General features: G+C 44.9%; 1 protein-coding gene across 5 annotated transcripts; it reads right to left on the bottom strand.

The window, feature by feature from the left end:
* Window positions 1-13,816: 13,816 nt before the first annotated feature.
* Window positions 13,817-224,765, bottom strand: LOC115094027 (protein FAM122A-like). 5 transcript variants are annotated; one of them, XM_029606655.1, is made up of 11 exons: window positions 223,884-224,370; window positions 203,983-204,061; window positions 187,644-187,700; window positions 168,237-168,283; window positions 168,088-168,142; window positions 167,069-167,161; window positions 114,633-114,721; window positions 108,679-108,743; window positions 104,801-104,897; window positions 43,069-43,124; window positions 13,817-14,245 (listed from the first exon to the last, which is right to left on the bottom strand). In XM_029606655.1, the coding sequence occupies exons 1-10, from the start codon at window positions 223,982-223,984 to the stop codon at window positions 43,094-43,096; spliced, it is 714 nt and encodes a 237-aa protein (XP_029462515.1). In that variant the 5' UTR covers window positions 223,985-224,370; the 3' UTR covers window positions 13,817-14,245; window positions 43,069-43,093. The 5 variants fall into 5 exon arrangements, with proteins under 5 accessions (XP_029462515.1, XP_029462517.1, XP_029462514.1 ...); XM_029606657.1 differs by lacking the exons at window positions 13,817-14,245; window positions 43,069-43,124; window positions 223,884-224,370 and adding exons at window positions 60,172-63,484; window positions 224,662-224,765; XM_029606654.1 differs by lacking the exons at window positions 13,817-14,245; window positions 43,069-43,124 and adding an exon at window positions 60,172-63,484 and having other exon boundaries at window positions 108,679-108,740; window positions 223,884-224,369.
* Window positions 224,766-261,615: the final 36,850 nt, after the last annotated feature.

The following is a 261,615-nucleotide window of genomic DNA, read 5'->3' on the forward strand; positions in this document are numbered from 1 at the left end:
CATGAGTTCCATGCCAGGTTCTTATGGCCTGGATTGGCCACTGTTGGAAACAGGATGCTGGGCTTGATGGACCCTTGGTCTGACCCAGTATGGCATGTTCTTATGAGTCGCTCTGTGACCATTGTGGCATACGGATGAAAGCCCTTCTTTCAATATAAAAATATATTAAAAAATTAGAAATATCTTGATTACTATTACACCTGGAATTTGAATAACTAATCACTATTTGTTTTGACATCCCACATTTATAATTATTGGTCACTACAGTATGTGGGTCTTGCGTTTCCTGTGTATTGAGTTTACATACCCTTTTTAAAATTATGTTGTACTAAAAACAAAAAGGCACACTGTGATTAACTGAACACAGACTAAGAGAAAAAGAAGGCAGAAAAATGAGTATAAACTTACAGAATAAGAGGCCACAAATTGATGGCCCCAATTTTTTTTTTTTTTTTACACAGAATTACTTTTGCTTCATCGGGGAAATGTCAATTACTTCCTGTGGCCTACTTAGAAGTGCCCTGTGCCAGTTCATGATTCATGCAATGCTTATCCATTTCTGTTCTGGCAAAATGATACTGCTTTACGCAACTGCGTCTGATTTGGCAGTTACACTGCACTCTAGGTAGGAGGGAACTGACCACAAGAAATTGTTCAGCCATATTGGCTATTGTAACTTCCTGTTTTATAGCTTCCCACAAAAAAAACGATGCAGTGTTTATAGGTCCTTTAGATCACAGGTTATCAGTGGGCAAAAGCTAACTGACCACATCATGCTTGAACTGAGGGATCTGCTCTGGCTTCCCAAAAATCAGAGAGCACGTTTTTTAAAGATTTTATCCATAACTTTTAAATCCTTACACCAAATGAGCCAAAAATATTTGTATGATCTGCTCACATGGTATCACCCCATGAGAACCCTAAGATCCCTTTCAACAAGCTCTGTTGAAAATTTCATCCAACTCTAATTGTAAGCTGATGGAAACCAAGCAGTGAGCTGCTATGCACCAACTGCATGGAATGAGATTCCACTGAAACTTTGCTTGAAAACAAACTATATTATACTCAGGAAAAAACTGTCCCATTCTCCAACTCCACCCCTATCTCTGCATTGTCCAATCCACTTTCTACTACCATATTTGGAAATTGAGCTCCACTCCTTTCTCTGGCTGTATTCTACAGCTCCACTCTTCTCTTTCTCTGAATGGTCAATCCACACTTTTCTTCTTCACAGTTGAGTACACCAGAACTCAACGTACACTCTCTGCTACCACACATCTTAATTATGCACGGCCTACACATCACAGTAATTGTCGTGAGGATTATAAAGCAAGGTCTCTAATTTCTGGGACAGTTGTAGGGTTGATCCTGTGGCAAAGCAAACAGACTTCTGAGGACAAAAACTTCTGCAGCTATGTGGTATGTCTACAGAGCAAAGCATATGACCTATTTAAATAGTGACCATTACCTGCACAATTACATTTTTTTAAGATGCTGAAAACCATGTTACTTAAATAGTTATAGATAATCTGTTCATTGTAATCTTATTTGACCCTCCTTAAACATCACCCTTGATTTATAGAAGGTTATTACTTAACATACTGATTAAGTGAAAACCCTCAATGGGCCCAACGTAATAAGGTGTGCTAGGCTGCGGGCACATTTTTTGTGCATACTTTACTCCTGATGTAAAATACAGTTGTGCTCAAAAGTTTACAATAGCCCTGGCAGAATGTGTAAGATGTGTAGCATTTCAAGAAAACATGAGTGATCAGACAAAACATGTCTGTTATTTTTAATGTGTTTCAAATTAAACAATTATGCATCACAGAATAGCACAATCATTAAACAAACCATAGCAATAAAGCAAATAATACAATGGTCCAGTTCAAAAGTTTGCATAGCCTTAGTTCTTAATATCATCTATTGCCCTCTTTTACATCAATGATAGCTTGTAGTCTTTTGTGATAGTTATGAATGAGGCCCTTTATTTTCTCACGTGGTAAAGCTGCCCATTCCTCTTGGCAAAAAGCCTCCAGATCCTGTAAATTCTTTGGTTGTCTAGCATGAACTGCATGTTTGAGTTCTCCCCAAAGTCACTCAATAATGTTGAAATCAGGAAACTGTGATGGCCACTCCAAAACCTTCGCTTTCTTCTGCTGCAGCTACCGAAGGGTCGACTTGGTCTTAAGTTTCAGATCATTGTCATGTTGGAAATTCCAAGTGCACCCCATGTGCAGCTTCCTGGCTGATGAATGCAAGTTCTCCTCCAATATTTTCCAATAAGATGCTGCATTCATCCTGCTATCAATTTTGACTAAATTAACTGTGCTGCTTTTGCTCACACCCGCTCCCCCAAAACAGCAGAGATCCACCTCCACGCTTCAGGGATGGTATTGACTCTTCTCTAAATATAGCATTTATGGTTGTCACCATAAAGTTCAATTTTGGTCTCATCACTCCAAATTATTTTGTTCCAGAAGTTTTGAGGCTTCTCTAGGTGCTGTTTGGTGTATTGTGGTGGTGCAGCAATGTTTTTTTTCTGGCAATTCTACCATGCAGCCCATTTTTGTTTAAGTATCTCCTTATTGTGCATGCTGAGTCATCCACACTAATTTGTTTCAGAGAAGCGTGTATTTCAGCATAAATTGCTTTTGGGCATTTCTTTGCATTCCAACAAATGTTCCTGGCAGTTTGTCTGAAATCTTTCTTGGTTTATCTTGGTATTAACAGAACCCATAATTTTCCAATTCTTGATCATCGTTTGAACAGAACGGATTGGCATTTTCAAATCTCTGGTTCTCTTTTTATATCCTTTTCCTGATTTATAAAGTTGACCTACTTTTGCTTGCAGATCCTTTGACAGTTCTTTTGCTTTCCCCAGGCTTCAGTAACCAAAGTCAGTGCAGCCCTGGATGAAAAATGCACAAGGGTTTCTCAAGAGCTAAGAAATTCATTGACTATTTATACACAGACACTAATTACAATCAAATAAGACACAGATGTGGATACCTACCCTTTATTGCCATCTCAACCTGTGTGTGTCAACTTGGGTATATATTACCAGCACAAACATTCAAGTGTATGCAAACTTTTGAACAAGACTATTTTATTTCCCTTATTGCTATAGTTTGTTTAATGACTGTTCTATTCTGTGATACATAACAGTTTAATTTGAAACACACTAAAAATAACAGACGTGTTTGTCTAGTTACTCATGGGTTGTTTTTTTTTAAATGCTACATATTTTACAAATTCTGCCACAGGTGTGTAAACTTACGAGCACAACCTTATGTGCACACAAGTTAGAGAGCTCCTCCATTTATAACCCTATTAATGAAGGCATTAGCTATTACTCCCCAATGCAGAGAGATTTAACGCATAGTTTCTTAATGCTGGAAACAATTCCTGGTCAGAGCTGGAATAAAGTTATTTGGGCTAGTATTAATCTATGGGGCTGAACTCGAGTTGTGGAGTGGGGGTCCTGTACTTGAAATTTATACACATAAAACACAATTTGTGCATAAATCAAGTTTTGTGCTCATCATTATGGGGCAGACTTTCAAAGGGTTACGTGCGCGCAAGCCCTGGGATGCATGTAAGTCCTGGGGCTTTCCTGGGGGTGTGTGTCGCGGCCAACGCGTCACCGGGGGGGCGTTCCGTGGGTGGGGCCACGGGCATGGTTCTGGCCCAGGGGCGTTCCGGGGGCGTGGCTGCGGCCTCCGGACCAGCCCCCAGACCAGAACATGGTGCGCCGGCAGCCGGCTGGCAGGCGTAACTTCTAAAATAAAGGTGGGGGGGAATTAGTTAGGGCTGGGGGAACGGAGGATGGCTGCACGGCTCGGCGCGCGCAGGCTGCCGATTTTGCGCAGCCTTGCGAGCGCCGACCCTGTATTTTATAACATGCGCGCGGCAGCACGTGGGTGTTATAAAATCGGGAGTAGATTTGTTCGTGCCGGGTTGCGCGGACAAATCTACTCCCGCACGCACCTTTTAAAATCTACCCCTTTATGTGCAGAGAAAATCTTTTGAACATACATTTTTATTTTATGCACACAAATTTTGTGTACATAAACATAATTTGTGTACATAAATTTTTATTATGTGCATAAATCATGTTTTATGTACAGAAGACACTAGTGTGCAGAAAATATGTTTAATGGGCACTAAGCATATTCTGCACAAATTTCCGGGTTGGTGTGCTTTTTTTTTTTTTTTAAACTCCAGTGTATTAGCATACCATTCACTTACTGCATCGGGACTTACATCTTTTTTTTCAGCACACAGTTTTATCACACAGCTTATTACATCATCCGAGAGCAGATTGCATTGGCCTGGAAACATTCGCTGAATATGAAAGGTTTAGCACTCATATTGAAAACACCTATAAGATCATGTTTAATCTTTATTTCTCTTAATTTATTTCTTTTCAGGTATTACAAATTAGCAGTTAGTTCTTTCATGAAGAAGAAAAAAAAATTGCACCTTGTTAGAATGATCTTTATTAATCTGTCTGCTAAATGTATTTAGATCAATCCTAAACCTGTCTCAGGTAGTCATTTGCAATTTCTGAATTGGTAGCAGTTGAGAATAATCCTAACATTTTGAGCAATTTTCAACCATCTTTTTAATTTTCACTCAGTTATGAATGTAAATCATGTGCCTATGAAAATGTTGAGAGATTATATGGCAGTAAGTAAATGCTGTGGAGTTTTGCATACCCTACAGTCTCAGTAAATGGAGGCCCTTGCTTATAATAAAACAAAGTCATGCTTTGCCAAAGAAATGCTAGTTGAGTATAGCAGTTAACTTCTGCAATATGGTAAACTTTGCCTAATAAGAATATTTTACCTTAATATTTTACATTAATATGTAAGTCTTGTGTTCAGGCTGTGAATATATAATATGATTTTTAGAGTAAAATTAGAGTTGTGCATCTGAATTAAACAATTTGTAGAGTTAAAAAGGGGTGAGGGGGTAGGTGCTGGTGGAAGAAAACCAATCACTGCAGCTAAGACAAGCAGCAGCTGCATATGCATTTCATGTTTACAATAATAACCAGATGATGATGATAATCTCCCCACAAAAGTCTAGAAGTGGAACCACATGCAGATGATAAAGACAAAACTTTAAACAAAAAGGTCAGGGGAGGAATTGAATTAATGTTCATAGATTCCCAGGGCTTTTCTACCTCGCCTTATTTCCATCATTTGGCTAACAAAATGGTGATGCTAACAACAATAAATAATAAATTGAGTAATGTAAATTAAAGTCAGTGGCTAAATTTTTTTTTTTTTTAGATCTAGCTGAACCTAGAAATGGAAAAAGAACAATAAAATTGTGCAACTCTACCACTGCAATAAACAAAATAAATGAAACATCAGTCTGAAGCATAGTGCTGGCAGGCTCAGGTAATGTCTTAGAAGATGGCAGAGAAGGAACAGTTGCCAGTTGTGTTTTTTTCTCTGGTTCTCTACCACTCTAGGTAATGAGCAGATAAAGCCCCACAATTAAACCAACACCAGCTCCCTCCCCCATATGGTTTACTCAACCTCTGCCCTCTATATCTCTATGTTTACATTCCAGTACAGTGCTGGCCTCCACCATCCCTGCTGGAAGGTTCTTTCAGGCCTTGTTGTCTTCCTTTTAGGTTCTTACTTGGAATGTGTGCAGAGCACCAGCCTATTATGATGAAATCTAAGGGGCTCTGTGGGCTGAAATAACCACCACCAAAAAACAAGTGACCATCAAGAATTCAGAGGCGCAAAAAGGGCTTTCATTAGCTGGGTTAGAACCATCTATGTGTCTCATGACACACTGGGAGGCTTTAAATCTGCATGAATCTGACAACTAAAGGCTGAACAAAAATATTGTTTCCTTCTGTATGTTGGAGATATGAAACAGTTACACTGAGGTACACCCTAGCACAGCTGGTTCTGAGGCTGAACTCAGATGTAAAAGGTAATCAGGCAGTTTTTGTGTGTGACAGAAGGGATCTAGGGCCCTGCCGTCCCACCAGATGGCAAATCTCCTCCTTTTGAAACCCTAACGCCTCCTAATAGATTCCTTTTTAGAAGCCAGAAGGACTTGAAGACACCCAATATGGAAAAGCAGCTTGAATTACATCTCCCTTAGCATCCAGGTTTTAAGGGTTAGGCACCAGATGTTGGGGTGGTCCAAAGATTCCTGGTTTTACATGTTTAAAGTTAAGAAAGACTCTAGCCTGATTGATTTCCTGAGGGATAGTTCATACAGAATCAGAAACAAAATCTTTCTTGGCCAAAAATGAATTTTGAGTATCATAGGCCCTGTTTCTTTTGGGGTTTTATCAGGATTTTCACTACTAGGGGTATTAGAGGATACACATACAGAAGACCCACATCGAATGAAGAAGTCACCTGCAGCTAGCTTGCTTTCTGATCTTCTCCTAGAGCAAAATCCGGTACCTTTCTGTTCAAGGTTGTTGCAAACGCATCCACCTTGGGAATGCCTCACTGCATGAAGATTCTATTTGATACATCCTCGTCTATGGACCATTCATGGGGGACAGGTGACAACTAACGGGTAGATTTTTAAAACGTTGCACGTGTGCAAAACGGGAGTTACACGCGAGGCCGGGCCCCTTTGAAGATGCGTGCAGTGTGCGCAAGGCCCGACCACGCATGTAACTCCCATCACGTGCAGAAGTGCCGGGATGAATGAAAGGGGTGGTCCAGGGGTTGGGGCTGGAGGAGGCCGGTACAGCGGCCATTTGCCGCTCTACCGGGGAAGAGATCACCGGCGCGCGCATTTTGCTACTGCTCCAAAGGTGTAGTAAGCAACGAAATAAAATCCAAAAAAGGTAGGACAAAGGGTTTAGAGGGTGGGGAGGACAGGGGAAGGGTAAGGGAGGTTAGGTAGGGAAGTTCCTAGGGGTGTGCATTCGTTTTCGCCGTATTGGCAATCCACAACGTATATGTCCCTATTCGTTATATTCGTGGGGAGGCAAAATGTATTGCGCCTCCCCACGAATATAACTTATCATCCGTTGCATTCGTTGGCCGCCATTTGAAGGGGCCGATTTTAATTTTAATTCCTATAAAATCCGGGGTCGGCGCGCGCAAGGGAGTGCGCCAAGCCCGAGGGGAGCCCCTAAGGCTTTCCCGGTTCCCTCCGAGGCCGCTCCGAAATCGGAGCGGCCTCAGAGGGAACTTTTTTTTTGGCCCCCCTCCCCCCACCTTCCTCTCCCTTCCCCTATCTAACCCACCCCCAGCCCTAACTAAATCATCCCCTCCCCCCTACCTTTGTTATAGGCCCCGAAACAGGCCGCTGTGACGGGGCACTCGGCCACGCCCATGGACCGCCCCCGGATTGCGGCCCCACCCCCGGACCGCCAATTTTTGCAAGCCCTGGGACATACTCACCTCCCGGGGGTACCGCCCCCGGACTGCGGCCCTGCCCCCGGACCACCACATTTTTGCAAGCCCCGGGACATACACGCGTTCCGGGGCTTATGCTCGCTGCTGATCCTATGCGAAATAGGCTCTGCACGTGCAGGGTTTTTTTTTTTAAGGGTTACGCGTGTAATCCTTTTAAAATCTGCCCCAAAGGATGCCATTTCGCAGTATCCAGAGCCAAAAAGCAGCCCTTTCCTGTGAGTCATCAGTGACTCACAGGAAAGGGCCAGACAGGTTGTCAGGGATACCGGAATGTAGCGTATTAACACTTACATTCTGTGAAATGCACCGAATGCAGCCAATCGCGCTGTCATTCAGTGCTCGGTGGCCATTTTACTGATGACCAAGCACTATATATTCTTCTGCACGAGGCATGCCACGCACTTTCTTTGCAGGGGTGGTGTGGGGAGGTGGGCTTTGTGGAAGGAGGCTGCACTGAGAGATAGGCTAGTTAGTAAAGAGTAAAAAAGCTATTTATTCTTTATTTTGCTGCAGTGCCAGCTAGCCCTGTTTGTGTTTTAAGCAGTTTATTATTTAGGTGATCTGAGACAGTCTCTGTGTGACAGGGAGAGAAGCTGCTAGCAGTGCCATTTTTTTTCATTCACCCTCTGGGCTAGGCTTCAATTTTGCTAGCATTTGAATTGGAAAATATATTTCATCGATTTTCATGCTGTGCCAACAATTCCAGCTTTTTAAAACTGAGTTTAATTCAACTCACTCAGTCTCTCTGTGCACTGGGCTTCAGTGGGCAGTTCAACAGACTGAACTTTATTATTGGGACGGTCTGTGCAGTGAAATCCCGTCTGCCTCTTTTGTGCTTACAAGCAAGCTGCGTGTGTATGCACACCACACGCGTCAGATTAGTACACAGCAAGGCACCGTGACAGTGGGCATGGGCAGTGGGTTTTTTAACAGTCTGAACTTTATTATTGGGATGGTCTGTGCAGTGAAATCCCCAGTCTGCCTCTTTTGTGCTTACGAGCAAGCTGCGTGTGTGGGCACACCACACGTGTCAGATTAGTGCACAGCAAGGCACCGTGACAGTGGGCAGTGGGTAGTTTAACAGACTGAACTTTATTATTGGGATGGTCTGTGCAGTGAAATCCACAGTCTGCCTCTTTTGTGCTTACAAGCAAGCTGCATGTGTGGGCACACCACACGTGTCAGATTAGTGCACAGCAAGGCACCGTGACAGTGGGCAGTGGGTAGTTTAACAGACTGAACTTTATTATTGGGACGGTCTGTGCAGTGAAATCCCCAGTCTGCCTCTTTTGTGCTTACAAGCAAGCTGCATGTGTGGGCACACCACACGCGTCACATTATTGCACAGCAAGGCACCGTGACAGTGGGTAGGCACTAGGCAGTGACATTAAATCCATAATGTCAGGGAAAGCTAGATGTAGTCAAGTGATTGGGACTGGCAGAGGAGGCACTTCAAAAGACACTAGTGCCACTCCCCCATTAAAGTTAAAAAGGCACCTGTCGCAATCTAAACTCTTTGTAGGGGCAGGCAGTTCCATCCCGAAAAAAATGAAATCTGACCATGATGCATTGCCATCGCCACCACCTGTTTCTGGCCTTGTAGTTTTGGAGGTGAAGGAAGGGGAGGCTGAGTCATGCCAGACAAAATGTTGACACCCAAAAGCAGCAGGGGGACAGAAGTCTCGACTGACACTTAGTGTTGACAATGTAGCGCAGTCACTGTTTGCTTCTGATTCAGTTGAAGAATCATCTTGTGTGGGATTCTTATCTGAAATGGAAGAAGTAATAGGTAACGAATCTTTGGGAGGATCAGTTAGTCCTGTCTTAGCCTCCACTTCAGTGCAGCAGGGGAGAAATGAAACTGATGAGGAGGAGGAAGAGCAGTCAGCGCAGGCGCAGAGGGTGACTGAGGCCCCTGGCATTGCTTCTCAGGGTGCACCCACTACCTCAGCTCCAGTGCCAACATCCACCCCCAAGGCTTTAGAGAAGGAAGGATCACGAAAGCCATCTGCAATCTGGAGCCACTTTAAAGTGACGGATGACCCGCGTTTTGCTCGGTGTAATTACTGTGTCAGGGATATTAGCAGAGGCAAGCAAATGGGACATTATCTAATTTTGGTATGACTACGTAACATATGTATCATTACCCTGTTATATACTGCTTAGACAATATTCTTTACACTGTAAGACCTGTTTTTTTTACTCTACTTGCACTATGGTTATTAACTGTAATATCTATCCGTACACTGTTTGTATTCGCCTATATATAGAATGGTTCTAATTGCGTTAAGTTAACAAGTTGCTCGGTTTTTACTGTTTCTTTCTGTAACAAGTTGTTAAAATGTAAACCAGAGTGAAGACAGCTTGCTATACCTCGGTATATAAAAGACTCTAAATAAATAAATAAATATGAAGAGGCAACACCCAACAAGATTTCTGCCATCTGGGGATGGTGGCAGTACCAGTCAGGGAACCCCTTCCAAGCAGCATAAAGTGGTTCAAAAGCAGCAGAGTCAGCCTACGCCCTCATCCCCTTCTAGCAGTCAGGGGGTTGCTGGCCTGCCACCTGACATGTGGCATAAGCGACAACCCACCATGGAGGAAATGGGGTGGAGTGCGGTAATGCTATCCCGGGGTAGGAGGCAGGCAGCCTCAAAATTTGTAATCAGGAGCATTGGGGAAATGATTGCCCTTGATGACCAGCCCTTGCAGTTAGTGGAGAATGTGGGTTTTAAGCATTTTCTGAAGGTCGTAGTTCCAAATTACAAAGTCCCCTCCAGAACCACATTTAGCAGAAAGGTCATCCCCAGCCTGTACAAGCAGTGTCGCAGTTGCATGCAAGCGCTGCTAGCTAAGGCAGAGGGGAGAGTGCATTTCACCTGTGATATCTGGACCGCCATGAATGCTACACACTCTTACCTCTCCCTGACAACACAGTGGTGGGACCTGGCTGAGGCAGGGGCAGCCAGCAGCTCTATTACTGAACAAGTATCAGGGTGGAGGTGGGCTTTACTGAACACCCACCTGACGGACCAGGCCCATACCGCAGCCAATATTCTAGCATGCATCAGAAAGATGCTGGAGGGCTGGCAACTACACCAGCGAGACAGGAATACTCAGGCAGGGTTCTTTGTCACAGACAATGGTGCAAACATGGTTAAGGCAATAAACGACGGGCTCTTTAAGAACATCCGATGTTTTGCACACACTCTGCACCTGGTAGTGAAGTCAGCTCTGGGGTTGGATTCCAATGACAAAGAGAATGAATACCTGCATAGGTTAATACAGAAGTGCAGGAACATAGCAGCGCACTTCCACAGAAGTGTGAAGGTGGGGCAGGTTCTCCGACAAAAGCAGACGGATTTGGAGATGCCTCACAAGCGTCTCATTCAAGACATTGCCACCCGGTGGAATTCCACCTTTATGATGCTGGAGAGGTTAGTAGAGCTGCAGATACCCCTTCATGAACTTTCTGGTACAATGGACATAGGTGTGCAGAATCGAGTAGGGCATCATGATTGGTTAGTCATGAGTCAGCTAGTAAAAATCCTGCAGCCCTTCAAGGATGTCACGGAGGAGCTGAGTTCCAGAAGTGCCACCTTGGCTGACATCATCCCTATAGTTAATCTCCTGGATGAACATTTGGAGGCCTTTAAACAGGATAAGGGAATGACAGTTGAGGTGCTGCATTGTCTGGACGTTTTTCAGCAGCAGGTGAAAGAGAGATTAAGGCCTTTAACACAGGACCGCCCGTACATGTCCCTACAAAGGTTTGACCTCTGTCCTCGAATGCTGTGCTTCTTTGTCCAGGCCTTATGTCCAGTCCTAACGGCTGAACCCTCGTTGCAAAGGGAAACCCCAGTCTCTGGCAATTAAATCTAGTAATCCTTCACAGCATGGATCCTTAAATAAAACAAATAGTTTTCTTTAGTTTCAGGGCAGAGAAGAGAACTTCCTCCATCTTGCTTATGAAGTCATGATCTGTTTGCAAATGCTTAAATCCTAACAATTTGTACCATTATACACTCTAGGGGCCAATCCATTCCAGGGATCCCTTTCCTGCTCAAAGAAAGGGAACTCTCCCCGGTGTTGCAGCCTATCTCTTAGTACCTGTTGACTGATGTTCAAAACGAGAAAAGATCTCTAAGGTGCTTAGACTGTGGCAAACACAGTGAGACCATGCTCACAGTAAGACCCTGCTCCACATCGCCACGCTTTGAAGGCTTGTGCTCCACTCTAGGGGCCAACCCATTCCAAGGAAGCCCTTTCCTGCTCATAGGAAAGGGAACTCTCCCTGGTGTTGCAGCCTATCTCTTAGCACTGGTTGACCCATGTTGAACCGCTGTTCACATGGCACCCTGCTCCAGGTCGCCACGCTTTGAAGGCTCGTGCTCCACTCTAGGGGCCAACCCATTCCGCGGAGCCCTTTCCTGCTCAAAGAAAGGGAACGCTCCTTGGTGTTGCAGCCTCTTAGCACCGGTTGACCCACGTTGAACCGCTGTTCACATGGTACCCTGCTCCAGGTTGCCACGTTTTGAAGGCTCGTGCTCCACTCTAGGGGCCAACCCATTCCGCAGAGCCCTTTCCTGCTCAAAGAAAGGGAACGCTCCTCGGTGTTGCAGCCTCTTAGCACCGGTTGACCCATGTTGAACCACTGTTCACATGGCACCCTGCTCTAGGTCGCCACACTTTGAAGGCTCATGCTCCACTCTAGGGGCCAAACCATTCCAGGGAGCCCTTCCCGGCTCAAAGGAAAGGGAACTCTCCCCAGGTGTAGCCAGCCTGTATCTACCCTCTGACCCATGTTGAACCGCTGTTCACATGCACCCTTCTCTGTCTCAGACTTGAAAACTCTCGTTTGTATATCAGCTACGTCCACCAGATTTTAAAAGACCAGCGAGAGCTCACTAGATGCCAATGGAAACACCCCACTCTAGGGGTGAACCCATTCTAGGGAGCCCTTTCCTGTGCAAAGGAAAGGAAACTCTCCTCGGGGCTCTTGTTTGAATATTTGCTACTACCACCAAAATCTGCACCCGCAGATGCTCCACCCCATCCAGGCATAGTTCATCATGTTTCAGGTCCTAGCACTCGTGTTAGACTCCCTGGTCCCTGTTTCAAGACAGTTCGGGTGCACAGTACGCCCAGTTGACAGTCCCGTCACATGCTGAGCCTCGTCTTGTCTTGCCTCCTTGTCTTTCCCTTATCAACACCACAGCGACCTGACTACCTCAGCTCTGCCAGCCTGTCTTGCCCCTATCAACTTTCTGCCACTCTGCCTTGCTGCCAATCACCAGATGACTCACTCAACTCCTTGTGGTGTTCTTGCCACTATCATGGTTCCTCAGTGTGTTGGTGCTAGTCTTTCTGCTTGCTATGTTTCCCCTTCATTGTGCTGTAGTATGTTGATGCCACTTGTCTTGCCGCTTTGCTTGTTGTGCTGCCTTCGAGGGTTCATGCATCTGTTATCGGTGCTCTCTTTTGAAGCTGTGGTGTGTTTTTGACACTCTCGCTGCTGCTTTGTGCCTCTGTTAAAGCACTCTTGCCACTTCTGGTACCCCTTTGCTCCTTTACAGTGCCTTAGGCTATTCATGCCACTTTGGTGCCACTTTGCCACAGTCTAAGTACCTTGGAGCTCTTCTGTTGTTCTGATGATTGCTCCCCAGAAGTTTCATCAAAATTGATAATAAAACCCCAATTCTGCAGCCAAAAACAGGCTGCAAATACTTCCCCCAATTGACTTTAATGGGAACCGGAAAACGAATGCATGTATCAACGTATCGGGGCGCCATTGTATGAATGCAACGAATATGCCCCCCGATGAATACGTATCCTGAATGCAATGAATACTTTTGGCTGCACATCCCTAGAAGTTTCCTCCCAGTCCGCTCCTTAATTATTATGAAGAACCATCTATCTATAGGAATATGCATGATATTAATTTGGAGCTATCAGAAACTAATGTAGACAAGTTTCCAGATAATTTTTGTGATTTATCTTTAGTATTGTAAGTGGACACTTGGAACAAAATCTTGGGAGATGTGTTAGATGCAGTAGCTCTTAAGCACATATTTGTGACTTTATTCCCTAAAAATCATCCATGGTTTCATCCTGGTTTATGGCTGCTGAAGACGCAATTGCATCAAATAGAAAGAAGAGAGCGGAAAAATACATCTTTGGAAAATTCTTCATTCTATAAAGCAAATATACATACATACAAATTGGCCATGTTAAAAGCCAAAAAAGACTATTTTAAGAATCAGGTTGATAAAGCTGATAATTGTTCACAACAATTAATTAAAATTATAAGTACTTTGATCAGGAATAAATACTTTGATTAATAAAGAGAGTAAGGTCCCTCAGCAGATTTGTTAGCAGATTAATTTGAAAAAAGGTTTCTGATATTCAGGCTGCTTTTATATCAAGCCCAATGGTTGAATTTCCTCTTCTGGATATATTAAAAGATAATTGCTTTGATATTGTGACAGACTCATCCCTATGTTTACTAGCAAATTATCTTCTTTCAACTTGACTTCTCTGCTGGGAGTGGAGAAAATTCTCAAGGATATCAAACTTACATCTTCTTCACTGCATCAATGCCATCTCAGTTGGTAAATAAGTCAGAGTTTGGCCTAGCAAAGTATCCATCTGTTATTAATGCTAGTTTAGACCACAGTTTTATTCAGATTCAGCCCTTATTAAAAGAAATTGTAAGCTGTTAGCTGGGCTCTGCTTGGGATATCACATGTATGCTAATGATGTACCATTTTTTATTCCTGATCTGTTGACTTTGTCTGTGACCTTCAATATGGCTGTCAATCTGTTATCTGTGAAGCAGTGATAGGGGACATTCATTTTCAGTTTTCATTTTTCCTGGGAATTTAGCAGGGTATATTTTGACAAGAATGAAAACAGGAGAAAAGCAGTGGAAAGAATTTTCATTTTTCCAGGAGAATATCTGAATTTATTATGGACAGAAACCTCCTACTGTTCCATTCCCTCCCAACCCACCTATATAACCTCCTCTCCCCTTCATTTCCCCTTTATCTCCCAATCTCCTTCCACTCTGATTGTCTCTCTTCTTTCCATAAATCTCCTTGCCTCTTCCCCCTCACAGAATCTTCCTCCCCCCAAACATGATTCTTTCTTACCGGTTGTGGTGACTCCAGGCTCCACCCCCCTCCATTTCTGGCAGCATGCTCATGTTCTCTCATTCTGCAGTGTAGCTCTACACTGAACTTCTGAGTCTGCGCTGAGCCAGAGAAGCAGGGATCCTGCCAGAAACCTCTTCTGGTGGTGGTGGGGCCTGCTGCTTATCTGTGCTTGGGTGAGTGACTGTGATGCCATAATTTGGTTCCAGCCCTACACTCCATGAAATGGAGTAGAGGGCCAGAGCATGGCTTCACAGTCATCTTTGGAAAAATCCAGAAATTTACGAGTGAAAAACTGGTTTAGAATGAAAATGAAGGTCCCCAAGAAATGGTTATCTCATAACAGGCATGTGCTCAATCTGAACAAGACCAAAATAATCATTCTTTGAAGAGCAAACAATTTATTTGTTCCTTCTTCATTTAGATTTGAAGATGCTAAAATACATATTTCTTCACAGGTCAAAAGTTTGGAAGTCTTTCTAGACTCAAACCTGGTTATGTGCGAACATGAAAAAGCTGTTGGTGCAAGCTTTTTTAAGCTGCAACTATTATGCAGGCTGAAGCCTTTGATAGGCTCAAAAGAATTTTGCTTAGCACTTCGGGACTTGCTGATTTCTGGTATGGGTTACTGCAATTCAGCTAATGTACTAAGGGCACTGCAAATGTTACAGAACTCAGCACCCTGGATCATCTCTGGTCCAAGCTTGTGAACACATATTATGCCGATACTGTGCAAGTTATACTGGCTCCTAGTTGAATGGTGGATTAAGTATGAGATAGCCATGATGATACAGAAAATGTTGAATGAAAATACCTTTCAAGAACGAAATGTTACATATTTATAAATGTGTCCCTCCTCTGTGTCAGGCTTGTCTTGCAGAGACTCGTGAAAGAGCAATTGTAGGAGCAGGGCCAGTCTTGTGGAATTCCCTACCTGAGTAGCTCTGCTTACTACTCATATAAAGACATTTCAGAAGATATTTAAAGCATACTTGTTCCAGAAAGTCTTCTATTAGTTAATAGTAAATAAGGTACAAGGTATAGAATGTACAATGTAAATAAGTTTCTTTAGTTTCTCGAATTATCCCTCTTTACAGCCCTCCTGCTGTAAATACCTCCTCCTGTAAATACCTCCACCTCAATTACAGTTACTCTTCTCTACTTTCTTAGCTGCTATCCCTTCCTCCTCTTTCTATCCCCCCCACTCCCGCCCCTTTTCTCACCTGCTCCCTCACCCGCTCCCTGTTTTTTGTAATTTTCCTCCTTTCTCAAGTTTATTGTAAACCGGCGCGATGTGCCCGCACGAACACCGGTATATTAAAAGCTGTTAAATAAATAAATAAATAGATAGATAGATAGATAGATAGATAGATAGGGATGTGAATCGGGCTTTGGCCGATTGAAAATATCGTTGATATTTTCAAAATAGTCAGAAAACAATAGGAAAACCCCACGATATTGTTCGTGGGGGTTCTCTTATCGTTTTGGGGTAGGGTGGGAAAAACAGCACACAAAAATAACCCCTAAACCCACCCCGACCCTTTAAAACTAATCCCTTAGCTTCCCCCACCCTTCTGACCCCCCCAAAACTTTTTACAGGTACCTGGTGGTCCAGTGGGGGTCCCAGGAGCGATCTCCCGCTCCTGGGCCATCGGCTGCCACTAATCAAAATGGCGCCGATGGCCCTTTGCCCTTACCATGTGACAGGGTATCCATACCATTGGCCTGCCCCTGTCACATGGTAGGAGCACTGGATGGCCCGCGCCATTTTTAAAGATGGCACCGGCCATCCAGTGCTCCTTCCCGCCTGTGCCATTTTTAAAGATGGCGCCGGCCATCCAGTGCTCCCTCCATGAGACAGGGGCCGGCCAATGGCATGGATACCCTGTCACATGGTAAGGGCAAAGGCCATCGGCGCCATTTTTATTAGTGGCAGCCAACGGCCCGAGAGCAGGAGATCGCTCCCAGAACCCCCACTGGACCACCAGGTACCTGTAAAATGTTTTTGGGGGGGGTCAGGAGGGTGGGGGAAGCTAAGGGATTAGTTTTAAAGGGTCAGGGTGGGTTTTTTGTTTATCGGCTCGGGCGCAGCCGATAAACAAAACCACGATTGGGCTGGACGAAAAAAACCCCACGATGTGAATCGGAACCGGAATCTGAACCGATTCCGATTCACATCTCTATTAGTTAATATAGATTTCTTCCTTCTTGTGTTAAAATTGGGTTTTAACACAATAGTTTAGACTGAAATGGGAGTGGTGCCAAGTGACTGGAGAAGAGCTGTGGTTGTTCTGCTTCACAAGAGTGGGAGCAGGCCGGAAACTACAGGCCGGTTAGCCTCCCCTCAGCAGTGGGAAAATTAATGGAGACACTGCTGAAGGAAAGGATAATGAACTACCTACAAACTGGTGGGCTGCTGGACCCCAGGCACCATGGGATTCATCAGGGGAAGGCCCTGTCAGACAAATCCAATTGACATTTTTGATTGGGTGACTAGAGATTTGGATCAAGGAAGAGATCTTGATGTGATTTACTTGGATTTCAGCAAAGCTTTTGATATGGTCCCTCATAGGAGGCTTGTGAATAAAATGAGAAGCTTGGGACTCGGCGCCAAGGTGGTGGAATGGACTACAAATTGGTTGATTGACAGGAGACTGCGTGTAATTGTAAATGGAACCTACTCTGAAGAGATAATGGTGTTAAATAACGTGCCAGGGGGATCTGTTTTGGAACCAGTTCTATTTAAAATCTTTTGTGAGCGACATTGCAGAAGGGATAGAAGGTTAAATTTTTCTATTTGTGGATGATACTAAGATCTGCAAGAGTGGACAATCTGAAGGAGCAGAGAGAATGAAAAGTAATTTAAGGAAGACTGGTCGAAGACTTGGCAGCTGGGATACAATGCCAGAGTTCTGCATCTGGGATGCAGTAATCCAAAACAACTGTATGTGATGGGGGGTGAAAGACTAATGTGCACGGACTGGGAGAGGGATCTTGGCATGATGTGTCTGGCGATCTGAAGGTGGTGAAACCAGAAGAATGCTGGGCTCCATAAAGAGTGAAATAACCAGCAGGAAAAATGAGGTGATAATGCTCTTGTACAGGTCCTTAGTGAGGCCTCACCTGGAGTACTGTGTTTGGTGCTGGAGACTGTATCTCAAAAGGATAGAGAAGGATGAAGGCGATCCAGAGAAGGGTGACCAAAATGATGTGAGGTCTATATCAAAAGACTTTTGAGGAGAGGCTGAAGGATCTGAATATGTGTACAGTACCCAGGGCCGGCAGAAGCACTAGGCGAGCTAGGCCTAGGCCTAGAACGCCAATCATAAAGGTGCGCCGCTGCTGCTCACGAGCCAAAGAGACAGGGTGAGGTGGCCATTTTAGGCAGCAGAATTTTGAAGCGGCAACAAGTGCTCCTTTAAAATTCTACCCAGCCCCCATCTCTCCCTGCCTGCCCCCACCTCCCCTGTCGCGCCACCCTCCCCCCCCCCCCCCCCAAGACTCATGAAAACCCCTGGTGGTCCAGTTGGGGGCCCGGGAGCAGTCTGCCACTCTTGGGTCATCAGCTGCCATTAACCAAAATGGTGCCAATGGCTTTTACCCTTACCATGTGACGGGGGCTACCAGTGCCATTGGCCGGCCCATGTCACATGGTAGGGGCAATGTATGACTGGCACCATTTAAAAATTTTTTTTAAAAATGGCACCAGAGGGTATTGGTAGGTAATTTCCTGTCCTGACTACATCCTTTACTATGTGTGGTCCCTCAGGGCTCACTACACTTGCCCACACTTTTTTAGTGTATATCTTTCTATTTGTATATAGCCTTTAGCTAAAGAGTGAAGGGACCTAGGAGTGGGGTTTTAACTTTTTGTGTGTGGCATAAAGTTGTATGTAACCTTGGGTTAAAATTGGGATAAAGAAATTCAAAGATGTAAAAGTGGTTTATAGATTAATTCCAAGTGGATGAAAAATTAAAAATTATATTCACAAAAATCAGAGCTAATGTGGGTAAAGAATCAGGATGCATTGAACTGACAGTCAGTGGTGATGATAGATAGGAAGAAACTACCTGTGAAAAATAAGATCAGCAGCTTGAAGTTGTTATAGACTTAGAAGCCCATATATCTGGCATTATAAAGAAATGTTTCTGGCAACTAAGGCAACTGTGCCAAATCCAGCCTATGTTTGATTAAGCAAATTGTACACTTATTGCTCATGTAACTATGATATTACCATTGGATTACTGCAACATACTATGGGGCTTGCCAAAAAATAGGCTGAGGATTGCAAATAGTACCAAATTTAGCTGCACACCTGTTGCCTGGTTGTAGACTCAGAGATCATATCTCCCCAGTATTACAAAATCTACATTGGTTGCTTGTGGAAGCACAAGTCAAGTTTAAAATGTTGACTTTGGCATTAAAGTCATTACAAGGAATGAGCCCCATCTATCTGGAGGAGAGATTACCATATGTCTCGGGTCATTCTGTACAGTTGCAGTGAATGTTGATTATCTGAATTGATTGACAATTTAGAAAATTATTTCTAGTCAGCAGTCCCTAGATTACAGAACCAGCTCCCAGGTATATTCGCCAGCTTTCTGATATTTTAGATTGTCTCAAAAAATAAGGATGCTCTTAGAATCCTGATTTGAGATCTGTCTGTGATTCAGGAACAGAATTACAATAGCTTTACAGGAGATACAGATGAGAAGCATTTTTAGGTTAGGTCAGAGTTATTGTGCATAGGTCAGGGAACTGTCTTTTGAGGAAGGCTCATATAAGGCAACTTTTAAGCTGTATTATGAATAGTATTGATGTTTATTTTTGTCAGCGTTTAGTAAATTTGGTCAATTTGTAAGTCCTGTACATGTTTTATAGCAAATATGTATTTTATTGCTTTGAATGTTAATTTTGAATTTTATTTTATGTATCTTATTATAAATTACTCTGCACACTGATTAAGCAGTATATAAATTGAAATAAACTACACTAGTAACATGTGATTATTAAAACTGTACAGTACACATCACAGCTTCCACAGAATGATAAACATTTATAATCTATTACACTAAATTTTTTTCCTTTTTATATTGCCTTCTACCAAATACAATATTTACTTAATGCTTAAACTATGACAAAATTTGGTAGAACATCCACCAAATTATACAACCTACTTTAGAAACCCTGGTGAGGTAATTTGACATGAACTGCATGGTAATACATGAAGAAGAAACCTCTGTAGTCTCAAAAGCTCAAGAAATAAGATCCTCTTCCTATGACTTTTCATGCTGGTTTAATAAAACATATAACAGCCTGCAAGCAATCCAGTTTCTTCCAGGATCAATACAGTGACTAGAACTCTGCACTACATCACACTATATGAAAAAAGAATGTTGGCCAGAACAGTATTATGTCACAGGCCACATGTGCCTGCAGTTAGATATTCACAAAATGTTGGTTATTTTGCTGAAGGTTCTGCTAACCTCCAGAAATGGCTGTAGCTACATGAACTATTTTATTTGTATTTACTTAAAATTATATATCACATCTTTTGAGAATTAGCACAAGGCAATTTACACTTTAAAACATCATAGATTTGTCACAAATTAAATATATAATAAATACAATAAAATAATTCATCTTACCATTACTTTTACCAGGCTAAAACAAAATAAAAACAAATATATACATTCTAGGTGCCCTAATGTCCATTTGTAAAAAAGAAAAAATAATACTAATTAATAAACAAAAAGAATCATTAATTCTGCACGGTGCCCCAGTATTTCTAAACTTCTGTACTCACTCAAGGATAACATTTCTTGAATAAGCAAGTCTTTATACCCTTCCTGAAATTTACAGTTTTCTTGGGAACATATTTCTTCTGGAAGACAGTTTTGCAATTTTGAGCAATCATTGAAAAGGTTTGCCCAGTAGTTCAAACTAAGCATGCCTCAGTCATTCCTAAGATCACTATTAGGTTGCTTTTTGTTGTTTTTTTTAAATTATCTTAACTGATGTCCCAGGATATACCAACAGTGAAAATCATAAAACATAATCCTTGCTTTAATAGGTAACCAGTGGAGGAAGGATCTCTGGCACTCGGCCCCATTATGATTTGTGTAGCAGTAGTTTGGATTATTTTTTCCATAGTCTTTTGGGATAACCTAACAATGACTGCATGATAGCAATCCAACCTAGTCAAAAGTAAAACCTGGATTACTTTTGTTAACTCGGGGTTATCTGGAGTCCTGAAGTTGGTTCAGCTTTATTCACTCAAAGAATATCCCTTTTTATGTTTTCTTTTAGTTTATGATTACCAAACCAATTTGTGACCTGTAATATACAGGCATTTATTTTTTTTTATATTTATAGTTTATTAGAGTTTTTACAAATTATAAAATATGCAAAAAATCAAAGAAATACAGTTACATATCATGAAATTAAATCAAGAAAACAATATTGCAGGTATCAATCATTCTATATGGCACTGTAATAGTCCTCTAATTGGGAGGGCATAATCATAATACATAAAACATATTTAGGAAAATAGTAATTCAAAATTACCATAAACTGGATATATCTATTTTTCCAACTACTTATATCTCAGCCAGTTTCTTTATCAATCAAGAATGTCTCCAGGTGTGTCGGGTCCTGGAAAATAAATTTATTCTTTTGGTATACTATAAGGCATTTACAGGGGAACCTCAAAAAGTAAGTTGCCCCTAGGGACAATACTCTGGGTTTCAATAAAAGAAATTGCTTCCTCCTGTGTTGTGTGGCACGCGAGACATCTGGAAACACTTGAACTTTGTAACCACAAAATAGATGTTCTCTATTTTGGAAATATTTTTGCAATAAAGGGAATATGGAGATGAAAAATGTACTGCAGATGCATGATAATCGTATGAAACAACTAGAGGAATTAGGAAAGACTAATACTGTACAGATAACATCGTTACAAACAGTAAATAATTCCTTTATTAAGGATAGCCTGCTCAATCACAGGCAGATAGAGAACCTAGAAAATGAGAATAGGGTTAAAAATCTCAGATTTTTAAACTTTCCCATGACTAGGCTTCTCTCTGCTACTGAATTGTTGAAAAAATATCTTGTTGAAAACTTGTCTATAATGAATGTAGATGATTCATCCATCTCAAAAATTTATTATGTACTGAATTCGAGAATTAAGAGACAGGAAGGAGAGGAAGGAATGGACAGTGTACAGCAAGCGTCCCCTAATCTGACCTCCTTTCTAGAGTCATCAGTAGATGACATTCCGCAGAGAGCTATGTTATTAGTGTCTTTATACAGGCATTTATAATAGCTCCATGGGGGCCTAAACTTTTAAATGGAAACCAAACCTTGGATGTCATCCGTAAACAGGTGGTATCCCCAGCCTGCTGTCTGGAAAATTTCACAAAGTTTTAATATTAAAAAGAAACACACAAAACGGATCCCTAGGAAACTCCGTGTGTAAGCATCCAGGTATCTGAGCTAGACCCCATGAGCACCTATTGCGGTCTATTATAGAGAAAATAAAGAAATCATTTCAACACCGTGCCCCTTATTCCCACTGGCCTTAAGCAGTCAACAATTTATGGTTAAATGCATCAAAAGTAGAGAGGATAGATCTAATAGAATTCACAGTGCACTCCAACCTCTATTCATATATCTGTGAAGTTCAACAAGGCAACTAGTACTTTTCCAGTTCTAAGCTGGCCTCAAGAACCTGATTGGTATGTATTAAATGATTTTTTAGAGCTATAAATTGCAATAATTGAAGGGACACCACTACATTTTCAATAATTTTGTCCACATATGGAGGATTCAAAATAGATCTAAAATGGCCTTTGAAGCAGGGGGTCAGGAGAAGGTTTATGTTTAACAATATTCATATAATGGTCATTTTAAGAGCGTCTGAGAAATCACCTTTTTAATGGTGCTAGGTAGCTTTTTTAATTCTCACAGTTGCAAACAGCCACAGTTACAAACAGAAAATATGTTCACACTGAACTTAGCCAATTTTCAAATTTATTGTCCCAGTAAATTGAGTATGTATATAATAATCTAGGACTAATAAAAATTACAATTCACATAAGATATAATGTAAACAAGGGAAAATTAAACAAATAAATTAATATGCCCTCTAATGTAATACAAGATATGATACAAGAAAGTATATGCATAGAAAAGGTATATCAAAACCAGAGAATATAAATGATATATATATTTACAATAAGAAACTAAATCTGCTCATGTCCCTGAGATCATCTTGTGAATCCCAGCTATGAAACAGTCACCAATTGCAAATTCTCAGCCGGCTGGGCATGGCTTGTCTTTGGACGTCTGTCACCGCCAATGCAAAGATATTAGTGTTATGAGGTGGCTCATATAGGGTATCTCATTCTTTGTCTGATTTTTCGTACCAATATTCAGTCATAAATCATGCTATTTACCCTTTCCTTTCTCATGCATTCCAGTCCTAGGGCACAGAGGCCATGTCAGATGCTGGCTCAAAAAGATCAGTGGAATGTAACCTATAGGTTTCCTGAGGGCTTCACTCACTAGCACACGATTTCAGAGAAGACAGAATTTAACAGAAAAGAGAAGCCATAGAGGCTTAACAAATCCTGAAGGTATATCACAATTTATAAAGCTCAGTCAGTGGTTCAATTCTTTGGGGGCCTAACCGGCCCCACAACACAGTGATTTTTCACATTGTTTGGCCCCTAACTAAAACACTCCATTTTCCCCCATGTCAGAAAATTGAACCACAATTTGGTGGTATAAGGTTTCCTTAATAGCATTATTAAAAGTGATGTGAACACACATTGCAAACTGCCTCTTGAAAACTAACAAATATAAAAGACCAGGGCAAGAATCATGGTTGCTAGAAAGCGGCCAACTCACCAGGCTGTAGAATAATTGGGTTCTACAAAGAAAGCCAAGAAAAAGACTGAGACACAAGTCACCATGCGTAGCAGGGATGCCCGAAGCAGGGGAGTGATACGAGTGTAAACAGAAGCAGCTGCACATCACGGCAGACAGTACAAGCAGGGTTTCTGACAAAAACAGTGGATCTAGATCCTCTTGGATACAGAAAGGACCCAGAGATGTAAACAAGAGAGACTCTAGGATGAAAACCACAGAGTTTCATTCGGTGTGAAAAAAACAACCGAAAATGGGGTACGAGAGCCCTCTAGAAGAGACCGTCGGCCACTATCAGCCAAGGTCTGGAGAATAGTGCCCAGGTATGGCTGGTAGGCTGAATGGACAAAAGAAAGCCAAGCCTCACTTGAAAGAGCAAGTAGCAAACCACGGCAGGGCCTGGGACAGTCATTGTGTGCCGAAGCATCAAACGTAGCTAAATGTGCAGGACAGCGTCAAGGGTTTCAGGGGATGAGAGACAAACCCTGAAACCGACCTGGAGCCCAAAAACTCCTGAGCAGGGAGATGAGATAGTCCGAAGCTCACTCAAGAGCACCTGTCAGAACAGGTTCATCTATCCTGTCACAGGATCACGAAGGGAGCAGGAAGGTCCTTCAGGCAACCTAGAGAATGAGAAAAAACTAAGGCAGTATTGGCCAGAGAATGGTGAAAATAAATGGGAAAACATGGTTTTTCCTAGTCTGCAGGTATACAGAGGTATACCACGGGCACCCTAGGTTTACCTCCCCTCGACAATCCAATCGGAAGTTGGAAGGAGTAAGGAACACAAGGAGGCAGACTGGAGGACTACCGCGGCAAGCACATGTTGCCTGGTTGTCTAGCAACCTCAAGCGAACAACTCACTGCTGAAACTAGCAGGGAATAACCCACTGAGATGGAGTACACAGTCTTCTTGAGACAGCGGAAACTGAGAGCGATTATCCCAGGGAAGAAGCTTCTCCTCCCAAGGGAGCATGTGGCCCGACAATTCTGCATGACCCAGGACTCCTCTGTCCACAGATGGGGTGATCCTGAAAAAGGGGAAAAACAGCTTGTACGCTACTGCGAGCAAAGGGCAGAGCCTCTGATGTGGGGTTCTCGGCCCCCAACTCCCTCAGCCATGGACATGGCAATAGGGTGAAAGGCACAATTGCCCTGCTGATGGACTGAAACTCTCCTCACAGAGGAGGGTTCTGCAAGCAAGAATGACTGACGATAGTGATCCTTAAAGCGGATGCTCAAAGAGTCCAGCAGATTCCAAAGTGACTCCCAAACAGGGGGAAACCTGGAGGGTCATCGGGGAGCAACACGGGATAAGCTCCCTCATAGATAGACTTGCTGCGTCTCAATGCGCCCAAGGGAGAGTGCTATTCTCGACTATTCTCAGGGCTGGTGCCAGTCAGAGCAGTGCCATCCCTTGTCCAGGAATGGAAAACGAGGGACACCCCTCGAAGGGGTGCATAGTCGGGCATCAAGACGGGAACCCGAAAGGATTGCCTTGGAACCCACTCGAGTCTCCCCTTCCAGAGGGGAAAGGGAAGCAGCGGGATCGAGGCCTAGCAATCCCCCAAAGGAGAGTTGAGGCACAATGACCGATTGCTGAGGCACTGACGTGACCCGCTTAGTATAGGGGAGGTCACTACTGCAATCCCCAGAGGGGCCTGAGCCCAAGAATGTCCATCGATCGTGAATGTTGCTCCTCGGCCCTGTCCTCCAAGGAGACACGCCAATTCAGAGGCTCAGGGTTCCGGATCAGAAATAAAACATTTATTAGGGACAGAGCCCCACAAGAACAGGATAGAGGGCGAAGACATTTGTCTCTGCTGAGAAAGGAGGGGACGCTGGACCCACTCCCATGATGTCTACTCACCTCAGAATCCGACCAGGACTGCAGTCCTAGGCCAGCCCTGTGGCTGCGGAACACAATCTGTTTTGACTGCCTGGAGGGAACAATCCACACACCCACACACACGCACACCAACGTCCAGGTGAAAGAGGGCAATTGGAAGTCCTCCACTGCGAAAGAGCACTGGGCAGACTCATGCCGTGGTAACCCATCCATGGATGGTGGCACACCCATGATCCTGAGCGCCGAGCTTGTGGGAGAAACTCCACACCCCAGTGAGGATCAAGAACCATGTGCCTGAGTTGGTGGTTACATGCTGCCCCACGACCAAGCACAGCGTGTGTAATGACACCTTCTCCGCTAGTGCTCCTTCACACTATACGGTATGGACTCACGTGGAGGCTGAGTCCATGCCGAAAGATGGCAGAGCTCTAGTGTGGCTGAGAACTGCACAACGAGGGAGAATGCCGCCTGGCAGCAACCGAGACCCTTGGAAAAGATGATAATCTGTCCCAACTGCATAAGCTGCGTGTCAACACCACAATAACTCCAGTGGAGTGGAAAGAACAGTGTGACGATGGCGTCCCCAGCACCACTGGTGCCCTGGGTAAGTTGGAAAGTGGCGGTCTATGGCGTTGGCCCCTTCAGTACCGGGGAACACTATGGGAGGCGGACCATCGAAACTGCAGCAGAACCGGCTCACCTGCAAGACCCACCTGGCGAGTGCAGGTGCTTATGGAGGACTGTGGACATGTCTTGTGATCTAAAAACAGTTTGCCTGTAAATAGCGCCAGTCCTGGCGCCACGGATGCCTACAATCGCCCGGGGGCCCCGACACCTGAAGGTATGGACCAAAGAAGCCATGGGCATCTGCAGGAGAGGCCCTGCAGCCCCCTGACAGGTCATCGATATTAAAAGGAACTGATGACCGCCAGTGCCAACAACAATTTCCTCAGCTCAATTATTCACCCTGCGGTGTCAATGCTGTGAGCTTGATGGCCTCTGAAGCATTATGGCTGAGATTCTTGCTAGTGCACATTAATATTGATGGTGTGAGCATCTTGGCGGGCCCCCAACACTGGGATCATTGGCTGAAGGGGCGGTTCTGTGCTTCCCAGTGCTCTGTAATGGACACTACCCCGGAGCCCTGAGAGCACTGGGCCACTGTGTATAGATGCACCAGTTCATCAGGGTGCCTCAAGTAAATGGCAACCCATGCGCTCGATCCATAAGATGCAAAGAACTCCTGCCCCCTGAGGGCTGCAGGGCCATGCAGGGGCTTCAGAGGATCTCGGAGGTTGACGGCCACAGTGGCGACAAGAGCACTAAATGGAGAATGCAGTGCCTGGTCAGTGGGGCTCAATGTAGTCGAGGCGGTAATGAGAGACATCGGTGGCCCCACACCTTGATGGCCTTGAGGGCGTCAATGGTATTGGGGCAGCACCACCTTGTGATGGCATTGAGGTCATGCTGGCATCGAGGTCACGCACATCGATGACCTAGTGGGGTCGACAGCATCAAGGGTTTGTCACTGCTTTGACCTTGCCTGCCCCTAGGGTGGTCATGCATACACTTTGATGGATCAAGGGCGCTGAGGGCATCAAGGGCCCCAGGGGCATAGAATACAGGGGCATCGATGGTACTGCGGTCACCACAGCACTGAGGGCAACGAGGGTCCTGGGGCAACGAGAGCCGCAAGACCACCAAGGCATCAAGTGCACTGAAGACACCATGCGGAGGAGGTCGAGTACCCTGAAGGCACCGTGACATCAAGTCCATCAAAGGCACCGTGACATCCAGTGCCTCAAAGGCATTGAGGGCACGGTGGCATCAAATGCACAGAGGGCACTGTGTCAATTGCACCAAGGGTACCGTGCCGAGGGATCAAGTGCATCGAAGGCACCATGGCACCAAGGACACAGAGGGATCAAGTGCACCGAAGGCCACTGTGGGTGACCACGCACTTCGACGTAATGAGGGTGATCCTGGCACTCTCGAAGATGGCCCTGTCCAATGCGGTCCCAACATCGACGTGTCAGATGAATGGTGCATTGGACACAGCTGTGCATGGGCAACCGTTCATGGGCATGGCATTGAAGCAAGCTGCTAGCCCAGGCTCTGCTCACTCTCTCTCCCAGGGAGATTGAATTGCCAAGGCTGGCAAGCAGGAGGGGAAGCAATGTCATCCAGGGCTCCTGCTCATGGAGACTAGTTCCTCAACACATAGGGAGGATGAGCTCTCCTCCCCACAGGAACAGCTTGGTCCTCGATCCTTCCACCATCTGAATCCACCGATACCGAGCGATCGGTCAACCGCCATGAAACTCCAGCCCAGGTAGAATCAGGTGAGTCCCCAGGATCAGTGGCCCACAAGGATCATCGATGGACTGCATACTCTAGTCCTGTCAGCACTGTGGAAAAAAAGAAAACAGGCAGAGCAAAGAGAGGACACGTAAAAAAACCTGCAGGAGCAGTATTTTTTTTTGAATAACAGACTCTCAGGTCGATACTGTAAGACCGCGGGAGAGCGGACGAACGCTTGCTCTCCCGGCGCGCGCACCAGCCCTTCGCTGGTGCGGGCGATTCAGTATTTAAATGAGGTGACGCGGGAAAAACGGGGAAAAGGAGGCGCTAGGGACACTAGCGCGTCCCTAGCGCCTCCTTTTGGCCTGGAGCGGCGGCTGTCAGCGGGTTTGACAGCCGACGCTCAATTTTGCCGGCGTCGGTTCTCGAGCCCGCTGACAGCCACGGGCTCGGAAACCGGACGCCGGCAAAATTGAGCGTCCGGTTTTCGGCCCGACAGCCGCGGGCCGAATTCAAATATTTATTTATTTATTTATTTTACTTTTTTTTACTTTCGGGACCTCCGACTTAATATCGCTATGATATTAAGTCGGAGGGTGCACAGAAAAGCAGTTTTTACTGCTTTTCTGTGCACTTTCCTGGCGCCGGAAGAAATTAGCGCCGACCTTTGGGTCGGCACTAATTTCTTAGAGTAAAATGTGCGGCTTGGCTGCACATTTTACTTACTGAATCGCGCGTGCATACCTAATAGGGCCCTCAACATGCATTTGCATGTTGAGGGCGCTATTAGGTGCCGCGGGTGGGCCGCGTGTTTTCCTCCCCTTACTGAATAAGGGGTAAGGGAAAACACGCGTCCAGAGCAGGCTGACAGTGCGCTCCGACGGAGCACACTTTACTGTATCGACCTGTCTGTTAGGCTGAACAGGGTAGAACCCACCATGTGGCCAGCAGTTGGGAAAGAAAGAAAAGCTGTAGCTCTAGAAAAAATCACTTACAAAGCTGTAAGAGGAGAGCAAAGCTGAATACCGTGAAAAACATTTTCTAATAAAAAAAAACCGACCACTTTCTCCACAACCACAAGATGACAGCTCTGCGGAAAAGAGACTGAGGGCTCTGCCTAGGGGGTAAGGTGATGACTGTAACTGCACATGCTCAGCAGGGCATGCTGAAAGCTCTAGAATCTTTGAGATCAAACTTCCGTGCCGGGCTCCATCCGATGATGTTACCCATGTGTGAGGACTACCATCCTGCTTGTCCTAGGAGAAAGGGCAGTTTCATAAGATCATTGCTCACTGGTGTAATTAGTCAGTTAAATCCCCAAACAGGAGTACCTAGCCCCTATCTAAGCTTTTCACTTGAAGTTTAGCTGCTCCAGAATTCTGTCCAGATTGAAATCTTTAACATAGTGTGCTTCCATGCAGCCAGGAGCCTCTGTAGTGGTTCACAGCATCTCCTGTTATTCATTGCAATCTCCATTCTGTAGCAAATCTGACCTTCATGGGTCACCTGACTCGTCAGTTCACTGTTAAGCTCTCATTAGCTGGTCAGTATCAGGCTCTCTTTGCTAATTATGGCCTGTTTAGCAAAGGTCATAGTTCTTGCCTGCATTATATATATCGCAGGATGTCTCTCCATGCTGTGCTGAATTCTGATCTCAGGTGGGCTGCTCCTATTGGCAGTGCACATTCTTTATAATATTTTGTTTTTATCTAAAACAGTTAAATGCAGGAACACCACTTATCTCCCTCCCACTAAATTTTCCTGCTTGACATCCAGATGCTTTGTGACAAAGGGAATAACATTCAGATGTTAAGATCTCTTTTGGCCTAACCAGCAACATAAGGAAGGCAATGATGTACAAGAAAAGAAACAATTTTAGAAATGCAAAACCAATTGCTGAGCATATGCAATTATCTGTACAGAAGTTTTTTTCTAAATTGTCTTAACGAGGACTATCTTTGTAGGGTAAAGTATGAGAGAACATTTTCTACACCCCCCAAAACCCAAATGTAGTGTATTCATGCATTCCCCCACCCACTTGTAGTGTAAATGTATGTTCTCCTAGGGCAAGCAGGATGGTAGTCCTCACACGTGGGTAACATCAGATGGAGCCCGGCATAGAAAACGTTTTGACTGGCATGCTGAGCATGCCCAGCATGCCATTATCCACGTGGGGTCCCTCTTCAGTCTCTTCTTTTCCGCATAGCTTTCGCCTCACGGTTATGGAGCTGCTCTCTTCAGAGTTTTTTCCCCCGTTTTTTCAATTTGTCTGAGCCAGGTCCCTCTTCTCCCCTATCAGTGCCTCTATATGGCAGTGCGGTAAGTTTTTCTCATTCTTTGCAGTTGATTCCCGGCAGTGTCACTCTTCAGTGGCCGCCAGTCATCCACTGCTCGCCGGCTCTTTTTCATGGCATCATTGGGGTTTCGCCGATGCCCCCAGTGCGGATCATGTCCATTATGAATCTGCATGAGGTCTGTATCCTCTGCCTGGGGGCATCATATGACATCTGGGGGTGTCGTTTTTGCAATCAAATGACCCCTGAGGGTTGTCGGGCCCATTTGGATAAGATGGAGAAGCTTTTCGGGTCCAAAACGTCTGGTCCTTCGAATCCTGTGTCAGGTGCATTGATGCCCAAGGGCCGTGGGGAGCCAATGGCTACAGATCCATTGTTGTCCACTCCTCCACCGGAGCCCTCTCTCTCAAGTGGGGCCGGAGATCAGCCATCATTGGTGCCGTTGCATTCCAGGACGTCAGGATCTTTCAATCCTCTGCGCTGGGGAAAGACTAGGCCAAGCATTGAGGGAAATCTCAGAAATATCGCCATTGGTTGCAGTCATCACAAGGCACTGAGCTTGAGTTGGCTCTGCTGATTGCCGTGAAAATCCCAAAGCAACCCCGCGGAGAGAAGGCATCAACCTCTATTGAACCTGGGAGTTCCAGGCATTCCCCACCGAGATCAGTGCTGAGCACCGAGCTCATTCGGGGCTCTGTGGGAGTTCTGGTGACACCTCTTCCTCCTCCTTCTTCATCTGTCCTGTCTTCGACAGATTTTGAAGAGGAGCTGCACTGCAGGATGCAATGGGTGGTGCTCAGAGTCCTTCAGGGCATCCAGCCGCTGGTTTCTTGGGTGCCTCCTCTGGTGTTGGAACTTGCCCCTGCAATGTTAGCACCACTTCTGGAGCGCCTCAACAGGCCATCTTGCCCATGCAGCAGCTACTGGTGGATACTCAATAACCCAGCAGCCACTAGGATCTCCTTCCTCTAGAGTGATCCTTATTGTCGGCTCCTCCAAGGACGATGTGGTGTGGCGCAGCCTGGGGCACTGTCGGGGGCCTTGATACTGCACCCGGTGTTCCCCAGCCCGATCCCCGGTCTCTTGGGGACCTTGGTGCCCTCTTTGCCTTTAGTGCCAAAACAGAGGCTTGAGCGGGGCCCTCCACTAGGGTCCCCAGGGGACTTTAGTGAGGATGCACCGTATGATCCCTGGGGGGGAGGATACCTCAGTCTTCTTCTGATGACTCAGGGGATCTTCCCTCTGACCTGTCCCCTCCAGAGGAGAGGCGCTGGTCCCCGCCGGAGAAGTGAACCTATGCGGGCTTTGCGTAGGCTATGGCGGATGCCATTCCTTTCCAGCTCCTGACAGGAGGATGCCTGTCAAAAGATGCTGGAAGTTCTCCAGTTCTTTGATGCCCCAAAGAGGTAGTGGCTGTTCCCGTCCAAGACATCTTTAAGGAGTTACTCCTTCGGATTTGGGAACACTCCATTTCGGTGCCTCTAGTAAACCAGAAGGCAGAGGTGGTCTACTTAGTGCAGCAGTCCTTGGGTTTTGAAAGGAGTCAGATCCCACATCAATCACTGGTTGTGGAATCTGCCCTCAAGAAGGCCAAGCATTCCCGTACTCACACTTCTGCGCCTCTGGGTTGGGAGCATAGGGCATTGGATGCCTTAGGTAGGAAGGTGTACCAGGGTGCTATGCTGATCACCCGGATTGCTTTCTACCAGCTGTACATGACCTAATACACTTGAAACCTCTGGAAGCAGGTTCAGAATTTGTCGGAGCACCTCCCGCAGCAGCAGCAGCAGCAGCAGCAGCAGCAAGAAGGCTTCTTAGCAGTTGACCAACAAGGCTTGGAGTGTGGTAAACATAAAGTGCGTTCCACCTATGATGTGTTTGAGATGGCAGCTAGGGTGTGGTGGTGGTGGGCATCGACACCTGTAGAATGGTTGGATCCAAGCCTCAGCTCTCCATCCAGAGGTCCAAGAGAAGCTCACAAACCTGCCTTGTACTGGCGAGAATCTGTTTGGGGATAAAGTGAGGAATGCTGTGGCTCAGTTGAAGGATCACCATGAGACCTTCCAGCATCTTTCAGCCAGTACATCGGACCCGCTGTCCTCTGCCAGGAAATCCTCATGTCAGGGAGCCAGGAGATCTTTCTATCACCAAAGGAAATATTATCCTCTGGCCTTGCATGCCCATATGCCATGAGGGGGATCCAGGGGCCGCTCTAGGCAGCAGTGGACCCCTAGGCCTCAGACAGCACCCCAGCAAAGCCCTGTTTCGGGGTTTTGACTGGCTGTGACGGAGCATAAGCCCCACAACCATACCATTGACATTGGGGCTTCTGGCTGAAGGTCAGCTACGGTCCTTTGTGGAATGCTGGCCACAGGTTACCTCAGATCAGTGGGTCCTGTTCATCATTCGTCAAGGGTACAGATTGAACCTCCTGGGTGGCCCTGCGGACTCTCCCCCAGGACTCTCCCTCTGGCTATCGTGGGGCCAGTCCCCGCATCAGGAAATTCTCTGAACAGAGCTCTCCGCCCTTGTAATAGCCAGAACAGTAGAACCCGTACTGCTGCATCAGCTATTTCCTGATTCCAAAAACAGGGGAACTCCGCCCCATCTTGGATCTAAGAGCCTTGAACAAATTTCTGTGAAAAGTTTGACATGGTCTCGCTGGGCACTCTGATTCCCCTCCTGCAAAGAGGGGACTGGCTTTGCTCCCTTCACCTAAAAGACGCATACGCCCACATCAGGATCTTCCCCAGTCACAGGAAGTATCTGTGGTTCGTCATGGGTGACAGCCACTTCCAGTACAGGGTGTTGCCATTCAGCCTTCCTTCGGCCCTACGGGACTTCACCAAATGCCTGGCAGTAGTGGGTGCTCACCTCTGCCGACTGGGGGTGCATGTGTTTCTCTACTTGGACGATTGGCTGGTCAACAGCTCCACCCAGGAGGGGGTGCTTTGCTCCTTACACTTGACCATTCAGGTACTGGAGTCCTTGGGTTTGCCTCAACTATCCAAAGTCCCATTTCATCCCATCGCCTCAGTTGGCCTTTATCGGTGTCCGCCTGGACACGTCCCAGGCCCGGGCCTTTCTTCCTTGTGATTGGGTGCTTGCTTTGGCATCTCTGGCGAGTCTAGTCCGCCAAAGCAGACAGGTGTCGGCCCGGATTCTGCTCCGCTTGTTGGGTCACATGGTCGCAACTGGCCATGTTACTCCCTGTGCTCACCTGCATATGCAGAGGACTCAGTGGACCCTGCGGTCTCAGTGGCAGCAGGCCACTCAGGACCTTGGTATACGCATTTGCTTCACGCTGCCTCTCCAGACTTCATTATCTTGGTGAGAGAGTCTTCCCAATCTGGAGCAGGGAGATCCCTTTCAGCACCCCTGACCCAGGTTCTGCTTACCACAGATGTTTCCACCCTGGGTTGGGGTGCACATGTGGAAGGCCTCCACATGTAAGGTCTTTGGTCCGCCCAAGAAGCTCAATGCTAGATCAACTTCCTGGAGCTCCAAGCAATCAGGTATGAGTTCTAGGATCGTTTGTCCAACCAGGTGGTCCTGGTACAGACCGATAACCAAGTGGTGATGTGGTATATCAACAAGTAGGGTGGTACGAGATCATTCCTTCTGTGTCAGGAGGCTGTCCAGATTTGATCCTGAGCTCAGTCCCAGGGCATGCTACTCTGGGCTATGTACCTGGTTGGGACGGGGAATGTGGTGGTGGACTGGTTGAGTTGGGCGGACTGGCTGAGTCGAGTGTTCCAACCCGAGTGGTCCCTGGATCAAGCAGTGGCAGATCGCATCTTTTGCCTTTGGGGGTTCCTGGATGTATACTCCTGTGATCTGAAGTACCTGACCTGGAAGGTCATCTTCTTGGTTGAGGTCACTTTGACATGCAGGGTCAGCAAGCTTCAGGCGTTGGTGACTTTTCCTCCCTCCACAAAGCTCTTTCATGATAAGGTGGTTCTCTGTACTCACCCTAAGTTCATGCCTAAGGTGGTGACTGATTTTAGTCTTAACCATTGAATTGTCCTGCCCACCTTTTTTCCCAGACCTTATTCACACCAGGGAGAACGGGCTCTGCACAGCTTGGATTGCAAGAGGGCCTTTGCTTTCTACCTCAAGCGGACAGCAGTTCCACAGGCAGTCCATGCAGCTTATTTCTTTCGACAAGAATAGATTGGGAGTTGCGGTTACCAAGCAAACGCTGTCAAGCTGGCTGGCAGATTTTATTCCTTTTGCTATGTGCAGGTGGGCCTTCAGCTTGGAGGCCACTTCAAGGTTCACTCTCTCAGAACCATGGTGGCCTCGGTTGCCCACTTACGAGCAGTCCCCGTGGCCAAGATCTGCAAAGTTGTGACGTGGAGTTCTCTCCACATGGTCACAGTTTTGGCCATTCTGTCCTTCAGAATCTCTTTCCCTCTGTTCTCCACAGCACCAGAGTTGTGGTGCCCAATGGCACTAGGTTAGGTACCTGTAGGTCTAGTAAAGTTTAGAAGCAGCCTGTAGCTACATATTCACCCATGTGTGAGGACCTTTATCCTTGTCCTAGGAGAAAGCAGAGTTGCTTACCTGTAACAGGTTTTCTCCAAGGACAGCAGGATGTTAGTCCTCACGAAACCCACCTGCCACCCCATGGAGTTGGGTTTGTAATGTTTATTTTATTTTTTCATAATTCTATGTTATGAGACTGAAGAGGGACATCTGATGATGTCACCCACGTGTGAGGACTAACATCCTGCTGTCCTAGGAGAACTCCTGTTACAGATAAGCAATTCTGCTCTATCAGTTCATGAAAAAGTTTTTATCATTACTATATGAGAAACATCTGCAACAAGTAAATATATATAGATAGTTATTGACCCAATGCACAGCAACAACCCCCCTCCCCCCCAAATGTTCCATCACAATACTCAGGTATTATAGTGTATATATATTATCTTATGAAACCAAGAATACAAACAAGTTCTAATTAGGAGTGGACCACCTCGATGAAGCAAAAAGGCAAATGGGGGTATGGATTTAATATTCTAAACACTTCTGTCTGTACAATGGAGGGATAGATGTGCTGTCATTCTGCAAAGCTGTTGATGCAGGGTTCATGTATCCTCACCATTAATTCAGATATTTGTGGATTGCAATTTCTATTCGTCCTAGATTATTATATACATACTCAATTTACTGGAACAATAAATGTGAAAATTAGCTAAATACGTGTGAACTTAGCTAATTTTTGCAACTGTGGCTGTTTGCAACTGTAGGAATTAAGAAAGAGCTACCTAACACCCTTAAACCACTCCCCGGCCATTACACTTGGCACTGTGATCTCTTATCTTATAGGCATTTACTAGTTTTACCAACCTGTTAGTCACGTCCAGTTTTACCCCTTGGATCAAAAAAGATGGACATAAATTCAATTCATAATGTAACTTATGAATTCTTACTGGAGAGAACTGCAACCAACATTCTGAAAATGCATGGAAAGAGTGGTCTACTGCCTGAAGAACACATTCTGATCTCTCTAGGGCTTTACTGATTGCAGCACTACCAATGTCACCCAATTTGTCAAGGTCTTTAGTTACCAAGGAGATCTTATCCCAAAATTAACTAGTAAATTGACTGCATAGTTCCAAGGACAGTTCAGGTTTACAACTAGCCTGTTCTTGTGCTGTAAGATTTTCACAATATTAAATAGCTTTTTCTGGTCTATTTTAGGGTCTGGTCTAACATCTTTGAAAAAAAGATTTTTAGCTGCTTTAATTGCTTTAGTATAGTTTGCACATTTCTTGTATTCTAATTGAACAGAGGTCAATTTTGTTTAATGGCAAGTGCCCTCTGTCTTCCTACATCCTTGTTTTAAATTTCTAAGACCTGTCAAACACCAGAGAGCTGGGGGGGGGGGGGGGGGTAGGGGGGTTGCCTTTAAAAAACTTCTTTTTTGAGAGCTACAATTTTAAATGCTTGCCAGATCTTATTGTCCCACAAAGTAACTAATTCAATTGTTCCTCTGTTAGTATATTTAATTGATGTGGACCCTAAGATCTCAGCAAAATCCCTAGGGACCTGTTTATTTTTTGGACAAATAATCCTCGATTCAGATGCATTTTCTCTTTTTTCTGCCCCATCCATTGTACTGAATAACAAAGTAATCTAACCATGGGGGTCAAGATAACAAATTCTATGGATAGATAAATTTACATTTCCACTTCAGTAATAAGAAACTAAGGAGGTAACTTTCAAAAGGATTTACTTGCAGCAATGGGCTTTTGAAAATTGCTATTTTTACGAGTTTAACTCCTTTGAAAATTCACTGCATAGGGCTGAATTTGCAAAAGGTTTTGCACATGTAAATGGGTTTTTGAAAATTGCTATATGTGCTACATTTATGCACATAACTCCTTTGAAAATTCACTAAGAGTGGGGCCTGCTTTGTGGGTAAGGGCTCATAATTTAAAACAATCCTAACAGCTGAAAACATTGCAAAAGAAAAGATGTTTAAGTATCAGTTGTTTTCCCTAAATGAACATTTAAGTCTCCTGATACCAATAAATCATCATAAGTCAACAAAACTCCTGTGATCAAATCCAATAAATCACCTAATGAACCAGTAGCAGTATTTGCGAATCTGTAGATTAACCTTACTAGCAAACATTCAGCTGCTATTATGGAAGGGCTGGAGAAGCCCAGTCTTGGAAGCCCATGATAATATGGGCACCAGGCTGGCTCCTCCAGTCAGGCTACGTGCAGGCCGGGGGGGGGGGGGGGTGGTTGTTAGGGCGATTCGAGGGGCAGAGCCCCCGTATTGGGTTTTGAATTTGGTGCTCTGGAGTCGACCCGCAGGACCCCATTGGGTCTCAATTGGTCGGCCCCAGTGCATCAAGGTCGGAATAATTACGTTGTGGTGGGGGTATAAAAGGGGGAGGTACCTGGTCGTGCCGCCCCCTTTTGCTCTGCGTGGCCATCCTGCTCGACCTGCTCTTTCCTCCTTCGCGGTTGTTCTTTGGACTCCTGATTCTCCTGGGCTGGGCCTGGCATGCCTGCACATGTCAGAGCACGTCCGGGAGCTGCTGCACCGGCTCCTGCTCTGATGCACGATTCCATCTCCTCCGCGCATGCAGCAGCAACTCTATCATGGCAGCAGTAAGAGTCCCTGTTCCTGGGGTACTGGGTGAGGCAGTTTCTGCGGGGCGTGTTATTCCTCCTGCCTCTGCTGTTCCCCGCGCCCCAAGGTCACTTTTGCCTGTCGACGCTTTGGTAGACAGGCGTGTGCAGACTGGGCCCCGGGACCTTGTTTTTTTCCCATCCCAGTTTTACAGCAGGTTTGGGAGTCTGGGCTTTCTTCTTTCCCTCCCAGTGCTAGTTTGAAGGCTCCCTTGGTGGGTGGAATAATTTTTCCTACGCCTCCAGCTGCAGTTTTAGGTCGCGAGTGTAATCCTGTTAGTGGGGCTGGTGCTGGGGACAGGGTTCTTCCAGGGCGGTCCTTGCCTGCGTCAGAATCGCAGAATGTTACACATGTGCTTCCCAATGCTTTAATTTCAACAAGTTCTGCCCCTCCCATGTACAATTTCTCATGCTCCTGGTTTTTCTCGAGTGACTTTTCCTTGGTGGGGTCTCATTCCTTTGTTAACCCCGAATTTCTGGGGCCTTGTTTGTTCAATATCGGGGGTTCTGGTGTTCCAGTTGTCCCATCTTCTCCTGTTTTTACCTTGAAGATAATTGCAGTGCCTATGCCTTTTTCTGTGCCCTGGGGCTGATCAGGCTCGGGTTGTGGGGTTCCCAGGTGGGCATTTGGGAGAGTCTCCTGGGTGCTCTATTTCTGTTTTTCAGCCTGGGGTGCAGAGAGTCTCTGGCATCGACACCTCCGATCACCCAGGTCCTTCAAACCTTGAGAGTTGGTAAAACCAGTTGGTAAAACCAGCATGCCTCAGCGCTCATCAGGACCGGTGTTTCATCTGACGATCCAGGTCCAAGGTCTTCAGTTGCCGGTTCTTCTCTTTCGGGCCCTGCTCTTACTTCACATCCTGCTGAGCCTTCAGTTTAGCAGGGCACTGATGCCCCTGGTGAGTTTTTGTTAGGGTATGATGCTATGTCTTTGTCAGCCAATACTAGTGGATGTATTCCCAACACCCCTTTTAATAACTTGTCTCTGCCCTCTAATGAACTTTTGCTGTCTGGGTTAGTCAGGGTGCGGTTTCTGGGAGTCCTTGCGGCCCACTTCTTTTTGCAGCTGGTGTGGCGGATGTCTCGGATGCTGTGGCTCTTTGCGTGACCAGTGCAGTCGAGGGCGGAGGAACTTCTGAGACCATTCCGGTTGATGATAAGGTCGAGGGTAAGGTAGGAGGTGGTAGGAAGAAACCAAACAGCACGGTAGTAATAGGAGGTCTAGTTCCTCAGACTCCAGTTCGTCTTCCTCCTCCTCATCTGGTTGTCGAGCAGGTTCTCTGTCAGTCTTCCCAGTTGGGGGACAAAGGTGCTTCTGCGCTTGTGGCTATCACTGAACTTTGGGAGGAAGTTTCACACGTGCGTAGGAAACAAATTAGAAAACGGAAATATATTGTTATTTTCCATTTGCTAGAGGGTAGATGGGGTAAGCACTCAGGAAAAAAGAGGAACAAATCCGATTGTCCCCCGGGGGATGAGGTTAAGATCCCTAGGAACATACTTAATTGGGTCCGGTCTTTACTCAGATTGGCCAGTGTGGTGGGTCATTACGACCTATCACAGTACGGTGCGCTATTAACTTACACAGACACCATCATTGGAGCTCATAAGGATTATGAAGGTTGGGCTTGGCTCAACTACGATGAGTGTTTAGAGACAGGATGGCCAGCAACAAATCTATCTGTTGGGGTACCCAGGACGTTAGTCTCTGGCTAAAGCAAATGACCAATAAAGCACATCCCTCTGGCCCTTCTGTTCCGAGTCAACCTGGGTGTCCCGTGTCTGGGGCCCCTTCGTAGCTCAGCCAGCCCTTTCGTGGACAGGGAACCGGTGCTGGACAAGGAAAGTCTGCAATTGGGTCTTCTGACGTCTGTTGGTGTTTTAACCGATCGGGATGTCTTTTCCCCGATTGTAAATTTAAACATCTCTGTTCCATCTGCGCTTCCAGTCACCCCTCCACTAAATGTCCCCGAAAAGCGGGTTCGGGTCCTTCCACTGCTACCAAGTAATTTTGCTTTGAATGGGGCTCCCACCCCAATTTCCGTTGCGGGAATGGCTCCCTGGCTAGACGTGTATCCTAAGCATTAGTTGTCGGTGACTTTATGCAATGGCTTTGCCTTTGGTTTTCGTATCCTGTATGTTGGTGCTATCGAAGGTCTGAGTTCTAATTCTGTTTCGGTCGGTAGGCTGGAGTCAGTGGTTTGTCAGAAGCTGGTGGATGAGATTTTCTTAGGCAGGATTGCTGGACCTTTTATGGAACCCACCTTTTGCCAGAATGATTATTTCTCCTCTAGCGGTAGTTCCAAAAAAGGGGTTTGACTAATTCATAATTTGTCTTTCCCTGAGGGGTCATCCGTAAATGATTTCATCCCTCGCAAATTTTACTCAGTGCGTTATTCCTCTTGATTCGGCTGTTCGGTTATTACGTTGCTGTGGTGCTGAGGCGTTGATGGCCAAAGTGGACATTGAGTCTGCTTTCTGCCTTCTCCCGGTCCACCCCGACAATTTTCCTCTGCTAGGTTTTCAGTTCAGGAATCAATATTTTTTCGATAAATGTATGCCCATGGGTTGCTCTGTTTCCTGTGCTTACTTTGAGCTTTTTAGTTCTTTCGTGCACTGGGTTACCAAACAGTCTGCTGGTCAGTCAGGTAATATATACAAATTGTACACTATTTGGACGATTTTCTGTTCGTAGCTCCGGCTGCCTCCGATGTCTGCGCTCGTCTTATGGATACCTTTTTTGCAGTCGCCAGTTGTTTCGGAATTCCTATTGCCGCAAATAAGACTGAGGAGTTACACCACTTGTTTGGTGTTTTTAGGTATCGAGTTGGATTTGGTGGCTATGGGATCTCGCTTACCTACTGCAAAAGTGCAGCAGTTGAGATCTTTGGTGTCTGATGTGCTTCTGGCTAAGAAAATCATGCTTTAGCAGTTCCAGTCCCTAGTAGGCAGTTTAAATTTCGCATGCCGTGTTATTCCGATTGGTCGTGTTTTCTTATGGCGTTTATCTGCTTCGATGTCTGGCGTTCAGAAGCATCATCATCGCATTCGGATTACTCAACGGATCCACGATGATCTTAAGGAGTGGGATGCCTTTTTGGATGGTTTTAACGGAGTTCCTGTTTGGCAGTCTGATTCCCTCTCGAATCGTGATCTGGAATTATTTTCGGATGCTGCAGGTGGTATCGGTTTCGGTATTTACTGTCAGGGAGCATGGTGCATAACAGCATGGCCGGATAATTGGGTTTTAGTGGGTTCAACCAGGAATATCACTTTTTTCGAGCTTTTCCCCGTCTTGGTTGCGCTAGTCATTTGGGGGGATCGTTTACGAAATAAGAGGGTGGTATTTTGGTGCAATAACTTGGGAGTGGTCCAGATTATCAACAATTTTTCAGCCAAATGTGTCCTGGTAGCCGATTTGCTGTGCGAATTTGTCTTGCGTTGCTTGCAGCTAAATGCAATGGTTTCTGTGAGTTTTGTTCCTGGGGGTGGATAACAAAATAGCTGACTCTCTCTCTCAAGTGGGAGCAGTTTTGGAAGCTGGCGCCGAACGCAGACTCGGAATGCGCAGTCGTCCCAGATTTCCTTTGGAACTATGGAGTCCCGAAGCTTGGAATTTGTTGAGGTCATTGGTAGCAGCATCAACATGGACTTCATATCTTTTTGGGTGTTCCAATGTTTTGCAATTCCTAACTGTGCATAGTTGGTCTTGGTGACCAGTTTCTGATGAGCTGTTCTCCAATTACATCACGTCCTCCATGGAGGCAGGCTTGTAAAAATCTTCTGTTGCCTCTCACATTGCAGGATTGTCCTTTTTTAAGGCACAGGGCTGTGGTAATCCTTCCTATAGTGTTTTGGTTAGACGTTTATTGTCAGGGTGGTTGTATCGCTTGCCCCAGTCCATTGATGGTAGGCTACCCATTCCCACGCCATGTTATTGTGAATGTGGGAGTGCCTGCCGGATATTTGGTTTTCCCCGTTCGAGTTTTGCCTAATCCAGACTGCTTTGTTTTAGTCTTTTTTGGGGCATTTAGGGTGGGTGAACTGGTGAATCGTTCCGGATCCTGTTGTGACCACAATGGTTTGAGGGCGGCAAATGTTTTCTTAGAGGGTGATCAGTGAATTTTTAAATGCAGCCTATCTAAGACTGATCAGTCCGGAAGTGGTGCCTGGTTGGTTCTGTCTAGTGTTCCTGGACTTGCGACCTGTCCAGTTGCTAATGTGCGTGCGTGCATACTTATCTGTGCAACTTCCAGTCAGTATCCCCTTTTTCGTTCATGCCAATGGATCCCCCCTAACTAGATACCAGTTCAGCATGGTTTTGCAGAAAGTATTGCTGGCTCTCAGTCTGGGTGGTGGTCATTATGGTACTCACTCTTTCCTCATTGGCGCGACCGATTCTGGCTTGTCCACTGGTGTCATTCGCCGTATCGGCCGTTGGAAGTCTGGAGCGTTTGCCACTTATGTGAAATCGGGCAAATGGTAAGTTGTATATTGTTATGTGGTCTGCTTGCTGCATTTTGTTTTCCAGATTCGCGACTGCCCGAGCGGAGAGTGTGGGTGATTGGCCACTCTTATATTGTTTGGGTGCATCATTGGGCAGAGAAAAGACCATATGGCCCTCACCTTGGTTTGGCTCGGCATGGAGTCCGGGTGAAGTGGCTCTGCCTCTGTGGGATGTGATGGAACCAGCTACTCCCTCTCGTGTGGTCCTTGCTATCTAAGTGGCCACTTCCGGAGGTTTTGCTGGTTCACCTTGGAGGCAACGACTTGGGAGACTGGTCCTGTCGTCAACTACTGCATGCAGTCCGGAAGGATTTGGCTGTGTTATCGTCATGGCTGCCTGATACAACCTTAATTTGGTCGGACATTATTCTGAGGCCTGTCTGCATAGATTTGAGGATTTGGGGTTGTAGTAGAGTCAAACAGAATAGACAGATAGGGTCATGGTTGTCTGTACTCAGTGGGGTTCACATTACACACATTTGGTTGTGGGATGCCTGTCCTGGTCTTTACGGCAGGGACGGTGTTCACCTTTATAATGTAGGTAATGACCTATTCCTCAGTTCTATTCAGGAGGCCTTGGAATATGTTTTTCAGCTTGTTTAGGCTGCAGCTTTATTGTGGGGGGTGAGGGGGGCCGTGTGGATTTGGCCACACGACCCCCTTCCTTTGGCAGAGTTACCAGAGCCATGATTCTTTTGGGGTGGGGTTTAGAGCAAGGAATCTGCTAAGTGGCGGTCTTTCTTGACTCTGGTTTTAGTTGTATGTGACTGGGTTCAGCCAGATGTATGGGACCCCTTGCTGGGCTGTGGTGGGGGTCCCGGTTAGCGGCGGGAATCTGCTGGATATTGCAGGTTTGGTGGCCTGTGAAGGGATCATCTTGCTGGGACGAGGCAGATGATTCCTTGGGGTGGGTATTAGTGTTGACAGGTTGGCTCTGGTGATTGAATGACTAGTAAAGCTGCAGCCTTATTTGACTTCCAATTGTCTCAGAGTATTATTTTCGTGACTGTGTTATTATAAAGAGCTGAGGGGAGGGGCCATTAGTCCTGGCTGCCCATATTATTTGACACAAGGATAATTGGATAGGGGGTGTCAGCAAATAAAGGCTACACCACTTTTGCTTTTTCCATCATGTGGAAGATAGTGGGTGGAGTAACCCATAAGGCATAAAAGTTCAATGTCTTTTGATCCTGGGCCTGTAGCCATGATTTTGTGATACATATGTCTGTTTCAATGTACAAAATAAAGTCATACAAGATTTCTGATTTGTTTGTGATGAGCATGCATTTATAAGCAACATTTTGATAACTTAGAGAGATTATTGTTCTGAGGAAAGATTTCCTTGGGCAACTGATATTAAAACATTCTTACTGAATTAAGATTTTCATCTGAGTAAATAAATCCATATATTTGACATACCAGCTCCAATATTTGCTATCTACAAGACTGCCACTTGCCTTACCTCTCACTCTTCTTTAACTTAGGCTTCAAAATTCCTCTCTCTCTGTGTAATAATAGCTGGAATAGCAAAAGTTAGTGGGACATCAATTAGATGACAAAATGTATATTGACCTCTTCTAAATTGAACCCAGTTTACTATGTAATGCTCTTGAACGGAAAAAACTGAATAGCACTCCTATCCAACTGAACATATTCCTTTATATATATTTGCGGTTTACAGCACATCCACAGAAACTTTAAACTTCTATTGCTAAAGACTAGGTGCAAGAAACAATACCAATGACTTTCAATCTATTTATTTATTTATTGAGTTTTATATACTGTCATTCGGTAGAGCCATCATAATGGTTTACAAAGTATGTATTTTTCTTAGCAGCTGAGCAACGGTAAAACCATGTGAACATTATAGATTTTTTCTTAGCAGTTGTGCAACAGTAAAAACAATGTGAACATTTTCAGAAATAAAAACATATCAAGTCCAGAAAGCATTATTAGGATGGATGGGGAGGGTAAGGAGGTTCAGGATGGAGAGCAGGTATTAAGAGGTTTATAGATGAGAGTTCAGTTGAGAGTTGGGATGATCAGACATCTGAAGGTCAATGTAGTATTTGCAAAACATTAGTGTTTTTAGGTCTTTTTTGAATGTTTTTAGGTTGTGCTGGGTTCTCAGGACTTTAGGTAGGGTGTTCCACAGTTTAGGGGAAGCAATTGAAAAGGCTCTTTCTCTTGTGGTTGCCAGATGCACATCTTTGATGGGGGGGATGTTTAGGTAACCTCTCCTCCAAACAAATATAAGTACCAAGTGTTGCATTAAGGGGCACATTCCTTCAGTGATGCACTGATGGCCATGCACCACCTCAGCACTACTCTTAACATGCAGGTGTAGCCAATAATGTTGGGCCAAGATGAGCAAGCCTCCCATTTCATGTGTTCTCTGACCTCTAAAGTGCTTGTGAAGAATTAACAAAGAAGCAAAGGGTAGTCCCAACAGGTGACAGTCTCTGACTCCTCTTTCAGTTGTTGCATTCTGGTGTTCACATGAAAGATAGTATGCATGTTCAGTTTCAGTACATTATGCCTGATCCTCATTATAACTTTCCCAGTTTAGGCATGAATGTCAGGGTGTCTACACTTATTACTTTCAAATTAGTAACTTTTATTAGATTGGTACAGACATATGCAGGGTATATAGGAGGGTGTAGTTCAATAAGTTATAGGGCCAACCTATCCCTGGAATTCTAAGATATGGTAATTACTTTGCATACAATCCCAGTTGAGTATGCAACTGTAATTTTAAGTGAATCATGTACTTGTGTAAAACTACTGTACTGCACAATTTCAAGCAATAGGTAAAATGATGATAAATGAGAACTAAATTCAATGGCCAAAGAGAATGCTATACAAAAAGAACCTCTCCTTTGGGAGGCTTTTCTTCTTTTAACACTATGGGGCAGATAATACATAGATGTGTGTATTATGTTAATCCTCACATGTGGGTGACATCATCCGATGAAGTTCCCCCTTCAGTCTCATAAATAGCAAAAAATACGAGCGAGAAAAAATAACACAACAAACTGAAGGTGAATCCAACATCGTGGGGAAGCGGGCGGGATTCCTGAGGACTAACATCCTGCTGTCCTAGGAGAACACCTGTTACAAGTAAGCAACTGCGCTTTTTCCTAGGACAAGCAGGATGGTAGTCCTCACATGTAAGTGATTACAGAGCTCCAGACTCCCCCATCTGACCAGAGACCCACAGTAGCCGTACAAGGTGCCAACGGGCACAATACAACTGTGGCACTGTGGAGAAAACAGGGGGCAGTCTGGTCCCATAGAGAGCACGATAAGAGATAGTTGGGTTCAGGACTGGAATAAATTGCACAGGACAGACTGGCCAAAAGCGCTGTCCTGGCGACTATCCTTGTCAAGGCAGTAGTGAGCAGCGAACGTGCGGCTCTGCAAATTTCAGCGACAGGGATTGCACGCAGATGGGACACCAACGCCGCCATAGCCCGCAGAGTGAGCTTTCACCCTGCCAGCCAGTTGAATGTCTGCCTGCTCATAGCAGAAGGCAATGTAATCTGCTAGCCAGTTGGACAAGATTTGCTTCCCCACTGCTGCTCCCAGTCTATTGGGGTCAAATGACATAATGAGCTGGGAGGACTGCCTATGGGTCACTGTTCGATCCAAATAGAATGCAAGCGCCCACTTGCAGTCCAGGGTGTGGAGAGCATGTTCCCCTGGGTGGGAATGAGGCCTTGGAAAGAAGGTGGGAAGGATGATGGACTGGCTAATGTGGAAAGCAGTCACCACTTTAGGTAGAAATTTGGGATGTGTACGCAGCACCACACGATCATGGAAGAACTTCGTGTAGGGAGCATATATAACCAGGGCCTGGATCTCACTGACCCTGCGAGTGGAAGTGATCGCCACCAGGAACATGACTTTCCAGGCGAGGAACGTCAGGTTACAAGACTTAAGAGGCTTGAACGGGTGCTGCTTTAGCCTCACCAGGACAATGTTGAGATCTCACGGGGTAGCCGGAGGCCTAAGCGGGGGCTTTAGCTGAACGAGGCCCTGCATAAAATGTCTGACAAGAGACGACCAAAATGGGTGCACCAATGACACCCTGGTGGTGTTAGGGTTTTGAGGTGTTGGAGTGGATTCTTGGGTACTGCGGTGATGGCCACTCCCATGGGGAGGAGCCCCGTGAGGAACTGCAGTACTAGGCTAGACTCTATACACGCAAACACAGAGAATTCGTATTTATTATACAGCTTGATGGTACTGCCCAGGTGTGGCAGTAGTGAGGTAACCCAGTATAGTTAGTCCAGGGGTCCTCTGGAGAGGAGACCAGTCCCACGTTCGTATAGATGGTAGGCAGCGCAGGGTAAAAGAGAGTCCCAGATGCAGACTCCAGCGCTGAGCTGAAGATGAGACAAGCTGACAATGTTAGTTACTCACTGAAGTAGATAGCTGTATTGATGAGAATCCTGGCAGGCAGAAGTAGTTGAACTGTAGGCACCAAGGTAGGGAGAGCAGGCCCTCGAGGAGCAAGTACCCAGTCTCCAGGAATGGTACCTGAAAGAAAGCACAAGGGCCCTGAGGAACGGGTACCCAGGTTAGAGATGACCCCCGAAGGGCAGAAAGAACTTCCAGCGGCTGCTGGGAGCGGCAAAGCAGCTTAGGCCGGAACGAATCCAATCCTTGCTAACTCAGTTTGTTAGCAAACAAAGGGCAGGCTAAATACCCGGATGGCGTGACGTCACTCGGAGAGACGCCCCCTAGGTTCCCGCCATGATGTGGATAAAGACATAGGTGGCGTGCGCGTGCGTACTCTAGGAGGCCCTCCGGAAATCCATGGCGAACACTGTCGCCGTTGCCATTCCGGGGACGCCGGAGAGAGCGGCATGAAGATGCGGCAGCAGCCATCTTCCCAAGGCTTGAGGACAGAGAAGGAAAAAAAGTGAGGCACAAAGGTCAAAGCCGTCTGAGACCGATGGACGCAACAGTATCCCCCTTCAACGGGCCCCCTCCAGACCCCCCTACCTGGTCTTGGTTTTTGAGGATGCGATCGATGAAATTGATGAGGCATCTCTTTGTCCATGATATTAGCCAAAGGTTCCCAATAGTTTTCTTCTGGTCCGTATCCCTCCCATGACAGGAGGTATTTCCAAACTCTGCCTCTCTTTCTTACATCAAGGATGGCATCAACCTTGTACTCTATGTCTTCTTCTGTATCAACAGGAGTAGGATCAGGTGTCTTGGTGGAAAACTCGCTAAGAAAAAGCAGTTTCAGCAGCGAAAATGGAATGCATAATGAATCTTCATAGCTGGAGGAAGTTTCACTCATTATATGTGAGTGAGCCCAATCGTCGGAGAATTGGAAAGGGTGGAGCAAATCGAGCAGATGGAAGTTTGAGTCTAAGATGTTTGGTAGACAGCCAGACTTTATCACCAGGCTGAAATTCAGAAGCCTTGCAATAGTGAGCGTCATAGCCTCTCTTAGCTATTTGTCCTGCTTTTTGGAGCATCTCTTTAGTCTTGCTCCATAGCTGCTGTATATCTTTGGCAGTAGATTGACCTACTGGGGATGACACAGAAAGTGGAAGTGGTAAATGTTGTAAGAGTTGTCGTCCGTAGACCACTTCGAAAGGTGTAGATCCAGTAGATGATGCTGGATGCGAATTGATGGCGAATTCAGCCCAGGGCAACAGTTTAGCCCAGTCATTCTGTTGTGTACCAACATAGGCGCGGAGGAACTGTTTGAGAGTTCTATTCATTCTCTCAGTTTGGCCATTCGATTGAGGATGGTATGCAGAGGTGAAGTCAAGTGTGATGTCGAATTTCTTACACAAGGCTTTCCAGAACTTTGCTGTAAATTGAGCTCCTCTGTCGGAAACAATGTGTTTCGGCATGCTGTGTAGGTGAAAGATGTGACTGATGAATAGTTTAGCAAGTTCCATGGCTGAAGGCAAGCCAGGGAGAGCCACGAAAATCGATCCACTGTAACCCAGATGGTATTGTTACCTCCAGAAAGTGGCAAGTCCACACAAAGTCTGTTGCAATGTGGGTCCAGGGCTCATCTGGTACTGGCAAGAGTTGAAGCAGGCCCCAAGGGGGTCCGGGCAGAGGTTTCTGTCTGGCACAATTGGAGCAGGAAGCTATGTATGCAAAAGTGTCTTCCTTCATGGTGGGCCACCAGTAGTACTTTTGTAGCTTAGCCAGTGTTCGCCGTTGACCAGGGTGTCCAGCCAGTTTCGAATCGTGAGCCCATGCTAGCAACTTCTTTCTTAAATTGCAGGGTACAATGGTCTTGCCCGGGGGTACCGGATGTGTAGCTGTCAGAATAACTTTCTTCGGGTCGATGATATGCTGGGGTTCATCAGGTACGTCCTCTGACAGAAAAGAGCGAGATAATGCGTCTGCTCTGACATTTTTATCACCAGGGTGATATTTCAGCACAAAGTCAAATCTGTTGAAGAACAGGACCACCTCGCCTGTCTATGGTTGAGGCGTTGTGTGTGACGGAAGTACTCCAGATTTTTGTGATCAGTGTAAACAGTGATCTGATGTTGTGCACTTTCAAGCCAATTGCCAGCAATTCTTTTTCCCAATGCAGTAGTTCTTCTCCGCTGGCGAGAAGCGTCGGGAAAAGAATGAGCAGGGGTGCAAGATCTTAGTCACTGGTCTGGCTTAGCACGATTCCTACACCTACGTCAGAGGCATCGACTTCCACAATGAAGGGTCGTGCAGGGTCCGGATGGCGGAGACATGGTTTGCCTGAGAAGGCGTCTTAACTTCTGAAATGCTGTCACAGCTTCCGTAGACCAAGTGGCAATGTTGGCTCCCTTCTTACTCATCGCTGTTAGTGGAACAGTCAATGAAGAGTAATCTTTGATGAAGGTCCTGTAGTAGTTGGTAAATCCCAAAAATCGTCTTAGGCCAGTTGGTTGTGTCCATTTTTGAATACTCTCAAGCTTCTGAGGGTCCATCTGGAAACCTTTGTTTGAGACAATGTACCCTAAGAAGGGCACGGATTCCTTGTGGAATTCACATTTAGTCAACTTGGCGTATAAGCAATTCTCGCAAAGTCTCTGCAGAACTCTCTTGACATCTTCCTGATGGGATTTCAGGTCCTGGGAGAATATCAAGATGTCGTCTAAGTAGTCAATGACACATTGGTAGAGTAGATAACGCAGAATATCGTTCATCATGTTTTGGAAGACAGCCAGGGCATTGCACAAGCCGAAAGGCATCACCAGGTATTCAAAGTGCCCATCCCGGGTATTAAAAGCTGTCTTCTATTCATCGCCAGAGCAGATGCGAACTAAGTTATATGCTCCTTTGAGGTCAAGCTTGGAGAATATCTTGGCTCCCTGTAACCTGTCGAATAGCTCCGAGATGAGTGGTAAGGGATAGCGATCCTTTACAGTGATCTCATTCAGACCTCTGTAGTCAATGCATGGACGTAATGTTCCGTCCTTCTTCCCCACGAAGAAGAAGCCTGCGCCGGCAGGAGACTTGGAAGGTCTTATGAAGCCTTTCTGGAGATTCTCCTGGATGTACTCTGACATTGCTTTATTCTCTACCATAGAAAGGGGGTAAACCCTTCCTTTGGGTGGCTCCGTATTAGGCTTCAAATTGATGGCGCAGTCGTATGATATTTGTGGAGGTAAGACAGCGGCTTCTTTTGAAAACACTTCTTGGAAAGATGCATATTGAGGCGGCAACCCAGGCAACAAAGGGGTAGTTGGCATGCATGGTATTGTAGAGACCTCCATCAAGCATTTGCCATGGCAATCTGGACCCCAATGTGAAAGCTCCAAAGTGACCCAGTTGAATTGTGGTATATGTTTCTGCAGCCACGGTAGCCCAAGTACCAAAGGGTGCATGGCCTTTTCTAGCACAAAGAAGGAAATAGTCTCTATGAAGAGCACCAGTACGTAAGCTCACTGGTTCTGTAAGCAGGGTTACTTCACCTGGTAAGGGCTCTCCATGAATAGAGGACAAAAGTAGAGGAGACATCATGGTAGTGATGGGGATCCGCAAATGTTCCACTAGATGATTCAAAATGAAATTTTTCCTGCCCCAGAGTCCACTAAGGCAAGGGTTTGGTATTCTAGAGGCTCGCAGATTATGGATACTGGAAGAGAGAGTGGAGGAGAGGGTGCAGTTAGACCTAAGAAGAGTCCTCCCACAGGACTTAGGTCTGGGAATCGTCTCTCTTTAGAAATCAAATGACTGCAGGCCCAATTGCATTGGTTCTTCTTCGTCAGCAACAGGTCCTGGGTGTGTAGGCCTGAGTAGAGACTTGACATGAGTCTCTCCCTGAAGTTGTCTTCTGGGATGCTTGACCTCTTGAACCTTGTCACGAAGTCGGCGATCAATCCTTGTTGCCAACTTCATCAGTTCTGCTAAGGTTTTAGGCATCTCTCGAGCCGCCAGCTCATCTTTCAACCGGGAGTTCAGACCTTCAAAGAAGAGGGTCTTCAGGCATCTAGGGTCCCAATGTAATTCAGAAGCCAATGACTTGAATTCAATGGCGAAGTCTGGTAAAAGTTTATTACCTTGTTTTAGAAGAACCAAGGTTGATCCTGCTGCCGAGTACCGGGCAGGGTCATCAAATACTGATTTAAACAGTTCAAGAAACGTGGCAAGATCATTCAGGATAGGATCACTGCGCTCCCACAGCGGTGAGGCCCAAGCCAGCGCTCTTCCGTCCAGTTACGAAAGGATGTAGGTGGTCTTGGCATACGCTGTAGGAAAATGGTTAGGTTGCAGAGAAAAGAGCATGCAACATTGGTTGATAAATCCTCTACATTTCCACACTTCACCCGCAAAGTGTGTTGGAGCAGATAGAGGCACAGTAGTTGTGACCGTCATTTCTGGCGGTGTAACTTCTCTACCTGCGGCAGCCAGTGCATTCATCTGTGCGTGTAACCGATTAAAGACATCAGTCAAGTTGTTTAACAAATTCTGATGTTCAGAGATTCGCTGGGCCAGGCCTGGAATGGCCTGCAAAGTGGTGAGCTGAGCCAAATCCATGGAGTTAGCAATCTGTTAGGGTTTTGAGGTGTTGGAGTGGATTTTTGGGTACTGCGGTGATGACCACTCCCACGGGGAGGAGTCCCATGAGGAACCGCAGTACTAGGCTAGACCAGTGGTTCTCAACCTTTTTTCTGTCGGGACACACCTGACAGATGGTTCTCACATGCGTGACACACTGACCCATGATCGTCACAGGGCTAGATGTAAAAGTACAGTTTGCATCCATGGGAACCCCCCTGACCCACAATAATGGATGTAAAGCAGAATTATGACATTCCCCATACAACTCACCCTACAAAAAAGATATTCCGGTTCTGGTGTCATCTCAGTAACAGCAACTCAAACTCCTTCTACTTCCAGGCTCAATAGCCCTACTTATGAAAAGACAGCAGTTTACCACCAATGCATGTCCTCTTGAGAAAACACAACAAATAAGACTAAATCAAACGCTTACATGCTAGTAAAATATCTCTGTAACAGACACAGAACCGACCTAACATACTCCCAGGATCTGTAGTAATGCACATAAACTAATCCGCACACAGTTACACCTGTATTATGGAATACACTCAAACAGGAGCAACCCTATTTATGAAAAGTCAACACTACAAATATTAAATCAGGTCCTAAAAACCAATACACTTCTTATTAGGAAAACAGAACTAGCAAGCAGCTATAGATCCCCACACAGAAATAATTGTAAAACTATACTAATAAGCAGAATAAATGTTTCACAACAACTATGAACAGAATAACATCCAACAATTAAAAACTCATAAAAACTATTAAAAATTCTCCAAACACCAATAAAATATTTCAAAAAAAGCAGACACATCACATAATATTAAATAATTAAAATGGCAGTCAATCAAGAAAAATAAACTTAAAAAGCCACCTTTACTTACCCCCCTCCAGCAGCTCTCCTACTCCTCTTCCATGCAGGCCGTAGCACACACCAGAAGCAGCAGTAGTGGCTAAGTTCTATACTCATGGTCCTCTTCCTTAGGGCCCATGTCTCTCACACACACACCATATCAGTCATGCCCCCATGACCAGTTTCTGTCTCTCACACACCAATCATCTCCCAGTCTTTGACACACACACCAGTCACCTTCCTGAACATTTTCTCTCATGCCATACACACACACAGGCTTCCCACTCCCGTGTTCCACTTACATATATGGGCTTCTCACTCTCATAATCACTTTCTCTTTCTCACACACACTCACCAGTCTCTCACTCCCATGCTTGTTCTCTCCACATGCACAGGCTTCTCATTCCCATAATCACTTTCTTTCTCTCACACACATACACAAACACACACACTAGTCACCTGATCTCTCTCATGCATACACACACAGGCTTCCCAATCCCATGTTCTCTTTCAGATATACAGGCTTCTCACTCCCATGCTGTATCTCACACACTCCCAGCTTTCTCACTCCCATGCTCACTCTTCACGTGCACAGGCTTCTCATTCTCATAATCACTTTCTTTCTCTCTCTCACATACACACAAACACACACTAGTCACCTGATCTCTCTCATGCATACACACACAGGCTTCCCACTCCCATGTTCTCTTTCAGATATACAGGCTTCTCACTCCCATGCTGTATCTCACACACTCCCAGCTTTCTCACTCCCATGCTTACTCTCTTCACATGCACAGGCTTCTCATTCCCATAATCACTTTCTCTCTGTTACACACACACACACACCAGTCTCTCTATCATTTCCATGCTCGCTCTCCACGTGCACAGGCTTCTCATTCCCTGAATCACATTCTCTCTCTCTCACATTCACATACACACCAGTTACACCGTCACCTTACCAACCAGTCTCTCTCTCATACATGCACACACACACAGGCTTCCCACTCCCATGCTCTCTCTCACATAATCAGGCTTCTCACTCCCATGCTTTCTTTCACATACACCCCCACAACACCAGGCTTCTTACTCCCATGCTTTCTCACATACCCAGATTTCTCACTTCCATGCTTTTTCTCTCTTTCTCACACACACACACACACACACACATCAGTCACATCCCTGACTGTCTCACACTCTCACATACACATCAGTCATCTCCTTGAGCAGTCACTTTCATTGTCTATCACATATACACATACATCATCTCTCTGACCAGTTTCTCTCAATCACACATGTGCTCTCGATCAAATACATTCTCTCACTTACACACAGGCTCTCAATCACACACACATTCTCTCACACACAGGCTGGCTGGCTGCTTCTCTTTCTTTCTCTCACTCACTTCCTCTCTCTCTCCCCCCCGGACACAAATGGTAGCTGCAGCAGCCTAGCAGCCTCCAGCCCCCGCAGGCCAAGAAAGAAGAATTCCATCGACCGCGGGAGGCTCATGCTGCTGTCTCCTTTCCCGATTACCGGCTGCTTCAATTGCTTGGGGGCCGATGCTGCAGCCGGCACTGCTACTTTATCACGCGGCACGGCTCTTTCTCCTTCCCGCGCACCGCGTATCACTTCCTGTTCTGAGTCACGGGGGGGGGGGGGGGCAGGCGCGGGAAGAAGAAAAGGCCAGCCACGGGTGCCACAGCTTCTTTTAGCACTGCTGTCGTTCCCACTGGGCTTGAACGTGCTGATAGCCCGGCAGCAACAGCAGCAGGGAAGGAAGAGCAGCGGGAGAGACTGGGAGCACGCGACACACCAGCCGGTGCTTGGCGACACACTTGTGTGTCGCGACACACTGGTTGAGAACCGCTGGGCTAGACTATACATGCAGACACAGAGAATTGGAGAAATTACTTACCTGATATTTTCGTTTTCCTTAGTGTAGACAGATGGACTCAGGACCAATGGGTATAGTGTACTCCTGATAGCAGTTGGAGACGGATCAGATTTCAATCTGATGTCAGCCCTAGTACATATACCACTGCAGGAAGTGCAGCTCTTCAGTATTCTCCTCGAAAAGCATTGTGGATATATGTATGACGGAATAATTTGAATAACTTGATTAACTTTATAACTTGGATAACTTAATTAATTTGAACCGGTTGAATTGGTTATAGCTGGAGACCGTCAGTGCCCTCAACCGAGAAACGTTGACACCCGGTAGGATGGGTGTCCTAGCTGAAGGAAAGCATGGCTTACCGGTGAATCACTCGCTCTCGGGGATGTCACCCGAGAATTCCATGAGTAACGGCAGCTGTGGGTGGGATGCTGAGTCTATCTCTCTACACTAAGGAAAATGAAATTATCAGGTAAGTAATTTCTCCATTTCCTAGCGTGTAGCAGACGGACTCAGGACCAATGGGATGTATAAAAGCTACTCCCGAACCGGGTGGGAGGCTGCCCGTGACCCACTTAGTACTGCCCTTGCAAATGCTGTGTCCTCCTAAGCCTGAACATCAAGGCGGTAAAACCTGGAGAAGGTGTGGTATTCTTGGTTCTTTGAGCAGCCTGGCAGATCATGGTTTCAATCTAGTCCGTAATGCATGGAGATCCTGTGCTGTCATCTGAGCAGCCGGGGAAAGAACGGATAATGGTATCGGAAGAGGAGGAAGCGGTTGTTTCCCATAGACACAGAGAAAGGGCGAGGATCCCGTAGCAGCTTTGCCATGACTATTATGGGAGAATTCTGCCCATGGGAGAAGGTCGGCCCAATAACCCTGATGTTTGTTCACAAAGGCTCTTAAAAAGGTCTTTAATGTGCAGTTAGTTCGTTCAGTTTGTCCATTGGCTTGGGGGTGGTAAAATCCAATTTAACCCCAAATTTACTGCACAAAGACCGCCAATATATAGCCGTGAACTGGGTTCCATGGTTTGAAACAATATGGCGAGGTAATCCATGTAATCAAAAAATATGTGTTGTGAACAACTTGGCCAGTTCTGGAGCGGAGGGTAGTGCTGGGAGGGCGATAAAGTGGGCCATTTTAGAAAAACGGTCAATGACCACCCAAATCACCCGATTCCCATTGGAAGTAGGTAAATCTACCACAAAATCGGTAGCAATATGAGTCTAGGGTTCCTTGGGTACAGATAGAGGCTGTAACAAGCCCCAAAGACATCCTACCAGAGATTTCTGCCGGGCGCAGGTTGGGCACGAGTCCACATAGGCTCTCACATACTGGTACATCAATGGCCACCAATAATATCTTCGGAGGAGCGAGAGGGTTCGAGCTCGACCCGGATGTCCAGCCACTTTAGAATCATGGGCCCATTCCAACAAGCGTTGTCGTAACCAGGTTGGAACGAGTTTTCCCCGAGGGAACTATATGAGTAGTGGCCACCAGGATGCGTGCTGGATCAATAATGAAGCCCGGTGGGTCTGGATAATCTTCGGCCTCAGAGGCGCGAGAGAGGGCGTCTGCTCTGATGTTTTTGGCGACTGGTCTGTACTTTACTAGGAAATCAAAACGGTTAAAAAATGAGGACCAGTGCACTTGTCGGGGATTTAGACGTTGGGCTTGATGAAGATGTTCTAGATTCTTAAGTCTGTATAGACCGTAAAGGTATGTTGTGCTCCCTCCAACCATTGTCGCCAAGCCTCAAAAGCCAGTTTTATGGGCAGGAGCTCTTTATCCCCGATACCATATCCTTTTTCAGCAGCAGAGAATTTGCGAGAAAAATAGGAACAAGGGTGGAAAACCTCCTTAGTAGAAATTTGACCCAAGACAGCCCCAACAGCAGTTGAGGAGGCATCCACTTCTAAAACAAAAGGACGTGCAGGATCCGGATGGTGAAGGCAGGATTCAGAAAGAAAGGCCTTCTTTAGCCTGGAAAAAGCGTCCACTGCCTCCATAGACCACTCCCTGGTATTGGCTCCTTTTCGAGTTAATGCGGTCAATGGAGCAACTAATTGGGAGTAATGAGGAATGAAGTGCCTGTAAAAATTGGCAAAACCCAAGAATCGTTGCAGGGAGCGCAGACCGGAGGGCTGGGGCCAGTCCCGAATGCAGGCCACTATCTGGATTGGAAATAATGTATCCCAAATAGGGCAAGGACTTGGCTTCAAAAATAAATTTTTCCAACTTAACATACAGCTTGTGAGCTCGCAGACGCTGCAGTACTTGTTGGACATCATAGCGGTGAGATTGAAGATCTCGGGAGAAAATCAGTACGGTGTCCAGATAGACAACTACTTTATTGTACAATAGATCCCGAAAAATTTCATTCATCATAGACTGGAAAACTGCACAGTCCGAAGAGCATTACTAAATATTCAAAATGTCCATCCCGAGTTATTAAAAGCAGTCTTCCATTCGTCGCCAAGTCTGATGCGGTCTACGTTATATGCCCCTCGTAGATCAAGTTTTGTAAATACTTGGGCACCCTGTAACCGGTCCAATAAGTCCAGAATGAGGGGCAACGTGTAACGATTTTTCCTGGTTATGGTATTCAAGCCTAGATAATCTATGCAGGGCCGTAAAGTACCATCTTTTTTGGCCACAAAGAAAAAACCAGCTCCGGCTGGTGATGTTGACGGGCGAATAAATCCCCGGTCTAAATTCTCCTGGATGTATTGGGCCATAGCCTGGGTCTCAGGAAGTGATAACAGATATACCCTTCCTCGAGGAGGTATGGTCCCAGGAAGCAGATTGATGGCACAAACTGCCAATGTTCAAGTAAAATTTCTGCATTTTCTTTGGAGAATACATCAGCATAACTGGAGTATTGTGAAGGGAGATCTCCTGAGGTGGTAGCAAGACACTGTGAGAGGACATGTCACTGGAAGAAGGCATTGCTGTTGACATCGTGAGCTCCATTTGGTTAACTGAAGTGTCTCCCAATCGATCATGGGGGAATGTTTTTGGAGCCAAGCCATCCCTAGAATGACTGGATAACGGCCTTGTCAATGACATGAAGGGATATCTTTTCCATATGTAGTATACCAGTCCTGAGGTACACCGGAAGTATAGTCCGAAGGATTCGTCCAGGAAGTGGATTTACGGATATAGAAGAAAGTACCAACGGTGTCTCTCATAGTGCAGTAGGTAAACCAAGGTATTCGACCAGATTACTCATAATAAAATTCCCTCCTGCCCTGGAATCCAGAAGAGCCAAGGTAGAGAATTCTTGCTGGTTCTGAATCAACGTTACGGGAAGAATAAGCTGGGAAGCAGAGCAGGTAAAACCTAGAACCATCTCCCTGATTGGTTCTAGGCTCTGAAGTTTCCCCCTTTCTCAGGACAATTGGCCAGAAAATGTCCCTTTCCAGCGCAGTATAAACATAAGCCTTGAGTTCGGTGACGCCGTCTTTCTTCGGTCGTTAAAGGACTCCTCCCTAATTGCATAGGTTCTTCCGGCTGAAGGCTTGTAGCAGTAGGCTGGGGGCTTGACAGTGGCCTGGAGAAGGAGGGTGCCAGAGTGATTGGTCTACGTGGCCTACACAATTCCCTGGAGCGTTGCTGCAGACGCCGATCGATTTTGCTAGCTAGATCAATCAGACCATCCAAAGAATCAGGGAGATCTCGAGCAGCCAACTCATCTTTGATGAGAGTGGCTAGTTCTTCCAAAAAAATACTCTGTAATCTGTCCTCTCGCCAATTTAATTCAGTAGCCATTGTCCGAAATTCGATGGCATAATCAGATAATGTACAAGCGCCTTTACGCAGATGAAGAATATCTGACCCTGTAGCCGTCAAACGACCGGGATCATCAAAGGTCCGTTTAAAAACCTAGAGGAATGTTGAAGATCCTGAAGAATTGGATCTCCCCTCTCCCATAGTAGGGATGCCCAGGCCAGAGCCTTGCCGTCTATCAATGAAAGTATGAAGGTGGTCTTTACTGTATCCAAAGGAAACACCGTTGGTTGCAGCGAAAAGTGCATTGAACACTGAGAAAATCTCGACATTGTCCTGGATCACCTGCGTACCGTGGAGGGGCCGGTGATCGAATGGGAGAGGTGCTGGGTGTTGGAATGGCTGGTGGTCCATTGGGAATTTCAGAGGCATCTATCCGGGAGTTCAGATGTTGTAGGGATGCCGTCAGGGAGTCTAGGCATTGCTGCTCTGCTGCTGTATTCTTAAAGCTAGGCCTGTAATAGCCTGCAGACCGGAGAGGTCCAATGGGTCCATGGCCTTGCAATCTGTTACAATTCAATGAATTGGTGAACCCTTGGGCCGCAATGATAAGATGTTTAAAGGGCTTACCACAGTTCCTTATTGGTGGGAGATGGACCTCAGGGATGGTAACCAGGTGATGAGGTCGTGCCAGCGGAGCAGCGGCTAGGCAGATAGTATGGAAGAGTTCAAGACAGTCCAGGGTCGAAGGCAGGTGGCAGGCAAGGCAAAGTCCAATATCCAAAGCAGGGTCAAAGGCAGGCAGCAGGCAAGGCAAAGTCCAATATCCGAAGCAGGGTCAAAGGCAGGCAAGCGAGGCAGAAGACACACCAAAATGGACCTATTGCAAGGCACTGTGGAACCCTCAAAGGCCTCTTCAAATAGTCCTGGACAGGAAGTGGTTCCTGGGAGCTTAGAATGACTTCCTACCATGGCTCCTATAACTGGGGGGAGGAGCCAAGCGCCTGTGTCCGACAGAGGCCGTTCCTGCAGGAGCAATGCTGCCAGCATCCTACTATTTCTGCCGATGATGATGGCGGCACGGGGAGTCCTGCATCTGCTGCTGCCGGCGGCAGCCTGAGGAGCCTTGAAGCAGCCGCGATGCAGGGGCCGGTTTGCTGGTTCCCTGCCGCAGCTGTTGCTGCCGGTAAGTGCGGCTGGTCTAGAGGATCGGCCACTGCCGATCACAACAGGAAGAGAGGTGGATACAGCCTCAGGACTTGGAGAGTCCTTTACAGCTGTTATGGATCAACTCTTTACCCATATATCCTTCAATGCATATTTTTTGTTTTTGTTTTCTGTTCCTTTCTATCTCGGTAGGCTCCACGAGGACCTATTGTACAATTTTCATGAAGATTGGCCTTTCACTAACCTGAACTATTTTATGTAAGGTACTAAGGAAAGATGTATGCCAGCAATATAGAATTTATGAAATAGTTACCGTTACTTGTGTCCAGGGATGTATACATACACATTTTTGCCAACTGAGAACATCTGTAGCTGGATATTAAGGGGCGGATTTTCAGAGCCCTGCTCGCGTAAATCCGCCCAAAACCGGGCGGATTTACGCGAGCAGGGCCCTGCGCGCCAGGAAGCCTATTTTACATAGGCCTCCCGGCGCGCGCAGAGCCCCGGGACTCGCGTAAGTCCCGGGGTTCTCCGAGGGGGGCGTGTCGGGGGATGGCCCGGTCGTCGCGGCGTTTCGGGGGCGTGTCGGCAGCGTTTTGGGGGCGGGTACGGGGGCGTGGCTACGGCCCGGGGCGGTCCGGGGGCATGGCCGCGCCCTCCGTACCCGCCCCCAAGTCGCGGCCCGGCGCGCAGGAGGCCCGCTCGCGCGCGGGGATTTACGCCTCCCTCTGGGAGGCGTAAATCCCCCGACAAAGGTAAGGGGGGGTTTTAGACAGGGCCGGGTGGGTGGGTTAGGTAGGGGAAGGGAGGGGAAGGTGAGGGGAGGGCAAAGGAAAGTTCCCTCCGAGGCCGCTCCGATTTCGGAGCGGCCTTGGAGGGAACGGGGGTAGGCTGCGCGGCTCGGCGCGCGCCGGCTATACGAAATCGATAGCCTTGCGCGCGCCGATCCAGGATTTTAGCGGATACGCGCGGCTCCGCGCGTATCTACTAAAATCCAGCGTACTTTTGTTTGCGCCTGGAGCGCAAACAAAAGTAGGCTATTCGCGCTCGTTTTAAAATCCGCCCCTAAGGCTTTTTGCAAAAGCCTATTAATCGGGCCTCCAATTTGTAAATTGGTATTTTGTTGTTGCTTTGCCTATCTTACTGTGCTTTTGGGTATTCTGCTTACTGTGCCTGAGGATTTGCCTTTTTTCTCAGTGCATAGGCTTGTACATGTCACCGTTGGTACTGCTTTCTCACAGTACTGTTTTATTTTCTTAGTTATTTTTAGTAATATAAATTTTATATAGTAATTTGCTCTGCTGCTGCTCAAAAAACATCAGAAATTGTGTATTTATTAGGGACCCTCTTAAGAAGCTCCAAGGGGGACCACCTGGCCTCTGGTATAGCCAGGAGCCAGTAATGTGGCCCCATTTGGAACAAGTCTGCCCACCCCTGCATTAGAAGCACATCTGAAATGAAAGGCAGACCACAAAACTGTTACACGGTAATAAGGTTTGATAACCAAGATTCTGGACCTGACTCAGACTAATAAACAGTTCTATATTCAATTCACTGAACCATAGCAATAGCCACATACTTAAGCACATCATTAAACTGAATAAAAAGACTTAAATCTACTATGGTCAATTATCTTCTAGTTTGACTTTAGCAACCTAACCATTATAATACATTACGTATCCAATGATGTTACTTAAACCACCACATTTATTTATTGTATTTATATTCCACCTTTCAGCCACTTCAAAGTGGATTATTAGGTAGAAAATTCCTCAGCCATTTTACCATAACAAAAAAAATATTCAGTTCTTTCTTAACTTTCAACTGTCTCTCCTTTTAACTTTTTTTTTTTTTTTTAACAGAGGGAATAAAACACCACACACAATTTATGAAGCTGAAAGTTAAAATTATATAATTTATTAGCACTAGAAAGACTGTGCATGTTGAAATACAATGCACCAATGAGAATGGAACACAGCTAGCTATCAGTAGCATGGCTTCCTACCATGCAATACTATATACCACAATATGCACATTTACTCAAAAGAAGAAAAGTATTTACATTCCACAGATGAACATCTAACACAAAGGTTACTGACCTATAACAGGATACTCATTTAAACAAAAGAAAATAAAAAAATACATAAAGTACAATTTATCATATGAAACACTAAGTCATCTTCTAATTTAAGACACTATCTCTTCTATGTCACAAACATTACCAATTTTTTTCTCCTTTGAAGGACATCTAGTGTCATTGTTTTTCTAAAATAAGTAGTTTTGGATAACAAAAACTTTTTTTATCTATGTAAATATGTATATTTACATCATTTGGGCAAAGATATAGTAGCTTATAATTCTGGCTCTATGTCTCTCTCTCTGTCTCTCTTTCTCACACACACACACACATTTTATATATCTATATCTATCTAACTATATATAGATAGATATATATATATTTATAAGTGCTTACCAAACTGCCACTTCCAGTATTAGACATTAATATTTCAAAAGCAGTTTCTTGTAGCACCAAATACTTAAATGTCTCTGAAACTGAGGACACATCTTTAGTGCAGTAAGCACACAGCACTTGATCTGAGAAGTCTCAGGCAGACTAAAGTACTCTGTGCATTAGAAAACCCCATGTCAGATTGGTCACATTTGGGTTTTTATAGTTAGTGTAAAACATTTTGCATGGCCTAAGATTTTCCTTTGAATTGAGCACTAAAGAGATCTATTTATAAAGCATCTGATTCAGACAATTTCTGCCAATGAGCATGTCCCAAACAGAATGAATTTATACTCTGCTTGAAACAGAAATCAGTCAGACTGGATGGTTAGTTATTTTCTGGTGGTGAAATCCCCTCTACCCAGACAACGTGATGGCTGCAATTGTTTGGATCCGGACCAAAAGATGTGTTCCAAAAGTATAAAGTAGCTAGAAAAGTTAGGATCCAATTTGATCAAAACACTAATGAGCTAAGGTGCTTCATGTGGCTAGAAAAGCCAAATCAGTTAATTGAATGTATAAACAAATAACCAGGTTTGAATCAGTCCCTTATGGAACTAGGCTCTAATAAATAGATTACAACTTGGGCTTTGACAATACCTTTTCAATAAATTAAAAAATGCCTACATTCAAAAAGTCCTGCTGATTTCATTACTAATAACGGAATAGTTTACAGTCACCACAAAAAAGCCAAGTCAGTATATTGATAAAGACATTTCTGCCTGTTTCACAACGTGACAAATATAATTATATTCAAACCAGACATCACCATTTAACATCCTCTGTCCCCCCCCCCCACTGCAAACAAAAAGAAAATAATAAAAATTACCAACAACAAACTGATGAATGGCATAAGCAGTGTCAGCAACATACATGCATCGTTCCTCAGTCCTCCCACACAGTTTTTATTATTTAACTATTTAAAAAATAAAGAAGGTAATTTTCAAAGCCTTTTCCATGGGCTTTTTAAAAATTGCCCACTCTGTATGCAAGTAAAAGTGCACAATTTCACCTGTGGTATGGGGAGGCATTCTTGGGAGCAGGGTTTACCCGCATGGAATAGCAGGTGTAGATGCATGTGGGTAATTTTCCTTAGGCAATTTTCAAAGGGGAAGTATGTGCATACGTCCAATTTGAAAACTGGTGCAAAGTCCATTGGTAAAAAAGGCCCACCAAGTTTGCGGATATGTGTGCCAGTCTGACAACTGCCACTACCGTGAAGAAAAGGGAAAAGGCACCCACCTGGATGGACACAAAGGTTTAAACTAAAGCACTTCTCTGGAAATTCTATCAGAAGCGTGAGGTTCCCACTATTGTTCAGAGTATTCATCTTGCGCCAGCAGATGAATACGCACTCAGTCTAAGTAATCATCACCTCAAATCCAGTCTTCAAAGCCCCGAGCAGATTTTTTTTTTTTTTATATCCACAATGAATATCCATGAGATATGTTTGCAAATATCTGGTCCAAAAGCCAAGCAAATTTGCAGAATCTGGTCACACCAAAAAACCAGACCAGGTTGGAAATATTAAGGATTGGATTTCAGAACTAATTCAATAGAGGGTATGGTGAGTTAATCAAACTTTAGTTCCAGTGCAAAAACTGCTCCAGAATTATCAATGAAATTATTCCAATATTGTCAATGGTTGGGGGGGGGGGGGGGGGGGGGGGGGGAGAACCTGGAACAAATTTTGCATTATAACAAAAATCAATAAAGTTGCCCCAGGAAGAGTAATTTTCAAAAGATGTTTGCAGATAAATTAGTGCTTTACCCGCAGAAATGGCCCTTTGGAAACTGCAACAGATACATGTGTAAATTTATGCACACACACACACACACACACTGTATATACTACTTTCTCACATGGGGGGAGGCATTATGTGTAACTTATACACATATTTGCAGGCTAACTTATGTGCAATGTTACAAAATTACCCCCTAAATTTCTAAATGTTTTATCTATCAAGACAGGCTGGCTCTACAATTAATCTTTTCCTTATTTACTACCTGAGAAAGATGAACTATCATTAACATGCAGTCTCTATTATGATTGACTTGATCAATAATGTGATAAGAACCTGATATTTTCTGGAAATTTCTTTATTTTTCTAACAGCAGTGAATGCCTAAGTATTTGGCACTATTTAAAATTAGCCAGGGTATAACAGCAAGAAATTTCCAGTTTTATAATGACAGAGAGAGGTTTCCTAAATTGAGCAATCCAACATCAATAATATATTACTTTATCTGAACTTACTATATCCCCATAAATAAATAGCCTAAAGATAGCATGTTTGGAGGTTAAAAACACATCTTATTTGTAAAAAGTCTAATCCAAAAATAACCGTACTAAAGTGTAAAACGTTTTCCTTTTAGAGCCATCATGAAAGTTTTCTGTGAATAAAAGACATCATGAAATTTCCATTACAGACAAGAGTCAGTCAGATATTTTGTACGACATTAAACAGTCACACAGATAGTGATCCATGTCTGCGAGATGGCTCCAGATCAGTTCTTTTCCTCACAGAGCTCTACAAGGTTACTTCAATAAGGGATCATCGAGTGGGACAAATGGAGAGCAGGAGTCCAAAGAAGATGCTGGAGACTCTGTTGCAGTGCTGACTTTAGCAGGTGAACTGCAGGAAGAGCCCACACTGCTGCTGCTGCCATCCAGGATACCCGAAGACAGGCTGCAAAGAAAGAAACGTCCATATGCCACTTTTATATAGAAAAGAAAACAACCCTGAAGATTTGTTTTTGGACTGCATAACAGCAGTGCAATTAAACCTGAAAAAATACATATATATAATATGTTTAAAAGGGGAAAAATTAAAAAGTAGTCAGCAAAATAAAGATGGTGCATTTTAAAACTATCTCTGCATACTGCCAGTATTTCCCCTTTGGTGTTTTCATGCAAGCGAATACTGAGAAAGCCCTGATTTTCATAATATTCAGGGAGAATGAACTGGAAAAGAGAGTCAGTACTTAATGAGAACAAATACTTTCAGAAACATCTCAAGAGTTTCAGGATTTAATAATTATATTTCTGGGGTTAGAATATGAAGGGAACTATAAGACCTCAAAACTAATGAACAATAACATCCATGCAAAACTTCCTTTACTTGGTCCAATAACATTCAAACTATCCTACTTTTCCTTGGACCAATATGACAAGCGTTTTAATCTACTTGTCTATACCAAATTTAAAGGACAAATACTTGCAAACATCAGTTTTGGAAAAAGTGCAGACATGGCCTTGTCCCTGATTGTTTAGTTATTTATTTTACTAAGAGCAAGTTAGCAAGAAAAGGGGGGCTCTATGACTGGCAGGGTTTAACGCTGGGCACTGCAGTTTGCATAAGCTGCAAATTCTACAAAGCCCTGCAACCACTAGATATACAACATACCACCCTCAGGATGAAACACACAGTGTCGAGAGGCAGATAGCTCTAAAGCTAGATGATTTCAAGAGTTAGTATGGCACTACTAGAGATAAAATAGGCTATTTTTGGCGACACTCAATGTCCAGATTAAGTCGTTGGTCTAGGGTAGTTGCTCACCTTTAACAGGTGCTCTCTCTGTAAGACAAATCAGCCAAGCAAGTGAGTGATAGCATCCACTAGCACCAAGACAGATACTTTTCTCAAGAAGGTCTTTTTGAGCATGTGCAGTTGTTCCTGCACTGCCAATAGTGCACGAGTCTCTTCAAGTCATTGTAACAAAATGATCTTCGACTCCAAGCGGAGGAGGGTAGGATTGTTTAGCAGATTTGTCCTATCTGCAGAAACATGTGTTATGGGTAAGCAACTTTGCTTTCTTCATAGATAAGCAGGATAAGTATTAACCACACAAGTGGAAACTACCAAAATGAGGGTTACATGAAAATAATTATTATTAGAAGAAGATACAGCTCATATTATGCCAGAGGCTGGAGGGAAGAACTGAAATAATCAACTAAGTGTGTAGAACTGCTTGTTCAAAGTTGCTGTCTTGACACAAAGCAGAGTTACTTACCTGTAACAGGTGTTCTCCTAGGACAGCAGGATGTTAGTCCTCGCACATGGGTGACATCATCAGATGGAGCTCGGCACAAGAAACTTTGACTGGCACACTGAGCATGCTCAGCATGCCACTATCCACGCGGGGGTTCCTCTTCAGTCTCGTAACATAGAATTATGAAAAAATAAAACATAGGAGAAACCCAACTCCGCAGGGTGGCAGGCGGGTTTCGTGGGGACTAATATCCTGTTCTAGGAGAACACCTGTTACAGGTAAGCAACTCTGCTTTCTCTTAGGACAAGCAGGATGGTAGTTCTCACACATGGGTGAATATGTAGCTACAGGCTGCTCCCGAATTTTATTAAACCCACAGGCACCTAACATGGTGCCAATGGAGAGGGGGGCATAGCGAAGGGATCAAGGTGACTGGCTGAATCCGGTCCTTAGTTTAGGACTGTTACAAGTCTTAAATTTGAACCTCGGTCCAGGGGAGCTGATTGGCTCCCCTGGGCCTAGCCAGTCTAGGAGTGGGTGGAGTTAGAGGTGAGGTCTCTGAGGCGCTGTGGAGTTTCCTGACTCCGTTGTCTCCATGAAGTTGCATCAGTTGCATTGTATCTGTTTCCTGTCTTTTTATCTTTTGCAGTTTACTTCGTGGTTGCGGCGGTTCTGTCTTAACACCTCCCCCTCGTCTGTATCAGCAATTCGGCTGGTTGGTGCCTGCGTTGACGATGGAGGCAGAAGATGCAGCGGTAGCAATGGACGAAGTCAGTAATGCAGTGGATACGGATCAGCCGCAGTTGCCGGCGGGCCCGGGGTTTGATTCCATCTGCCTTGTTCCCTGGGAAAGTGATCCGATGGGAAACAGTAAGGTGACCGCTCAAGAGGGAGGCTTCCCTTGTAATTAGACCGGCCGTGGACGAAAGGGGGGGAGTCGGAGGTGGGCCTGAAGGGAAAGGAGCGCATTCCCGATCCTGAGCCCGTAGCGCTATGAACAGGGCTAGGGGTGAAAAGATCTCCAGCCTATCTCTGCACAGGGGATTGAGGAGGCGCAAGAAAACAGCTCCTAACCCTACTTCAGCTGAGGCCCCTTCTTCGGCCGGGATTGTTGGTCATGGGTCTGCGATCCCACCCCATGAGGAAGGGAGAATTGGAGGGGGGTATTCCCTATGGGGGAATGATGTAATGGTGCCAGGTCCTGCGTTTTGGGGTCCTGAATGGTGGACAGTAAGAGCATGTTCAGAAGGTTTTGGGGGTGCAGGGCGTGTTGTGGGGAATCCTTCAGCGGGTTTTCTCTCTGATAGTAGGTTGTAGCAATTCCCTTATTTTAAGGGCCCTTATGAGGGCTTCAGTCCGCAATGGTTTCCTCTGAGAGAGGGTTCTTTCTCCCAGCTGCTGAGTCTGTGTTTTGCTGGACCTGCTTCGAGTTCTGGGAGTTGGGGTACCCCTCCTTCTTTCTGGTCTTATGGCCGTGATTTTGGGGGACCTTCGATGAGTAATTTTGGTCAGATTGGATGGTGTCCTATGGAGAATTATCCTCTCTGGGGTCTTCCTCCTGGCATAACTGGAGCAGATGGAGGAGTGGGTGCGACGAGCGGGAGTATGGGTGCTGCGAGCAGTGCTGGTCCGGTGGCTGAGGTTTCTTGTTTTCCTCCACAGAGTACTTCAGCGCATGATTCTGCAGAGAGACCAGGTACTATTAGTCAAGAAGCGTGGCACAATGATCCTGCGTCTCAGCAGAGAATACTGTGATCACTACATCCCAGGGCACCAGTGTGGGACAACATGGCGAGTTTCTTGCGGGGAATTCTGCGAGGGCAGCAGATCAAGCAGGGGCGGAAGAGCAGGCTCTCTTTGCAGAGCCATTAGATTTGTCGGCGGTTGGACGTGTGGAGGATAGTACAGTGAGGGATCAGTCAAACGCAGATGGGAGTGTTACGGCTGGCGAGAAACCAGGCGAGACTGGTAAGAAGCAGGTGAGGTCGAAGTGCAAGAAAAAAGTTAATAGTTCTAGTTCCTCTTCATCCTTGTCGAGTTCGGGAGATTCCTCTCCCTCAGGGGGCATCATAGCTAAGGAGAAAAGTAGCAACAGAAATACCCCTCTACTAGTGACCTTTACGGAGCCTATGGGAAATGTGCCCAGGGCGTTGAGGAAAAAAAATCAGATGCCGTAGGTATATCGACATCTTTTAAGTTATTGGAGGGTCGGAGAGGTAAAGAGGTGGGGGAAAAGAAAGAAAGGGAGCATTGATCGTTTCCCTGGGACTCAGAAGAAGGTGTCGCACAATATCCACAATTGGATTAGAGCTTTTCTTTGGTGGCAAGTGTAGTTGGTCATCATGACCCCTCTCAGTATGGACCTTTGCTGGCTTATGCTGACGCTATTCTGGCTGCCAGAAAGGAATATGAGGGTTGGTCCTGGCTCAATTATGACTAGCGTTTCTGGGACTCCATGGAGGAAAATAAATTTATGTTGTGGGGTACCCGAGATGTTGGCCTATGGCCGAATCAAATGAAAAATAAAGGTTCTTCCTCAGTGGGTAGCAACGTGACTACCTCCAGTGGCCGGCTCTTTCGATCAGGACCCACACTGGGGCGGTGCGGATCGGACAGGAACAAGCATTCAGGATGTCTGTTGGCGATTTAATTGTTCTGGATGCATATTCCCGGACTGTATCTGTTCTAATTGCAGAGCAAATCACTCAGCCTGTAAATGCATTAAGCGGGACGGAGTCACTACCAGGCCTTCCTCCAAGGGTCCTGGTCAGTGAACTGTTTGAACAAGCACCTACTCTGATCAGAGTTGAGGTTTGTCACCCTGGGTTCAGATTTATTCTCGTATGGAGTTTGGGCTTCTTTTATACCAGGAATTTCAGTCTGGCTTTCATATTCCTTTTAAGGGTCCCAATTCGGTGGGGGGTACAGTGCATAGAATGGCGAGAGTAGTTAGAAAGAAATTAGAGGGGGAGATTACACTTGGTAGAATCGTGGGTCCTTTTGTTGATCCTCCATTCCAGAAGATGGTGTTATTGTTACGATTCCTCCCGTAGCTGGAGCTACAGAAGGCCTCTCGCCTTTCTCTGGAGGCCACTCCGAAGCCGGGGTCTCGCCTGATCAGCTTGCCCAGGTTTTGCACCATGGCCTGGGAGGCCTTCGACGTCCTCGGTATCTGCCTGAGGCCTGCTTCAGTCTTCACCTGGACTTCCTGGTTTGGGCCACACCCTTCTCCCTAGGGGTCAGCCCGCAGCTCTTCTCTCCATTTATAGGGCCAGCCAGGTGTGGCTCATCTGAACTCCTCCCAGGGAGTTGCTTGTTTCCTGTCCTTTAAAAGGACTACCTTTACACTCAGTCCTTGCTTCGGCAATGGGGCTAGTCTACCTAGGCTATGTCTCCCTTGGACTTCCTGATGTTCCAGTCCTGATGCTCCAGGATGTGGGACCCATGCCTCCGAGAGTTCCTGCTTCTGTTCCGAGTTCCTAGACTCTTGCTTCTGATTCCTAGTTCCAACTCTGAAGGACCCGAGGGGTTTCCACTACCCTGTGCTGAGTGACTTCCCGAGCTTCTCCCGCTCTTCTCGTGGTCCGCAACCAGCCTCTGGGCTATGTAGGGCGCGAAGGAGACAGTGTGGTCCACGACCGTCCATTGGGGCCGCCCATTGGCAATGGAATGGTAGAGTGCGTGAGGGTCCAGCTCATCCCTCTTGTTCCTGTTTCGTCCTGACCTCCTCTGTGCTGTGCTCCAAGTTCCAAGGCCTTGCTTTCTCCGCTTCAGTCCTGTGCCAACCTGACCTCCGTCCGGCCTGCCGCCTCTGCTGCTCCCTGCAGCAGGTCCGAAAGGGCCCAGAACGGTCGGAGGACTGTTCAGAGACCACCATAATAGTGTGGTCTCCCGAGTTGTGTAGGTCGGCGGAGTGGCCGGGACTTGGACCGTCTTCACCACCGCAAGGGCACACCTCACTTCTCTTCCACCGAGAGAGCCTTGGTATGCCAAACCTTGAGTGCTTGCTCGAGATTGACGCTAGCCATAACAGTTATCACCTTTGGCGGTGATCTCAAAAAAAGTAGCAGGGAAATACAGGTCAATTCACAACTTGTCCTTTACTGAAGGAAATTCAGTAAATGATTTCATCCCAAAGGAACTCCGTGCGGTCAAGTATGCATCCTTTGATTCAGTAGTACGGATGGTTTACAGCATTGGGAGGGGAGCTTCAATGGCCAAAGTGGATATAAAGACCGCATTTAGGTTGCTTCCTGTTCACCCTGCTAATTTTTATTTGTATGGTTTTCATTTTGATAATGTTTATTATTTCGACAAGTGTATGCCAATGGGCTGCTCTATTGCTTGTGCGTACTTTGAGGCCTTTAGCACTTTTGTGCTCGGGTTTCTCTAATATTGTCCACTACTTGGATGATTTTCTGTTGGTTGGAAGAAAGGAATCTTTTGAATGTGCTGATTTGCTGCGAGTATTTAATTAATTATTTATATTTAAGTAACTCCAACCAGCTCAGCTGTCCTCAGATCGGGTCCTGAAGCAGTCTGGCTGGGGTGAGTGATCCGGGCTCCCCGGTATCACCCCAAGCTGGGCTGCCCTGTGGCAAAAGTAGGGCTCTCGACTCTGAGCCACAGCTGCCTACACAACCAGGGGGGATGGTCCCCTCAGGACCTGCCAAACCCCTGGGAGGCTAGAGACCGTAAGCCACCTTCCTCGCTGATTTCTCTCTCTTTTTCTTCTTTTTAATGAAATAAACTTAAAAACGAACTAACAACTGTCTCTAACTTTCCTTTCTTTCTTTTTTTTTTTTTCCAAGTAATCAGTACAGACTGTGAGTGTTGCACCCCCACCATCTGCTAGAGACAAAGTAATACTGGCAGACCGTGGGTGGCACCCTGGTATATAAGGCAAAGTCTGTCGAAAATTTCTCTGTGTCCATCTGCTGGAGGGGAGGCAAAACCAAGGAGTCTGGACTGATCCGGGTACGTACCGTGCCTGTTAAGAGATGAACCAGTTGAGGGTTGTGTCGCGGAGGCCGATTTCCTTTAGCCTGTGGATTAGAGTTTTGTGGTTGACGGTATCAAAGACGGCAGAGATGTCAAGGAGGATGAGTGAGTAGGCGTGGTCACAGTCCAGGACTCTGAGAATTGTGTTTGATAGTGACAATAAGAGCATTTTGGTGCTGAGGGATGTTCTGAAGCTGTGTTGGGCTGGGAATAGTATATTGTGGGTGTCCAGATATTCAGAGAGTTGACGATTTACTATTTTTTCAAGGATCTTGGCAATGAAGGGGAGATTCGAGATAGGTCTGTAGTTGGCTGGGTCGGTTTCATCTAGCTGAAGTTTTTTGAGAATCGGTTTGATGATGGCGCATTTTAGTTGATCCGGGAGGGTGCCTTGGTCGAGGGATAGGTTGATTATGCTTGATATTGGTTTGGCAATGTGGTTCGGTATTTGTTTAAGCTGACTTAGGGAATAGCCACTGCTATTAATTGCATCAGTAGCATGGGATCTTCTTAGTGTTTGGGTATTTGCCAGGTTTGGCCTCTGTTGGGCTTGATGGACCCTTGGTCTGACCCAGCGTGGCAATTTCTTATGTTCTTAGGATACGCATGGAGGGCAAAGGCGTCCGAGGCTGGCTTTCTGTCCCCCCTGTACAAGAAGCAGAAGTGGCTTATTTTGTTGTTGAAGGGGGAGGTGAAGAGGTCCATGTCTGTGATCCCCCGGAGAGGGGAGATGCAATCTGCCACTGCTTGATCCAGGGCCCACTTGTGGGGTTGTAACACTTGACTCAGCTGATCTGCCACCACATTCTCCATCCTAGCCAGGTATATGGCCTGGAGCAACATGCCCTTTGGAGTGAGCCCAGGACCAAATCTCCTGACACAGGAGGAACATTTCTGTACCTCTCTGCTTGTTGATGTACCATATTGATTCTTGGTTATTGGTCTGCACCAGGACCGCCTGGTTGGACAAGTGATCCTGGAATGCCCAGAGCGCATACCTGATTGCCCGCAACTCCAGGAAATTGATTTGGCATTGAGGTTCCTGAGCAGGCCACAGACCATCCACATGCTCACCCCAGCCCAAGGTAGAAGCATTCGTGGTAAGCCAGCCTGCGTTGGGGGGGGGCTGAAAGGTAACCCCCTGCTCCAGATTCGGCAGACTTTCCCACCATGACAGGGAAGTCCGGAAAGGTGGTGTTACACAAATGTGCACACTGAGATCCTGGGTGGCTTGCTGCCACTGCGACCGTATGGTCCACTGAGCCCTCCACATATGTAAGCGGGCCAAAGGAGTAACATGGACAGATGCAGCCTTGTGACCCAGAAAGCGAAGAAGAAGTCGGGCCGACACCTGTCGGCTTTGGTGGACTAGACTCGTCAGAGACGCCAGAGCAAGCGCTCAAGTACGAGGAAGAAAGACCCGGGCCTGGGACATGTTCAGGTGGGCACCAATATAGTCCCTGGAGCCCCGAGGAAGCTCGGTGCCCGGCATAGATATCGGTGAGGAATGCCTGGGAAACTCGAGCTCGATAGAGGTCGATACCTCTTCTCCACGGGGTCACTTCAGGGGCATCACGATGGGCACCGGTGCTGACCCGAGCCCACATTAGGCATCATCACTCAGGGAAAGGATCTAGGTGTCATCATTGAAAACACGTTGAAATCTTCTGCTCAGTGTGCAGTAGCAGCCAAGAAAGCAAATAGAATACTAGGGATTATTAGGAAAGGAATAGAGAACAAAACAGAGAATATCATAATGACTCTGTATCGCTCCATAGTGTGACCTCATCTTGAGTATTGTATTCAGTTTTGGTCATCACATCTCAAGAAAGATATAGCAGAATTAGAAAAGATATAGAGAAGGGTGACCAAGATGATAAAGTGGATGAAACAATTCCCCTATAAAAAAAGAGGAAAGATGTTAGGCCTCTTCAGCTTGGAGAAGAGTCAGCTGAGGGGAGATATGATACAGGTCTTAAAATAATGAGTATACTTGGTGTTTATCGATCTTCTTCTTTTGGTCGCTACTTGCAATATTGGATCGGTTTCTGGTTTGTTTCTTTAAAATAATGAGTGGAATGGAACAGTTGTTTACTCATTTGAAAAGTACAAAGACCAGGTGGGACACAATGAAGTTACTAGGTAATACATTTAAAACTAATAAGAGAAAATATTTTTTTACTCAATGCATAATTAAGCTCTGGAATTCGTTGCCAGAGGATGTGGTGAAAGCTATTAGTATAACTGCATTTAAAAAAGATTTGGACAAGTTCCTGGAGGAAAAGTCCATTAACAATTATTAAGGTAGAGTTGCAGAAATCCACTGCTCATTCTTGGGATAAGCAGCTTGTAATATATATACCCCTTGGGATCCTGCCAGGTAACTGTGAACTGGCTTGGCCAATGTTGGAAAAAGGATACTGGGCTTGATGGACCATTGGTCTGATCCCATATGGCAAGCCTTATGTTCTTATGTTATGTTTTTATGGTACTGCAAACAGATCTATGATCGGAGTGCCCCCAGAGTTGGAACAGTTCTTGAAATCTGTTTGTTGACATAGAACACAGTTACTTTGTTGCCTGCTTGGATTAAGACTACCTTTTTATTTAGCTAGGGATTACATATCTTCTAGATGGTCCATATGATAATTTTTCTTTTGATGACCAGGTTTCTTGAGAAAGTAGGTGGTTGAAATGAGCTCCTCTACCCTATTTGGAAGTATCTGTGGCATCATTTCCTGATATTTAGATTAGTGAAAGAACTGACCTCTCAGTAGATTGGACGGTTTTAATGGTAAATATTTGATGTGAGCTCAGGACCAGATTTAAGATTTTGGCACTTATAGGCAGAGTACAATAGCATTCCTTTGAAGCTGTGCTATCACATGGCCTTAAAACAAGCAGAAGCAGGCTCATCTTTAGCCTGGATATTTGGAACCTTCAAAATTTGGTACCCTAAATCCTGTATGAGATAACAGTTGGAGATGCTCATTCAAATTGCATTTTAGATGCCACTAATTTTATTTTTATTTTATTTATTTAGAAGTTTTTATATACCGATGAACGTTGGGAACATCTCATCGGTTCAAATTAAACAAAGGTCAGCAAAAAAGCGCTTTACAGTGAAACAATGAACATGTGGCAATACAGATATAAAGTTGAACGTTTTACAATTATAAGGCATAAAAATATAGGAGATGTAGGGTAAAATATATATAATTATTTACAAGGAAGCCGTGGAGGTCAGAGGTGGGAAAAGGTCTCATGGCAAGGCACATGAAAGGGGTGACAGATTGTTGCTTCCATGTGACCCAAATTCTGCATTAAACTACAGGCTGTAGCTCTACTTTATTTGGAGAGTGTCAGGATTTTGTTCGGCAAGACTGCTGCTCTATGAAAAGGAAGAAAAGCTTTTCCATAGGTTGTATTGTGGAGGGTTTTATGTTGGATTTTGACAAACTGATAACGAATCCTCAAGATTGAAGCTTTCTCATCTTATGAAGAGTGAAAGAATACGACTGTAGGTGAGTTTGGCTTGATATGGTGAAATTACTACTTACTGATAATTTCCTTTCTTTTAATACAGCTGAACAGGCCAGACTACTTTATTACGCACGCTAACCATAAGATGGAAACAGACATCAACAGGCTCACTGATATTATCTTTATATACCTCTGTGCTTACACCAGCCAGCTAGTACTCCTGTTACAAGCTTAATAGCAACAACTGTTAAACCAATCATCGGATAAACCAACCTCATTGGTTTAACCCACAAGGGATGATCAGAACACTGATGATACTAGTAGCCTTCAGATATCTCAAAAAAGGTGTCTCCTGATGTCCAATGGACATAGAAGCGTGTATTCCACAGAATTAATTTGCTTGCTAAAAGAAGGCAAGGAGATTGACTGATTCAAATGAAAATCCAAAATAACCTTTGGAACAAATGAAGGAACCAAACAGATCTGGACTGCTTCTCCTAGAATCAACAAGAAAAGTTCTTTACAAGAAAGCACCTGCAACTCAGACACTCTCTTAGCTGAACAAATAGCTACAAGCAAAAACTATCTTTTGACAGTAGGCACAGGGAAAGTGTTTTACGATGGACAAACTTCGGACCCGCTAAGAAGGATTGCAGGTCCCACAGCACATCACACATCTAGAGTGGAGACATAAGAACATGCCATTACTGGGTCAGACCAAGGGTCCAGCAAGCCCAGCATCCTGTTTCCAACAGTGGCCAATCCAGGCCATAAGAACCTGGCAAGTACCCAAAAACTAAGTCTATTCCATGTTACCGTTGCTAGTAATAGCAGTGGTTATTATCTAAGTCAACTTAATTAATAGCAGGAAATGGACTTCTCGTCCAAGAACTTATCCAATCCTTTTTTAAACACAGCTATACTAACTGCACTAACCACATCCTCTGGCAACAAATTCCAGAGTTTAATTGTGCGTTGAGGGAATGTTGTGATCCTGCCCGCGAGGAGCGTGGGCAGGCTCTTACCTTCTCACAGCCAGTCGGGCTGCTGACGCTGCTGCTTCTTTCTCCCTGAATCAGCTGGGGCTGTCCCCGCAGCTGTTGCCATGCGGTCGGCTCCTCTGGTCCTGCCTTCCCCCGACGTACTGCTGCGATCCCGGGCCCTTCAGTCAGCAGGCCGTCTCTGCTGGTGCCTGCTACAGCCCGGGTCCTTGCCTGGCTGGGAAGCCGTCCCTGCCAGTGCCTGCCGCCTGCTACAGCTCTCTACTCTGCCTGCAGTCTTACCTCTCCTCCTGGGGCTGTCTTCACGGCATGGAGCCGTTCCTGCAGTCAGCCCTTCTCCTGCTTCAGTCCTTGCAGCTCTCTGTTCTCTCTGCCGGTGCCTGCAGCCAGCCTTACCTCTCTCTGCTTCTTCCTGCTTCTGTCCTTGCAGCTGGGAGCTGTGCCACTGATCTGCCTTCACCTAGCTCCAGCCCAGGGCTGCTCCACTGCTTCCCTGGCCTTCCACGTGGCTGAGGACGCCACCAGCTTCCAGCTCTTCTCTCCAGCTCCCTAGGACGCGGGCGCGCGCCTCTCTGCTCCTCTTCAAGGGCCAGCCGGGTGTGGCCCCCTGCTGACCCCTCCTTGGGCATTGTCCACCTCAGCTCTACTAAAGGGCTCAGCGTTCAGTCTGTCTTTGCCTTCGCAAGGAGTTGGTCACTCCTGAGACTCTCGTTCCAGGAGCTGCCTTGAGTTCCAGCCTTCTGCAAGGTCTAAGTGTTCCATGTGTCCAGTTGTTCCAGTCCTGATGTTCCAGTTGTTCCAGTCCTGATGTTCCAGTTGTTCCAGTCCTGATGTCTTCAGTGTTCCAGTCCTGATGTTCCTGCTGTTCCAGATGTCCTTGTTCCAGCCCTGAGGTCTGTCTTAATCCTTGTTCCTGTTCCTGATATTTTAACCTGCCTTGAGCTGCCAGGAGTGCAGCGTATCCTTGCCTTGAGCTGCCAGGAGTGCAGCAACCTGCTTCTTCCCTGTGCTCTCTCGCTTCCAGGGTGGTCCGCGACTCAGTCCCGCGGGTGGTCTGAGTAGGGCGCCCTGAGGGACAGTACCCATGTCTTCCTTCGTACCTCATTCCTGAGTCCACGTCTGTGCCTAATCTACGTCTATGCATCCTGCACCTCATTCCTGAGTCCACGTCTATGCCTGAGTCTACGTCGTTCCTGAGTCCACCTCGGTGCATCCTGTACCTCGTCCTGAGTCCACGTCTGTGCCTGTCTACGTCTATGCATCCTGCACCTCATTCCTGAGTCCACGTCTGTGCCTGTCTACGTCTATGTATCCTGCACCTCATTCCTGAGTCCACGTCTGTGCCTAAGTCTACGTCTATGCATCCTGCACTTCATTCCTGAGTCCACGTCCATGCCTGCGTCTACGTCGTTCCTGAGTCCACCTCTGTGCATCCAGTATCTCGTCCTGAGTCCACGTCTGTGCCTAAGTCCACGTCTATGCATCCTGCACCTCATTCCTGAAGTCCACGTCTATGCCTGAGTCTACGTCAGCACGTCCAGTACCTTGTCTCTGAGTCTAGGTCTGCACGTCTAGTATCACGTTCCGGAGTCTCGTCTGAATCTATGTTCCAGTCATCGCTGTCCTGGCCTCCATCCGGCCTGCCGCTTCGTGCCATACCCTGCGGCAGGTCCGAAAGGGCTGGGAACGGTCGGAGGACTGTTCACAAGACCAACATTGCGTTGTTGGGTCTTCCGAAGCGGGCAGGTCCGGAGGAGGGCCTGTCTCCGGGTCATCACTCCAGTCTTGCTTCCGTCCAGCCCATGCTCGGGCATGCCACGCCTCCCGCGGCACTTCTTCAGAGTCCTCTGGGGTCGAGCCGTGGCCCAAGGACACACATCACCCAGGAGTGGGATCGCTCTCCTAGCGCTCCATAACAGGGAAAAAGAACTTTCTCCGATTACTTTTAAATGTGCCACATGCTAACTTCATGGCGTGCCCCCTAGTCTTTCTATTATCCGAAAGAATAAAAAAACGATTCACATCTAACCGTTCTAGACCTCTCATGATTTTAAACACCTCTATCATATCCCCCCTCAGCCGTCTCTTCTCCAAGCTGAAAAGTCCTAACCTCTTTAGTCTTTCCTCATAGGGGAGCTGTTCCATTCCCTTTATCATTTTGGTAGCCCTTCTCTGTACCTTCTCCATCGCAAGTATATCTTTGAGATGCGGCGACCAGAATTGTACACAATATTCAAGGTGCGGTCTCACCATGGAGCGATACAGAGGCATTATGACATTCTCCGTTTTATTCACCATTCCCTTTCTAATAATTCCCAACATTCTGTTTGCTTTTTTGACTGCCGCAGCACACTGAACCGATGATTTCTGTTGGATTCGTGGACCCTTGGGCCGGTCGGAGCCAGAGGATGGATTGCTGAAGATGGTTGCAGGAGTGGCCCCGGCCGGGAGGCGGCAAGGACAGGCTGGTGGCTGGCCGAAGGTGGAACCCCGGGAGCCCTATGCGACCAAGGGCTTTGGCGAGGAAGCAGGAGATGGTGGCGGTGGCACTGTGGTGAGAAGATCTTCGCCCTGGAAGCTGATCCTCCCCCGAGAGGAGCTCGTAGGAGTTCAGCCGCTGGGACTTAGGAGATTCACCCTGGAAGCCGGAGTCCCCCCAGGAGGAGCCCGTAGGAACCCGGCCGCTGGGACTTAGGAGGGCCCGCGGGGGCCTGGTCAGAAGAAGTCCTAGGTTGAGTGCCGAAGAGTCGTCACTCGCCAGTCCAGAGTCGGGAATCAATGGATCACCGTAAGCCAGTCCAAGGTCAGGAGCCAGAGAATCAACGTAAGCCGGTCCGGGGTCAGAAGCCAGAGAATCAACGTAAGCCTGTCCGGGGTCAGAAGCCAGAGAATTACCGTAAGCCAGTCCGGGGTCAGAAGCCAAGAATCAACGCAAGCCAATCCGGGGTCAGGAGCCAAGCAAGAACCAAAGAAGCAGGAACGCAGCAACTGGATACAGGGAAACCTGGGAACCTCGTTGCAAGGCACTGGAGAAGAGCAACTGCAGGGCTTAAGTAGCCCTGCAGCGTCTGACGTCACCGGAGGCAGTCTTCTGGGTTTCCCGCGCTGGCCCCTTTAATTTGGAAGCAGGGACGCGCGCGTCTAGGGGGCGGGGCCAGCCACCGAAGAACGCCGGCTGCTTCGGCAGGGCAGGAACGAGGCGGAGGAGGACGCTGCAGGCCCGGGCGAGGTCACCCGACGTCGGGGCCGTGGCGGAGGGGGTCCCCGGAGGCCTGGGGAACGCGGACCGACGCCGGAGCCGCGATCGGGTAGGCGGCGATCCCGTGGCCGACCCGGGATCGCAACAGTTTCAATGTGTTATCCACAATGACGCCTAGATCTCTTTCTTGGGTAGTAGCACCTAATATGGAACCTAACATTGTGTAACTATAGCTTGGGTTATTTTTCCCTATATGCATCACCTTGCACTTGTCCACATTACATTTCATCTGCCATTTAGATGCCCAATTTTCCAGCCTCACAAGGTCTTCCTGCAATTTATCACAATCTGCTTGTGATTTAACTACTCTGAAAATTTTGTATCATCTGCAAATTTGATTACCTCACTCGTCATATTTCTTTCCAGATCATTTATAAATATATTGAAAAGTAAGGGTCCCAGTACAGATCCCTGAGGCACTCCACTGCCCACTCTCTTCCACTGAGAAAATTGTCCATTTAATCCTACTCTCTGTTTCCTGTCTTTTAGTCAGTTTGTAATCCACGAAAGGACATCGCCACCTATCCCATGACTTTTTACTTTTCCTACAAGCCTCTCATTAGGAAATTTGTCAAATGCCTTCTGAAAATCCAAGTATACTACATCTACCGGTTCACCTTTATCCACATGTTTATTAACTCCTTCAAAAAAGTGAAGCAGATTTGTGAGGCAAGACTTGCCCTGGGTAAAGCCATGTTGACTTTGTTCCATTAAACCATGTCTTTCTATATGTTCTGTGATTTTGATGTTTAGAACACCTTCCACTATTTTTCCTGGCACTGAAGTCAGGCTAACCGGTCTGTAATTTCCCAGATCTCCCCTGGAGCCCTTTTTAAATATGGGGGTTACATTAGCTATCCTCCAGTCTTCAGGTACAATGGATGATTTTAATGATAGGTTACAAATTTTTACTAATAGGTCTGAAATTTCATTTTTTAGTTCCTTCAGAATTCTGGGGTGTATACCATCTGGTCCAGGTGATTTACTACTCTTCAGTTTATCAATCAGGTCTACCACATCTTCTAGGATCACCATGATTTGGTTCAGTCCATCTGAATCATTGCCCATGAAAACCTTCTCCAGTATGGGTACCTCCCCAACATCCTCTTCAGTAAACACTGAAGAAAAGAAATAATTTAATCTTTCTGCGATGGCCTTATCTTCTCTAAGTGCCCCTTTAACCCCTCAATCATCTAACGGTCCAACTGACTCCCTCACAGGCTTTCTGCTTTGGATATATTTAAAAAAGTTTTTACTGTGAGTTTCTGCCTCTATGGCCAACTTCTTTTCAAATTCTCTCTTAGGTTGTCTTATCAATGTCTTACATTTAACTTGCCGTTTATGCATTTTCCTATTTTCCTCTGTTGGATCCTTCTTCCAATTTTTGAATGAAGATCTTTTGGCTAAAATAGCTTCTTTCACCTCCCCTTTTAACCATGCCGGTAATCGTTTTGCCTGCTTTCCACCTTTCTTAATGTGTGGAATACATCTGGATTGTGCTTCTAGGATGGTATTTTTTAACAATGACCACACCTCTTGCACACTTTTTACTTTTGTAGCTGCTCCTTTCAGTTTTTTCTAACTATTTTTCTCATTTTATCAAAGTTTCCCTTTTGAAAGTTTAGCACGAGAGCCATGGATTTGCTTACTGTCCCCCTTCCAGTCATTAATTCAAATTTGATCATATTATGATCACTATTGCCAAGTGGTCCCACTACCGTTACCTCTCTCACCAAATCCTGTGCTCCACTGAGAATTAGATCTAAAATTGCTCCCTCTCTCGTCAGTTCCTGAACCAATTGCTCCATAAAGCTATCCTTTATTCCATCCAGGAACTTTATCTCTGTAGGGTGTCCCGATGATTTATTTATTTATTTATAATTTTTATATACCGACATTCTTGATAAAAATATCAAATCAAATCGGTTTCCATTGAAACAGAACAGTCGCAGCTATGGCGTTACATTGAAACAAGTCGTCAAATCATTAAGTAACAGGTGAATATAGAAAAAAATAATAATTAAATAAGCATTTATAAATAAAACAGGTGAATATATAAAAAAAATAATTATAGATAAGCAATTATAAATAAAACCATTATAGATAACAGTTGATAATAAATAAACAGGTCGTCAAAAAACGAATGAATGACAAATATAATGGGGCGGCATAAACAGTGGAAAAAAGCGATAGATAAAGTAAGGCGTCTAATAAATATTGCTATGAGTAAGCGGAATAGAAAGGGCGTGGTGGGGCCCAGAGGAATCGGGTGGCCATGAGGAAGGAGAGGGTTGAGAAGCTCAGGCTGAAAGATGGATTGAGAAGATCTAGATGAAGGATGGTGAAGAGGAAGAGTGAGGAGGGGGTGGGATGAGTGGCATTAAATCAGGATCGGGGAATATGCTAGAGAGGTTGAGTCTCTCTACGGATCGAGGGATATGCTAGAGAGGTTGAGTCTCTCTACAGTTCAGTTTAGTCCATTGACCAGTGTCTCCCTAATGTCCTGTTATGTCCTTTGACCGGTGTCCGAATGATCTCGAGCCTCCAGAAAGGCTTGTCTGAAGAGCCAAGTTTTGAGGTGTTTCTTGAATGTTTGAAGACACGGTTCTTGTCTCAGCTCCGGAGGAAGCGAGTTCCAAAGGGTGGGCCCGGCTGTAGAAAAGGCGCGTTTTCTTAAGGTGGTTTTGATCGGAGGTGCATATAGAGATCCTTTGTAGGCGTTTCTGATTGGTCTGGTAGATGTGTGTGTGCGAAGTTGAAAGCTTAGCTTGAGAGGAGCAATGCCGTGAATGTCCTTGTGGATCATCAACAATGTTTTGAAGGTGATCCTGGATTTTAGAGGGAGCCAGTGCAGGCCTTGTAATGTGGGTGTAATGATGGCGGCGCGGGATGAAAGTGATGATACATTTACCCAGTCAATATTGGGGTAATTGAAGTCTCCCATTATTACCGCACTACCAATTTGGTTAGCTTCCCTAATTTCTCTTAGCATTTCACTGTCAGGCTCACCATCTTGACCAGGTGGACGGTAGTATACTCCTATCACTATAGTCTTCCCTGACACACAAGGGATTTCTACCCATAAAGATTCAATTGTGCATTTAGTCTCATGCAGAATGTTTATCCTGTTGGACTCTATGCCATCCCGGACATAAAGCGCCACACCACCTCCCGGGTGCTCCTCTCTGTCATTGCGATATAATTTGTACCCCGTTATAGCACTGTCCCATTGGTTGTCCTCCTTCCACCATGTCTCTGAGATGCCAATTAAGTCTATGTCATCATTCACTGCTATACATTCTAATTCTCCCATCTTACTTCTTAGACTTCTGGCATTAGCATACAAACATTTCAAAGTTTGTTTTTTGTTTGTATTTTCATTCTGCTTTTTAATTGATAGGGATAAGTTAGAATTTTTTAGCTCAGGTGAGTTTTTAGTTACAGGCACTTGGATTACTTTTCTTATTATTGGAACCTCACTGTCGGGATGCCCTAATTCTAATGCATCATTAGTATCCTTTAAAGATACCTCTCTCCGAACCATGCGCTGCTGAGCGACTGTCGGCTTTCCCCTTTGTTCTAGCTTAAAAGCTGCTCTATCTCCTTTATAAAGGTTAGCTCCAGCAGTCTGGTTCCACCCTGGTTAAGGTGGAGCCCATCCCTTCGGAAGAGACTCCCCCTTCCCCAAAAGGTTCCCCAGTTCCTAACAAAACTGAATCCCTCTTCCTTGCACCATCGTCTCATCCACGCATTGAGACTCCGGAGCTCTGCCTGCCTCTGATGACCTGCTGCTTTGCAGCAGATCTCTGTATTGTCCGACTCACAAAGACCTACTTTATCAGGTTCTACTGGTTCACAAGAATCCAGATTGGTTTGTCTTATAGTTTGGCCCTTGAAGGGAATTTTTTAATGAAGAGTTATTCTTCGACGGTGGTGGCTAAGTTGTTGAGAGCTAGAAGATTCTTCATTTCTTTAGCCTGTGTGCAAATTTGGAGAGTGTTCAAGGTTTGGTGTTTGCTTAACTCCTCTCAAGAAATGGAAGACATCCAGATGAGAAGATAGCGGTCTATCATTAACTGGATCTCTATAACAAGCGAGAGAGCTGCCACCTGTATCTTTAAGATATTAAAAGCCATCCCTTCAGAGAGAGAGACTTTTCTGCAAGACATCTAAAATCAATGGAATAGGGAGTGGTCTCGAGGATACCTTGCCGCTCCAAACACCAAACCTTGAACACACTCCAAATTTGCACACAGGCTAAAGAAATGAAGAATCTTCTAGCTCTCAACAACTTAGCCACTACCACCGAAGAATAACTCTTCACTAAAAATTCCCTTTCAAGGGCCAAACTATAAGACAAACCGATCTGTATTCTCGTGAACCAGTAGAACCTGATAAAGTAGGTCTTTGTGAGTCGGACAATACAGAGATCTGCTGCAAAGCAGTCAAAGAGCCACACATCATGGCCAACAAGATCAATCTGGCATTACCAGCTGAACGAGCCCTAGATGACAGACAATTCATTGAAGTAGTCTACCTGATATGGGCCAAAGGGAAAAACACGCATAGTACCTCTTTTGTTGGCCATACCTGAACTAGAGCGTTGATTCTGGATGAACATGAGTGCTTCTTTCGGCTCAAAAATCGGTTTACTGTTGTATTCTGGACCCTTGCCATCAGATCCCAAATGAAAAGACTCCAGATTGCTACAATCTGGCCGAACGTTTTTTGAAATAGGGAATATTCTCCTGGATCTATGACATGGCAATCAAGGAAATCTGCTTGGACACTGTCCACACTTTCAATGTGCAATGTCGACAAAGTTTGTAAATTCATTTCTGCCTATGGGAGAAGAATATCCATCTCGAACAACACTTGTGTTCGCAATTGTTATAGCACTTCTCATCTGACCACCTGTCCCATGAGCCAAGGCACAAATTTGTGAAGCGCTAGCTAAATATATCTGGCTTCCAAACGATTGGACCAGTTCGCTTCTTTGGAAGTCCATTGACCCTGGGCAAACAGATCCTGACAGTGCACTCCCCAGCTCGACAGACTGGCATTCATTACTATGATCCATTTAGGTGTGACTAAATCCATCCCTCGCTCCAGGGGCTCGACATCCAGCCACCACTGCATGCTCTGCCTTGTCATCTCCGGGAATGGCAATCTCAATGAATATTCTTGAGATTGGGGACTTCATCTGGCAAACAAAAGCCCTCTGAAGAGGACACATGGGTGCCCTCGCCCATGGCACAAAGTCCTAGGCTACCACCATGAACTTGAGCGTCAAAATAAGACTGATTTTGGGGGTCTTTTTGGCTGCTCTTAAAGCCTGAACCTGACCACATAACTTCTGGATCCTCTGGTCAATTAGGCATACTGAACTCACCTTTGTATCGAACTGAGCTCCCATGTACTCCAGCTTCTGAGAAGGATGAAGATTGCTTTTGGAAAAAACTGACAATCCAGCCCAACTCCTGTAACACTTGAATTACCAAGATGCTGAGACATTCTCCTGAAGGGACTTCGCCCAAATCAGCCACTCATCCAAATAAGGCTGCACCAAAATCCCTTCCTTGCCAAGGGTTGCTGCCACCACACCATGACTTTGGAGAATGTTCTTAGAGCTATTGCCAGCTGAAGGGCATTGCCTGAATCTGAAAATGATGGTCAAGGACTGCAAAATGGAGGAAAAGCTGATGCTCCTTCCAGCTTGGGATGTGAAGATAAGCTTCTGTTAAGTCCAGAGTGGCCAAAAACTCTTCCTTCTAAACAACCATGATCACAAATCTTAAGGTTTCCATCCTGAAATGATAGACCTTCAAGAAGTTGTTGGCTCGCTTCAGATCCAGAATGGGATGTAAAGATTTTTCTTTCTTTGAAACTACAAAGTAAATGGAATAGTGTCCCCAGCCTTCTTGGTCTTTGGAACTGGAACCACTGCCCTCAAATCGAGAAGTCTTTGCAGAGTGGCCTTTACTGCCTTTCTTTTCGTGGTCAAGTGACAAATAGAGACTGTAAAAGTGTCGGAAACAGGCTAGGTGAATTCCAGAGTGTAACCATTTCTTATTTCCAGGACCCCTTGGACCATCATAACATGGACTGACCTCTGATAAAACAGACTGTTGGCCACCTAGCTCTGTTATCTCAGATAGGATCCCCAAGGACTCACTGCAATAATCTAGAGGAGCTGGAGCCAGTCGCTCCATCTTTACTTTCTTTCTTAAAATGGAAGGAATGAAACCTTGAGAAGGTCCTGTTCTGCTGACTGGAAGAAGAGTGGCACTATCTGTATCTTTGAGCCTCAACATCCCTACTGCAAGAAGAATACCCCAGCTGTGGAGCCTTAGCTCTGTCCTCTGGGAATCAGGACCTTAGAATTGTCCTATGCCTTTGCCTTTTTATCCCCCAGCTCCTCAACCAACAAAAGCGTCTCTTTAAAGGGAAGCTCCATCAAGTTAGTTTTGGAGCTAGAATCTGCTGACCAGTTACACATCCATAAAAGCTGCCGAGCTGCTATAACCGATGCAACACTCCTTGCTGAGGCATGCACCAAATTATCCCCAGAATCTGCCAATAAGCTGTTCTGGGCTCCAATGGTGCAGACTCCTCATCAAGCTCTTCCTGGGCAACCTGTGCCAGATGGAGCCCAGATCACACCACAATACAGCAATAGGCTACACTCTGAAGGGACATACTCATACACTCAAAGGCTTAAAGGAGAATTAATTTTTGTTCCTGTGCATCCTTCAGAGCCACCCCACTTTTCACAGGAATGGTTATTCTCCTAATAACTGAGCATACCAAGGCATCTAACTCTGGGAAAATGGAACTTTATCCCTCAACTGAGGATCTATTGGATACAATTTGGCTAACGAGCAGCCCCCTTTGAAATTAGCCTCTGAGGTTGCCCATTCCAAATCAACAAGATCTTGCACTGCCTGGTGGAGAGGGGAAATCTGCAAAGTGCACAAAGACTGCGAAATTAGGGACATGAACTCAGCTCTATGGAAGAGATGCAGCATGGACACATGATCCTCCCTATCTGAAGGAACTTCTCCTTTCTCTAAATCCACATCACTATCTCCTGGAAAATACTTAAACCATCTAGAGAGTCATCCAAAGGAGGAAATGCCTCACCTGGGACTCCCCTCTCTGCTGCTTAACTCTCTCTTAACCCTTAATACCAGAACCTGAGGACACTGGGAGGGAAGGCACAGGAACCACAGACAGACTAGGTGCAAAAGGAGCAAGAACAGCAGAGACAGTCCCTGGGGAAGTGCCTTGCACCTTTCAAAAGGTCTGCACTCCTTTTAAAAGTTTCTGGGATATCAAAGCCCATGGAAAGGAAGACACCATCAGGAAAAGCCCTGGACCAGGTAAGCTCAGCAGTACACAAAGGACTCCCCCCCCCCCCCCCATTTCCCCAAGCTCCTCTGAGAGGGGGAGGGGCAACTTGTCCCTCTGCACCCCACAAGAGTAAAATGGTTGCTGGAGCAGAAGACACAACTCTCTCAATCACGGATTTCTCCGCAGCCTCAGAACCCCTCCTCCTGCTGTAACAAATTTGCGGTGAACTCACCACAGGCCAGAGAATACTCACAGATAAGTGATTGAGTTGTCCCAGCCTACACTTTCCAAATGTAGCAGGCTGAACACAATGTGACCTTTCTCCCGCACTCAGAAAACAATCATGGCTATGGTACCCGGGCCCCACAAAAAACAACCCTGGTCTCACTGGCAGGACTCCAAAATATCCCCCACAGCCAATTTCTACTCCCCCTGCTGCCATGATACACTGCCACTGAGTAGCACAGCACAATTCACATTAAAGGCATAGGACCTCAAACCAAAAGGGGGAGGAGGGAAGGCAAGCGGGAAGGGATAGGTGGTAGCAAAGAATAGGCAAGAGAGGAACCAAGCTCCCCTGGAAATCTTCTGGCCCTCCCTAGCTCAAAAGAGGCAAGAAACAGCAGTTGCCACTTCTGGAGTTCCTGTTACCTCTGCTTCTGTCTTCTTCCTAACTTCAAAGCAGGGACTTTTGCTTAAGTGAAGGAGGGAGAAACTGTCTTTCATCTCGGGAGTCTACAAGTCCTTATTATTCAGCCAGACTGAGCACACAACATGGAATGCTTGTCAGCTATCTGCTGGAGACAGATAATACTGGCAGGCTGGTTGTCAACACAGAGGTATATAAAGGTGACATCAGCAGGCCTATTGATCTCTGTCTCCATCTGCTGGTTGGCATGCATAATCCACTGGCTGGCCTGGTCTGACTAGATGAAGAGGCAGAGCCAGTCATCTTGGTAGGGAAAAGCAAATACATTGTGTAGCTTTAAATTTGCAGTGAGTACTGCAAGGCATTTTGTGAATACTTTTGGAGTATTGATAATGATTATTCTGTATGGTAAAACAGACATTTGCTGTGATTTTTGTGAACTGGAATGTGCGTATACACACCCTTGAAATCTAGGGTAGACTGCCAATCATTGATTTCCAATTGAGGGAGAATGATACTTAAGTATCATCTTGAACTTTTCATTTTTTAAATGCTTGTTGAGGTTCCTAAGGTCCAGGACAGGACAAAGATCTCTTCTCTAGTTTGAAATTAGAAAGTACTCGGAGAAGAAATCTATATTCCTTTCCTATACTGAAACATGCTCTATTGCACTGGCTGAGAATAAGGTTGATAGTCCTTGTTACCTACAGAGTAACTCTTGCAAAACTGTTTGGGGGAGAGGATTTGAAATTTAAATAATATCATTGCTGTATGATCTTTGATACTCAATGATCTGTTGTTATTAAAGACCATGCATGAATGAAATGTTGGCTTCTTCTCCCCACTGGAAGGTTAACTAGGAACTGTTTTATGTTGTAATCACAAATTCTGATTTAGTTTGAGAAAGCCACAAAGATTTGGTTTGTGTTCTTTCTTTGACATGCTGACTGGGTAATATTGCTGAGGATGTGATTGCTGAAAAGGATAAGGTATTTTCTCCTTGAATAGAAGTACTACTTTTTGAAGTAATGAGGTTAAGGCTTTTTAGATATAAACGGTTCTTCCCTCATTGCTGAGTGTCAGGAAAGTAGTATAATGATCCTTAAGATCTACAGTTTCTGTCACTTTTTCTCCAATGCCATTATTTATTGTACATGGAACATCAGCACATTTTTCATGTAAATTTTCAAGAAGCCTTAAAACTTAAAGCCAAGCAAATCTTCTGGCTCCAATGCTATTGCTGATGTTCTGGAAGAAGTTCATAAACCTCGTAGCTTGATCTCTTGAGGTGCTTACTATATTCTTCAGCTGTATGGACAGTAGATAAGAAATGTTTCTTGAAACTGGCTGGAAGTTGAGCCATATCATGCAGTTTCTGTAAGCAAGAAAACATATATGCACCATGTATAATTGAAGCGCAGCTATTCTAGAATTTAACATAGCTGATTGGAAAACCTTTTTTGCTGTGTTATTCAATAAAAATTTATCATATAGTGACATATAATTTAAATTTGATTGGTGGTGTGATATATTGTTAAAATTGCCAGGATTGTGTATCTTATAGGTGTTATTCAATAAGGCAAGATCTTTCCCCAGAGAAGTATTAAAAAGGAAAATATCTGACACAGAAGACTGCACCGGATCTAACTGATGTTCGGTACACCATGACTCAAAAACTTTCCACACTCTTGCATAAGCCAACGATATAGAAGGCTTACAAAGGCTTATTTACTCTTTCGGATAGTAGAAAGACTAGGGGGCACTCCATGAAGTTAGCATGGGGCACATTTAAAACTAATCGGAGAAAGTTCTTTTTTACTCAACACACAATTAAACTCTGGAATTTGTTGCCAGAGAATGTGGTTAGTGCAGTTAGTATAGCTGTGTTTAAAAAAGGATTGGATAAGTTCTTGGAGGAGAAGTCCATTACCTGCTATTAAGTTCACTTTGAGAATAGCCACTGCCATTAGCAATGGTTACATGGAATAGACTTAGTTTTTGGGTACTTGCCAGGTTCCTATGGCCTGGATTGGCCACTGTTGGAAACAGGATGCTGGGCTTGATGGACCCTTGGTGTGACCCAGTATGGCATTTTCTTATGTTCTTATGAGAACGTAATAAAGTAGTTACCACAGCATCAGAGTAACTTTTATTCTTTAACCGATGCCTCTCAAAAGCCATGCCACTAGAGAGAAGCGTTCGACCTCTTCCAAACAAACCGGATCCTGAGACAGGAGGCACGGTAGATCCCGAAACCGCAGGGGACCGTCCAGCGCTAAACTGACCAGGTCCGCGAACCACGGATGGCGTGGCCACTCCGGAGCCACTAAAACAACATCGACTCGCTGAACCTCTATCCGACGCAGGACCTTGCCGATCAGAGGCCAGGGTGGAAACACATAGAGAAGAACATTGTTTGGCCAAGGAAGTACCAGAGCATCTACTCCTTCCGCTCCTCTTTCCCTCCTACGGCTGAAGAACCGAGGGAAAGGCTTGTTACTTTATGGCTGATACCAAAATCTGCAACAGAGTAGACAGCCAGGAAATTGTGAAAAACATGAGGGACAACCTAGCAAAGTTAGAGAAATGGTCTAGAGTGTGGCAGCTAAGATTTAATGCAAAAAAAATGCAGTGTTATGCATTTTGGCTGCAAAACTCCAAGAGAGTGGTACAGTATAGAGGGAGAAATTATTTTAAGCACGAAGGAAGATCGGAATCTGGGGATGATCATATCTGATTATCTTGAAGTGGCCAAACAGATGGATAAGGCAATGACAAAAGCCAGAAAGATGCTTGGTTGCATAGAGAGAAGAATGATCAGCAGTAAAAAGGAGTTTAAGTCCCTAGTGAGACTTCATTTGGAATATTGTGCATCTGGGAACGAGCGGTGATTCCCACAGGCCTGGAGGCAGAATTCCATCTGATTCCAGCTTTTCTTAAAACAATCTTTATTCATAGCTTCAGTCATATTTACAACAGTAGACTGCCTTTACCTTCAGATAGTGTACTCTCTCTACTCAGTCTGTACTGCTTCGTCTCAGCTCAGTGTTACATTACAGGAGCTGCCTTCCTCCCAGAGACTTGGGTCTGGTCTGGTTATCCCCACCTGGATCCCAGCTCTTATTCCCTAGTCTCTGGTTATGCCCTCTGAGCCCCACCTGCCCTGCAGGATCCTGCCCACAGAGCATACTCTCCCCTTAAGGCATTTAAGGTGGACCAGGCATCTAAGTCTGGTCCTGCACAGGTAGAAGGGCACTGCCTCAGAGTGCAGTTCTGGAGACTGCATCTACAAAAAAAAAATTAAAGTGGTTGGATTCGGTCCAGAAGGTGGGTACTAAAATGGTCAATGGTCTTTGTTTTAAAGTATAGGAGGACAAACAAAGATCTAAACATGAATATCCTAGAGAAAAAGCTGGATAGGGAGATTTGATAGAGACATTTAAATTCCTCCAAGGTTTCATGCATACGAGGCAGGTCTCTTTCAACGAAAAGGAGGCTTATAGGATGAGGGTGAAAAGTAGTAGTCAAGAGTAAGCTAAGGAAATATTTCTTTACAAAGTAGTGGATGCATGGAACAGCCTCCCCATAGAGGTATTGGTAAGAAGTACATTATCTGAATTCAAGAAAACATGGGATAAAAACAGAGGATCTCTGAGAGAGTGGTAGGGATTGTAAAGCTTAATAAGTGTGGATGGGCAGACTGGATAGACTGTATGGTCACTGATGTCACTGTAAACCGCTGCCCTTGTGGGGTGAAGACTTCCATTATGGCCATGGTTGATGTTAAGAGTGTAGTCGTGTGACCAGGGCAGCAAGCTCTCAGGTGATACCCGCAGGGGTGCAGTTTAATGCCTCCCTCCCAACTAGGTCTCCCTCAGGGTCAGGGGGCCACAACCCACCCAGCAATTTCCTCCAAGCTAGGAAGGGGAGGCAAGGATATATAAACACAACAGATACAATTCACTTCACAGAATTATGCAAATGAAGTTTCTTTTTATTAAAATTAAATTATTCTTAGTGTGAAATACGTTTCTCTAATAATTTTACTTATAATATTCTTTCTATATTTTCTCTCTTTGTACTGGTTTTAATAATTCAACTTTCACACAGACCTTCTAGACCTACATAAGCTTATCAACAAGACAATAGAACAAATACTATTAGATAAGTACCTAAGTCTATCTTCTTTAACTATTAAAATTACTTTTCTCTTAATGTTTTTCCTTAAAGAATTGAGACTTTGTGTCCTTTTTATGTCTTTCAGGTCAACAAGAGCTTTCTTATATTCTTGTTCAGGTAAGTATATGACTTTTATGCTTTATGTTTGTGTGTTTCCTATGTGTGTTTTCTTCTCCTTCTTTATGTTCTTTTCTGTATCTTTTGTCTCTTCCTGTATATTTGTTTGACTTTTGTATACTTTAAGCTCAGATCTGGCTATTTTGGTATGTCCAGTGTACACTTAGTTTTATGCTTCTTGAGACTGTTGCAAGACAGGTTGAAAGTCTCTGTAGGCTCCGTTGTTCTTCTTGTCTTTTCCTTCTGGCTTTTCTGATCTTCTTCCTACTAGCCTAACTTAAACAAAACCAAAAAGAGAGACTACCTCCCTATACCAAGCTTCTTCGCAGACTAGTTATGTGGTGAGTTCCCTAGATGTAAGGTTCCTTCATGGCTTAGTGAACTGTGTTAACTAGCTTTATAAAAAAATAATAATCAATGCACCCTATTCCGTGAGAAGGAACAGAATACGTATACATTTACAGCATCATACGTTGAGCACCGAAACCTTGCTTCACATAACTTAGGGCTAGATTTTCCTATGTCGCAGGGTTCCCTGAATTGCGCACTAATGGGGGGGGGGCAGGCCTGCGAAAGCCGGCAGCGATTGCACCTCTGCGGTGCAATCGCTGCCGGCTTTCGCACCCAATAGCGCCATCATAAAAGGTGGTGCTATTGGACGCGAAATAGGCAGCGAAAAGGGTTCTTACCTTTTCGCTGTCCGCGATGTCCTCACAATGTCCACCCCAACTCCTCCTGTTCCAGTCTTGACGCCGCCCCATTTAGTGATCGCACACAAAAGGGACTTTTCGCTTGCGATCGCTTTGGAATATAACCCCCTTAGAGAGTTATTACTTTGATACTTAACAATTTTACTGCTCACAGACAAGTGCTGCTCTGTTGCCTTAATTTCAATTTGGCAACTTTGTTGTCATGAAGGGATGCGAATGTGATGAAAGTTACTGTCACTTTATTTTGTTTCTGGTCAGCTTTTTTTTTTTTTTTAATACTAATCATTAATCAAACCTCTTTTGCAGGGCTGACTCTGAAATATTTGTACTGTGACAGTTCATTTGTCCCTTCAGCAAATTTATTTTGCTCACCGTGTGTGTTTTCTTTCAGACATATCTTCCAGGCTTACACCTGTTAAACTAAGCTGCTCAGAATTACGTGGGGCAGCATTAACTTTATCAGTAACTCTGTTCTATTCTTTCCCTTACCTTTACAGAAGCCTTTGCTCTAAACACACTCATACATACTTTCCAGTCACGCTTTATTTTTCTTTTTACCGTTCCTTCTCTTTTTTTTATGCTTGTGATACTTTTACTAGGCCTGTGGAGCTGAGCACTAATCAACACTCCTGTTCTAAAAACAGGTTTTTTTTTTGGATTCCAAACTGTCAAGTAGCTTTACTAGCATTCTGGGATGCTTGCTACAATGACATCATTGCTCTGGGAACTCTGTGGCTGCCTGATGCTTCCACTTACACCAGCCAGCCCACTCCTGCCCTGCCAGACCTGAGACCCAGGTAACCTTCTTGTCTCTTAACTTTGGGCACCCTATTTACATCATCTATGATGGCATGGCCAAGACTGAACCTTATATCTGATATCTAGTTTTTGTGATTTAAAGTATTGACAAAAGTGTCTGCCAAACCCTTGTCTGAAGTTCCTGTTCTAGTCTATATACTAGTACTGCTATAACTTGCTTTGGAGATTTAATGATCTTAAACCAAACATGTCTTCCCTAGGTTCCACTTCTTTGAATATGGGGAAAGGAATCTTCTTGGCTGTCTTCTGGACAAAAGCGGGATATGCTGTATTATCAGGAGAACAGGTACTACTAGGTGGTTATGGAGAGGGATCAGATGGAGGACATGTAAAGCATGATCTAAATGGAAGAGTGGAGAAATAAAAGAAAATTCAGAGCCTTCCTGTGAATCAGAGATATTATAGGATGTTCCTCTGACACTGTCCACACCCTAGATAAGGGTGAGTCAGAGTAAAAAGTTGGAATAATAGGCTGGTTTTCCATCTATGCATCATTTACTCTAAAATGGGAGACATCTGCTCTGAGAGAGGAGGTAGTAGCATATCAATAAAATTTTTTTTTTTTTTACAAATTTAATCCACACCTTCCTAACCATAGAATGTTGGACAACTGTAGTAAGAAGAGTAGAAAAACCATCTGAACCAAAAGTGGGATTGAAGCACTTTGGACCTGTTCTGATTCTTATGTGCCGAAAACGGATTCTCTGCACTGAGATTATCGCTATGCAGAAGATGGAGCCATGGCTTTGCTAGTGGAAGGCATCGATAAGTCTTTAGTACTAAGGAGATTGTCTCTTTATCAGTGTAGAGATAGTCAGTGCAGTGCATATGCAATTTGGCACTAGATTTTATGACATCAAGACATCAAGACTTTTCAGATTTAATGCCTTCCTCCCAACTAGGTCTCTGTGCCAAAGAATGTTTCACCTTAACTGGTAAGGTGGAAATCTGAGATTTTAAAAACTCCAAGTTATAACTCGTTGACATACATGTACAGGCAGATCATCATGGGAAGAAGCAAGACACCAAACACATCAGTCATGCTAATCAGAGAGATTAATTTTAGAAGTGCAATGGGGACATCTTTTGAACCTTGGTTTGTTGTTCACCATCTTGAAGAGGAACGATGCTACATAAAATTAAATCTTTTTAAAAATGTTCTATTTATCATTTTACAAGTGAATCAATCAAAACACACTTGCACATAAAAGAGATAAGCATGCAGAAAAAAGGAAAATAAATCAACAAAAAATAAACTAAAAAATCTTATACCCTTAACACTGCTTACTCTCTATTAAGTCAAGTAGAAAAGAAGTATCACCAGAAAATGGGGAATAATTAGATCGCATTAGCAATAATCTCAATATATCAAAACTAAAGAAAATGAGTTGAAGGGGAGACAAAATCCAGTAGGCACTATTAACAGCCTCTTCTCCAGGCATTACTCCAGGTCTTGCAACTGTTCTTTTATTCCGAAAAAAAAATAGTTTAGATTTATAGAAAATATATCTAATATTAGAAAATGTATTCAAATCATAGAAGTCACCAACCAATTTACTTCCTGATGCAACTGAAGAAACAATCTCCTCCTATTCTGTGTCTGTTTACATACATGTGGTAACAACCAAATCTTCTGACCCATATACACCATATCCTTACTCAAAAGAAAAATATTATCACTGAACCTTTGTCAGATTCAAAAACAAAGAAAATGAATAAAGTACCAGGATGAACTACGTCTTCAGTTGAAACCTCAAGGAACACAGTAGATCCAGACTATCTGCATACACGTGAGAATGATGGTATCCCCTCTTCCCTTTTCTTGAATGGGAGATAAATAAAAATCTTATTCAAGAGGGAACTGCATTTCCAGAAATATGAAGAACTTCAATCGAATACTTCTTTTAACTGCTCCCATAAAAGTAGCCATATCGCATAGCTTAGTACTTAAAGTTTTCTCCAAAGTAATAACAGCCTGCCAGATGTCTTCCAGCCTGATGTTTTCTGGTCTCTACAGAACTGAAGTCTGGGAGGGAATAGGAGGCACAATGAAGACCAGGGATCTAGTTCCCCTCCCCTCCCTCCCTTTCTAGCAACTGTGCCTCCTGTTGCACTCACTGCTGAATCTACTAAACTCCAGGAAAAACTTATTTCACTTCCGGGTGAAATGCAGAGTTCTACCACTGTTTCTGCTCCTCCTGTCTGACCGCTCAACTCCATCACAGCAGTCGTAGGAGGACTTTCCTGCAGTCTCAGAAAATACCAATAGTGTTTGGCTCTCACTAGAACCTAGAACCACTGGAGGAATGGAGCCCTCAGGGCTTAGAATCACCTTTGCCTTAAGCCAGAACAAAATTGCCTCTTCAACACCAGCAGTAAAATCCAGCCCCGAGTATCTTGGTTCCATCACCCAGGTTGCAAACTAAGGTATGATCATCTGAGAAGGAAGTTGACCACTTGGGAGATACCCACCTCATATTCTCTTTCATTTTCACCATCAGAACAAAATATTAAATCCACAGAAATAGAAGACTCAGCTTGCAGAGCCACGGAAGAACATTTCATATCCTCAGTGACATCTTGAATCCCCCCCCCCAAGTCAAACTCAATCTTGACGAAAAAAAATTAACTCTTAATATTTTTTTTTTTATAGGAGACTTGTGAAAAAATAATTCAAAGAAAAGAAAAAAAGCCTGAGGGAAAAAACAACTACAAGCGGCTGTAGTTTTAAACAGGCCGATGGAGTGCACTGTTAGCCTGCTCTTGGATGTGCGTTTTCCCTTACTCCTTATTCAGTAAGGGGCGGAAAACGCGCGTCCAACCCGCGGCACCTAATAGCGCCCTCAACATGCAAATGCATGTTGATGGCCCTATTAGGTATACGCGCAGGATACAGTTAAGTAAAATGTGCAGCCAAGCCGCACATTTTACTCTAAGAAATTAGTGCCTACCCAAAGGTAGGCGCTAGTTTCTGCCGGCACTGGGAAAGTGCACAGAAAAGCAGGTTTTACTGCTTTTCTGTGCACCCTCCGACTTAATATCATAACGATATTAAGTCGGAGGTCCCAAAGGGTGTAAAAAAAAAAAGAAAAAAATTTAAATTGGGCCGGCGGCTGTTGGGCCGAAAACCAGACGCTCAATTTTGCCGGCGTCCGGTTTCCGAGCCCATGGCTGTCAGCGGGCTCGAGAACAGACGCCGGTAAAATTGAGCGTCGGCTGTCAAACCCGCTGACAGCCGCTGCTCCGGGTCAAAAGGAGGCGCTAGGGACGCGCTAGTGTCCCTAGTGCCTCCTTTTGCCCGTTTCTACCGCACCACCTCATTTAAATACTGCATCGCGCGCACCGGCAAATGGCCGGTGCATGCGCCGGGAGAGCAGGCGTTCATCCGCTCTCCCGCGTTTTTACTGAATCGGCCCGAAAGCGAGCAAAAACATTTCCTTTTGCACTAGTTTAAGAAAATAAGAATATGGACACCCATATATACTCAGAAAGACCTCGTCGGTCTTTCTGAGCTTTAAGAGAGCCATCCACCTCACCACCATCTGACCTGCTTATTTGGCTGGTACTTACTGCTTGCTCACAGAGAAAACAATCATCTTTTCAATTTAGAGAGCTACAATTTACGTTTTAATGTTTTCAGTCACTAAAATGAACTTTGCAAAGCCTGAAGTACACCTACATTTACCTAAGCAGCAGACTTTCTCAGAATTTAGACTTAAGCCTCTAATCTACAAAAAAGTCACAGCTGCAAGGACATATGATATGGCCAGACATTTGAGAGTACTAAAAAAAAAAGCTGGTACCAAAACTGATAAGAGAGAGAACTAGACAACATGAACTGAAGGTTAAAAAATGATTGAAAGTGTTTAATCACACTTTTTGGCGACTTTCCCTTTGAATAAAATGGAAGAGGTTTCACAATAATTAACATAGAGCAAACTCACTGCAGGGTCAGCTCCCAACTTTTGCAACAAAATAAAGTAGAGCCTTACACACTTTCCAAAAAGAAAGACGATCCTTCCAGTGAGCTAACTATAAGATAGAACTAAGTAAAAATGTTCCAGTCTGACAAGTTAATTTCAGGTTTTACACATACTTGCTGTGGCTTCCTATTTCTGTCTAAACTGAGTTACTGAAGAAAAGTTGGGATGTTTAAACAACTTGTTAGGGACACAGAACTAATAAATGAGTAGCAAGTAGCATATTTAAAACTAATTGGAGAAAATTCTTTCACTCAATGCACAATTAAGCTCTGGAATTTATTGCCAGAGGATGTTGTTAGTGCAGTTAGTGTAGCTGGGTTTAAAAAAGGTTTGGATAAGTTCATTAGCTGCTATTAATCAAGGAATCTTAGAGAATAGCCACTGCTATTACTGGCATTAGTAGCATGGGATCTACTTAGAGTTTGGGTACTTGCCAGGTACTTGTAAGCCTGGATTGGCCACTGTTGGAGACAGGATGCTGGGCTTGATGGACCCTTGGTCAGACCCAGAATGGAAATTTCATATGTACTTAAAAATTTACTTTCATGTAAAAAAAAAAAAAAGTGAGATATATAACAATATAGGATTATTACAAGCAGAAACACCAACCCCTTTCTGCAGAGGTGAGAAGGGAATTCTCCTAAGAGCTATAAAAGGAACCTTCGCTTTCTTGTGGCAGATTTTTCATGATTCTGCAGCAAAGTTAGCAAATTCTGCGGCAATTATATGGCATATTTGCATATATTTGAATTAATTTACATATTAATATTTTACTTTATAAAAAAAGTTTTCTGGGGTTTTTTGTATCTGGTTAATTTATTTAGCTCTTTTGGGGGAGAAAAGGGAACTTAGTGACTAGTGCTGGGAACAATGATGGGGACTGAGAATCGGAAGTTAGGGTAGGATAGGAGATCTGGAGGATGAGGAGCAAAAGGGGATCTCGAAGAGAGATGGTGAAGATATCTCAGGAAGGAGGGGAGGAGTGATAGGGGACTGAAGCACAGAGGGAGGGAAGGGGAGAATCAAGGGGCAGGGATAAGGGATCGCAAGGAGATGGAAGAAGAATTAATTTTTTATTTTTTAAATTTATAGCCTGCTGATCTGCAGATCTCAGCAGGTTACAATAAAAAAATCACAATAAATCAAAACAAATACAAATTATAAATATACCAAACAACTATATCTTAAACAGTGAACATAAGCAACAGCAAAACTGTGAGCACTATAGTGCCAACCTAGTGAGTTTGCAATCCTTGCCAAAAGCCCATAGAAAATTAGCTCTTAACCTCAACTGGCAAACTGAATGCCTTAGAGAATAAATGTGTCTTCAAAGATTTTGTAAAGCATGGGCAATCTTTCTCTACTTTTAGTGATTCTGAAAATTAATTCCAAAGGGTAGGCCCAGCAATCTGAAACATCCGTTCTCGAGTATTCAATAAGTATACAGTCTTGTAAGAGGGAATAATAAGATGTCTAGAGGAGGATCATAAGGGGCAAGGAGGACAATAACTTGGCAACTCAGGAAAACAATGTGGCAATAAGCCATTAACGGATTTGAAAACTAGTGAGAGAACCTTAAAATTTAATACGACAATAAATGGGAAGCCAGTGTATATAATTTCTCCATTACTCCGAGTAATGGAGAAATTACTTACCTGATAATTTTGTTTTCCTTAGTGTAGACAGATGGACTCAGGACCAGTGGGTAATGTGCTCTTCTGCTAGCAGATGGGAGACGGAGTCAGATTTCAAAGCTGATGTCACCCTAGATATACCCCTGCAGTGACCTCAGCTCTCCAGTATTCTCTTCAAAAAGCCATTGTGGATATATCCTTGCTTAAATAACTTGATTAAAACTGATTAAACTTGATTCAACTGATTTCAAAAACTGGAGACCGCCAGTGCACTCAACCAATTAACGCCGACACCGGGCAAACTGCGGGTAGGCAACGGCTTACCTGTATTTTCTTAATCTCGAGGTTCACTTTTCGAGGTCCTCCTTCTCTGGGGCAGCTGTGGGTGGGATGCTGAGTCCATCTGTCTATACTAAGGAAAACAAAATTATCAGGTAAGTAATTTCTCCATTTCCTAGCGTGTAGCCAGATGGACTCTGGACCAGTGGGATGTACAAAAGCTACTCCCGGACAGGGCGGGAGGCTGCCGGTGGCTCTCGTCTGCGGCTGAAGAACCTAGGGACTTGAGCACTAAAAGAAGTGGCCAGTAGGTCCATGGCTGTATCTTCTCGGGCCTGAACATCTAGGCGGTAGAACCTGGAGAAAGTGTGTAATGAGGACCATGACGCCACTCGACAGATCTCGGCGGGCAACAGCAACTTGGTTTCTGCCCAAGATACTGCCTGGGCCCTAGTAGAATGAGCCTTATCCTGTAGTGGTAAGGGCTTTCCTGCCTCTATGTAGGCTGTCTTGATTACTCCCTTGATCCAGCAAGTTATGGTCACCCGCGAGGCCACTTTTCCTTGATTCTTCTCGCTGTGGAGAACAAACAAGCGATCCGTTTTGTGCACCGGTTCCGATCTTTCCAGGTATCGCATCAGGAGTCTGCCGATATTTAGATGGTGAAGAAGGCATGAGTCTTCAGAGTCCTTATGTTCCTCCGGAGATGGTAGGGAGATGGCTTGGTTCAAATTAAACTCAGAAACCACTTTCGGTAGGAAGGAGGGGACGGTGCTCAGCTGTATCGTTCCAGGAGATGCGACAAGCTGAACATATTGGATTGGCTAAACGCAGCTATTAAATTACATGTTCCTCAGAGAAATCTGCAGTCTGCTAATAAAGGACTACTCACAATACCTTCAGTTCAATCAGCTTGATTAAATCAAGTGAGAGATAAAGCCCTCGCACTAGCAGGTCTGAAACTATGGAATATGCTCCCAGTAGAAATCAGACTAGATATGAATTTTAAACAGTTTAAGAGAGTATTGAAAACATGGCTTTTTAGCGAGGCATACTCCGACCAGTCTTGAAGTCGGTTTTTATGCCCTATTTTAGTTTTATATATTATCTCTCTGATTTTACTGTTTTAGGTATTTTTAGAGTTTTACATAGCAGTTTATTTTAGGAGCTAGGAAGATGAGTGTGTAGGAGTTCTGAGGTATTTTATGACCATTTTATGATGTAGCTGTTAGTTGCAAATTTTAAGTTTCATATTGCTTTTAAGTTTTTATTAGGATGTTTTATTTTTTAAGATTTTATTGTTTATGATGTATCTATTGCTGTAAACTGTTACGATGGAATCCGAGTGACGGTATATAAGCCTTCGAGTAACCGCGCTTCTTCAGGCGAGTCCTCTCAAGGGCCAGATTGAAAGAGAGAATCGAGATGGATCTTCATGAAGAATCGGGCCCTGCTGGAAAAGGTCCCTGTGTGGAGGTAGACACAGAGGGCTCCCCACCAGGAATCTTTGCATGTCTGCATACCATGGGAATCTTGGCCAATCTGGGGCCATTAGTAGAACTAGTCCCCTGTGGTGTTCTATCTTGCGGATGATCTTGCCCAGTAGTGGCCATGGGGAGAAGGCGTACAGTAAGTCTTCCTTTGGCCAGGTCTGGACGAGCGTGTCGATCCCTTGGGAGTGTGGCTCTCGTCTGCGGCTGAAGAACCTAGGGACTTGGGCACTGATAGAAGTGGCCAGTAGGTCCATGGCTGGGAGGCCCCAGCAATTTACTATCAGTTGGAAGGTTGTGGTCGACAGCGTCCATTCCCCCGGGTCCAGGTTCTCTCTGCTGAAGAAGTCTGCTGAGATATTATCTTTTCCTGCGATGTGGGAGGCCGAGATCCCTTGTAGGTCTACCTCCGCCCATGCCATGAGAAGGTCTATCTCCAGAGACGCCTGCCGGCTCCTGGTTCCTCCCTGGCAGTTGATGTAGGCAACTGTTGTAGCATTGTCCGACATTACTCGAATCGCTTTGCCTCTGAGTCTGTGGCTGAATCGCAGGAATGCTAGTCTGACTGCTCGAGCTTCCAGGCGGTTTATGTTCCATCCCGCCTCTTCCATGCTCCATTGTCCCTGGATTATCAGTTCCTGACAGTGGGCTCCCCACCCTCGTAGGCTCGCATCTGTGGTGAGCACGATCCAGTCCAGTGGGGATAGGCTTACTCCTCTGCTTAGGTGGTCTTCCTGTAGCCACCACTGAAGCTGAGAACGTACCTCTGCTGGTAGTTGGAGGCGAATTGAGTAGTCCTGGGAAGTGGATTCCAGCGTGACAGTAAGGAGCACTGGAGTGGTCGCATGTGAGCCCTTGCCCACGGAACGACCTCCAGGGTTGATGCCATGAGCCGGAGGACTTGAAGATATTCCCATACCTTGGGGCGTGCATTGGTCATCAGTCGTAATTGTTCCATCAGCTTCCTTCTCCTCAGGGGAGGGAGGAAGACTTTGTTCGAAACAGGGCCCCAGGTACTCTAGAGACCGAGAGGGCTGTAGACTGCTCTTGACCGTGTTCACGACCCAACAGAGTTCCTGCAGTAGGTTCTTGACATTACTGGTCACCTGCTGGCTCTCTTCCGAAGACTGCCCTGATCAGCCAGTTGTCCAAGTAAGGGTGTACCAAGATCCCTTTCTTCCTTTGTGTTGCCACCACGACCACCATAATTTTGGAGAATGTTCTGGGGGCGGTTGCCAGGCCGAAGGGTAGCGCTCGGAACTGGTAATGGTGACCTAGTACCACAAAGCGTAGAAAACGCTGGTGATCTTGATGGACTGGGATGTGAAGGTAAGCTTCAGAGAGGTCCAGGGAGGTTAGGAATTCTCCCGGTTGTACTGCCATTATTATGGAGCAGAGAGTTTCCATGTGGAAGTGTAGTACCCACAGATGACAGTTGATGCTCTTGAGGTCCAAGATGGGTTGGAATGATCCTTCTTTCTTGGGAACGATAAAATAGATGGAATAACCCCCCATATTTTTCTGGGGCATAGGTACCAGAGTTATAGCCTTCAGACTGAGTAGCCTTGCCAGAGTGGATTCCACTGCCAGTCTCTTGGTGTGGGAGTGGCAGGGTGATATCATAAATTTGTCCTGAGGGATGCTGCGAAACTCCAGAAAGTAACCTTCTCGAATTATGTTAGTACCCATTTGTCCGACGTGATTTCAACCCTTAGTTGGTAGAAGAGGGAAAGCAGACCCCCAATTTCCTCTTCCTGCGGATGGGTCGGCCCATTCTCATTGGGAAGCACGGTTTGAGCCTGCCCCCGGGCCTGTTCCTCTCTTGGTTTGTCAGATCTGAAAGGGCTGGGATCTTCCTGAGGGGCGAGGTACATGGAATGATGAGTTCCTGTAGGGTCGAAAACGTTGGGAGCCTCTGCCTCTAGTTCTTCTGGGGGAGGAACTCTAGTTTGGGCTGTGCGACTCTGATGTGGCATTCTGAGCTTCTTGGATGCCGGTGCTATTGCCTCTGTATATAGACGCACAGGTAATGCGTTGTACTTGTAAACCGGAATGAAGGCTGCTAGCTATACCTCGGTATATAAAAAACTTTAAATAAAATAAATAAATAAATAATATGCGCGCAGTTATGTACGTGAGCGCAGTTATGTGCGTGCCGCTGAGCACGCAGCTGTACACCCGTGTATATCAGATGCGCACAAGTTGGGCGCATCGGCCATCCGGCCTGCCTCGTGTGTACCGCAGGTCAAGAAGGGAAGATGGCGCTCCCGAGGGTCTCCACATGTCTGGACCCCTGCACCGGATCGGGGCCTAGCCCAACCAAGGCTGCTCAACCTGATCAGTGCTCCCTTTTACCTTGCTGGAAGAAAAAAAAAATTGGTACGGCAATCCGAGCCCCGGTTTTCTGCTTACCTGGTCTTGGCGCTTACCGGTCATGTGCCGGAACGGTCTCCAGCTGCGGGGGGAGAGGCTTTACCTTCACCTACCTTAGCGTCTCCTTGCTAACGCGACCCCATGGTGGCTGCCGGTTATGAAGACAGATGCCGGTAAACTCGGCATCGATTTTCATAACCGGGCGTCTGCCAGTAATGAAAACGGATGCAGAGTCTGCTAGTAATGAAAACGGACACCGAGTTTATCGGCATCCATTTTCATTACTGGCAGGTGGCCAGTTATGAAAACTGACAACGAGTTTACCGGCATCAGCCTTCATAACTCAGCGGTCTGCCGAGGGTTTTTTTGGTTTTTTTTTTTTAATTGAAGTACCGAAAAGCAGTTTTTTCTGCTTTTTTCTGTACTTCTTCTATGTGCGCTCAGCTATTAACGCCTGCTCCAGGCAGGCGTTAATATCTGAGCGATAAATGTGCGTCTGAGACACACATTTGTTTTTTTGAATGCAAAGTGAATGAGTAATAGCTTCATTCACATGCATTTGCATGTGATGAGCGCTAACTCATTCACTCCGCGTCGGACGCACTTTAAATAGGCGCTAATCCCCCTATTGCATTAGGGGGTGGATTAGCGCCTATTTAACCTGCGTCCAACTGCGGGTTAAACAGTGCGTTTGTGTGAGCGCACTGTATTGCATCAGCCCCCAAGAGAGTTAAAGAGAGAAGATCCTCTTCTTTCTAACAAGAGCCCTTCTCACACCTACTCCCCATCTCCCAAAGTCTTTTTAATCCCCTCACACTCCACACCCTCTCCAACAGTCACGCTCACAACCTACTATCCCCCCCTGCAGTCTCATTTCAATTTCAACCAATCCTATCATTGACTCTCCACAGCCACTCCAATCTCCTATCTCCCATTCCCTCCCTGTCTCAATGGCACATTTCCCCAAACCCCCAGTCACTTTCTTCCCTCACTCACTCGCCCCTTCCACCCCCTGCAATCCTTTCACACTCTTTCAGTAACTCTTACACTCATCCCCAAGATCCCTTCACTCTCCATTTACTTTTTCCCACCCCCCACTTTCTTATTCATTTTCTTCCTTTCCTCTGTGATTCCCTTATTCACTTCCCTTATTCATGATCCCCTCAATCTTTCATTCACTTCCTTTCCTTGCCATCACAATCCCCTTTCAACCCCTTTCTCATCCCCTCACTCACTCTCCATGACAGCTTGATGATCGGAAGAGGACAGAAACATTGCAGCGCCTCAGGCCATGTTTTCCTCCTCCTCTGCTGCCAAGGATGAAGTGTTACGTTTTCAACCGTGTAGTGCAAAGTGTCACACTATGGCTTCAGCAGTAGAGGAGAAGGACATGGCCCAAGGTGCTGTAATGATGCTGTTTGTCTTCCTATCCCCAACAAAGGGATAAGGGGGATCTTTGCGTAGGAGGGAGGAAAATAGGATACTACTGTCACCACTGCCACCTATGACGCTTCACCTGATTAGACCCGACCCCAATCTCCTGCGGCGATTTAGTTGGGATTGATCAAGTCCATGCCAAGGGCCAAATTTTGCAGTCTTTATCACAGCTGAGGAATCAAAGGAGAACTGGGGAGCCCTGGCTATAAGAATCCTTCACGACAGGGGTTTCCAAACTTTTGGGGGTAATTTTCAAAAGTTTTTATGCATGTAAATAGGTGTTTTGAAAATTATCCAAATGGGTTGTATGTGTAAAAGTACACATGGAAGCCATTTTGCACGTACTTAAAAAAGTAATTCTGGCAGTGGAGTTGTTGAATGGGGGAAATTTACACGCATACTTTCTTTTTCTTTTAAAGTATGCACATAAATGTATGTGTACTCATTTACGCCTGCTCCAAAGCAGAGTACATGTGTGCACATGTACCATGCAGGGAATGCACATACCTAAAAATGTTCAAAGCGGACTTACATGCATAAATCCACTTTGAAACTTAGGACTGAAGTCTGTGCGCACTTTCTACATGCAAGCTGTTATATAAAATTACTCTGAGAAGAGGCGTACAGAACATTTCCAATCACTGCAAGGGCTAGATAAACATTTTACTCTTCCCACAGAGTCTCCTTCCTCCTGGTGTCTCCCTCTCATCTCTCTTGTTTCCTTTGTTTTCTAGAGTGGGAGGTACACGGGAGAGAAGAGCATGATAGGCCACACGGCTCCAAAAATTTTGGTAGCCAATAAGATGTTTTAATCATCAACTAAAATAGGGTACCAAAAATATTTCATTCAAATTGTAGATCAAGGCTCTTCTCAGTTACTACACATGTAATTTTAAACTATTAAACACTGAACAGAAAATCTAATATTTTAATACTGAAAAATTATATATTCAAATAAGTATAAAATTAAAAAAAAAAGTTTTTTCTACTTTTGTTGCCTGAAGGATTTTGTTTTTCATTGCAAGAACTTTTTTTTTTTCATTTCAAGATTTGGAATCTCTCTTCTTGTCTGTCCTCTGAATCATTTTCCTGATTTTCTTTCCATGTTATCTTTCTTTATATGTCTCCTCTTTTTTTCATATCTTTCTCCTCTTTCACTTGCCAGCATTTATCTGTCTCTCACTTCCCCCTTCTCTCTCCTTTTCTTCATCTCTGTCTCTCGGGTGGTCCAATGCCTCTTCATTTCTCCCCATCTTGCCTGTGTTTCTTCTACTTTTCACACCCTGCCACCTCTCCTTTCAACCTCTAGTTTCCATGTCCCCATCGCCTGCTCCTTCTCTTCCTTCTGTTCATTTTCCCTCATTCTAGATTTCTTGCTTACATTCCCTACTTATCCCTATCTCTCCTTCACAAACTGCTTCAAGTCCTCTACTTTCTTACTTCTGATTCTCAAATTTTTTTCTCTCCTTTTCAGTGAAGCACAATCCTCCATATTCCCTCACCTTCCTGATCCTCCTTCAATCCCTCTTATCTCCCTCTCTAGGTGCCCCCAACCTTAATCATCGTCCCTCAGTGCCTCTTCCCAATCTCAATCAGAGCCTCCTACAGCCTAAATCATTCTCCTTCAATACCTTCCCCAGCCTCAATCATTCCCCTTCAGTACCTCACCAACCTCCTCTCCCAGCTTCAATAATCCCCCCCCCCCCCCCCGGTCATCTACCCCCAACTACTAGCTGAAAATTGTGGCTGACAGCATGCAATACAGGGACATTGAAGGAAAGTGTGCATGCTCACTCATCACCCCCATGGTTGTCCTGCTGCTGCTGGCTCTATTTGCAACACTTCTGTTGGTTTTCAGAAGCTGGCACTTCAGAGACAGCAGCAGAGTTGTTACAGTGAACATTTACTCTCACACTCCCTCAAAGTCCCTATGGCGCCCACTGTAAGTAGCATTCTGCCATTACTGATCAAGCAATCTATTTGTGAAGTCCTGGTGGACTGGATAATAGTGCTTGGTAGGCCGGATATGGCCCATGGGCTTAGTTTTGAGACCTCTGCTCTAGGACAAGCACATACATTACTGCCAGGATGGAAAGAAGCTTTATGACCTCATCCCTCCTACCCTCCCACCTGATAACTTGCAGCACTACTGGGTGCCAAGCTCTTCAACAAACGCAAACACTTCAGTAAGTCATCTAAAACCTAGAATCCTTTACGTAGTACGTCGTAGTAATATCAGTCCTTACCAGGCACTGAGATCTGACAGATGTGACACATCTGGAGAAAGCATGTTGGTGGTTCCTTGGAAAAGCCTCTTTGGTTGATTTTCTATTTCCATGTCACCTAAGAGAGATTTCATATAAAGACTGAAAACTATGTTTTAACAATATGGTTATTTTAAGGCCTGATTCAAACTTTTCAGGATGGCACATATTCTCATATCAATGGGATGCACTCATACAAAACGAGATAACCTGGGCAACCTAGTTGTCAGATTTTATGTGGGAGATGCATAACTCTTTGCATATTTTGCAGATAATCTGCACCTGCATTTTTAGAAAAGTGGTAGTGTCAGGCAAAGAGTTGTTAAATTTCAGGTCCAAGTAAAAGTCTGCACAAGTTTATGTAACAAATTTGTTTCTCATACATGAAAATGAAACACTGAACCAAACTACACAGATTATTAAATAATACATTTGGAATTTTAAGTTAAAGAGTCATGTACAAATACTTTGTTGTTTTAATGTGAAGCAATACAAAAAAGGAAAAAAAAAAGAAAGCAGAAATAAGCAAGTAACATAAAATCTGAACACTAAGATGCCAATTTTCAGTTTCCCCGCAGAGCTTGTACCTGGTCTCCAAGCTCATTTTCTAAATGAAACTACCTACAGAGTTTTCCTCTGAAAATCCAGCAGTGGGTTCGTGCTGCAGGATTCATCACCCCATGCACTCTGGGGTAAATTACATGGGGAAACTTACGTGTGGGGATTTCAAAATGAAACCCTGTGTGTGCTTCAGAGGCTTCCTTAACCCCACCTCCGTTCCCCCACAGGGAATGAAGCGCAATGTGTACTTTCCCCCACATATTGGTAGGGAGGCAGCAATTTCCTGCAGGAAAACCTTCTGAAAATTGCCCCCTAAATGTTTTATATTTCAAAGAAGAAATAAATAAGTATCAAGAGTTGGTAGCCAAGAAGATAAAGGAAGGTCTCACAAGCTACAGAGCACAGAAATAAAAACTTTGTGCCTTATTTTATATCTCTCAAGGATTTAGATAATTTTTTCATGCCTTGTTTGAAACAAAAATTACATTTAAAGAGCAGTGACAGACACATGAGATGATAATTTCAATTTCAAAAGACATCAAGTTCCCATGATACATTGTAGGTGCTGGAGATAAGGATTCTGGATTTTGACAAACTGAAAACCGTGATAATCCCCTACCCTGATATGAAAAGGGATAGTTTCAGTCTCAACCAAAACACACTGCTGTCTTGACATTCCCCTCACACCAAGTTCATCCTTCATGTTCTCTCCACTTGTCAGTTCCTCATGCTCCAATGCTCCTGCTGGCTCTACTTAGTGCCTCAGTCAAACTGAGTCCATGCAATTCCCACATTTCTACACTGTTCCCATGAAAAGCGAGCATGGGAACCACACAAACTCAATTTGACAGAGAGCCATACAGCAGAAGCATCGGAGCTGACAGCGGGATGAAGATGTTCATACAACTCCGAGGCTAGGAGATGGGGGCTCTCCTATCACCAGAAGGTGGAGTACTATGGCAGCCTGGCTGTTTCCAGGAGAGAGAGTGCCAGTGCATCCCCATGGCCACTAGGATGAAAAGTGAGGTGGGGTAAGTAGAGTGCTAGGGTTGTAATATGGGTAGAGCGTTGGGGCATACTGTGGGTGAGGGCAGTGGAGAGAGTTTTGGGGCTGATGAGAATATGAAATGGAAATGTGTTTCTTTATAATACATTACTGTATATCAAATGTCCCATGTAAGAAAACATTTGTAATCAGATTGTTAGCAGAGGATTTTGAAATAACTGAAAAAGTAACCCAATAAATGTGACTGCAATGCAAAAACACCAATAAGAACTGATTTTAAGCACCAGCAGAAAAAGTCAAATTATTTGGAAAATAAAAACACTGAAAGTTACATTTTGTAAACAGCAAATATCAGAAACCCTATATATATTTCATCAAAAGAGAGAATATTCAAAACACAAATTGTTTGAATACAGAGATGGAAATAAATGAATCTAGCTGCTTAACAAAGGAAGGAAATAATCTACAGAGATCAGAATACAATTGCAATATAAAAGATTAACCTCTCCACAGTTCTGTCAGTAATAGTAATAAATGCTTCAGTAAATCATACAATAATATCCCCTAGCCCAATGGTTCTCATTCTGGTCCTTGAAGCCCATCCAGCCAGTCAATTTTTCAGGATATCCACAACAAATATGCATGATATATGTACATAAATTGGAGATCCAGTACATGTAGATATAGCTCATGCATATTCACTATGAATATTCTGAATAGAGTGGCTGGGTGGGCCTCAAGGACTTATTTATTTATTTGTTTGTTTTTCTATACAGATGTTCATCGGACATATCACACCGGTTTACATTGGAAACAGAGGAATCTGTTAGAGTGGACTTCTTGTTTTACAATGGAACATTGTGTCGTTTACAATTAAACATTTTTCTGCATCTTTCCTAGAGTCTTGATGTGACTTTAGTAAAAACAAAACACCACATTCAAATTATCAAAGTATGCACAAATCAATCATTCCTGTTACACATAAATTAAGTCACACACTTTCTCTTTTAGCAGCTGAGCCCAATCCCAAAAACACTGAGTTTAGCCAGATCTTAATTAAACAGATCCAGATGGTTTTAACAGTTTAGAGAGAGAATCCACACAGCACTAAACTGAGCTGGTTAGGAACTATTATTCTACTAGCTCTATTACATCAAATGATGAAATAACTATCAGTGTCCTGAAGCACAAGAAGAGCTCTATCAGAATTGCGCACAAGTATGATTTAGAACAATGTTTCTTAACCACCAGTCTCTGTTGCAGCATTTCTGACAGTTCATGAAGCAGTAGCAATTGGTCATCCCTACGTCAAAAACCTGCTCCCCCCACCCTTTCATGTCAGTTCCTCAGTGCCCATTCTTGAGCAACAGGCCAACAGGAATAGTGGACCAACAGATAAAAGTATCAGGGGAGCAGCAGGAGTGACCCCACAGCAGGCCAGTAGATCAGCAGCAGCTTGGGCTTACTAGCTGGGTGGGAGAGACTGTGATGGGTTGGAAAGAGGAAGAAAAAGACACTGGTGGCTAGGGGGAGGTAATAGTCTTATGTTTCAGTATGAAACATAAGACCAGGGAAGAATAAATACAGAAAGCAGCTGGGAAAAATATATTTTGCATGATTAGGTAGCTAGCTGGATGGGAGGAGGGGTGACTGACTGGCTAGGGGTGTCTAATGTATGGGATATTTATTTTTTTTAAATGTCATTAATTTAAAGCACTCTCCCCCAATTCTGCCAACTAGCTGGTTCATTCTTCAGTCCTGAGGGAGGGAAGCACACTTCCCTCCTCCTCATCTCTTCAAGTTCAAGCCTGCTCTGCAGCTGGGTCCATGTCACTTCAGGAAGGTAGCCAGCTGGTCCATCACCGAAAAAGTTGAGAAACATTTATTTTTGCAGACAACCAAATCAGACCACAAAAAGCAGTAAGATGCAGTAAATACTAGAAAATCACAGACATCTATCTTAGATGCAACCTAAGGTATCTAAATAGATAAAAAACATTTTTGTGAGATACTTCCTTTGAAAGTTCATTGATGCATAGAGCAGATTAGGTTTGTAAGATTAGAATCTTACAGTTTACCTTAATCACAACAGAGTACAATGTGACTGAGGCACAGTTAAAATAATGCTGTTTCTGGCCTTCAAAAGCCAATGAACACAAATGAGCATTTGATTTGCTGAAAATTGGAAAGATGCCCACAAGACTAAAGACAAAAATAACTTTAAGGCAGGAAGGGAACAGATTTAGCACCTTTATGAAAATAAGGTAGTTAAAAATTCCTTTAGAACAATTACCTTTTCTTTTTATAGGTCCAAGAGCACTAGGCCTAATACAGTTGATAGGACTCTGACTTCTCCTGCTAATAAAAGGAGAATTATTTTAACTTTAAGTAGCACTTGACTGCATTGTGTAAGAAATACAACAGCAATCAATAAGCTCAGTTCTACCAGTTACTAATAAATACAATCATATTTTCATTTGGGAAAAAAAACCAGGAAAGAATAGCCATGCTCCATCAAGTATCAACCCTGCTAGAAAGAGAACATTAAGCCATGTTAATTTAATTTTTATTTCCAATTCAGAGATCTCCTTTCCCCATCTCCTCAAAATAGTCAGGAAAGATAAAATGTTCATGCACTGAAAAATTACCTAGTTTCCAAGTGACATATCAAATATACAATGGGGTAGATTTTCTAAGGTGTTACCGCACATAAAAAAATCAGCATATACACATGTAAACAGCTTGTACTGGTGTATATGCTATTTTAAAACATCAAAGATACATGCGTCTTTGGTTTTGCACACACATCTACCTGTGCAAAAATGGGGCAGTCTAGAGGCATTCTGGGGCAGGGTCAAAAGGTATGCACCCAAGTTGCTATTTTACAAGAGATTTATACCAATACATTTGGCAACTTATTTGCACAATTTTGCACCTGCTAATTATCTATCACAATTGATATCAGACCCTTTTGTTGTCTTCAATTGGTTGGGTGAGGTCTCTGTGAACTGGGGGTGAGGAGGAGTTCAGGGTGATTAATTAGGAGGGTCTCGATGACCTGGAGAAGGAATGGGTGAACTGGTGAAGGTATCGGCAATCTGGTGATTTCAATTACGTGCACATGTTTTAAAATATACCTACTTCTGCGTATAAATCAGGGTTTTACATAGGCAAGTTATATATTTTTTTCACGCATAAAATATACGCACGTATGTTTATAAAATAGGTAGGAAAGGTATGCACTTTCAATGCACTGCAGGTATTCATGTGTAACCAAACCTGCGCATATTTTATAATCGTCGCATACCTGATACATGCAGGTACTGTAATAGATCTTCGTGTGGCTATATATGCACATATATGGAGCTGTGTAGAGTTGTTTGAAAGTTATCTTCTATGTGAACAGCAAAAATGGAATGAGAACAAACGTAAAATGTCCTCAAAATATGATTTAAAACAACAAAACTTTATAATAATTTCTCTCCACAAAGATCTCCACCTCATTCTTCTTTTTCATGGCAACACTCAGCTGCCATGAAAAATTACTGAAATGTTACAACTTGTATAGAGCAGCAGTTACAACCCTAAACAGTGACTGCATGATTGTAATGGATCTCCAAGAAAGCACTGGGGTAACCTGAAAGGAGTAGTAGTTATAACATCAAATGGCAGTGGCACAACAACATAAAGATTCCAAAAGGGCTGGGGTGATCTCTATAGAGCAGGGGTCAGGAACCTATGGCTCGGGAGCCAGATATGGCTCTTTTGATGGCTGCATCTGGCTCGCAGACAAATCTTTAATAAAAAAGTAAAAATCTAACAAAATCCCCCACCCTCCTGATGCCCCCCCAAGACCTCCAAAATTAATTTACTACAACCCCCACCCTCCTGACCCCCCCAAGACCTGCCAAACGTCCCTGGTGGTCCAGCGGGGGTCCAGGAGCGGTCCAGGAGCGATCTCCTGGACTTAGGCTGTCGGCTGCCAGTAGTCAAAATGGCGCCGACGGCCCTTTGCCCTCACTATGTTACTGGGGTCGACCAATGGTGGTGGTAGCCCCTGTGACATAGTAAGGGCAAAGGGCCGTCGGCTGCCAGTAATCAAAATGGCGTCGACGGCCCTTTGCCCTTACTATATCACAGGGGCTACCGCTGCCATTGGTCGACCCCAGTAACATAGTGAGGGCAAAGGGCTGTCGGCGCCATTTTGACTACTGGCAGCCGACAGCCCAAGTCCAGGAGATCGCTCCCAGACCCCCGCTGGACCACCAGGGACTTTTGGCAGGTCTTGGGGGGGTCAGGAGGGTGGGGGTTGTAGTAAATTAATTTGGCAGGTCTTGGGGGCGTCAGGAGAGTAGGGAGTTGTAGTAAATTAATTTGGCAGGTCTTGGGGGCGTCAGGAGAGTAGGGAGTTGTAGTAAATTAATTTGGTAGGTCTTGGGGGAGTCAGGAGGGTGGAGGGTTGTAGTTAGTATGGCTCTCATGGAATTACATTTTAAAATATGTGGCGTCCATGGCTCTCTCAGCCAAAAAGGTTCCCGACCCCTGCTATAGAGGGACCATGGTTAGAACCAAAACTTCAATGGGCATGGAAAGGCTGGATTTTTTTTTTTTTTTTTACAACAGCCTCACTAATCTTGGTGGATGTAGAGATTATTACAAAACATGATAATAAAACACAGAAGGGGGCAAGGGTGTTGGCTTAAGTATTGATCTTGTAAGAAGAATAGTTAAGAAAATAAAAAGTGCCATGATTGATCAGACCAAGATCCATCAAGCCCAGCATCCTGTCTCTAAGTGGCCAGCCCCAGCCACAAGTATCTGGAAGATCCCCCAATAGCTGATCTATTTCTTGTATCACACTCCCAGGGATACAAGCACTGGCTTTCCTAAGACTACCTGGATGACAATTGTTTATGGGACTTTTCCTTCAGGAATTTGTCCAACCCACTTTTAAACCCCACTATGTTAGCTGCCTTGACCATATCCTCTGGCAACAGATTACATAGCTTTATTGTGCACTGAATACAAACAGTTTCTTACAGTTTATTTTAAATCTGCCAGTTGCTAGTTTCATGGAATTTTCCCTAGTCCTAGAGCTTCCTATTTACCCTTTCCACCCCACTCACGATTTTATAAATCTCAATCATATACCCTCTCAGTCATCTTTTTTCCAAGCTAAAGAGCAAAAGGGTAGATTTTAAAAGGTGCACGCGGTTATAAAATCCTCGGGCCTCCATGTGCGCATGTGCGGGCGGCGCGCACAGGGGGGGGGAATTATACCAAATCACGTGCGGCGACGCAATCGGGCCTCCCCCAGTTCCCTCCCAGTCCACTCCAATTAAGGAGTGGACTGGGAGGGAACTGGGGGAGGCCGGATTTACGCGCGCCAGCGCGACTATTTTGCATAGGCCGCCGGCGCGCGCACAGCCCTGGGACGCGCGTAAGTCCCGGGGCTTTGTAAAAAGGGGGGGGGGGGGGGGGGGGCATGTCCGGGGCGGGACCGGGGTCAGGGGCGGGACCGGGGGCGTGGCGCCGGCCCGGGGGCATGGTCGAGGCCTCCGGACCAGCCTCCGGGTCGGGTGATGGCGCACCAGCAGCCCGCTGGCAACAAAGGTAGGGGGGGGGTTTAGATAGGGCCCCCCCGGCCCTATCTAAGGGGAAGGGGAAGGTGGGGGAAGGGCGAAGGAAAGTTCCCTCCGAGGCCGCTCCAATTTTGGAGCGGCCTCGGAGGGAACAGGCAACGCGCGCCGGCCTCGGCGCGCGCAGGTTGCACAAATGTGCACCCCCTTGCGCGCGCCGACCCCGGATTTTATAAGAAACGCGCGGCTACGCGTGTATCTTATAAAATCCAGCGTACTTTTGTTCGCGCCTGGTGCGCGAACAAAAGTACGCCCTCGCGCAAATTTATAAAATCTACCCCTAAGTCTATTTGATTAATAACAGTTTATGGACTTCTCCTCCAGGAACTTAACTAAACCTTTTTTTAAACCCAGTTACACTAACTGCCTTACCCACATCCTCCAGCAATAAATTCCAGAGCTTAATTATGCATTGAGTGAAAAAAATAATTTTTTCTGGTTTATTTTGAACATGTTACTAACTTTATTTATTCATTTAAAATACTTATATTTCGCTTGTTTAACAATGTCATTCCAAGCAGATTACATGCTACCAGCTATCTGAAATGCATATTAGTTCTCATTAGCAAATCCTTCGGCTGTGTCTATGCAATCAAAGCAATCAAAGCAACAGAAATTACATTTTTCAAAGATTTTGTTTCAGATTTTTAAAATGGCTTTCCCATTATGCAAATATTACCGTGGTTTAATGGAACAAAGTCAGCATGGCTTTACCCAAGGCAAATCTTGCCTCACAAATCTGCTTCACTTTTTTGAAGGGGTTAATAAACACGTGGATAAAGGTGAACCGGTAGATGTAGTGTATTTGGATTTTCAGAAGGCATTTGACAAAGTTCCTCATCAGAGGCTTCTAGGAAAAGTAAAAAGTCATGGGATAGGTGGCGATATCCTTTTGTGGATTTCAAACTGGCTAAAAGACAGGAAACAGAGAGTAGGATTAAATGGACAATTTTCTCAATGGAAAAGGGTATACAGTGGAGTGCCTCAGGGATCTGTACTGGGACCCGTGCTTTTCAATATATTTATAAATGATCTAGAAAGGAATACGACGAGTGAGGTAATCAATTTGCAGATGATACAAAATTATTCAGAGTAGTTAATTCACAAGCGGATTGTAATAAATTGCAGGAAGAGCTTGTGAAACTGGAAAATTGGGCATCCAAATGGCAGATGAAATTTAATGTGGATAAGTGCAAGGTGATGCATATAGGGAAAAATAACCCATGCTATAATTACACTATATTAGGTTCCATATTAGGAGCTACCACCCAAAAAAGAGGTCTAGGCATCATAGTGGATAACACATTAAAATTGTCTGTTCAGTGTGCTGCGGCAGTCAAAAAAGCAAACAGAATGTTGGGAATTATTAGAAAGGGAATGATGAATAAAACGGAAAATGTCATAATGCCTCTGTATCACTCCATGGTGAGACTGCACCTTGAGTACTGTGTACAATTCTGGTCGCCACATCTCAAAAAATATATAGTTGCGATGGAGAGGGTACAGAGAAGGGCGACCAAAATGATAAAGGGGATGGAACAGCTCCCCTATGAGAAAAGGCTAAAGAGGTTAGGGCTGTTCAGCTTGGAGAAGAGATGGCTGAGGGGGGGATATGATAGAGGTGATTAAAATCACGAGAGGTCTAGAACGGGTACATGTGAATCAGTTATTTACTCTTTCGGATAATAGAAGGACTAGGGGGCACTCCATGAAGTTAGCATGTGGCACATTTAAAACTAATCGGAAAAAGTTCTTTTTCACTCAATGCACAATTAAACTCTGGAATTTGTTGCCAGGGGATGTGGTTAGTGCAGTTAGTGTAGCTGGCTTTAAAAAAAGGATTTGACAAATTCTTGGAGGAGAAGTCCATTACCTGCTATTAATTAAGTTGACTTAGCATGGGATAGACATAAAGGGACATCAGTGGCAAGGGAAGGGAGGGAGAGGACCTTTGATAAGTAAAACTTGAGACAGCACAGTAGCATGAGTGTGCAGATTGGATGGGCCAAGTCGTCATTATCTGCCAATATCTTCCAAGTTTCCATATTTCCTCTTTCACTTACCTGTTGACTACTAAAAAAAAAGTCATTCTCTCTCTCTCCTATTGGTAGTTTCATAAAGAAATGATTTCATACAGACAACCCACTTGTTAAATATATACAACAGAAATGATTTGTTACTTGGATCTTTATATTATTACTTTTTAATCCTATTTTGTAAAAATACTGGATCCAATAAATTCAACCATATTCTTCAATTTCAATACAATAGAACTGATCCATTTCTATAAGTGCAGCTTGTTTATCAGAGTTCACTGCCAGGAAAGTTGTTTTGTTTAAATGTGCATAGCAGAAAAGTTCAGTGGACGAGCCCTAATGTTTTAATAGTCTCAGAGATGAACTGTTTGTTGGTTTGGTTAAACTGCATTCCTTGATGGCCACAAACTGGTTGGGTTTACAGGATATCCCTAATGAATATGCATGAGAAAGGTTTGTATGCACAGTATTCATTGGGGATATCCTGAAACCACATGGTTTGCGGTCTTCAAGGATTGCAGTCGGACACCCTGCTCTAATCCCTTTCTTATCCTTTTGTGACAATCACTTACGTTGTAAATCGCCTTGTTGGACTGGGAACAGGACTTGGAGGCAATCCATTACTACTCACAAAAATTTGCAAAGATGGCGAGAAACATTGCTGAAAAAAGAAAATACAAATACAAAGAAGACACATTACAGTCTCTTGTTATGTCCCTAAAAAAATAAGCAATTAAGCAAACAGTGACCACTGGCAGAATATTTCATTTGTCAGCAGCAGAAACAGTTTGGCCAAATGTGATCATATAGTTCCATGCCACTGAGGAACAGTCCGGACTAACTCATTGCAAGCACAGATGTAGTTCTGATTTCTAAATTTATTTCTCTAAGAATACTGTGACTATATCTCCATACCTGCAATGAGGTAAAAGCAGGACTGTCTCAACTTTTGCCCCTGGATATGGAGCTGTACAGTCTCTCTTTTTTCTCTCTCTATATATACAGTTTCTGGATATTTAAAAGTTCAATCTAACAAGAAAAAAGTTCTCTTTCAAAACTTCTCTATCAATTTTTTATATTTTCCCATTAACAAACCAAAGTACAATTCTAAAATGCATACATACTTCTTACAAAAGAAATCATAAATCTAGGATAACATGGTTACACTGTAGAAGCAGAAATTCTGCATTCTGACTGGTGTTGCAGGCAATAATATTAATGAACTGAACATTATGGGCCTGATTTTCAAAAGCATTTACACGCTTAATACTGAATTTTACACATGCAAATGCACTTTACTCATATAAAGAGAAATTACTGCTTACTTGATAATTTCCTTTTCTTTAAATAGGATAGGTAGATCTATGACCAGTGGATTACTCACCTCTACCAGCAGATGAAGACGGAGCAAAGCTGACATCACAGTATATATACCCCTGCACTGACATCAGCCCGTCAGTATTCTCTGCAAAAGCCAACTGTGGACAAACAAAAACCTTTGACTGTTAACAGCCAACCACTTCACCACTCAATAAACGGAAACCACTGAGCTCATACAAGGAGTGTAATAACAATAGGGACTACACTGACACTTACCAGTGACCCCTGGAACACACAACCACACAGGAGGACAATAGCACAAATATCTGACAGCCGAGGGCGGGAAGGTGGATCCACCTATCCTCCTTAAAGAAAAGGAAATTATCAGGTAAATAATAATTTCTCCTTTCTTAGCATTCAGATAGGTGGATCCACGACCAGTGGGATGTACCAAAGCTAATCCCGAACAGAGCGGGAGGCTGCCCACGGTCCGATCAATACTGCATGTGCAAAGGTTACATCCTCCCGGGCTTCCACATCCAGGCAGTAATACCTGGAGAAAGTATGGAAGAACATAAGATATACCATACTGGGTCAGACCAAGGGTCTATCCAGCCCAGGATCCTGTTTCCAACAGTGGCCAATTTAAGTCACAAGTACCTGGCAAGTACCAAAACATTAAATAAATCTCAAGCTACTATTGCTTATTAATTAATAGCAGTTTATGGATTTTTCCTCTAGGAACTTATCCAAACCTTTTTTAAACCCAGCAACACTAACTGCTGAAACCACAGCATCTGGCAATAAATTCCACAGCTTAACTATGTGCTGAATGAAAAATAATTTTCTTTGATTTGTTTTAAACAAGCTACTTTCTAACTTCACGGAGTGCCCCCTAGTCCTTCTATTATCTGAGAGACAGGCCAATACAATAAAAATTGTGGGAGAGCGGGCAAGCGCCGCTCTCCCGGCATGCACACAGGCCACTCTCCCTGTGCGCGCGATTCAGAAAAAAAATTATTCAAATTAGGGCTCGCGGTAAAAAGAGGCGCTAGGGACACTAGCATGTCCCTAGCGCCTCTTTTTGGCCAGGAACAGCGGCTGTCAGTGAGTTTGACAGCCGATGCTCAATTTTGCTGGCGTCAGTTCTCAAATCCGCTGACATCCATGGGTTTGGAAACCGGACGCCGGCAAAATTGAGCATCTGGTTTTCAACCCGCGAGCCGCAGGCTGATTTTAAATTTTTTCTGCTTTTCTGTGCACTTTCCCAGAGCCTGCAGAAATTATCGCGTGGGAATAACTAATAGGGCCATCAACATGCATTTGCATGTTACGGGTGCTATTAGTTTCGGGGAGGGGGGGGGGGGGTTTGACGCGCGTTTTCGACGCGCTATTACCCCTCACTGAATAAGGGGTAAAGCTAGCGCATCGAAAACGTGCGTCCAAACGCGGGTTAACAGTGCACTCCGCTGGAGGGCACTGTACTGTATCGGCCTGAGAGTAAATAACAGATTTACATTAACTTGTTCAAGTCCTTTCATGATTTTGTAGACCTCTATCATATCCTCCCCTCAGTCGTCTCTTCTCCAAACTGAACAGCCCTAACTTCCTTAGCCTTTCCTCATAGGGCAGCCATTCCATGCCCCTTATTTTGGTCGCCCTTTTCTGCACTCTCTCTCTAGTGCAACTATATCTTTATTGAGATGCGGTGACCAGAATTGCACACTGTATTCAAGTTGTAGTCTCACCATGGAACGATACAGAGGCATTATGACATCCATCATTTTATTTGCCATTCCCTTCCTAGTAATTCCTAACATTCTGTTTGCATTTTTGATCGCCACAGAACACTGAGCTGACAATTTCAATTTATTATCCACTATTACACTTAGATCTCTTTCCTGGGTGGTAGCTCCTAAGATAGAAACTAACATTGTATAACTACAGCAAGGGTTATTTTTCCTCATATGCATCACTTTGCACTTGTCCATGTTAAATTTCATCTGCCATTGGAAACCCAATTTTCTAGTCTCGCAAGGTCCTCCTGCAATTTATCACAAACTGCTTGAGATCTAACTACTCTGCATAATTTTGTGTCATCCGCAAATTTGATCACCTCTCCTCTCATTGTGCCCCTTTCCAGATCATTTAGAAATATATTAAAAAGCACAGGTCCTAGTACAGATCCCTGTGGCACTCCACTGTTTACCTTTTTCCACTATGAAAACTGACCATTAATCCTACTCTCTGTCTTTTAACCAGCTTGCCATCCACAAAAGGACATCCCCTCCTATCCCACGACTTTTTACTTTTCTTAGAAGCCTCTCATGCAGGACTTAGTTGAACGCCTTCTGAAAATCCAAATACACCACATCTACTGGTTCAACTTTGTCCACATTTATTCACCCCTTCAAAAAAATGAAGGGGATTTGTGAGGCAAGACTTCCCTTGGGTAAATCCATGCTGGCTGTGTTTCATTAAACCATGTCTATTTAAATATTTTGTGATTTTATTCTTTATAAAAGTTTTCCACGATTTTTCCTGGCACTAAAGTCAAGCTCACCAGTCTATAGTCGCAGCTCAACAAATCTCGAAGGGAGACAGCAATCTAATCGCTGCCATTGACACTGCCTATGCCCTAGTGGAATGAGCCCTAACCTGACTACGCAACAACTGCTCAGCATCCACAATTGCGGCCGTGACTACATCCTTAATCCAGCAGGCTATTGTAGCCCACGACGCCAGCTCACCCTGTTTACTCCCACCATGGAGTATAAACAGCCATTCCATCTTCTGAGAGGTTCAGAAACCTCAAAATATCTCAAGATATACCTCTTGACATTCAAGGCCCATAACAGACAATATTCCTCCATATCTCTCTCCCTGTCCCTAGTTGGCAGGGAAACTGATTGATTCAAGTGAAAATTCAAGACCACCTTTGGCAAAAAATACAGAATAGTATGCAACTGTATCGCCCCCATTGTCACTCACAGAAACGATTCCCAGCAAGACAAGGCCTGCAGTTCAGAGACTCTATGCACAGAACAAATTGCCACAAGAAACACAGTTTTCAAGGTAAGAAACCTCAAGGAAAGACTACGCAGCGGTCGAAAGGTGGGACCCGCCAGAAAATCCAAAACCAGATTAATACTCCACAAGGGCACTGGAAACCGCAGGGGAGGACAAAGATACTTCACCCCTTTTAAGAAACGAGTCACATTTAGATGAATTGACAAGGATCCACCATTCACCTGATCTCGGAAAAAGGGAATAGCCGCCATCTGAACCCTCAAGGAATTGAGGGCCAATCCTTTGCTCAATCCATCCTGCAAAGATAGGCAGGATCTTAACCAAATGAGGGAGAACCCCCTCAATCCTCACACCAAGCCTCAAACACTCACAAAACCTGCACATAGGTCAAGGAAGTGGAGAACTTTCTCATTCATAGCAAGGTGGCAATCATGCAGTGGAATATACACCTTCAGCATCCGAGTCCTCTTAAGGGCCATACTGTAAGACAAAATAGAGTCAGATCTTCGTGAAGAACAGGCCCCTGCTGTAGCAGATCCCTGTGAACCGGTAATCGGATAGGCGGGTCCACCAGGAGTCTATGCAAAGCTGCATACCATAGCCTCCTGGGCCAATCTGGTACCATCAGAAGCACCATCCCCATGTGACTCTTGATCCTGTGAATCATTCTGCTCAACATGGGCCACGGGGGAAAGGCACATAGAAGCTTGCCCTCTGGCCACTCCTGCATGAGGACATTGATGCTTAAGGACTTTTGCTCTCTCTTGCAACTGAAGAAGCAAGGAACTTTTGCAATGTGAGATGTTGCCAGCAGGTCTAGAAACGGGAGGCCCCAGCGCTCCACTATGAGCTGGAACGTCTCGTTTGACAATTCCCATTCTCCTGGGTCCAGCCTCTGTCTGCTGAGAAAGTTGGCTCTTACATTGCTTTTCCTGCAATGTGGGATGCTGAGATCTCCTGAAGATGTACTTCTGCCCATTCCATAAGTTGGGCTATTTCCTGCAACGCTGGCTCTTGGCTTCTCTCTGGTGATTGATATAAGCCACTGCCACTGCATTGTCTGATATTATCCAGACTGCTTGACCCTGCAATCAGTCGACGAATCATAAGTATGCCAACTGGATGGCCCGGACTGCCAGCCAATTGATGCTCCAGAGAAAGACTCTTCTATACTCTAGCGCCTTTGCACTGTCAACTCCTGACAGTGGGCCTCCAAACCCTGGAGGCTCGTATCCGTCATGAGTACTAGCCAGTCTGGTGATTGTAAAGAAAGCCCCTTCCTTAGATGGTCCACTTGCAACCACCACTGCAGCTGTATGCTGATCTCCACCAGCAGGTGAAGCCGTATCAATCTTGAGACTGTGGACTTCAATGAGCCAGCAGAGTGCGCTGAAAAGGGGACATATGCGCCCTTGCTCACGGAACCACTTCTAGGGTGGCCACCATCAACCCGAGCACCTGTAGATAAGACCACACTGTTGGGCATAATGTTTCTGTAATAGTCGCACCTGCGCCATCAGCTTCTGAATACGGCCCTGTGACCGGAACGCTTTGCCTTGCTTCATGTTAAACCGAACACAGAGATACTCTAGTGTCTGGATGGCTGTAGATTGCTCTTGACCAAGTTCATCACCTACCCTAATTCCTGCAGCAAGGAGATCACTTTGCATGAGACCTGAAGTCTCTCTTTCAGACTCTTAGCCCGAATCAGCCAACTGTCTAAGTACGGGTGAAACAGAATGCTATCCTCTCTCATCACTGCCACAACCACCAACATAACCTTGGGAAAAGGTTCTGGGCATGGTTGCCAACCTAAAACGCAGCACTCGAAACTGATAATGTTGCACCAAAACAGTGAAGCACAGACAACATTGATGTTCCAGGCAGATGGGAATATGAAGGTATGCCTCTGACAAATCCAGAGACGTCAGAAACTCCCTCGACTGTACTGCTATTTTCACTGAGCATAAGGTTTCCATATGAAAATGAGTCACCCGCAAATGACGGTTGACTCCCTTGAGATCTAGGATGGGGAAAAAAGGACTCCTCCTTCTTGGGCACAACAAAATAAATGGAATATTGGCCCATATTTTCTTGAGAGCTGGGTACTGTTATTGTAGCCCGCAGGCTGAGGAGCCTTGGCAATGTAAACGCCTCTGCTTGTCTCTTCTGTGGAGAGTTGCAGTGAGACACCATTAAAAAATGTCACAAGGGACAATAAGAAACTCTAGGGTGTAACCATCTCTGGTCACCTATAGAACCCATTGTAACCATCTCTGGTCACCTATAGAACCCATTGGTCTGACATGATCTTGACTCACCTCCGATAAAAAAAAAGTGTTGACCCCCCATCTCCTGTTCCTGGGTCAACACACCTTCATTGAGAGGCTTGGGGGACACCACTAGCCAAGCTTGCGCCCCTTCTGGGCTGCCTGGGACAAAAGGACTGAGACCTTCCCAAAAGCAGAGATCTCTGGGAAGCTTCTTCTCTGTAGGATTAAAAGCATCTGAAACCCCTAGCATGACCTCTCGTGCCGAAGAAGTGCAGTGTCCGCTTCTTATCCTCTGGTAACCAAGGAACCCGGGCCTCATCCCACTTGTTGGCCATTTTTTCCAGCTCACTCCCAAACAAGATTGATCCTTTAAAGGGCAATTTTGCAAGATTAGACTTCAAAATTGTATTGGCTGACCAATTCCTGAGACATAGCTGACGCCTGGCTGCTATTACTGAAGCCACTCCTCTGGCCGAAGTGCAGACCAGTTCACAGCCCGCATTTGCCAAAAAGGTGGCTGCCAGTTCCATCACTGACATGGAATTCACACCAGATTCATCGATTTCCTGAGAGAGATGTAAACAAGAGTGAGCCATCAGGGAGCAACAAGAAACTATCTGCAAATTCATTGCCATCGCTTCAAAAGCCTGCTTAAGGATGGCCTCAATGTTACGGTTTGTGAAATGTGGATCCAAAGTAACTCCCAGTCTTACCTTAGTATCCAATGGAGCAAGAAAGTCGTAGCCAGCGATAGGGTATCCACGAGACCAGCTGCAGGTAGCAACCAACACAGTCCCGAGTCAGGGCAGACAGCAGGCAAGCAAGTCTGTGATTAACTCCACTATCAAGGCTGACAACAAGTAAACAGGTCCGAGGTCCAATCCAAGTCTGGGCAGGCAGCAGGCAAAGAAGTCCAAAATCCAAATCCAAGACAGGGCAGGCAGCAGGCAAGAAGTCCAGAAACCAAAATCCAAATCCAAGTCAGGGCAGGCAGCAGGCAAAGAAGTCCAGAATCCAAATCCAAAGCAAGAGAAGACAAACGCCACAGGAGCACCAGCACAACAAGCCTGTAGCTGAGGCAATGCTGTGCTGGTCTCAGCTCTTTAAATATTTAAATTTTCCCGCGCAAACGCGAGGACTTCCGGGTGGAAGTCTGACGTGTTCTGATGGGCGGAGCTTGCGCGCGGCTCGCATCGGCCCGTGCTGCTGCCGGAAGTCGTCGAACAGCATCGGGGTCGGCCCCCAACGCCAGAGAGTGCCATGAGGTAACATTCAATTCTTCTATATTGTGCATCCTTCAATGCCACTCCCCCTTCTTTGGGGATAGTTGTCCGCTTGGTGACGGCACACACAAGCGCATCCACTTTTGAAAAGCACAATTGCTCTCTTGCAGCCACATCTAGGGGATATAGCCCTTCCAAGGTTCATCTCCCTTTAAAATTAGCTTACTGGGTGCTCCATTCAAGATCAATCAATTCTAGAAAAGCCTCCATAATAGGGAAGAAACATGAAGCTTTAAGAAAAGAAATCAAAATGGGATCTTTCTTTGGCTCAGATATGGAATTAGCCCCCGGTACTCCCAGCATCTTCAATGTTTGGGAAATAAGAGTTGGTAACTCATCTCTATGAAAGAACTGCAACACAGTTCTATATGGCCCCCAGCCCCAGAAGAATTTCCCCATCCTCCAGGGAGTAAGGATCGGCTTCATCATCTGGCCATCCAGGTCCCTATCAGTGTGACCCGCAGCAGTTCTAGATGTACTACGATGCTTATCTGCAGCACCAAGCGTGCGGCGGGATTCCACAGCCTGCAATCCTAATCTGTTAAGATTGGCTGGAGCTGATGACTGCTCTGGCAAACCAGTTGGGGAAAATCCCAATTCCAGGGAATCCCTCTGACAATTCTTTTTCCATTCCCGCATCATGCTGGGAAGGACCGAGATGAGCAAAATCAGACTGAGACAAGTCTCCCTGAGCCTCCAAACAGTGCTGACACAAGTTGGAGGGGACGCCAAGCTGAGATTTATTATTTATTTATTTGTGGGGGTTTTTATATACCGACATTCGTTTGCACATCACATCGGTTTACATCACAAGTGAGAAAAACTTGATACATTATAACAAGGGAGCAATTTGATACATTAAAACAAATAAGAAACTTGAACACTTACAGCAAGTGAGAGAAAATAGATACATGTAACTGGCATAAGTAGAGGAATTATAAAATAGAGAACTTTCACGATGATCTAAGATTGGAGGAAGATAGACAGGATATATAAGGATAAGAGAAGTTAATATTAGAAAATGTAGAAAAAATGGTGGTGAGGTGGGAGGGAGTGTCTATATACAGAGGGTATTGAGGAGATATTGGGGGATAAGATGCCTGAATAGGGAAAGCAGCACAAAGAGTAAGACACTTAGGCTTCTTCGCTATCAGCGCCATAGTTGTCAGTATGTGCCAAAAAGGCATCTGAAAACTGCACCCAACAGTGCTCACAAATAGGCGCTTGTAAAAAATAGGCACTCAAAAATTAGGCGCCTAATGCACTATTCAGGTAGACGCACAACTTGAGTGCCCACTTAGGTGCCCTTAATCGCCCCACTGTGCATCCACCTAGGCACCCTTACGCGCACAACTGAGCACCCAGCTAGGTGCACAACTATATGCACAGGCGGCTGTGTAAGCGCGAACTAATGTACCTGAAGAGAGTAGCCATATGCACAGAGAAAAAGTTCGCGTACGCTACTGCAGCCTACCATGCGGCGAACAATCTAAGCCTGAGAACAGGGCCTAGCCCAGAAGGCTGCTCAACCCGCCAAGCTGCCAGAGTCCCCAAGCTCCCCCGGAGGTGGGATCGGACGTCAGATTGGCGTGCTGAGCAAGGAGACTGGATGGGGAGAGGAATCCCTAAAATCAACTCCCCCTTAACACTTTTTGGTTTTTTTTTTTTTAATTACTCTTTACCTGAGCTCAGCCCATCCCAGCTGAGTACAGAGAGTCTGTTCTCCAGCTTCGAGGGGAGGAGGCATAGACCTTCACTGCCATGCTCGGCTTCCTACACCTGCTTTTTTTTTTATAGCTAAGTCCATGCCGGCTGAAACCAGCTACCGGACCAAGGCACTCATCTGAGGAAAGGATCCGAAGATACCACCCCCAGGAAACTCGACTGAGGGAAGGAGAACGGGGCATTAAACTTCTTTCTTCTTTTCTCCTTCTCCAAAAAAGCTTTTAGCGCAATCTCCAGTAGAGAGATGCACGTCCACCATCTACTGGAGACGGAGAATACTGTCGGGATTGTCAGTACAGGGGTATATATACCGTGACTTCAACTTTGCTCCATCTCCACCTGCTGGTATAGGTGCATAACCCACTGGTCGTGGATCCACTTATCCAAGAGCCAAGAAAGTGGGCTTTTGAAAATTGCTACAATATATGCCATTGAATTGTCCATATAATTTACCTGCGTAAGTGCACTTTACACACGTAAATGGGCTTTTGAAAATCGCAACAATAGTATGTTACATTTACATGTGTAATTCCTTTGAAAATTCACCTGAGTGGGAATAACTTTCAAAAGCTTTTACACACATAAATGGGCTTTTTGAAAATTACCCTGGGGGTGTATACATAAAAGAGGAAGTGATTTTGCATGTATTTTTACATGTACTGCAAAGAGGCATTCCTGGGGGCGAGATACTCATTTATGTGTGTACTTTTGATTTTCAAAAGTATGCACATAAATGTTCACTTACATATTTGCAGGTGTAAATTGTGCACCTAGCCGCAGGCTGTTATAAAATTACCCTCTATGCCTGATAACTGCGTGATAACGCTGCATTTCGGAAGATCATCCACCTGCAATGTGTGTGTGTGTATAAAACCTGGGGTTCTCTAGATCAACTTTCAGCATGAGTGACTCACTTTCAGCCTTCCAAGGTAGATAAAATACATACTAATTTCTAAATCAGGCCCCCGGGGCCTCATAAATCTCAGTTATGCATAAATTATAGTATTTGCCATACTATGATAGACTGCTAAGTTTTGAGACTCATATCAGTTGACCAGAATGGTTATTATAGGTACTTGTACTTTACAAAAGTTTCCGCAGCTCCTGTACCATGCTGATGAATTTTCCCAAGGATGAAACATAGCGTTTATCATTATATGTCCAACTCGGCTAAATATTTCTTTCAATTACAGTTTCTAAGATTGCTGGTTTTAACTATGCTGAATTTAAGAGTTTAAGCAGCTAAGTGCCAGATCTTGAGGAAAAATAAGGTATTTCGATTTGCTCATTTGCATATTAATAAGAATGTTTTAGATTCACACATTTGTATTTACATCATAGTAAACTAAATGCATTCAAGTAAAAAAGGAAAGTTTTCAAGGGTCATGCAAGCAGTAGAGAGATACATTATCTATTACAGAGGGGCAATTTCTTTTGTAACTGAAAGAAACCTAGCTCCATGGTTTGCTCTACAATGTTCTGATACTATCTAAAACAGTGGTTCTCAACCTTTTTTCCCATCGTGACACACCTGACAGACCACGCTCATTACAATTCATGGTGGAAATAAAAAATAAAGGTCCAGTATTATTTTTATTGTTTGACACAAGGGAAAGAAGTATTCTGTCTGAACAGAAACTGCGTAAATAGCATACCAAAACACCAATTTCCAGCACTCAAACAGTAACACTGAAAATATTACACCAGGCCTTAAGACACCAATATACCTCCTATTAGGAAAACGGACCAAGGCAGGCTGCTATAGAGCCCTACACAGAAACTACATGCCAGCAGAAAACCTCACCTGAGTCACATGTGCAGACCCTCACCTAACAAAGAATAAAGCATAACTAGAAACATGCAGACAAAAACTGAACTGGAAACCGTAACAAGCCCGAGAGACTGTATGCAGTGTAACAAAGGAAAAAGATAAACTTCACTGGGCCTCAAAACAAATCAAGAAATAAAATCAACAGTAGTACAACAATACTAACAAAAAGAACAGAATTCAAAATAACTGATGAATGGAATATCTCATAATTAAAAAACGCATGTCAAAAATTTCTAGATGTCAATAAAATATTTCAAAATGGCAGACACAAAGACCCAATAATGAAAAAAAAGGATAAAAAATGATTTGCTCTGCATACCTGGGAACGTTTGATATCCAGGTGCCCTGAGATTATTTTGAGTTCATAGGAGGAGGAATGGTTTGCTTGCTGTCACACACAAGCTCTCTCTCTCACACTGGCTCTCAATCACGCACATATACACATGCTTTTTCTCTCACTTATATAGGTTCTTAATCACACATTTACACACTTGCTGTCTATCTTTTCACACTTCTATACCAGGCTTTCAATCACACACATATAAACATGCTGTCCTTTCTCTCACTTACATACAGGCTCTCAATCACATACTCACATGCCCTCTCACCTACACTGGCTTTCAATCACACACACACACACATGCTCTCTCTTACTTATACACCCAGCTTCTTAATCATATCTCTCTCTCACATACAGTTCTCAATCATACACTTACATTCATGCTATCTCTCTCACAATCAAAGGATCTCAATCACACACACACATACTCTCACACAAACAGGTTTTCAATCACACACACATACAGGCTTTCAATCACTCACTTACATACATGCTGTCACACACACACGATCTCAAACACATATGCTTGCTCACTCACTTTCTCTCTCTCCTCCCACCGAACTAGCGACAGCATCAGCCTCCTCCATTTCCTGCCTTAGCAGCAGCAGCCGCCTCAAGAAAGGATTCCCATCTGCTGCGGGGGCTGTCACTGCTCTTCTTTTGTTCCGCGCTGCGCTACTCTTTTTTAGGCCGATGCTGCACGCACTAGCATGGTCTCTTCTCACGCGCATGGCCGCTGCACACCACTTCCTCTTCCAGGCCACTTGGGGCAGGAAGAAGAGACCTTGCTGATGCCGCTGACTCCGGCTCTCCTGCTACATTTCGCCCAGGCTCTCAGCATTTTAAGCCTGGAGGAGAACCATTTCTTTGGGGCAGGGGGAGCAGCTGGGTCGGTGGGGGACCGGGAAGTGTGGTGACATACCTGCATGTGCTTGGTAACACACTGGTGTGTCGCGACACACCAGTTGAGAACCACTGGTCTAAGATATCGGGTTTGAAAAACATCACAAACATCTACTACATATACCCAAAGAAATTTTTCCCATCAATAAGCAGGGCTGAATTAGCCATAGTGACATCAGATGGCGACAAACAGACCTCTCTCCCTTAGCTAGTAGAGCTTTTGCTTTACTGAGCATATGCGGAAATTGCTGCTTAGTTGTTGGCTCATGAGCCCCCTTAGCTTTTTTTTGACTGAGCACTGGATGGATGTGAACCTATTTTGACGTGGCAGAAGGGGACATAATACCTTTACCCCACCAATTACCAGAGACCTTACACCAATAAAATTAATGGAACAATGACTACACCTGGAGACTCCAGATCTCTTTTTCTGGTAAACCTCACATCCAGTGAGCCTCCAATTCAAATTTTGCAGAGCCCAGATGATGTGCAGGATTCCATTTTGGTATCAGAAGAGAATGTTCCACTGCCCATGCTAGGTCAAAGGGCACGTCAGCCTCTCAACCAGCTAGAGATGGTAAAATATTTCTTTACCTCTGTGATGTCTATGGATATCAAATTTACTCCCACAAGTTGTCCCAGTATCCATCAGAACCCCTGCATTGTAGTGTAGAAATTCACTTGTAGTTGAGTCCAGCCCGTCAGAAGTTGACCAGGAGTATACTACTCCAAGGTGAGCAAGGACCCCTCTTCAGTTACCTTCTTCATCATTGAGCTCCTAGATTAGTGTTCCCAGAGAGATCGATGGGGATCCCTTCCAGCCCCATTTTGGACCCTCTAGAACAATGGTGCTCAACTAGTGTGTCATGACACACCAGTGTGTCACCAAAAATTTGACATAGCAAGCCTGTACTTTCTATAACAGCCACATGTGTTTGCTGCTTGTGGAAAGTGTAGAGTAAGGAGCTGGTACTTAAAATTCGACATCACCGCTCCCTATTGGTGCTTGTCCCTCAACCCTGGCAATCACTGCCACCACAATCCAAGCCAGAAATGTTGCAGACATGCTGTATCCTGCCCTGTCATCCTGCCGCTCCTCCCTCTTCACACACACCCCCCCTTTGTCTTCCAAGTCCTGAGTGTTAGTACTCTTAAGGTATGGCTGGTATGCTGTATAATTTCTAAATGTCTTTTTAGCAGGTTTTCATGTTATTTCACAAAGTGGCTGGCAGGGAAGAGATTCTGAAGTACTATTACTGAGGGGATACCAGAATTTAAATATATTATTTGTATGGTGAGTTGAAAGGGGAAATTTTCTAACTGTGCTCTGTATAAACTCTAGAAGAGGTCAGAACTTTGAAGTTGACAGCGAAATGCATGAGTTTGTCTGTATAGAAAAACTGTGTGCTGCATGTTATAATTTTTGTGAAAAAAATAACATTTAATAATGATATTTTTTAAGCAGTTGTTGAAATTAAAGAATATGTTATCTTTCTCCTGCATCATTTTCAACAATAAAATATCTAGGATATATTTTCTTTTTAGTATAGCTGTTAAATGTAATGTGCAATGTGTCACGTGTGTGAGCATCTGTCAGGTGTGTCATGACGGAAAAAAGGTTGAGAACCACTGCTCTAGAACACTCGTCTCCACAGAAAACCTTTCTTACTCCAGATTTCTGGACAATCTAGGAAAAATACTTAGTTAATGTGCATAGGGTTAATGTGCTTAGTTAATGTGCATAGGGACAAAGATAAATGCACAAACGTCTCTGCAAACACTGACAGTGCCACCAACAATCCCGATCCATAGTATCCTGCAAAATTACAAACCAGATTGTGGGAAAATCCTTTTTCCTGTGACCCAATAGCAAGGAAACTAGACCTCAAGTATTGAGTACAAACATTTCTGAGGTTCAGAATAGTATAATTATCTCCACCAATCAGCTGTGGCAGAATTGGCTCTTAAAAGAACAAAGAAAACCCAGGTATACTCTAATACCCCACCAGGAAAGGTTCCCAGGATATTGGACAACTTTGGCAAAAAGGCTTTCCAAAGTTCTGTGCTTAATGTGCAAATCTCTGTTCACGGTTCAATACTTACACGAGTCTATACAAAAACCTCTTCTTCCACTCAGGTGAAGAGCAGTGTATATGCCATCTTCTTCAATCCATCTACCAAGCGTTCGAAACCATTGCTCGCACCTCAACAGTATCCACTGGGGCACACTGAGCCAGTTGATGGACACCCCATGTCTAGGTGACCACATTTTCGGAGAAAAGCTGCTCAAATAAAGGAACAGAATGCAGAAGTCCAGTTCCCCTCTACGTGATAAGAACAGTAATCTTCTGCAAAACGCCCTTAACACCCTTTTAAAAGGCCAGACTTCCAGAGACAATCCTGGCAATTTCAACAATACCGGACGCCACCTCTACTTCTGTAACAGTAGCAACTTCCAACTCATATTCAGATAACGTGAGCAATGTCACCAAAAACAACGCAACAAGTCCAGCCAAAGCATGGACCAAGTTTTTGACCACCTTTCAAACTCGGCATCCATCCTAATCATGGGGGGGGGGGGGGGAGGATCCAGCATTGCCTGGAGGAATGGAGCAAGGTCACCAAGGATCATTGGATTTCGAAGATTGTGGGTACTGCTTGCATTTCTCCCGGCTTCCCATGCATCCTCATTGCTCAGCATTCAATCCAGATCCACCTCACTCGACACAACTCCGCCTGGAGGCGGAGTAGTTCCTCAAAAGCGGGCGATAGAAACTGTTCCTTCCCATTACCATGGCCAGGGGTTCTGCTCCTGCTATTTCCTTATTCCCAAGAAATCTAGGGGACTGAGACCCCTCCTGGATTTAAGAAGCTTGAACAAGCATATACACCAGGAAAAATCCAGACGGTAGAACCTGGAGAAGGTATGGAGGGAGGACCAAGTTGCCGCTTTACATATTTCTGCAGGCGACAGCATCCTGGATTCTGCCCAAGATGCCGCTTGTGCTCTGGTAGAATGAGCCTTGACCTGTAGAGGCGGAGACTTCCCGGCCTCTACGTAAGCTGCTCGGATTACTTCTTTAATCCAGCGGGCGACGGTGGGCCGAGAGGCCGCTTCACCTTGTTTCTTTCCGCTGTGCAGGACAAACAGATGGTCCGTCTTTCGTACTTCTTGTGTCCTTTCCAGATATCTGGGCAGCAATCTGCCTATGTCGAGATGGCGAAGTAAACGCCCTTCTTCAGATTTCTTCAAACCCGACGTGGTAGGCAAGGATATGGTTTGGTTAAGGTGAAATTGTGAGACCACTTTAGGTAGAAAGGAGGGAACCATGCGAAGATGGATAGCCTCCGGAGTGATTCTGAGAAAGGGATCACGGCAGGACAGCGCTTGTAGTTCTGAGATGCGGCGTGCTGAACACACCGCCAGTAAAAACACCATCTTCCGCCCTGACGGTTGATGTATGCCACCGTGGTGGCGTTGTCGGACATCACTCTGACTGCTCTGTTCCTCAGTCTGTGAGCAAATCGCAGGCAGGTTAACTGGACTGCCCGTGCCTCGAGGCGATTGATGTTCCACCCCGCTTCTTCTCTGTTCCACCGCCCTTTGCGGTGAGTTCTTCGCAGTGTGCTCCCCATCCGCTCAGGCTGGCATCGGTGGTGAGCAGAATCCACGTGGGGGAGGTCATCTTCGACCCCCTGCTCATGTGGTTGGGGCTGCAACCACCACCGTAACTGGGTCCGCACTCTGGCTGGCAGAGGCAGATGCACGGAGTAGTTCCGGAAGCGGGGACTCCAGCGAGAGAGCAGGGAGCGCTGTAGAGGTCTCATATGGGCCCTTGCCCAAGGTACCACTTCCAGGGTGGAGGCCATAAGGCCGAGAACCTGCAGATAATCCCAAGCTATGGGCCGACTAGCTCCCATCAAGTACCGGAGACACGTCTGGAGTTTTAACCTCCGCTTGGTAGTGAGACTGACTGTCTGCCTGGGTGTCGAACTGTACTCCCAGGTATTCCAGTGATTGGGAAGGCTGTAGGCAACTCTTGTTGAGGTTGACTACCTATCCCAGGCTTTCCAGAAGAGCGATCACTCTGTCGGTTGCCCGATGGCTCTCCTCTCGTGATTTCGCCCTGATCAGCCAATCGTCTAGATAGGGATAGACAAGGATTCCTTCCTGTCTGAGTGCCACTGCTACCACTACGACCACCTTGGTGAAGGTCCGCAGTGCCGTGGCTAACCCGAAGGGCAGAGCCCGGAATTGAAAGTGGCGTCCCAGAACCTTGAAGCGCAGGTAGCGCTGGTGATCTGGATGGATCGGGATATGCAGGTAGGCTTCTGACAAGTCTAAGGCCGTGAGGAATTCTCCTGGCTGTACTGCGGTCTTGACTGAGCGCAGAGTTTCCATGCGAAACCTCGGGACCCTTAAGTATCGATTGACTGACTTGAGGTCCAATACGGGCCGGAAAGTACCCTCTTTCTTGGGTACCATGAAATAAATGGAATAGTGTCCAAAATTTGTTTCCCAGGCAGGTACTGGGATGATGGCTTTCAAGGACAGGAGCCTCGCCAGGGTAGCTTCCAATGCTGCCCTCTTGTGTATGGGACACGAAGATTCCACAAACTTGTCTGGAGGGAGATGATGAAAGTCCAGCTAATACCCCTCTCTCGGATGATGGCGAGGACCCACTGGTCCGACGTAATCTCGACCCATCTGGGGTAGAAGAGGGTTAACCTGCCCCCTATGGCTCCGTCCCCTGGATGGATTGGCTGATTCTCATTGTGAGGCACGGCCGGGACCTGAACCCGGGCCGGCTCCCCTCTTGCGCTGCTTGGTCCGAAAGGCCTGATTCCTGGCCTGAGGACGAGGTGCCTGGTAGCGACTCCTATAGGGAATGAAGCGCTAGGAGCTTCTACCCCTGGAGGGCCTTGGAAAGGCGCGCTGGTTCCTTCTGAACCGATCTTCCGGCAGTCGAGGTACTGGAGAGGCGCCCCATGTGCTGGCCAGTCTATCAAGGTCGCTGCCAAACAGGAAAGAGCCCCAAAAGGGCATTCTGGTGAGGCGTGTCTTCGAAGGAGCATCGGCTGACCAATTCCGGATCCAGAGCTGCCTCCTGGCGGCTATGGAGGATGAAATCCCCTTGGCTGTTGTCCGGACTAGGTCTGATGCAGCATCCGTGAGGAACGAGAGAGCTGACTCCATGTCTGCTGCTGGAGCACTGTTCCTGACTTGTGACAAACAGGAACGCGTCACCACTGTGCAGCAGGTTGCGATCCGCAAAGATAGAGCTGCCACCTCAAAGGTCTGTTTCAGAATGGCGTCCAGTCGCCGGTCATGAGGCTCCTTGAGGGCCGCCCCCCCCCCCCCCTCAACTGGAATGGTAGTGCGCTTGACCACAGCGCTAATCAAGGCATCCACCTGAGGGCATGCCAGCAGCTCCTGGATAGCCGGTGCCAGGGGGTACATGCCCGTCAGGGCCCGACCCCCTTTGAATGAGGCCGCTGGTGCAGCCCATTCTAAATCTATTAGTTGCTGTGCTGCTTGCAAGAAAGGAAAATGGCGGGCTGTAGGACGAAGACCTTCCAGCAGGGGGTTCTGCGCAGAGGGTACCGTAGTGCTGGGACCTGTAATAGCCAACTTCGCCAGGCACTGAGATACCAGGTCGGAGAGATCCTCTTTAGGGAAGAACCGCCTCATGGTTCGGTATGGCTCAATCCCTGAGGGAAGTTCCCCCTCGTCCGGGGGTTCGGACTCGTCCGGTGAAACATCAGGGTCCGTCTGAACCGGACTGTCTGGAGGCGGGAGGTCCTGCCCACGATAAGGGCGCGAAGGTCCAGGGACAGGATCCACAGGAGCCGCAACAGCAGCAGCAGCCACAGCAGCAGCAGCAGGGCCTGGACAGGCAGCTGATTGCATCTGGACAAAGGCATGAATCCCTTTAAAAAGATCCACCCAGGAAATGGAAGCGGTATCTAATCGCCGGGGTACCAGGTCCCCCGGGATTCCAGGTTGTTCGAGACTGCCCGCTAAATCCGTGGTGGCCCCTGGGGAACTGTCAGCAAACCTCGGTTGAGACTGGTCCTGGCCCGAGGCTCCCACGGCCTCCTCACTTTGGGCACAAAGGGAGTCTGGCTCTTCACTGTGCATGGCCCTAAGCTGGCATGCTGAGCAGAGGCCGAGGGCTTTAATGCCCGAATCAGGAGGCGCCGCCGCTGAAGATGCTGAGGCGTTCTGTTCCATCGAGGAATATACGCCAAATACAATAGGCGCACAACAATATGCGACAGCAATGTGCGCTTAATACAACAAGCGCTCAATAGTATGCGGCAGCAAAATGGCGCTGAATAAAACAGGCGCTCAATAGTATGCGGCAGCAATATGCGCTTAATACAACAGGCGCTGAATACAACAGGCGGTCAATAATATGCGGCAGCAATATACGCTTAATACAACAGGCGCTTAATAATATGCAGCAGCAATATACGCTTAATACAACAGGCGCTGAATACAACAGGCGCTCAATATTATGCGGCAGCAATATACGCTTAATACAACAGGCGCTCAAGAATATGCGGCAGCAATATACTCTCAATGCTATCCAATATGCGCTCATTAGTATGCGGTCAGCAATGGATGCTCAATGCAATCCAATATGCGCTCATTAGTCTGCGGTCAGCAGTATTCGCACAATGAAATACAATATGTGCTTAATAGTATGCAATATGCACTCAATGATATCCCATATGCGCTGAAGCAGAGACAGGCGCCTATCATGGGTGCTCAATACCTGAACAAGGCAGACAAAATGGCGACCTCCACGGCGTGCCACATGCAGGCAACGCCGCCGATCCTCGTTCCTCGGAGACCAAAAAGTAAGAGATGTACGCCTTACCTGATCCTCGGCGCTTCCCGGCTGGAACCCGGGCGGTCTCCGGCTGCAGGGGGAGAGGACAAGTACCTTCACCGCCGCGCTTGAGGAAATGCACCCGCTGCCTCGTCCACGCCGGGACCGAGGCACCTCTTTCGCCACGCCCGAGCCCTTCTCGCCCGGGGGCTACGTCCCTGCCGCGATTCGGCCACCGGACCGAGGTCTTAACCCTCCGGGGGATCGCGGAAATCACCCCGGGAAACTCAACTGGGGGAGGGACCCCAAGGGTATCACCACAGGAGTGCGGGGCTCGATGTTGCTGTAGAATTTTTAGTAAGAAGAAAGTAGAAATAGAAAGTAGATTGGAAACACGCTCAGCGAGCGTGCAGGCTCTCCAAACTGCTTTGGAGATGGAAATTACTGAGTTGCTACGCTTCCTGTGGGGGTATATATACCCGTGCTGACGTCAGATCCGTCTCCAACTGCTAGCACGAGCATACTATACCCATTCGTTCTGAGTCCATCTGGCTACACGCTAGGAAAACTCTGTTCAACTAGCTAACAGACTGCATTTCGCACTGTTATAGACTAGCAGGCCTATAAATTACAAACACAATCAAGGTTCATCAAGTCAGAGCCATGGCTGCATCAGTAGCTCATCTACAAGCCGCACCACTAGAAAATATCTCTAAAGCTGCAACATGGTTGTCAGTACTCAACTTTGAGTCCCATTAATGTCTGGACAATCTCTCAAAGAGTGACAGTAAATTCAGACAAGCAGTTTTGCAAGGCCTGTTTATCCAGTAGTCTACTTTCCATGGTGGAATACAGGTTGATTATTCAGAAAATGCTCCTCTGCAACCCTCAGCTTGGGACTCCTCACATATAATGGCTAATTCAACCCTGCTTATTGACAGAAAAAGCAAGTTTATCATCCTGTTTTCTGAAGATAGCAGGATGAATTAGCTTTACTAAATACCCGTCTGCCTTCCTGGAGAGTTGACTACCTAGCTAGAATTAGTTGTAAAATCAACTGGAGGGCTCATGAGGCAACACCCGAGCAGAAATTCCCATATATGCTCAGTAAAGCAAAAGCTCTACTAGCTAACAAGCTGATACAGTACAGCCCTATACAGTTAGCCCGCATTTGGCTGCGCGTTTTTGACGCGCTATTTTTACCTCTTATACAATAAGGGGTAATAGCGTTTTTGACGCGCTATTTTTTACCCCTTATACAGTAAGGGGTAATAGCGCGTCAAAAACGTGCGGCCAACCCCCCCCCCCCCCCAAAAAAATAATAGCGCCCGCAACATGCAAATGCATGTTGATAGAAACATAGAAATGACGGCAGAAGAAGACCAATAGGTCTTCCTCTGCCGTCATAACTAATAGGGCCTCTTGATGGCCCTATTAGTTATTCCTGCGCGATACAAAAAGTAAAATGTGCAGCCAAGCCGCACATTTTACTTTCAGAAATTAATGCCTGCCCAAAGGCTGGCGTTAATTTCTGCCGGCACCGGGAAAGTGTACAGAAAAGCAGAAAAAACTGCTTTTCTGTACACCCTCCAACTTAATATCATAGTGATATTATCATATCATACTGATATTAAGTCAGAGGTCCCAAAATAAAAAAAAAATAATTAAAAAAAAAATGTTTTAAATCGGCCGGCGGCCCGCGGGTCGGAAGACAGACGCTCAATTATGCTGGCATCCGTTTTCCGAACCCGTGGCTGTCAGCGGGTTTGAGAACCAACACCAGTAAAATTGAGCATTGGCTGTCAAACCCGCTGACAGCCACCGCTCCTGTCAAAAAGGAGGTGCTAGGGACTCGCTAGTGTCCCTAGCGCCTCCTTTTCCCGTGGGCCCTTATTTGCATACTCGATCACGCGCCCAGAAGAGTGGCCTGGGTGCGTGTTGGGAGAGCGGGCGCTCGCCTCAGAGCACCGGCTCTCCCGCGAATTTTACTGTATCAGCCCATAAGAGAGAAAAGTCTGTTTAGTGTTGCCAGATGATGTTACCCACACGTAATGGCTAATTCATCCAACTACCTATGGAAAACACCGTTTATGGTAATTGCTTTATACATGTATGTATCAATTTATTGGGGTAAAAAGGCTGTCTGAAAACTGCGTATCCTTAGTTAAAAGTATGCATAGGATTCCAGAACGTGTGTACTTTTAGCTGCAGAGCTGTTCCCAGGAGTGTTTAGATTAGAGGAGAAAAATAATGCACCTAATTACCCTTTCAAAGTAACTGCAGAAAAAGCAGGTGCAAATGTACACAGACACTTTGTACCAGTGTCAGTTTTCAAACTGAAAGCAGGCACATGCTTTCACTTTGAGAACTGATGCAAAGATCCCACGGACTTTGCAGCAAGGCAGAGAGTTTGAAAATTGCCCCAAAAATGTGAGTTTCTGTTTGAAGAAGTAACATCAATATATGTATTATTGTATTATATCCCAGAGGAATGAACAGCATCATACATTTATACCATACACGTTTTTTTGAATGAATCGCTCCATCATGCGTCCACTAGTGCAGGTTGGATGCATTTTTTTTTTTATTTAAAATACTTAGATTTCACTTGTTTAACAATGTCATTCCAAGTGGATTACATGCTTCCAACCATTTGAAATGCATATTAGTTCTCATTAGCAAATCCTTTGGGTGGTATCTTTGCAATTAAAGCAACAGAAATTGCATTTTTCAAAGATTTTGTTTCAGATTTTTAAAATAGCTTTCCCATTATGAAAATATTGCCATGAAGGGAAAGCTAGAGATCAACTGAGGTCTATGGCATTGCATTGGGAAGAAAATTGGGCAGACTGGATGGGCGTTATGATTCTTATCTGCATCATATTCTGTGTTACATTTAATGAAACACTGCCACATCTTGCCCAATTAAAACAAATGCTCCTGTGGTCCTTGCTGGGGAAAAGCAATAGATGGCACTGTTGCTGCATTAGAATAGGACAAAGAAGACTTCAGGGGGAATCTTATTGCTTAAATAGGCACCATTGTCTTTAGGCTGAAAAATTGAGAGATGTGCAAAAAGTTACACACACAAGTATATTTCTACAGAATACTGCCAAATATCTTTTTACATATGAGCTAAAATGCCAGACTGAGTATCACCAGATATTTGGCAATTCACACTAAGAACTCTTGTACAGTAAATCCCTATGTGAGGTCCTACATCTCTTCCTGTAACCCTACCTTTATTCTCTTCTGTCACTGATACTCGTCCGGAACTCTCTAGTTATCAAGTTGCCAATTAAATTATTTTCCCAGAAAAGACTAACAGATAACCAGACTGGCTGACTCAGCCTTGTTCAGCAAATATCCACCTGTTATACAGCCATTTACTGGTTGTATATAACTCATGAATATACCCTGCCAGGACTTTTCCCAAAATCACAAAATGAGAGGCTTTGACGGTTTGTGTTTGTATCACACACATAGAATTTTGCTTTCCAAATTGTTAAAGTATTATTATCACTAAATAATTTGGAACAGTTGGTTCTCTTCATTATTTTAGAAAACTGTACTCTTTCTTCCAAATGATTTCAGCATATTTCATGCTAGGTCTTGAAGTATTTCCATTACAGCCTGCTAAAATTTATATTGTACCAGAACAGATCAGCATTTCTAAAATAATTCTCATTAGGATTCTTTACTATATCATCTATTGCTTATTTTAAATACTGTAGTAAATCCTATTTTTTCTTACATTTCACAGGAGTTTTCCTTGACTATCTTTGTATCTGCTCCCCTGGTCCTCTCATGTCTATGGCAAGTTTGCTTAACATAATGAAGAAATTACTTACCTGATAATTTCGTTTTCCTTAGTGTAGACATATGGACTCAGGACCAATGGGTATAGTGTACTCCTGAGAGCAGATGGGAGACTGAGTCAGATTTCAAAGCTGACGTCAGCCTACATATACCCGTGCAGGAAGCTTAGCTCTTCAGTATTCTCCTCGAAAAGCAATTGTGGATATATGTGTGCTTTAATAATCAAGTTAACCAAGTTAATCAAGTTAACTTGATTGACTAGGACTGGTTCAACTGATTTACAACTGGAGACCGCCAGTGCACTCAACCGAATAACGCCGAACCCGGCAACTATGGGTGTCTTGAACTAGGGGTAACACCTGGTTTACCCGTGCTTGTCTTGTTCTCGGAGTTTGTCACCCAAGTTTCCCGGATTCCGGGGCAGCCGTGGGCAGGATGCTGAGTCCATCTGCTACATTAAGGAAAACAAAATTATCAGGTAAGTAATTTCTCCATTTCCTAGTGTGTAGCAGATGGATTCAGGACCAATGGGATGTACAAAAGCTACTCCCGAACAGGGCGGGAGGCTGCCCGTGGCCCACTTAGTACTGCCCTTGCAAAGGTTGTGTCCTCCCAGGCCTGGACATCTAGGCGGTAGAACCTGGAGAAGGTGTGTATGGAGGACTACGTCACCGCCAGACAGATCTCGGCAGGCGACAGCATCCTGGTTTCCATCCAGGACACTGCCTGGGCTCTTGTAGAATGGGCCTGGACTTGTAGAGTTAGAGGCTTCCTTGCCTCTGCGTAGGCCGCCTTGATTACTTCTTTGGTCCAGCGGGCTGTGGTTGCCTGCAAGGCCGCTTCCCCCTGTTTCTTTCCACTGTGGAGAACGAATAGGTGGTCTGTCTTTCGCACAGATTCTGATCTTTCCAGGTATCGGACTAGGAGTCTGCCGACGTTTAGATGGAGAAGACGGCGTGAGTCTTCCAAGTCCTTATGTTAGTCTGGAGATGGCAGCGAGATGGTTTGGTTTAGATGAAACTGAGAAACCACTTTCGGTAGAAAGGAGGAGACAGTGCATAGCTGTATGGTTCCCGGGTATGAACCTGAGGAACGGTTCCCGACAGGATAGTGCTTGAAGCTCGGAGATGCGACAGGCTGAACATATTGCCACTAGGAATGCAGTCTTCAGGGTCAGGAGCCATAGTAACAGACTGCATGTTGGTCTGAAGGTAGTTCCCGCTAGGAAGTCTAGTACTAGATTGAGATTCCATAGGGGCACCGGCCACTTTAAGGGTGGTCAGATTTGTTTGACCCCTCTCAGGAATCAGGAAATATCTGGATGGGTTGATGCCGTCCACTTTGGCTCTGAAGCAGGCCAGCGCGGCCACCTGAACCTTGAAGGAGTTGAGGGACAACCCCTTCTTCAAGCAGTCCTGCAGAAATTCCAGGATCATGGGAATTTTGACTGTCTGCGGAAAGATCTTGGGGTCCTCACACCAAGCTTTGAACACTCTCCATATTTGTATGGAAGCTAGTGATGTGGAGAACTTGCGTGCTTGAAGCAAGGTGTTTATCCGCTTTTCTTCAGGCGAGACCTCTCAATGGCCAGATCGTAAGAGAGAATCGAGTCAAGTCGGAGAAGGTCCCTGTGTGGGGGTAGGCAAAGAGGGTTCCCCGCAAGAAGTCTTTGCATGTCTGCGTACCATTTATTTATTTATTTGCAGATTTTTATATACCAACATTAGTATGGGAACATCACATCGGTTTACATAGAACTGAAAAAAAAAAAGCAAACAAGTTTTACAGAGAACAAAGAACAAAAATAGGAAACAAGCTTTACATGGAACTATGAGCAGCATAGAAGAAATGAACTATGTACAGCATTATGATGAGAAGAGAACTATGAAATGGAATATAACCAACTATGATGATATAACAATCGGATAAACATAATAAAAGATAGAAAAAGTACAGGGCTTTAACTATAGTGTATGTTCTAGGGGGGAAAGCAATTTATTGTAGGGTCATGGACTATATAATTATACATAGGAGTAGAGTATGGGGAAGAAGGGGGGAGAGTGGAGAAGGAAAGGGGGGTTATTAGCAAGGGGCTGCTAATGAATGACATGAGATACCTGCAAAGGCGGGAAGGATGGGATAGAAAGAGGAGCTCCGGGTGATTTGAGGGAGTGGGGCCCTTCAGGTGTAAGCCTACTTGAAAAGCCAGGTCTTTAGATTGTGCTTAAATTTCTTCGGGCAGATCTCAAGGTGTAAGTTGGTGGCATAGTGTTCCATATTGTAGGACCTGCAATGGATAGGGCCCGGCTTTTGGTGGAGGAGAGGTTGGAAAGTTTAGGAGAAGGGGTGTGTGGGGTAGCCAAGTATTGCGTTCTAGTAGGTTTTGTAGAGGTACGGTACAGTACGGCATCATTGAACCAGAGCATGCTACGATTGTGTAGAGATTTATGGATGAGGGAAAGAGTCTTGTAGAGGATCCGGGATGTGATAGGGAGCCAGTGCAGTTCTTTGAGAACAGGGGTAATGTGTTCGTTTCTCTGTGTGTTGGTGAGGATACGGGCGGCCGCATTTTGAAGCATTTGGAGGGGCTGTAATGTATTTTTGGGAAGGCCTAAGAGGATGGCATTGCAATAATCAAGTTTTGATAGTATGATGGATTCCAGGACTGTGCGAAAGTCATTGAAGTATAATAAGGGTTTCAGTTTTTTTAAGATGTGAAGTTTGTAGAAGCCATCTTTTAGGATGGAATTGACGAATTTTCTTAGGTTGAGTTGGTTGTCCAAAGAGACGCCCAGGTTACTTACCTGTTGTGAGAATGAGATATTGGGGGACGGCGTAAGGAGTGAATGGCAGTTGGAATTGATGTTTTGGGGGGGATATGGTTAAGAGCTCTGTTTTAGATGTGTTGAGTGTGAGGTTGATGTTAGAGAGAAGGCTGCTGATTGTTTGTAGGGCAGATTCCCATGTCTTAATGGCATTATGGAAGGTGTCGGTCACAGGTATGAGGATCTGCACATCATCAGCATATATAAAATGTGGAAGACCAAGCTGAGAAAGGAGGTGGCAGAGGGGACGTAAGTATATGTTGAATAAGGTGGAGGACAGTGAGGATCCTTGTGGGACACTTTGTGTTAGCTTGATTGGTTTAGACTCATTGTTTCCGATTCTCACTTTGTAGTGCCGGTTGCTTAGGTATGAGGTGAACCAGTGAAGAGGGACTCCAAAAATGCCAATTTCTTTGAGGCATTCGATAAGAATACTGTGGTTGACGGTATCGAAAGCAGAGGAAATGTCAAGGAGGACTAGGATGAATGATTGTCCTTTGTCAAGGCCTTTCAGAATGTGGTCATTTAGTGAGAGGAGGAGGGTTTCAGTACTGTGGTATTTTCGGAAACCATATTGGGAAGAGTAGAGAATGTGGTTTTCATCAAAGTATTCTGTTAGTCGCCGATTAACTGTTTTTTCCAAAATTTTTGCTATAAAAGGTAGGTTAGAGATGGGGAGATAGTTAGAGGGGTCTGTTGGGTCGAGGGTGGGTTTTTTAAGGATGGGTTTTACAATGGCTTGCTTAAGTGGGCTTGGTATAGAGCCGGTTGAAATAGAGCTGTTAATGATATTGGAGATGGGCTGGGAGATGATATTAGGAATAGTCAAAAGGGCTTTAGTGGGTATGTAGTCAGAGGGGTGAGACGATGGTCTCATATTTCTGAGGATAGATTCAATTTCTAATGTTGCGGTGGACTCAAAGGCATTGAGTGTGACCACTGGGTCAATTGCTTGTGTTTCAGTGGGCACAGAGTTTGCTGAGAAATGTGCCATGATTTTGTTAATTTTGTCATGGAAATACATCGCAAGATCTTCACATTTAGATTTGTCATCAGTGTCTGGTGTGGGAGCAGGGGACGTTTTGGTGAGGGTGGAGACGTATTCAAACAGTGCACGGGCATTAAATTGGAATTGGTGGATTCTTTGGGCAAAGAAGTCTCGTTTGGTATGGTTTATAGCTTGTCTGTAGGTGTGAAGAAGGGATTTGAATTTGGCCTGTTGCGCAGGGTGTGGTTGTTTACGCCAGATCTTTTCTTGCTTTCTTAAGTTCTGTTTCATGGCTTTGAGTTCGGGTGTATACCAGGGTTTCTTTGTGTTATTTAGGGGGTCGATTTCTTTGTATAGTAAGGGGTAGATCTTATTGGCTACAGCGTGGGTGAGTTGATTCCATGATGATAGGGCAGTGTCTGGGTCTGTAAGATATATTTTGTCAAGTTCGTTTGTGAGGGATGAGATTAGGTCATCTTTTTGCAGGGTTTCCTGAATTGGAAGGTCTTCTTGGTGGGTGCAGGGGAGTGCAGTTTTTTAATGGAGCAAGTGGTTTCAATATGATAATGGTCAGACCAGGGGATGGGTGTGCATTTGGGAGGGCCTGGATGTATCAGGAAGTTGGTAAATATGAGATCTAGGGAGTGGCCAGCCTTATGAGTAGGGTCAGTTATTATTTGCCTGAATCCTAGGGCATTAAATGATTCAAGGAGGGTGTCGCAGGAAGGGGGTAAGGGTACAGTGTCAACATGGAGATTAAAGTCCCCAAGTATGATGGCAGGGGCATCGGTGTTTTGATGGTTTTTTTGCAATGAATTCGATAAGAGGAGATGAGTTATTGTCTAATAGCCCAGGTGGGGCATATATTAAGCAAATTTGAACGTGGGGGGATTTGAAGAGACCAATTTCAAGTTTGTGTGGCGGAGTGATATTTTGGAAGGTTAACTTGAGATGCTTTTTTGCTGCAAGTAAGAGTCCTCCTCCTCTTTTCTTGACTCTTGGTATAGATATTATGTCGTATATGTTGTGTTGGAGTTGGTTTAGCAGTATTGAGTCAGTATCTTTCAGCCATGTCTCTGTTATAGCGCATATGTCAGGGCAATCGTCGAGGAGGATGTCGTGGAGAATGGGTGTTTTTGGCCAGTCTGGGGCCCCTAGAAGTACTAGTCCCCTGTGGTGTTCTATCTTGCGGATGATCCCGTCCAGTAGTGGCCATGGGGGAAAGGCGTACAACAGGTCTTCCTGTGGCCAGGTCTGGACGAGGGCGTCGATTCCCCGGGATTGCGGTTCTCGTCTGCAGCTGAAGAACTTGGGAACTTGGGCGTTGGACCAGATTGCCAGGAGATCCATGGCTGGGGTTCCCCAGCGGTTTACTATCAACTGGAAGGCTGTGGAGGACAGCGTTCATTCCCCTGGGTCTAGACTCTCTCTGCTGAGGAAGACCGCAGAGATGTTGTCTTTTCCCGTGATGTGGGCAGCTGAGATCCCTTGCAGGTTTGTTTCCGCCCACGCCATGAGGGGGTCTATCTCCAGGGACACCTGTTGGCTTTTGTTCCTCTCTGGCGGTTGATGTAGGCAACTGTTGTGACGTTGTCCGACATGACTGACAGACTCGCCCCGGAGTCTGTAGCCGAATCGTAGACAGGTTAGTCTGACTGCTCGGGCTACCAGTCGGTTTATGTTCCATCCCGCCTCTTCCTTGTCCCATTGTCCCTGGGCCGTCAGTTCCTGGCAGTGGGCTCCCCACCATCGCAGGTTCGCATCCGTGGTGAGCAGGATCCAGTTTGGTGGGGATAGTTTTACTCCCTTACTCAGATGATCTTCCTGTAGCCACCATAGGAGCTGGGTCCGAACCTCTACTGGTAGCTGGAGGTGAATGGAGTAGTTCTGGGATGTTGGGTTTCATCGTGACAGTAGGGAACATTGTAGTGGGCGCATGTGGGCCCTTGCCCATGGAACAACTTCTAGGGTTGATGTCATGAGACCGAGGACTTGGAAGTAGTCCCATACCTTGGGGCAAGCATAGTTCAACAGATTTTGCAGCTGACCCATCAGTTCCTTCTCCTTGGAGGGGGAAGGACAACCTTTGTCTTACTTGGTGTCGAATCGGACTCCCAGGTACTCTAGTGATTGGGAGGGCTGCAGGCAGATTCTGCAGCAAGTTCTTGACTCTAGTGGTCACCTGGTGACTTTCCTCTGGAGATCTTGCCCTGATCAGCCAATCGTCAAGATAAGGATGTACGAGGATTCCTTCTTTCCTCAGTGTTGCCAATACCACCATGATTTTGGTGAAGGTCCGAGGGGCGGTAGCTAGTCCGAAGGGTAGCGCCTGGAACTGGTAATGATGATCCAGTATCGCAAAGCGTAGGAAGTGCTGATGGTCGGATGGACCGGGATGTGGAGATAGGCTTCAGATAGGTCCAGTGAAGTCAGGAATTCTCCCGGCTGTACTGCCCTTATGACTGAGCGTAGGGTTTCCAGGCGGAAATGTGGTAACCTCAGGTAATGATTGACTGTCCTGAGGTCCAGGATGGGCTGGAACGTTCCTTCCTTCTTGGGAATGATAAAATAGATGGAATAGTGACCAGTATTTTGTTGGTGCATGGGCACCGGGGTTATCGCCTTTAGGCTGAGTAGCTTTGTCAGTGTGGTTTCCACTGTCGTCCTCTTGGAGAGGGAGTGGCACAGTGATCTCACAAATTTGTCTGGAGGGATGCTCTGGAAGTCCAGATAGTATCCCTCTCGAATGATGGTTAGGACCCACTTGTCCGACGTTATCTCGACCCATCTTTGGTAGAAGAGGATAAGTTTGCCCCATATGGCTTCTTCCTGTGGATGGGTCTGTTGATTCTCATTGTGGGGTGTGGCTTCAGCCTGTACCTGAGCCTGCTCCCCTCTTGTTGTGTCTGTTCCAAAAGGACTGGGTCCTGCCTGCGGAGCAAGGTGCTTGGTAGTATGTATTCTTGTATGGTCTAAAGCGCTCGGCTCCTCTGCCCTTGGTTCTTCAGGGGGAGGCGCGCTGGTTTCTTTTGTTCCTGTCCTCCGGTAGACGAGGTACTGGAGATTCGCCCCATTTGTTGGCTAACTTCTCCAATTCGCTTCCAAACAAGAGGGATCCTTTAAAGGGCATTCTCATGAGGTTCGCTTTGGAGGTCGCGTTGGCTGTTGTCTATGGAGGAGACGCCCCTGGCTGAGGTGCACACTAGGTCTAAGGTCACATCCGTGAGGAAGGATATCGCCGGTTCCAACGTTTCAGCGGATGTGGTTGCGTCTCTGGAGAGGAGCAAGCAGGCACGTGTCACTACGGCACAGCAGGAAGCGATCCATGCCACTCCTCCTTCGACTGGAATGGTCGTTCACTCTGAGATTGCGCAGACCATGACGTCCACTTTTGGGAACCGTAGGAGTTCCTTGGCCGTGGGTTCCAGGGGGTATAGGGCTTCTAAGGCCCGTCCTCCTTTGAAGCTAGCCTCCGGGGCATTCCATTCCAGGTCAATCATTTGTTGTACGGCCTGCAATATTGGGAAATAGCATGAGGCCTGACAGAGGGATACCAAAACAGGGTTAGTCTTTGGCTCCGCTGTGGTACTCGTGCCTGGAATGACCATTGTCTTCAAGGTCAGGGACACAAGAGCTGGTAACTCGTCTTTGGAGAAGAATCGCAGCATGGTTCAGAATGGTTCCATCCCTGGGGGGATTTCCCCTTCCTCCAGGGAGTCAGTCTCGTCCCCCAAGGTGTCTGTATCCCCTGAGGGGAGGTTCTTGCTTAGATGGGCACATCTTGAGAGGTCCGAGAGGTGCTTGGAAGGTCTTGTGCTTCTGGTGGAGACTGGGACTGTGTTGCAGGAGGTATCGATTGCACCTGGACAAAGGTTTGCAGCTTTTTGAAGAATTCCACCCAGGAAAAGGTCCCTAGGTCCATACTGAATCCAGGTGGGATTATGGTGGAGGCCCCCGAGGTGCCCTCCTGTGTAGGTGCCGAGTCGAAGATACAGAGGTCCGGGGTACTATCATTAGTGGATCTGGATCTCTCTAATGGCTGTGGTGGGTCTTGCTTAAGTTCCCCCTGAGCCTCTTCGCACTGCTGGCATAGGGCGGAGGCCACTTCAGGTTGCGCAGCTCGCAGGTGGCAGGCTGGGCAGAGGGCTTGTCCCTTGGCTTTCTTGGCCGGCGGTGCCATGATTTGTGCGCGTGGAGTGACTCAAAACTCGTCTGTGCGCATTGGTAAGTGTGTCGGGAGGCTTAGTTGTGTGCTCCGGTTGCGTAGACGATGTGCGTGTGGGATGAGCAAGATATGTGCACAGGCTACTAATTTGTGCGTACTGCTGTGCGCACAGGCCTATCTGTGCGTGCCGCTGTGCGCACAAGTCAGTTGTACGCAAGGCTCAGTTGAGCGGGCAATACGGTGATCAAGGCGGGGAAATGGCGCCGAAGACCACGTGGACAAGATGGCGAACCCCCCCCCCCCCCCCCCGAGGGTCTCCACGTGTGTGGACCCTCACACCGGATCAGGGTCTAGCCCAGACGGGGCTGCTCAACCCGATTTAACAGACGCCGGAAGGGACGATCTGTACGGCTATTCGAGCCTCAGAGACCGGAGACTTAAGAGAGGTTTCTACCTTACCTGGTCTCGGCGTTTCCCGGTCTCGTGCTGGGTGGTCTCCGGCTGTGGGGGGAGAGGGAATTACCTTCACCACCGCGCTCGATTCTACACCCACTGCCTCTCAGCCGCCCTGGGGGCTAAGTCCACGCCGGGAGCTGGCTACCAGATCGAGGCTTGACTCTGAGGGATCTTGGAAATCACCTCAGGAATTCTCGACTGGGGGAGGGACCGTTAGGTATCACCGCAAGAGACCGAGCTCGTCTTCTAGAGGTAAGTTTTCTTTCTTCTTTGGTTTAAAAATTTCTAACACTATTCTAGTGTGTGTAGTGTCCCTATCTGCTTAGGAGACGGAGAAATACTGAAGAGCTAAGCTTCCTGCATGGCTATTTGTAGGCTGACATCAGCTTTGAAATCTGACTCCGTCTCCCATCTGCTATCAGGAGTACACTATACCCATTGGTGCTGAGTCCATCTGGCTACATGCTAGGAAAACAGTGTTTTCTGTAAATAGCAGAATGAATTAGCTATAACATATGGGTGATGTCATCCAGCAGCACCAAACAAAACTCTCTCATGTACCTAGTAGAGCTTTTGCTCTACTGAGCATGTACAGGAATTCCACTTGGGCATTGCCTTGTGACCCCCGTCAGTTGATTTCAGAGCTCAATCTAGCTATAGTAGACTCTCCAGGAAGGTGGGTGGGTATTTAGTATGGTTAATTTATCCTGCTATCCACAGAAAAAACTCTTTACAGTAAGCAAACTTGCTTTTTCCGTCAGTAAGCAGGACTAAATTAACAACATGTGGGGAGTCCCAAGCTGAGGGTTGCAGCAGAGCATTTACTGAATAAACAATCCGGATCCCATCATGGAAATTAGACTTCTAGGTGGACAGGCTATGCAAAACCGCTTGTCTAAATTTACTATCTCGAGGGAGGTTAGAACAACTTCTTGGGAATTTGCTGTCACAAGCCAGTCGAAGGGGAGTACTTTCTATTGATAATGAGAACAATTCACCAAAAAACATAGGCATTTCCAATGGGAGGGATGGATGGGGATGTGATCATAAGCATCCCTTAAGAGTTACTCCCCTTTCTGAATGAAGGGAAGGATTGTGCGGATGGAATTTATTTTGAATTTCTCCAAAAGTATATGCTTGTTCAGGCTTCTTAATCTACGATGGTCTCAGACCCTCAGATTTCTTAGGAATGAGGAAAAGTGGGAATAAAACCCCTGGTCATGGAGATGTGACTCCACGTCCAGGTGGAGCTGCACTGAGTGAGACAGATTTGGATTGAAGGCTGAGTGATAAGGAAGTGCAGGAAGACAAGAGAACACAAAATGTATCCAGACCCAGCAGTCTTTAGTGATCTTGCATTAGTCTTCTAGAAAGTGGTGGATTCTCCCCCTACTGGAGAAGATAGTTGCTGGGTCTAAAGAATGGTCAGAAACGTGGCCCAGAGCCTTTGGCTGGACCTGCTGTGCTGCTTTAGATTGACAGTGTTCACACTGTTGAGCACAAGTTGGAAGTTGTTGCTGTTGCGAAAGTAAGGACGGCATCCGGTAGTGCTGGAATTACTGGAAGTGGGAGATCTCTGGTAATAAAGTTTTTTAAAACGTGGCATAGATACCTTGCAGAAGACTGCTGTTCTGGTCCCGTGGAAAGGGTCTGCACTGCCACGCGTTGTTCTTTAATCTGAGCCACTGCTTCTCTCATCTTATCGCCGAAGAGTTTATCACCAAAGCAGAGCATGCCCACCAACCTTTCGTGGACATTCTCGGCATCGAGTACTGGCTCTCAACCAGGCGATGTGGTGAGTTGCGATGGAGTTTGACGAGGAGCATGAGGTGGTATCAAATGCCTTGTAGACAGATCGAAGAAGATAGCGAACACTTCTTGGCATCCAGTAGTAGCTGAGGGTATACAATTCTCCTATCAGCAGCAGGAAGAAATGGCTTTAGCTTTTGTATACAGTTGTGTAGTTACTGAACTTTATGAAATTGATGAGTGTGCATTAAGCATGGAGATTTGAAACATCTTTTTGCCATATTTCACGTTTTTAAGAGCTGATTCTACACTACTGATTGATGGAGTAATTGTACTATGCCTGAAGCCTGGGGATTTTTTAATCTTGTACTTGAGGTCAAGTTTCCCTGCTACTGGGGGCACCAGGAATGGGATTTTCCCACATTCACATTTGTAAATCTTGCAGGATGTGATTAACCAGGATCATTGCTGAATCTGCTGGAGCTTCCAGAACTTGGAGGAAGCCCAAGGCAACTATACAAGGGGTTTTGCCGTTATGTACATTCAGCCAACAGCTTTTCCTAATCTGTCCAGAAACCTGGAGTAGGAAAAGGTCTTCTGGGGGAGATGAGTGTTCTGAAGGTTCCAGAGGCGGGGTTGGAAGAAATTCTCGTCAATCCCTCTTTGGAGCCTAGGGATGAGGGAACACTGATCAAGGACTCCAATGATGAAGTTAGTGACTAAGGAGGGATCCTCGGTTACTTTGAAGGAGAGAACTCCATTGCATATCCTCAGAGTGGCTAGAGTCCACTGCATGCAAATGCTATGGGCTAAAAAACCCTTGCGTGAGTTCCAATGGAGAATCCACGTGTATTAGGGATTCTGGGACTCCTTGTCGTGGAAGTAAAGATGACATCTTGTAAAGGAAAGACTGAATGGTACCCTCCTTTTCCTTTTTTATTTTTAAACAGTTTTATTTAAACAGTTTTATATACCGACAACCATTTGCACATCGTGTCGGTTTACATGTAACTTAATAACCAATGTATAAGTAGGCATTGCCTTTACATGGAACAAAGAACGATAAAAACGCAGGAGCAAAGAAAAAAACAAGATACGTTAAATTAAGGGGGGGGATATATAAATGGGATATATAACTGGGAGTGACGTAATTGGGAGTGGGGAAAGAGTAAAACAGTAGCAAACAGGATAAGGTTATGTACAAAAATTCAAAGATCCTTAGCCACTAATGAGGTAAAGAAATCTTTCACCAACTTCACTACTTGGTCAAGTGGCTGACATGCCCTCAGATTTGGTATAGGTGGTAGAACATCCTCTTCAAATACTAGAATGGAATGCTACACAACTTCTGGACTTTGTAGAATTTGTATTGGAGGCCAATTGGAAATAAGAGGCACCAGAGAGCAAATAGGATCTGGTGTTTCTAGCTGCAGATGTTGTGACAGTAATTTAGTTGGTGTGAGCACTCTAGTAATCAGTCATAAGAGATCATATTCCCCTCTGCTCCAGTGAAGCTCTCACCCTGACCAGCATGTAGTTACATAGGAAGATTTGCAATAGAATGTACCAATACTTCCAATGATTTAATAGGCAAAGGTGATAAGTGATGCTCCAAGATCTGATGCATTGAAAATGTATGTCACTGCTGCTGAAGGCACACTGATGAGGCCCTGTGTGTCGATGGTGCCGAAGGAGCTCTGTGTGTCGATAGCACTCAAGGTACTGGTGCATCATGGGCACCGATAGTGCTGTGCACTCAAGCCTCTGTGCTTCTTCGGTGCCTGATGCTCTGGTAGTTCCATGGAGTGGCCTTGTTTTCTTCCAATATGACAGCTATGTTTACCTGACCCCAAAGATTTGGCCTGTTCTGCCAACAGGGTAGATATTTTAGAGGAGTTGGTGCTCATCTCTATTCCTGGTGAGGCAGAACACTGCAGCTTCTACAAGACTTACGCAGTCCCTCTCTTTTCCACACCCTGGAATGTAGCATTCACAAGGACATCCGTCCACAATTGAAACATTTTGCTTGGTCGTGGTTTGGACCTATGCAGCGGTAGCAGAGTTCATGTACATCCATTATGGACATTTTTCTGCCACAAACAATCTTTAAACCCATTTACTGTGGCTTTCTTTTTAGAAGACATTCTGACAAAAAAATCTTTTTTTTTTTTTTTTTTGAAAAGGTAGCACTAAAAAGTTGTTCTGTTTGGGGGGTTGCAGAGGCAGTGGGGCAATTTTAAAGGTAAAATTTTGAAATTTTTCAAGAAAAAAAGAGAGAGAGAAAGAGGGTACATGTTCATACTAGTGCTCAGATGAAAAAAGATATGAGGGGATTCATGAAGCAACATCCAAATGGGAATTCCTGCACATACGCAGTAGAGCAACTCTACTAGCTATGAGAAAAAAGGCTTGTTCGATGCTGCTGGATGACATCTCCCACATGTTATGGCTAATTCAGCTCTGCTTATTGATGGAAAAAGCTAGCAGGTATAACCCTAAGACTAACCCAAATGTTATGATTCAGGGAAATCAGCTGGAAATGGTAATATGTGTTGTTAATCACCTCTCAATCTAGTTGCATGGGATAAAATTTCAAAGGCTTGGTCAGGATCTGTGACTAGAAATAAGGGCTATGCAGGTAGAACGGCTGAATCTTCCAATGTCTTTTTTTAGTTAGCTAGAAGTACACGTGTACTTTTAGCTGCAGTAAAAAGAGATTCTCCTGGTGTTGTGGGCTGCAAATAAATACTTAACATCAACATCTAAAAGAGGAAGATATTTAGTGACATATCTCAGAAGAGGTGTAGCCATCCCCTATTCTTTCACAATGGGCTTGAAGGGTCCTTTCAAGCCCAGTATCCTGTTTCCAACAGTGGCCAATCTAAGGCACAAATACCTGGCAAGTGCCCAACATTAAATAAATCTCAAACTACTATTGCTTATTAATTAATAGCAATGTATGGATTTTTCCTCTAGGAACTTATCTAAACCTTTTTTAAACCCAGTTACACCAATTGCTGTAACCACATCCTCTGGCAATGAATTCCAGAGCTTAACTATTTTTTAACTATTAATTATTTTTGTAATTTTATATTCTCCATAAGCTATTTTACTCCTAATAATCTTTAATTTATTTTTAGTTCTATTTTTATTTGATATTTGTAAACCGTTTTGATTAAACATTGTTTGTAAAGACGGTATAGAAATACTTTTAATTAAATAAATAAATAAATAAATAAATAAATGCGCTGAGTGAAAAAGAATTTTCTTTGTTTTAAAGGAGCTACTTGCCAACTTCATGGAGTGCCCCCTAGACCTTTTATTAATGAGAGAGTAAATAACCGATTTACATTAACTTTTTCAAGACATTTCATGATTTTGTAGACCTCTATAATATCCCCCCTCAGTCATCTATTCTCCAAACTGAACAGCCCTAACTTCCTTAGCCTTTCTTCATAAGGCAGCCATTCCATGCAAGTTATTTTGGTCACCCTTTTCTGCACCTTCTCCAGTGCAACTATATCTTTTTTGAAATCCGGCATCCAGAATTGCACATAATGTTCAAGATGTGGTCTCACCATGGAGCGATACAGAGGCATAATGACATCTATCATTTTATTTGTCATTCCCTTCTTAATAATTCCTAACATTCTGTTTGCTTTTTTGCTCACCACAGCACACTGAGCCGACGATTTCAATGTATTATCCACTATGACGCCTAGATCTCTTTCCTGGGTGATAACTGCTTAGAACCTAACATTGTGTAACTACAGCAAGGGTTATTTTTCCTTATGTGCATCACTTTGCACTTGTCCATGTTAAATTTCATCTGCTGTTTGGAGGTCCAATCTTCCAGACGCACAAGGTCCTCCTGCAATTATCACAATCCATTTGAGATTTAACTATTCTGCATAATTGTGTCATCCGCAAATTTGATCACCTCACTTTTTATACCCCTTTCCAGATCATTTATAAATATATTAAAAAGCACCAGTCCAAGTACAGATCCCTGAGGCACTCCACTGTTTACTTTTTAACTTGGCTTAAAGTACACACTACTCCTAACATCTTCAGCAGCTCATTTACTCTTGCTACCCCATGGTGGCCCCTCAACGTTTTAATCCCCTTACTTTTCTTGCTGCTACTGGGCTGCTGAGACATATCTTTACTGCTAGAGGTGGCTGACAAGTAATAGTGTCACTTATCAAGTTAAAAATTAACAAAATGTAAACATTACCATGGTAAATCCCTTGGCTTATAGTACATACTGCTAGCATTCTCAGCAGCCCATTTACTCTTGCCATAAGCAGGTGGCCCTGTGATCACAATTACAACATTTTTGAAATTTAAGGGTGGCACCAGCTTCGACATGAACACATAATCACATAGGCCCCTCCTATATCTTACCAAACTCCACCTACTTTAATATCATCAACTCCATGGTCTTTGTATATTTGACAAAATTGTTTATTCAATTCCATTGATATGTATTTTGTTTTAGCTTAATAAAATTAATAATGAAATCTGTAAATCATATCTCCCAGATAATCTGTCAGTCCCATTCCACTCTCCCACTACACATGGGCGAGGCGTCCATAGTGCACAGGCACCACCAACTTTAAAACAGGGTGTGCCATGCACCACCAACTGCATGCATATTCAGGAGAGCAGTGACAGAAAGGAGGAAGAAGCCCATGAGGCTGCTGGCAGATCCCATCTTGCCAGTGGCTGAGAAGAGTAGGACCAAGAGATCGCCAGTGGATCCCATCCCGCCAGCAGCCAAGAAAAGGAAGAGGCCCATGAGGCTACTGGCAGATCCTACCTTGCCAGTGGCCAAGAAGAGTAGCAAGACCAGGAGGCTGCCGGCCAAGAAGAGGAAGAGGCTCACAAGGCTGCCGGTGAACTCCATCTTACTGCAGCAGAAAAGAGGAATAGGCAGTCGAATAAAGAAGTTTGGGAGTCCACAGGCGGCTGAGAAGAGGAAGAAAGCAAATGTTGCTTACCTGTAACAGGTGTTCTCACAGGACAGGATGTTAGTCCTCACATATGGGTGACATCATCAGGATGGAGCCCAATCACAGAAAACTTCTGTCAAAGTTTCCAGAATTTTGACTGGCCCCTACTGGGCATGCCCAGCATGGCACTAACCCTGCAGCCAGCAGGGGTCCCCCTTCAGTCTTATTTGAAAGCTACAGGCAGTGCCGAAAATAAAATTACAAAACGTTACGAACCCAACACCATGGGGCGGCGGGCAGGTTTCGTGAGGACTAACATCCTGCTGTCCTGTGAGAACACCTGTTACAGGTAAGCAACATTTGCTTTCTCACAGGACAAGCAGGATGGTAGTCCTCACATATGGGTGAGTACCGACTGAGGATGTCCGAACATGCACCAAATGTACCCAACGGCGTGCAACAGGCACAACAACTGGGGTAGAAGTTTGTAGAGGGCATCCTGAATCCCACCGGGCAGGCGGAAGGGTGTAGTTACGTCATGTTGGAAATAAGTTACGCAGGACAGACTGGCCAAAGATGGAATCTTATCTTCCGGCTTTGTCCAAGCAATAGTGGGCTGCGAAAGTGTGGAGAGAACTCCAGGTGGCAGCCCTGCAAATGTCAGGAAGCGGCACCGATCGTAGGTGTGCTACTAAAGTTGCCATGGTCCTCACAGAGTGTGCTTTAACACGGTCTTGAAAAGGAATGCCTGCTTGCTGGTAGCAAAAAGATATGCAGTCCGCTAACCAGGAGGAGAGAGTCTGCTTACCCACAGGTTGCCCTAATTTGTTGGGATGGAAAGAGAAGAATAACTGAGTGCTCCTCCTGTGGGCAACTGTACGGTCTAGGTAGAATGCTAGAGCCCGTTTACAGTCAAGGGTATGTGTGTGTATGCGTCCTGAAGGTCCAGAGAGCAGAGCCAGTCTCCTCTTTGCAGAAGAGGTAGAAGCGAGCCCAAGGTTACTATCTTGAACTTTTCTCGCTGTAGGTACTTGTTGAGAGCACGTAGGTCCAGAATTGGACGAACTCCCCCGGATTTTTTGGGATCAAAAAGTATCGGGAATAGAACCCTAGGCCTTGCTGTGAGAGAGGGACGGGTTCTATTGCTCTTAACTGGAGAAGAAGGGAAACCTCCTGCTCCAGGACAGAATGGTCAGATACTCTCCATGCTTGCAGAGGTGGTGAGTCCGGTGGAAGAGCAAGAAAGTTTAGGTGGTAACCCTGAGCAATGATTGCTAGCACCCATTGGTCGGTTGTGATTAATTGCCACATGCTGTGAAAGTGGCACAATCGGCCTCCCACTGGTATGCTTGGCAGAGGAATCAGGCTGCTGCTCTCCAAGTGAAAGTCAAAAACCTGAAGCAGGCCCCGGCTGGGGAGCTGCTTGCAGCTTTTGGCTTTTGCTTTCGGGCCTGGCGAGGCTGAGGTTTTTGAGAAGGCCTCGTAGTTCGGGACCTTGCTAGTGGAGGATAGTTCTTCCTTGGACGGAAGAATGACTTCTTAGAGTCCTTCCTAAAGGTCTGTCTTGAGGGGAAGTCGGAAGGTATCGATGAGAGCTGTTTAAGGGTCTCATGATGGTCCTTTAATTCAGCCACTATTTGCTGAATCTGTTCACCAAACAGACTGTCGCCTACACATGGCAAGTCAGATAGCCTGTCTTGTACTTCTGGGCGAAAGGCAGAAGATTTGAGCCAGGCCCATCGTCTTGCCGAAATGGCAACTGCAGACACTCTAGTAGAGGTGTCGAAGATATCGTAAGCTGTTCTTATCTCATGCTTTCCTGCCTCAAACCCCTTGTTGACAAGGATTTGAAGCTGTTGTTGGAATTGGTCAGGCAGGGTTTCAGAGAAGTCCTGTATCTGCTTGAAAATGACCCTATTGTATTGGGTCATATACAGCTGGTAAGCAGCAATTCTGGAGATGAGCATGGCCCCTTGGAAGACTCGTCGACCAATATTGTCTAGGAACTTGTGTTCCTTAACAGGAGGGGTAGATGAGTGAGGCTTCGTCCTTTATGCTTTCTTTTGAGCCGATTCCACCACCATTGAGTGGTGGTCGAGCTGAGATTTTTGAAAGCAGAGGGCTGATTGTACTAAATAGGTAGTGTCAGCTTTTCTATGAACTGGGGCAACGGATCCAGGGTTTTCCCAGTTCTTTTTGAGGAGGTCAAGAAGAACTTGATGAATGGGAATAGAAGTGATCACTTTAGGGGCATCCAGGAATTGGAGGAGCTCCATCATCTAGTGCCTATCATCCTGCTCCGTCTGAAGCTGAAAAGGGACCAACTCTGACATTTCCTTCACAAAATTAATGAAAGAAAGGTCCTCTAGAGGAGAACGCTTTCTACTTTCAGTAGGAGAGGGAGGTGAAGGTAAGTCATCGGTGTCTGTGGAAGTATCATCACCCCAGGTGTCATAAGGATCAGCAGACTAACCTATAGGACGAGAAGGGGGTTGGATACCCAAAGGCCCAGGCTGAGGCTCCGAGAAAATCGAAGGAATCGGTGCTGGTATCAAAGGCATCGATGGCGCCGATGTGCGTATCGCCCCCGATGAATGAATCGGTGGCGAGGGACGAATTGGCATCAATGGCTGAGGCAGTACTCCTGAAGGAGGAATGCGGAACAGTGTTTCTCCTCCCGATGAAGCTGTCAACGGGGAGCGCACCGGAGCAATCGGAGACCCGGAATCACCGGTGGAAGGGCGGTCATGAGCGCCTCCATCCGGGATAGCAGCGGTGCCAGCGCTGCTGTCATCGGGTCAGTGACCAGTTCCATTCTCGGTGCCGGTGTCGGTGCCGGAGGAACCTGGAGCCGTTGCATCACCTTGTTGATGGCCTCCTGGACCAGCTGGTCCAGTTCTTCCCGGAGACCTGGAGCAAGCAGCCCCGGCTCCGTGACGGAAGAGGGAAGCGGAGGCACAGTCAGAGGGACCACCTTTACAGGCGGAATCGCGACTCCCAAACCCCGATCGGGTGAGGGTGGCCTCGATGTCCCGGTCACAGGAATCGTCGGTGCCATTCCTGGACGGGGCTTCTTCGATGGTGGCGAGGTCGATGATTTCGCTCCCTCGACGGTCCGAGACTTACGATGCCGATGGCGATGTTTCTCCCTACGATCCCCTCAATCTTGAGGGGGAGTAATGGGAGTCGATGGCCGTGAAGACGTCGATGACGGATGGTCACCGGATGGAGGTCGATGCTGGTGTGACTTCGACGGTACCGGTTCTGATGACGTCGATGCGATGGACGGCGTCGGGATGTGAGCACGGAAGAGGAGTCCCATCTTCTCCATTCATCCAGGCAGAGGGAGACGCTGGCTCCCTCTGCCTGGATGAAATGCACGGCCCCCGCCGGCAGTGAATGAATGCCCGTGCGATATCGGCGCTCAAGGCAGTCACATGCCGTGACGTCAAGCGTCGTGACGTCACGCCTTGAGTGCCAAATCGCACGGGCATTCATTCACTGCCGGCGGGGGCCGTGCATTCATCCAGGCAGAGGGAGCCGGAGGCCGCTTTCGCCGCCGGCTCCCTCTGCCTGGATGAATGCACGCCCACCCGGCCGCCTTGAGCGCCGAAATCGGGAAGAGAGGAGAAGGGAGAAGGGACTACCGTAGCAGGCCCGAGCCTTGCTACTTTTTCGTTTTGTTTTTTTTTTGCTTCGGGAGGAGGGGACAGGACTGGGGCTGCACCGGAGACCGGACGGGGCCAGGGCAGGTAAGCGGGGGCTGGGGGAAAGTTTGCTGAGCATCGGGGAACATAACTGTCCACTTCCTGGTACCTGTCATTTCAAATGTCATTTGAAATGACAGATACCAGCGTGGCCATGAGGCGTTAGGCCCGCGAACCCAGGATACTGTATAGGCGCTCTATACAGTAAAATGGGTTGCGCGGGCCTAACGCGGTAGGTGAAGAGAACTGTGCGTGCGAGGAACGAGGGTGCGCCTGACACTGCAGCACTGTTTCTACCGCGGCCTTAGAGTATCGATCTGTAAGCTTGTTATTTTATCCTTGAAAAAATGTGCAATATTGTTACACCTGTTTTCCAGTAAGGTAGTTTTGTTATAGGGTGTATTGTTAGTCAGCTTTTTGACAATATCAAACAGCATTTTTGAATTGTGAGAAAATTTCTCAATTTTTTTACTATAGTATTCCTTCTTAACATTATTTATCAATTTTTGTAATGGGCTAAGAATGAGCAATAATTGCTCAGTGTAAAATCAGATTTATTCTTTCTCCAAGCTTTCTCCTTCTTTCTGAGAATCTTCTTTGTATCATCTATTTGTTTATTGTACCATGGATTTTTGTTTTTTTTATTATTTTTTTTGTTTTTGTCTTTTTAGGGATTATATTAACAGTTATGGAAGATGTAATTTGGAACCAGGAGTTAATGGCGTTCGTGGTGTTGGATAAATCAATATAGCTAACCTCTTTATCCAATTCTTTTTGTAGGTCTTCAGTCTTAAATGGCAGTTGATAGGTAAAGGTTATTGGTTGTAACTGTTTGAGGGAGGGTTCGAATCTAAAAGTCAGTTGTGTGTGAATTAAGAAATAGTCAGACCAGGGAACCGGAGTATACTTAATTGAAGAGTCAATGACTTTCTCTGTATTGGTTAAAATTAAATCCAGAGAGTGACCACCTTATGCGTTGGGTTTGTAACCATCAATTCGTAACCTAGTGCTGTGAGTGCATCTATCAGAGTGTGGCAGGTAATTGAGTGAGGTTTAGCATTCATATGTAAATTAAAATCGCCTAAAATTATTGAAGGTTTGTTGGGGTTTAGTGACGAGACAAAAAATTCAATCATTGGTGAGAGATTATGTTCCAGGAGACCTGGAGGACAGTATATTAAGCAGACTTGTAGTGTCTTTGATTTGAACAGAGCAATTTCTTATTGTTGTGCAATGCATGAAGGGAGCAAGTTTGAAAACAAAATCTTTCTTTACGATAAACATGAGGCCTCCACCTCTACGTTGAGGTCTAGGAACTGAAAATATATCATAATTTTCATTAGACATTTAATTTATAAGGTAATAATTAACTTATATAAACATTACCATGGTAACTCCCACCCTCACTCCCCTTCCAGAAAAATAGTGCCCAAATTCAGAAGAAGAAAGTATGTCTACAGAAGGAGGAGATACCACTATAAACAGCTAGATGGTGAAAAACAAACACAGACCAACTGGGCCTACTAAGATTCGACAATTCCTCCGTTTTGTGATTTTCACAAGCGTTTAGCTAAACAGATCTAAATTTAAACTTTATTACACATACCATGCCACCACACATCATTACACTTACACATACTCTTAAACATCTTTTCCTTGTTCTATGTAAGACACTTGTGTTATGTCATCCCAAGTTTTATGTAAACCGAAGTGATTGGTAACATTGTTACCAGAACCTCGGTATATAAAAAAAAGTTAAATAAATAAATAAATAAATAAATAAATAATTAATATCATATTCATCAAATGAACAAACTCTTCCTGAAAGAAGAGCGCCTTCAATTCTTGTCCTGTTATTCATGACCACCCCAGAAAAGTGAGGAAACCTTTTGAGGCTCTACTAGTTCTTTGTTGGTTTCGTTGGCTATCTACTATAATTCATAGATTCCAAGGTTGGGAATTAAGTAACAAATTTGGGCCAACTGGATGGATCTTTTCATTCAGTGATGGGAATGAATATTTGAATGATAAGACATGGCTATTTGAGCAAGCATTCAAGCATGCTTCAGCCTAGGCAAACTCAGCCCCTGGTTTTCTTATCTGATTTCATTTTATTCTATGAGGGGCGGATTTTAAAAGGAGCGCGAATAGCCTACTTTTGTTTGCGCTCCAGGCGCAAATAAAAAGTACGCTGGATTTTAGTAGTTACGCGCGGAGCCGCGCGTATCTGCTAAAAACCTGGATCGGCGCGCGCAAGGCTATGGATTTTGTATAGCCGGCGCGCGCCGAGCCGCGCAGCCTACCCCCGTTCCCTCCAAGGCCGCTCCGAAATCGGAGCGGCCTCGGAGGGAACTTTCCTTTGCCCTCCCCTCACCTTCCCCTCCCTTCCCCTACCTAACCCACCCGCCCGGCCCTGTCCTAAACCCCCCCCCCTTACCTTTGTCGGGGGATTTACGCCTCCCGGAGGGAGGCGTAAATCCCCGCGCGCCAGCGGGCCTCTTGCGCGCCAGGCCGCAACCTGGGGGCGGGTACGGAGGGCGCGGCCACGCCCCCGGACCGCCCCGGGCCGTAGCCACGCCCCCGTATCCGCCCCCAAAACGCTGCCGACACGCCCCCGAAACGCCGCGACGACCGGGCCCCGCCCCCCGACACCCCCCCTATTTTACATAGGCCGGTAGGCCTATGTAAAATAGGCTTCCCGGCGCGCAGGGCCCTGCTCGCCTAAATCCGCCCAGTTTTGGGCGGATTTAGGCGAGCAGGGCTCTGAAAATCCGCCCCTTTATGTTGAGTTTTCTACCTATTTTACTGTACTTTATTTTGTCTTTATTTTAATCAATATTTTTAGCTAAATGAGTTAATTTTATATAGATGTAGTATAATTTAATGATTTATATTCTTTTATGAATGTATTTTAATTTGATCATGTCGGATTGTGATAAATTGCAGGAGAACCTTGAGACTGGAAGAACATAAGAACATAAGAACATAAGAAATTGCCATGCTGGGTCAGACCAAGGGTCCATCAAGCCCAGCATCCTGTTTCCAACAGAGTCCAAAACCAGGCCACAAGAACCTGGCAATTACCCAAACACTAAGAAGATCCCATGCTACTGATGCAATTAATAGCAGTAGTATAATTTAATGATTGATTGGGCTTCCAAATGGTAGATGAAATTTAATGAGGACAAGTTCAAAGTGATGCATATAGGGAAAAACAACCCTTGATGTAGTTACACAATGGGCGAGATTTTTAAACCTGCGCGCGCGGGGTAATTTTTGCACGCTACCCGGCGCGCACAAATGTACGCCCGATTTTATAACATGTGCACGCAGCCACGTGCATGTTATAAAATCAGAGGTTGGCATGCGCAAGGGGCTGCACACTAGTGCACCTTGCACATGCCGAGCCCTCGGGGAGACCTGCTGGCTTTCCCTGTTCCCTCTGAGGCTTTTTTTTTTTTTTATAGCTAAGTCCACACTAGCTGAAAAACCAGCTACCGGACCAAGGCACTCATCTGAGGAAAGGATTCAAGAAATCACCTTAGGAATTCTCAACTGAGGGAGGGACCATAAGTTTATCACCACAGGAGAGCGGGGCAAATAATTCTTCTGTTCTCCTTGACCAAATCCTATTTTTTTTAAGCAATCCCCAGTAGGGAGATGTATGACCACCATCTGCTGGAGACGGAGAATACCGGAGGGCTGATATCACTGCTGGGGTATATATATATACTGTGATGTCAGCTTTGCTCTGTCTCCATCACTGGTAGAGGTGCATAACCTACTGGTTCTGGATTCATCTGTCTGAATACTAAGAAACTCTATATTTTATACCCATTGCTGTGGTCAGTTATTCAATTATCTTATTTTGAAATTCTTTGTTCACTGTCAATACACATATACATCTGAATGAAGAATGTATTCCTTGAGCAACAAATTGTGTCACTATGGTATCAGTACTATATAGACTTCTGTCTATTATTATCAAATAATATTGGCAGTCCTGAGCTTTTGGATTATGCATAGAGTACATATACAAGTGCAATGAAATGGTATTTTGAATAGACATAACACAGTTTTGTATAAAGTTTATTGTCCAAACTTTATAAAAAGCATTTTCCCCATTTGTTTACATGTGTACTTTCATGAATAGGTAAAAAAAATTAGAATACTTTAGGGTAACCATACATTATCAGAAAGCAAATGTTGCTTACCTGATGTAACAGGTGTTCTCACAGGACAGCAGGATGTTAGTCCTCACAAATGGGTGACATCGAGGATGGAGCCCACCACGGAAAACTTCTGTCAAAGTTTAAACAGAACTTTGACTGGCCCCTACTGGGCATGCCCAGCAAGGCACTGACCCTGCAGCCAGCAGGGGTCTCCCTTCAGTCTGATTTTCAAAGCTACAGGCAGTGCCTAGAAAGTAAAAACAAAACAAACCCAACACCGCGGGGTGGCGGGCGGGTTTCGTGAGGACTAACATCCTGCTGTCCTGTGAGAACACCTGTTACATCAGGTAAGCAACATTTGCTTTCTCACAGGACAAGCAGGATGGTTGTCCTCACAAATGGGTGAGTACCGAGCTGAGGATGTCCTGACTTGCACCAAATGCACCCAACGACGTGCAACAGGCACTACAACTGGGGTGGAATTTGGTAAAGGGCATCCGCACCCTACCGGGAAGGTGGAAGGGTGTTGGTACATCACGTTGGAAAAAGGTTACGCAAGACAGATTGGCCGAAGATGGAGTCCTGTCTTCCAGCTTTGTCCAAACAATAGTGGGCTGCAAAGGTATGGAGAGAACTCCAGGTTGCAGCCCTGCAGATGTCAGGAAGCGGCACCGATCGAAGGTGTGCCACTGACGTCGCCATGGCCCTCACAGAGTGTGCTTTCACACGGTCTTGAAAGGGAATGCCAGCTTGCTGATAGCAAAAAGCAATGCAGTCCACCAACCAGGAGGAAAGAGCCTGCTTACCCACAGGATGTCCTAACTTGTTAGGATGAAAAGAGACAAATAATTGAGTGCTCTTCCTGTGAGCAACTGTACGGTCTAGATAAAAAGCTAGAGCTCGTTTGCAGTCTAGGGTATGCAGAGTCTGTTCCCCGGAGTTGGAGTGGGGCCTGGGAAAAAAGATAGGTAGTATGATGGATTGATTAATATGAAACTCAGAAACTACCTTAGGTAAAAATTTAGGGTGAGTGCGGAGTACCGCCCGGTCCTGCAGGAGCTTAGTGTAAGGCGGATAGGTAACTAGGGCCTGCAATTCACTAACCCTGCGAGCTGAAGTGATAGCCAAAAGGAATAACACTTTCCATGTGAGATACTTTAACTCACAGGAGTGCAGAGGTTCGAAAGGAGGTTTCATTAGACGACCAAGAACCAGGTTAAGGTCCCAAGATGGGGCCGGAGGACGTAAGGGTGGCTTCAGATGGAGCAAGCCTTTAAGAAAACGGGTTACTAGGGGTTGTACTGAAATAGGGACACCCTGTACACCTTTATGGAAGGCGGCTACCGCACTGACATGCATTCTGATAGAAGAGGTTTTAAGACCTGATTCAGAGAGATGCCATAAATAGTCCAAGAATTTGGAGATTGGACAGGAAAGGGGATCAAGGGACTGAGAAGTGCACCATGATGTGTACCTTTTCCATTTGTATGAGTAAGACTTTCTTGTGGAAGGCTTTCGTGAAGCTATCAGGACCCGAGAAACGGAATCTGAAAGGTTGAAAGGCTGAAGGACTAACCTTTCAACATCCATGCCGTCAGGGACAAGGCTTGGAGGTTGGGATGGAGGAGGCATCCGTCGTTTTGAGTGAGCAGATGCGGGTCCTTTCCCAGAGGAATGTGCCTGCGGATGGAGAGATCCTGGAGTATTGGAAACCATACTTGGCGTGGCCAGTAAGGTGCTATCAGGATCATGGTTCCCCCGTCCTGGCATAGCTTCACGAGAGTCTTTGACACAAGAGGAAGTGGAGGGAATGCATAGAGCAGACCGGTTGTCCACTTGAGGGAGAATGCATCCCTCGGCCGAGAGTGCTGGCTCCGAATGAGAGAGCAGTAATCGTCCACTTTGTGGTTCTGAGGGGACGCAAAGAGGTCTATGCGGGGAGAACCCCACTTGTGAAACAGAGAGGTCGCTACTAGAGGATCGAGTGACCACTCGTGCGGTTGGAAGACACGGCTCAGCTGGTCTGCCAATACATTGTCTACTCCCGGCAGGTAAGTGGCCCTGAGGTACATGGAGTGGGAGAGGGCTTCCGCCCAGATCTGCGCAGCTTCCTGACACAGAAGGAAGGAGCCTGTGCCTCCCTGCTTGTTTATGTACCACATGGCCACTTGGTTGTCCGTCTGGATTAAGATTATCTGATGGAATAGATGATCTTTGAAAGTTCGGAGTGCATAGCGGATTGCGCGAAGTTCCAGGAAATTGATCTGGTGTTCGGCTTCCTCGTTGGACCATAACCCTTGGGTTTGAAAGTCGTCCACATGGGCTCCCCAAACCGATGTGAGAAGCGTCGGTGGTTAGGATTACTTGCGGATCCGGTGGAAGAAAGGGTAAGCCCTGAAGGAGGTTGACCTGAGTCGTCCACCAGGTTAAGGATAGGCGCAGCGCTTGTGTGACTGTGACTATGGAGGACAGAGGCTGAAAAGCTTGAATCCATTGGTGCCGTAGAGTCCATTGTGTTACTCTCATGGCTAGTCGGGTCATGGGAGTGACTTGAACCGAGGATGCCATGTGTCCTAGGAGAATGAGGAACTGGCGAGCCGTGGCAGTGTTCTGAGACTGGAGCTGGCGAGCCAGGGATATTAGGGTGTGGACCCTCTGAAGAGGAAGGTAAGCCTTTGCCTGCAAGGTGTCCAAGTCTGCTCCAATGAAGGATAAGGTTTGAGACGGGACTAAGCAAGATTTCTCGTAATTGACGAGAAACCCTAAGGAAAGGAGTGTTTGAATTGTCAATTTTAGGGAGGATTGAGCTATCTGTTGGGTGGAGGCCCTGATTAGCCAATCGTCCAGGTATGGGTAGACGTGGACACCTTCCTTCCTGAGGAATGCTGCTACCACTACGAGACATTTGGTAAAGACTCGTGGGGCAGAAGCTAGACCGAAAGGGAGGACACGGTATTGATAATGGTCGTGGCCAACTAGAAACCGCAGATATTTGCGATGGGATTGTGTGATCGCAATGTGGGTATAAGCGTCCTTGAGGTCGAGAGAGCACAGCCAATCCCCTCTTTGTAGCAGAGGGAGCAGCGCGCCTAGGGTTACCATTTTGAACTTCTCTTTTTGAAGGTATTTGTTGAGGGCTCGAAGGTCCAAAATGGGACGTAGTCCCCCCGATTTCTTTGGTATTAGGAAGTATCTGGAATAGAATCCCTTGCCTCGTTGAGAGGGAGGAACGGGTTCTATAGCATTTGATTGCAGAAGAAGAGATACTTCCTGTTGTAATTGAGCCAAATGGGTGGATAGACTCCACGCTTGAAGAGGCGGGGAGTCTGCCGGAAGAGTTATGAAGTTGAGGTGGTAACCCTGTGCGATAATTGTTAGCACCCACTGATCTGAGGTGATCTGCAACCATGGTTGTAGAAAAATGGTACAGTCGACCTCCTACAGGGATGTCCGGAAGAGGGGTTTGGCATGTGTTCCCTACAGGGGAGTCAAAGGCCAGCCGCAGGCCCAGGAGGAGGGGCTACAGTAGGCCTTTGTTTCCTAGGCTGACGCGGCTGAGGCCTAGTAGAGGATCGAGCTGGACGAGGCCTGGCCGATGGAGGGTAATAACGGCGTGGTCGAAAGAATGACTTCTTAGAGTCTTTCTTTTGCGGTTGCTTGGAGGTCAGCTCAGGTGGGACAGATGAGAGTTGTTTCAACGTCTCATGGTGGTCTTTCAACTCCGCCACAATCTGCTGAATTTGCTCTCCAAACAAATTATCGCCTAAGCAGGGTAAATCAGCAAGACGATCCTGAACCTCTGGGCGAAGGTTGGATGATTTTAACCAAGCCCAACGTCTGGCTGAGATGGCTGTGGCTGAAACTTTTGTGGAAGCATCGAATATGTCGTAGGCAGTCCTAATCTCGTGCTTCCCTGCCTCAAATCCCTTGTGAAGAAGGGCTTGAAGCTGCGGTTGGTATTGGTCTGGTAACGTGTCAGCATAGTCTTGCATCTGCTTAAGGATGGCTCTGTTGTACTGAGTCATATAAAGTTGATATGAAGCTATGCGTGAAATCAACATAGCTCCATGATAGACTTTCCGTCCAACACTATCTAGGAACTTGTTGTCCCTGGTAGGCGGGGGTAGAAGAGTGTGGCTTAAGACGCTTGGCCTTCTTCTGCGCGGACTCAACCACAACAGAGCGATGATCCAGTTGAGGTTTTTGGAAACCTGGTGCTGACTGGACAAGGTAGGTGGAGTCAGCTTTTTTGTTAACTGGGGACACTGATGAAGGAGATTCCCAGTTTTTCTTGAGCAGATCCAAAAACACCTGGTGTATAGGGATGGAAGCGATGATTTTTGGAGCATCCAGAAATTGAAGGAGTTCCATCATCTGGTGTCTGTCATCAGCTTCAGATTGTAGTTGAAAAGGTACAACTTCTGACATCTCTTTCACAAAATTAATGAAAGATAGATCCTCAGGAGGAGATCTTTTTCTACTCTCTGTAGGAGATGGAGGCGAAGGCAAATCCGTGTCAGAAGATGTATCATCATCATCACCCCAGGTATCGTAGGGATCAAGTGGGGTTTGTAACCCTGATGGACCTGGCTGAGGCTCTAAAGGCATCGATGGAAACCGAGGTGGAATCGGTGCCGTAGGTGGAACCAGAAATGGCATCGATGGCTTCGGTGCTGTCGATGGAATCGGTGCCTGGCGTGGAATGGATGGAACCGAAGGATATATCGGTGGAGATATACCAGAAGGCACCGATGGAACCACCCCGGAAGGGGGAATCCGGAACGGTGTTTTCTCCTGCCGATGAAAATCCAGTCGGAGACGGTGGTGTTGTCGATGGCACTGGAATCACCGATGGAAGGGCCGTCATGAGCGCCTCCATGCGGCTCAGTAGCGGTGCTAGCGCTTGTATCAACGGCTCGGTGGTCGGTTCCCTCCTCGGTGGCGAAGCCGGTGCCGGTGTCGGTGCCGGGGGCGGCACTGGAACCCGGTGCCGGAGACGGTGCCGATGGAGGTTGCAATTTCTTCATCGCTTTCTCGATGGCCTCCTGGACCAGCCGGTCCAGTTCTGCCCGGAGACCAGGGGTAACCATACCCGGCTCGACGGGAGAGGGAGGCTGAGGCAGGGTCGGAGGGACCACCGTAACCGGTGGGATCACGGCCCCCGCACCCCGGGAGGGTGAGGGTTTCCTCGATGCCTGCGAACGAGACGTGGAGGATGTCCGGTCTGTTCGCGGCTTCTTTGTCGGTGGCTCGGCTTGAGCAGAGGTCGATGGCTGTGGATCCTCGACAGGCCGAGATTTGTGCCGTCGATAGCGGTGCTTTTCCTTCCGATCCCCTCGCCCATCCGGGGAAGGGACGGGAGTCGACGGCCGAGAAGCGATCGATGGCGGACGGTCACCGGAGGGTTGACGATGATGGTACAACTTCGACGGTGCCGGTTCCGATGACGTCGATGCTATCGATGGCGTTGGGGTGGGTGCATGGAAGAGGAGCCCCATCTTCTCCATCCTGGCTTTGCGACCCTTGGGTGTCATTAAGGCACATTTGGTGCAAGTCAGGACATCATGCTCACTACCCAAACACATCACACAAACCCTGTGGGGGTCTGTGATGGACATAGTCCGGGTACAATCCGGACAATGGCGGAACCCCGTTGCCATGGCCTGAAGCCAAAATTTAGGCTGGGGATCGGTAAGTGCCAACAGGCCTCAAGGGCCAAATTCGACGGTAGTCGATGGAAAAAGGCAAAAAACTTACCGGGTTCCGTAAGATGACTAAAAATTTGTCGAAGGGAGACCCCTGAGGGGCAAATTTTCTTAGGAAATTAATTTCCAAATTCCTGTCAGGAACGTGGTTAGAGAGCTCCTTTCACCGCGTGGCAACTGCTGTGCGGAAAAAAAGAAGACTGAAGGGAGACCCCTGCTGGCTGCAGGGTCAGTGCCTTGCTGGGCATGCCCAGTAGGGGCCAGTCAAAGTTCTGTTTAAACTTTGACAGAAGTTTTCCGTGGTGGGCTCCATCCTCGATGTCACCCATTTGTGAGGACAACCATCCTGCTTGTCCTGTGAGAACATAGTTTACAATTACCTCTTACAAGCTAATAACATAGAATAGTAAATGACACCACCATGTGCACTGACCTACTTGAGATTTCAATTGAACTGAACTGGCCTGTTTTCCTTTAAGAAATAAAAAAAATGGGGTTCTAAGAGTCAAAGGTGCTGGGGATGATCCAGGGGCCACTAGGTACTCTACTATTTGTGGCAGAAAATCAAATGAAATTGGATGATTGGTTCAAAATTATGGAGGGGGACAAGCTTACAGAGGGAACAGACAGACATGATGTTTTTATAAGGCCAATTTCCTTGCAGAAAACTAAAAATTTGATTTTCTCCTTCTAATGGTGTATAATGTAACATTTTACCACTATATACCAACAGCGAGCATTCCAAACAGGTAGCTTTTAAACAGTTAAGGTGAAGCATTATTTTAAAGACAGTAGGTCACCAGACTCTGATATTATAACCCCTCACAAGAGAACACTCAAATGCACAAGACTGGCAATAATCCCTTTGGGAAAAATAAATCAAGACTGAATTTTAAAAGGCCTTTGCATTTTATTTTCCATACCTTCCCTATTCCTCTGGTGGGAGAAGGAGCTGGAGAAACTGGAATAAAGTCGATTCGCTTTGGAGAAGTTGATTTGTCCAAATCATTGTCACTCTGTGTAAGTACAAGATGAAATGAAATTTATAGAAAACTGCTATACAGAAGGATTTCACAGCAGTAGGGGAACCACAGTAGAGTAATTCCCTGCATCATGATGCTCTAAGCAATTGGTTAAGTAAAGCTTACAAAAGATGTAACTGATTTGAATTCTCTGTAGTCAGTCTGCATTGATTACACCAGAATTTAATGAAAGGCACTATTGATTAATAAGCTTTTCAAAGCTAGTGTTCATTAAGAAACAGTCATGCCTTAGGTGCTTATTCTGTTCTGAATCTGAAAGATATCACAGCCCTCCAAAAAACAGCTGAATGCACTAAACCTCCATCTATCCAGACATCTAGCTTGTGATTCAAATGTGGAAGCTTCATGACACACTGCATTGCCATGTGGTATAAGGGACTGTTTAACTTAGTCTTTGTCTGCCTGAAATGTGAACGTTTATAGAATGTTCCTAAATCCACATCTAAAGCTGTTAGGCCAGAAAGAAAAGAATTCAACACACTTACCAATTACCTCACAGAAATAAAGATTAACACATAAAAGCAATTAAAATATATACAGTGATATCTTTTTATTGGACTAAATATAATTATTGACCAGCTTTCGAGAGCTAATACTCTCTTTTTCAGGACACAGAATTCAAATGAGCAAAAGAAAACCTTACTAGGAAATTGTTTTTGCTTTTATTTGGTAACCTTTATTTCTGGGCATTCAAGGGTCTAACATGGCAGCCAAACTATCTGATAATCTCACTACATCATCATATATAAAAACTGTAAGCTTGCAAACAGAAGTACAAGATCTCATTTGTTTATTCCCTATTGCTTGTTAAATGACCTAATAAGATAGTTAGTATCCCTCTGCTTGGAGTTCTAAATGTATTTAAATATTTCTAAAGTAGAATAAAATCATTAGGTTACCAGGCTCAAGTTTTCTTCCCATGACTGACTCATCTGCATTGCCACTTGTACTTCTCTGCAAGTAAAAGGGGAGGAAAGAAACCATGAACATGGGTCAAGAATTTTATATAGAAAATGATTGTTAGTCTCATTTTTCTTGCTATACTCACCTTTCATGTGCTGTTTCTCTATTTATCATCAGGTCAACTCCTTCCTCCTAATCAGCATTAAACAGACAGGCAGAGAAAAAAAAAAAGAGTCCAGTGACTTATCCAATACCGCAGCAGAATTCCAGAAAATTTTAACAAGCATCCCAATGGATTTAAGAGAGGTTCGGAATCTTATTTAAAGTTTAATTGGCAGTATAAAACTCCAAGATACATTCCTCAGTACTAGCCTCGTATATATTCATAATGCTTTCAACAGCCCTGCCTAAACACAGGAGAAGGCAATCTAGTTTACAAAGGCCTCTTATAAACAGATGATTTTCATAAAATGTACACAAGTGGGAGCACTAAGAGAAGAGGATCACCTTGCTGGTGGCTGAAAAGAATCAGTAAGTATTGCTTGGGGAAATTTTTAAAACGTAAAAGTATTGGGGAGAAATAAGCAATTGGGGTAGATTATTTAGTGTCGGAAAGGCAGGCAATAAATAGAAGTTTGTGTGGATGGAATAAATGACAGTTTTGTGGAACGAGGGAGCAATTTTAGATCTAATTCTCAGTGAAGCGCAAGATTTGGTAAGTATAATGGTGGTGAGGCTGCTTGGCAATAGTGATCATAATATGATCAAATTTGAATTAATGACTGGAAGGGAGGCAGTAAGTAAAATCCACGGCTCCAGTGCTAAACTTTCAAAAGGGAAACTGAGAAAATGAGAAAAATAGTTTAAAAAAAAAAAAAAAAATGAAAGGTGCAGCTACAAAGGTAAAAAGTATGCAACAGGCATGGACATTGCTAAAAAATACTTTCCTAGAAGCACAGTCCAGATGTATTCCATGCATTAAGAAAGGTGGAAGGAAGGCAAAACAATTACCGGCATGGTTAAAAGGCGAGGAGAAAGAGGCTATTTTAGTCAAAAGATCTTCATTCAAAAACTAGAAGAATGAGCCATCAGAAGAAAATATGATAAAACATAAGCAATGGTAAGTTATATATAAAACATTGATAAGACAGGCTAAGGGAGAATTTGAAAAGAAGTTGGCCATAGAGGCAAAAACTCACAATAAAAACCTTTTAAAAAATATCCAAAACAGAAAGCCTGCGAGGGAGTCAGCTGGACCGTCAGATGGTCGAGGGATTAAAGGGGCACTTAGAGAAGTTAAGGCCATCGCGGAAAGATTAAACAGTTTCTTTTCTTCGGTGTTTACTGAAGAGGATGTTAGATACCTGTTCTAGAGAAGGTTTTCATTGGTGATGATTCAGATGAACTGAACCAAATCATGGTGAACGTGGAAGATGTGGCAGGCCTGATCAACAAACTGAAAGTAGTAAATCACCAGGATCAGATGGTATACATCCCAGGGTTCTGAAATTTCAGACCTATTTCAATTAATTTGTAACCTATCATTAAAATCATTCCTTGTACCTGAAGATTGGAAGATGGCCAATGTAACCCCGATATTTAAAAAGGGATCCAGGAGTGATTCAGGAAACTATTATAAAGAATAAAATCACAAAACATTTAGATAGACATGATTTGATGGGACACAGCCAGTATGAATTTATCCAAGGGAAGTCTTGCCACACAAATCTCCTACTTTTTTTGAAGGGGTGAATAAACATGTGGACAAAGGTGAACCAGTGGATATGGTGTATTTGGATTTCCAGAAGGCGTTCGACAAAGTCCCACATGAGAGGCTTCTAAGAAAATTAAAAAGTCATGGAATAGGAGGATGTCCTTTTGTGAACTGCAAGCTGGTTAAAAGACAGGAAGCAGAGAGTAGGATTAAATGGTCTGTTTTCACAGTGGAAAAAGGGAAACAGTGGAGTACCTCAGGGATCTATACTTGGACTTTGTAATATATTTATAAATGATCTGGAAAAGGGTACGATGAGTGAGGTGATCAAATTTGCTGATGACACAAAATTCTGCAGAGTAGTTAAATCTCAAGCGGATTGTGATAAATTGCAGGTAGACTTTGTGAGACTGGAAGATTGGGCTTCCAAATGGCAGATGAAATTTAACTTGGACAAGTGCAAAGTGATGCATATAGGGAAAAATAACCCATGCTAAGTTACACAATGTTAGGTTTTATCTTAGGAGTTACCACCCAGGAAAGAGATCTAGGCTTTATAGTAGAGCCCTATCATTAGCAGGGCCTACATTATGGAACACCATGCCATCAGAAATCAGATTGCAAAAAGACATCAAACTATTCAAAAAGAGCCTAAAAACATGGCTATTTAAACAAGCATACCACAAAGAGAATGGAGAATAGAATCCAAAGAATTGTAGAAAGCGATGAGTTTGTGCTTTGACACAACACACCTACTCATAATGAGTATTTTTACTTTTAAGCAGTAACAGATAACATGTAGATTATTAATAATTTTGAATCAACCTGATAAACCTAAACATACAACCCCACCTAGCATCTTATAGCTATTATGAAACTCTGTACCATACCTTACAGGCACCTGTCTAGATGTTACCTTATTGTTAACCATTGTGACAGCTTAACGACAGTATAGAAAAGAGTTTAAAAAACAAATAAATAAATAATACATTGAAATCATTGGCTCAGTGTGCGGTGGCAAACAAAAAAGCAAACAGAATTTTAGGAATTATTAGAAAGGGAATAGCAAATAAAAGGATGGATTTCATAATGTCTCTGTATCGCTCCATGGTGAGACCAATCTTGAATACTGTGTGCAATTCTGGTCACCGCATCTCAAAAAAGATATAGCTGCCCTGGAGAAAGTTCAGAGAAGGCTGTACAAAATGAAAAGGGGCATGGAACAAGCTTCTCTGTGAGGAAAAGCTAAAGAAGTGAGGGCTCTTCAGTTTGGAGAAGACACAACTGAGGGGAGATATAATAGAGGTCTACAAAATCATGAAAGGACTTAAACAATCTAATGTAAATTGGTTATTTACTCTCTCAGATAACAGAAGAACCAAGGGGCATTCCATAAAGTTAGCAAGTATCTCATTTAAAACAAATTTAAAAAAATTCTTTTTCACTCAGCACCTGGTTAAGCTCTGGAATTCATTGCCAGCGGGTGTGGTTACAGCAGTTAGTATAACTGGGTTTAAAAAAGGTTTGGATAAGTTCCTAGAGGAAAAATCCATAAACTGCTATTAATTAATAAGAATTCGTGATTTATTTAATGTTTGGGTACTTGCCAGATACTTATGACTTGGATTGGCCAATGTTGGAAACAGGATACTGGGCTTGATGGACCCTTCATCTGACCCAGTATGGCTTATCCTATGTTCTTTTGTTATGTTCTTATGCAGTGCAGTAGTTTGTACCAGACTTCAGTATGAAGCAAAATCTCATCTTCAGACACATTAAAATGTAAATCCCAAATCACTATGTAAGTACAACCAAAAGAATTCAATGTGGCACTGTTATTAGAGTTCTGATATGGATCTCATGAGGGATAATCTGCATACTCATGGCAATATTTTTAAAATTGGACTGTCCAAATAGTTAATTATTTCATAACTATTGGTAAATAAATCTAAAATGAGAATTTCCTTATAACAACTCTTATAGTAAGACTGAATTTATTAAAAACCTGCTCCTCCAAATGGTAAAAAACAAGTTTGCTTACCATAAACGGTGTCCACAGATAGCAGAATGATTTAGCCATTACATCTGGGGCAACATCATACAGTGGCACTGGAATCACTTCTCCTAGCTAGTAGAGCTCATGAGCCTCCTCAGTCTATATCAGAGCTAATTCTAGCTATGTAGTTGACTCTCAAGGCAGGTGAGTGGGTATTCCATGGTTAATTCATCCTACCCATGGAAAACACCTTTTACGGGAAGCAAACTTGCTTTTCCAACAATAAGCAGGCTGAACTTATCATTAAATGTGAGGTGCCACAAGCTGAGGGTTGCGTGCAGCATTTACTGAGTAAGCAACCCAGACTCCACTGTGGAGAGTGGACTACTGCGAGAACAGATTACACAAAACTGCCTGTCTGAATATACTGTCAGTCCTTGAGAGGTTATCTAGAAAGAAATGGGACATAAAGGTGTGAACTGTTGACCAATTTGCAACTTTGCAGAGCTCTTCAAAGATGAGCAACCAATGAAGCCATAGCTCTCACTTGATGAACTTTTACAGAATCTATGACTTGCAGTCCTGTTTAGGTGTAGTGTTGAATGCACGCTTAAGCTGTTTGGGTCGTATGACATGAACAGTTGAGAAGGTTAGTGACATGACTGAGTTTGTTTCTTGTAATAAGCCAAGGCTCATTTGCAGTCCAAAGTAAGAATGTTGTTCTCTCCTTCATGCACATGAGATCTCAGAAAGAAGGTAGGAAATACAATGGATTGATTGATATCGAAAGTTGAGACAACCTTTTGTAGAAACTTCGGATGAATATAGAGAACTTACTACCCTGTTATGAAAGAATTGTATACATGGTGGATCGTGCAGAAAAGCATGGAGTTCACTAGCGGAGATGACTGCAATGATCAATATCACCTTCCATGTCAGGAATTTTAGCAAACAGGACTCCAGCAGCTCAAAAGGAAGCTTCATCAGTTGAGAGGACACCATTCGAGCCCCATGGAACCAGCAGAAGAACATAAGATATGCCATATTGGGTCAGACCAAGGGTCAATCAAGCCCAACATCCTGTTTCCAACAGTGGCCAATCCAGGCCATAAGAACCTGGCAAGTACCCAAAAACTAAGTCTATTCCATGTTACCATTGCTAATGGCAGTGGCTATTCTCTAAGTGAACTTAATAGCAGGTAATGGACTTCTCCTCCAAGAACTTATCCAATCCTTTTTTAAACACCGCTATACTAACTGCACTAACCACATCCTCTGGCAACAAATTCCAGAGTTTAATTGTGCATTGAGTAAAAAAGAACTTTCTCCGATTAGTTTTAAATGTGCCCCATGCTAACTTCATGGAGTGCCCCCTAGTCTTTCTACTATCCGAAAGAGTAAATAACCGATTCACATCTACCCGTTCTAGACGTCTCATAACTTTAAACATCTCTATCATATCCCCCCTCAGCCGTCTCTTCTCCAAGCTGAAAAGTCCTAACCTCTTTAGTCTTTCCTCATAGGGGAGCTGTTCCATTCCCCTTATCATTTTGGCAGCCCTTCTCTGTATCTTCTCCATCGCAAATATATCTTTTTTGAGATGCGGCGACCAGAATTGTATACAGTATTCAAGGTGCAGTCTCACCATGGAGCGATACAGAGGCATTATGACATTTTCTGTTTTATTCACCATTCCCTTTCTAATAATTCCCAACATTCTGTTTGCTTTTTTGACTGCCGCAGCACACTGAACCAATGATTTCAATGTGTTATCCACTATGACGCCTAGATCTCTTTCTTGGGTTGTAGCACCTAATATAGAACCCAACACTGTGTAATTATAGCATGGATTTTTCCCTATATGCATCACCTTGCACTTATCCACATTAAATTTCATCTGCCATTTGGATGCCCAATTTTCCAGTCTGATAAGGTCTTCCTGCAATTTATCACAATCTGCTTGTGATTTAACTACTCTGAACAATTTTGTGTCATCTGCAAATTTGATTATCTCACTCGTCATATTTCTTTCCAGATCATTTATAAATATATTGAAAAGTAAGGGTCCCAATACAGATCCCTGAGGCACTCTACTGTCCACTCCCTTCCACTGAGAAAATTGTCCATTTAATCCTACTCTCTGTTTCCTGTCTTTTAGCCAGTTTGCAATCCACGAAAGGACATCACCACCTATCATGACTTTTTACTTTTCCTAGAAGCCTCTCATGAGGAACTTTGTCAAACGCCTTCTGAAAATCCAAGTATACTACAGCTACCGGTTCGCCTTTATCCACGTGTTTATTAACTCCTTCAAAAAAGTGAAGCTGATTTGTGAGGCAAGACTTGCCCTGGGTAAAGCCATGCTGACTTTGTTCCATTAAACCATGTCTTTCTATATGTTCTGTGATTTTGATGTTTAGAACAGTTTCCACTATTTTTCCTGGCACTGAAGTCAGGTTAACCGGTCTGTAGTTTCCCGGATCGCCCCTGGAGCCCTTTTTAAATATGGGGGTTATATTAGCTATCCTCCAGTCTTCAGTTACAATGGATGATTTTAATGATAGGTTACAAATTTTTACTAATAGGTCTGAAATTTCATTTTTTTAGTTCCTTCAGAACTCTGGGGTGTATACCATCCGGTCCAGGTGATTTACTACTCTTCAGTTTGTCAATCAGGCCTACCACATCTTCTAGGTTCACCGTGATTTGATTCAGTCCATCTGAATCATTACCCATGAAAACCTTCTCCATTACGGGTACCTCCCCAATATCCTCTTCAGTAAACACTGAAGCAAAGAAATCATTTAATCTTTCTGCAATGGCCTTATCTTCTCTAAGTGCCCCTTTAACCCCTCAATCATCTAACGGTCCTCTACAGCCAACTTCTTTTCAAATTCTCTTTTAGCCTGTCTTATCAATGTCTTACATTTAACTTGCCAACATTTATGCTTTATCCTATTTTCTTCTGTTGGATCCTTCTTCCAATTTTTGAATGAAGATCTTTTGGCTAAAATAGCTTCTTTCACCTCCCCTTTTAACCATGCCGGTAGTCGTTTTGCCTTCTTTCCACCTTTCTTAATGTGTGGAATACATCTAGACTGTGCTTCTAGAATGGTATTTTTTTTTAACAATGACCACGCCTCTTGGACATTTTTTACTTTTGTAGCTGCTCCTTTCAATTTCTTTCTAACAATTTTTCTAATTTTATCAAAGTTTCCCTTTTGAAAGTTTAGCAAAAGAGCCTTGGATTTGCACACTGTTCCTCTTCCAGTCATTAAATCAAATTTGATCATATTATGATCACTATTGCCAAGCGGCCCCACCACCGTTACCTCTCTCACCAAGTCCTATGCTCCACTGAGAATTAGATCTAAAATTGCTCCCTCTCGTTGGTTCCTGAACCAATTGCTCCAAAAAGCTATCATTTATTCCATCCAGGAACGTTATCTCTCTAGCGTGTCCCGATGATACATTTACCCAGACAATATTGGGGTAATTGAAGTCTCCCATTATTACTGCACTACCAATTTGGTTAGCTTCTCTAATTTCTCTTAGCATTTCACTGTCCGTCTCACCATCTTGACCAGGTGGACGGTAGTATACCCCTATCACTATAGTCTTCCCCGACACACAAGGGATTTCTACCCATAAAGATTCAATTTTGTATTTAGTCTCATGCAGGATGTTTATCCTGTTGGACTCTATGCCATCCCGGACATAAAGCGCCACACCTCCTCCCGGGTGCTCCTCTCTGTCATTGCGATATAATTTGTACCCCGGTATAGCACTGTCCCATTGGTTATCCTCTTTCCACCATGTCTCTGAGATGCCAATTAAGTCTATGTCATCATTCACTGCTATACATTCTAATTTGCCCATCTTACTTCTTAGACTTCTGGCATTAGCATACAAACATTTCAAAGTTTGTTTTTTGTTTGTATTTTCATTCTGCTTTTTAATTGATAGGGATAAGTTAGAATTTTTTAGCTCAGGTGAATTTTTAGTTACAGGAACTTGGACTATTTTTCTAATTATTGGAACCTCACTGTCAGGATGCCCTAATTCTAATGCATCATTAGTATCCTTTGAAGATACCTCTCTCCAAACCATGCGCTGCTGAGCGACTGTCGGCTTTCCCCTTTGTTCTAGTTTAAAAGCTGCTCTATCTCCTTTTTAAAGGTTAGCGCCAGCAGTCTGGTTCCACCCTGGTTAAGGTGGAGCCCATCCCTTCGGAAGAGACTCCCCCTTCCCCAAAAGGTTCCCCAGTTCCTAACAAAACTGAATCCCTCTTCCTTGCACCATCGTCTCATCTACGCATTGAGACTCAGGAGCTCTGCCTGCCTCTGATGACCTGCGCGTGGAACAGGAAGCATTTCAGACAATGCTACTCTGGAGGTTCTGGATTTAAGCTTTCTACCTAAGAGCCTAAATTTGGCTTCCAGAACCTCCCTCCCACATTTTCCTATGTCGTTGGTGCCCACATGTACCATGACAGCTGGCTCCTCCCCAGCACTGTCTAAAATCCTATCTAGGTGACGCGTGAGGTCTGCCACCTTCGCACCAGGTAGGCATGTTACCAGGCGATCCTCACGCCCACCAGCCACCCAGCTATCTACATTCCTAATAATCGAATCACCAACTATGAAGGCTGACCTAACCCTTCCCTCCTGGGCAGTAGGCCTTGGGGAGATATCCTCAGTGCGAAAGGACAATGCATCACCTGGAGAGCAGGTCCTTGCTTCAGGATCCTTTCCTGCCGCACCTGGTTGGTGCTCTCCCATCATGAGACCTTCTTCCTCCAAGGCAGCACCAGGGCTGCCAGTCTGAAGTTGGGACTTGACTACTATGTCCCTGAAGGTCTCATCTATATACCTCTCTGTCTGCCTTAGCTCCTCCAGGTCTGCCACTCTAGCCTCCAGAGATCGGACTCTTTCTCTGAGAGCCAGGAGCTCTTTGCATCGCATGCACATGTACAACTTCTCACCGGTGGGTAAAAAATCAAACATGTGACATTCTATGCAAAAGACTGGGAAGCCCCCCTCTTGCTGCTAGACTGCTGCCTTCATCTCAATTTTGATCATTTCCTAGTTAAGTTTTAGGTTGCTATGGGAGTAGGAATGTGTCTAACGTCCTTTAAATGTATTAGTGAAGTCACTATGTGTCTGGTAGTGGCCTATCGGGGTCTGATTGAATTCTCAATAAAGTTTTTGTTGATTTTTTTTTTTTTTTTGTGAAAGTGGCACCTGCCTATAAATTAAGGGATGAGCTAGGGGTGGCTGGGCTGGGAAATACAAACAGTCTAACTTCAGTTAGTCAGCCAGAGTGACTCACTGCTCTCTTGATTAACAAATGTTGGTCCCTATTCAAACCCAATCACACTACCTCAACACCTTTCCAAGGTGAGTAACTGAGCTGAACTATTCAACTTTTTTACTTAGGTATACACTGCTCCTAGCTTATTTCTAGCTTCTGGCTACTTTTTGGGTGTTTGGGGGTTTTTTTGTGGTTTTTTTTTTCAATACAAACACTCAGTTCTTTAAAAGTCTGCAGAACACTCAGTTCTGCAGACTTTTAAAAATAAACACACTACCTACTGCTTACTAGCTACCTTATTGACTGACTATTTAAAAATACAAACAGTCTAACTTGTTTATTCACTGCCTTTCTGACTATTAAAGGCACAAACACACAAACACACAAACACACTAAATAATATTCCCAAATAGTTAACTTTGCCCCAATACTTTTAAAAAAGACAATGTCCCAAGCAAAAATTTACTGATTCCTTTTAGCCACCAGCAAGGTGATCCTCTCCTCTCAGTGTATTTGTTTAGGGTGCGAAGATCCAGTATTGGGCACACCTCACCTAGCCTGGATTTTGGATAGTTTATGAAAAACCCTAGGGAGGTCAGGGTATGCAAAGTGAGACGTAGGGATGTCAGAGCAGTTTGCTGATTGGGAGCCCTGATCAACCAATCATCGAGATAGGGGTAGACGTGGACACTTTGACTCCTGAGATAGGCAGTTACCACTACTAGGCACTTGGTGAAGACTCGTGGGGCAGATGCTAGGCCGAATGGTATTAGGAAATACCTGGAATAGAACCCCTGCCCCTGTTGGGAGAGGGGCACCGGTTCTGTTGCACGTGATTGGAGGAGGAGGGAAATCTCCTGCTCCAGAAATGGTGAGTGGTCGGACTTTCCCCATGTCAGCTGAGGTGGGGAATCCGGTGGAACCGAGAGAAAGTTGAGATGGTAACCTTGACTTACTATCGCCAGTACCCACTGGTCTTTGGTGACTGTGTGCCACACGGTGGAGAAATGGCACAATCAGCCCCCGACAGGTATAGTCAGAAGTGGAGGCTGGGTACTGCTCTCTAGGAAGAAGTCAAAAGCCAGACGCTGGACCTGGTTGAGGGGCTGGCTGTGACTTTTGTACTCTAGGTTGCCTGGATTGGCCTTTTTGATAAGGCTTAGAAGGCCAACCCCTGGACGCCGGGGTCTTGGCTTTTGGAATCTCTCCTAAATGGTCTTTTGGAGGAGGGATCGGAAGGCAGCAAGGAGAGCTGGCACAGAGTCTCTTGGTGGACCTTGAGCTGTGCCACTGCTTCTTGAATCTTTTCCCAGAAAAGATTATCCCCCGCACAGGGTAAGTCAGCTAATCTGTCCTGTACCTCTGGTCTGAGGTCAGAAGACTTTAGCCAGGCCCATCCCCTCTCACTGATACCGGCCGCCGACACCCTGGAGGCGGTGTCGAAGATGTCATACACTGATCACACTTCATGTTTGCCAGCATCTAAGCCCTTTTTTGCTAGGGCATGAAGTTGGTCTTGGAACTCCAGAGGCAAGGCTTCAGCAAAGTCCTGGATTTTTGTAAACAAGGCCCTCTTGTATTGGGTCATGTACAATTGATAGGACGCAATGCGAGAGATGAGCATTGATCCATGGAACACTCGTCTTCCAAATGCATCCAGGAATTTTTGTTCCTTTCCTGGAGGAATGGAAGAGTGAGGTTTGGAGCGAAGGGCCCTCTTCTGGGCTGACTCCACAACCACTGAGTGATGATCCAATTGAGTTCTTTGAAAGCCAGGGGCTGACTGAACTAGATAAGTGGCATCTGCCTTTCGGTTAACAGGTTCCACAGAGCCAGGGTGTTCCCAGTTTCTCTTTAAAAGGTCCAATAGGATGTCATGAATGGGGATGGACATGATTTCCTTTGGAGCATCGAGAAATTGTAGAAGTTCCAGCATCTGATGTCTAGAGTCCTCTTCAGTCTGAAGCTGGAATGGGACCATTTCAGACATCTCCTTTACAAAATTAATAAAGGAAAGGTCTTCTGGAGGGGAACGCTTCCTTTCGTCAGGAGGAGAGAGCTGTGAAGGCAGATCATCAGAATCCTGGGATGAATCATCGGTCCAAGAATCATAAGGGTCATCACCCGCTCCCAAACGTTCTTCAGAAGGACGTAACGGAGTTATTCCTGAAGGCCCTGGCCTAGGCATTGATGGCCTTGAAGGAGGAACTGAAGGCATCGATGGAGGTATTGAGGGCGGCATCGATGGAGGTATCGAGGGCGGCATCAAAGGCATCGAGGGAGGCATCGAAGGCATCGGTGACACTGATGGCAGTGTTGGCGGCGGCACACCTGATGGTGGAATGAAGAGCGGTGTTTCTTCTTCTTCCTCCTCTGATGATAATGGAATCGGTGAGGAAGGAATCGGGTCCATCGGTTCCCTCGGATCCACCGGTGGAAAGGCACCGACTAACTTCTCCATTCTTGCCAATAGCGGTGCAAGCACCATGGGTATCGGATCGGTGGCTGGAGGAGGAATCGGCACCGGCATCGATGGAGGCTGGAAGCCTTGGAGAGCTTTGCCGATGGCCTCTTGGATCATCCGATCCAATTCCTCACGGAAACCTGGGGCATGGAATCGCGGCTCCCGGCACCTGTCCAAGTGGGGAACACCTCAGTGACCCAGAGACAGAAGAGGATGAGGCCTTTTCTATACGGGACTTTTTTGTCGGTGGCTCAGACGACGTAGATGCCGAGGGCTTACCCGTATCAGTGGCCTGAGCTTTACGATGACGGCATCTATGTTTTTCTCAATGTTCACCTCGGTGTTTTTCCTGAGGAGGAACAGAGGGGGGTCAACACCCGTGGAGTCATCGAGGCCGGGCGGATAGCAGCGGATTCCCAGTGCTGGCACGACGTGGACGGCCCTGGTTCAGACGACGTCGAAGCTATCGATGGAGTCGGGGTTTTTGGCCGAAAGAGAAGTCCCATCTTATCGAGCCAAGCCTTGAGACCCTTTGATGTCATTTGGGCACATTTGGTGCAAGGAAGGACATCATGGCCGGACCCCAAGCACATCACACAGGCCGTGTGAGGGTCAGTGATGGACATTGTTCGAGTGCAGTTGGGGCACGGACGGAAACCCGACGCCATGGCCTCAACAAAATTTAGGCACAGTGCGGTCGATGGCTGGTAGGCCACGAGGGGAAAACTCGACGGGAATCGACCACAAACGGGTAAGGGGACCCCTGTGGGGTAGAAATTTTTGAAATTTTCTAACAAAGTTCCGTGAGGAAAAATTCCTGTCAGGAATCTCTGAAGAGCTCCTTAACCCGCGTGGCTACTGCTGCGTGGAAAAAAGAAGACTGAAGGGGGACCCCTGCTAGATGCAGGGTTGGTGCTATGCTGGGCATGCCCAGTAGGTGCCAAAGTTCTAGAAACTTTGACAAAAGTATTCCGTGATTGAGCTCCATCCTGATGATGTCACCCATATGTGAGGACTACCATCCTGCTTGTCCTGTGAGAAAAATGGTAACTGAGGGGTGGGAGAGCAAGGGAAGAATGGAGACTGGTAGAAAGATCAGATGGGGACTGGGGTACTGAGGGATTGATTTATTTATTTAACGTATTTATATACCGTTTACCAATATAAAAAATTGATCAAAACGGTTTACAGCAATATACTTATAATCAATATTCACTTAAAATAAAATAGAAACTGAAATAATGTAAAATAAAATAAACTACGGTAAATAAAAACATAAAAATAAACAACTAAACAAAGTTTGAATAAAAATACAATTAATAACATTTATTTATTTATTTAACAGTTTTATATACCGACCTTCATAGTAAATAACCATATCGGATCGGTTTACAATAAACAAGAATATAACTGGGGTAGCAATTCAAGTAAACGAAAGGTAAACAATAGGTAGGAATGAGTCAAAAAGTTACAATCAACAGGGTAAGAGAACTTGGAGGCTTGCATGAAGCTGGAAGGAAGAGAAGGCAGGAAATAAATACATACAAAGTGATAACATAGTGCGTACGGGTTAAAGCTTAATGGTGCTTTAATCTAGAAGAGTCAGAGTCCATTCGTGAGAATAAACACCGTGACGGGTAAACATGAATAAACACCGTGATGGGTAAACATGATCAATAACGTAAAAATTTAGATGAACTAAGATAGTAAATAATTGGCTGCTACGTTACAAAACTAAAAGGAGGAAAAAAGAAAAAGAAAAACTATGGTGATAATGGTAGTGGTTAGGAAGAGCTAACTTCATGACTATTTAATTGCTAATTGATAGGGATAGGAGAACAAAGGAAGAAAGGGGAATCGTACTTGAGGACTATGAGGGAAAGCAGGGGAAAAATTGGGACTGGGGGTTGGGAGACTAGGGAAAGAATGGGAAAATTGGAGACTGGGAGGTGGAAGAGCAGGAGAAGAACAGGGACTCGGACACTGGAGATGGGAAAGCAGGAGAACAGAGACTAGGACAATGGAGGGTGGGAGAGCAGGGGAACAATGGGGACGGAAAGCAGGGGAACAATGGGAACTCAGGGACTTAAGGGTGGGAAAGCAGGAGAATAGCAGGGACTTGACTATGATCCTGTCCCCAGACCTTGCCCAGTCACATAACAGGGGCAAAGTCTGGTCAGCGCTATTTTAGATACTGGCGCTGACCAGGCCCAGCACTAGATCACCAATGTTATTTTTTGACAACTGGGGATGGAGGGGACTGGCCCTACTATCCTAATTTTATTTTTTTTTTATAGGGGAAAGGGGTCTCTATTTGTAAAGGGAGGTGTGATTTAATAAGGAGATGGGTGGTTGGGGGTCATAGTTGCACGGCACTGTTAACTATTTTCTTTTCCTTTTTTTGCGCGGGGCCACCTCAATTGGCAGCCTTGGGGTGGGCGTGGGAGCTCTAAGAAGACCCTCGTTTACCTTTTTGAAAAATTCTAGTGGGGAGCTGTGCTGGGCCACTTAGCCCTTTAAGGCAATGGCCCATGTGCTGGGGTCCGCAACTGCATTCTGCCAAGGCCTCTGCTGATTTCTTTTGTCTTGCAGACTTTTTCATCAAGACAAAAGAACATGGTGAATCTACCACAATATTTTGTTGGGGAGGGGCAAAGGACCACTCCCCTGTGATATTGGATCCCTCTCGCGATAAAATATTGTGTCTTAGAGAATCCAGGCTTTTATTTCTTCAGATAACACAATATAATCACTACCTTAGTGTAAATATTGATTTATAATGCAATACAAAAAGAAAGTTACTATTCTGAAATACAGAATTTTCCCATCATAAGACTTGGTCCCTCTAGATTGGTCTTTCTTCCCCCAAACCCAACAACTCTCCCCAGCTGCCTTCCCCATATGGCTTGAACCCGTTCCCCCATGCTTGCTCTCTCTTTCCCATTGAGTCAGTCTCCAAGTTTGCTCATTACCTCCCCCTTTCCCCCAGGGCTGACCCCCTCCCATTATTTTCACCCCACTAGTTCTCTCTCTCTGCCCCACCAGGCTCAACTTCCCCCCCATCCCATTCTCTCTCTCCCCTCCACAAGGCTTAAACCCCTCCCTCAATTCTCTCCCCTAACCCCAGCAAGACCTTAGCTTGCTGTCTGCCACCCACTCTTTAGAAAGACCCCAAACTCTCTTTTACCTTCCCCAAACTCGCTGTCTACTATGCTCATTCAGGCTACCAGATCCCCACTTCTCCCTCCTTTGTTTGGGAGATGCACACCAAGGCAGATGCTGCATCTCATCTCTTCTGGCTGGGTAGGCCAATGCAGACTTTTCCAGCTTTCTTCATGTCCAGTTAGGCCAGCCCACAGTTGCTCCTTTCACACATCCACCCAACACTGATGTTATTCCTTCTAGCTTAGGTTCTCAGAATTCCCTCACGAGTAGCTTAAGTTCCCAGAAAGTGGCATCTGTCTGTCGATGTCAGTGGTATGCGCAGGCATATGAATGACTCTGGTGACCAAGCAGGCTGGAAGAATGCCCCATATGGTGGTAAGAAAATGGGCTGCACAGGCTTATAGAAAGTTGCCGCATGGGTTAGTGAAAGGCCCAGTGTGGCATTCCTGCATGATTCCAATGGCCTCATGGGCTGGAAGTATGCTCCCATGTAGTGGAAACATAACATGCTGCACAGGTCTGGCAAAAGGTCTAGTGTGGTTAGCAGTCAACAGGCCGTGAAGGTGGGAGACCTAGTGTAGTCAAGAATGATAGGGGAAGTTTCACCTAATGACAACTAGGGAAAATTGTCTTATCACTTCCACTGATAGTTGAATCTCAGTCTGATGGTCCTTATGACTCTTATAATGTAAATTCAGAGTTCTTTTTTTCTTTAGAACAGTTTCTCGTTATTTATATACATTTTTCCTTTCACTTTGTTTAGCTTTCTCCAATGCTTGTTGTTAATACCTCTGCTCTACTACTGGAAAACAAAAAGGTTTTCTTTTGGTGACTTAGTCATTGCAGTTAATGTGGCTTTTGGTCCCAAGACAAACCTCCCCCCCCCCCCCCCCCCAAAAAAACCCAAACAAACCCAAACATTAGAAACTTTTGTCAAGCCACTCAATTTTTATTCTAGTCACCTCCATCTGAGCTTAACCCTGTGGTTGTCCTCCTGTGCCCCCTGAATTAACAGGTGCTACTATTAACTGATGATGGTACAAAGCAGCTAATTATTTTATGGGAAACAGTTATATGAAGGTATGTTTATTAATAGTGACATATGTAACTCGACATGCCATACGTCAGCTAGATGATTAACCAAATAATGGCACATCTGACTTCCTGGTTATAATTAACGTGTGTAAGACTTAACAACCATTCCAACTGCTTTTCTCAAAATATTCCACAGAAATTATAAGAAACAGTGTATAACTAGATAAATTGTCATATTTCCTGTGCTCCTTGTCCCACCCTCAGATATTCATCCTAGTGTTTTCTTTGGTCCCAAATGAATGTTTAATTTATTTTTTAAATTTAAATTTGTTGTAAAAGATCACAAATCTGACTCCAATGTTCATTTGTCTCTTAACTCATGGAGTTTCAAGTCAAACAACCATTCACCTAAGGCAGCATGGATTCACCAGGGGAAGGTCCTGTCAGACAAATTTAATTGATTTCTTTTTTTGATTGAATCTAGAGAACTGGGTCAAGAACTTGTTCTTCTAGATCTTTCTGCAGCCTTCGACACGGTCAACCATACTATCCTTCTAGACCACCTCGCAGACATTGGTATCACAGGTACCGCTCACAACTGGTTCAAATCCTCTCTCGGCAACAGAGCCTTCAAGGTAAAAATAAATAACAAAGAATTGCACCCAGTCAGCTCCAATCTGGGAGTCCCCCAAGGATCTTCCCTTTCACCAACACTCTTTAACATATACCTCCTACCTCTCTGCCACCTGTTTACCAAGCTAAAGATCAAACACTATCTCTTTGTGGATGATGTGCAAATTCTCATCCCTATTACAGAATCGCTACAAAAACCCCTAAACTTCTGGAACAGCTGCTTCCATGAAATCATCACGCTCCTCTCCAGTCTCAATGTAGTCATCAACAAGGACAAGACGGAAATCCTCATCATCTCTCAGGGGGACAGCCACTCCCTCCCCAACTCGCCTTCCACTATACCCGACAACTACAAAACCGCAGCTCACGTAAGAGATCTGGGTGTGCTCCTGGACAACCAGCTTAACCTCAAAAGATTTATAAACAACACGACTAAGGAATGCTTCTTCAAATTACAAGTACTAAAAAAGATGAAACCCCTTCTGCATTTTCAGGATTTCCGCTTGGTTCTACAATCAATCATCCTCACAAAAATCGACTACCAGAATTCATTGAGCTGGCACCTTTTTTTTTTTTTTTTTTTTTTTTTTTAACAATAAAGCTGTTGTCTTGAACATCTGCTACTGGATATAATAAAGCAAGTAAATTATAATCTTCACAATGTGATGCTGTCACAGTATTTTTCATTAAAAAAAAAGTTTGTTTTTAATTCCTAAAGGGTACTGTGTTACCCACGGTTCCATTAAATGATATTAATACCAAATGGGAGTCATTCCATCTAATTACAAGTAACAAAATTATTCAAATCATTGAATCAATAAATAACTCTACTTGTCCCTTAAACCCATGCTCTACAGAAATCTTAAAGGTGTTAAGAGCAGAAATTGCTCTATTTGTCACTGCTGCGGTGAATGCATCACTTATGGAAGGGTGTTTACCAATTCAACTGAAGCAGGCATCTATGCGACCCATTTTGAAAATCCCAAAACTAGATTCTTCTGGATTAGCAAATTACTGTCCAATATCATCATTGCCATGCCTAGTGAAAAACACTGAAGGGGTAAACAAGATTTTCTAGACACAAATAAAGTGCTTGACAAATTCCAGTTTGGTTTTCACTAGGGATGTGAATCGTTTTTCGACGATTTAAAATATCGTCCGATATTTTTTAAATCGTCATTAATCGTTAAAGAGTGCGATACAATAGAAATTCCACCGATTTATCATGAAAAAATCATTAATCAGGTTAGTGCACACTAACGGGAGTTAGGACACAACCTAAAAACCCACCCCGACCCTTTAAAACCGCTCCCTTAGTCGGCGCCAGTGCTCCTACCATGTAACAGGGGCCAGCCAATGGCACGGTTACCCTGTCACATGGTAAGGGCAAAGGGCCATCGGCGCCATTTTTATTAGTGGCAGCCGACGGCCCGAGAGCGGGAGATCGCTCCCGGGGCCCACTGGACCACCAGGTAATTTTAAAACGTTTTGGGGGGGGGGGGGGGGGTCGGAAGGATGGTGGAGGCTAAGGGAGCGGTTTTAAAAGGTCGGAGTGGGTTTTTTGTTTATCGGATCGGGCGCAGCCGATAAAAAAAAAACCTGCCGGACGAAAAAAAGTGCACGATTTGAATCGGAACTGAACCGATTCCGATTCACATCTCTAGTTTTCATCCATCATATAGTATTGAGACTCTGCTGCTAGGAGAGGTTTTGATACTTGTAACAAGTATTACCTCCACCCACTCTGTCCTCAACTTGTAAATACGGGCGTGGAATACAGACTATATGCAGATAATATTCAACTATTTGTTCCCATTTCAACCACAGTGGCTGATGCATTATTGATGGTGAAAACATGTCTAACAAGCATTTGGCAATGGATGTCCAATAACAGGCAAATGCTTAAGTAGAGAAAATAGGGTTAATGGTTCTTAGTCTAGTCCCTCTTGATAGTATACCATCTGTCCTTAAATGTGGTCTATCATCACAGTTCAACTTGTTACAAATCTAAGAGTAGTCTCAGAATCCAATCTCTTATTAAATTTACAAGTGAAGACCATAGTTAGAAGTGCATTTTATAAACTTTGCTTAGCAATGAAACAAAAAACATTTCTTTGTCATAATGACATTCACACTTTTCTCTATGCCTTGGTCCTATTGGGGCTTGATTAATATAACTCCATCTATATCGGGTTACCACTATCTATCACAAAAGCTATCCAAGTTGTCTAAAACTCAGTTGCCAGAATATTGAAAGGTACCAGACTACAAGAGCATATCACCCCAGTTCTGCAATGTGCCAGTCCAGTACCGAATTAAATTCAACATCTTTTTAATTCACAAAATATTGCATGAAGATGCCCCCATTCGTCTTAGCTCACTTTTGAAGATCCATATGCTTTCCAGAGCACTAAGATCTCGTCAGTGTAATTTCCTAGATATTCACTCTCTGTGGCAAGTGTGACTAGCGGACACCCATGCCAGAACCTTTAATGTCTCAGGGCTGCAGACAAGAAGTTTGTCTTGGAATGTTTAAGAAACTACTTAAAACCTTACTTTTTAGGCAAGCATTTGGCATGAACACTTGACAGATATTTTATATTTGCCTATGATTTGCTCTTCTCATAATTATCATAATTACAGCTGTAATCTCAAGAATAAGCTTAGGCACATATCAAATAGACAAATTCACCTGAAGGTCAATATACACATTCCAGTGTTATTTATAATTGTTTCTCTGTTTGGATATTATTTGGATGTGGCTATGTCTTTTTATTTATTTAAAAGTTCTTATAGTTTGCAAAAGCCACAATAAATGTTCATTGCAGATTACAATTATACAATCATAAACTGATTTACAGACCTAAACATATGTTTACGAATTTAATATTGTACGTACCCTGCTCAAAAATGTGGATGAGCATGCTAGAATTTTTATTTATTTATTTTTTTTTTTTAAATAAATCAAATTCCCGCTTACTGACATCTGAAAGAGCATGAAAACTGAAATGCCTTTTCCTCTTATAGAAACAAACCCTCTAGACCAGGGCTGAGGTATACTTAGGAAGTCTGAACTATCACCATCCATCCTACATGTTTAGTTAATAAACAATGAACTTCGGTTTTCAGCATCAAAAGATCTGAAGAAAATCTAAATGAAACAAAAACCAGTTGGTCAGGGTTTTCTTGATTCTTGAAAGTTATCAATAGGAAAAGTGGAATGAACTTTCACCTGTTTAATTTGATGAAGTCGGCTGCTGGAGACACGAATGGGAGATAATGGCACCAACTGAAAAACCAAACAGGAAACAAGGAATTAAGACTTCAAATCAGATTCAGGGTTTTGGTCACACTGCTACCTTTACATTCTCACCCAGAAATGCTTCTTCTACTGCAGCTGTCTGTAACAGTTCAAACAGTTTATTGGTTCATATTAAAATGAGTTGTACCTATCAGGCATATTTTCTCCAGTTTCAATCCCAGTGAGTGTGGTTTTAGACTGCTTGCATGGCAAACTAGCAGCACTGCAACTGGGCTGATTCTGTAAAGTGTGCTGGGCCGTGCGCACCGTTCAACACATGTTTGGCGTCTATTACCCCTTATACTGTAAGGGATTTAGTGCCTCAAAAACACGCAGCCAAACCCCCTGAAAACTAATAGCGCTCATCACATGCAAATGCATGTTCATGAGCCTATTAGACATTCACCCGGGATTCAAAAAGTAAAATGTGCGTCCAAGGGCAGGTGTTAATTTATGATCAGCCCGGAAAAGTGTACAGAAAAACAGAAAATACTGCTTTTCTGTACACCCTCTAACTTAATATCCTAGCAATATTAAGTCAGAAGAACCAAAAATGTACAAAAAACATTTTAAAATTAAATAAAAATGTGCCGGTTGGTCTGATTAGGAGAATGGATGCTCCTAAAATTGAGCGGCGGTTTCCTGAACCTGCTGATAGCAGGTGACAGAGCCACTTCTCCTGGGCCAAGGAGGCGCTAGGGGCGCGAAATCGTCCCCAGTGCCTCCTTTTAGCGCAACCTCTCATTTAAATATAGACTCACGCACCCAACAGAGGTGGCTGGACGTGCGTCGGGAGAACGGGCACCCAGGAGAGGTTGCTGGGCGCACATTAAGCATTTCAAGAAGAATCTGAAAAGATCCAGTGCTGATGAGACAAGCAATGGTAGGGAGAAATCAATGTGACAATTCAAAGAAAAAAGAAGCAGCTCACACTGGATGCAGACCTGAACACTCTTATGCGAAGACTAAAAAAATGATCAAAGAATATTAGGGAACTTTAAGTAAACTGAACACTCTCTATAAGGGCAGTAAAGGTTTATTCTAACAGAGAAGAAGGGGCACATGCATTTTTGTGGGCTAAAACCAATGTATTAAAAAGAAACAACAGATTATGTGGCTAAACATCAATCAGCTTTGATTTTACTGTACATGGATGCACCAGGTCTACCTATGGTGTCTTGGAGAAAAGCTCTGTGTTCTTAATTTTTTCCATGCTGTTCTGTTAAATTGCTTTGTCTACTATAAGCTATATTACCTTATTTTGAGTTATTTAAATCTTTTCCTTAAAAAAATATTTTCACAGCCTTTGTTGTATGCATAAACAGATATCTTTTACTCTACCTCTTTTTCATTCTTTCAGTTGTCCATTTCCTATCCATTTTCTCTTTTCATGATTTCCATTATGCATTTTTCTTCTCCCTGTAGTACTCCTGGGGGAATTCTGCACACAAAAATTTAAAATTCTATGCACAAAATCTTAAAATTCTGCATACTTTATGTTGGTCAAAATAACACAATATACATGACAGTCTTTAAGTAACTAATTTAAAATGTAATACAGAAAAATGTTATTAAAGATGCAGAATTTTAAATATTTTGAGCAGAATTTCCCTAGAAGTTCACTGTAAGAGTATCCCTTCTACTCTCTCTTCTCCCTTGGCCAGTCTCCTTTCACTTTGACCTCGCAGGCCCCAACTCCTCCACCTGCTGCTCTCTCCCCCTTCTCCTCTTATCTCCACTCCCAGAGTTTGACCTCCTCTCTCAGTACTGCCCCTCACCTAGGCTTCCTGTCCCTTTCTATCTCTCTCTCACACAGTTCCCCCCTCATACAGGCTCCCTCTCTCTCTCGCACACACTCTCATACAGGCTCCCTCTCTCTCTTCTCTCTTGCACACACACACACACCCACACAGGCTCCTTTTCTCACTCACGCATACACCCTCCCACAGGCTACCCATGTCTCTTTCTCACATACACCTGCACACTGGCTCCCTCTCTCACACTCCCCTTACACATAAGCTCCCCCTCTATTTCTCTCTCACACACATATCCCTTCACACAGGTTCTCTCTCTCACACATACCCACACCATCACACAAGCTCACTCTCTAACAAGCAAGCACCTTCACTCCCTCACATACACACAATCTCTTTTTCATACACACCAGCTCCCAATCTCTCACATATATACACACTCCTTCACAATCTCCCTCTCTCTAGCACCCACAGCAATGCACTCTCATACGTGCTCTCTCTCACCCCCCAGGCTTGCAGTCTTACACATACATCTACACATAGCCTCACTCTCAGCAGGGTCTATATTTTTGACGCAAGTGGGACAGGCTATGCTCGTGGCACGCTGGGGCCTGCTCCATTTTTGCCAAATTCTGCACAGAAAATGGAAATTCTGCACAGGAGGGAATTTTGTGCAAATTCTGTACCCCACAGTAGCACAGAATTCCCCAGGGCTACTGTAGCCTCAAAATCTCTTCTCATTTTTCTTAAGTCTGAGATTTTTCACCATCTCCAGTAATTCTTTCCCCTGTTTGCCTCCTCTTCCTGTCTGTCCCCCTTACCTCTTCCACCTCCATTCTCTATCTTACTGAGCAGGTGCCACAAATTTCAGAGCAATGAGACATGCTTAGGGACTTCATTTTCAGCTTAAACCAATTTTCACCCATAAATTCTCTAATTTTGTGTGTCTTGAACAGCTGTGGAGGCAGTATTTTCAAACTTCCCCAAAGCCAGTGCAGGCAGAATAGTCTGCTGCATTCAAGTCCCTCCCTCCTCCCCCAAGCAGTGAAAATATGTTTCAGATTTCCTCCCAATGGCAGCCACGCTCTCCTACAGGAGCAGAAAGGCGCCCTCTAGGTTCAGTTTTGCTGACATCTCCATGCACCCGGGAAGCCTCTGCTTAGGTGAAAGCTTTCCCAGCACATGGAGATGGGGTAACACAGAACTGAGGCTGCACGGCTCCTTTCGGCTCCTATAGAAGAGCATGGCTGCCATCAGAAGAAGGGTTGGTTCTCAATCTTTTTCTGTCGGGATACATCTGATAGATAGTTCCCACATGTGTGACACACTACACATGACGGTCACAAGGCTAACCTCACCCCCACTCTGACCCTCAGTAATGGGTACAAAGTAGAACTAGAATATGCCCCGTATAACTCACCATACAAAAAAAGATATTCTGGTGTTATCTCAATAACAGCAACACAAACTCCCTCTACCACCAGGCGCAATAGCCCTACTTATAAAAAAGACAGCAGTTCACCACCAATGCATGTCCTATTGAGAAAACACAACAAATAAGGTGAGGTATTTTACAAACCTACATGCTAGTTAAATACCTCACCTCGGTCATACACACAAGATCAACCTTCACCAAGTACAGAAAGACCACAAATTACAAATATGGAGCCAGGAACTGGAATGGAAACCCAAAAAAGCCACTCTGCATGCAGTACAAAACTGGAGAAATGGAAACAGAAATATAGCACTTAACATACTCCCAAGATCTACAATAATGCACACAAACTAATCCACACAGTTACACCTACATTATGGCATGCACTCAAATGGAACAACCCTACCTATAAAAAGGCAACACTACAAATATTAAACCAGGCCCTAAACACCAATGCACCTCCAATTAGGAAAATAGAAAAAGCCAAGTTGCTATAGATTCCCACAAAGAAATAATTGTAAAACTATATTAATAAATGTTTCAAAACAGCTGATGAACAGAACAGCATCTAACAATTAAAAACTCTTAAAAATTATTTAAAATTCTCCAAACACCAATAAAATATTTCAAAACAGCAGACACATCACATAATACTTAATAATTAAAATGGCAGTCAATCAAGAAAAATGAACTTAAAAAGCCACCTTTACTTACCCTCTCCAGCAGTTCTCCTACTCCTTTCCCTTGCAGGCCACACCAGAAGCAGCAGTAGCTGCTGAAGCTGTTCTCACAGTCCTCTTCCTTAGGGACCACAACCAGTCTCTTCTCTCTCATACACACACAACGAGTCACACCCTCAGAACCAGTTTCTCTCTCTCACACACACACACACACACACACACATACCAGTCACCTCCCTGACCAGTCTTTCTCAATCAAACACATGCCCCCTCTTTCTCACACTGCCACAGCCAGCCAGAAACATGCTCCTTCTCTCTCGCACACACACACACAAGCACTTCTCCCTCCCACATACACCAAACACCCTCCCTTTCTTATTCACAACACACACACACAAGCACCCTCCCGCTCTCACATACACATTATACACACCACACACACAAGCAGCCTCCGTCTCACATACACACCACACACACAAGCAGCCTCCGTTTCACATACACACCACACATACAAGCACCCTCCGTCTTATAGACACACCACACAGACACAAAAGCACCCTTCTGATCTGAAATATACACACACACACCGGCCCCCAGTTGAACAGCTCATCTTCAGCCCCATCGGCCTGGTCTCAGGCAGTGGCCAGCAGCGCCAATCTTCGGTTTTTCAGCCCTGCCGGCCTGGTCTCCGGCGGCAGCCAGCAGCTCCGATGTTTGGCCCTGTCAGCCTGGTCTCTGGGTCTTCAGCCCTGCCGGCTGCGGGTAGCATGCAAAACACCTGCCGGTGTGTGGCGACACATCGATTGAGAATCACTGAGCTAAGCATGGCTTTCTACAGTCACCTACCCAAGCACAGATGAGCAGCAGAACCTCCCACCAGACATTTCTGGCAGAATCCCTGCTTCTCTGGCTCAGCGTAGGCTCAGAAGTACAGTGCAGAGCTACACTGCAGAAGAAGAACATGAGCATGCTGCTGAAAATGAAGGGAGGAAGAGTCTGGAGACACCACAGACCTAAGAATGAATAATGTTTTGGGGGAGAGAGATTTTGTGAGAGAGGGAAGGGGATTCTGTGATTGGTGAGAGAAAGGGGGAGATTCTTGGGAAAGGAGAGGGTTTTTTGAAAGGATTGGGGAGAGGGGGAAAGAAGAGAAACTATGAAAGAGTGAAAGGAGAGTGGGGGAAAAAGAGGGAATGCTGGGTAAAGGGATCAGTATCACCTGAAGAATCATTTAAGAGGAAATTATATAGATGGGTTGGGAGGGAATCGGATACTAGGAGGTTTCTGTCCACCAGAATAAATTCTGATATTATTGCAGAAAAATGATGAAAATTTTTTTTTACCTTATTTTCTCCTGTTTTTGTCTTTGTCAAAATAAACCCTGCTAAATTACAGAAAAAAACAAAACAAAAATGAAGGTCCATAGAAATGCTCATGCATAGTGCACAATTTATATTTGTGTACTTGCTTGGACATGCAACTTAATGAGAATTCTCATATGACCAATGCCTTTATTAGACTAGCAAATATTTCAAGATGCAAGTTTTTGAGGCTGCAAAGTCTGTTCCTCTAGCTCCCAATATGATGCATGATCTGAACCAATAGCCATGTTAAATGAGACTGAAGGACTTAAATAGGCATACCCTAAGAGGATAGACAGAGGGAGTATGCTAGACACATTCAAATACCTCAAAGGTGAAAATGCATACAAAGCAAACATTTTACAAGGAAAGAATACTCTAGAACAAGAACTCACATCAAAAGAGTAGACTCAGAAGCTGGAGGTGGTGACAAAAAAAAAAACAAACAATGGAATTCAAGAGGTATGGAATAGGAAATGAGTTCCCCTATTATACTCTTACCCGACACCCAAAGTGTGTTGGGTAAGAGTGTAGTGATAGGAGTATACTACCGTCGACCTGGACAAAATGGTCAGACAGATGATGAAATGCTAAGAGAAATTAGGGAAGCTAACCAATTTGGCAGTGCAATAATAATGGGAGATTTTAAATACCCCAGTATTGACTGGGTAAATGTAACATCAGGATTTGCTAGAGACAAAGTTCCTGGATGTAATAAATGATTGCTTCATGGAGCAATTGGTTCAGGAACCAACGAGAGAGGGAGCTATTTTAAATTTAATTCTTAGTGGAACGCAGGATTTGGTGAGAGAGGTAACGGTGGTGGGGCCACTTGGCAACAGTGATCATAACATGATCAAATTTAAACTAATAACTGGAAGGGGGACAATAAGTAAATCTGCAGCTCTAACAAAATTTTCAAAAGGGAAACTTTGATAAAATGAGGAAAATAGAAAAAAACTGAAAGGTGCAGCTGCAAAGGTTAAAAGTGTTCAACAGGCATAGACATTGTTTAAAAATACAATCCTAGACGCGCAGTCCAGATGTATTCCACGCATTAAGAAACGTGAAAGGAAGGCAAAACGATCACCGGCATTGGTTAAAAGGTGAGATGAAAGAGGCTATTTTAGCCAAAAAAAATCCTTCAAAAATTGGAAGAAGGATCCATCTGAAGAAATTAGGAAAAAGCATAAGTATTGTCAAGTTAAGTGTAAAACATTGATAAGACAGGCGAAGAGAGAATTTGAAATGAAGTTGGCCGCAGAGGCATTGGTCATAATAAAAACTTTAAAAAAATATATCCGAAGCAAGAAACTGTGAGGGAGTTGATTGGACTGTTAGATGACCGATAGTTTAAAGGGGCTCTTAGGGAAGATAAGGCCATTGCAGAAAGACTAAATGAATTCTTTGCTTCCGTGTTTACTAATGAGGATGTTGGAGAGATACCGGTTCCGGAGATGGTTTTCAAGGGTGATGAGTCAGATGAACTGAACCAAATCACTGTGAACCTGGAAGATGTAGTAGGCCATACTGACAAACTAAAAAGAGTAGCAAATCACCTAGACCGGATGGTATGCATCTTAGTGTACTGAAGGAACTAAAAAATGAAATTTCAGATCTATTAGTTAAAATTTGTAACCTATCATTAAAATCATCCATTATACCTGAAGACTGGAGGGGGGTGATCCGGGAAACTATAGACCAGTGGCGATCCGGGAAACTATAGACCAATGGCGATCCGGGGGCGATCCAGGAAACTATAGACCAGTGAGCCTGAATTCAGTGCCAGGAAAAATAGTTGAAACTATTCTAAATATCAAAATCTTAGAGCATATAGAGAGACATGGTTTAATGGAACACAGTCAACATGGATTTACCCAAGGGAAGTCTTGCCTAACAAATCTGCTTCATTTTTTTGAAGGGGTTAATAAACATGTGGATAAAGGTGAACTGGTAGATGTAGTGTATTTGGATTTTCAGAAAGAGTGTGACAAAGTTCCTCATGAGAGGCTTCTAAGAAAACTAAAAAGTCATGGGATAGGAGGAGATGTCCTTTCGTGGATTACAAACTGGTTAAAAGACAGGAATCAGAGAGTAGGATTAAATGGTCAATTTTCTCAGAGGAAAAGGGTAAACAGTGGAGTGCCTCAGGGATCTGTACTTGGACCGGTGCTTTTCAATCTAACTAGATAAATGATGCCTGACCGACGTGCCGCAAATGCGCAGTAGAGAGCAGCTCTACTGCGCATGTGCGGGCGAGCACGTCGGTCTTAGGCAGGGTAAGAAAAAAAAACCATGGCGGCGCCGGCAGCGGGCGGCGGTAGCGGCAGCGGGCGGTGGCAGTGGGTGGCAGTAGCGGCGGTGGCAGCGGGCGGCGGTGGCAGCGGGCAGCAGCGGCGGCGGTAGCGGCAGCGGGCGGTAGCGGCGGCGGCCAGTAGCGAGGGAGGGACGGACTGAGTGAGAGGGACGGAGGGAATGGGAGGGACGGAGAGAGGGAGTGGGAGGGAGTGACTTAGTGAGAGGGAGGGAGGGATTGAGTGAGGGGGAGGGACTGGGAGGGAGGGACTGAGGGAGGGAGAGGGAGAGGGAGGGAGGGACTGAGAGGGGGAGGGACTGAGGGAGAGAGAGGGAGGGAGGGACTGAGGGAGGGAGAGGGAGGGACTGAGTGAGAGGGAGGGAGGAGTGGGTGAGTGTGTGGGAGGGAGGTAGGTAGGGGGGGGGGGAAGAGTGAGGGGAGAGGGAGAATGAGGGAGAGGTGAGAGACAGGGATGTGAGTAAGTGGAAGGGGGAGGGGGAGAGGGAGAATGAGGGAGAGGTGAGAGACAGGGATGTGAGTAAGTGGAAGGGTAAGAAGTTGTGGAGCAGAGAAAAAGGGAGTGGAGGAGGGCTGAGGGGGAGGGGATGGGATTGAGAGAGGGTGGGGAGTGACTGAAGGAAGGGGAGAGAGGTGGGAGTGACTGAGGGAAGGGGAGGGAGGTGAGAGTGAGGGGAAGAAGGCAGTGGGAGACAGAGGGTGAGTAAGACTGAGTGGAGGAAAGGGGAGGAGTGAACGAGGGGAAGGGGGAGAGAGGGAGAAAAAGTGTAGAAGGGTGCTGTGTTAGAAAATGGACTGAAAACAAAATGTAATGTAGCCCGTTTTAACGGGCTTAACGGCTTGTATATTTATAAATGATCTGGAAAGGAATACGACGAGTGAGGTTATCAAATTTGCAGATGATACAAAACTATTCAGAGTAGTTAAATCACAAATGGATTGTGATACATTACAGGAGGACCTTGCAAGACTGGCAGATTGGGCATTCAAATAGCAGATGAAATTTAATGTGGACAACTGCAAGGTGTTGCATATAAGGAAAAATAACCCTTGCTGTAGTTACACGATGTTAGGTTCCATATTAGGAGCTACCACCCAGGAAAAAGATCTAGGCATCATAGTAGATAATACTTTAAAATCGTCGGCTCAGTCTGCAGCAGTCGTAAAAGCAAACAGAATGCTAGGAATTATTTGGAAGGGAATGGTTAATAAAACAGAAAATGTCATAATGCTTCTGTATCATTCCATGGTGAGACCGCACCTTGAATACTGTGAACAATTCTGGTCGCCGCATCTAAAAAAAAGATATAATTGCGATGGAGAAGGTACAGAGAAGGGCAACCAAAATGATAAAGTGGATGGAACAGCTCCCCTATGAGGAAAGGCTGAAGAGGTTAGGGCTGTTCAGCTTGGAAAAGAGACGGCTGAGGGGGGATATGATAGAGGTCTTTAAGATCACAAGAAGTCTTGAACGAGTAGATGTGAATCAGTTATTTACACTTTCAGATAATAGAAGGACTAGGGGGTATTCCATGAAGTTAGCAAGTAGCACATTTAAGGCTAATCTGAGAAAATTATTTTTCACTCAACGCACAATTAAGCTCTGGAATTTGTTGCCAGAGGATGTGGTTAGTGCAGTTAGTGTAGCTGGGTTCAAAAAAGATTTGGATAAGTTCTTGGAGGAGAAGTCCATTAACTGCTATGAATCAAGTTTACTTAGGGAATAGCCACTGCTATTAATTGCATCAGTAGCATAGGATATTCTTGGTGTTTGGGTAATTGCCAGGTTCTTGTCACCTTGTTTGGCCTCTGTTGGAAACAGGATGCTGGGCTTGATGAACCCTTGGTCTGACCCAGCATGGCAATTTCTTATTTTCTTATGATGCCAATTAAGTTTATGTCATCATTCACTGCTATACATTCTAATTCTCCCATCTTACTTCTTAGACTTCTGGCATTAGCATACAAACACTTCAAAGTATGGTTTTTGTTTGTATTTTCATTCTGCTTTTTAATTGATAGGGATAAATTGGAATCTTTTAGCTCAGCTGAGTTTTTAATTACAGGCACTTGGACTACTTTTCTTATTATTGGAACCTCACTGTTGGAATACCCTAATTCTAATGCGTCATTAGTATCCATTGAATATACCTCCCTCCAAACCATGAGCTACTGAGCGACTGTTGGCTTTCCCCTTTGTTCTTAATTGCCAGGTTCTTGTGGCCTGGTTTGGTCTCTGTTGGAAACAGGATGCTGGGCTTGATGGACCCTTGGTCTGACCCAGCATGGCAATTTCTTATGTTCAGATATAGAACAATTCCTGTCTGGCATATCCCTTCCAGTTCTATCAGATTCTCAATGCCTTTATTTAAATAAAGAGATATCTCAGCAGGAGGTACTTACAACAATCAAACAATTTAAGATTAGTAAGTCTCCAGGCCTAGATGGCTTTACTGCCCGATTCAATCAAAGTTTTGCTACAGAGCTTACAACACCCCCCCCCCCCCCCAAATGAACATGTTTAATACACTGTAAGCTGATGGTTCCTTATTGCAGAACTCGAATCAGGCTGGTATTACTATAATAGCGAAACCAGGCAGAGACCCTACAGTGTGCGGCGCGTACCGCCCTCCCTTCTCAATATTAACTTAAAATTGTTAGCCAAAATTCTAGCTAATAGGCTAAACAGCTTTATTTCCCAACTCATTTACCCAGTCCAGACTGGGTTCATCCCTGGACAGATGGCTTCAGATAATGTCTGTAAAATACTAGATTCCACCTGGTGGACTAGATTCCACCTGGTGGGCTAGACGGCAGCAACTTCCTCTTCTTTTATTGGCAATTGAAGCGGAAAAGGCCTTTGATTTAGTTCACTGGCCTTTTCTATTTAAAGTTCTTCAGAAAATAGAATTCGGTTCTTTTTTTCTTTCCTGGCTTCATAAGCTTTATGACTCTCCTAAGGCAGTCATTAAAGTGAATGGGGGTTATTCAGCAGCTTTTTCTGTGGGTCGGGGAATACATCAGGGTTGCCCATTATCTCCTCTAACTTTTGCCCTGTTTATAGAAACTCTTGCTCAGTGTGTTCGGGATAACCCTCGGATCAGTGGTATTAAGGTAGGGCAGGGGTCAGGAACCTGTGGCTCTTTTGATGGCTGCATCTGGCTCGCAGACAAATCTTTAATAAAAAAGTAAAAATCTAACAAAACCCCCCACCCTCCTGACGCCCCCCAAGACCTCCAAAATTAATTTACTACAACCCGCACCCTCCTGACCCCCCCAAGACCTGCCAAAAGTCCCTGGTGGTCCAGCAGGGGGTCCAGGAGTGGTCGGGAGCGATCTCCTGGACTTGGGCTGTCGGCTACCAGTAGTCAAAATGGCGCCGACGGCCCTTTGCCCTCACTATGTCACTGGGGTCGACCAATGGCGGCGGTAGCCCCTGTAACATAGTAAGGGCAGAGGGCCGTCGGCTGCCAGTAATCAAAATGGCGTCAACAGCCCTTTGCCCTTACTATGTCACAGGGGCTACCGCCACCATTAGTCGACCCCAGTGACATAGTGAGGGCAAAGGACCGTCGGCACCATTTTGACTACTGGCAGCCGACAGCCCAAATCCAGGAGATCGCTCCCGGACTGCTCCTGGACCCCCGCTGGACCACCAGGGACTTTTGGCAGGTCTGGGGGGGGGTCAGGAGGGTGGGGGTTGTAGTAAATTAATTTTGGAGGTCTTGGGGGGCGTCAGGAGGGTGGGGGGGGGTTGTTAGATTTTTACTTTTTTATTAAAGATTTGTCTGCGAGCCCTGGACCCCCACTGGACCGCCAGGGACTTTTGGCAGGTCTTGGGGGGTTCAGAAGGGTGGGGGGTTGTAGTTAGTATGGCTCTCACGGAATTACATTTTAAAATATGTAGCATTCATGGCTCTCTCAGCCAAAAAGGTTCCCGACCCCTGAGGTAGGGGAATACTCTTCCAAGTTATCTATGTTTGCCAACGATGTGTTATTTAACATTACATAACCCGCAGTCTCCCTTCATGAGTTGGTTACAGTGATCGCCCAATTTAGTGTTGTGTCGGGGTTCTCTATAAATTGGGACAAGCCTGAGATCTTGAACATATCAATCCCTGATTCCCATGTTAAGAGCCTGCGGCAGGCTTTCCCTTTCAAATGGGCCAGTGATAAAATGAAGTATCTTGGTATATAATATTGGGGTTACTAAAGATTTATACCAGTTGAATTTTTTCCCTTTGGTAGCTCGTTTACACAGAGATCTCGAGGAATAGGATCGCTACCATATATCTTGGTTGGGGCAGATAGCGATATTAAAAATGATGTGTTACCCAGATTTAGTTATCTTTTCCAAACCCTACCACTTGATATCCCTGTTCCTGTGCTGAAGCGCTGGCAGAGGAGGATAATGAAGTTTATTTGGAAAGGGAAACATCCCAGATTGGCCCAGAGGATCTTGTTCCAATCTAAACAGCAAGGAGGACTTGGGGTTTAGATTGCTACCCACTTAAGACCTATTATTGATTGACATAAAGTGGAGGTCAGTAACCTTGGGTGTTGTTGGAGCAGGCAATAACAGGGCAGATGCCACTTTCTGCTTTGCCATGGCAACCCAGAAAAACTTGGCCCCCTATTGCAGCCCTTCGTGAGTCATTACTTAATATGCTACATACTTGGGAGAGATGGAAAACCCTTTTAATTGGTCCGAAGACTCTATTAATACCTTTCTTTTCTACAACAGACTATTTTTATCTGGGACTGCACATGTGGCTTTTTCACTTTGGGTAAAGCATGGTATTTATAAATGTGAACAGATATGGGATCCCAGCAGAGTAATGGAGTTTAAAGTCCTACAAGATAAATATCACTTACCAGGATCCTGAGTTATTTTGTTATATTCAGTTGTGCCAATTTTTGCTATCTTCTGGCCTGAAGAGGGATTTAACACGAGGTACCACTTTATTTGAATCTATATGTAGACTCGCAGATAAAACGCAGAAACCAATGAACAAAATTTATAAGTTGCTAATCAAGATTTGAAACAGAAACCCTCATTTATTAGGGCCTGGGAAAAAGATCTGGAGGGAGAGCAGGAGGAAGACTTTTGGCCAGAAATTTTTTTGTTTTGCTAGCTAAGATTTAATCTCTGCCTCTTTGGTCAAAAATGGATACAAACTACTTTAATCGCTGGTATTTTACTCCTTCCCAGCTTTGTAGGATCTACCCCAAGACCTCAGATAGATGCACGAAGGGCTGTGGAGAACTTGGTACCTTCTTTTACTCCTGGTGGGATTGTACTTTTGTGTAAGTGTATTGGCGGGCGGCAGCCCGTCGGCTCAGCGATTTATTGCAGATAGAGGTAGTTACACAATGTTAGGTTCCATATTAGAAGCTACGACCCAGGAAAGAGATCTAGTTGTCTGCTCAGTGTGCTGCGGCAGTCAAAAAAGCAAACAGAATGTTAGGAATTATTAGGAAGGGAATGGTGAATAAAACGGAAAATGTCAGAATGCCTCTGTATCCCTCCATGGTGAGATTGCACCTTGAATACTGTGTACAATTCTGGTCGCCGCATCTCAAGAAAGATTTAGTTCCAATGGAGAAGGTACAGAGAAGGGTGACAAAAATGATAAAGGGGATGGAACAGCTCCCCTATGAGGAAAGAATAAACAGGTTAGGGCTGTTCAGCTTGGAGAAGAGACGGCTGAGGGGGGATATGATAGAGGTGTTTAAAATCACAGGTCTAGAACAGGTAAATGTGAATCAGTTATTTACTTTTTCGGATAATAGAAGGACTAGGGGGCATTCCATGAAGTTAGCAAGTAGCACATTTAAAACTAATCGGAGAAAATTCTTTTTCACTCAACGCACAATTAAACTCTGGAATTTGTTGCCAGGGGATGTGGTTAGTGCAGTTAGTGTAGCTGGGTTTAAAAAGGTTTGGATAAATTCTTGGAGGAGAAGCACTCATTTGGCTGCGCGTTTTCGACGCGCGTCTATTACCCCTTATACTGTAAGGGGTAAGATCATAAGAACATAAGAAATCGCCATGCTGGGTCAGACCAAGGGTCCATCAAGCCCAGCATCCTGTTTCCAACAGAGGCCAAAACCAGGCCACAAGAACCTGGCAATTACCCAAACACTAAGAAGATCCCATGCTACTGATGCAATTAATCGCCAACTCGAGCGTACAAGGGAATCCTTGTGCGGTGGTAATCTTTGTACGGAGGTATTTGATGAGGATAACCGATTTGCAGTTATCCTTTCTTTTACCTCCGTCTATTATTCTTTTTATTAAGGTCAAAAATTATTTTTTAGTGCTCTTTTGTGTGTTTTTTTCTTAAAATCCCTTCTCCCCTGCTGCTTTTCCGTACCCCTGCTAATCATTCGTCATACTTATCAAGGGCATCGCCTGTGTTGATTTCTCATGGGTACGGAGCTGCTCGTCCGACACGGGCCATGTTTCGGCACGGGTGCCTGCTTCAGGGACTGCGGGAGAGTATGCCGTGTCCTATATGGGGTTCACAGCATTCTAAAGTCCTTTGATAAATAAAAGTATTTGGTTGAACATGAAAAGTATTTGGTTGAACATGAAAACTTTGTGTCATATTAATTCATTACTTTCAGGCAGGCATATAAGAACAGTTAGAATAGAGCAGACGCCCAGCCAAGCACAGAAGGCGTCGCACGAGAGACAGCAGAAACTTCTGACAAGTAAGTTTTTTAAGACAAGGTGGGTAAATATCTGAAAGTAATGAATTAATATGACACAAAGTTTTCATGTTCAACCAAATACTTTTATTTATCAAAGGACTTTAGAATGCTGTGAACCCCATATAGGACACGGCATACTCTCCCGCAGTCCCTGAAGCAGGCACCCGTGCCGAAACATGGCCCATGTTGGACGAGCAGCTCCGTACCCATGAGAAATCAACACAGGCGATGCCCTTGATAAGTATGACGAATGATTAGCAGGGGTACGGAAAAGCAGCAGGGGAGAAGGGATTTTAAGAAAAAAACACACAAAAGAGCACTAAAAAATAATTTTTGACCTTAATAAAAAGAATAATAGACGGAGGTAAAAGAAAGGATAACTGCAAATCGGTTATCCTCATCAAATACCTCCGTACAAAGATTACCACCGCACAAGGATTCCCTTGTACGCTCGAGTTGGCGAATTGTTGAAAAGGGAAAGAGGTTGGTTAGTGATTAGTGAATACTGATGCAATTAATAGCAGTGGCTATTAATTTGATTAATAGCAGTTAATGGACTTCTCCTCCAAGAACTTATCCAAACCTTTTTTGAACCCAGCTACACTAACTGCTCTAACCACATCCTCTGGCAACAAATTCCAGAGCTTTATTGTGCGTTGAGTGAAAAATAATTTTCTCCGATTAGTCTTAAAGGTGTTACTTGCTAAGTTCATGGAATGCCCCCTAGTCCTTCTATTATTCGAAAGTGTAATAGCGCCTTGAAAACGCGCATCTGAACTCGCGAAAACTAACAGCGCTCATAACATGCAAATGCATGTTGATGAGCCTATTAATTAGTCACCCGGGATACTGAAAGTAAAATGTGCGACCAAGCCGCACATTTTACTCTCAGAAATGAACGCCTGCCCAAAGGCAGGCATTAATCATAAGACAGCACCGGGAAAGTGTACAGAAAAGCAGAAAAGAATGCTTTTCTGTACACCCTCCAACTTAATATCATATCCATATTAAGTCGGAGGTCCCAAACATTAAAAAACCCAAAAACTTTAAAAAAAAAAAAAAAATCTGTCCACCAATCCGAAAATGGACACTCAAATTTGCAGGCATCTGTTTTCTGAACCCGTGGCTGTCAGCGGGTTCGAAAACCAACGCCGGTAAAATTAAGTGTCGGTTGTCGGACCCACTGACAGCCGCCGCTTCCGCTAATAAGGAGGCGCTAGGGACACGCTATTGTCCCTAGTGCCTCATTAGCACAGGCCCTAATTTAAATAGAGAACCGTGCGCCCATGACAGGTGCCTGGGCACGCATCAGGAGAGTGGGCACTCAACACGGAGCGCCGGCTCTCCTGCACTTTATATTGAATCGGCCTGAAAGACATTAACACTTACCTCTATTGCAGAGGTGCGCTGGTTTAGCTCAGGTTTTTTTTATGCTGGAAATTTTACTCCTGGTCAGAGGCAAAGTAAAGTTTCCAGCGCTAATTATCAGTCTATAGGCAGAAGCAGGAGGAGTTTCGGTGCTGGATTTATACAATTGGGATTTATACACAGAAAATATGCTTTGTACCCACAGAGAAAGTTTTCTGCACATAAATATTATTTATATACACAAAACATTTTCTGCAATGAATACATGTGTGTGCATAAAAGCTTTTTATGCAGACAGAACGATTTTTGTATGCATAATTCATGTGAGATTCCTCCACTTCCCGAGTTAATATGTGTGACCAACCTATGCTGAACACTCATTTTAATTCAAGTTTGTGCACACATTTTACAGTCTTTGTATTTTTTTTTTTTTACTCCAAGTACATTAGCATACTATTACCTTACTGCATTGGGAATTCATTTTTTTAACCTGCGCTTTAAGAAACTGTGCACTGAATTTCAGCACACAGTTTTAATCCACATCTTATTCTTTTGGGTTCTTTGTCAACAGAAGTCGGGGTTAGCTTAGTTTTGACTCTCTGCCTGCACAGACAGTCTGATTTCTATGACCATTTTCTTACCAGACTGTGACGGTTCATCACTGTTGTACTGTTCCTGCGGGTCCGTAAAACATCAGACTGGAATACCTGCGAATTGTCACTAAAGAAAAAGGCAAAAAAAAAAAAACAATTTAAAAAAATCTAGGTAATCCTTCAGCAACAGGAACTCATAGCTTCTTACAGTACTATTGTATCAGCAACCATGAAATTTAATGTATAACCAAGGAGGCTAATGAATGTGATGTAAACAAAGGCTGTTCAGTTTACTTGTGTCGGTATAAGGTTCTAAACTCAACTTATATTAGTACTGGGGATCTATGTATTAAAAGATTTTTTCCATTTTGGGTCTATGGGAAAAATGCTTAGTGCATAAGTCTCTTAAGAGTCATTCCACTGAAATCAGGCATGTTTTCACCTATTTTCCTGCATCATTGGCACTTTATATAGGTTAATGCGACATAGCATCTAGTTTCATACAATACAGGAGTGAATTTTCAAAGGAGTGCTGCATGTAAATATAGCATATATGTTGTTTTATAAATGTCAAGAGTATACTTCTATTTACATTCTGAGAAAAAAAAAGTGGTCGTCTAGGGGCCTTCCAGAATGGGGTTCTAAAGTACATGCAGTAGTTGCTATTTTGTAAGAGGTATATTCTTATACATTGCCAAATTTATTCATACTTTTACACCTGCCAACAGACTCTCATAAGTGAAATTGGACTTGTCTGCAGTTTCTGTGTTTTTGTTTGCAGTTTTTGGATGGGAGGTCTGGATGAACTGCTGGGGGGTCAGGATGAAGTCTAGATGAATTGGGAAAGGACTGGGTGAACTAGAGAAGGACTGGGTTAACTGGTGGAGGTATTGATGAACTGGCAATTCCAAGTATGCCTGCACATATTTTCAAAACAGTATACGTGCATACTTTATAAAATAAAAATACCTGCCTCTGCATTTAATTCTGAATTTTTATTCAAACAATTATTTCACACACAAAATATTCTCGTGCATTTCATTTCACTTCATTTTATATTTATATACCACACATGCCAAATAAAATGAGTAAATTATGCAGTTTTTTGCACTGGAAATATAAACATACTGAAACGTAAGTGCAATCTTTCAGAGCAGAAATACAAGGTATTTTATAAACTGTGCAGCTCCTGCCACTTATGTGCACAAAAGCTGTGCCATGGATAGATTTGAAAGCTAGGCTCACTGGGGCGGATTTTAAGAGCCCTGCTCGCTGGTGCGCCTATTTTACATAGGCCTACCGGCGCGCGCAGAGCCCCGGGACTCGCGTAAGTCCCGGGGTTTTCCGAGGGGGGCATGTCGGGGGGCGGGCCCGATCCGCGCGGCGTTTTCGGGGCGGGATGTAGCGTTTCGGGGACGGGTCCGGGGGCGTGGTTACGGCCCGGGGCGGTCCGGGGGCGTGGCCGCGCCCTCCGCACCTGCCCCCAGGTTGCGTCCCGGCGCGCTAGCGGCCCGCTGGCGCGCGGGGATTTACGTCTCCCTCCGGGAGGCGTAAATCCCCCGACAAAGGTAAGGGGGGGTTTAGACAGGGCCGGGGGGGTGGGTTAGGTAGGGGAAGGTGAGGGGAGGGCAAAAGAAAGTTCCCTCCGAGGCCGCTCCGATTTCGGAGCGGCCTCGGAGGGAACGGAGGTAGGCTGCGCGGCTCGGCGCGCACCGGCTATACGGAATCGGTAGCCTTGTGCGCGCCGATCCAGGATTTTAGCGGCTATGCGCGTATCTACTAAAATCCAGCGTACTTTTGTTTGCGCCTGATGCGCCAACAAAAGTATGCCAAATCGCGCTTTTTGAAAATCTACCCCACTGTGAACAGAAGTGACAGTCCATTAAAAAATCAGCTAACAACATAGATGAGTGTATGAAATGGGTTCTGTGTGCATATTCTGCATGCTAGATGAAAACAGCCTGGCCAATCAGAAATGACGAATTTGTTTTTTTCTGGCATGTAGAACCTCTTCCATCCAAGGGATGTACTAAAAGCTTGAATGCAGGTTTGGGACGGGCCATCTTTCTTCACCCCAAGTAATTCAGCAGCAGGCTTTTTAATTGAACCATTCAGATACGGTAGCAGTAGGGAGCAAGTAAAGCAAAAACAACAAATGGACATTATAATTTTTTTTCCTGTTCTAAACTGCAAGTATAATTTGAAGAACCAATCTTACAATTCCTTTGGTTCATAATATAATTCAAAGCTGCTGAGCCAGAAAGCACCTCTAGTACAAAGAGGAGCCAGATACCAGAAAAAGACAAACCAGTACATTTAAGAGTTTATAAATATACATATCCACATACACAGATAAAATAGCTCACCCAAATGGCTATTTAACCTGTTCAATTACATAAAGTGTTCTAGCACAATGAAGCATTAGAAAAGCAGAAAAAGCAATTTCACCACCACACCATTGTAGTGTAACTGCTATGCATGACCAAATGCAGGAGAATTTTAACAAACATCTTAATATACAAAGGAAAATTGGTCCTTACCTGCTAATATTCGTTCCTGTAGTACCACAGATCAGTCCAGACAGTGGGTTGAGCCTCCTGTCCAGCAGATAGAGACAGACAAAAACTGAAAAGGTATCTTATATCAGGACAGAGCCTACCCTGCATCCCTTCAGTATAAACATTATCAAAGCAGATAAATAGAAATATAACCAAACGAAGATCAAGCAAGCAACAAGGAACTGATAATTTGAACAATTCGAAATTCTGTATATAAAATCGCTCTTGCATATATATCCATATTCATCTAGTAGATGCTTCCGGTGCCTTAAAGTTATGACAGGAAGTCGAGGCATCCAATAAACTGTAAAGAAAAGAACTTCAAGCGGACGTAGCAGACAGTACACAGGAGGGAGTCTAGATTGATCCATGGTACTACAAGAACGGAAATTAGCAGGTAAGGACCAATTTTCCTTTCCCTGTACATACCCAGATTAGTCCAGACAGTGGGATGTACCAAAGCTTCCCTAAACAGGGTGGGACCGAGACAGTACCGCTCGAAGCACCTGCCGTCCGAAGGAGCCAAAAACTGGTGCCTGCACATACGGTAGAGGCGATAATGACAAGCAAAGGTATGTAGAGACTTCCAAGTAGCTGCTCTGCATATTTCCTGTGGAGAGACCGACTGACTCTCCACCCAAGAAGTAGCCTGGGAACGCAAGGAGTGAGCCTTCAAGCCCTCCGGAACCGTCTGGCCCCGACAGATATACACTGACGCAATCGCCTCCTTCAACCAACGAAAAATTGTAGCCTTAGAAGCCTTGTTTCCCCTATTTGGGCCACTCCATAAGACAAATAGATGATCCGAGACTCAAAGCTCGTTTGTCACCTGTAGATATCGTAGTAAAACTCATTTTACATCCAGGCACCGGAGGTCACCACCAGATGTGTTTGCAATGTCTGCAGAAGAAAATGCAGGGAGTTCCACCGACTGATTGAGGTGAAAGGAAGACACAACCTTCGGCAAGAATGATGGAACCGTCTTGAGGGAGACCCCTTAGTCCGAAAAACTGAGAGAAGGTTCTCTACAGGACAACGCTTGGAGCTCAGACACCCTCCTGGCGGAGCAAATGGAGGCGAGAAAAAGTGTCTTGAGAGTTAGATCCTTGAGCGTGGCCCGCCTGAGGGGTTCAAAGGGTGCCTCACAAAGAACCTTAAGCACCATGTTAAGACTCCACGAGGGGCAGTTAGCCCAGACGGGCAGATTCAAATGCTTGGCCCTCTTGAGGAATTGAATGACATCCGGATGAGCCGCCAATGTGTAACCATTGATGCTACCAAGAGGGACCCGAGAGCGGAAACCTGCACCCATAAGAAGTTGAAAGACAAAACCTTGGAAAGGCCATTCTGGAGAAAAGAGAAGACCTGGGATACTGGAAGTGTTGTCCCGGCACTCCGGACTCGGCACACACATTCTCAAAGACTCTCCAAACCCGTACGTAAGCGAGAGAGGTGGAAGGCTTACGGGCCCGCAACAGGGTGGATATAACTTCTTCTTTATATCCCTTTTTTCTTAGTTGTCGTCGCCATTCAAAAGCCAGGCCGCTAGACAAAAGCAATCCACTTGATCGAAAAATACGGGATCCTGTTGGAGAAGGCACGGAAGGTGGCCGAGGCGAAGAGGACCGTCCATCGCTAGGTTCACCAGATCCACGTACCACGGTCTGCGGGGCCACTCGGGTACCATGAGAATGACGGGCCCCTGATGAAGTTCTATTCTTCTGAGTACTCTTCCCACCAGAGGCCAAGGAGGGAACATGTACAGGAGAACATCGTGAGGTCAGGGAAGAACCAGGGCATCCACCCCTTTCGCGCAATGCTCCCTTCTGCGGCTGAAGAATCTGGGAGCTTTGGCATTGTTCAGAGTAACCATCAGGTTTAAGTGGGGCATCCCCCACCCGCGGACGATCAGGTCCATTGCTCCAAACAGTTCCCACTCTCTGGGGTCTAGACGCTGACAACTGAAGAAATCGGCTTGAACATTCTCCTTCCCCACAATGTGGGAAGCTGCCAAGCGATCTAGGTGATGCTCCGCCCAGGCGCACAGCCTGCTGGCCTCCTGAGCCACCAGATGACTTCTGGTGCCCCCTTGTCAATTGATATAGGCTACTGTGGTGGCATTGTCCGAGAGTACTCGCACCGCCTTGCAACGGATCAGAGGCAGAAAAACCTTGAGAGCCAGATGAACCGCTCGGGTCTCCAGGAGATTGATGTGCCAGCGGGACTGAACTGGGGACCAGCAGCCCTGTGTAGACTGAGTTTGACACACTGCTCCCCAGCCTAAGAGGCTCACGTCCGTCGTAATAATAATCCACTGAGGAGTCTGTAGCAGCATCCCCTTCAGGAAGTGAGCGAGTGAGAGCCACCATTGCATGTCGGTGATGGTAGAGACAGAGAGCGGGAGGGACGTCTGAAACTGTTCAGACACCAGCTTCCAATGGGACAGCAAAGTTTTCTGTAAGGGATGCATATGCGCAAAAGCCCAAGGAACTAGATGATAGTGGAAGCCATAGAACCCAGGAAAGGTAATCCCAGGCCGTGGGTAGTGAAAGCGAGAGAAAATTGTGCACTTGATCCATAAGTTTGAGCGCCCAAGCGTCTAGGAGGAACACCTTGCCGACTTGGGTGTCGAATCGTGCTCCCAGGAATTCCAGGACCTAGGAGGGCTGTAGATTGTTCTTGGAAAAGTTGTTATCTGCCCGAGGGAGGTTAGGAAGGCCAAGACTCTGTCGACCGCCAACCTGCAGAGAGTCTCCGACTTGGCCGCCGACTTGGACCAGGACTCCTTCCCGACGGAGAGCGGCCACCACCACCACCACCATGACCTTGGTAAAAGTGCGTGGTGCGGTGGCAAGGCCAAAGGGGAGCGCCCGGAACTGGAAGTGTTGTCCCAGAATATTGAACTTGAGATACTTCTGATGGTCTGATGCCTTGAGGCGACTGTTTTAATGTATTTCCGCCCTGGAGGCGACTGTTCAGTTCCTTGTAAACCGGTGCGATATGTATTCTTTACAGGAACATCGGTATATAAAAATTAAAAATAAATAAATAAATAGTCGTGGCATATCGGGATGTGCAGGTAAGCCTCCATTAAGTTGAGTGAGGCCAAATATTCGCCCGAGTGAACCGCCGCTATCACCGCCCTCAGGGTCTCCATTCGAAAATGGGGAACCTTGAGAGCCAAGATTGGACGGAAAGAACCGTCCTTTTTGGGAACGACGAAGTAGATGGCATACTGGCCGGACCCTTGTTCCTGCACCAGGACTGGAACTATGGCACCGAGCTCTTGTAGTCTGCCAAGTGCCTGGTCGACCGCTGGCCGCTTCCGGCTTCCGCAGGGAGAGATTATGTGAAGATCAGGTAGGTCCCGAGCAAATTCTAATACATAACCTTTCTCTACCACCTCTAAAACCCACTTATCTGTCATAATCTTGACCCATTCCTCGAGAAACAGGGACAGCCGTCCACCTAAGTTTGGAACGGAGGAATGGGCGAGCCATATCTCATTGTGGAGAGGACTTTGTGGTCGAGTGCTGTGGGTTGCCATCCCGGAAGGGACGACGGCCACGAAAGGAATGAGACCAGGACTGGGATCTGGAAGAGGTACCTCTTGGAAAGGATCCCCCTGCTCTGTTATTATACAGATGTTGACCTCTAAAGCGAGTCCTCCGGCAGCTTATGAACCTTGTTCTCTCCCAAGGATTTAATAAGCTGTTCAAGGTCCTCACCAAAAAACAACTTACCCTTGAAGGGAAGCGTGCCCAACTGTGACCTGGAGGAGGAATCCGCAGCCCAATTGTGGAGCCAGAGGAGGCATCTGGCTGATACCACAGAAACCATAGCCCTGGCCTGCACTCAGAGCAAATCGTAAAGGGCATCAGCCCCATACACCACTGCCGCCTCTAGCCTTTCTGCCTGCTCTGCCTATGCAGACAGGAGGTCCTGGGTGCTGAGCAATTGTTGAACGCACCTGAGGATTGCCTGCAGCAGTCTTATGCAGCGGATTGTTGCCCAGACTCCTAAGGCCAAGACTTCAAAGATACGCTTGAGATAAAGCTCGAGTTTGCGGTCCTGAATATCCTTCAATGCCATGGCACCCACTACCGGGATGGTGGTGTGTTTGGTAACAGCGGAGACAGAAGAATCCACTTTGGGAACTTTAAGCATCTCTAAGCATTCATCAGGGAAGGAATAGAGCTTGTCCATTGCTCTACCCACTCGGAGCCCCGCCTCGGGAGAATCCCATTCCTGAAGGAGCAGCAGCTTGTGCATAGGATGGAACGGGAACGTACGTGGAGGAGCCCTAAGTCCCGCCAGGACCGGGTCCACGTTAGCTGGCATAGAGGCTGTAATGGTATCCTCAGGTGGCACTTCAATTCCCAGCTCCTGCAAAATAAAGGGAATGAGTGGATCCAGTCTTCCCTTTGGAACAAACGGAGCACACGTGGGTCGTCACACTCGAGTTGAGGACCTGGGAACAAGTAAATCAGAATCCTGGTCAGGATCAGGGACCGTGAACGGTTGAGGGGGTTCCAGCGGGGAGGGACCCCCAGCATCACCCTGACCCTGATGGAGCCCTGCCCATCTGGCACCGCAGGAGGCTGCGGAGTAGACATCCGAGGGATTTTCGCAGGAGGGGGACCTGAAGGGGGGTCATCCTCTTCCTGCAGGCTAGCCAGATAGGATTTGTGCATTAAAAGCACAAAATCTGTAGAAAAATGAGGCCTAGACTTCTCAGTTCTCCTTCCCCGAGAGAGGGGGAGGGAGGGTCAGGGATCCCCTCTGGGGAATGCACGGGACTTAAATCGGGAGGAGAAATATGCGAATCAGGCTCTCCTCCTTCCTGCAGCCCCGATTCAGAAGAGAAACCTGCTCCCAAAATGACTGCTGTTCCCGCGGTTTGCCGTGCAGGGAATGGCCTGGCCACGCGGTGAGAAGCGCAACCCCGGGTCGCTGATCTCATTGCTGCCGCGGAGAGGCCATCCCCACCCGGAGCAAAGCCCATCGCGGGAGAGCCGCGAGGCAGGCTCCCCGCAGGCTAGACACACATTTGAACGCGGCATAATAAAAGAACAGAGCCGCCATGGAGAAGGCAATCAGCTGAGCTGAGCTGCCCCGGTGAGCGAATGCAGGCGATCGAACCCTGCTCACTACCTTCCCTGAAGCAAAGCAGGGGTAAAAGTAAGGCTGTCTTGCTGCAAAAATCGTTCTGTATTTATTTATTTATTTATTTAAAAAGCAATTGCAGGGGAATGAGCTTCCCTGCTAGGAGACCCAAGGAATTAAACGTCTCAGGTTCAAAGCAGGCAGAGAGGGGGAGTGACAGGACCACCAGTATTGCCCCAAACAATCAGGTCACCGGGAAAGGGAGCCTAGGCTGAATAATCAAGGGGCAAGCCCCCCTAGGCCCCCAGAAGAGCGAGGAGACAGAGGTGTCTCCGTGAAAGTAAACAGCTTTTTTTTTTTTTTAAAGTTTTGCAAAGATAGGTAATACTTGCTTGATCTTGCCAACTATGAGTAGAAAACCCCCACAGGGAAATGGAAACTAAGGAAGAAAGGGAACCGCAGGTTCAGATGCCTGCATCTGCTGGAGACAGACAAATACTGAAGGGATGCAGGGTAGGCTCTGTCCTGATATAGGATACCTTTTCAGTTTTTGTCTGTCTCCATCTGCTGGATAGGAGGCTCAACCCACTGTCTGGACTGATCCGGGTATGTACAGGGAAATAGACTATCTTAGTTTAATGCTAGGCCACATTTTTAAGATATCCCTAATAAATATGCATGAGATAGATTTGCATACAGCAGAGGCAATGTGCATACAAATCTATCTTATGCATGTTCATTAGGTATACATCGAAAACCCAATCTATCTGGGGTACTGGAGGGCTGGGAGCGAATACCACTGCCAAAGAGTGCACCTAATTACAACATAATGTAGTAAAAAACAGCAGAGAAAGACCAAAATGGTCCTATGAATGCTGGTAGCCAATTAAAGGGCTGTGCTGAAAATAACAATGCAAGGCCATTTTGGACTACTAAGGTAGACAGACACAACCTTGGCTTTGATAAACAATCTTACTTTGTCCAACCCAAAAGTCTTGTATGTGTCTTTTTTTTGGGGGGGGGAGGTTTTTTCCTTTCTCTTTCCATGGAAGGGTAACCAAAAAGTACAGGCTCTGAAAGCTGAAGATGCAAATTTCATCTCTCTTTGTACCAGTTAGTAAATGATCACAAGCAAATTCACTTTATTGGTCTGTGCTTGAAGTTAAAAGTGCAATTTTAATTGCCTTTAGTCAAGTAATGTTACCTTGTATGCATCTATGTATAATGATAGAGTGTAAACATTAGCTATTTAGTTCTAAAAGGTTATAAAGATAATTTTTATTCAGGAAATTATTAAACAAAATGGGCTTGTTTTCAACTCTTCATGACATGTAAGTTCTGAAATATAGTAAAGCCAGCTATTTATATTTTCCTTTTTTAAACCAGTATTGACAAATATACACATTCAGCATCAGATATCAGATTACAGCTACAGGTTCAGCAAATCTACAATTATACCCTAGGTCTACCTAATTTCCACCCACTTTTCAAATGGCACAGCTGACATATAAACATCAGCATCCTAAGATCATTGATCCACCCTAACATTTCAATTTTAGTCCCAGGAAAAATAAGCTCTCTCTTTATATTCTCAGCGACCCATTTTTTTGTGAGCAAGATTTTCTGCTGGATTTTATTTTTAAAACAGAAAACCAGGCAGCATTCACAGTCTCTAGGATGGGGAGCACGGAGTCCAGGGCCAGTGGAAGCACTAGGCAGCCACGTAGAACCCCACTCTTACCTGCCATAGGGTCTTTCTGTGTTCTGTATGTGTGACCGAGATGAGGTATTCTGCTAGCATATAGTTTCTGTAAAGAGATCTTTAGCAGCCTAGCTTGTTTTGTTTTGCTAACAAGCGGTATACTGGTGTTTTATTTGCAGTTTTGCCTTTTCATAGGGTTGTTACTGTTTGAATGCTGGCAGTAAGTTCTGTTTTGATATTGGAGGTTTACTATACCAGCCAACTAAGCATCAGCCCGCCACTGGACACCAGGGGAGGAGCAGCGGCAAGGAAGCAAGGAATTTCCCCGCCCACAGCCCACCCACCAGCTCCAGCGCGGTACAGGAGTGCACTGTTAACCCGCGTTTGGATGCGCGTTTTCGACGCGCTAGCTTTACCCCTTATTCAGTAAGGGGTAATAGTGCGTCGAAAACGCGCGTCCAACCCCCCCGAGACTAATAACGCCCGCAACATGCAAATGCATGTTGATGGACCTATTAGTCATTCCCGCGCGATACAGTAAGTAAAATGTGCAGCCAAGCCGCACATTTTACTTTAAGAAATTAGCGCCTATGAAAAGGCAAAATTAGCCCTATGAAAAGGCAATTAGCCCTATGAAAAGGCAAATTAGCCCTATGAAAAGGCAAATTAGCCCTATGAAAAGGCAAAACTGCTTTTCTGTGCACCCTCCGACTTAATATCTTGGCGATATTAAGTCGGAGGTTCCAATAGTTAAAAAAAAGTTAAAAATTAAAAAAAAAAAAATTAAAATCAGCCCGCGGCTCGCGGGTTGAAAACCGGATGCTCAATTTTGCCGGCATCCAGTTTCCAAACCTGTGGCTGTCAGCGGGCTCGAGAACTGACGCCGGCAAAATTGAGCGTCGGCTGTCAAACCTGCTGACAGCCGCCGCTCCTGTCCAAAAAGAGGTGCTAGAGACGCCCTAGTGTCCCTAGCGCCTCTTTTTACCGCGGGCCCTAATTTAAATATTTTTATTGCCTGTGCGCGCCCCGGGAGAGCGGGCGCTTTCCCACTCTCCCGCGAACTTTACTGTATCGGCCTGTATAAAAGTATTTTATACTTTTATACAGGCCGATACATCAGAAGAGCACACAAAGACACGCTGTATACCCCACCTGCAAAAACATCTTTAAGGAAGCGCGCCCTTTCCACAGCTAGGCTTCCCCTTTGGAACTCGCTCCCACCAGACCTTCTCCAAGAACCCTGCCCTTTGGTTTTCAAAAAGAAATTGAAAACCTGGCTCTTCAGCCAGGCCTTTTTGGATTGATAAGTCCTTGCATTGAGGATCCCCCGGTTCATGTCCATCTATAGACCTGATGTGCGATTCCAAGCACCCTTTTCCATACCGGCACTCCACATATCCCTCAAATCTTTAACTACTCCACGAGACAAAGACTATATTAATGCCTTAACCTAGCCGTGGATCTACACGCAGCTAGAAATCACTTAGTCCCTCTATGAATCCTTTTAAGCGAATCTTTCTTAATGCACTTTTTTGTGGATCTCTTCCTGCGGGTCAAATTAGTTCACCCGGCTATCCTAAAGATTATTTGGAAGTTTCATCAAGTATTGCCCTATGTTTTCCATTAATTTTATAGTAGACTTCTAATGTTCCACATGTTTATTGCTTCTGCTTGTCCATTGCACCTTGTTCATTGTTCCGCTTGTTCATTGTACCACATGTTTCACTGTATCCGCCGTTTCGGCGACCGTTAAGTTTTATGTAAACCGGTGCGATATGTATCCTATATAGGAACATTGGTATATAAAAGTTAAAAATAAATAAAATAAAAGTAAAAAATATAATCCCTAAAGGTAGCTAGTATAATAACTAATCTCAACTAATTCCTTCCCACCCTACCCCTCTGCCCACCCACCCCAGAGCAGGTTCAACTACAATAGAAGGGGGAAAAAAGGGTTATACATATTAAATGTAATCAAGAGAAATTACTAATTAGATAATTTCTAACAATCCCTGGTACCCAATTATAAAAGCAAATGGGAACTATTCAGTACAACAGGCGTGGTGCCTTTATCTTGAGACAGTTCAACAGGTACAGAGATCAGTGCCCTGAGAAAAGAATTAGATCACCTTAAAGCTGAATTATCCACAATAAACCAAGTATCAAAACCTATAAAAAGCAAACCTAATTCAAAGAACTCAACTATATACCAAAATGCACATAAAGTCAGAAAAAAGTGGTTTTCAGTGGGATCAAGTAGAATAAGACCTGTAACCCATAGACTCTTTTACTACAACTAAACAATCAACATGTAACACCCCCCCCCCCCCCCCACCCAGACACAGGGTAAGGAAGAACCCATAAACAAGTGGGGCACAGCAAGCTCTCATATAACTAAGCCTGTGCCTGTGGGACAGAAGCGTTCTACCTCTCAAGAGCCACATGCTCTATCCTGAACACTAGAGTAGCTATAGGAAGGAAAATTGAAGAGATACCCGAAAGGTTAAGTCTAAGCCCACACCCACAGAAAATGCATGAAACAACCATATACCACATGAAAAAACTCTTTGTGCTGGGGGACTCAGTCATCAGAGGTACTAATATCGAAACCTCATTCGATAAAAGGCCTATTGTTAAAAACCTACCAGGAGCATCAGCTGGTAGAAATGCCAACCAAATAATCAATGTAATCAAGAAAGAAAGTGAGGACTCTGACTCAAGACGTTATAATCCATCTGTTCATGGTAAGGGGGCAGAGAGATAAATGCATAACTAAATTTAATGCATGGCTCAAAGTTTGGTGTAAGGAGCAAGATTTTGGATTCTTTGGCGACTAGGGCCATGAATGGAAAAGTGAAAGGCTCTATGGCAAAGATGATTTACATCTGTCAGTGGCAGGAAAAAAGATCCTGGGTGACAAATTCAAATCCTATGTCTTAAAGCATTTAAACTAGTCAATGGGGGTGGCAAAGACATGCTGGAAAGGCAGCCCCCAAATCCAACTGCTAATCCAAATCACAATCATAAAGTAATGGGGATGTCTTTGAGGAACTCCTGCTCAGCTCTTTTCCTGGTAAGGCAGACAATGTTGCACTGTGAGAAGAGGATCTATTGCAAATCTGAAGAGCTCCTCAATTCAAATCATCCTGGAACATTGTAAGCGTGGGATCCTTCGTCCACAGGCATAGCAATTTGCCTGGTCATGTTCTGGCCCCAAGTACCCATAACAGAGTTCATGACCATCAGTGAGGGCCATTACCTTGCCACAGATGCAGTTTTTAAATCCGCTCACCACTGTTTTTTTCTTCTGGCCTGATTTGTTGAGGAGGCAGGGCCTCTGAAAAAATATATTTTTTTTTTCAGTAGCACTGAAAAGTGTTGTTATGGATGCTGCAGGGGCAGTGAGGCAACAAGAAAAGAATATATTGAGGAGGCTCACAAGGCAACAAGGAACAAGGCTCAGTCGAGCTCAAAAACCTACAGCTCAGAGAGATAATTCTGTTCAGTGTTGCAGGATGACATCACACACATGTAATGACTAAGTCAGCCTGCTTATAAACAGAAAAAAATCTATTATAAATACATAATTTTTAAATATGTGTGGGGGAAGGCTGAGGCAGTAGGGAGCGGGGGGGGGCCAAGGATTTAAGGTTTGCCTCGAGCACTTAATACCCTTGCATCGGCTCTGAGCGAGTCATAGTCATCATGCAGAGGCTGCAATTAGGCCTCATAACTGCAGAGTCACGGGAGGAGCCCTGGCATGTGGACTCTGGCTGAGAGCTGTTGCTGCAATGACTGGACTAAAGTAAGTTAGGAAGGGATATAAAATTGGGAAAGCCAACTCCCTCCCCCCCCCCCCCCCCCCCAAGCCATTACAAATGAAGGCTCATGGAACCAGATCCTGACCCTGCTTCAGATATAGCTGGAATGCCAAATAATCAGGAAAAAACTACTAGGTCAAAAAAATATTCTGGGGAAATTTAGCAAAAGAAAATTTCCAACAATGAAAAGTCTTATTATAGGATATAAACAATGAGTAAATACAATTGCTATTCATAGCCATTTGTTAAACATGATCTTATGTTTGCATGGCCATGTGCACGCAGTGCTACTCAAGACATCAGTATTCCAATTCAACAAAGTCCAACAGATGGAGACGCTGACTTAATGTAAGTGGATAGAAAGAATACAAGATTTCTTCACAATGGTCCCCCAACCCATTCCTCTTCACCTTCATGCTACTCTAGTAATGCATATTATGATTCACTTGCATTTTCTGGAAAGTTATCTTTTGCCCATTCTGTTTGGACCTGAGAAAGGGAGTGTTAACTTCCTAAAGCTAGTCAAGAAATATATTATGTTAGTCCAATAGAAAGGTATATTTTTTGTTAACCTTTACTTCCATTCACAATGGTTCAAAATAAATACATCACCGTTTGTAATATGTTAAATATAGTAACATAGTAAACAAGGGCAGATAAAGACCAATTGTCCCATCCAGTCTGTCCAGTTATATTGGTCTACACTGCTAAGAACATATCCCAGCTGTAGAAAGTTGGCCACCTGCAAAATATCATTTCTTATCCAACTCAGTTTTTGTTGCTTTCTTCTTTGGCTCTCTACTAGCACGTCTATTTTAAAGTAGGCCAGGCATGGCAAAGTTTTGTCACAGCTATAAAACAATGGGGCCACCATCCCTACAAAAAAAACCCTCTAAAATAATCATTGGGTGATTTTCAACCAATGGCAAAAAAGCTCTCTTCATTAGACACATGTTGATCGTCATAATAAGCATCATTGTATAGTACTAGTTGACTTTATTACTCTGCATTATAGATAATCATAGGTCAGTCCAAACTTTTTTTTAATTTTCTGTAAACGCCGAGAAATGCCATGAACCGCCATGCTGCCCTAATTGTGAGTAGGACCATAGTGCTCTGAGTAACGTAATATATGAGTTTGAGTAATTAAAATTGTTATGTGTTGTTCTTTGACGCAGAAGTAAGCCCTTGACAAAGGACTTCGCTGTCCAAAACACGGCCCCGTGTCGGGCATTGGTACCGTTACCTGCAAACTTATGGGCGATGAATGTATTCAACTAAGCTAAGTCAAGTTTAAAAAGAAACTACACAAATGAATGACTAATCATCAATATTGATATTTTATCATAAAGGTGAAGGTTGTCACATTTTGCAACAAAAATTTTTTTTAAAAAGTTTGGACTGACCTATGATTATATATAAGGCAGAGTAATAAAGTCAACTAGTACTATACGATGATGCCTACTATGACGGTCAACATGCATCTAATGAAATGTTATTGAATTGTGGGAATACAGTTGTTATTTAACATTGGAAGTTGGTCAGCGTTTCCCATTGAAAAAGGTTGTTCAGAGCATAATCAATCAGTGTTAAAATAAAAAGCTCTCTACCATCTTAGGTAGATAAGCATATAAATCCCCATAGTTTATCTAACAACCAACCCCACCCTTTGTCTTTCCACCAAGCTTTATAAGCTTTCTAAGCAACTATCAGGGCTAGTGAGGCTTCTGCCCAAACATCTAACCCAGTGGTTCTACACCAGTGTGTCGCCACACTTCCCGATCCCCTGCTGACCCAGCTGCTCCCCTGTCCTCCTCCGCCCGGGCTTAAAATGCTGTCAGCCCGGGCGGAACACAGCAGAACAGCTGGAGTCAGCGTCACCGGCATGGTCACTTCTCCCCCCCCCCCCCCCCCCCGCGGCCTGGAAGAGGAAGTGGTGAGCAACGGGTGCGTGCGCAGGAAGAAGAGACCATGTGGTCAGCGTCGGCCCGAAGAACAGATGAGAGGCGCGGCCTGAGGAATGAGCAGCGCGGCTTGCAGAAAAATTAAGAACGTCAACCCCCGTGGCTGATGGGACTCCTTTCTCCGCGAGGGCTGAAAATGAAGGAGGTTAGGGTTGGGAGGAGGCTGCTGCTGCTAGTTACGGGGAGGGAGAGAAAGTGAATGAGCAAGCAAGCATGTGTGTTTGAGATCCTATGTGTGTATGTGTGTGAGTGAGATAGCATGTATGTGAATGATTGAGAGCCTGTTTATGTGAAAGAGAGTAGTCTGTGATTGAGAGCCTGCCTCTGAGAGAGAGAGCATGAATGTAAGTTTACGATTGGGAACCTGTATGTGTAAGTTTGTGATTGAAAACCTGTTTGTGTGAAAGAGTATGTGTGTATGATTAAGATCCTCTGTGTGTGAGAGAGTTCATGTGTGTGTGTATGATTAAGAGCCTGTGTGTATAAGTAAGAGAGAGCATGTGTGTCAGTGTCTGATTGAAAGCTGGTTTAGGAGAGAGAGCATGTCAGTATGTGATTGAGAGCCTGTGTGTAAATGAGAGAAAGAGAGAGAGCATGTTTGTAAGCATGTGAATGAGAGTCTGTATGTGAGAGAAAAAGACAGCATGTATGTGTCAGGCCGATACAGTACAGTGCAGTGCGCTCCGATGGAGCGCACTGTTAGCCGGCATTTGGATGTGCGTTTTGGAGGTGCTAGCTTTACCCCTTATTCAGTAAAGGGTAATAGCATGTCCAAAACACGCGTCCAACCCCCCTGAACCTAATACCGCCCGCAACATGCACATGCATGTTGATGGCCCTATTAGGTATTCCCGCGCGATTCAGAAAGCAAAATGTGCAGCCAAGCCACACATTTTGCTTTCAGAAATTAGTGTCTACCCAAAGGTAGGCGCTAATTTCTCCGGGCACCGGGAAAGTGCACAGAAAAGCAGTAAAAACTGCTTTCCTGTGCACCCTCCAACTTAATATCATGGCAATATTAAGTCGGAGGTCCCGAAAGTTTAAAAAAGTGAAGTAAAAAATAAAAAAATTTTTAAAATTTTAAATGGGCCCGCGGCTGGCGGATCGCAAACCGGATGCTCAATTTTGCCGACGTCCGGTTTCCGAACCCGTGGCTGTCAGCGGGCTCGAGAACAGACGCCAGCAAAATTGAGCGTCGGCTGTCAAACCCGCCGACAGCCGCCTCTTCCGTTAAAAAAGAGGCGCTAGGGCTGCGGTAGTGTCCTTAGCGCTCTTTTTACCGCCGGGCCTAATTTTAATAAATTAAAATACTGAATCAATACTGAATCGTGCGCATAGGAGAGCGGGCGCTCACCTGCTCTCCCGGGTTTTTACTGTATCGGCCCGTATGTGATTGAAAGCCTGTGTGTGTAAGTGTGAAAAGACAGACAGCATCGGGTCGGAAGACGGCGCGCCAGCAGTCTGCTGGCGCGCGTAGATTTACGTCTGCTTCTTGCAGGCGTAAATCTAGGAACAAAGGTAAGGGGGGGTTTAGATAGGGCCGGGGGGGTGGGTTAGGGAGGGGAAGGTGAGGGGAGGGCGAAAGGAAGTTCCCTCCGAGGCCGCTCCAATTTTGGAGCGACCTTGGAGGGAACAGAGGCAGGCTGCGCGGCTCGGCGCGCGCAGGCTGCCCAAAATCGGCAGCCTTGCGCGCGCCGATCCAGGATTTTAGAGGATGCGCGTATCTTATAAAATCCAGCGTACTTTTGTTTGCGCCTGCTGCGCAAACAAAAGTACACGATCGCGCTTTTTAAAAAAATCTACCCCTATATGTGTAAATGTGTAATTAAGAGCCTATATAAGTAAGAGAAAAAGCATGTGCATATGTGAGTGACTGAGAACATGGTGTATAGGTGTGTAATTGAGAGCCAGTGTGAGAGAGAGCGCTGGTATGTGACTGAGAGAGGAGAAAGTTCCAAGCAAACCACCCCTCCTCCTGCTAATTCAAAACATTCTCAGGACACCTGGATATCAAATGTTCCCAGGTATACAGAGCAAAAAAAATGTGTATCCTTATTTTTCATTACTGGGTCTTTGTGTCTGCTATTTTGAAATATTTTATTGGTATCTAGAAATTTTTTATATGAGTTTTTAATTATTGGATATTCCACTCATCAGCTGTTTCGAAATAATCTGTTCTTTTTGTTAGTATGGTTTTACTGCTACTGATTTTATATTTCTTGATTTGTTTTATAAGGATGGGTGATGTTTCTTTTTTCCTTTATTACACTGCATACAGAGACTCTGGCTTGTTGCAGTTTCCACTTCAGTTTTTTCTGCATGCTTCTAGTTATGCGTTTTGCTCTCTTTATTCTTTGTTAGGTGAGGGTCAGCACATGTGATTTAGGTGAGGTTTTCTGCTGGCGTGTAGTTTCTGTGTAGGGCTCTATAATAGCCTGACTTGGTCCGTTTTCCTAATAGGAGATGTATTGGTGTCTTAAGGCCTGTTGTAATATTTTCAGTGTTGCCTTTTCTTAGGTAAGGTAGCTACTGTTTAAGTGCTGGAAATTGGTGCTGTTTTGGTGTGGGATGTTTACTATTTATGCAATTTCTGTTCAGACAGAATACGTATCTTTTCCTTGTGTCATTTTAAACAATAAAAATAATTACCAGACCTTTATTTTTTATTTCCACCGTGAATTGTAATGAGCAGTGTGTCACATGTGAGCATGGCCTGTCAGGTGTGTCACGATGGGAAAAAGGTTGAGAACCACTGATCTAGCCAATTAGGTCTCTGTGGCCTTCCTGACTGATACTCTGCCAACACCAACCTACTGGCATCGACCCAGTTGGTATCTAGGCAGTTGTAGCCTGTTAGCTACAACCCAGCTTCCCTATGACCTGCAATGTCATTAGGTCATGCTTTATTACCTGCCCTTTATTTTATCTCTCCAACTGTCTCTTTTCTGAGGGCATGAAGGGTAGGTTGTTTTCAATAATGCAACTCTGTTCCCAACCCTGTTCCTTCCAAATGCAAGAAAACAAGAAAAAATGTGACTAAAAATTACTCTAGACCTGCTATTCCCATCTTCAAACATTTCTTAAAAAGTAAAAGATGTGTTCTCTGAAGTTAGCTGATGAGGAAAAACAGTGAATTATCCCAGAAGAAACACGGAGGCGTAGGTTTTTCATTCCACTATCAATATAGTGGAATGAAGAGCCGCAGCCAGAAAAGGGAAAGGGGGGGCAATAGTATGCACCTGGCCGCATTGCAGCAGTATGTTTTCCTCCGCCTCAATTGCAGCCGCGGAGCACACTTTCGCCCCCATAGCACCCCTGCAAAAGGTGTAGCTATTTCCTGCGCTACTGCCAGCAATGTGTTAAACATTATCGCCCGCAGCCCTACCAAGCCCAAAGTTTTAACCCCGCCCAAACCACGACCCTTTCCTTCATTTTAATGTCACGATGCAGTCATTATCACGTGTGTTAGGCCATCGCGTTTTGAAAAATGACCCTGTGAATTAGGTATTTATTTATTTAATGGTTTTATATACCGACATTCATCAATGATATCATATCGGTTAACAGTAAACAATAAACTACGCTTAAGTTGCGTTTGACAAGAAACAAGAGAACAAATATATGCAATACCATGAACAATATATATGTCAGAATGATTAACTATATATGGATATATGAAGGTTCAAGTTAACTATATATGGAAATATAAGGGTACAAGGAAACCTTCAGTCAGGAGGATTAATTAAAGCTGGAAATATGAATACATGAGGTGGGAACTATATACACAGCACAAAAATTACTAACAAGATTGCTTCAAGTATACTAAGATTCTTCAAGAATATTAAGGGGAAGGTTATCAAATACTTGCAAAGTTGCTTGCATTATACTGAGGAATTTGGGAAAGGTAAAAAAAATACTTTTCTTTTGCTGGTCCAGCACTTTACAATGAACTTTCACTATGCCTTCAAATGCATTTTATCATTGTAGTGTCAAATTCATTGTAAAAAAATATCAATTAACTAAACTTATGTAAAGATATTCATTAACACTTTATATAATTCGTATTTAAATGTTCATTTCATATACTCTGCCCCTTTCTCTTAGAATCCTTTAAAAGCAAGGTTTTTGTCTTAATATACCTTTCCCAGTCAACACAATTTTAATAAAATAAACATTAGAAAGGTATGCATTGTATGGGATATAAAGGAAACAGTAAAGAGGAGGAGATTGCATGAAAAGTTTTTATTTCTCTCTTTGGTCATTATTTTTTCTCATTTATCGCTGTATTTATCAATCAGTTAAATCTCTGTAGACTGCAATACCTTTTATCGGATCAACAAAAAGTGATGCCATGTAAGTTTTCAAAAGGCCCCTCCCTTCTTTACAGATATCTGATAGAACATCGGTGGTCTCGAAAGCTCATGCACTACCACATAATTTGTTTTTGCAGAGTTAAACAAAGGTATCACACCTTACAAAGAATCCATCCAGCTGTGACTCTCAGTATAAATTCTTAGGAGGCACAAGTAAAAGCCATGTGACCTCATATCTTTTATTAAAAAAAAAAAAAAAAGGAATCCTACAAGTCACATTTTATGCCATCTTTCGAAAATTCCTTCAGAGCTATTTTTTTCTTCTATAGCGCTGACCCATCTTCTTCCTAAACCTCAGCACACTGCACATCTGTTCAGACTGCCCTTCCCTGAAAGTGACTGAGGGGGAAGGGGGGCTACGGATCTACTCAAGGCCTGCGAGCCCCGGTACAAAGAGAGCAGAGCGCGCGCGCGCGCCCCCTCACCTCAGCCCGTTTATCAGGGGGGCGCTATTGGACCTCCTCAAACTTCCATCACTCGGCGGCACCGGCAGCTCCAGGTCCAGCTCCATTTTCTCCTGAGCCATATCTGCGCTGGGACTTCTTGCCTAGTCTCTCCCCCCTGCACAAAACGAGAGCGTCCTCCCCCCCCCCACCTCCGCCTCTACCCGCTCATGCCGGGGCCACTCGCTCCCCCGTCCCCCCGCGCCCGCTTTAGGCCCGAGAATAGCAATCAATGGAGATTCATGTCGGGGAGCGGAGAGTCCAAGGCCCGGCGGCCCCCCATGATACCGCGGACGGGGTTGCCTTCCTGCGGCGGGGTCCGCTCCGCTCTCGGCCGCGCCGGTAAGCCTCAGCCCGACTCCAACACAAAAAACTTCAACCCCTCTCTCGGCCGGAGAGTGTGCGACAGCCGCTGGGCATGCGCAGTGTAGCCACTGCAGGGCGCGAGAGCCTAGGCGCCCTTGCACGGGCCTGATAGTGTCTCTACGTTTCAGCTTGTATGTAGAAGGTAGATTGCTTAAATTTAGGACTGCCAATGCACAATGTATGGACATTAATTTTAATTTAAAAACAAGAATAATAAAATGAAGTGTGTCTTGCACACTGACTTCGCTTGTGGCCTGATTCCAGCGTCCTGCCTTTCCCTGGTTAAGAACGAAAGCGGGAGCAGGACTTACAGATGAGTAAAAAAATTAAATCGGAGTCTTCGTTATTTTTACTTCATTTACTGACTGTGAATCAATAATTTTCCCCAAATTACCTGTGGGCTAGTTGGAAAGCGGAGGGAGCTGTTCGGTCAGGAATTGTGCAATCTGATATGCAGCAGCTCCAGAGCAGTGACTAGAGCTTGGTGGTATGCACCTTCGTCACCCGTTGAATGGCAATACCATCACATGCCATCTTCGACAACTCCGTTTATGCTACATTCATAGGTGCAACTTGTGCTACAACATACCATCCCATCTCACCTTAGCTGTTTTCCTGTCTCCTGTAAAACTCTATAGTCTGCAATTAATAGTCACCTTTTTACCCGTCTCTAATGAGTTGTTCATAGCCCTTTCTCACATCAAGCATTAAAAAAAATAATAGAAACTGATGTTTGTAGTTGAGGGCTGTGAATATCAACATACCTTGCCCCCTCCAAACTGTTTTATAGTGCTACTATTTATTGGATGTTTTATATATATATATATATATATATATATATATATCTGTTGTATTATTATATGTTGTCTTCTTCTCGCCTTATGTCCTTGATCTTTAGTTAACAACTAACAACTTTCACCACATCCTCCAACAACAAATTCCAGTCTAATTATGCTTTGAGTAAAAAAAATATTGTTTCCTCTTTGTCTTAAATGTATCACCTAGTAACTTCATTGAATGTCCCCTAGTCTTTGAACTTTTTGAAAGAGTAAACAACCAATTCACGTTTAGCTGTTCCATTCTACTCATTATTTTATAGACCTCTACCCCAATCCTTTTTAGCCGTGCCTCATAGGAGAATTGTTCCAACCCCTTTATCATTTTGGTCACCCTTCTCTAATTCTGCCATGTTTTTTTTGGGTGACTAGAACTGCAAACAATACTCAAGGTGTGGTTGCATCATGGAACGATAGAGAAGCATTATGATATGCTTTGTTTTATTCTCCATTCCTTTCCCAATAATTCCTAGCATTCTATTTGCTTTGTTGGCTGCCGCCGTACACTAAGAAGAGGATTTCAACATATTATCCACGACACCTAGATCCTTCTCCTGAGTGGTGACTCCCAAAGTGGAACCATGCATTATATAGCTATAATTGGAGTTGTTCTTTCCTACATGCATCGCTTTGCACTTATCCACATTAAGTATTATCTGCCATTTGGATGCCCAGTCTCGCAAGGTTCTCTTGCAGTTTCTCACAATCCTCTTGTGATTTAACAACTTTGAATAATTTTCTGTCATCAGCAAATTTGATCACCTCACTCGTCATTCCCATATCTAGATCATATCTGATCAGCAAACAAGGGACTTCTAAAAACACCTCCTACGCGTTCCAATCAACTCACCTCAACCCAAAAGAGAGCAAACTCTCTAGGTAGCCCAAAACTCTGGAACTCCCTACCAACTGAACTTAGAACTCAAGAAAACCTAAAAACATTCAAAAAAAGAGCTAAAAACATGGTTCTTCAACAAAGCATACCAGCTCACCCAATGAACAACACAACAACTTCACCCTCCACTTCAGCCTGAAGATTAAATGAATAAATTAACTTATCACAACTACAGACTATAACCAAGAAGTTAAACGTAAAACAGAACAGTAAATAACTAACATTTGATTCCCCTATTTTAACAACAGTTTGAACCTTTTTGAAACTCTGTTTATCCCTTAACATTGTAACCTTCATATTTGTAAACCGTTATGATGGATTTATGATGATGAATTCGAATGACGGTATATAAAACCCGATAAATAAATTTATGAATATGTTAAAAAGAAGTGGTCCCTGGGGAACTCCACTATTCACCTTTCTCCATTGAGAAAATTAACCATTTAGCCCTACTCTCTGTTTTCTACCTTTTAACCAGTTCTCAGTCCACAACAGAACGCTGCCCCCTATCAAATGACTTTTTAATTTTCTCAAGAGTCTCTCATGAGGTACTTTGTGAAACACTTTCTGAAAATCCAGATAGACTATATCAACTGGCTCACCTTTATCCACGTTTTTTCACGCCTTCAAAAAATATAGCAGATTGGTAAGGCAAAACTTCCCTTGGCTAAATCCATGTTGATTTTGTCCCATTAAACTATGTCTATCTATATGTTCAGCAATTTTTTCTTTAGAATACTTTCAAGCATTTTTCTTGGCACTGATGTCAGGCTCACCAATCTGTAGTTTTCTGCATTGTTCTTGGAACCACCAATACTTTGATAAGAAGTATTAGTACCTCCTTTTTTATTGCTGATTTCACCTTTCTCTATGTACCCTATGAACTCTAGCATTTCACTGGCAAGTCTCTTGTCATGCTGTTTCACCACCTTGTGTTAATCTAGATATGATCACATCCAGATCTCTTCTCTCCAACATGTATTTCTCTCCAGGGAGGAGTTTGCACCCCAAATACATGACTGCATTCTTTTCAATACCACCATAAACTTGAGCATTTCTTTATTATTATTATTATTATTATTGTTATTATTATTATTTCTTTATTGTAGAAACTTTGAAAAACACAAGATAAATGCAATCCCTGTAAGTACCATACAAACAAATTTAGTTTTAACTGAACACAATCTGCTTCACTTATTTTCAGTGTTTTAATAACACCATCAATAGCTTTTTGCACATTCACACTCATTCATTCAAGTCTCACATATTCTTGATAATTGCCTACTTAAGTTCCAGAAGTCTGATCCTCCACTGGACTGTGACACAAATCAAAATCACTGCCTGCAAAGGAGTCCTTTGTTGAAAATAACTTTTCTGTTTCATTAAAGCTCTATGATTCAAGAAGTCATGTTATCTAGGTTTTTCCATTTTTGCAAAGTTCAACATTTCTAGTTTCCAGTCAATTATTTTCTGTGCATCTCCATTATGCCAGCAAGACAGGATAATATTTTAGCTATGGATAAAGCAATACTTATCACCCCAACACCACTCTTCAGCATACCTGGATAATCTTCAAACAAGTATAAGTAAGACATTTTCCCATTCCAATATATGGTAAATCCAACTAAAGTATTTACTATAACATATACTTGTCTCCAAAACGTTTGTACTTTACTACATTCAGTAAACATGTGACAATACCCCTCTCTCTTGATGACATTTCAGGCAAATATCTGAATCCCATAATTTCATTTTCACTCCTAAAACACAGGAGATATATACCCTATGGAGAATTTTAAATTGTATTTCCCTTAGATTTACTGGAAGAATATTTCTACAAAGAGCAGAAAAAGCATCCAACATTCCCAAATCTGTTGCCCACAATTTAGGCCAGTTTGTCTATCTCAAAATCTGATAAGGTTTGTTTAATATGCATTATCCACATGCCAATTTTATTAAATTTTGGCATTGTATATAAAAAAAACAAACATTTCATCCATATCATAAAAAGCTATGCCTTGTAACCCATTTTTGGCTAAGGACAGACAATAATGTTGTAACTGAAGATAGGCAAAGAAGTTTTGTTTTGGTATTGCCCGATCTTACTCTTGAGCATTTCTAATCAAGAAATTAAATTTAGACTGAGTAATTCATGATCAAAAAGCATATCTATACAATATCTATATACACTGACAGCTTCAAGGTATACACATATTGCCTAATTAGTTTGATGTTCTGTGGGAAAAGGAATGGAAGGGAAGAAATATGTTGAAATATTCCTCTTTGCTCCACACTGTGAGGGTGTAATCCTACCCCTATATAGTACTGCCTTTGAATACCCTTCAGTATAGTCACTTCAGTAGAATTAAGTATGACTCAGGCGTTTATTTTAAAGCATCAGTGTATGGTAGTTTGATCTTCCAGTGAAAAAAAAAAAGATTAGTAAATGGGTACCAGGACCCCTCCCAGAAAACTGCAGACAAGATCTTTTAGCTCTTAAGTAAGTACATTTATAAAGCATGAATCTTTTTTCTTAGATAGAAAATGGCTTTAAGACATTTTAAAGTTTAAAACAAAGATTAAAAAAACATTAAATATCTGACTTGTTTCTATCAGGATTAAAAATGGAATGACTCATTATTTTATTAAGTAATGAAAATGGAAGTAGGGTGATTGTGTCCTTTCGTCAGTTGTGGTAATTAATTCTCTTATTATTGATAAGACTGATCTTTTTTGATAGCAATTCTATGAGCATTATAGGGCATAATGCAGCAAATCTTTAGATGTAAAATGCACTAGGGCCTCTACAAAGGTATTAGGTGCCCTAGGTGTGCCTTACAGTCTTCTGTCTCCCTTCTCCCAGAGCCTCTCCACACACAATTAAAATATGTATATATAATAACAGATTTTACCTTAAAAGGGCATTCAAAGTACAGTCTTGAAAGGTAAAAATAATACTTACAACAACATGCATATTATATTTAAAAGCACTACTGTGTTGCCTACCTATGGCATTAGTCCTCTAGTGCTGGATAGCGAAAAAACGAAAAGGATCGGTGTAACAAGGGATTCTTTATTCGAACTTGCCCGACTCTGGCCGAGTTTCGCTCACATATGAGCTGCCTCAGGGGCTACTATACAGATGGGTTCTTTGAATAAAACAACTTCAATGTGAAACCATCCCAAAATACTGAGAACGATTCTTAACGATGTCTGTGCAGTCAATGCCACAGATGTTGTAATCAGAAATGTGCCATATGTGATTAGCTAAGTATTAAAATCTTGGCGCTGTGAGTGCAGTCGATGCCGCTCAAAGCAGTATCAGATATAATTGACCAAATTTCCGAATTGTGTAATGCCGTCTCTCATAATAAATGGCAATAGGGTGCTCTCCCATATTCTGCTTGAATTCTGCTTGAATATGCGCTGCAGTTTCCTGCCGATGCTTACAATAATTGTTTGAATACGGGAGAGCACCCTATTGCCATTTATTATGAGAGACGGCATTACACAATTTGGAAATTTGGTCAATTATATCCGATACTGCTTTGAGCGGCATCGACTGCACTCACAGCGCCAAGATTTTAATACTCAGCTAATCACATATGGCACATTTCTGATTACAACATCTGTGGCATTGACTGCACAGACATCGTTAAGAATCGTTCTCAGTATTTTGTGATGGTTTCACATTGAAGTTGTTTTATTCAAAGAACCCATCTGTACAGTAGCCCCTGAGGCAGCTCATACGTGAGCGAAACTCGGCCAGAGTCGGGCAAGTTCGAATAAAGAATCCTTTGTTACAACGATCCTTTTCGTTTTTTCGCTATTAGTCCTATAGTAAGATTTTGGTGTGGGCTTGGCCATCAGAAAGTTGTGGATAAACTGAATAACAATCACAACATAGTAAACCTCCCATAGCAAAACAGCACTATGCCAGCATTCAAACTATAACAAATTTACCTATGAAAATTCAAATCTGAAAATATTACTCCAGGCCCTAAAATACCAATACAAGTCCTATTAAGATACCAGAAGGAGCCAGGCTGGTATAGATTTCAATATAGAAACTACAAGCTAGCACCTCGGTCACACATGCAGACCACAGACATACCCTCACCAAATACATAATAAAGAGACCATAAAGTATAAATAGAAATGTAAAGACAAAAACAGAACTGGAATCCTCAAAAAGCCAGAATCTGTATACATTGCAACAATGGAAAAACAGAAACGTCACCATTCCTCATAAAACATCAAACAATAAAATCAAATTGATAAATGGTCTATAAATGGGAACAATGAGTGAGGTGATCAAATTTGAAGAAAATTATTCAAAATTGTTAAATCACAAGAGAATTGTAAGAAATTGCAAGAGAACACTGTAAAACTGGGAGGCTGGGCATGCAAATGGCACATGACATTTAATGTGAATAAGTGCAAAATTATGCACTTAGGGTAGAGCAATCTAAATTATAGCTACACAATGCAAGGTTCCACATTAGGAGTCACTACTCAGAAAAAAGATCTAGGCATCATCGTAGATAATATGTTGAAATCATCTGTATGGTATGCAACAGCAGCAGTCAATAAAGCAAATAGACTGCTAGGAACTTGGAAAAGATTGTAGAATAAAACAGAGAATATTATAATGCCTCTGTATAACTCCCTGGTATGAATACTGCATGCAATTCTGGTCACCATATTTCAAAAAAGATATAGCAGAATTAGAAAAGATACAGAGAAGGGCATCCAAAATGCCAAAAGGGATGGAACAATTCCCCTATGAGGAAAAATTAAAGAGGTTAGAGCTCTTCGGCTTGGAGAATGTTAGGAATCTCCATGCAGAGTTAGCAATCTGTTAGGATCTGATGCCGGATGGGCGGAGCAATCAAATAGGAGTTAGCAATCTGTTAGGAAAGCTCTGTGTTAGAGCTGGGAGATAGCAATCTGTAATGAATCTGTTATGACTGACTCCAAAGAAGGAGGAGTTAGTAATGTTTTGAATCTGTATGCTGATGGGAGGAGCAAGCAGAAGGAAATCTGTACTAGTAGACTGTGGAGTAGCAATCTGTAGTTGTGGGTGGATCCCTGGGCCGGTGGCAGATGACCACGTCCTCGGGAGGATATCCCGAGAGGGACCACCGGCTAGGTTTGAGTATGGAAACAGACACACATTAGTTCTTTTATTAAACAGATGATGAAGCCACCAGAGGTGGCTGTAGTGAGCTGATATGCCCGGCAGGGCTGTAGTCCCTCAGGTATTGGAACAGCGATCCAGGATGGCTGAGCTGTTGAGAAACTGTAGAACGTGAGTAGGCAGAGTAAACAGGGTTCATGAACAGAAATAGATGACAAATCTCACATAAGGTCTCAAGGAAGCTCAGGAGCTGGAACGGTATAAGCCCTCTAGGAGCGAGTACCTGGTTCCAGGGTAAGCTCTGAGAGAGCGATGGTAACTCACAGTTGTTTGTAGCAGCGATAGCTTCCAAGCAGTAGAGAATCTTCAGAGTATCCAGGAACATGGGCCCTCGAGGAGCGAGTACCGGTTCCTATCTGTAATCTGAAAGGTAAAGAGAGACCGAGGCCCCCGAGGAGCGGGTACTTCTGGTAAGTCTGAGGAGTAGCTTGGAGGAAACTTATCCGTATACGTCCTTCTGTCCTTGCTAACTCAATCTGATAGTGAAAATAGAGACCTTTAAATATTGGAAGCGGATGACGTCATCTTAGGGGGACGCCCCTGAGGTTTGCGTCCTTGCTGGTGCTTCAGTCAGAGCGCACGCACGCGCCCTAGGTCATCAGGCAAACATGGCGGATCTGCAACGTCGAGCCAGTCCGGGGACGCCGGAGGGAGACAGCATGGAGACGCCGTGGCAGCCAGCTTTCCATCAGACCCAGAGGGAGTCGCCACAGAGGTAAAGAGGGCGAAGTGAGGGCGTCGAGCAGTGACGGACACAACAGAGAAGAAATGGCTGAGAGGAGATATGATAGAGGTCTATAAAATAATGAGCGGAATGGAACGGGTGAATGCAAATAGATTGTTTAGTCTTTGAAAAAGTATGAAGACTAGGGTACATGCAACAAAGTTACTAATTAGTATATTTAAAACAAATAGCAAATATTTTTTCACTTAATTCATAATTAAGCTCTGGAATTAGTTGCCAGAGGATGTGGTGAAAGCTGTTAGTGTAATTGAGTTTAAAAATGGTTTGGACAAGTTCCTGGAGGAAAAGTTTCATAAACCATTATTAAGGTGGACTTGGGGAAATTCACTGCTTATCCCTGGGATAAGCAGCATGGAATCTATTTACCTTCCGAGATCCTACCAAGTACTTGTCACTTGGATTGGCCACTGTTGGAAATAGGATACTGGGCTTGTTGGATCTTTGGTCTGATCCAGTATGGCAAATTTTATATTCTTATGTTCTTAAAACATCACTCAAAATAGTAACACCATATTAATAAAATGATAAATGTTTAAAAAACAGCAGATTAATAGAATAACATCTAATAATTAAAAATCACATACAAATTTTTAAACATTTCCCAAATATCAATAAAATATTTCAAACCAGCAGACCGATACAATAACTCCCAATAATTAAAACTAATAAGGAATTTGAAAAAATCCCCTACTCTCCATACCTGGGAACTTTTAATTTCTAACTACCCTGACATAAATAGGAGAGAGGGAGCACAAACTTTTTGTTATGCTTGGTGGTCCGCGGGCTTTTCCTATGGACCGTTGCTCTCACCTCCAGCCCCAAACCCAAAATATCCTCTGACGTCAGGGAAAACCTCTCAGTGCATGCGCAGCAGACTGCTGCATTCACTCTGCTTCCTTGTCGGCTCCCTCTCACACTGGGCCAGGACCCGGTTGGAAGATGCAGTAGACCGCTGTGCCTGGCCTGTCTCCAAAATCACGTCTGCCTTGGGTCCCCCCAAAAGGCACGTGTGAGCCGATGACATCCCTCTTAAAGAGCCTGCGGCTGAAAATACCTGAGGCACCTAATGTTGATGTCACCCAGAGAGGCCTATAAGAGACCGCTTCAGCCACAGCTCCCTGCCTCAGCAATAGGTCTTCTCTGTAGAGAAGTGCATTGCCCCAGCGTTCCTGTGTTCCTGTGTCTTGTTCCCGATTCCGTTGGCAGTCTGGTTCATCTTGTGTTCTTGTCTACCTGGAAAGTCTTTCTCATCTGTCTTCAGCATCCCTTCCTGCTCCTGCGATCTTTCGTCCTCTTCGTTCCTTCTCTCTTTGGATTGGACTTCTGGCTTGACCTCAGATTAGAATTCTAGCTTCAACTTGGATAGGACTTCTGGCTTAACTCAGAATGGACCTTGATATTGCTTGACCACTTAATGCCACTGTCCACTGCCTGTTTAATGTTAATGAACAAACTCTGCCTGGCCTGAACGTCAACTCTGAGAGAACTCTGCCTGCCTTGACCATAGCCTGAAACTGTGTCTGATTACCTGCTGCCTGCCCTGACAGCTGCTTGACCAGTCTCTGCTTTCCCTCTGTGCTGGCCCACAACTTCTTCCACATGACGGGTCTTCATCTCCACAGAGTCCCGTGCCTAAGTCCAGCCAGCCCTGGCACCCGAGAGCTGAACCTAAGGGGAACGTAGGCTGGTATTGGTGAAACTCTAGTTGGGCCTCTGCCTCAATCAGCTCCACCTGCCGATGGTGGGAACCTGCAGGTTTCCTCCCTGCAGGTTGTGCCAACCCCCCCTTGGCCCAAGGGTCCACTTCCGCAACAGATTGCTGAGGCCATGGACCCGGTGGATCTAGCCGCCCTGAAGACCTTTCCCAGCTTAGCCCAGAAACTGCAGGTCCTCTAGACAGCTCTGGAACTTCTGATTGCAGATGTGAACTTCCGATTGCAGATGTGAACTGCCTCGCCACACACCTGGTCTCCTTGACCCTACCCACTGCCCCATCTCCACCCGCTGCAGTTTCAGCACTGGTTCCAGAGACCTGTTGGTCAACAATTCCATTACCTGCTCTGCCCCATTATGCAGGAGATCCTAAGCAGTGCCAGGGATTTCTTGACCAATGCCAAATACATTTCTCCCTCCAGTTGGCACTTTTCCCTGATGACTGTTAAGACATTCATTCTCTTCCTACTCAATTGTAAGGCTCTGGTCTGGGCTTCCCCCCATGGGAGCACTCTGGTCCCCTTCTCTTGAACCTCAAACAATTCATCTCAACCTTCAAGCAAGTCTTTGATGAGCCTGGCCGGCTGCCCACAATGGGCTCAGACCTCCTGCGCCAAGGAAATCAATCATTAATGGATTACATCATTGAGTTCCGAACCCTGACCAAAGAACTGAACTGGCAGATTCCGTTGGCAGTCTAGTTCATCTTGAGTTCTTGTCTTCCTGGTCAGTCTTCCTCATCTGTCCTCAGCGTCCCTTTCTGCTCTTGCAGTCCTTTATCCTCCTCTTCATTCCTTGTCTCTTCGGATTGGACTTCTGGCTTGATGTTGGATGACTCCCAGCTTTGACTTGAATAGGACTTTTGGCTTGACCTTGGATTGGACCTTGATGCTGCTTGACCTCCGCCTGCCAGTGATCACTGCCTGTTTACCGTTATTGACTGAACTCCAACTGACCTAACCTCGACTTTGAAAGACCTTTGCCGCCTTGACCACAGCCTGAACCTGATTTCCTCTTGCCTGCCCTGACCGCTGCTTGACCTGACTATGCTTTCCCTCTGGCTGACTCACAACTTCTTCCATGTGATGGTTCTTCATCTCCACAGAGGCCTGCACCTAAGTCCAGCTGGCCCCTGCACCCGAGGACTCAACCTAAGGGGAACATGGGCTGATATTGGTGAAGCTCCAATTGGGCCTCTGTTTCAGCCAGCTCTGCCTGCTGACGGTGGGGACCTGCAGGGCTCCTCCCTGCTGTTAGGATTCTGTTAGTATGTGGGCCCTGGGCTGAGGTGAGAGATGGTACCACCCATGGGGAGGAGCCCCGTGAGCCTCACCGTCGGAAGGCGAGGTCTCAGTGACATCAGACACAGTATCAGTCTAGAGTCTTTATTAAAAGAGATAGAGGCAAAACCCGTGGAGTGGGGGGTGCCAGAGAGGAGGTCACACAGACCCGGAGACACAGGGTTGGTAGAATGGGAAATGCCCAGAGGGAATACCTCCATAGAGTTGGTAATGGTCCGCAGAGCGGGGTACACTGATGAAGTCTTCCGTAGAGATGGTAGTGGCCCGTGGAGCGGGGTACACCGAAGAAGGTCCTCAGTAGAGATGGTAGTAGCACTTTTCTCCTACGTTTCAGCTCTCACTAAACCATCACCTCCTACCATTCCTGATGATCAAGCACTCAACAAAGCATCAGAACTAGCAGAATACTTTAAGGATAAAATTGACAAACTGACTATCTCTTTCTCATCATCTTTTTCATATCCCCCTTTCCCTCACATTACCTCACCTCAACTAAATACAACGCTGGAAACTTTCGAGACCACTTCAGCACTTGAGATAGAAAACATACTTAAAAAAATGAAACCGTCATCTCATCCCTTAGACACAATTCCTACTAACCTTCTCATCGCAATAAGAAACTCCATATCAAAACCAATTGCAGACATCATTAACTGCTCTCTCTCCCAGGGTCTAGTTCCTGACCAACTTAAATTAGCCATTCTCAAACCTCTACTTAAAAAACCTAACCTTCCAACCACAGATCCAGCTAACTTCCGCCCAATAGCTAATCTGCCATTGATCGCCAAAATTATGGAAAAGATAGTCAATAAACAACTATCTGAATATTTGGAAGAAAACAACATTCTTGTATCTTCCCAGTATGGCTTTCGGAAATCGTTAAGCACTGAATCTCTCCTTATCTCTCTTACCAATTCTATTCTATCTAATATGGACAAAAAACAACCACATCTTTTGATACTACTAGATCTCTCTGCAGCCTTTGACACTGTCAACCATTCATCTCTATTAAAATGTCTGGCAGATATAGGCATTAAAGGAACAGTCTTCAGCTGGTTCAAATCCTTCCTAGCAAATAGACAATTCAAAGTAAAGATTAACAACAAAGAATCACAACCGATCCCTTCCAACCGGGGGGTCCCTCAGGGTTCCTCCCTTTCCCCTACCCTCTTCAACATTTACCTCTTACCTCTATGTCATCTACTTACTAAACTAAACCTAACTCACTATCTCTACGCGGATGACATCCAGATACTCATCCCAATCTCAGAATCCTTACAAAAAACCTTGGCTCACTGGAACAATTGTTTGCAACAGATCAATCATCTTCTCTCCAGCCTTTGCCTCATTCTTAACAACAACAAAACTGAGATCCTAACCATCAATCAAGACATCAACATCAAACTTCTAAACCCAGCTGACCTACTCAACTCATCCACTCCCATATTAAATCACTCACCACATGTTCGAGATCTAGGTATCATGCTAGACAATCAGCTCAATTTTAAAAAATTCATAAGCACAACCACCAAAGACTGTTTTTATAAGTTACAAGTCTTAAAAAAATTGAAGCCTCTTCTTTATTTCAACGATTTTCGGATGGTCCTACAAGCCATTATTCTATCAAAAGTCGACTATTGCAATTCGCTTCTCTTTGGCCTTCCATATTCATCCATCAAACCCCTCCAAATGCTACAGAACTCTGCAGCCAGAATCCTTACCAATACGAATAAAAGAGATCACATCACCCCCATTCTCAAGCTCCTCCACTGGCTGCCTATAAAGCAAAGGATCCTATATAAAGTACTCACCGTAATTCATAAATCCATTCACAATATCTCTCCTCTTCAATTATGTAACCAACTACGCCCTCACTCCTCCTCTAGACCCATCAGAGGAGCATATAAAGGCACACTCTATGTACCTTCAACAAAATCCTCGCATCATAAACGTGCCATATCTACAGCAGGCCCCATTCAATGGAATGCGCTCCCACCAGACATTCGGCTTGAGTTCTGCCACTCTTCATTCAAAAAAAAACTTAAAACCTGGCTCTTTAGCCAAGCTTTTCCAGGACCATGATCATCATTTTTTCCCCTCCAACCAGCAAGAACATATCTTCTTCACAAACCCCCATTTTCCATACCACTACCTACTTCGGTATCTAATCTCTTGCTGCAGGACACTTGAGACTTTCTCACTTATACGTTATAATTTTTATGCTCAATAAGACCTGTCAACTTAATTGTTTAAGTCTTTTTTTTTTTTTTTTCTCCTTTATCTTTTGGTCATCAATGTTACAACGTTATTGTTAAATTTTGAACTTATGTACACTGTTCCAAGTTTCATAACCTTGTTCTATGTAATGCCTTTTGGCAATTTTCATGTTCTGTTTCAATGTAAACCGATGTGATCTTTATTTCATATAGGAACACTGGTATATAAAAATCTAAAAATAAATAAATAAATAGTGGTCCGCAGAGCGGGGTACACCGATGAGGTCCTTAGTAGAGATGGTAATGGTCCACAGAGCGGAGTACACCAGAGAGGATCCTCAGTAGAGATGATAGCGGTCCACAGAGTGGGGTACGCAGATGAGGTCCTTAGTAGAGATGGTAATGACCCGCAGAGCGGGGTACACTGGTGAGGGTCCTCAATATTGGTGATAGCAGTCCGCAAAGTGGGGAACAGCAATGAGGTTCGCAGTAGAGTTGGTAAAGGCCCGCACAGCGGGGTACGTCCGAGGAAGTCCTCCGTAGAAATGGTAATGGTCCGCAGAGCGGGGTACGCCAGAGAGGTTCTCGGTAGAACAGGAAGTGGTCTGCAGAGCAGGGTACTCACGAAGAGAGTAGCGATGGTTCCAGGGAAGCCCCGGGAAATGGGGCAGACAGAGTCCCAGGCATCAGGCCCTCCAAGGAGCAGATAGCTGAAGATGAATAGCGGGCCCCCGAGGAGCGGGTACCCGAGACGTCTACGCCAGAAAGCAGGAACTGGAACGCAGGTCCTCTGAGAGCAAGGCAGATTTAGCAAGGATGGATCTCTTTGTTATTGTTTGTAAGGTTTTGGGTGGACCCTTGGACACTGTGGCAGCTGACCACGCCCACGGGGGAAGTCCCGTGAGGGGCCACAGGTCAGGCTCAGCTTTGGGACACACAACACAGAGTTATATCTTTTATTAGACAGAGTTGAGAAGCCACCAGAGGTGGCAGTAGTGAGTAGAGATGAAGCCCGGCTGGGCTTAGGGTTCCTCAGGATACAGGAACAGTGATTCCCTCTATAGCTGTGCTGTAGTGGAGAAAACTGAGATAGTGAATACAGTGGAGCATACACAGAGTTCTGGTATAGATCCTCATTGGTAAAGAGACTCACACAGCGGTTTCTCCCGGAAGGTGACACAGAAGCTGGAATAGAGGCAGGCCCTCGAGGAGCGAGTACTGGTTCCTGATAGCGACCTGAAAGAAATGAGAGAGGCCCCCGAGGAGAGGGTACCTCGTTAGGGTAAAGTCCAAAAGTTGGAGAGGCCGAGTAGCTAGGTATGGAGAGCAAATCCCATCCATAAGGAGTTCCCTTGCTAACTCGATTAGCTAGCAAAAAGTGTGGGCTTTTGTATCCGGGATGCGTGACGTCATCACAGGGGGACGCCCATGAGGTTCGCGCCAAAGTGAGAATAAGAAGCAGGGCGCGCGCAGTGTGTGCGCCCTACATGGCAGGATTCAGCGCTCAAGCCAGACCGGGGACGCCGGAGAGGACGGCAGGCAGACGCCGCGGCAGCCAGACGTCCATCAACCACGGTAGGAGTCACAAAAAAGGTTAGGTGGGCGGAGTGGAGACATCGGGCAGCGACAGTCCTAACACTCTTTGCCAAGTCATCCGTAAGCAGGGCCAGCTGGGTTAAATATCCTAAAGGGATGACGTCACCCGGAGGGGATACCCTGAGGTTCCCGCCATGACATGCTTAAGACTGGCCCATGCGCTCGCGCCTAATGGATCCTGATGGCAAGATGGCGGTCGGCGGCGTCCGTGCCTCCCCAGAAGGTCTGGGAGCGGTAGGCAGGCCGTCGGCAGCTGGCGGAAGCTGCCAGTCTATCCCATGGAGTCAGGGAAGTGTAAAGAGAGGTGAGCAACAGTGGTCACAGCCTTCTGCAACCGACGGGCGAAACAGTACCCCCCTTCTTAGGGCCCATCCCCGGGAGTTTTGGCTTACTCGCGTGCGAAGCATGGAATTGCTTGATCAACTCCTTGTCAAGGATGTGAACAGCAGGCTCCCAGCTCTTCTCTTCGGGGCCAAATCCTTCCCACGAGATCAGATAGTCCCAATTCTTCCCGCGCTTCCGTACATCCAAGACATCCTCAACCTGATAGGTAATATCTTCTTCCGAAGCTAGAAGTTGGGGCTCAGGAGGTTTTTTGGAGAATTCTGATAGAATGGGCAGTTTTAAGAGTGAGATGTGGAAAGCGTTATGAATTTTGAGTGAAGTGGGTAGACGAAGGCTGTAAGTAATTGGACCCATCCGGCAAAGTACGGGAAAGGACCCGATGTATCTGGGAACAAAGCGGGCTGAAGGCATCTTTAAGCGAATAAAGCGGGTACTGAGCCACACCTTGTCTCCAGGGTTCAACTGAGGAGCTACCCGATGATGGGTATCGTAGAACTTCTTTGATTTTAGGGCGGCTTGTTGCAGAAGTTGTTTGGTATGGTCCCACAGCTGATGCAGTTCTTGACCCGAAACTTGAGCTGCCGGAGAAGGTACAGACAGAGGTATCAGAAGAGGAGGCAGAGGCTGACATCTGTACACTACCTGGAAGGGGGATGTCCCAGTAGAGGCGGACTGATGGGAGTTCAAGGCAAACTCAGCCCATGGCAATAAGTTGGACCAGTCGTTCTGCCGAGAGTACACGTACGCCCGAAAAAACTGCTTCAGGGTGTGGTTTGTCCTTTCTGTCTTTCCATTGGCCTGTGGGTGATAGGCCGATGTGAGGTCCAGTGAGATGTCAAATTTTTTACAAGTGATCTCCAGAACTTGGCCGTGAATTGGACGCCCCTATCTGAGAGGATGTGCCTCGGGAGTCCTTGAAGACAGAAGATGTGATGAATGAAAAGTTTGGCTAGTTCCGGGGCTGAAGGAAGACCGCCATGAAGTGAGCCATCTTCGAAAAGTGGTCCACTGTGATCCAGATGGTGTTATTGCCAATGGAAGGAGGCAGGTCCACAATAAAGTCTGTGGATATATGTGTCCATGGCTTACTAGGTGCATGAAGAGGTTGTTGGAGACCCCAGGGATGACCCGCCGGTGGTTTTTGACGGGCGCAAGTGGGACATGATTCCACATATGCTTGAGCATCCTGCTTCATGGTTGGCCACCAATAGAACCTCTGGAGTGTCGCAAGTGTTCTAGCTTGTTCGGGATAACCAGTGAGTAGGGAATCATGCGCCCAGCGGAGGATCTTCCTACGAAGAGGTCGGGGAACCACCGTCTTCCTGGATGGCACTGTGTGTGTAGCAGCGAGGAGTACTTTGGTCGGGTCGATGATGTGCCGGGGAACATCTGGGACATCATCAGTGGTGAACGAATGAGAGAGGGCATCTACTCAGATGTTCTTATTAGCTGGTCGGTATCGAAGTACGAAATTAAATCATGTAAAAAAAAGAGACCAGCGGGCTTGCCTGTGATTGAGACGTTGAGTGTGTTGTAGGTACTCGAGGTTCTTGTGATCAGTGTAAACTGTTATTTGGTGTTGTGCTCCCTCGAGCCAGGGGGGGCCATTCTTCAAAGGCTAATTTGATTGCCAGCAATTTTTTGTCCCCGATTCCGTAATTACATTCAGCCGGAGAGAAGCGTCGGGAGAAGAACGAGTATGGGTGCAAGTTATTATAAATTAAATGCTGGCTGAGTACTGCACCAACTCCTATGTCAGAAGCGTCTACTTTGACGATGAAGGGTCATCAGGGGTCAGGATGACGTAGGCATGGCTCCTGCAGGAACGCCTCCTTAAGCTCCCGAAAGGAGGACACGGCTTCGAGTGATCACTGGGATGGATTGGCTCCCTTACGTGTCATAGCTGTGAGTGGGGTGGTTAGTGTCGAATAGTGATTGATGAACAACCTTTAGTAATTAGTAAAGCCTAGGAATCTTCGGAGTGCTTTAAGGCCCATTGGTTGGGGCCAGTCCCAGATGCTGTTAGTCTTCTGTGGATCCATCTGAAACCCCTGGCTAGAGACAACATAGCCCAGGAAAGGGACGGACTCCTTGTGAAAAGAGCATTTTTCCAGCTTGGTGTACAGCTGGTTATCCCTTAGGCGTTGCAGGATCTCCAGAGCCATCTCCCGGCGATGGCTCTGGAGATCTTGTGAGAATATCAAAATGTTGTCCAATTAGACCACAACACAACTGAAGAGCATGTCTCTGAAGATCTCGTTCATCATATTCTGGAAGACCGCTGGAGCGTTGTAGAGGCCAAAAGGCATGACCATATATTCAGTGGCCATCGTGGGTGTTAAATGCGGTTTTCCAGTCATCACCCTGGTGTATCCTGATCAAATTGTAAGCTCCTCTGAGGTCCAATTTGGTAAATATCTTGGTCCCCTGGAGCCTGTCAAACAGTTTGAAGATTAATGGCAGGGGGGAGCGATCCTTCTATGTAATTTCATTTAAGCCGCGGTAATCTATGCACGGCCGGAAGGAGCCGATCTTTTTCCCCACAAAAAAGAACCCTGCTCCAGCAGGCGATTTGGAAAGCCGAATGAAGCCTGTAGCCAAATTTTCCTATATATATTCAGACATGGCTTTTGACTCAGTCAGAGAAAGTGGGTAGACTCTTCCTTGGGGAGGCTTCATGTTGGGCAACAGATTAATGGTGCAATCAAAAGAGCGATGCGGAGGTAAGACGTCTGCAGCTTTCTTTGAGAACACATCCTGGAAGGAGGAATACTGCGGCAGAAGCCCTGGGATGGATGGCTGTGCAGTTAGGCAGGGCATCGGGGACACGTTTTCCAAACATCTTTTATGGCAGTAGTCACCCCAGTGAGACAGTTGGAAAGTATTCCAATCAAACTGTGGAGTGTGTATTTTCAGCTATGGCAATCCTAGGACCACAGGATGTATAGCCTTGTCCAAAATCAGGAAAGAAATAGTCTCTGTGTGCGAAGTCGAATAGGGATCGTGGAGAAGGTAACTTTGCCAGGCAATGGTTCGCCATGGATAGAAGAGAGTAATAATGGCGTCGGCATGCAGCCGATGGGAATCTGCAAATGTTCTACGAGTTGCCGAAGGATAAAGTTTCCACTGGCTCCGGAGTCTACTAATGCCAGGGTATGGAACTCCTGGGTGTCCAAGTTAATGGTGACAGGCAGTGTTAACGGAGGAGAGGGTGTGGTCAGGCCTAGGAGGAGTCCTCTGGCAGATCCTAGGCCTGGGAGTTTCCCGGACGGAGTGGACAGGAGGGTACCGCATGACCTGATTGGCCACAATACATGCAAAAACCGGCCTTCTGGCGATGATGTTTCTCCTTTGAGGATAGATGACTATGACCCATCTGCATTGGTTCCTCATCCTCGGTGCTTGATGATGTGGCGGCCTTAGTAGATGACGTTGGGCGAATGCATGGGGCACTCAATGCCATTCTCTTGGTTCCTCTGACCTCTTGGGAACGTTCACGCAGACGATGGTCTATGTGACCAGCGAAGTCTATAAGGGAGTCCAAGGCCTCGGGGAGTTCTCGTGCCGCCAAATCATCCTTGATACGGGGGCTCAGGCTCTCAAGGAATATGGCACGCAGGCAGCCCAGGTCCCAGTGCAATTCAGACGAGAGAGTCTAAACTCGATGACGTAATCAGTCAGTGATCTGGAACCTTGTTGCAGATGTAAGAGTGTAGATCCGGAGATGGTCTTTCGACCTGGGTCGTCACAGTGCGGAAGAGGGCAAGGAAGCCCAGTAGGTCGTTAAGGATTGGATCCGAATGATCCCAAAGATGCAACGCCCAGGCCAATGCTTTTCCGTCCAGAAGGGATAAAATATATGTAGTTTTGGAAACTACATCAGGAAAGTAGGCAGGTTGTAAGGAAAAGTGCATGTTGCACTGGTTCAAGAAGCCTCTACTTAACAAGGAGTCACCTGCAAAACGAGGAGGTGCCGGCAAGGGCACTGGAGGCCGGAAGGGTGGCGCATGCATAGGTGGATCAGGCTTAGCAGGCGTTGGAATGGAGTCCAGCCGATTATTCAGTTGATTGATGGCGCTAGCCAAAGTCTCTAGGATCTTCTGCTGTTCTGTGATTTGTTGGGCTAGGCCAGGGATGGCCTGGACTGCTGAGACCTGTGCTAGGTCCATGGACTTGGCAATCTGTTAGGATTCTGTTAGTATGTGGGCCCTGGCCTGAGGTGAGAGATGGTACCGCCTATGGGGAGGAGCCCCGTGAGCCTCACCGTCGGGAGGTGAGGTCTCAGTGACGTCAGATACAGTATCAGACTAGAGTCTTTATTAAAAGAGATAGAGGCACTACCCATAGAGCAGGGGGTGCCAGAGAGGAGGTCACACAGACATGGAGACACAGGGTCGGTAGAATGGGAAATGCCCAGAGGGAAAACTCTGTAGAGTTGGTAATGGTCCACAAAGCGGGGTACACAGATGAAGTCTTCAGTAGAGATGGTAGTGGCCCACAGAGCGGGGTACACCGATGAGGTCCTTAGTAGAGATGGTAATGGTCAGTGGAACGGAGTACATCAGAGAGGATCCTCAGTAGAGATGATAGCAGTCCACAGAGCGGGGTACGCAGATGAGGTCCTTAGTAGAGATGGTATTGACCCGCAGAGCAGGGTACACCAGTGAAGGTCCTTAATATCGGTGATAGTAGTCTGCAAAGCAGGGAACACCAATGATGTTAGCAGTAGAGTTGGTAAAGGACCGTAGAGTGGGGTAAGTCTGAGGGAGTCCTCCATAGAGATGGTAATGGTCCGCAGAGCGGGGTACGCCAGAGAGGTCCTCGGTAGAACAGGAAGTGGTTCGCAGAGCGGGGTACTCACGAAGAGAGTAGCGATGGTTCCAGGGAAGCCCCGGGGAACGAGGCAGGCAGAGTCCCAGGCATCAGGCCCTCCAAGGAGTGGATAGCCGAAGATGAGAAGAGGGCCTCCGAGGAGCGGGTACCGAGACGTCTACGCCAGGAAGCAGGAACTGGAACGCAGGGCCTCTGAGAGTGAGGCGGATTTAGCAAGGATGGATCTCTTTGCCAAGTCGTCTGTAAGCAGGGCCAGCTGGGTTAAATATCCTGAAGGGATGATGTCATCCGGAGGGGACGCCCCCGAGGTTCCCGCCATGACGTGTTTAAGATTGGCCCATGCAAGCGCGTGTGCCTAATGGATCCTGATGGCAAGATGGCGGTTTCCAGCGTCCGTGCCACTCCGGGAGGCCTGGGAGTGGTAGACAGGCCATTGGCTGCTGGCGGAGGCTGCCAGTCTTCCCCATGGAGTCAGGGAAGTGTAAAGAGAGGTAAGCAACAGCGGTCGCAGCTGTCTGCGACCGACGGGCGTAACACCCGTGTGTTACGCCAACTCCTCTCGGCTCAAAGGTCCACTTCTGCAACATTTTCTTCTCTCTCATATTTACATACTCTTTAACGCATGGAAGTTCATGCTCTCACATGCTCGTTCACACATTCCCATTCTAATTCTATATCATTTCACATTATGTCATTCATTGCATATTGTTCATTCTGCTATCATGATTTCTGTTTGTGGCAGTGTGTTTATCAGCATATTGTTAATTTATGCTAGATCATATGCATTTCTAAAGAGCCATGTTTTCAGTTCACACTTGAAACTCTTTCTTTCTGTTATCAGACGTAATGATTCTGGAAGAGAGTTCCACAGCTTGGGGCCTGCTATGGAAAACATTCGGTCTCTTGTTTGTGTTAGGTGTGTGTTCCGCGTTGTAGGCACCTTTAGAAGTCCTTTGTTTTGGGATCTTAGGTTCTGTGGTTTGTATGGTTGGAGTGTCACTCCAGTTAAGCATGGGTTAATGTTGTTGATGATGATATTAAAAATTAGAGTTAATACAATATAATGGATTTTGTATTGTACAGGAAGCCAGTGCAGTGCTATCAGCGAGGGGGTGATGTGGTCAAATTTCCTTGTCCCTAGTAAGAGTTTGGCGGAGGCATTTTGTAATAATTGTAGTGTTTTTAATAGTCCTGAGGGTAGGCCTAACAATAGCGAGTTGCAATAATCTAAGTTTGAGAATATTAGTGTTTGTAGAACAGGTCGGAAGTCTTGGGTTGTTAGTAAAGGTTTCAGCCAATGTAGTATTCTTAACTTGGAAGAATCCTGTTTTAATTAATTTGCTTATATGCTTTCTTCATTGTTAAGTTCTCATGGAGCTGTATTCTAGGGCCCGAACTTGATCTGAGGGAGTGATGTTAAAGATTCCCAGGTCTAGGGATGGTGGTTTGATTATCATTGGATTTCTCTGTAACCACACAATTTCAGTTTTTTGGAGGGTTAGTGTTAGTTTCAATTGAGAGAGTTTATGTTGTAATGTCTTCATGTATGTTGACAGAGTCAATGCAGTTTTTTCAAGTGTTTTCTCGAAGGGGATGTAGAATTGAATGTCGTCTGCATATAGGAAGAAGTTGATTCCTAGATTTGCTAACAGCATACATAGAGGTAGCAGATAAATGTTGAATAGAGTATCTGAGAGTACTGAGCCCTGTGGGGCACCAGTATCAATTGGAAAAGTGTCAGAAATATGATTGCCCAATTTGACTTGAAAAATCCTATTTTCTAGGAAGGAAGAGAACCATCTGTTAACATTTCCATCTATTCCTATTTTTCTCAGTTGATGGCATAGCAGGGAATGGTCAACTGTGTCGAAGGCTGCTGTTAGATCAATTAGTACCAGGATATAGGAATCATTGTTGTCAAACCCTTGTAGTATAGAGTCAGTTAAGGAAATGAGTAGGGTTTCTGTTGAGCAATTTTTTTCTGAATCTGAATTGGTTTGGATTTAGCATATTATTGTCTTCTAGGTGGCTTTCTAATTGTGATAGCACTGCTTTTTCTAGAATTTTAGCAATGAAAGGCAGGTTGGATATTGATCAATAATTGTCCCAATCATCAATTCTGCCTGTTTTATTTTTTATGATTGGTTTAATCACAGCTTGTTTAGGTCTGGCAGGGACCCATCCTTCTGCTAGTGAGTGCTTTATTATAGTTGTGGTTGTTGGAGTGATTACGCTGTTTACTGATTTCAGGGTACTTGCAGGGATTGGGTCCAGTGGGTGAATTGCAGGCTTGAGTTCTGTAATGATTTGGTTTATTTCGAGTTTAGATATGGGGTCGAATGTGTTCCATTTTGCTTCCCTAGTTTTTTTTCAGGCTTTTTTGTTTACAAACAGGTAGAGAATTGTGTTTTTAATGCATTGATTTTATTTAACAGAGCAGTGGCATATTCATTGCAGGAGTTCTTTACAAATTCATAGTTATTTGATATTGAGGATCTGGAAAGAAATACGACAAGTGAGGTAATCAAATTTGCAGATGATTAAAAATTGTTCAGAGTAGTTAAATTGCAAGCAGATTGTGATAAATTGCAGGAAGACCTTGTGAGACTGGAAAATTGAGCATCGAAATGGCAGATGAAATTTAATGTGGATAAGTGCAAGGTGATGCATATAGGGAAAAATAACCCATGCCATAGTTACACAATGTTAGGTTCCATATTAGGTGCTACCACCCAAGAAAGAGATCTAGGCGTCATAGTGGATAACACATTGAAATCGTCAGTTCAGTGTGCTGCGGCAGTCAAAATTTTTGACTGGTGCCCCACAGGGCAGTCAGATTTTCGCCCACCCATCCCGACCCCCTCACCCCCACTCTACCCATTCCCATTCCTCCCTGTTTGCTTCGAATTACCAATGCAGAAGTAAATTATCTTAGACTACTGTTAACAAATTTCCAGTAAGACATCTGTACAATCAGGAACTAGGAATTTTCCATAATACCATATTTTAGACATTGTCTTTTTTGGCTATTTATTTCTTCTTTAAATGCTATTTAGAAAAGCTCAATCTAAAACATAAAGATTTAGACATATAAGACTTTGTTGTGCCATGTATATTTTGCTCTTATGTTGACGTATATTTTGCTCTTATGTTTATGTTTTTAGCCATGTATATTTTGCTCTTATGTTTAAATGTTATTCAAAAAAGTTATACAATATGTTACTCAAAGTATACAATATGTTACTCAAAGTTATACAATATGTTACTCAAAAAAGTTCTTTGTTATATGTAATTGCCCACAAGCAAGCTTATTAACTGTTCTCTGTAAACCGATTTGATTTACATATAATGTAAGAAGATCGGTATAGAAAAACCATAAATAAATAAATAAATAATAAATAGCAAACAGAATGTTGGGAATTATTAGAAAGGGAATGGTGAATAAAACGGAAAATGTCATAATGCCTCTGTATCGCTCCATGGTGAGACCGCACCTTGAATATTGTGTACAATTCTGGTCGCCGCATCTCAAAAAAGATATAATTGCGATGGAGAAGGTACAGAGAAGGGCGACCAAAATGAAAAAGGGAATGGAACAGCTCCCCTATGAGGAAAGACTAAAGAGGTTAGGACTTTTCAGCTTGGAGAAGAGACGGCTGAAGGGGGATATGATAGAGGTGTTTAAAAATGAGAGGTCTAGAATGGGTAGATGTGAATTTTTTATTTAATCTTTCAGATAATAGAAAGACTAGGGGGCACTCCATGAAGTTAGCATGTGGCACATTTAAAACTAATCAAAGAAGTTCTTTTTCACGCAACGCACAATTAAACTCTGGAATTTGTTGCCAGAGGATGTGGTTAGTGCAGTTAGTATAGCTGTGTTTAAAAAAGGATTGGATACGTTCTTGGAGGAGAAGTCCATTACCTGCTATTAATTAAGTAGACTTAGAAAATAGCCACTGCTCTTACTAGCAATGGTAACATGGAATTGACTTAGTTTTTGGGTACTTGCCAGGTTCTTATGGCCTGGATTGGCCATTGTTGGAAACAGGATGCTGGGCTTGATGGACCCTTGGTCTGACCCAGCATGGCATGTTCTTATGTTCTTAGGATGATGGGTCCTTGATTAGGTTTTAACAGTTTTAAAGAGTAATTTGGAATTAAATATTACACCATGAATCTGTTTTGCATAGTAGTTGTTTTTGCTTTATTTATTTGCTCATGGTATTTTATTAATAGTGATTTGTATTTTTCTAGAGATTCCGTAGATTGTCGTTTCCGCCATTGCTTTTCAGATTTTCTCAGGGTCTCTTTAGTGTGTCTTAGTTCTTTGCTATACCCATGTTTCTTTACTTTAGCTGTATTGCCTTCATTCTGGAACTTTTTTTCTGGATTGGGCGTAGGGTATTGTTAAGGTTTGTGGGTATTTGGACCCTTGGCCTGAGGTGTGAGTTGTCACCACCTGTGGGGAGGAGCCCCATAGGCCCAAACCATCAGGAGGCGAGGTCAGGCACAGCAGGGAGCTCTGGGTGAGGCTGTGGAGAGGTCCCGAGGAGTCATGAGGAATTCCCCAATAGACAAGCAAGTTGAAGATAATACCTGGACTGAGACCCCCGAGGGGGAAGGCGCCAGGGAGGCCGCATAGCGGAAAGGCTTGAGACTGACATGCAGGAGGTATAGCAGAGAGACACCCCAAGGGGCGGAGCGAGGGAGGTGCAGCTGTAGTGACGTAGGCAGGGAAGCCCGAGTGAGGTCTCCGAAGATAACGTATGTTGAAACCCGAGGAGCGGGGAGTACAGGCAGTCTCTGTACGATAGAGAAGCACAGCCCCAAGGAGCGGGGAAGTGCAGGCAGTCTTAGTAGCACAAAAGTGCAACCCCGAGGAGCGGGAGGTGCGGACAGTCGCAGTGTAGCAAGAGAGCACTTCCCTGAGGAGCGGGATGGTACTGAGAATCTCTTATATAGTACAAGGACGCAGCCCCGAGGAGCGGGGAAGCGCTGATAATCCAACACAGTATGTAGGCACAACCCCGAGGAGTGGGGAAGCACTAGAGTAAACTCCTGAGTGCTAGAGGTGTTCCAGGGGGCAGCCCCGAGGAGCAAGGAGCCTTGCAGACTAGGACTTTAGGAAGCGCAGGGCCAGCCTGAGGAGTGGGGGAGGCCAGGAGACAAGGTCCCCGAGAGAGCGCTCACTGGCCCCCCGAGGAGCAGGTACCAGACAGAGTCCAAAGTCCAACGGAGTCCAATAACGTAGCCACAGGAACACGGAGCAGGAGCTAGAAGAGACGTACGGAACTTGTTGCCAAGTCGGCTAGCTGAGGGCGAAGGTGGAGCTTATGTACCTTGATCCGATGACATCATCATCAGGGACACCCCCAAGGTTCCCGCCAAAGAGGCTTCAAAGGAGGGCCTGGTGGCACACGTGCGTGCCTAGCAAGGCCCAGAGACAACATGGGTGGTGGCGGCGGCGTCTCGGCAGCCATGAGGAGCCATGGAAAACGCAACGGTGGAGATTGGCCTGTGCCACGAACAGACCCGGGAAGGACTGGAAAACTGTGCAGGATGTAAGCGCGGTCGCAGCCATCTGCGACTGACGGGCATAAAAGATATCAGCTATTTCATTGACGATTTTATCCCAGGCATCAAAAGATGAGGAGGCATTATCGTGATCAAAATCAGTAATTTTATTTGTAATTGTTTCTTCAAGTAATTTTGGTTCTATCTTTTTTTCTGTAGGTGAAAGATTGATTAATATTTGAGATTGTTTGCTGTGTGTTGAGGAGGGTTATTTCTGCTTTTATTCGTTGGTGATCAGACCAGGGTAATATATTGTATGAGGAGTTGATTACGCAGTTATTCTGATTGGTGAAAATTAAGTCAAGGATGTGTCCTGCTTTACAAGTGGAGTGTTTACAAATTGTGACAACTCATTGCTTGAAAATCAAGGGAGGCAACTGAATTTGGGATTTATGGATTTCCCTAAATCAAGAGATTTATCACCAGTGTAAACTTTTAAGAGATATTTGATTGATGTTCTTTCTGTACTGGTTGAGGCTATTCCCCCTATAAATAAGGTTTACTTTCTTCCTAATTGTTGTGCTCGGGGTGGACCCTTGTCCTGGGGCAAGGATGGAATGGCTCCTGAAAGGAAACAGGAGGTAACTGGCCCCAGGGGGCGGAGCACTGAGGGAGACAGAGGCTAGGTAAAGCTTCACTACTGGAAGCCCGAGGCCCCCTCGGGAGCAGCCCATGGGGACCCGGGCCGCTTGGACTTAGGTGGGCCTCGCAGGTTCTCCTGGGAGAATGGAAGTCCGGCGTGCCCACAGACACAGAAGGAGCGTGGTCAGGTTCTAGCTGGAGCAGGTAGAACCAGAACAGAGTTGGCGATGATAAGGCGAGGGCCAGAGCCAGAATCTGGAAGCAAGGTCAGCAGGCAAAAGGTCAATGTCCAAAGGTCAGTCCAAGGAGTGGTCACCGAAGCAAGGGTCAGATACCGGAGGTCAGATGTAGTCAGAGGCAAGCAGAGGTCTAGAGGCAGGCGGCAGACAGGCGAGCAGGTCTGGAACAGGCTGAGGTCTTTGAGGCAGGTGGCAGACAGACGAGCAGGTCTGGAACAGGCTGAGGTCTTTGAGGCAGGTAGCAGACAGGCAGGCAGGTCAGGAACAAGCCGAGGTCAGTACCAGAAGTCAGTCCGAGGGTACTACCTGGGAAGGCAGATAGACGAACACAGGAACAGGCAGGACTCAGGAACAAGGATGCAGAAACAAGTCAGGAACGGAACTGGAACAGAAGGATCCTGGAACGAGACTAGGAACAAACAGGAACAGACGCGGAGACAATCTAGCATAAGCCGACCCGATTGCCAAGGCAAGGAAGTGAAGTCAGGAACTTCCTTATATTGTTAGATCAATCAGGGCGCGCCGCAGAACCCAGACCCTCCCTCGGCCCTACAAGTGTCAGGGCAGGCTGCACGCTTGCGCGTATGGGTGTGGCTAGCGTATAGGGAGATGCCGAACCTTGGTGTGAGGCCTGGCACGCAGTGGAAGGCCCGGCGACCGCCGCCGCGGGACACCGGGGCCTAGCTGGACTAGCAAGTACTGTGAGGGAGGTCGTCCTGGGACCCGCCGAGGAACTATGGAGGTGAGCGGTCCCGTGTGCGGGACGGCCGCGGGCGGGGCGCGTAACACTAATAGGAGGAAGACCTTACAGAATGGGGATTTTATGATATCGGCAAATAAAGATACTTTAAGCCTTACAGAGGATTCGGAAAGATCTGATTATGAAGAATTTATTAGAGCTACTTTACTTGATAGAGTAATGCGTTTTATTTTTGGAGAGCGACTGAGAAATTTATGGGGTAACATATTTGGGTTTTTCCTGTTGTAAATAAGGCAATTCAAAAAAGAAGGAACTTTTTTTTTTCAATGCACCAAGAGATGCCTTTCCTTGGTGCTTCTTTTTTTCTACACTATCCTATGCATTCCCAAGTTAACTATGTTTTTTTTATTCCTAAACAATTAAGATCATTTTTAGGTTTGAAAAAATTGAATAGGTCCATTGTATTCGATGGTGCAGGGAATGTGTAAGTGTAATTAAGAATGTCCATGTGTTCCACTAGGCCTTTCATTGTATAAATTTTTATTCTTATGTTTAATGCCTCCTATATACACCATATTTTCTGGTGTATAAGTTGCACCAGTGTATAGATTGCACCCCTGCCTAAACAGGACCTTTGCCAGCAAAATCCATAGATAAGTCGCATCGGTGGATAAGATGCAACTCTACATCCTCCGTTTGACTGATGCAGCGATAACGGCTGATGGCATGCAGGTGGATCATGTGTACGAGGCGCATGGTGGCGGGGCATACGTGTGCATGTGCACAGTATGTGGCGGAAGAACTGGAGAGAGAGAGAGCGAGCTGCATGGCGGTGGGGCATATGTGCGGGTGAACAAATTGGAGAGAGAGAGAGAAAAAAAATGCAGTAGATATGTTGCACTGGTGTATATGTCGTAATTATGATATTTTGGGGGGAAAAAATGATTTATACACCGGAAAATACAATATTCTGCATAAATTGTGGGCTATAGGTTGAAATTCCTTTTTTTTTCTTGGTAGTATGTGGCTACAAATGTTTTCTGGAAATTCAGTGTTTCTGTTAAGATCTTATTATGATATATTTAAAATTTCATAAAGAATAAAAAATTATTTATACTTGAGGTAATGAAGGGTGAAGTGACTTGCTCGAGGTCGCTGGATGTAGGATTTGAACCCTGGCTTCCAGGCTCTAAATTGGCCTTTTGATAATTTACTAGGGCTGTTTAGGCTCCTAGCATCATTAGATTCCTACATTTAGGAGCCTAAAAAGTGGAGGGCTATGGTGGTGGAGTTAGGGAAGGGAAGAAAGTCAAGAGTTTAGACACCTAATTTAGGATCCCAGATCTAGGCACATAAATAGCAGGAGCCTAACTTTTAGAATCCTCAATTTATTTGAATTTTCCTTAGTAGAGAATCCATCAAACTAGGGCAAGAGAACACTGTAGAAATCTCATCTTTGTGTGACTTTCCTCACTCAAAATCACGTCAAGTCTTCACTGATGTGTACTGTGCTGTTTGTATGTCCCTCTGTGCATATAAAACTGGTCCCAAAACCCTAGACCACCATCTAAACCTCACCTCGAGTTCCTAGCTGGCCCTCCTTTACTGATATAAAGAATTGACTAATATGAGAGCCTTATAAAGAATCTCTCTCCCTCTCTCTCTCCTTCTCTCTTTCTCCTTAGCACCAGGAAAAAAAGGGGGTAGTTATTTCCACTGCTAAAAACATGCAGTAATGCCCCTCATTTTCATTGATCCCACCCTTTTCAATAAATTTGCCTTGTGATATATAGCATAGGTGTTAGGGCCATAATGCATTTTGATAAATGACCCTGTGAGATAGGCAACTGGATTGTTTTCCCTTTCTTTTTCTTCTGTTTTTATGTATTCTACCACTTGCATATTTTCTGAACAAGATTATTCTTGTAATTACATATTTAAATGTAATTTAAATATGTAATTTAAACCGAACTCCTCCACATCTCCTCCAACCACGATAACTCCCTCCCACAGCCCCTCCACAACACCCAGCTCGCTCATACGCATGTAAGAGATCTGGGGGTAATTCTCGACAATCGCCTAAACCTAAAGAAAATGATCAACATCACAACTAAAGATTGCTTCTACAGACTCCAGGTTCTTAAAAGACTCAAACCCCTCCTATTCTTCCACGATTTCAGGACAGTTCTCCAATCCTTGATATTTGCCAAAATAGACTACTGCAACGCTCTCCTCTTAGGTCTACCCATCTCTTCCACCAAGCCACTACAGATGATTCAGAATGCCGCAGCCAGAATTTTGACTAACACCAACCGTGGAGAACACATCTTACCTATCCTCAGAAACCTACACTGGTTAGCAGTTAACGTCAGAATCCTACACAAATCACTCACCTTAATCCACAAATCCATCCACAATCAACTTCAACTCGACCTCGAAATCCCCCTCAAACTCTATACCTCCAACAGACCGATTAGAGAAATCCACAAAGGAACTCTGCAAGCTCCCCCAACTAAAGCCACGCGCCGCACCTCGACCAAAGACCGTGCTTTCTCGACAGCAGGACCAACTATTTGGAATAACATCCCTTCAGACCTAAGGCTGGAACCATGCCTCCCTACATTTAGGAAAAAACTTAAGACATGGCTTTTCTGCCAAGCCTTCTCAGATCCCCTGGACACACACTAGATGATCTTATTCCCTTCAGGAGCGATGGAACTTTATACCGCTAAGTTCATCAAGCGCCAGCCCGCTTACCTTATTATATTATTAATATTATTCAGCCATCCTAGGCCTCTCTTTCCAGCTGATTAAGCCTCCAAGTTCGCCCTCCTTGTTGAATGTAACTTTGCCGCTTCTGTTCATATATTTATTTTTGTCTCAGTTGTTACCCTGTTCGATGTAAACCGATCTGATATGGTTATTACCATGAAGGTCGGTATAGAAAAGTGTTAAATAAAATAAATAAATTAAAATAAATAAATAAATCTTTCTTGATATTCTTACATTCACCTTTCTTTTTTTCCTCTTTACATTCATTCAATCATGCTGTCTGCTTGCACTCCACACACATTATACATGTTAGCACTTTTCTATATAGCAATTGCTCATCTTTTCATATAGGCAACACCCATGCGATTATGAATTCTTAACACTGTAAGAATTTTAGGAAACTCCTATTGCACTGAGCCACTGTTCAGCTACATTATCAAGCTTGATTCATTTCTATTAACAACTCATAGCATTACTATATATGTCATACTTCTATCACACAATCTACACACATATTTTACTCACATTTCTCCCTTACAATAATGCAATGCATATAGTGTACACCCTCACTTATGGGTCATCACTCATATTTTCTCTAGTATGCACAATACACATAAAGTTATACTACAATCTACAAACACAATACATAGATAATGTATATCAATAAAATATTTATGAAACAGAAAAGAGAGATGGAGGGTTAGGGCAGGGACATTGCTAGCCATGGGCACACAAGGCTTATAGCCCAAATCTATTGGCCAGTGCCCTGAATCTCAAAACAGCTGTTCTGTTTCCTTCTCTGTAGGGAAGAGGAAGGGAGAGGCTGGAAAAGTGAGCAGATTCATTGTTTTCTTCCCTGGAGTGTCTGCTCCAAACTCAGTCCCTCCCCCTGTCCCCATAGGAGGAGGGTTGAGACTGCAGGTAGCATGTCAGGAGAAACAGGAGCAGAGGGGTTGGACCAGAAACAGCCACATTCTGTGATTCCAGGACTCAGGATTCAGCTGAGAGCAGAGTGGGGGAGGTGGAGGAGGAAGGAAGCATCCTAGAACACAATCAAGGAGCTGTGAATGATTGATGGGGAGGGAGAGAAGGTAAGAACATAAGAACATAAGAAAATGCCATACTGGGTCAGACCAAGGGTCCATCAAGCCCAGCATCCTGTTTCCAACAGTGACCAATCCAGGCCATAGGAACCTGGCAATTACCCAAAAACTAAGTCTATTCCATGTTACCATTGCTAATGGCAGTGGCTATTCTCTAAGTGAACTTAATAGCAGGTAATGGACTTCTCCTCCAAGAACGTATCCAATCCTTTTTTAAACACAGCTATACTAACTGCACTAACCACATCCTCTGGCAACAAATTCCAGAGTTTAATTGTGCGTTGAGTGAAAAAGAACTTTCTCCGATTAGTTTTAAATGTGCCCCATGCTAACTTCATGGAGTGCCCCCTAGTCTTTCTACTATGCGAAAGAGTAAATAACCGATTCACATCTACCTGTTCTAGACCTCTCATGATTTTAAGCACCTCTATCATATCCCTGAAAGGGGTGAGGTGAAGAAATGATGAATGTTGGTGGTGTGAGAGAGGTGGTGGTGGAAGAAATACATTTTGGGGGTGATATGGAGGGTGTCAAGTCCAGGGAGTCAATCTAACACATAGACGAACAGGAACTAGAAGAACAGGAACCGGGAACCACAGGAAGGCAGGAACACACGATGAGACGATCCAAGGAATAGCAACAAGTACTCGGAGTACGAGGAGACCTGTTGCAAAGGGAATGCTATGGAGCGAGGCCTGAGCTTTTATAGGCTGAAGAGTCTGACGTCAGCATCCAGGACCGCGGCCAGGTTCCTGCCGCGAGCCTTTTAAAAAAGAATCACTGATGCGCGCGCCTAGGAAGGGGCACGGTGCTGGTGGCAGCACCTCTCCGCGGGCCACGCGGAGAGGCCCAACGAGCAGGGACATCCTGGTCGGCAACACTGGGCAACGTGGCAGGCCTGAAGGCACCAGAGGGAACCCGAGGTCGGAGCTGGCGGCCCACTGCCACCAGCGAAGAGGAGCCAGCAGCTGGAGTCCGTCTGAAGAAGTGAGAGGGCCATGCTGCAGGGCTGCCGCGGGCGGCACGCATAACAATGATGGGATGAGGGAGACAAACTGGAGAGGATGGAAGAATGGTTGAGAGAGAGTGAGAAAGACAATGATGGGGAGTGGTGTGAGGGAATGGTTGTTGGGCAAGAAGGGAGCCAGATAGGAGACTTATGTGGGGAGCAACCCAGTGAGGGGGAGATTGAAAGTAAGATGATCAATGGAGAGGAGAGTTTGACAAGTGAAATGTTGGTACCAGGAAAACTAGAGGATGAGAGATGAAAGACAGACTAAGGGAAAAAGACGGATGAGATCCAGGTGTGAAAGGATAAAGAGAGTAAAGTGATGCTGATGTAAGGAAGAGATTTAGAGTAAAGAAGAGAGAATTGAAGGAAAGATAGATGTCAGGAGGGGAAGAAGGGATGAAGATGGGAGAAAGAGAGAAAAAAAAGTAAAATGGTAAGAAAAGCCTGAAAAGGATTTAGGAGATGAAAAAGAAAATGTTCACTCTAGTGACTGGAATATGTGACAGTGATCTAGTAGTTGTATGGCTCATGGAGTAAACTGGATTCTTGGCAGGCTGTGATAGCTTTCATTGGATCAATGTAAGTATTATCCCAAAATGTTATACATAAGCTATCAAAACCACATTAATGCCGTCTTAGATGTGAATAATGTCTCTGATATGAAATCTGAAGAACTGGTTTCAAAAGCTCATGTACAATATTTTTAGATGTTGATCCAGTAAAGTTTTCAGAACCTGCCAAGAATCCCATGATTGGAATGTAATTTTCCATGTTAAGTTATTGATTGTTATATGTAAAATATATTTTTTCTTGTATGAAAAGAGGTGGTATAAGGCTCAATAATTTTATGAAGACAAGGAATACTTCACCAAGTGGAAAAGAGCTGGTGAAAGCCTCTTGTTAAGAACATAGCAGCACATTACTGATTGTACAAGAATCAGCCAGTGCAATGTATTTCTTGGACTTTTCCAGTGTGGTTGCTACTGCTTTCTTAAATTGCCCTCTAAGGCCAGCAGGAACCCAGTAATGTTTTTACAGGATTGTGGAAGGCTGGTTGTGATAGCTGAATTTAATTATCAAAATCTAAAGAGAAGACTGTATTTACCCAAGTAGCACATTTAAAACAAATTGGAGAAACTACTTTTCCACTCAGTGCTCAATTAAACTCTGGAATTCATTGCCGGAGAATGTGGTAAAGGAAGTTAACAAAGCTGGGTTTAAAAAAGTTCCTGGAGGAAAAGTCCATAAATCATCATTAACTAGGTAGACTTGAGGAAAACCACTGCTTATTCCTGAGCATAAACAATAGTGGTGTGCAGGCCAAACATTTTTGTGTCATATGAGGTAAATTTCTGTGTCGTTTAGGTATTTTCACCAATTTTTTTGGGTTTTTTTAAAGGTTTTGGAAATAGGGCACAATATTCCAAATAGTGTGCACTATTTCCAAATAGTGCTCACTATAAACAATAGAAGGAAAAACATGAAATTTTGTGTTTTTTCTATTTTGTTTTGAAAATGATATGAAACAACATAGACATGCCAAAGTTGTTTCAAATGAATGTGCATCCCTATTAAACAACATGGAATCTATCTACTATTTGGGATCGTATCAGGTACTTGTGACCTGGATTGGCCACTGTTGGAAACAGGATACTGGACTTGATGGACCCTCGGTCTGACCCAGTATGTCTGTTCTTGTTCTTATTTGCATGAGTCCCAAGGGCCTGTGGTCCAAGTCTTTTCAGCATCTAGCAATGTTTTTGGGCTAGGGGCTGACAGGTAAAGATGGAAGGCTGATGTCAGGGCTGTCCATAGGGGGAAGTAAATAGGAATGACTGCTCTGGGCCCTGCACTGTCATGGTAGTCCCTCCCCAACATTCTAAGTTCAGCATTCCAGGACCCCATTATGGTTGATTTGCCCTGGGCCCTGCGCCTTCCTAATGTCAGCCTTGGCTGTTGGTGCTGAGAGGGAAAAAACTGAGAGTTGAGGGAAAGAAATGGAGGAATTGGTGAGGTGGGTTAGAGCTGGGGGATGACGGCTGAGGGAAGTGACAGAGTTGACAGGACAGAAGAGAAAAATGAAGAGAACTTGTCATGCTTTGAGAGCCAGAGAACGGAGAGGCTGAAGGCACAGTGAATAGGAAAGCAAAAGGTGGATACAAAGTGAGATAGTAGGGGTGAAAAGACGGAGATGAAGCGGTGAAATTAGAAATGATAAGAGGGAAATAGAGGGGTGAGAAACAAAGAAAAAGACAAGAGAAACAGAAGAGGAAGAAATGTAAAGCAGCAACCAAAGAGACAAATAAGAGTCAGACGAGCAAAATGAAGAGAAAGGAGGAAAGAGGAGAGAGAGAATGAGAAAGGCGATATATAAAGAGAGGAAAGTAATTTGAAGAGAACTAGGAAAAAGAGAAGACAGATTGTTAGTGTTTGTGGTAGTTGTGGGTGGATCCTTGGGCCGGTGGCAGATGACCACGCCCCCGGGGGAAGATCCCGAGAGGGTCTACCGGTCAGGCTCAGAGTATGGAGACAGACACACACTAGTTCTTTTATTAAACAGTATATGGAACCACCAGAGGTGGCAGTAGTGAACTGGAAGTGCCCAGCTGGGCTGTATTCCCTCAGATACTGGAACAGCGATCCTGGATAACTGAGCTGTAGAGAAACTGAATATAGTGAGTAGGCAGGGTATGCAGAGTTCAGGAACAGAACCTTGATGGTAACACTCACACAATAGTCTCTTGGAACAGCCCAGGAGCTGGAATGAAGTAGGCCCTCGAGGAGCGAGTACCTGGTTCCAGGGAATGCTGTGAGAGAGAGATGGTAACTCACTGGTGTTGTAGGCAGCGATGACTTCCTGGCAGAAGTGGTATTCAGTAGCAAGTCCAGGAACGTGGGCCCTCGAGGTGTGAGTACCGGTTTCAGACTGCGATCTGAAAAGCAAAGAGAAAGCGAGGCCTCCGAGGAGTGGGTACCCCTGGTAAGTCCGAGGAGGCAGAGTAGCAAGGTATGTGGAGAGCGAATCCCATCCACCGATACCTGGAGGAAAGCCCTTGCTAACTCGAATCATTAGCGATTTCAAAGACCTTAAATATCCGGTGAGGATGATGTCACCTCAGGGGGACACCCCTGAGGTTCGCGCTACTGCTGGTACTTGAGTTGGGGCCGCGCCACACACGCGCCCTTAGGCTGCTGGGAAACATGGCGGAGTGCAGCGTCTAGCCAGTCCGGGGTCGCCGGAGGATAATGGCAAGATGATGCCGTGGCAGCCAAACTTCCAACAGGCAAAGTGGGAGTCGCCAAAGAGGTAAGGTGGGTGTAGTGGAGACGTCGGGCAGCGACGGTCACAACAGTACCCCCCTTCAAAGGGTGATTTCCTCTTTGGGTACCAGGCTTGGGTTTTGAAGGATGCATGAGGTGGAACTGAAGAAGCATCTCTTTGTCCAGAATATTGGTCTGAGGCTCCCAAGAGTTTTCTTCGGGGCCGAAACCTTCCCACTTTAGAAGGTATTCAAAAGTATTGCCTCTTACAAACATCCAGGACCTCTTCGACTTTGAATTCTAAGTCGTCTTCTGAATTGATGACAGGTGGATCTTGAGGTTTGGAAGAAAATTCGCTGAGTATGAGTGGTTTCAGAAGTGAAATGTGGAAAGCGTTATGAATATCAGCAGCAGTGGATTGAGCTGCTGGGACGTCACTGAGCTTCAGTGGAAGTGGCGGTGTTGGGAACGTCCATAGCCCACTTCAAATGATGACACAGTAGTGGATCTTTCAGCTTGATGAGGGGACTTCTCAAGTCTTCCACTAGACTTATGAGAATGAAGTTGCCTTCTGCCCCTGAGTCCACTGGGGCAGGAGTCTGAACCGTGACCGGTCCGACAGTCAAAGAGACTGGAAGAGAAAGTGGAAGAGAGGGCGCGGTATGGCTAAGAAAGGTCCTCCTGCAGGACTTAGGCCCATCAGTTTTCTGGACAAATAGAGCATGTAGAGACATTATGGCCGGGCTGACCACAGTACATGCAAAGGCCGCGCTTTTTCCGGTCTTCTTTCTTTGGAAGTTAAACGTCCACGACCAAGTTGCATCGGTTCATCTTTATCAGCAGCAAGAATTACTGGAACCATCCGAGGTGCTGATATAGAACTAACCTGTTTCAACCCAGGTAACACCTTAGGCCGGAGTTCCTTCACCTTGTCCCGGAGCCGGTGATCAATCCGAGTGGCCAAGGCTACTAATTCGTCCAGCGAGTCAGGTGTTTCACAAGCAGCCAGCTCTTCCTTTAAACAGGTATCCAGGCCTCTGCAAAAGAGAGTCTTGAGACATCTGGGGTCCCAGCGGAGTTCTGCCACAAGAGTTTTGAACTCGATGGCAAATTCAGCCAATGATCTGCTGCCTTGCTTCAATTCCACCAAAGCAGAACCGGCTACAGCAGTTCGAGCAGGGTCATTGAAAATGGATTTAAACAAGTCCATAAATCCTTCTATGTCCTGCAAAATGGGGTCCTTGTGCTCCCACAAGGTAGATGCCCAAGACAAGGCCCTACCATCCAGGTATGAAAGGATGTAGGTAGTCTTGTAAAGAGCCGTAGGAAATAAAGATGGCTGTAAGGCAAAATGCATGTAGCACTGGTTTAAGAAGCCCCGGGCCTTCTGGATTTCACTGGAAAAGTGGATTTGAGCCGCCAGTGGTACAGCAGTTTTTAAAGTTACCTCCTGTAACTGACCTTCATGGTTGGAAGCTGTACCTTGAACCTTCTGTGTGTGTAGCTGATGAAATGCTGAAGTAAGTTTCTCCAAGGCGTCTTGCTGCTCCAAAATGCGCTGAGCCAGGCCCGGTATGGCCTGCAAGGCATTGAGTTGTGCCGGATCCATGGAGTTAGCAATCTGTTAGTGTTCATGGTAGTTGTGGGTGTATCCTTGGGCCGGTGGCAGATGACCATGTCCCCAGGGCATGATCCCAAGAGGGACCATAGGTCAGACTGAGAGTATGGAGACAGACACACACTAGTTCTTTTATTAAACAGTATATCGAACCACCAGAGGTGGCAGTAGTGAGCTGGAAGTGCCTGGCTGGGCTGTAGTCCCTCAGATACTGGAACAGCGATCCTGGATAACTGAGCTGTAGAGAAACTGAATATAGTGAGTAGGCAGGGTATGCAGAGTTCAGGAACAGAACCTTGATGGTAACACTCACACAATAGTCTCTTAGAAGCAGCCCAGGAGCTGGAATGAAGTAGGCCCTCGAGGAGCGAGTACCTGGTTCCAGGGAATGCTGTGAGAGAGAGATGGTAACTCACTGGTGTTGTAGGCAGCGATGACTTCCTGGCAGAAGTGGTATTCAGTAGCAAGTCCAGGAACGTGGGCCCTCGAGGTGTGAGTACCGGTTTCAGACTGCGATCTGAAAAGCAAAGAGAAAGTGAGGCCTCCGAGGAGCTGGTACCCCTGGTAAGTCCGAGGAGGCAGAATAGCAAGGTATGCGGAGAGCGAATCCCATCCGTCGATACCTGGAGGAAAGCCCTTGCTAACTCGAATCGTTAGCGATTTCAGAGACCTTAAATATCCGGTGAAGATGACGTCACCTCAGGGGGACGCCGCTGAGGTTTGCGCCACTGCTGGTACTTGAGTCGGGGCCACGCCGCGCTTGCACCCTTAAGCTGCTGGGAAACATGGCGGAGTGCAGCGTCT

Source organism: Rhinatrema bivittatum, chromosome 6 (genome assembly GCF_901001135.1).
Source record: "Rhinatrema bivittatum chromosome 6, aRhiBiv1.1, whole genome shotgun sequence".
In the NCBI taxonomy this organism is placed as follows: domain Eukaryota; kingdom Metazoa; phylum Chordata; class Amphibia; order Gymnophiona; family Rhinatrematidae; genus Rhinatrema; species Rhinatrema bivittatum.

Bases quoted from the DNA above. Each gene is read 5' to 3' on its own strand.
- LOC115094027 (XM_029606653.1), bottom strand. From the start codon at position 223,984: ATGGCTCAGGAGAAAATGGAGCTGGACCTGGAGCTGCCGGTGCCGCCG. The intron at 187,701-203,982 runs GTAAGAAAATGG...TTGGTTTTTCAG, and splicing joins TGATGAACCGTCACAGTCTG to TTGGTGCCATTATCTCCCAT. The intron at 114,722-167,068 runs GTATGGAAAATA...TTCTTTTTTCAG, and splicing joins CCACCAGAGGAATAGGGAAG to CAATGTTTCTCGCCATCTTT.